Source organism: Periplaneta americana, chromosome 8 (assembly GCF_040183065.1).
Source record: "Periplaneta americana isolate PAMFEO1 chromosome 8, P.americana_PAMFEO1_priV1, whole genome shotgun sequence".
In the NCBI taxonomy this organism is placed as follows: Eukaryota; Metazoa; Arthropoda; class Insecta; order Blattodea; family Blattidae; genus Periplaneta; species Periplaneta americana.
In genome coordinates this window covers 21,776,926-22,037,500 of record NC_091124.1, presented here as the reverse complement: position 1 = coordinate 22,037,500, position 260,575 = coordinate 21,776,926, and the positions used below count along the sequence as shown (strand labels likewise).

Sequence of the window (260,575 nt, the reverse complement as noted above, 5' to 3'; positions counted from 1 at the left end):
TTTTTATATTTCCATTTCGTACAATATTCTGGTCACGAGACATAATCATTCGTCTTTTCGGGATTTACTTCCAAACCGATCGCTTTACTTGCTTCAAGTAAAATTTCCGTTTTTTCACCTTTACTACAGAATATGCAATGTTTCATACATTTTCGCAGTGATTTGCTTTAAAATTATTGATTTTGAATACTAATATCGTTACATTTTGATTATTATAAGGTTAGTTTACTATATAAAATATTGACTTTATTTTTAATCTTAGGATGGGGGTACCAGACTGAACATTATTTTATACTTTATTAGTTTCTCTTACTTTTTTGTTCGTATATTTTATATTTAAGATTCTTTAGGTGAATTATATATTCTTATATTTGTAAATGAGTTTTATATTAATAATTTATTTTCTTTGTGTATGAATATATGGCAAAATGGCAAAAACCTTCTACGGGAAAAAATAGTAGTTGATAACAAAATAATAGAACAAGTGACAGATTTAGTATATTTAGGAAGTCATGTTTCTTTGTATAATTATCAAAAAGACATAAATAAAAATATATTGAAATATAATCAATTAAATGGTATCTTGAGAAGAAACTTTGGAAAACAAATGCGAAAAGAGGTCCAAATCTGATTTTACAACATAATATCAAAACCAGCTCTGTTATGGCAGTGAATGTTGGAAACTGTGGCAAAAGGAAATAAATAGAATCAACGCATCACAAATGAGATTTCTATGATCACTGACAGGAGTTATCTTGCGGGACCACATTAGGAGCGAAGTGGGAAGTTGAGAAGATGATCACAGACGTCCAACATTATCAACGTAAATGGAGAAATCACCTTCTTAGGATGCCCGAATATCGTTTACCAAAGAGATTATTGTATTACCATCCACGAGGACAAAGAGATTTAGGCAGACCTCACTGACGTTGGATGGACCAATTTCATTTGTAGTTCACAGATGGAAAACAATCCAAAACTGTGATATTAGCAGAAGAAGAAGAAGTATGAATATATTTAGTGAAGCATGGATCGTTGAATATGAAAGAACATTTCATAAGAAATATCCGAATTTCAAAATAACTTAAGATTGGCTGTTCAAGCAGGAGGCCACTGTTGAAGAATGGGACCATCTTGATTAACAGGTCCTTGATGACTTGATTATCAGCATGCCAAGATGTATTACAGCATTGATTACTGATTGTTTTATTAAGGGGGACAAAACCAGTCGACAACAAAATTTTCTAATTTTTTTCTAATTTCATGCAACAAGGTACGCACTAAACATAATACAACATTTTATCAATTTTTCTTTTTAACTGCTATCTAGAGGTACTTTTTAGTTCCCCATCCCCACCCAAAAGAGCGAGAGAGAGAGAGAGAGAGAGAGAGAGAGAAATCCTAATTAAATGATGGTAACATTATTTTCATTATGTTTTAAAAATACTGAAAAATGGAACATAAATTAATATATCTGTTAAAGAAACATGTTTTAGATACTCAAATCGAGTAACAATTAGTTTTGCTAGCTTGCCTGTGACAGTGTCATCAGCTGTTTCAATTCTAATAAAAGCAAGGCAATAATGTTCATATCCGATCATTAGGGAGCGGATTTTTATGTGCTAAAAAATTTAAATATATTTATTTTTTATGTGCTAAAAAGTACGAAAATATTTGCTAAAAATAAAATATATATATTTTTTTAAATATGACAAAAATACCTTACTTAGCTTGGAAAAAAAAAGTTACTAGGTACTGACCAACCACACTTGAGTGCTAGTAGTTGGCCGAGAATTTCAGTGAACAAACACATTCTGGAATTTGTCCCTTAGTAATTGTGCTTCTGAACCTGGTAGCGAGTCTAGTTTAATTTTCACGGCACGCACCTCCCTGTTTCAGACAACAGGCTTTTGGATGTTTCGAGTTTTTTTTATGGTGTCACACAAAACGCTTAGATTTGCTAATAGGAAAGCCAAATCGTTTTTTAAACAACCATCTTTCAGTATATCTTGAAGGATATCGATTGACGAAGCCGATAACAGGGAATCACAACAAGACGTATTGCCTTACTTGATGGACATGAGCAAGAGGTGAGAGATTTGTTTAAATTAAATAATGTTCATATTCGAGCTCTTATCTGTTGTGTTTCACAAACAAAGCGTTGAATGAAATCATCTTCAGCAACAATAAACATTTCTAATTATGTGTTGCACGATCTCTCCTCCTTGTCCATGTTAATTTATTCTCTAATAATAACACTGATATGCTGCCTAGCAGTTCTCAGAACTTGAGGCGATACTATTACAAAAATGGATCACGGATACACCACACAGCCCTTAGAAACACGAAGCAACCAAGAATTCTTAAAAAGATAACGTACTTCTGAGTTACATAATTGATTTAGCTTTAAAATGTTAAAACGTTCTTGTAAAAAAATTATTTAAGTAAAAAACTCCAAGATTTATGTGTTTATAATAGATTTCCTGAAAATATGTATTTACATAATTTTTTTGTGAAAATATGTGTTTTTATGTGAAATAAAATTCGGGTTTTAAACTTGAATCTTCATGTTCGGAATTTTTAACTTTGTTAATTGTGTTTTATGACACGCAAAAATAATATTTAATTACATAATAATCCGCTCCTTAGTGATCATGTCACTTTCTACTCCTATTCGCTATGCAAACAGCATACCTGAGCATCATAGTGATGTGGTTTATCTCCAGCTTCAGGCCCTTAATGCTGGAAGCCACAGGATCTCCTTTAGCTTGTGCTTCCTTTATGAGGTTCTGGATGTCAGGCCACGGCAGCTGATTGGCTAGAGCACTGCGCACTGCAAGGATGGCGTTGTCCACAAGCTGCTGGTTCCGAGAGATCAGCTCAGCACGCTGCTTGTCAGTTTCCTGAGTGCGCTCCAGGGCTTCCAGTCTCTGGTCATGATCCTTACGCACATTCGCAAGTTTCTTCATAGCTTCCCTTTCCTTGAACAATGTAAAGGCACACAAGATTTCAATACTAATTCAGACTTTTGGTACACTTTTAGTCAAGTGGCCAGAGAATCAACTTGTCATACCGACGACCAAGGGTGTAGTCGTAAATAAAAAAAATACCAGGATGTTTCGAGAAAAGTTTTATAGTATTATGTATATAATAAATATAAATAAGGAAAAGCCCCGACAAGAGCTCTTCAAGGAACCATGTATTTACAGGAACTGTGTATTAGGAGGATATTTTGACTTATATACAGTACCTATTATCATTTTCCCATTGAATTACATCATTGATGAACAGTAGTACAGTATTATTCCATTATGTAATAATATGTCAAAGATATTTACAGTACAGGTATGATTTCTTTCTACAAAAAGTCGTTCATAGTTGTTTTCCTGGCATGTGAACCCTTACAATTACATTTTCCAGAAGATTTAAATATGAGTTTAGGCTGACATATCATTAGAATAAGAGATTTTTATTTAACACTTACTGTAATGACCATGAGAATCAGAGTCAAAGAGAATGCAATAAACCAAACAAACTGACCAGCAAAAATTTCCAGAATTATGGCCGACTGTGGTAGGGTGTTTGTGAAAGAATATGTAGGAAAAGGGCAGGGTATTGTAACCATATGTAGGTTTGAGTGTGCAGGTAAATACTGTATTATTATTATTATTATTATTATTATTATTATTATTATTATTACTACTACTACTTACTTACTTACAAATGGCTTTTAAGAAACCCGAAGCTTCATTGCCGCCCTCACATAAGCCCGCCATCGGTCCCTATCCTGTGCAAGATTAATCCAGTCTCTATCATCATATCCCATCTCCCTCAAATCCATTTTAATATTATCCTCCCATCTACGTCTCGGCCTCCCCAAAGGTCTTTTTCGCTCCGGTCTCCCAACTAATACTCTATATGCATTTCTGGATTCGCCCATACGTGCTACACGCCCTGCCCATCTCAAACGTCTGGATTTAATGTTCCTAATTATGTCAGGTGAAGAATACAATGCGTGCAGTTCTGCGTTGTGTAACTTTCTCCATTCTCCTGTAACTTCATCCCGCTTAGCCCCAAATATTTTCCTAAGCACCTTATTCTCAAACACCCTTAACCTATGTTCCTCTCTCAGAGTGAGAGTCCAAGTTTCACAACCATACAGAACAACCGGTAATATAACTGTTTTATAAATTCTAACTTTCAGATTTTTTGACAGCAGACTAGATGATAAAAGTGTCTCAACCGAATAATAACATGCATTTCCCATATTTATTCTGTGTTTAATTTCCTCCCGAGTGTCATTTATATTTGTTACTGTTGCTCCAAGATATTTGAATTTTTCCACCCCTTCGAAGGATAAATCTCCAATTTTTATATTTCCATTTCGTACAATATTCTGGTCACGAGACATAATCATATACTTTGTCTTTTCGGGATTTACTTCCAAACCGATCGCTTTACTTGCTTCAAGTAAAATTTCCGTGCTTTCCCTAATCATTTGTGGATTTTCTCCTAACATATTCACGTCATCCGCATAGACAAGAAGCTGATGTAACCCGTTCAATTCCAAACCCTGCCTGTTATCCTGAACTTTCCTAATGGCACATTCTAAAGCGAAGTTAAAAAGTAAAGGTGATAGTGCATCTCCCTGCTTTAGCCCGCAGTGAATTGGAAAAGCATCAGATAGAAACTGACCTATACGGACTCTGCTGTATGTTTCACTGAGACACATTTTAATTAATCGAACTAGTTTCTTGGGAATACCAAATTCAATAAGAATATCATATAATACTTCCCTCTTAACTGAGTCATATGCCTATTATTATTATTATTATTATTATTATTATTATTATTACTACTACTACTACTACTATCAGCGCTTTTTTTCAGCAGGAACGGTCCGGAATGCATTCTGGTAAACTTTTTGTCATTACAAATTCCATATTTTATAAGCGAAATTTAAAATTAAAATTGCCGCCACTGCCGAGTCCAAGAGTTTTACATTTTTTCATTATTATCGTTGGTGAAAAGTAACTCATGCAATCTAGTGCTGCCATCTTCCGTTATTGATCCTGAAACTATAGCTCGAAATCGCAAAATTTCCGTTATGCTTAAAATCGATGAGCTCCATTTGGAACTTATTGTAGTATAAGGTATGTAGGCCTAATATTTTTAAACCTACGTTTTTGTTGTATAATGTGATCGAGTGATAGAGTTCCGGTAAACTTTGTTTCCAGAAAAAAAGCACTCAATAATAACAATAATAATAATAATAATAATAATAATAATAATAATAATAATACTTACTTACTTACAAATGGCTTTTAAGGAACCCGAAGGTTCATTGCCGTCCTCACATAAGCCCGCCATCGGTCCCTATCCTGTGCAAGATTAATCCAGTCTCTATCATCATACCCCACCTCCCTCAAATCCATTTTAATATTATCCTCCCATCTACGTCTCGGCCTCCCTAAAGGTCTTTTTCCCTCCGGTCTCCCAACTAATACTCTATATGCATTTCTGGATTCGCCCATACGTGCTACATGCCCTGCCCATATCAAACGTCTGGATTTTAAGTTCCTAATTATGTTAGGTGAAGAATACAATGTGTGCAGTTCTGTGTTGTGTAACTTTCTCCATTCTCCTGTAACTTCATCCCTCTTAGCCCCAAATATTTTCCTAAGCACCTTATTCTCAAACACCCTTAACCTATGTTCCTCTCTGAAAGTGAGAGTCCAAGTTTCACAACCATACAGAACAACCGGTAATATAACTGTTTTATAAATTCTAACTTTCAGATTTTTGGTCAGCAGACTGGATGATAAGAGCTTCTCAACCGAATAATAACAAACAAATAATAATAATAATAATAATAATAATAATAATAATATTATTATTATTATTATTATTATTATTATTATTATTATTATTATTAGCGCCACTCTAATTATACATATTACTAAACCATATTCATAAAATACAAAGTTGAGTAAGACGCAAGTAAGAAAATTATTAATTTAAAAATAAAAAATAAAGAAGCAGGATATTCCCAAGTTACAGAAAAAAATACTGTAGCGGTACCCTAGCATGCCCTGGTATGACTACACCTCTGCCCATGACCTAAGTTCAAAACGTCAGTTAATTTCAATTGAAATACATAGTGAAAAGGACAGTGTTTGGGTGTTCTAAGGCAAACTTCATGTAAAAAAAAATGCAAAATGTAAAACGTGAATTAAACAAGTAATTGGAAATACCAACATACATGAAACTATATTTCATGTCATACACAAATTCAGGAAACAAATATCAAATAATGTGACAGTTCTAAATGGTATTGTAGTACAGTTTGTATGGGATAGTATTTGGTGCTGAAAACTGTTGGCAAGAAAGAAAGAAAATACAGAAAGCAATGCCACTGGGTGCATCCATATAATGAAATAAACTTTAGGTAAAGTTGTTACATAATGCAAAGGAATTAAGTCAACATGAATTATACATCCTTGAATGAATAGAAATTTAAGGTATTTTCTCTCTAATCTGTTACAGTGTCAGTCCTCCTTAGGGCCAAGCACTGCTTAGTGAGACTTTACAAGGAAACTGTTAATGAACTCATGGCGAAACCTGCCCCTTCAAACTGCACACATACTCCTAGTTTGATCTCCACAGTAGACAGAAAAATACTGGAAGTGCATATAACTGTAAGAGTATAAGAATCAACTTGTAATGTTACGTTACATGAAAAACAACAGTGACTAATTATAGAGAAACTCTGTCACGTGACACACAAGATGAGGTTGTGCACTCAACATACCGAGTTATATGAATGACCACTATATTTATTCAAGGCAGGGGCTACTCAGCTATTCGATAATCTTTTATTAAGCTTTAATTTCGCAATTTTAAGGTGAGTATGGGCAGCCAATTTCTTGCATTTGTTTACCTACAAAGAAGATGTAATAATATGTTCAGTTTGAGGGGAAGTTTCGACATGGACCAGAGTGCTGCATTGGAGTTAAATCACTCGCTTGAACTTGGTCGAGTGTCGCACCCTCAAGTGAGATAATCTGTCGTGATACGCTCGTAATAAATAGAAGCACAGTACAAGGTCATCTCACCGACATGTCTTATCTTGTATGGAAGGCGACAGATAAGATACACATATGTTTTGCTCACACGGTAAAAATAAGGCTTTATTTTCTGCGTTTATGACAAACGTTTAATAGAACAGTCAATGGAACGTACCAAAACAGGAACATGAAGTTATAAATAAAATAGTATGAAAAACTTCGATATACAGTTATTATTGCTAATTAATAATTATTCAATATTTGATTTACCACATATATAATATGATAAGTCCATACATAGTGTTCTGCCTATACGAGGCCTGTCTAAAAAGTATCCGACCTTAAATTTTCCCGCGCAAAGTAGTGATTCTAAGGCGGCGCCACTGTGCACGGTGGAAGGAGGAACCATAATGCGCATGCTTGAATTTTTTCACCGCATTCGCTTGTGCCAGTCACTGGCTGGTGGTCGCCAAGTAAAGTGCTGTTCTAAGTGTTTGTCGGATTTAGTTTTCTCGCAAGATGACTGAACGAATTGAGCAAAAATACTGCATCAAATTTTGTCAAAAGCTTGGTGATTCTCAAAGTCAAACAATTCGTAAGATTCAGCAGGTGTTTGGGGAAGATGCGATGGGTGTAACACAAATTAAGGAGTGGTTCAACCAATTCAAAGATGGCCGCACATCAGCGTTGTGGCAGGCCCCAAACTGCTCGGAGTGCAGCTGTTGTTGAGAGGGTGCGAAATTTTGTGATGGCAGATCGTCGTTTGACCGTGCGGGAGATTGCCGAAGAGGTTGGACTGAGTAAAGATTCTGCACATGCAATTTTTCGTGATGATTTGAACATGAACCGAGTGGCTGCGAAATTCGTGCCCAAGTTGTTGTCCCCGGAACAAAAAGACCTCCGTCGTGACGTTGCACAGGACTTTCTGGACACCGCCAACACTGATCCTGGGTTTCTGAACACCGTGATAACTGGAGATGAGTCATGGGTGTACGGGTACGACCCAGAAACAAAAAGATAGTCGTCGCAATGGAAGCATCCCGAGTCTCCAAGGCCAAAGAAAGCGCGGCAGGTGCGAAGCAAAATCAAGGTGATGCTGACTGTTTTCTTTGATGTCCGTGGAATTGTGCATCACGAATACGCACCGGAAGGACAAACTGTGACAAATGAGTACTATCACGATGTTCTCTGGCGACTCCGTGATGCAGTTCGGCGCAAAAGACCAGACATGTGGACGGCGAACAACTGGCACTTGCATCACGACAATGCCCCCGCACATTCATCCCAATTGATTCACACTTTCATGGCCAAACATGGAATTACAACCGTTCGCCAACCTCCCTACTCTCCAGACCTGGCTCCTTGCGACTTCTGGTTGTTTCCAAAATTGAAGACACCACTGAAAGGATCCCGTTTTGAGAGTAGAGAAGAGATAATGCGGAACGCGACGACGGAGCTGAACACCATTCCAAAAGAAGACTTCCAGAGATGTTTCCGGCAGTGGAAGGATCGGTGGGCTAAGTGTGTGCAAGCACAAGAGGCCTACTTTGAAGGGGATTAGGGTCCCAACCCCATCAGGTATTTGAAATACTTTTTCTGGCTAAAGGTCGGATACTTTTTAGACAGGCCTCGTATACTGCGACAATGTAGAAACGTTTTACAAAATATTATTGATATAGCGGTAGATTAATAACAATATTAGTACAGAGATAACGTCACAGAAAATATAATAAAACGAATAATCATGCTGCACAACTGTTACAGACGCAAAGATTGATACACTAATTATTAGAGATTATTATTATTATTATTATTATTATTATTATTATTATTACTAGAAAACTTGCATTATCATGATTGTGTTCTCCATTTATAATAATTACATTTACATCCAATAACATCTATCAGATGTGGCAAAAACAAAATCACTCCTGTGTGGAAAAAAAAAAAAAAATTACCTACAACATTTATATTACATTTTAGAGAAAGTTTTATAGTTGTACTATGGAGAGGTTAGTTAAACACTGCAAAGTTTTGAAATGATAAACATCTATGATGTTACTACACAGTTCATCACTGTAACAAGAACGAATGTCTAACGCTCGGCTTATACCATTCGAGGATTTATCGCTCGTAACAATTTTACCTATCATGCATGTGCGCTACCTGTCGGATTATGCTATGAACTACTGCGAAAACGTCCGATGCAGACCTCTGACATGGACATATTAAAAGTTCTCTTATCAAAGCATGTTTGAATCATTCCTTTCATTTAATAGCAGATGTAACGTACCAAATAGAAGTTCATGAATTAGTTCTTACTTAATTACAAATAACAGCACAGAGATCTGTAAGCCTCAATTGACTCCTACAAAGAAAAACAGACTAAGAGTAATTCACACCTGATGCAGAGCTTTCATATCAATCTTCTGACTCTCAAATGTAGAGAAGAACTCATCTACAGCCATGTCAAAGCTGTCAAATTCACGGAAAGGTAGCCCAGCATGTTGTGCAAATATCATTGGATGAAACTCTTGGTTTGTGAAAAAATCTTCCTCTCCCCCATCTGGAAGTGGTCGTTTCTCTCTTTTCTGTATGATGTAGCCCTGGGCAGGCAAAAAAATGGCGAATTTATTGTAGTGATATTTTCTTATAGGCAAATGTAAACAAACTAAAAATACATTTCTGAAAGTCATTAAAATGGATACAAGCCCAAATACACATCAAACTTTATGTATTACATGTATGCATAATACTGGGTGAATAGATTATACAGAAACAGCAACATATTAACTTGGGTCTCGACCAAATCACTCAAAGACACTGGTTATGCAGAGGGCAGAGTTACCACATTGAGTTTTCTCTTTAATCTATTCACCTAGAATTTTTCTTGCATTAAGAAGACATACCATGATGAACGCAATTAATGTAATAACATTCTATTTATGATTTTATATATAACAAAATTAAATAAAAGCAAGGATAAATCAAGAATTAGAGAATCCGAAATGAAATTTACGAGAAAAACTGCGCGCACAATATACTTGGTCAGATTATAAGAGAATTGAAGAAATTCTAAACGAATTAAAAGTCACCCCAGTTTTAAATAAAATTGAGGAATACAAAAATAATTGTAAATAATTGATTTTATGGCGATCTTACTCGTGTTAATTGTGTAAGCATGTGCGGCTTACAGCTGTTTTGGTGCTTCTTCACACCATCCTCAGAGCCTACTAGATCTCGGCGTCATCTCGAACTTCACTGCCTGTTGTGTGGGTGCGTTCGATTGTTGAAAAGTGTACATAAAACCAAAAACTTAACACACTAGAACAATATGAAATATACATACACACTAAAACACACCCTGATCAAATTCTCAACACACAGATCAATTTCAGAACACACACACTATCTGACACCACATTTCAACACTTTTCAACAATCGAACGCACTCACACAACAGGCAGCAAAGTTCGAGATGATGCCGAGATCTAGTAGGCTCTGAGGATGGTGTGAAGAAGCACCGAAACAGCTGTAAGCCGCACATGCTTACACAATTAACACGAGTAAAATCGCCATAAAATCAATTATTTATATTCAAGTGTTAAAAGTAGTGTATGAAAGATTCAACATGGAAAAATAATTGGTTTGCACGTGTCCAATGGATCTCACAAGAATGTCTCCCTAGAATAATGAAATATTATCAACTGAAGGAATAAGACAAGGAAGACCATTATTGAGACTGGAATGGATTAACCAAAGGTCTTATATCCATGTACAAAAGCATTCATTGGTATTCAAAGAAAAATTTATATCGTTTTCAGGGTACTTTAGGAAATGTGGTACAGTACAGAAGAAGTCTTCTCCAGAGATTAATTCTAAAAAGAAAAAAAAAATCTACGATTGGTATGGTATTTTCATTTCATTATTTCGTTTTAGTTGTTTTTAAATTATTCATATACTTTTATTTTATTACATTAATAAGAATAACACACTGAACTAGTAAACTTACTGCACTTTATATGCTGTACCACGGTCTTAATTATTATCCATGAATGTTTTCATTGTCACCATCTACATATAGGGCCTACATCTATATACTGTATTAAAAAAACATCAAATGTAGATATAAAATTTTAAATTGAATCTCATTAAAACATTTAACTACACATTTTTAATTCAAATTAAATTAAATGAGTTAGGCTTATTGCATGTGGGCAATATCTTAGAGAAATTCATTCATTCATACTGTTCTGCACAAGGACAGGTCTTTCACTCCAAACCCAGAATTCTTCAGTCTTTCCTATTTTCTGCCTTCGTCTTAGAAAATGAGTAAAAATTTGGTGACAGTCACCCATACTTATAGAGTCATCTCTGACATGTAAGACATATTCTAAAATTTATTCTAAATAGAGTTTATCCAAAACCTAGACAAACAAGCTGAATGCTATTACAATTACACAATAGTAAAATTTACAATGCCTTCTGTATATCAATAAATCTTTCATTTCCCAATTGAAGTCCTCGTAAGACAACAATAATTCAAGTTGATACAGCCTTCTACCAGAAATACTAATGAATGCTTCTGTACTATCACAAGATCAGGGGAGAGAAGGGGAATCGTGTCATTAAATTGTTATTCATCTATCTAGCAGATGATGTTTCTGCCATAAGTTGTCTTCTTTCAATACTTCATTGGACTCATAGCTTATTCAAAGAACATACGAATATATTTGCCTGTAACTCACTTTTGACTGCTGTTCCAAGGCCTGATTCATTATCTTGTCAGCTTCAGAGAGAGCTTCCAGAAGTTTTGGTATGTCTTCAGAAATATTAAAATCTTTGCCAATCTTGCATCCTGCTGGAAATCCTGCTCTTAGTAATGCATGTTCTACTAAGGCAGGACCATATTCTGAAAAATAAATCAAAGTTTATATACATCAATGTCATTTCACTGTGTTAAATGGATTGTTTTATGTTACACAAATGCAGATGCGATTAATAAATATCACGAATTAAACCCTACGAGACAATTATTTTTCATTATTTTAGGCCAAAACATCATTCACAATTCTTCACTAATTTTAGAGTTTTAAAACTAGGTATAATTTTCGAATAATGCACTAACTCAATGACGCAATACAAAATCTTAACGAGGACCTTCAATCTATATCTGCATGGGCCAGAAAATTTGGTTTGACTCTCAATGCAAGAAAATCCTAGCAGGACATCAACGACTACTATGCAATATTACTCCTGCTCTTCCAGTCAAGTTAAACGACACAATAATCCCTTTTGCTTCCTGTGTTAAAAACCTTGGAGTTTACTTTGATACGCATTTAAACTGGAATAACCAAGTAACCCATATTACCAAAAAAGTGCTTTCCATGCTACATTCCTTAAACAGCATTCGAAAATTCCTTCCGCTATCACTTAAGAAAATACTAGTGGAAACACTAGTAATGCCCCACTTCGATTATTGTGATTTTCTACTGACCGACCTCAATGTCAACCAGTCGCAAAAATTACGTGTTCATAATTCTTGTGTTCACTTCGTCTGCGATGTCCGTCGCGCTGACCACATTACCCCATCCTTCCAAACTCTAAACTCGCTACGGCTTAACGAATGTAGAAATTTTCATTCTCTTGTTCTCCTTTTCCAAGTCCTTCACACCTCTACACCTACCTACCTTGCCTCCCATTTCAGTTACCTGTCATCATATCATAATCTCTTCACACGCACACAAAATAGCTGCATACTAGCCATACCAACACATAAGACATCATCGTATTCATCATCATACACAATCTCGCTCTCGCGCTTGTGGAATACCCTACCCAGTGACATCAGAGACTGTCGGAATTTAGTAGCGTTCAAAAGCAAGCTTATTAAGCATTTTCTTACTGCGTAGAGTAGGTTTAATTTTTACTTAATCAATAAAAGAAATGCTTCTCTCTTCTTAACTTTTACAATAAACTGTCTAGCTTTTATTAATCAGTTAATCTTTTAATACTTTGATTTTTATTGTATTTATAAATTTAATATTAATTATAATTGTAATTGTATTCTTAATATTGTAGTTATAATCCCCTGGGGAAGAGAAGGCCTGGTGGCCTTATCTCTACCAGGTTAAATAAATAAATAAATAAATAAATAAATCAATCAATCAATACTGGTACTTCATATATCATTTTGCAAATACTGTATAGCCTACTCTCACGATTTAATCAAACTAAACTCATCTATGTGACATAACCACATTATTTTTCGTATTACACAAATACAGCATTGTTGAGTTACTAATGGGGGGTTGAGGGGGGCGGGGAGAACGAAAGCAAAGTTGCAGAAAATGGATTGTATTTTAACAGCTAATAAACAAATATTAATTGACAAACTAAATGCATGAAATACTTTCGGTAACTGTCTAAATAAATATTCTTACTAAACAAATAAAACTGAAACTTGTTCATTCATTCGTTCATTCATTGTTAACACATATTTTTACTCTTACAAGATGATTACCACATATGTTGATTTAGTTTTTGTCTTCTGAGATCTTCACGTTTTAATTTCATAATATAGGCCTAGTTTGTAATCTAAAAACCGACTTTTGTAGATTATCTTCAACTTCTACCATCACAACTTGATTGTCCGCAAATATTGTGGTATTTAGTATGTTGTTCCTACCTATTTTTATTCCTGGAAGTTAAGATAACTCTCATTCTTCAATAATTAAATTCAGGTAATTATTATGAAGGGTAATGGAGAGAGCCCCTAACATTATCTTAGTTCTTGATTTATTTCAGACGTTGTTATCCAATGCTCAGCTATCTTAGAAATGAAGTCATCAGCTGATGTACGTATGTGTAAATTTATTGTGGTCTACTTTAACTTTTATCATTGCTGTTTTACAAATACTTATTGCATTTATCAGATTTGTAGGAATTTGTCTATTTTCAAAGATTATACAAAACATATTATGTAATGCTCATAACAAATTGTAATTTTTTTTAAATTCCTCTACATACTTTTAGAGTAAAAGCTCATGAAGTGTGTTGCATCATCATAATAACCATCCAACCCAATTCAATTATATTTTGAGTTTATTTATTTTATTATTTTATTTATTGGTTATTTTACGATGCTTTCAACTTCTATGGTTATCTAACATCTGACTGAGATTAAGGTGACTATTACACTCTTACTACGTCATATTACTTTTGACCAATAAAACGGTACGAAAGGACGTATTTCAACCAATCATGGCTGCTTATCGTACAATTTTATCGCGTCCCTAGCATTTGTTTAATTTTATCGCGTCCCTAGCATTTGTTTCTTTGTTTGCCAACATTTGAAACTGCGCTGGTCTGGACGTCAAAAATATATATAATTACAAATCACTCCAGTCGATGCACAGCAGTTTCAAATATGACTCGCATTGGCATTCAAGAACAAGAATTAATAAAAATCACTGATCATACCTATGCATCTTCTGAAATCCGATTTACAAACAAATGAAGAGCACCATTCGGAAATCCTGAACAAGTTGAATACACCATGTAGGCCTAAATCAACGAGTTCCACTTCTATTACGCACACGTCCAATATAACATCAATTGAACCACCAACCACATTCAAATTTTAAAATTGTACATTCAATAATTATTCCTTTTAAAATTATTCATTCGGAAATCCTGAATAAGTTGAATACACCATGTAGGCCTAAATCAACGAGTTCCACTTCTATTATGCACAAGTCCAATATAACATCAATTGAACCACCAACCACATTCAAATTTGAAAATTGTACATTCAATAATTAGTCCTTTTAAAATTATTCATGTTTATTTTTTGTCCTTATACTGCTTGTTTGAGGCTTGAAAGTAATGTAATTTTCCCTAAGATAGGTTACTAGCCTTATCGTTAGGTAGTCCAGTAGTGGGGCTGCCACTTTTAGCCTCTGGACAGGATATACTCTTTTAGACCGAAAAAGGAATGAAGAAATTTTAGAACAATTAGAAGTAGAGTCAGTAGAAGAAAAAATCAGCAGATACAAATTCAATTGGCTAGATCATGTAAGAAGAATGGAAAATTCAAGAATCCCAAAAATTATGATGCAGTATAAACCTAGAGGACATCATCGACCAGGAAGACCTTTAAGAAGACTGCTAGATGGGGCCGAAACAGGTCTACAGAGGCCTAATTCGTGAAGGATGATGATGATGTTTATTTTTTATGTCATCGTCGTTAAATAAAACTTTTCTAGCACTTGTGTATATTAGTTAGGTTATGTTATAGCTTCTGCTATATGATATTATGGACAGTCACGTATCAGAGATTGTTTAATATTAAGATTTATTGAAAATCATCTATCAAGTGACGTTGATTACTGGGATTCGGATAATTGAAGTGGAATGCAACTGTCTTAATAAAAATGAAACTGAATCAACAAAGCCTTCTTGACTAGTAACAGGCCACAGAGTTCAATGATGATTCCATAGTTGGCACAACTGATACCGGTAACAAGAAAACATCATCATAAAACACTACTGCCATCTAGCGTAATGTTGAGATGGTACAATAATACATTTGAAGACAGTTGTATTTTCGTAAGCCAATTAATATTTTATTGTACACTTTGTTACTTCTAATCTTTATATAGTCTACTTTCTTCTAATCGTGTAATAGTCAATTAAATCCCACTCGAGTTTTGATTTTCTCTAGATAAATCAAAACCTCTAGTGAGATTATTGTTGATAATGCTAGCAAAGTGAATCCAGGGTCAACGCCGAACGTTACCCAGCATTTGCTCGTAATGGGTTGAGGGAAACCCCTGGAAAAAAACATCAACCAGGATTTGAACCCAGGCCCGCTCATTTCATGGTCAGGGCTGCTAACCATTACTTCACAGCGGTAGACATTTTGAGTTCATGTTTCCTGCTTGTTTCCTCTGGTATTAGTGGACAAATTCTGTACGTCTGATCAATTACATTTCGTGGTGTAAAACAAGAAGTAACTTCTTGACTTGCAACTTAATTCTCATAATGAAGTTTATGTTGATTCATCCACTACATAAAGTAATAATTGTACAAGAGAAAATTTGTAAATCTTCTTACAAACCTGACTGAGGTATAAGAACCTTCTTGAGAGCATCCCCATCTTTGGCCGCAGATAGTATGCTGTGCAGTTTTTCTGCTGATAGTAGACCTTCACGTTGGTGGGCCCTATCTGAAGGATACTTCTCACGAACTGCAAATCTAAAAAAAAATAATACCAGTAGTAGTAGTAATAATAATAATAATAATAATAATAATAATAATAATAATAATAATAATAATAATAATAATGAAGATAACCTAAATTCAGAATTGTATAAATATGCAGGAGATCTATTTCAAGAAAGATTACTAAGATTTCTAAACAGAATATACCTGACTGCCACTTTACCGGAAGAATGGAAAAATAGTGTAATTATTCCCATATATAAAACAGGAGATAAACAGAATGTTGAAAACTATAGAGGGATTAGTATCCTCAACACATGTTATAAGATATTTAGTAGGATTTTAAATGAAAAATTAAAAAAACATGCTGAAACTTTCCTTCTGGAGTGTCAAAATGGCTTTAGAAAAGGAAGATCATGTGTAGATCCATTATTTAGTATGAAACTATTGTTAGAAAAAAGAAGAGAATTTAATTTAGAAACCCATATGGCTTTTATTGATTTTGTGAAAGCTTTTGATAAAGTCCGAAGAGACCTTTTATTCGACATATTACAAGAAAAAAATATTCCAAATTTGCTATTGCAAAATATAATAGAAATCTACACAGACAGCAAAATAAGTGTCAAAATAAATAACTGTATATCCGAAAGAAAATTAGTTAATAATGGAGTTCGACAAGGTTGTCCACTATCACCAACTTTATTTAATATTTATATAAATGAAATTATTTTAAAATGGAACCAAATCTACACATCAGGAATCAAAATAACCAGTGCTCTAACATTAAATACCTTACTCTATGCCGATGATCAAGTCATAATTTCCAATTCAGAGGATAATTTACAAAGAGGATTGTATACATTAAATAAAATATTAAAAGATTTTGGGATGGAAATTTCAGCACAAAAATCAAAAGTAATGGCATTTTTAGGACAAGACCCAGTCAGAAGTAAGATAATACACAATAACCAATGCCTCGAACAAGTGCAAAATTTCAATTATCTGGGTTGTGAAATATCTTATCAAAATGAAAAAGATGTGAACAAGAAAATTACCAAATTTACACAAATTCTAGGAATAATAAACAATGCATTAAAAGCTAAATTAGTACAAAAATCTACAAGAATAAAAATATATAATACATTAGCATTACCCACCCTTTTATACGGAAGCGAGATTTGGTCATTAAAGAGAAAAGACATGAACAGAATCAAAGCAACGGAAATGAAATTTTTCAGGAGGACAGCAGGATATACTCTTTTAGACCGAAAAAGGAATGAAGAAATTTTAGAACAATTAGAAGTAGAGTCAGTAGAAGAAAAAATCAGCAGATACAAATTCAATTGGCTAGACCATGTAAGAAGAATGGAAAATTCAAGAATCCCAAAAATTATGATGCAATATAAACCTAGAGGACATTGTCGACCAGGAAGACCTTTAAGAAGACTGCTAGATGGGGCCGAAACAGGTCTACAGAAGCCTAATTCGTGAAGGATGATGATGATGATGATGATAATAGTAATAATAATAATACAGTGAAACTTCCCAATAGCAGACACCGCGGGGGGAAAAATTAAATGTCCGTTATTGAGAAGTGTCCGCTATTTAGAAAATTGTTAGTATGTATACTGTATATTAAAATTTCTCATACATATTCAAGACTATATTTTACAGCATATTGCAGTAGACAGTGAGATTGTTTACAATATTCATCCAGAGAAGAAATCGTACCAGTAAATGTTTTGTAAATGAAATAAACATCAGTCACTGTACCACTTCACCTTACACAAAGAAATCTAGAATTGCATTCTCAGTGTATGATTTTAAAACAACATCCTTGTTTTTCAAAATTTCACTAACCTGAGTTTTTCCCACATTAAACTTTGTGGCCAGCTCACGAACACTTAATTTCCCCTTCTCACTATGCTTTACAATATCCACTTTCTCTTCTAGTGACAAACGTTCACGTTTTTGTGACATTTTTAATGTGACTGTACTTCCGAACACTCAACTTGACAAACTAATAAAGTACAGACTACTCACGTAATGTATCACAACTAACAACAGCTGTGCAGCTTACCTTCAATAAAGTACAAAAACGTTCAAATGCACGATAATGATTGTTGCAAAGAATTCTGTTGGAATTCCGTTTAATTTACAACCGTCTTTTTCTTTTTTTCTTTCACGCTGTCCGTTATTTGGAAGTTTTAATTGTTTTTGGGAGATACATTTCAGTGTCCGCATCCGTTATTGAGAATGTCCGCTATTTGGAAGAATTTTATCATAAGAGCCAATGTTATTTTGCAGGGGAATTTTAAAATGTCCGCTATTGAGAGGAGTCCGCTATTCTGAAGTGTCTGTTAAGGGAAGTTTCACTGTACTAAAAAATCTAATTATTAAATATAGTTTAATGAGTGCTTTTCAGTACCTCTAGATATGTTGTTGTTTAGTCAACTGTCTAAAGACAGATCTAATCCTCACAAGCGATACCAATAAGGCATCGCTCACGAGGTAACTAAACCAGGCGATAATGGGGTAGGGTGACCAGTTCCTTTCCCTGCATTGCATACATCGCTAACTAGTAATATGATTACATTAATCAGACTTCATATGCATACAAACAGTTGTTCGTCCTCTGACACATATCATCAAGAGAGATGTATTGACTGATAATAGAAATGTTGTTGTTTTCTAATGCCAGGCGTTTGACAATAAAGTCATTTGACCTCTTGCACTACAATATTTTTCAAAGATATTATCATGGCCAGCCAATGAAGCACAGATTTTGAGGTGTTCCGAATCCATTTCTTGGTTTGAGTTGCACAATGGGCAGTTAGGGGACTGATATATTCCAATTCTATGCGGGTGTTTGGCCAAACAATCATGGTCTGTTGCCAATCTAAATGTAGCTACAGACGATTTTCGTGGTAAATCGGGAATTAACTGTGGATTATGATGCAGAGAGTTCCATTTTTTCCCTTGGGATTGTGTTATCAAATTTTGTTTGTTGAAGTCTAAGTATGTAGATTTAATAAATCTTTTCACAGAGTAATACGTAGATTTAGTAACAGGTCTGTAAGTAGCAGTGCTGCCCTTCTTTGCTAAAGCATCCGCATTCTCGTTTCCCAGGATTCCACAATGGGATGGTATCCATTGGAATACAATTCTTTTATTGAGTGATATTAATTGAGAGAGCATTTTAGTTATTTCTGCTATTTGAGATGAAGGTGTGTGTTTAGAGATTATTGATAGAATAGCTGCTTTGGAGTCTGACAATATAACTGCATTCTTAAATTTATTGATATGGCATGGAAGATTCCACTTATTGCAATGATTTCTCCATCAAAACTTGTTGTTCCACATCCAAGAGATCTATAATTATTAAATATAGTTTAATGAGTGCTTTCCAGTACCTCTAGATATGTTCTTGTTTACTCAACTGTCTAAATACAGGTCTAATCCTCACAAGCGACACATCGCTCATGAGGCAACTAAACCAGGAGATAATGGGGTAGGGTGGCCAGTTCCTTTCCCCTTGCATTGCATACATCGCTGACTAGTAATATGATTACATTAATCAGACGTCAGATGCATACAAACAATTGTTCTTCCTCTGACACATATTGTCAAGAGAGATGTATTGACTGATAATAGATATAGGCCTACATATCAGCCAGAACCTTAATCAGAGGTCCAGTACTCATTATGAAATAAAAATAGGCTACAATTGTGTGCTTGCTATTATTAACTATTTATAAGAGTAAAAATATCAGGGAAGCTGTGATAATGATGCAGTCCACACTGACCATGCAAGCATGTCTGATGTGCATGTTCCTGGCTGGAAGCCAAAAAGTTAACAAGCTTGCTATTAAGTTCATAATATGCTTATAAGTTATAACAACCTAGCTAGGGATAATACATTTTTAACCAACAATAAAAATCATTACTTTGACTTTCTTTGAAAGAAAAGTAAATCAAGAGTCTGGCGTTGTAGACTTCTTGACCAAGGCAAAATTACGAGATAACCACTGTTCATTTCAACAGATGTCTGTGGACTAACATTCAGGTTGACATGGCAAGACCAAAGGCTTTCTAGCAGACAAAACATGCATTTCAGCAACCTATCCTGTGTTATTTAAATTTATACAATAAAAAAACTTAATTTTGAAGTGAAAAGAAACGACCAGTGTACCTTGTATCAAGTCCTCTCATTTAGAGATGGATCATTTTATGTGCTGCAAACCTAAAATGTGGGAACTCCAGTTTCATCTCACTGCTGAAGAAGCTATAGTAAGATTTATAATCCCTTGAAGACCTGCCCTTGGGTAGAACACTATCAATGAATGAATGTCTATTGATTACAGGTAAATTTCGAACTTCTCAATCTCGGATCTAAATATAAGCATGGTAATTACTAATGACAATGACTCAATACTTTAAACTTAATAAAATCGTATCTTAACGACAGAATTCAAATAACGAAAATTGACAATTAATCAAGTGAACCTTCAATTATTAATACAGGTGTTCCCCAAGGCACAGTTCTAGGACCTATTTTATTTTTAATATATATTAATGACTTATTAAAAATTGACTTACAACAATACAATGGTGTTCACTATTCTAATGCAGATGACACAGTTTTAATTTTTGGTGGAAAAACCTGGTATGATGCATATAATAATTCAAATAATGGACTTAAATTAATAAAAAAAATGGTTTGACATAAACTATCTTTCTATCAACGCAAATAAAACTATAATTATTCCATTCTCATTATCTGAAAAATGTAACAAACCTCCTACATCTATATTAAGTATTAAATTACATAATTCTGATTGTTGTCTTATACAGTGTAAATGTCCGATTATTAAAAAGTCCTCTGAAGTTAAGTATTTAGGCATGATTTTCGATAATCATTTAAAATGGAACCAACACATTAATTACCTTTGTAATAAATTACGTAAAATAGTATATTATTTTGTTTTATTGAGGAATTACTTGTCAATAAGTTTATTACGCACAATATATTTAACTTTATTTCAATCGGTAATTATGTATGGAATTATAGGATGGGGTAGCTCATTTAAATCCAATTTTAATCCACTTTATTTATTACACAAGAAAACAATTGCAATATATCTTCATAAACCTATTGATTTTCCATCTCAAAAATTGTTTTTAGACTTTAATGTACTTAACATAAGACAAATTTAGTATATTGTATTAATAAAATTCATACATAAAAATCGAAATAATTTTGAATTGTATTCTCTTAGTTATGAAACAAAAGGTATGAATTCTTTAAAATTGTTTGAACCAAAATGCAACACTGTTACAGTATTTAATCACAGTAGTAATTTAGGCCCAAGAATATATAACAAATTTATATTTAAATATCCTAATCTTGTCAATTCTAATAGTTCTAGTATTAAATTTAAAAAGTTGTGTATGGATTTTATAAAAATTGAAAAATTGTAGATTTAAATTTATATATTATAATTGCATAGTAGACATAAGACAAATTGTATTGTGTATTTATTAATTTCAATTCAGGAATCCGCTCCTGAGCACGAGTTGTACTCTTTCAGGGGCGAGCTAAAGTTTTTCTGTATATATTATATTTTATGTTATAATTATTAGCAAAATAAAAATAAATAAATAAATTACCAAAGACAGCCAACAAAAAAAGTACTGAATTAAAATTTAAAAAAATACAAATCTTACCTGACTTCCTCACCCTCAGTGTGGGGTCGAAGAATATTCAAGATTGTCATATTGCAGTCTGTAAGTACAATATTTCCACGGTCGTATAATTCCAGTATTACATGGTAGGCAGCTTCACCAGAACCAAACTGCAAGTCAACTATCCGATCCATTCCCAGCTGCTTCAAGCTCTCCAGACGCTTGTTCCGCAGATGTTTTCGCATCTATAAAATAAAGATTAGGTAATTAATTAAAACGTACAAGAGGGTTTAAACTTACTTACTATTTACTCACTGGCTTAAGGAACCCGGAGGTTCATTGCCCCCTCACATAAGCCCACCATAGGTCCCTATCCTGAGCAAAATTAATCCAGTCTCTATCATCATATCCCACCTCCCTCAAATCCATTTTAATATTATCCTCCCATCTACGTCTCGGCCTCCCTAAAGGTCTTTTTCCCTCAGGCCTCCCAACTAATACTCTCTATGCATTTCTGGATTCGCCCATACGTGCTACATGCCTAGCCCATCTCAAACGTCTGGATTTAATGTTCCTAATTATGTCAGGTGAAGAATACAATGCATGCAGTTCTGTGTTGTGTAACTTTCTCCATTATCCTGTAACTTCATCCCTCTTAGCCCCAAATATTTTCCTAAGAACCTTATTCTCAAACACCCTTAACCTATGTTCCTCTCTCAAAGTGAGAATCCAAGTTTCACAACCATAAAGAACAACCGGTAATATAACTGTTTTATAAATTCTAACTTTAGATTTTTTGACAGCAGAGTGGATGATAAAAGCTTCTCAATCGAATAATAACAGGTATTTCCCATATTTATTCTGTGTTTAATTTCCTCCCGAGTATCATTTATATTTGTTACTGTTGCTTCCAAGTATTTGAATTTTTCCATCTCTTCAAAGGATACATTCCCAATTTTTATATTTCCATTTCGTACAATATTCTGGTCACGAGACATAATCATATACTTTGTCTTTTCGGGATTTACTTCCAAACCTATCTCTTTACTTGCTTCAAGTAAAATTCCCGTGTTTTCCCTAATTGTTTGTGGACTTTCTCCTAACATAATCACGTCATCTGCATAGACAAGAAGCTGATGTAACCCGTTCAATTCCAAATCCTCTCTGTTATTCTGGACTTTCCTAATGGCATACTCTAGAGCAAAGTTAAAAAATAAAGGTGATAATGCATCTCCTTGCTTTAGCCCACAGTGAATTGGAAATGCATCTGACAGAAACTGACCTATACGGACTCTGCTGTATGTTTCACTGAGACACATTTTAATTAATTGAAAGGGTTTAAACTAGCACTCAAAATATGAAACAGAAAAAAACACTACCAATACGTCCAATTTTTAGTGAGTATAAATTAATTGATCACATATAACAGATTGATCGGTCTAATGCATTTCCAAAACAACTTTTACACTTTCAAGACAACAACTTTTATCAATTTCACTATGCTGTCATCTAGCGACTGCAAAAGAAGTCACGTTATAACTCTGATCGAATTGCATACAGTAATAGCTTGCTGTTTTACTTCTATCTAGCGGTCATTACCAAAAACTTCATTTTCGATGGTGGAGTTACTAGTGGTTATTCTCTTTTATATGTTGCCATTTTATAACATGGGAATCGCCAATCTGGTATATATGTGATCAGGGGTTTCGCACAGAAATAAGGGTGGAAAGTTGCTACAAAAGTGGGGGCAGTAGAGAGGTGGGATCGCTTCATTGAGGTGAAAGAGGTAGACAGCAGCAAAGGGAGGTACATGCATCTCATATCCGACATCCGTGCATTTCGTTACTGATAACAGAGAAAAGGAACGTTTTCGTAACATACCAATGACAGGTTTGGTTACATTAGTTTAGGCTTTTGGTATGCCTCGTATAATAAACTCACAATTGTCTAAGAATGTCACTATCCCACTCAAACCCCTCTCCCACACTATCCCATAGTGTCTTTGGTGATGGAGCCTCACTATCTGCTACTGTGAAGCTTCACAGTTTCATTATTGGTAGTAGCGAGAATGGAATTTCCAACTGAAGTGACTAACGTCATATGCTAGGTACCAGTACCTGTAAGTTACTGCTATTTTCACATATTTTTCCCAATCCCAACATTCAAAACTCACATTTACAACTTTGAAACTGGTTATAAAACTTACCTTCATACTAAATCCCGACGGTGCAACATTTTTGGGCCACTCAAAAGCAGTGGAATGCAGTCTGTTACCGGATTCCAGAAGCAAGATACATTTCTCTTCTGTTCTCTGAAGTTTTATTAAGTAGGTTTTGTGATCAATATCATAAACTTGGGCAACACGCATGCCAATATACCTGTAGAAATTAACAGAGCAGATATATGAATTATGGTACCGGAATACAATTTCATGTTAAAAGTATAATCACTCACATATAATCATCATATAATAGGAAAACGTTAAAAAATATGCTTAAAATAAATTTATATAGGGCCTAGACCTATTTGGTAATTATGTGCCCTGGACCTCTACTGCGGGATGATGGCCTGGCTGATGCTTACTAGGTACATTCCTTCCTTTCCTTCTTACTTCAAAATTCCAACTTTGTGAACAGAAAATAAATTACTGGTACTGAAAAGTGCCTTTTCGTAAGCATGATGATGCGGATTCGACAAAAGCAGACAAATCTACTCTTTTTAGTATTTCAAGATATGTCAGTGAGAAATCCGTATACTGAAATTTTCCCCATAATTTCCCTTAAATACGCAATATTCACTTGATAATTCAATGTAGGCCTACGTCTACGTTTAAGGGGAAAACATAGCATTTTATTTCTTTAAAAATCTTACACAGGTCCTATGTTTTTTTTTCAATATTTATCGTTATATCAAACCCTCGTATTATAGTGAACGCAATGACCATAAATCTTTTGACATTTAGCAACACCGGTATAAATTAGAAATAGCCTAGCGCTCTTAGAGATCGCTGGTATAGGTTAGATGAATTCTAATTAGCACGTCAAATTGTAGGTTATAATTTTATACAGGACTTTATGCAAGTTTCTTCACAATCGAAATTATGTTTATTACTTTATTTAAATTTACGAAATACGACATCAAAGACACATGTGTACAACAAAAGTAACTATTATTAAAAACACATACTCACTTTTGAAGTTCTGTGACAGTGCATACTAAATCATATGTACTAAATCTTGTCTTCATTGTCGTTGCTCTATTACAAATATCTTGTAAAAATCGCGTAAATTCACGACGTAAAAATTTTTCAGAACCACATCTATGCTGAAACAACACACATTTGCTGCTCCATGTAATTCGTCAGTCATTTGTTCGCTCGTGTCGCCCTGTCAGCAGTCGTATCCCCTTCCCTTGGCTTTGCCCACTCCCCTCCTACACAAACAAGGCAGATGAACTTTCTGATCCTATTCGGTGATTTCAAGTGCTACCATCTTTGCGGGAACTTTAAATTACTATGCTGTATTTATTTTGTACTTTTTGTTTTTCCCTATACGTGGAGTTACAGATTTCACATCTTAATCATAAAATTCTTTTGAAATGAAAAGAAAATATGGCCTTCCTTCAATTATCCACATGAAATTATTTTAATTAATATATTCCACACGGTTTAATGAAAAAATATGTATGTATTTATCCAGTGCCTACCCACTTCACTTTACGTGATTCGGGTTCCGCATATTGCGGATAGATGGCGTTCTTAAATATAAATCACTGAAGCAAGGTCTTAAATGTATAGAATTAAAAGCAAGAAATCTGAATATATCATTAAATTTTAAATGTCCATTTTCATAACAGAAAAATATTAGAAATTACAATATTTATATATAGATAATAATAATAATAATAATAATAATAATAATAATAATAATAATAATAATAATCCGTAGTGTTACAGTCCATGAATAATCGGTTAGGTTTCTAAATTGAATAATCTGAATGCTATGTACTGTAGCTACATTTTTTGTTGAGCCACCAACGTAGCTCAGTCGGCAGACTCGCTAGTCTGTTGATTCAGAACTGCGCTTGGGCTTGTGTTAGATTTTCGTTTGGGCTGACTACCTGGTTAGGTTTTCTTTCGAGGTTTTCCCCGACCATAAGGTAAATGCCAAGTAATTATGGTGAATCCTCGGCCTCACTTCATCTCGCCAAAAAATTGTAATCTTGTAAAATCTTGACTTGTTTCATGAAGGACCATGACTGACCAACCAGCTGCTGACCTCACGTTCATATGCCTCAGCAGAGATGAACGATCATCCAACCAGTATTGTATTGTGTGATTAGCACTATAATCCCTCACTATTATCACTAACTTTCGTAACCAGTTTTCGCTATCTATTGTAGCTTTCCAATTCATCACGATGTTCGGTGGGCACCAGTCCCATATACTGGCCGAAATTTCATGAGGAAATTTCTCTCCCATCAGGACTCGAACCAGTGTGCATTCCGTAACGTAAGTCTTAGGCATGATGCCTCAGACCAAGACACTACAGCAAGGGACATAGACATACAGTTATTTCATGTACTTTTGTGTATAATTAATCACACATATTTACTTAAATCACACAATTTATAAATTAAGTCAAGTCAAATGCTTTAATTTTTGGATAATATAAATTTAATGATGCTTTTGTGTGAAATCTGGAAAACTAAAATTCATCTTCTTTATGTGTGTGTAATTTGTATGTGTTTTGAATAATAATGCAAGAAATTAAAATAGTATTATCATACACAATATAAAAAATGAACGAAATTGTTGTACAATGCGTAAAATATATTATGATAAATTATGTCACCTGTGTGGCATTAAATTTTTAATTGGTAGCAGGACTGAACTGCAGATTTTTAAAGCTAGGTATATATAACAAATGAAACATGAAGATTAGAAACTGTAAAGAATGGTTAGAAATTATAATTTATAAATAAATATACGCAGAAAATATAAACATAAAACAAGAAATGTTTTAATACGTTTAATATAAATTACATATAAATAATACATTAAATTTCTCTAATTTTAAAGAATATATAATACATAATTACAATTTCTGTCTGCTAGTAAAACAATAAATTTATCTATATGTTGTATTTATTATTTTACACAAATAATATTTTTGAGTAAAAACATAAAGATCTTAATAAACACCCTGTATTAGACTAGCAATTTTCTTATCTGACAAAAATTAAGATAACTTAAAATATGTGTATATAGGTATTGTCCTGAAAAATTATTCTTCAAGTTTCATTATGGTGATTTCTGAGTCTAATGGAATGAATCCCGAGTTTTATACAAATGTAGTCTTTAAACACATTTACAAAAAATACATTACAATAAATTAGGTACTGGTACAAGCCATTTTGATTGTGATAGAACATCAAATGTCATCAGTTTCTTGCTGACAACTTCGTGTTATAAGAACGTATGCATTACGACTGAATAATTTGTCACCTTAAATACATTTTGTACTCTGTGTTATGGACAATGGCTTGATACCAATGCAGTAGTCGAGAATAAATCAACCATAATGAAAATGTTTTGTCAGACAAACATCTTAACAAATGGAAATTCTGGAGATGAACTGTTACTTCTTTTTTTCTCATTTGGTAATATTGATAGGATCAAAAACATTCAAATGTAGAATTATTCCATATCAAACGCCAGGAAAGCCTCATGTCCTACGAAAAATAATCTGTTAAAAAATAAGATGGAGATTCAAATGCAGCAAAATAAAATTGCAATTCAGGTCACAGAAAATAGCCTATCCTTTATCTAAAGCAATAATTATTTCCTTAAATTAATTAATGACAGAAATGTCTCGAGTTCTTATATTATTCTTCTTTCGTAAAAAAAATTCTCAATGGATTTGCAATATTATGAATGCTTGATCTTTATCTTCCTGATTCCTGAGAGTATAGTATACTATACTACATACATGATTAAGATATAAGTTGTACAATATAGCATAGCATAATATCTGCATTTGTGCCCTAACTGTAACCTGCAGAATTCTTCCAGCATTTTTCCTCATGTCAGTGACTTTTTTTTTAGTGTAGAATTATATTGAACTTTAAAAACAAAACAACAAATGTCTCAGGATTCAGGAGGTTAATAGTGAATTTAAATCTGAAATAGACTTTTGTATAAAAAAGTTGAAAATACGATTTTTTGTTTACAAGAAAAATGTTCAGTAGGAGTACATAATTCTGTACAAATTCTTTAAAAATAGGTAGTACCGGTAATTCACAAAGGAAATATGTCTTGCACATATACCCAGGGCAGCCAGACAATATGAAGTGAACATAACCTTAATTCGTTTATTAACTGCTGTAAATATTAGTGACCTGTGCCTCTTTTCATTGACTGTGTGTTATTCACTCAAATGTGAATCGTCAAAATAGCAAAACTTAACAAAAACAAAACTATGTCCCCCCCCCCCTCTCTTTTTTTTTATTTCAGATCTGCCATGAGCCCCTTAAGAGCTGCGAAGACACTTTCTTTGGTGAACGGACATCTTGCATATGTTGCACCACAGTTTCCTCCACTTCGTCCCATCTCCACTGCCTGCTTGATGCTTGTTCCATCTAGCATGAAATTCACCATAGAATTTCTAAAAAATAAGAAATAATTTAATTAACATCTGAATGTCCCTTTAATGTTTTTAATACATGCCTACGTAATTATACTTTTTAAAATTAACATAAGAAATTGATATGAGTAGATATTGAACTTCTTACTTATTTACAAATGGCTTTTAAGGAACCCGTAACTAACACTAACTAGATTGAATTTCTAGTCATAAAAAATATATATTTTATATAACATGTGATATAAAACATCTAATGAGGAAGAAAGATGCTGAAATTTCCAAAAAGATATCAATAATATAACCTGATGGAAGAAGGACGAAAGGAAGACCAATACTGCGCTGGATGGAGAGGTGGATGGTTATGCTAGAACTTTTGGACAAAGAAGGTGAAGGTCAAGGAGGGTGGCAATGAAACACGACAGGGGACGAAATTCCTTGAGGAGGTCAGGACTCAGCAATGGCGCCACTGATAAAGACGATGATGATGATGATGATGATGATGATGATGATAATGATGATGATGTATGTATGTATTGTTTTAATATTATTTTATTTTATCTCTTAACCTTAAATGGAATATAGACATGGTGGCTGGTCCACAATAAACTGGGAACGGAAACGATAACGAGAACAAAAACGGAAAGATTGTTAAAATAAATGTATTTAAATGTGAGCATTCACAAATGACTATTGTGAATGCTCACATTTAAATACATTTATTTTAACATTATTTCCGTTATCGTTATCGTTTCCGTTCCCGGTTTATTGTGAACCAGCCTTAAGTAACAAAGAACCAAAGATTACTCTTACCCTGCTGCGGAGTCCACAACTGCATCTATGTTGTTGGCTGTACCATCATTTACTTTCTCTGAAGCCTGTTTCACATAAGAGCAAACAGCCCTCTGCATGCAGGATGAAGAATCAATATTGTACTGAGCCAATGTCTCATCCACCCGAGATAAAATGTCCATAAGACTCGCTTTCTTCTCATCGTCACCTAATATATAGGTAAAAAGAAAATAAACAAACAAAAATAACACTAGGCTACATATTCTAAGCACTGTTAATCTTTCATTTAACATTTTACCCCAAAAAGTTTACAAAGAAAATACAAAGAGTATGACATTACTTTTAGGGTGACCTTATGCAATGGAGTTTCGATTATTGTCGTTAATCTTTCCACAATTTCAACAGTATCGAAACGATAATTGAACCATCTATAAATTATGCTACAGTGACAATTTATTCATTCAGAAAATTATTTTGGTAGAATATGAAAATATGAAGTAAATATTTCAATGCTAAAATATCTTCGTTCCTAAACCATTTGAAGCAGATTTACATAATTATTTACAAAATAAGTTTTTAGAGATTGACAGTTTGGTTTATATTTAATATGGTTATTAATGGTTACCTTTGCGTATATTTAATATGCTACCAAATAAAATACCGGTAAAATAAGTCGACATAATAATAAATAACTCAATTTTTTACAATGAACTCAAGAGAAAAAAAAAGGTGTTATATTGACTGGACTAAACACTGATTACAATACAATACAAATAACTTTTCTATATTTTCTGGCAAAAGATTACACATTCACCTTACAGCTGAGGAAAAGTGTTAACTTACAGAGTTTTTATTCCCAAACTCAGTAATCAAAAAGCTGAAGAAAGTGCGAAAGTTAGGCCTACTTACTTCCTAAGTTTCATTTAATAATTGTGCACTACGAATTATATGTTATAAAACATAGTAGGCTATGACTGTGTGTATCCAAGTACACTGTTGAACTTACTTCGATATCCATAGCCACCACCACTTCCCCCATAACCCATGGACTCATGACCGGAACTGAATACATGAAGAATCTTTGGGAGAATAAATACAGCACCGAACCCTATTATGGCTCCAAGTACAACTCCACCAAGATCTAATTTCAGCTGGCCATTCAACCCATTCAAACCAGTAGAACCTGTATTCTGTTAACAAACAACAGTTCCAATTTTTTTATCTAGTATCAAAATATTAAAAGAATTTTAATATACCTTCAGTTTTATGCTGCCATCTCATAGATCTAATTTTAATTACACCATAGACTATAATAATTCAATATAAAGAACTTTTTAAATTATATATATTACGGTATTTTTTAAATTAATTTTAGGCGCAAGTTACTTCAAAATCCGGGCACATTCTATTTACACAAGAAATTAAATGTAATATGTAAGCATAGGTATTCAGATATACTAGTAAGGAGACTAATAAATTTTATTAAAAATAGTTTTTAGGTGAGTTTTAATGTCAGTTTAATCTTAGTAGAACCCTATTAAACAGACTGGCGGATTATCTGACTGTCTTTTTCTCGCTCTCTCTCTCTTTTCTTTCTACAGAAACACAGTACCGGTATATTAAATATTGTGACATATTATAATATTAGTAGCCTACGTATTTTTTCTAGAGAAAATCCATCAAGTTTGCATTAAAGTATTTAAACTATACAAACAAATATTATTATCGATTAACTTACACAAACAAAGGTTTAAAGTATATTGCTTTATATTTTACTGTAATGTATAGTGTATTTAGGCCTATGCCCTTTAAATACAACATAATAAACATATTTTGTTGCTATGAACGGGGTTTTAATGCACTTTCTGTTGTTCTTTTGCCTCATTTCAGTTAATCCGCACATTAGTTAAACTGATCAACCTATCCCCTCAATTAGTCCGGATTAACGAGATTTTACTGTATTTTTTATAACACTGATCTAAATACCATTTCCTTAAGATTTCTCGCAGAATTTGAAAAAAATTAATTACCTGAACTGCTGTAGTCCCGTAAGTCAGGAATCCAAACCTCGGTTCTTGCTGCCTGTCATCAATGGAGTTGCTTGCTTCTGCTGTAATGTCAGCTTTGTCATTACTTCTTTCTTGAATGTCTGTCTGATTGATTGACTTGGACTCCATAGCAACCTGGTCACCCGAGTGGGGGAAGAAGCTGCTGGGACTAGGCAGAAATCCTCTACAATCACAATCGCAATACACAGCAAAACCACAATGACTTCAACAACTAGTCCTAACCTTATACATTACTTTTGGACAATGGAAATGTTGTACATGACCAGAAGACTTGAAGAATGCACAAAAGGACACCATGGAATTATGCAGGTTAAAGAAATTAGTTTTTTTTTTTTTTTTTTTTTTTTTGCAGATGATTTTGTACCGGTACTTTTGTATTTTGTCAAAATTATGCACAATATTCGTATATAATAGGGTGGCCCTTAGCTATAGGTAATTTTCCGAAAGTTAAAATTGTGCTGCTCCCACCCCCTTATCTTGTTCCAATCAACAAAAAGATAATATGTGCAAATTTACAGCTCAATTGGACAACTGCTTGGCGACCCTTAAACGCTTTAAAGTTGGAACATTGTCTACGCAACGATTAATTCCATACAAAAGCGATATACTCCTTCCTATCTAGACCATTTTCCTTTTTTCTTCTTAGAGAAATTTATATGAACATCCTGGCAACCCCAGTAATTGTTCAAAAATATTCTGAATGAAATTCCCCAAAAGTTAATTCGAAAAATTCCTGAAAGAAGATAAAAATTTAAGTAATGCACACAACATCTATAAAAGAAACACATTTTTATTTACAACAATAATTTCTATAGAATCAAAACATTATGTAAATGAACGAACATAGAACATTATTTTTTCTAAGAGAGCATTTGGTAGCAGTTGAGTATTTTTTACGGTCTCTGGTAATGATCTGCAAAACAAATTGTTTCTCAGTTTCATCTTTTGTGAGAATGTTATTGCAATCCTGAATGAGTTGGACTTCTCTTTCTGCAACGTCATTCACAACAACTATCTTAAACAGGATCATTCTTTCAAGTTGAAAGGTCTTTGTCGAGGAAATCGGTGCTGATAGAAAATCTCGTGAAGAAAATTTTAGTACCACGAGTTACAAAAGACAACAACCGAATATTTGTAAAGGAAGATAAATCAATTTGATGCAGAATGTTCCTCTTCATTTGATTTTCTTTTTCTTTCTCTTCTTCACCTTCGTCTGCTTTCAGTATAACTTGAGCCATATTTGCTTTAAGTGCTGTTGGATAGAGCCACAGTTTCGGGAACTAAGTACCAGAGATGGTTAGAAAATTTATTTGCAGCAGCCTTACTGATTTCTGGATCAATATCCTGATAATTTATCAGTTCACGCATGAATAGGAAATCATGATAAAATGCTTTAATTGTTCTGATGACAAAAACCAGGCTCAAACATACACTCGAGCAAGAAAAATAATTTCTGTGTGTCTTGCTTCTCTAAATTTTTTGTAAGGCATTGAAAAGAAGTGCAATTTATTACCATATTTTCAGTATCATGCCCGAAAGCTTCTGCAGCAGCTATTAATGTGTAAACCCCACTGCTATAATTGATTTTGCACCTATCAAAATCTTCAGAGACACGCGGAGTAAAAAAACTGTGATGTAGCAAGCTGATGAGTAGTAAAATGTTGTTAGATTTCTTCGTAAGTCCTTTCTTTCCTGGCAGTGTCCATTGCATTACACTTCAATGCTCTTTCTTCCTTGTGTTTTAGTTTTTTATCTACACCAACCATGCAGCCTGGTCGCCCTTTTTGCCGCTGAAGCTTTAAGAAATTTTTATCCTCTTCATTTTTCATCTGTCCTAAAGCATCTGAATGAGCTACATCAAAGAGATCGTCCATAATTTCCACAAAAAGATCTCTTTTTTCTTACCTACAGTTCTACTCAAAATTTCTGTAAACCTTTCCATTCATCATAGAGATTCAATAACTTATCAATGCAGTGGTTAGTTCTTCTAGTAGGGATTCGTTCTTTTTGCCAAAAAATGGAAACTTCTTGAAACACTAATGCTACACTTTCCTTTGTTGAAATATTTACAATTCTTACATTGTAGGAGAGTACTCATAAAACTTTCCAATTCTCTCTCCGATGATTTGATTGCAGATGTAGCCAACAAGAGAGACATAGAAGTCTTTTTTTTTTTAACTTGTGTGACGAACTACCTGAAGAGGTTGATGCCATTTTACAATTCTAGGGAAAAGACGTCTTGAAAGTCACTTTACACCGGCAGTCGGCAGATCAGCACAGACAGTTTTGAAATAATAATTGAAAAATCATTCATCAAAGACAAAATCATGTTTAATTACAAAATAAGTGAATAAAGCACATAAAATAATAATAATAATAATAATAATAATAATAATAATAATAATAATAATAATAATGGTTTATCTAACAATATTAGAAAAAAATATTTTCAGGGTTAAAATTTAAAAAATTTCATGGTCGATGAGATTCTCCTCGCAGTTGTCCGATTGAGCTGAAAATTTGCACAGATCGTTTTTTTGTTGATTGAAACAAGATAGAGGGGTGGGAGCAAAACTTTCAGAAAGTTGAAAAATAAGGGCCACCCTAGTATATAATTTATTATTTTTTAAGATAAATTAAAATTACAAATTACAATTAAGAAATTTTAAGTACCAGTAATGGTTTTCTATGGAAAATTTCTTGTATAGAGCAACATTTATTAGAATGATGACGCATTGGAAAGAATAAACAAGCCTATATTTTTACAAAATTTCATCTCTATGAGAAATTAAATCAAACATAAAGTAGCCTGCACAACAAGTGCATATAAACACAACTCAAAAACAAATATTCTCATGGGGGCAGATAAAAAAGTTTTTTTTCTTCCACCATCTTTTTTTAATTGAATTGAATTGAACTGAATTGAATTTAAAAGGGGGAGGGCTATAACAGCCCTAGCACTGCAACCTAAAAGATCTATTGTGCATCCCCGTCATGATATCCTATCAGTCAAATAGTTTGATGTTCTTAATGAACTGAATCAAACTACGGACTGGGACAGTTGATAGCTCATCAAGCTTTGGAAAATGTTTTCCAAAGATGAGAGCTCTTTGATGAGCGAGTGCATTGCATTCACACAGTAGATGAGTTACAAACTCATCTCCCTGTGAACAACGAGTACAGGTTGGATTGATATTATGACCCATCCTGTACAAGTTCTTCTTGAAGGGACAGTGTCCTGTAAGGAATCCAACTGCCCAGCAGAGCTGATCCTGCTCAATTTTAACAGGTCAGTTGACCTGTTTTTATTAAGGGAACCAGGTAGTGATTAGGGTTAAAAAATCCGATTTTTTATTTGTGTTTTAAAAAAGTACAAAACTTGCTCTTCAAAACAATATAAATATTGTAGGGGGGGGGGGCTAGTTCTGCAGATAAGCCCTTTAAATAGCCTCTTGAAATTTGACGGTGCATGTAATTCATACATCCTTTTTTTTTAAATGCAGTTTTCCATAAGTGGACATTTTTCAAACTTAAGTGCATTTTTCTCTGAAACTACCTAATCAATTTACATAACATTTTTATAATGTTTTTTGCAGCCTGTGTTCTACTTAGTAGACCTTCGAGTTTAAGAATACCACACACATAACACGAGGAAAAAAATATATGCATTGAAAAAAAATTGCAAAAAAAAGGTTAAACAAAGTTCAATATTTTTCTATTTCACTAGGAGTGAAATATTGAATCAAATTTTGCTTTAGAATTTACAGTATACATTACTAGATAATTAAAAAAATTACAAGGTATATAAGTGAAAATTGTAGCAAGTAGTGTGCACCTGAAGAATGAGGTACACTTAGCAACGTGGGAAAACAGGTTATCAGTTAGGGCCTTTCTTTTGCACTTGGATACGAAACTAATTAGTTGTCTCTTATATCACTGAATTCAGAATGATTGATTGTATAAGCATGAAAATTGTTATTTTAATCTGAGCACTAAAAGCCTAGAAATATTGAACTAAACTTTTGTACTGAAATTTTATAATCGCACAAGCATCACTACCCAGTTCCCTTAAGATCTCTTATGAGGGCCTTTTAGTGTTTACAGCCCTCACTAGAGTTCCAGTATTCCACCATGTTAATAATAGGTTTGTTCTAGCATGGATCGGAATCGATTCTGAACTGCCTGATCATGCACAGTAGTCCATTATGTGTTCCAACAAGACTAGAACTGATTCTGAACCGATACTAAACTCCCAATTCTCTCTTCCAACGTGCTTCAGAACTCGTTCGGAATGAGTGAATTTGGTTCTTGATTAAGAGCAGAACTGGGAATTCTGAACAGTTGAAGCATGCACAGATGGTTTAATCTGAAGTTATGGATAAAATGCTTCAAGACTAGGCAGGTTTCAATAAAAAAAATAGTCGATCATGAGTGATTTGGAAGTGATAGTATCGAAAGAAATTCGGTATTATTTCGGAAAGCGTTCTGAATTGCTTGCTGCAACGAACCTAATGTCAAAACATTCACTTATACAAATTTTGGCCACTTGAGTGTAATTACGAGGGCCATAAAAATAAGTTTTCCTCAATACATAGCAAATATGCATCTATAGATAGTTGCTACCACTAGGATCGCTACTATCGTCTCAACAGAGACAATGCGAAATAGTACCTGCACAGTCTATTGTTCCTAGTACCATCATCAACTCAAGCTTCGTGACTGTATATACCAGACTGTGGTTTCAGTTTCGTCAATGCTTACGAAAGGGCTCGGATTTCTGTACGTCATAATTTTATTCTGGTTTGTTTTTACAAATTTCAGTTAAATGAAACACATTTATAACTTTTCTGAATACGATGACATGGTTTTCATTAGCCATATTAATGAATATTTCATCGTATTTTAGCAGTACGTTATAATTCACCAAAAATTTATATAAAAACCGGAACATATTTTTTGTGATATTATTTTTGAGTTTGGTTATTTATTTTGGATTACTTTTCCTTAGAAATATTTTGTGGTTAAATGCATTTTGAAGGTAACTGGATTCGCCAGCAGTGAGTTGTCAAAACACAATGGACAAAATAATTTATTAGAAATATGGCCAGATTGTTGCTGGTCGGTGTTATCTTCACCACACCCAAACATGTGACACTTAAAGGCTGGTTCACACTAAACCGGGAACGAAAACGGCAACGAGAACAGAAATATTGTTAAAATAAATGTATTTGAATGTGAGCATTCACAATTAACTATTTTGAATGTTCTCATTTAAATACATTTATTTTAACATTATTTCCGTTCTCGTCATTTCCGTTCCCGGTTTATTGCGAACCAGCCTTAAGAGGTTTCAACCCCGGTGTTGCCAGGTAGTATTTCTTATTTGAATCTATGTCGTGTTTTTATCTTGTAAATAATAAACAAAATTATGAATTCTTACCCTGTAGGTTCATATTTCTTAGGAGCAGAGAAACATACATCGGTGGTGAACAAGAATATCGCTAGAATTAAAATTCTTGCAGTGCCCATATTCTGAAAAATAAATAAGAATAACAATTAATTAATGTTAAACGATATTGATGATAATTAATATTTCAAAATAATGAACATTCATGTCAGCAACTTTCCTGTTGTCGAAACTGTATTCTTTAAGGGAACCGAGTAGTGATTAGGAGTCAAAAATCCGATTTTTTATTTTGTGTTTTTTAAAAAAAGTACAAAACTTGCTCTTTAAACAATATAAATATTATGTTAGGGTATTTCTGCAGATAAGCCCTTTAAATGGCCTCTTTAAATTTGGCGGTGCATGTATTTATACATCCTTCTTTTTTTTTTTTTAATGCAGTTTTCCGAAGTTGACATTTTTCAAACTTAAGTGCATTTTTCTCTGAAGCTACTGAATCAATTTACATGAAATTTTTACAGTGTTTTCTGCAGCCTCTGTCCTACATAGTAGATGTACGGGTTTAAGAATATAACACACATAACACGAGAAAAAAAATATATGCATTGAAAAAATGTTAAACAAAGTTCAATATTTTTTTTGTAACTAAATTTTGCTTTAGAATTTACAATATACATTACTAGATAACTTTAAAAAATGCACGGTATATGGGTGAAGATTGTAGCACGTAATGTGCACCTGAAGAATGAAGTACAGTAGACCTACACTTAGTAAAGTGGTGACTACTCTGATACATCTAAACCTAAAAATAAACAGTTTCTAAAGTACGTTAAAGACACTTTTTACTTGGATGTAATTTAAAAATCCAACAATTAACATTAACAGAAATGATTCTTATTTTGATATGGTGTTTTCGAGAGTTGTTGATTCTCTTGATTTCACTTATCAGCATCATATAATCTATTTTAACGGGTGTTAAACAAGTAATTCACACAGATTGTTGTTTTGTTGTTTAGTCAACTGTCCGAAGACAGGTCTGAACCTCACAGGTGATAACAACAAGGCATCACTTATGAGGAACCTAAGCCATGAGATAATGGGATAGGATGGCCAGTTCCTTTTCCCCTCTATTGCACACATCGTCGACTAGCTATATATACATTTCAATTCCAAAAGCTAATTCAATAGTTAAAAAAATGCTTCGAGTATGGTAAGTGTATTGTTAAATAAAGACACACTTAAATCTTACAGAAAAATGCATTTATTTATCCTAATTACATTACCCGAATTCCTGTATAGACGTTATAGACCATTCTTTATCTCGTGAAACCTACCTGCACGTCGGGGGAAGAAAAAAGTAGACTGGGAAGCTTCCCTTCCTTGCTAAGCTTCTACTTGCAGCTAGCTAGATCACTTACCCCCACTTTAAGGTTTTTACTATGTGCTACGGCGCACACAAGCATTTGGTTTCACGAGATAATGAATTACCTATACACAAGAATTTCCTCATATCTCCTTTCACTTTTTGTTCCGGACTTTTATTCTTTTGTACAATTATGTGGGAAATTAAACGGGGTAGGCAGTACGTCTCAAAAAGTTTAAGTAATTATTATTTACATAATTGTATCTCCAATCGAAAACTACTTCGGATAAAATGTTGAAACTTAAAGATAACAATATAACTAGCCTATATGTATGATTTCTCAAGATTAAAGTAAGCCTACTATCAACCGTTATGAAATTAGAATAAAACATTAGGCTATATACATAATACAGAAATTATGTCTTTAAATGAAAAATTCAGACGCAAAGTTAAGGAATTAAAGATATCTACTCAATTAGGCCTACTCTGTAAAAATTATATAATTCTAGCCGTTAAGGGAATAGAGCAAAATAAAACAATTACAGTAGGCCTATATCTTTTTGTTGAAACTTTACTTTTGTGTGCACATAATCAAGAATGCACTCTCAGAAATCGTTCCTAGCCACAAGTAGACCCTAATTTAATAACCAGGAAGAACCATTCAGTCAAAATGGCCGAAACATTTTCCCTGGAATTCTCGTTTTTTATATGCCGTAAATCTACGACACGAACCTCCAAGTTTTACTTCTCTCCCGGAGAAAGCCATGCTAAGGATTTCATCGCGCTTTAAAATTAATTGCCCTTGGTTAGATTTGAACCGTCGAAACTCGAGACTAACGGCTAGCAGTAAGTAATCGCAATATCATAAGGATGACACGCATGTTCGACAGTATCACCATCAAATTCTTATTCGACAAGTCTTCACAGAGACTCAGAAGATAAACGCAAGACTATAACAAAATAAGCGGAATAAATTAGAAATTATATTGGAAAGAGTATTATGTCGAAGAGAGCTAAAATTATCTTTAAAAGTTTCATATAAAAACATATGTTTCATTACGGAAGCGAAACTCGAATTTTACGAAGAGAGAATAAGATAGAAATGATACTGCACTAATGAGATTTCTAAGACCACCATTAAGTAAGAAGTCAAGATAAAACAAAACATAAAGAAATAAGAAACAGATTAAGAACTGATATCACAGCGGAATGAATAAAATAATATCACAGTAAAATTGAAGACTTGAAGTAAATAAGGATCTAAGCGCCATTTTAGTGAAAATGTTGTTTTTACTAGAATAACAATTAACGTACCTAACACTATAACATAATTAAGAATCGAAGTCTAGACCCGTTACTTTATCGTTTTATTAGGTGTACATAGCCTAAGTTATGTCTTGTCAGAGATTCGTGAAATACGGTTTTCAGTTGATAAAAGCAAACATTTTATGTTTCAAACCCTTCCAGGCCAAAATACCGTAAGTTTAAACTCGGGAAATAACACGAAATTTTTGTTTTTAGCTCTAATTTATCCGAAATTAGTGTTTTTCAAGATACATTTTGATTTTTTTTAACGAAATTTTTAAATGCGCAAAGCTTGATATTGATGTACAAAATTTTGAGTTTAATATTCAAACACTATTTCAATACAGAATTTTGAATCTAGTACTGAAACGAGATTTCGAGTGAATTTATTTTTAAATATTAAATAGAAATATCTTGAATGTTATGTGGTGCCTATTAGTTTATATTATTCACACATAGGATGGCAGACTGTTACAAATTACTCTACACAACAGGTAAGTACCGATATATATAAAACTGAAAGTATTGCAAAAATGCACAAAGAACTTTAAGATACCATTGATGTTACAGACTTTTAGTCTTTGTAGTAAAAATACATTAATGTATTTTGTACGATGAGAGTAAAAAATTAATATTTTTAAATGTGAAATAACATCAAATTTGTGTCTTTTCTGCAAATAAAACCGAAATTAAGCAAATGTTTATATTTAAATTTAAGATTTTTTACCATAAAATAGGATCCCTAATCATGACTCAATTCCCTCGAAAGTTTGATCCTTATTTACTCAAGAAGAAGAAGAAGAATAAGAAAAGAAGAAGAATGACGTATTAGAAAAATCACCATGTTGTAACAAAATATATCGTCGTTGTTCCTGCAATAACTCCTATGTGACATATTTATCGATTTTCAGATTTTTGCTATACTAAGGCCGTGTCTCAAAGCTCAAGTCCATACTACACACTAATGACTAACAACTAGGTGACTTGTAAACCATACACTAGGAAGCTTTGGAAATGTATGCTTGAATCATGGCCTTCTTCACAGACTATTTTTCTAAAAAACCATATCACTGATGATAGCACTGAATTAAGAGGGCAGTGTCCTAATGCTGCTTCATTACGAGTCCTGTGGAAAGGATAAGGATCTAATATATTACAACGATATTTAAAACATCGTAAAGAAAGTATTAACAATTCCAATATTTAAAGTTAACGTTTTATCTACATTATATTTTTCATTATTTCACTTCCAAAGCATTTTTAGATATCATAACCCCAATTGATGATGAGGTATCCATGTTTGTTTAGTGAACAAGTCAACAGTCAAGCAAGCATTTTCGTTTACTAGCTACTACGGACTTGATTGCTATTCACTACGTAACTTTGGATCGTAACTTCTGATGTCACATCCAGCTATTTAGTCAACAATCTAGTTCACTTCAGCTGAAAATGTAGCTTTGAGACACGGCCTTAATAACTTAAACAGTGATACAGCAAATAATAAAATCTCCGATATGTAATTATATTTTTTTGTTTCGAAAATGTAAGAATTCACAGTCTCCTATATACGGCTGCCATAGGATGAATTAATGTGTTTTTTCTTCCTACTGAAAAATTTTATATTTTGCACATAGGAGTTATTGCAGGAACAACGACGATATTAATAACTTTAATGGTAATGAAGAGCCTCACAAGTGTACAAATTATTGATTTTGTGACGTAAGAATATTTAGGAAGGAACATAAAATTAATAATATGTAAGCTTACTTTGAAGAAGTTTCTCGAAATCCTTTCGCCTAAGCAACTACAAAGTATAGTGTTGTACTGGAACAGACAAATATCAGACTGGTGATCATTATGTGGCGGGACATCTTTATATAAGAGAGGATGTCACACTCACCTACAATGATGTTCTTTTGTTGTCACTTTCGTTCGCAGTGTAGTCGTCTCTTGTTTAAAGTCAACCACGCGGACAGTTGACAAAAGAATGCGACTTATTGTCATCACACCAGCGTGACGTCTCAACGCACGCCCTCACGCATAATCACACCTCCGGCCTAACTGAGTGATCAAGGGTTTGAATCTTGCGAGTTTCGAATATAATATAAATCTTACAGTCTGCTTCTATGGTTCTCCCGAATTCTTGTATGTAACAATGTTACTAAACAATTGTTATTCAGAATTCAAAATTTTAGAGTCCCTTCAGATGAGGCTACGTTTAGAAGCGCTGCTAACGCGCTGCCGCTCGTGAATAATATATTTAAATGGAGGCTTTCAGACAGCCACAACTACAAAATCAGTCGCGCTGCAGACCCTGTGAGTGATTGACTTCGCCGTTGCGCTGGTGGCGGCCACTAAAAGTAGCGCTTCTCGTCGCGATACATAGAATTAAATGATAGGTTTCTGACGAGGCCACAACCAGGCCAATATTTTAGTGGCGCGTGAGTAGCGCGTTCGTGGCGCTGCTAACGGACGTCTGTTGGACCACCAATTCCCTACACTTACACCGTCACCTCAGTATATGGGCTATATTACGACAGAATAATATAGAATGACGATAATAATGATGATGATGATGATGATGATAATAATAATAATAATAATAATAATAATAATAATAGGCCTATAACCATAGACTAGACAACTAAATAGCTGGGCTATTGCGAATTGCGGATATATTATTTATATAATAAAATCTCCTTTATTTTATGTTAAAATAAAATAACGGATCTAAAATAATGTAAATAAATTAACAAAGAGATAAAAAATTAGTTTATCTCAGGTCGAACCTAGGTTCAATTACACCACGGCCTTTGACTTTACCATTACACTACAGACACCTATTGTAGTATAGCCTATTGTTTGAATTACGTGCTATGAATGGTTTCATGTTTGCTGCCTATTATATTTAATTTTGAATTCTTAAATATTAAGCAAAAGTATGTTTTATGCTACACTTACTTACTTACTTATTTACTTACTTTACTTACTGGCTTTTAAGGAACCCGGAGGTTCATTGCCGCCCTCACATAAACCCGCCACTGGTCCCTATCCTGAGCAAGATTAATCCATTCTCTATCATCATATCCCACTTCCCTCAAATCCATTTTAATATTATCTTCCCATCTACGTCTCGGCCTCCCTGAAGGTCTTTTTCCCTCAGGCCTCCCAACTAACACTCTATATGCATTTCTGGATTCGCCCATACGTGCTACTTGCCCTGCCCATCTCAAACGTCTGGATTTAATGTTCCTAATTATGTCAAGTGAAGAATACAATGTGTGCAGTTCTGTGTTGTGTAGCTTTCTCCATTCTCCTGTAACTTCATCCCTCTTAGCCCCAAATATTTTCCTAAGCACCTTATTCTCAAACACCCTTAACCTATGTTCCTCTCTCAAAGTAAGAGTCCAAGTTTCACAACCATATAGAACAACCGGTAATATAACTGTTTTATAAATTCTAACTTTCAGATTTTTTGACAGCAGACTGGATGATAAAAGCTTACAGCTTATGCTATATTTTTCCTTATTTGCGTAATTTTAAATTAATATTTTTTATCGTTCTGATGTAAATCATCAAAGAAGGTATGGAATAGTCCTCGATTCAATCTTCCCAAAACTAATGGATGAACCCAGACTCTTCTTTTATGTTTACGTTTATTCTTTCTCCGTTTGAGCGAAATTGCCAAAAAATATGTCTCCTTCTACGTCCATGCTCACTGGAAGACTAAAAAATTCTCTAAAAATAATTGAGGACACAGCTGCAATAAGGGCCCATAGCCCCATAGGCCCTTTTTCCGGAGAATGCATAAATCGATTCTCCGTAGTTTCTTTGTTATACCCACAAAGTTTCGTTGAGAAAATGTTGAACAGTAATGCTGATAAACCTGTTTATTTTAATATATTTTATATGCCCTGCACTGTTTTTAAAAATTTCAACTCTATATATCTCAGAACAGCATTTTGGAGTATGGGCCCTTATTGCAGCTACGTCCTCAATTTATTTATAAAGCAGCGCCACTAACGCGCCACTAAAGTGGCCTCGTCTGAAGGGACACTTACTGCTTGTCACTAGGCTATTCTGTTATTCAACAGCTCAATAGGCAACGATTGAATATACACCGTGTCCCTTTCAAACCTCCCACATTTTAATTAATCATTGCTAACAAAGTATGCGGAATTATGAAATGAGACTGGTATTAAAAGAAAGAGAACCTCAAAGAACTGTTATTTCATTTGTTTGAAGTTAATTCATCTGTCACATGTTGGGCAACAATGGCATAAAACAAAGCAATAAAATTTAATCTCAACTTCAGATTAGGCCATCTACGCATGCGTCAACAGTTCAGAATTCCCAGTACTTACTTACTGGCTTTTAAGGAACTCGGAAGTTCATTGCCGCCCTCACATAAGCCCGCCATTGGTCCCTATCCTGACCAAGATTAATCCAGTCTCTATCATCATATCCCACCTCCCTCAAATCCATTTTAATATTATCTTCCCATCTACGTCTCGGCCTCCCCAAAGGTCTTTTTCCCTCCGGCCTCCCAACTAACACTCTATATGCATTTTTGGATTCACCCATGCGTGCTACATGGCCTGCCCATCTCAAACGTCTGGATTTAATGTTCCAGTTCCTGCATTTAATCGAGAACCAATTTCACTCGTTCCGAACGAGTTCCAAGGCACGTTGGAACAGAAAACTGGAAGTTCAGAATCAGTTCAAGTCTTGTTGGAACGCACATTGAGCTACTGCGCATGAGCAGGCAGTTCAGAATCGATTCTGAATCATGCTGGTACAAACCTGTTATTAAATTAATGCCCAGAAGTATTTAAAATAAGTATAAAATAATAAAAGTTAGTTCTTCCATTGGCCTTATTTTTCAACGTTCCTTTGTATATAATTTGCCTCTTGTGAGATAAGATCTGAATTATTGTTTGCTGTCGCCTTTTTTTTTTTTTTTTACTATCTCAAAATTTACCCTAAAGGACTTGGGAATCCACGAAAAATCGAAATGAGGATAATCGGTCCTTGGAATCGAATGTTAAATGTTATGTTTTATTTAACGACGCTCGCAACTGCAGAGGTTATATCAGCGTCGCCGGATGTGCCGGAATTTTGTCCCGCAGGAGTTCTTTTACATGCCAGTAAATCTACTGACATGAGCCTGTCGCATTTAAGCACACTTAAATGCCGTCGACCTTGCCCGGGATCGAACCCGCAACCTTGGGCATAGAAGGCCAGCGCTATACCAACTAGCCAACCAGGTCGACTCCTTGGAATCGAACCTCAGACCTCCTGAATAGAAGGCAAGCGTGGTAATCACCACAACACAGTGCTCGGTAGCTGTAATTCATGGAACAAAATTTAATCTGAAGAGATTGTAATAGTGGCCTGGAGAAACAAGAAGACAACTGCAAAACTCATGCACGTGTGAAACGCAGTGAAATGCAGTTACCACCACATTCAGTTGAGCATGGAGAGAAAGGAGGATGAAGTTCTTGCTTACGTAACAAGGATTTGTTTGTCCTCTCACTGTCTGTCTCTTAAGAGCTTCCCGTATTCCTGCTGAAGCTCAACATAAGCCTTCGGATATTTTTCAGACTATAAATGACCACTCGACAGGGTTCCCATTACATGATATCGGCTTCGGCACTACAGTTAACATAACTCAGGATACGACATTTGAAAACAGACGAATATCTATTACCTTGAAGGATTCCAAACAATGATCATCGCTTCCCAAAAATCTAAGATAGTGATTAAGGAAAGTTGTTAATTTTTTCCTTCACATAGGTTTATCTTGAGTCTTTCTTTCGCGAAAGCACTTATGCGCACTAGAAGGCTATTGCAAAATAAAATAACATATGTGAGAGTTCATAAAATAATATTCTAGATTATCGAAGTCTGTTTATTTTTGAAATCGCTGGAAATTTGTTAAACACAAGATTTACAAACAAATTAAATATTATTTTACGCGATTTACCTATAGCTACAACTGTAGTGGTTAATTGATATTCCAGAGGAAGTCAAATATGAAGAGACTTATAACTAGACTTCGTTGAATTGCCACACGCAGCATGCAATCAGGTTGCCGATGTACGGTAGTATAGAGGAGGTGGGCGACCTCCCGGTCTCGTAGTATAAGCAGTTTATGTTAAGAGTTGTGACCGGTCCAAATAGATAGAGCAGCTACAGCTAATGTATACCTATGTAAGCACTTGTTTTTGCATTACTGTGGTTGGAATAGTCAAAGCTTAACATTTGTTCAGTGCAGACAAGAATTCAATCAAACATACTACAATGAGAGTGTTACTGTTCCAAATAATTGCCCCTGGAATACCCTTACCCCCACAGCCAGTCTTGACCCGTTGGGGAACGTGGTTGGATGCTGTTAATTATTATGCAGAACATTACGGCAAAATAATGGAGGTAACTGATGCATTGGATAGCACAGACAGTTCCGCTGTTGCAGCTGTAAAATCATTGCCTTCTGAACAATTGAAAGATATTCTGTTCATTGATTCTAAATTTAAAATCGTGTCCAAAAGCATCATCCTGTTAGAATCGTCTAAACTACAACTCTCAGAAGCCCTTAATACAGTGGATAAAGTATCACAAACCGTTATCCAAAATAACAATAAAATTCACTAATTTCAGAAAAAGTGAAATGTAAGTTGAGAAACATTATTGCTAAAAATTCTGCCTATTCACAACTTCGTATTATAAATGATGTACCATCAGGTCATGACAAGAAGTCTGAAGTTGGTGTACCGTACTAAAATTTAGTAACTTCCCGTTCTTCAAATATGTACGTATTACATCGTGTGATGTTGAACGTACATTTTCCCAAAATAAAAACTGTTTAAGTGACCATCTGAGGAGGTTACTTTGCAGTCGCTCAAAATGTACGTAACTCTTCACTGCAATGTACATATTCAAGGATGATGTGAGTATCTTACATTAAATTTTAAGAGTTAATATATCTCACTACAAAATAATTGTTTATTTACATGTTTAGACATGATCATTCATTATATTTATTGAATGCAGGATACAGGTTTTATTGTAACCGAGGTATACTGCTCAGTGTTTGCATCAGAGGCATACTCCATCCGTTTGCACGCTCCCTTCTCATACAGTCTATACCGCGTACGTAGAAAACCTTACGATTCTCGTGGCAATTCCACGAAGTCTACTTATAACATAAAGAAAAAGAAATGTTATTCACGATCATAAGTCGTATGAGGGATTAAGTATGTAACAAAAAATCACAGACTTCCCTTTGGTGGCACGATGGATGTCTAGTTTGTATTCGATTTCCGTCCAGGTCCGCTCCAACATGCTCTGAGAGATGGTACCAATGGCTTCCATAATCCGTACACGGAGGTTTCGAAGATGACGTACTTTAATGGTGTACACCCTGTCCTTCATATAGCACCAAAAAAAAAAATGCAGCGGCCTGATGTCAGGAGAACGTAAAGTTTAATTCAACGGTCCATATCGTCCTAGCCAACGCCCTGGAAATTCGCTCCGCATATCCAACGAATTCCCCTTAATACAAAAAGGAGTATCTTCTGCGGATCCTTGGAAAAAGAACTAAGGAAGAGACTAGTGAAATGCTTTGTGTGGCATTGTATGGAACAGAAACATGGACATTACGACGAAATGAAGAGAAACAACTAGAAGCATTTGAAATGTGGATATGGAGAAGAATGTAGCATTTGAGATGGGAAGATAAAACAAGAAATGAAGCTGTGCTAGAAAGAGTTGGTGAAGATAGAATAATGCTGAAATTGATCAGGAAGTTAAAAAGAAATTGGCTGGATCACCGGCTAAGAAGAAACTGCCTAAGGATACACTGGAAGAAATGTTGAATGGGAGAAAAGTTCGGGGCAGGAGAAGGTATCAGATAACATACAACATTAATATACAGGGCGAAAATGAAGTAACCTTGCAAATTGAAACGGACGATAGGGTATTCTGAAATGAATAGAAAACCTATATTACGTTTTGTGATTAAATGCACGGTTAATTAGAAAATTAAGTTTGAAGTTTCAGCAGTCCGGAAACATCGTCGCTAACACTCTCTTCTCGTGGTAGCCTACAGATGTAAGAGATTACCGAACACGGTGAGCCTCGCTAGATGAGCTGTTATCTGGCTCTGTGTTGCTACTAAATCGCATCGTGCAGTGGCTTCAAATTAGAAGTTTTTTTAAAATTAAATTGACACGAAAATCGTCCACATTATTGAAATATGCCAGAGGGATAAATTATTCTTCATTAGGTTTCCTATCGATATGGACAAAAATCACGATCCTACTCGCAATAGTTACCGAATAAGAGGATGTTAAACATTTGAGAAGAAAAAAACTTTTTTTTTCTGAAAAAAAAAAATTAATTTCCACCAGTATGATATTATAGTTTTTTGTTACATACAACTTGAGCTATTCGCTCCAAAAATCTGCAAGGCTACCGGTATTTCACTTCACTCTGTATATGAATCGTATGCAGAGACGAAGATAGGATTGCCAACTGTAGAGAACGAAAATTCATACTACATTAAAAAAATAAAAAAGCACAAAAACTTATAATGAATTTCAATGTAAATTAATACACTTGTATTTTGACGCTCAATTAATCAATTAGAATTGCCTTCGTGTTACGAAGCACATTGAAAAGCACAAGGTTTGATAAGTATACATGTCTCTACACTCATTACATTAACATTGTTTAGAAAAATAATTATTGTTGCTTTTATTTTTGTTTATTAACTCTTTGCTTGTTGAAATATAATAAAAAAATTCTTTACATGACATATTAAAGTTCGTCTTTAATAAGAGTTCTGATTTTATAAGTTCTGGCCTCATCCGGTTCCTCTCGTCAGTTCAGAGATTCTTCATTTTTTAAAAACTCGCTCCACATGAGCATTGCTAATTGGAAGAGCATGTATGTGTTCAGCATCACCATTTTTAAAGTCTAATTCCATATTAACATGCAATGTATTCACAATTTCAGTAAGGACACTGAATGTGGAAGTATCATTAAGGCTTAGAAAAGTGATTATCTTAAGAAATGAAGAATAGTAATCAAACCATTTTTGCAAATAGTCAATGGCCCTCTGATACACATTCAGTGCTTCCTTCTTAAAGAGAAGGACATCAGAATCACTCAAGTCATTCAAATGCCGATTTACTACGAAGCAATAACACCAATGAGCGCCACGAACTCGCTTCTGTGTTCTAAGGAGCTTATAATACTTACAAACTCCTTGCTTCTTTTCATCAGAAAGTATATTGTAATTATAAAATGTCTTGGTAGCCATTGCAAACTAAGTCGTATCTCTAATAATGAATTAATATAAATACGAAATTTGAGAATATAATATTGCGATGAACAAAATTCCGAACATTAACCGTCCTGCATAGAGGACTGATTTCCTGACAATCTGGAAAAATTCCGGACGGTTGGCAACCCGGGGAAATAGGGAAGATTGGAGAATGTTAAGTTTGCAATGAAGGACCTGCCTGCCCTTGGGCAGAAGACTGTAAATGAATGAATGAATTAATTAATTTTGACGTAACTGTCTTAAAATGTTGGAAGGCTTGTGAAGAAAAAGATAATATTATTTTGGACTGTGGTTGCGCACAGTTCATTTGACACAAGATTATTTAAAATACCTGTATCAGTTTTATTAGTTACTGTTCAAAATATGTATTGAAGAAATACATATGTGTCATTTACATTAGCCTATAGTGTTTTTTCTCTGACAAGAAACTTTGTATTTGTATGAATGTGAGTGTGATTGTGAGTGTGCCGGGTTAATATTAATTAACCAATCATCAAAATATAAAATACATCAGGACTGTCGCTGGGCAGTAACCTGAACACACGTTTCAGCGTCACATTGTTGACAAGTAACTCCATCTGTTAGCACAACCATAAAGCATCTAATAGATGCTATAGAGTTATTAACAACGGAAAAAAAGAAAGAAACTTTGTTCAGTCGAAATATTTTCCATTTGCCATGACGATTCGATAATTATATCGAAGTTTGTTTGTTTAAGAGTTCACTGCCTTCTTGACATAAGATATCGTTACTTCCTCAAACGTTGACTTTCTCCATTGAAATTTGTATATATTATACTGGCTAAATCTTGCAGTGACTACTTTTATTTTAAGAAGTTAATAAGTGACATTGCATTGTGCAAGCTCACAAAATAATCAAAGAAGCGGTCTTAAAAATAAAATACACATGAGGAGAAAGAGAGTGAAAGTTAAGTAGTTAAATATCTCATTATTTATTGAAATAAAAGTCGATCTAGAAGGCAAGTTAGAAAATAAAGTCGCTTTTGTACAAGTACTATATAAAACTAATGGAAAAACTCGACGAGCCTTTGTCTCTGCAACGCCTATGTGAACTAGTAAAACACAATGGCGACATGAAGGTAAAGGACAAAGAAAATGCTAGCACCGCTTCCTCAAGCATAACAGAGCTGCAATTGTCACAGAATGGAGGGGAATGCCTTCTTTGCACTTTCCATGTCGGAGCTATCGCCATACATCACTGTGACGTTATTTTTATGACATAAAATAAACGTCACATACATAAATATACCACCCGTGGTACATCTTGATAACGTCCGTTACATTGAAAATGCATGATATCTATTGCGCTATATCCAAGACTTCTATACACTCAATAGGTTATCTCACTTTTCATTAGCCAATCAAATGGCTAATTGATTGATGACGCGCGAAGAGTCCATGCTCATTGGTCCTTTATTGTCAAATTGATAGCGACATCAGCGTACATTATAAACATAACCGCCTAAAATAAAAACATTACAATGGATATAAACCAATTGTGTACGTATCATGGCATAATACAAATACGTTGAAAGTGTTTATACTGTGTATATAAAAGCTGTACTTACACTTGTCACTGCATTATTTTTCTGTATTTCTTAACAATTCGTCTGCTCTCAGTGTCTGCCGTCCGTTTTCGTCTGCTAGTTTCCAGTCTTGTGTTTATAAAAATTATAACATTGAATGTTTTTAATATCTCATTCTAAAGTTTGGAAAAAGGAGCATGTATCGGTAATGAAATGTCAGCCACACGTTCATTTACAATAATCATTATAACTCATCAATGAATTGTCACTGGAGGCTTTTATGATTAACCCACTGAATATGCCATAAGGACAAAATGTCATAAATCGTTAATATAAAATCAATATAATGAGAATTATAGTGACTATTACACTCTTACTACGTCATACTACTTTTGACCAATAAAACGGTGCGAAAGGACGTATTTCAATCAATCATGGCTGCTTATCGCACAATTTTATCGCGTCCCTAGCATTTGTTTAATTTTATCGCGTCCCTAGCATTTGTTTCTTTGTTTGCCAACATTTGAAACTGCGCTGGTCTGGACGTCAAAAAAAAAAATATATATATATATATATATATATATATATATAATTACAAACCACTCCAGTTGATGCACCGCAGTTTCAAATATGACTCGCATTGGCATTCAAGAACAAGAATTAATAAAAATCACTGATCATACCTATGCATCTTCTGAAATCCGATTTACAAATAAATGAAGAGCACCATTCGGAAATCCTGAATAAGTTGAATACACCATGTAGGCCTAAATCAACGAGTTCCACTTCTATTACGCACACGTCCAATATAACATCAATTGAACCACCAACCACATTCAAATTTGAAAATTGTACATTCAATAATTATTCCTTTTAAAATTATTCATTCGGAAATTCTGAATAAATTGAATACACCATGTAGGCCTAAATCAACGAGTTCCACTTCTATTACGCACACATCCAATATAACATCAATTGAAACCACCAACCACATTCAAATTTGAAAATTGTACATTCAATAATTATTCCTTTTAAAATTATTCATGTTTATTTTTTATGTCATCGTCGTTAATTAAAACTTTTCTAACACTTGTGTATATTAGTTAGGTTATGTTATAGCTTCTGCTATATGATATTATGGATAGTCACGTATCAGAGATTGTTTAATATTCAGATTTATTGAAAATCATCTGTCAAGTGACGTTGATTACTGGGATTCGGATAATTGAAGTGGAAATGGTGCATTTTAATAAAAATGAAACTGAATCAACAAAGCCTTCTTGACTAGTAACATTGCCATCGTGTATAATAGATCGAGAACTTCTCGAAGAGAAGGCGTTGCTCACTACTGCCATCTAGCATGCATCTAGCGTAATATTTGTAATGTTGAGATGGTACAATAATACATTTGAAGACAGTTGTATTTTCGTAAGTCAATTAATATTTTATTGTATTGAAATACTTCGTTACTTCTAATCCTTATATACTTTCTTCTAATCGTGTAATAGTCAATTAAATCCCACTCGAGTTTTGATTTTCTTTAGATAAATCTGCTCGTGTTCCACTCGCAGATTTATCGATAAAATCAAAACGTCTAGTGAGATTACTGTTGAAAAAACATTACTGGTATCAGTCACTAACTCTCCACCCCTTTGGTATGCGACTGTTAGTATAAGTAGCTAAGTTATGTACGACCCAGCAAAGATTACAAAAGAAAGAAAACATAATTTGAAGGTTAACATAGATGAACCTAATCTAATTATTATGCAACGTTGATATTAATGTAGGCTACTTATATAGGCCTATGTGATTTATTTAAACTTACCTGTAGGCTTTAACATTCTCGGTCGTTTCGGCTTTATTTTCATTAAAGCTGCTCGAAAATCAGGAACAAAATCGTCATCTTTAAAATGATCAGAGCATAATCTGCTTGTATCAGGATTAAATTTATCCTGTCTTTTGCACGCAATTACCCATTTTTTCTAATTCCTAAATCTTTAGGAATGGTAAAGAGAGACAACTCTTTATTTTTATCGTTAGAATTGTTGCATACCGCAACATCACACCGTTGACCTGGCATAATGCATTCAAAACAACATAAACAAGAAAAAACACGAGATACTGCTTTGAAGCATTTGAGCTTTGGCGCGCTCAGCTGTCTTGTGACGTCAGAATCGTTCTCCGTTCCCCGCCGATCCCTCGCCAGCAAGTTCGATAATAATGCAACCTATTAAATTTTTGGGCGTTACCTTATCTTATAAAGGAGACTATGATCAAAAGGAAAAAATAGAAAAATTTAATTACATAAATGGAACAATAAGAAGAACTTGAAATCAAAAGCTAGAAAAGATACATTGTTAAAATTTTATAGGGTGATGTCTGTGCCCAGTTTACTATATGGAAATCAAACATGGGTTAAGAAAAAGAAAGATTCCTCTAGGTTACGGTACAAACAAATGAGATGAAATTTTTGAGAAGCGTAGCAGGTTGCAGGAAAATAGAACATAAAAGAAACGAAGAAATAAGAGAAGAACTTGAGATATATGAATTAAACAACAAAATAGAAGAATATAGAAATGCATGGATGTCTCACATTTCAAGGATGCAGGACGACAGGATACCATATAAGTTTTGGAAATATAAACCTCGGGGAAGAAGAAATATTGGAAGACCAGCCAAAAGATGGATGGACCAATTTCAGTAGCTGCTACAGGAATCAATTTCCTAATGCATGAAGGATGATGATGATGATGATGATGATGATGATGATGATGATGATGAGAAGTTTAGAAGCCTTGATCAGCTATGTCTACATTCTAGCTATAACTAGGGTTCCCAGATGTCTCGTAAAATACGGGATCATCCCGTTTTTCGCTAATGCGTCCCGTTGTCTCGAGAAAAGTCTTCGGCACAGGTTTCCGTCCCGTATTTTAGAGTTCTAAACTCATCAGAAACGGAAAAGTTACAATGTCTATTCTATATTACAAATTACAAACATCGCACTTCATCACTGCAGGTGACTGTAGATGGGCTATTATGAAACAATTATTGTGAGTTATTAATTTCTCAAGGCGAGTGATGCAACACCAAATGTTTAGATGAAGTCTGGGTGGATCTTTTTAAAAGTACTGAAGGAGAACTGAAGGTAGTAGAGTTCATTATGTGTATCCCTGGAACAAATGCGTGTGTCGAAAGATTATTTTCTTACACGAACGCTCTATGGACTGATGAGAAAAATAAATCATCTGTAAAAACAGTAAAATCAATGGTTGTTGTAAAATCATTCTTCAGTGAGGATTGTGTTGCTTTTCATGACATGATTCTTCAAAATAAACTATTGTTAAGTGAAAATCATTCTTCAGTGAGGATTGTGTTGCTTTTCATGACATGATTCTTCAAAATAAACTATTGTTAAGTGAAATTCATTCTTCAGTGAGGATTGTGTTGCTTTTCATGACATGATTCTTCAAAATAAACTATTGTTAAGTGAAATTCATTCTTCAGTGAGGATTGTGTTGCTTTTCATGACATGATTCTTCAAAATAAACAATTGTTAAGTGAAATTCATTCTTCAGTGAGGATTGTGTTGCTTTTCATGGCATGATTCTTCATAATAAACTATTGTTAAATGAAAATCATTCTTCAGTGAGGATTGTGTTGCTTTTCATGGCATGATTCTTCATAATAAACTATTGTTAAGTGAAAATCATTCTTCAGTGAGGATTGTGTTGCTTTTCATGACATGATTCTTCATAATAAACTATTGTTAAGTGAAAATCATTCTTCAGTGAGGATTGTGTTGCTTTTCATGACATGATTCTTCATAATAAACTATTGTTAAGTGAAATTCATTCTTCAGTGAGGATTGTGTTGCTTTTCATGACATGATTCTTCAAAATATACAATTGTTAAGTGAAATTCATTCTTCAGAGAAATATTGCAAGGCCAAGGCGGATTGATTTATAATAATATTGTCACGTGAGTAGTGTATTTTGCAGCTATTTCTGTAATAACTTTGTAAAAGCAATTTGAAGGCAACTTACACAAAGAAGTTTAAACTTAATGCAAATATGCTCCCTAACAATTCTGTTTACTATTTGTTTACTTACCCTTAGTTAGTAAATTGTTTGTGCAGTAAACTTTACTACACACACACTTTGAAAGATTGGCATATTTGTTGAGTGCGCATACTAAACTTACTCAGTGGTAACTGATAAGTGTCCCGTATTTTTTTCAAATAAGTCTGGGAACCCTAGCTATAAAATGTCAGTTGCATCATGTGAGGTAGCTATGTGGTTAATGTTTGTAGTTTACAGTATACGAGCGCTATTCTTACTTTAAGGTATGTACCCTTAATTTTTAATTTTCCTTGATTTTCATTTATATTTTTATGTCAGCTTGAACTATCTATGATGAAGGATGGGTGGAACGGAGAAAAATTCTCTCCGGCACCGGGATATGTCCCAAATTTTGACAAGACAAAATTTTATATACATCAACTACAGTAGAAACAATCTTAAAAGTATGAGCTCTTAAAGAAATTCCTAAATAACAATCAGAATTACTTCTTTTGATTTTTTAATTAGATGTGTTGGTAGACATTTCATTGATTACAGAGGATAGAGCAGCCACAAGCGTGGCACAGAGATATACCTAAGGATTTGGATTCGCCATTCTAGATTTGCTTAGGAGTGAGTTGTTTTAATCCCGCTTGGAGAGCCTTGGACTGATTATCTGCTTTGGTTATTGCTGAGGTTTTCCTCAACTACAAGGCGGATATCAGGTGATATCATGGCGAATCCTCGATCTCATCTTGCTATCACCAATTTCATCGACGCTAGATAAGATAATATAGTAGTCTATTTGAAACAGCGTCGTTAAATAAAACATTTTAAACGGACGAATACTGTGAAATGACTGGTAATAAATTTAATTAAATGTAATATTTTTAATTATTCTTGCCACAATACATTTGCCACTAGTAAATAGTCAGAAAGTATTAGAAGATCACAAAATTCTAAAACTAAATTTTTCACCATTCATTGTACACGTATCATTTAATCATAACAGGTTCTAAATTTATACACAGATCAGATATGTGTAAACATTGTTATGTATAGCTAATTAACTTCGTAGATGATCACAAAAACAATGAGACAATTTATTACGATGACTGTACCACATTGAAGAGAAATTTTCACACTGCGCTTATTACGCTGAGCAGAGAACAAGTGTACGGAAACTAGTGCCACGATGCGGCAGATTTAGATACTACACATAGGAAACAGACTATGGATCGAGAAGTAAACCTACAAGCTGGAACTGTCGAATCATTGACTTAATATTAAACATTTTAATGGAACACTAATACAATTTAATGGTAATGTATTCGGACCACAGACGCCAACACATATTCCCTTTGTCAAAAATCGTCAGCTAGATGTGTTAAGTAGACCTATATTCTATATTCTTTTTTCATGTACCGCTAGATTGGAAATCACGTAAGAGTAGTTCCTAGAGGCCGTATTCATAGACATTCTTAGCGCGGACTTCCGATGGATGATCAGCGAACTAACGTTTTTCGTATTCATAAACCAGTGTTAGCGATATGATATGATATGATGATATGATATGATATGATATATGATATGATATGATATGATATGATATGATATGATATGATATGATATGATATGATATGATATGAATCCTGTACAAGTGACCAGTCGATAGCTGGAGCTAGATCAGCACGCTCGTAGCGCGGGCTAGCGAAATGTCTATGAATAGCACCAAGACTAATTTGGCTGTCTCTTCACTGTTACCAACAAATACCAGATATAACCAAAGAGAGTAAAGTCACAATGCCATGTACTGAAATAATAATAATAATAATAATAATAATAATAATAATAATAATAATAATAATAATAATAATAATAATAACATATTAACATTAACAATGTCATCTTTATTTACTCATTTACCACATCTCATCTTTATGTTGGAAGGTATTTTCTAAATGGTTCAATAATTTGTGAAAGAGTAGCCTATATTTTCCTACTGGACCTCTCGCACATTATGTTGGTAATGTCCCGTCGCTCTAATTTCCGGCAGCCAATCGCATTGCAAATCGGCTACATTTAAACGTGTGCGTCTTGTGATTCGCTGAGGAAGACGTTATTCATTTCTTAAGGCTCGATAAATACTTAATATAATCGCCCGCCATTTTGGCTCTTTCGTTGGCGTTCGCAGAAAGCACACGAATACGTTATTTGCCGCTCAATTATTTGCTGAATTACAGTGCGTTTGATTTATTATCATAGGAGCTACGACATGATAATGTTTAACGGTGTGGCAAATAGATTCCTCGTCTGGTAGCTCGGCAACGAAATAACAAAAATGGCGAACGACACTACCTACCTAGACTTTATAGAGCCTTCACTTCCTAAGACGTAAGCAAAGAGGAGGAGTCACGCCGGGAATAACAGCGTCGTGACTATTGCAAATTAGTATGGTCTAATATTAAAATGTATTTTGTCTGACAACATGAAATTAATTGCTTTGGCTAAACAGTTTACGATTCATGAGATCTAACCTAAAAATATTTGGTCACGTGAAATGATTAGTACGAATTCCGAAAACAGAATACCACTTTGAAACGTAATACCTACTTAAAAATTGTAAGTATGTATTTTAATATAAATGACATACTCCCTAAGTCGCTACTATGCTATTTCCTCTCTTGGACATTTTAATAAAAAAAAAAATCTGTCCATTATTCACATGCATGTTTCATACCAAGTAGATCTATATCTTATTTAGTTACACGTATCTGAATACAGCGTTGAATGGAAATCACAATGCAACACTACTGAATGTATTGATATTAATAAGAAACTAGTTCGATTAATTAAAATGTGTCTCAGTGAAACATACAGCAGAGTCCGTATAGGTCAGTTTCTATCTGATGCTTTTCCAATTTACTGCGGGCTAAAGCAGGGAGATGCACTATCACCTTTACTTTTTAACTTCGCTCTAGAATATGCCATTAGGAAAGTTCAGGATAACAGGCAGGGTTTGGAATTGAATGGGTTACATCAGCTTCTTGTCTATGCGGATGACGTGAATATGTTAGGAGAAAATACACAAACGATTAGGGAAAACACGGAAATTTTACTTGAAGCAAGTAGAGCAATCGGTTTGGAAGTAAATCCCGAAAAGACAAAGTATATGATTATGTCTCGTGTCCAGAATATTGTACGAAATGGAAATATAAAAATTGGAGATTTATTCTTCGAAGAGGTGGAAAAATTCAAATATCTTGGAGCAACAGTAACAAATATAAATGATACTCGGAAGGAAATTAAACGCAGAATAAATATGGGAAATGCGTATTATTATTCGGTTGAGAAGCTCTTATCATCCAGTCTGCTGTCCAAAAATCTGAAAGTTAGAATTTATAAAACAGTTATATTACCGGTTCTTCTGTATGGTTGTGAAACTTGGACTCTCACTTTGAGAGAGGAACATAGGTTCAGGGTGTTTGAGAATAAGGTGCTTAGGAAAATATTTGGGGCTAAGCGGGATGAAGTTACAGGAGAATGGAGAAAGTTACACAACACAGAACTGCACGCATTGTATTCTTCACCTGACATAATTAGGAACATTAAATCCAGACGTTTGAGATGGGCAGGGCATGTAGCACGTATGGGCGAATCCAGAAATGCATATAGAGTGTTAGTTGGGAGACCGGAGGGAAAAAGACCTTTAGGGAGGCCGAGACGTAGATGGGAGGATAATATTAAAATGGATTTGAGGGAGGTGGGGTATGATGATAGAGACTGGATTAATCTTGCACAGGATAGGGACCGCTGGCGGGCTTATGTGAGGGCGGCAATGAACCTTCGGGTTCCTTAAAAGCCATTTGTAAGTAAGTAAGTAAATATCTGTATTACTAGCTAATTATTAATTACATTCAAATTTCACAAGCTTAGTTATACTTCCATTTCATCAATTTTCTTTACTGCAAACCAAAATTATTGCTGCCAACATAACAGTTAGAAAATAGCTGCTAGTTGTCATATTTGTCAGTAGTCGAAATTCGAAACGAAGTTGGTAAAAGAAAATTTTAACTGACATTTAGAAAATCACTATAATCCTTAGTATTAGGGGAAAATTTTTAGGTTTCACCCTTAGCGTATTAAGTATACATAGAAAGATTCTATTGAATTTCTATAAAAGGATAGCTTTCCTGACCACTGAATCTCTACAAAAAGCGTGCTATTAGATCAGGCCTGCACAAACAGCGCTCAACGAGCTCGCGCGCTCCTTCGGAGCGGGAGAGCGGTGCTTACCGCTCGCCGAATCGGAGAGGAAGATACGTCAGAATGACATAGACTTGCTATAGGTAGAGGAGAGGGAAACGACCACTCCGTTATCTAGTGCAGTGCAGTGTGTAGGCCTATTCTCAGTAACTGTTTCACGTTGCTTACCTACTGCTACAGTACAGTATGGAGGAATCTAAAAGACGGAACATAACATTTATCATTTAACGATTTACAGTTCGAACTTATTGATCTTCAATGTGACCTAAGGGCTAAAGATCGTTTGAATAATACTACTAGCCTGGTTGAGTTTTACAAGACTGAACATTAGCAATAATATCCACGACTACACAGGCTGGCTGTGAAAATGATTGCTATGTTTGGCTCAACATTTATATTTGTGAGCAACTGTTTTCTATAATCGACTTTAATAAAGGCAGACATCGAACTTCTGTAACTGATGTTTCATTATGATCAGTAGGCTACTGTTCCTTTCAGCTGCCAACAGCATAAAACCTCGTTTTGATGTACTGATAAATAAAAATATAACAAAATGATATTTTACATTTAAGTAGCTATAGAATTTCTATTAATTCTGTAAAATAAATATTTCTTTATTAATTAATAATAGTCCAAGATAGCTTTGCAAACACTGAACGGGAATGCATTTCATAAACACTCGTAATAGTGCTTCCTTTTGTGTTTATTTTGTACGAGATCACCCCTTCTTCTAGTCCACCCTGTGCTGAGCGCAACTAATATCTGCATTCCGCTCATGAGCTGTGATCCGGCTCGGAGAGCGGAAACCTTGTGCAGGCCTATATTAGATTGAAGCAAAGTAGAAAGTAACTTGAAAAGAAAATCTTATCGAATAAGGAAATTCTGATTTAACAACATTAAATACAAAACATTTACTTCTAAATTAATGGCAGGATAGGAAGGGAGGGTGCGTTGCCCTGCGCTCTTTCTATTATAAACTATAAAAGAAACTGAGCTCATCGCAACAGAATCCTGTTACTGGAATACTCGACAATAAACCAGCTGAACTATATAAGTGGTTACACCTATATCTTCGGAATACCAACTGGAAACTATATCGTACTCTCTGAGAAAAAAAAGTGTACCAAACACGCAGACTATTAATTCGATACAAGACATTCAAACCTTGTATCACATTATTGCAAATACAATAAACAAGATTACGTTTCTTCACAAATGAGACAGAAACAAATAAAAACTCCAGAAGATTTCCCAGAACTACAAGATCTCCCGAAAAGAGAAAAATAAAAAGGTTGAAGAATAAGTTTCACAGACAGGTCGATATTCAACTGTTAGTTGACTGACATATAGCACAGTCTAGTATATACAGTCACGAAGCGTGAGTTATTGAGGGTATTAGGAACAATACATGCCGGTACTATTTCGCATTGTCTGTAATGAGGCGATAGTAGCGATCCTAGTGGTTAGCAACTATCTATGGATGCATATTCCCTACGTATTGAGCTTCGTGACTGTCTATACTAGATGTGGATATAGGCCTACTTTTAGGTGAATTGTAAAATATGACAATCCCTTCGGGTCTGTGTTCTTGCGTATCGCGATGGAACTGCTCTAAAGTTTAGTTTGTTCGCTGTCTGGAAGATTCGATGCTTGGTTGAGTCCCCGACAATCGATTTTCAGACCTTTCAGACCGAAACGAAATTAATTCAAGAGTTGTTAGCATAAGCAATAGTTTGTGCTGCTACTTCAAATGCAACGTATGCAGTTTACATGCACAGGATTCTGCAAACATATTAAAGCAGTTCGAACGAGACTTATTCACAAAAAGTATAATAATAATAATAATAATAATAATAATAATAATAATAATAATAATAATAATAATAATAATAACTATTACTATTCTTTATACTACTGCTATTTCCATACCGTAAAATGTAGACTATAGAGGAACTATGATGCTACATAATATAGGTTCGACATTTTCATAAATACAGGGTGTTTCCGAGGTGGTGTTATAAACTTTTAGGGATGATGGGGACGGGCACATGTATCAATCTGAGATAAGGAACTCTAGTCCGGAAATGACCTGGTCGAAAGTTACAAGCAAAACTAGTTATGTGGGAATGAAATAATTTTATTCCTCTGCACACTTTATTTATGTGTATTTATCTGTACATCTTACACATACTGTATTCATCTGACGTTGTTTACGTTGTCTACTTACAGTACTTCATTCAGTGCGCTGTCTGAGGGATGGGGACAGGAAACTACACTAAAGCAACGCAGATAATGTAATGTGTAACGGGCATGGTCGGTCCTGATATGCACGTCTGTAGACAGCAGTGTATGTGTACAAGTTGCAGTGTCCAGTCGATCAGTCCTAGTGAAATGGAGTACACGAGAGCGGAATAAGCTGACCTGATTTTCGAATACGGATGAGCCAATGGGGACAGTAGACAAGCTCACAGATTGTATCGGGCCATATACCCAAGTAGGAGACATCCGACCCATACCATCTTTCCACGACTGTTCCAAAGGTTAAGGGAAGGAGGGCACGTGGTGCCAAATTACAATTCCATTTCCACACAACTGTTTTTGCTTATAACTTTCGACTCAGTCATTTCCGGACCAGGGTTCCTTACCTCAAATTGATACATGTGCCCTTCGCCATCATCCCTGAAAGTTTGTAACATCACCTCGGAAATACTCTGTATATAGACCTACGCTTTCAACATTTCTGAAACCGAAGAAATGTTTATCTCTTACGTCTGGTCAAATGTCACGGCCATATTTCCTGAAGGCGGTTTCCTATTTAAATTTAAAAAAAATAAGTAATGATATTTTACAAATATAAGAAGAAGGCTTACTTAAATATATGTAACAAGATGAAAACTGTGATAATTTTTGGAGGACAGTCAGAACCGCCTCCTCGTGGTGTCCTCTGGGTAAAGCTAAATGGTTCTGGGCAGTTAGGGGAGTTTACACATGCCCAACTTAGACCTTTTCTGACATTAGAGTAATTTACCATTTAGAGGAATTCTTCATTTTCTGATTAGGGGAATTTACAATCGCCCCTTACAGTACACCCCAAGTATTTGAAGCTGTCCACTTGTTCTATTGGGCGATGAGCTCCTGCCAGAAAGTCAAATTGAGGATAGCAACAGCAAAGGAAGCATTTAGTATAAGAAGGAACATTTTCTGCGGACCTTTGAAAAGGAACTAAGAAAGAGACTAGTGAATTGTTTCGTGTGGAGTGTGGCATCGTATGTATATTACGACGAAGTGAACAGAAACGACTAGAAACATTTGAAATGTGGATATGGGGAAGACTGGCATGTGTGAAATAGACAAATAGAATAAGAAATGAAACTGTACTAGAAATTGTGGACGGACAAAGATTATGCTGCAACTGATCAGGAAGAGAAAAAGGAATTGGCTGGGTCACTGGCTGAGGAGAAACTGCCTACTGAAAGATGCACTGGAAGGAATGGATAACGGAAGAAAAGTTCGTGACAGATATCAGATGATAGACAGCATTAAGATATAGGCCTATGGATCGTATGCGGAAACTAAGAGGAAGGCTTAAAATATTGAACAATGCTGGGTTTGCAGTGAAAGACTTGCCCTTAAAGGCTGAAAACTATGAATTAATGAATGAATGGATGATTGAATGAATGAATGGATGAAGGAACGAACGAACTAATGAATGAATGAATGGAGGTTGAATGAATGAACTAATTTTTATTTTAGTAAGTTATTTTACGACGCTTTATCAACATCTCAGGTTATTTAGCATCTGAATGATATGAAGGTGACAATGCCGGTGAAATGAGTCCGGGGTCCAGTACCGAAAGTTACAAAGCATTTGCTCATATTGGGTTGAGGGAAAACTCGGGAAAAAACCTCAACCAGGTAACTTGCCCCTAACGGGAATCGAACCCGGGCCACCTGGTTTCGCGGCCAGATGCGCTAAACGTTACTCCATAGGTGTGGACTAATGAATGAATAAATTCATGCATGAATGAATGGATGAATGCATGAATAAATGATTGAACGAACTAATGAATGAATGAATGAACGAAGTATTGAATGAATGAACTAATGAATGAATGAATGAATGAACGAACTAATGAATGAATTGATGAATGAATGAATGCATGAATGACGAACTAATGAAAAAATGAATGGATTAATGAACGAACTAATGAATGAATGAATGAATGGATGGATGGATGGATGGATGAACGAACTAATGAATGAATGAATGAACGAATTATTGAATGAATGAACTAATGAATGAATGAATGAACGAATTAATGAATGAATTAATGCATGAATGAATGAATGACGAACTAATGAAAAAATGAATGGATTAATGAACGAACTAATGAATGAATGAATGAATGGATGGATGGATGAACGAACTATTGAATGAATGAACTAATGAATGAATGAACGAATTAATGAATGAATTAATGCATGAATGAATGAATGACGAACTAATGAATAAATGAATGGATTAATGAACGAACTAATGAATGAATGAATGGATGGATGGATGGATGAACGAACTAATGAATGAATGAATGAACGAACTATTGAATAAATGAACTAATGAATGAATGAATGAACGAATTAATGAGTGAATTAATGCATGAATGAATGAATGACGAACTAATGAAAAATGAATGGATTAATGAACGAACTAATGAATGAATGAATGGATGGATGGATGGATGGACGAACTAATGAATGAATGAATGAACGAACTATTGAATAAATGAACTAATGAATGAATGAACGAATTAATGAGTGAATTAATGCATGAATGAATGAATGACGAACTAATGAAAAAATGAATGGATTAATGAACGAACTAATGAATGAATGAATGAATGAATGGATGGATGGATGGATGAACGAACTAATGAATGAATGAATGAACGAACTATTGAATGAATGAACTAATGAATGAATGAATGAACGAATTAATGAATGAATTAATGCATGAATGAATGACGAACTAATGAATAAATGAATGGATTAATGAACGAACTAATGAATGAATGGATTAATGAACGAACTAATGAATGAATTAATCCATGAATGAATGAACGAACTAATGAATTAAGGAATGGATTAATGAACGAACTAATGAATGAACGAATGGATGGATGAATGAATTAATTAATTAATGAACGAACTAATGAATGAATGAACGAAGATGGAGATTTGAATCCGTAGATCATGGATTCCATATCCCAAATTACTTTTCTAGGACTCTTTCATACTCAGTGAAAATATTGTGGCGTTCATTAACACCCTGTATAGAAACAAACACACAAGTCAGTCATTTCGTGAGAGCCCTTTATTTAGACCTGCTTATTGTTATTGTTAGAGTTGACTGAGGAGGGTGGAGACGTTCAGCATCTCTTACACAGCGACCAATTAGATCTATTGTAATGAGCCCTGTACCAACATGCTGATAAGTTTAAATGTTATGTGCAGCTACGCCTTCTATACATAATTCAATTGTATAAGACATTGTGTAGAAATTTAGGAAGCAGCCAGAACGTCTATCAAACTGAGGATGAAATGCACAGGAATTTGTTTGTGTCAACGGAGAAAGTGCTTTCTACTATTGTAAAGCACGAGAAAATGCATTTACGTAACTCTTAAACAAGGAGAACGATGAACGTTTAGTCGCGCTTCCTGTAATTAACTATAAAAGTGCGTTTATTTAATTGACATGCGGAGGCATCCGTCAGAATTATGTGAAACAAAAGAAATACTGAGAGAAGTATCTTCCCAATTGTTGATTACGAATACATTCTAATGAATATTCTTCACTTCTTTATCATCATTAAGTCGTTGCTTAATCCCAACTCTGTGGAGAAATTACATAATACATACTGTCTATATTAGATAATGAAATTATATATAGAATATATAATTGTATATTTATTAATTTAATTTAATTTAATTTAATTTAATTTTACTTAATTTTATTTAAATTTATTTATTTAAATTTATTTATTTATTTATTTATTTATTTATTTATTTAGGGTGTTGCCAGAAAGCTTAGGGACAACTGATAATTTTTGTCAAATGCTGCCCTGGTTTTAAATTATTAGAGAAACTAACAATGTTTTTAACTGTTGATTAACAATAGGAAAAACTAATTTTTAGTACAATTTCGGTATTTATATGATGATAGATGACTGTTAGTCCTTATAGAGAATTTATAAGTTTTTCAAACAGAATAAAAAATCGTACATTTTCAGTATTAGCCTAAAGTTGAAAATGAATGAGTAACCAATCGGTGCACGAATGATGTAGGATATATTACTCTTTAAATTAATAAAGATCAAACATTTATAAAAAATTTTCTTTATGAATGTCTTAGCAATTTTTAAGGTTTGAAGTTTAAAAAAAAATGGGGAAAATTTGTTACTGGTCGGTTCATCTGTAATCGTTGAATGGAACTGCATGTCTTGGGATTGCAGTGATAGGGAGCACTTTTTGGCAACATTGTATGTATATACTGTATATGTAAATGTATCATTTGATGTCATGGAAATGTACTCATATTTATTTATTTATTTACTAGCCATACCCGTGCGCTTCGCTGCACTTGTTAGAAATAAAATATAAAGTAATTACATAAGTAAAATAGGACATTTGGTCCAGGGAACATCCGTGTTTGATGGAAGGATAAATCGTTTAATATTATGTTACTTAATTGAAATTGAGGGGGTAAGCGCAACAGTGGTCTAACCCTCCTCAATGCGAAATATTAAATATTGACCCTTCTGTTGATTTTGACGTGAACTATCTTCCTACGAAGTGGAAGAGACCAATCCACCATTATATAGCGTGTTAGGAAGCATGTAAGTTTTCCCTAGAAAATATCGCTTATAAATAAATAAATAAATAAATAAATATATATATATATATATGTAACTTGCTTTTTCTACATTAATAAAAAGTGGCTTAGACCACTGTTGCGCTGACCCCCTCAATTGTATTTAAATAATTAAAATACGATCATTTTGGTCCAGAGAGCACTCATTTCCTGCAAGGATAATTCCTTTAACATGTTTCTTAATTGTTATTACATGCAAATAATTAAAATACGATCATTTGTTTCAAGAACATCCGTTTTTGGTGCAAGGATAAATTAGTTAATTTTTCTAAATTAGTCTTGATTGCATACTTTAACAAATCACTCCAAATTAATGTCAATATAGAGTGGATTGTATACGAAGATAATTTTTTATGTTAACCTCACTGTGCATCTTTTTTTGTTAAGTTTATTTATACATGCTTTAACATCTGTGGTCATATCGCGTGTTTAGAATGTGTGCGTATACCTGTAGGCCGTTATTACTCTTATTGAGTTCCTATTTCTATAATGTATTGTAGATGGTTTGTGTTCACGAAATTGTCAATGTCTATGTCTATGTATTATTACACAAATCATCTGAAATTTATTCAATTTCAATTTCATATATTTTATACTTTCATACTAGTCACATCTTGAATGTAATACATGTATGATTATATTCAAACTTCATTCATTTTCCAGTAATAATATGTTGCGGATTGCAGCTGCCAAGGAGCAATGGTATGCTGCCAGTTGTATAGGCACACTCCCTCTAAGGAGTAAGATCCACGTAGAGTATTACATAAATGGTAAGGGATATTTTTTTCCGAACAGGTGTCCACTTAACATTTCACGTTAAAAGAATAGGTACCTTCCTTGCTGTAATTACACTCATCATTATTATTACCGGTGCAATAGCAAAAGAAAATATAAATCGTTCCAATTGTGGTGTTTTCTTTCAGGTTGCTTAAATGCTGCGCCTTCTGAAGGCTAGTTGCTTTCCATTTTCGTTGTCTTCTCCTAATTTTTACGCCAGATGCCTCTCACGACATGTTACCGTTCCGAGTCAACTGCAATCTCCGATCAGATTACTTTTTCCATTGTAGAGATGGTGAGAACTTGCATTTACTCCAAGATCTTGAAATCTTCCGAAAGTATTCAGAGCTATTATCACGCGTAAATACTAGGTTTTCGCGAAAATCTCTTTTTATTTTATTAGAGAATATTTTATAACATAGGATACAAAAAATAAATACACAAAACTTAGTTAACTGAATAATATAGGGACATCACTTTATTTTTACCAACATTTTTAACATTAACCTGGCTATACTCGGAAACACTGTTGCCCCCTTCCATTACAGGAGTTTGATGTTGCTAGTGCAATATGTAAACAAATCATTTTTTAGGTATAGGAGGAGAGAAAAGTAGTGTGTCCATTTATGTAGTAGGGTAATACGATATTACGATTTTCAGTTTGATCATCACTTTTATGGAATTTATCAAAATACAGTAGAGTAGTAACATTTTTTTTTTCAAAAACTCAACTTTTCAGGCGGCTATGTTCATTATGTAATATCTACTTTATTTAGCATATTAATTATTGATTTTAACATCAGTGCATTTAAATTGAGGGGGTCATAAGTAAAGGGCTGTAAGTGCACTTACAGTAAGTTACTTTTGAGAAAATGGGGTTTAAATATTTAAACTTTCGTAAAATTGGTGAAATGTTTATTTAAATTTTAATGTGTGATGAGATTAAAATATCCCTTTGCCACTAAAATTTTAGATACTTTAGCTTACACTGGCTGCGCTTAACTCATGTTATTACAAATGTCACTAGCATTCCTTTGCTTGTAGCCACCTCAATTCAAAATAAGCTAATCTGAATTTTTAAACAAGTTGCTGAAAATGGTTGCCGTTCATTACAATGCAGGCTTCAATTCTTTACGCATATTATTAAAAACATTTTGAAGCATATTCTCTGAAATTGAATTTATCGTTTCTCGAATATAATTTTTTAGTATGATATTATTAATATAGGTTCTTTCTTCTATAGAAAACGCAACCATATTTCTGAAACACGCTATACACTGCAGTGTTTACTTCACTGCTTGAAGACTTTGAATGCAACAGCGGCCGTAAGTTTGTGTGTCTGACGGGAGCAAGGACATTAGTGAAGGGGTGGCAGTGAAGTACATTTAGAAATGCAGGTACAATAAAAATGCAAGTAAAAAAAAAATGATGTCCTTGTATTACTTGGGTTGGATAAGAAGTAATGGCAACAGTTCGATATTTCTGACATGGCATTATTCACCAGTGGCGTAGCGTCAATGTAAGCTAAAAAGCTCAGCTTCCCCAGTTAATAATAATTTCATAATAAACCTGCAGTTTATGAACAAAATTACTTGTTAATTTTAATAGAGTTTATATTTATGCGTTAAATATTGTGATGCGGCAGCTCAGGATGATTTGTGATGCAGCAGTAAACAAGAAGCCTGCACACACCAGCTTCCAAGCAGACTGGTTTCTTTCACTCATTCTTCTGTGTAACCCACCCCGCAGATTTTCATCTCTTTCTAACTAAACTACCCTGGTCGCAAGGCACGGAAGAAGCTAGCTTTTACATTGAAAGTTTCCGAGTTATCCCTTTCGTGAGGGTTTGTTCAGTTGAAGTGTTAGTGTGCATTGTGGCCGATATAATAAATGAGTGAAATAACAGTTCCTGACACCAATTTACTTGAATTTTTAGGACAATTCTATTATCAAGACTGACTTACGAACAAAAGTGCGATTTAAAAAACAAATGACCGTGTCTATTTGTTAGAGATACGTGTAAACCATGAAATCATATTTTACTACGTACCATTTGAGGTCATGCTTTATTGGTGTTACTTACGAGGTTCCAACCATTCTTCGGACTGCTGACTTGACACTGACTACTATTTATTTTAAGACTATATTTTTGTAATACGTTTTCTCATATGTACATGAAAGACAACTTGAGTTAGCTTCCCCTGCTCAAAATTTCATGCTACGCCACTGTTATTCACAGGGGTACAACATTTACGTACCTTCTATATAGTCGCCCCCCTTATTTATTACCTTTTGCCAAATGTTTGGAAGGCGTCGTACACCATCAGCGCGTCCATCTTTGTTGATGTTCCGTTTTGACCGCCCTAAAGCACGGATAAGTTCATCTCTGGAATCGTACCGGGTCCCTCGCAGTGGTTCTTTCACTTTGGTGAAAAGATCGTAATCGCATGGATCATATCGGGTGAGTACGGAGGGTGTTCCAGAATCTACCATTGCCAGCGACGCAAGAGGTCCTTGACAGCAGCAGCGGTATGACTCCTTGCATTATCATGAAGAATGATGGGGTTCTGTACCACCAAGTGTCGTCGTTTTCTCCTGAGGGCTGGACGAAGGTGGTGCTGCAGGAACCTGCAGTAGTAGTCCGCTTTTACCGTCTGCCTTGGAGGTACAGCGTGGTGCAGTATTACCCCATCAATGTCATACGCCACAATGAACATCACCTTCACAGCACTTCCAACAATGCCTTCCCGAAACGCTTTAACCCATCGTGCCACTGTGCGATATGGCAACGCTGCATCGCCACATGCTTCACGCAGTCCCTGAAAACATTCTTGTGCACTACGACCTCGTGCCACTTCAATTTTGATCCAGGAACGTTTCTCTAGTTTTGTAAACATGATCTTAGGGCGCTCGCACTATCCCTATGAAAGTCAACGTTCTACACACTGCAGTAGATTGACAGAGTACTGTCGCCGCTGGCTACACTAACTCATCTAACAGTCCTTGTTCATGTCCATACAGCTGGCAACTCTCGAACGCACCATCGTCACGTGACAGCAGTGTTGCCATTACTTTTTATCCAACCTATGTAGTTTCATTGACATAATGTTCCGAAAAGCAAGTACAATAATAACAAAATAACATTTGTATTTGGTTCCGTCTAATTACTTTTCTTTAATATTGATAACACTGCGTAACAAATTTTAACTTTTTTTGCTCTGGACATGTGATGCATGTTTTCTATATAATTTGAACCTCCAGAATATGAATTTGACAATAAAAACAGTTGTTGGATATGGTTTTTGAGAAATTTTCGAATTTATATCTATTCAAAATACTGCTTTATATAATTACAATAAGGCCAATTATTCACAGTTCAGAAGATTACAGCTTCTTTTCTGAATTTTTTTTCTACTGGGCATCCGGTAAATCACAAGATGAAGTCCAACAACAGTGTGCTAGCATATTGGTACTCCACTGTCCTTGGTATCTCTTTTTTCCATAGTTGAAATTTCTTGATGAAAATGCTCACCATGCTCATCACTGAAATCGTCACAATTCCTTCTGGTTTGGCCTATGTATTTACGTCGTCTCATGAGTAAAGTTAGTTTTTACTTCTGGTGTATTGTAAGATTTCAACGATTTTCTTTAATTGTGCAATGAAATTTACGGGACGATGCAAGATGGCTCAGACGGTAACGTTCCGAAAAGTCCCTGGTTCGAACTCCGTAGTCGACCAATCTAAGTTTTTTCTTACGGTTTCCCTCAGTCACTAAGCCAAATATCTGATTGAAAATTTACATACCATGAATTACCACTGCCTTCAACACCAATATCATACATATTACAACAAAATCCATATGAAATATGAATTAGGGTCGGCCTGGGTGGCGTAGTCGGTAGAGTAATGGCCTTCTGTGCCCGAGGTTGCGGGTTCGATCCCGGCCCAGATCGATGGCATTTAAGTATTCTTAAATGCGACAGGCTCATGCCAGAAGCATAGGCCTACATTTATTGGCATTTCCTGCGCGACAAAATTCCCGCACACCGGCGACGCTGATATAACCCCGACAGTTGCGAGCGTGGTTAGATAAAACATATTTCATTTAATTAACATCAATTAGGTACAGTACATGAACGCAAGCGATCCTGAACACACGACAATAGAAACAGAATCTCAACAATTCTCAATGGGCTACATGTTATATACCGAAAGATCCTACACACACGCGATGAAATTGACATATGAAGAGTCCACTGCAAGAATGATGGATGTCATTTGGAAAACATTTTGCAGGAGAAGCAATTGAAAGTTTGAAAAGCTTAGCGCTCAAAGCTTAACTGTGATTTTCCGATAATTACCGGACAATGACTATCAGTGTTAATGCCATATAAATCTATATGTATATTCTACAGGGACATCGCTTTATTTTTACCAACATTTTTAACATTAACCTGGCTATACTCGGAAACACTGTTGCCCCCTTCCATTACAGGACTTCGGTGTTACTAGTGCAATATGTAAACGAATCATTTTACTAGGTATAGGAGGAGAGAAAAGTAGTATATCCATCTATGTTGTAGGGAATTACGATATTACGATTTTCAGTTTGATCATCACTTTACGGAATTTATCAAAATACAGTAGAGTAGTAACATTTTTTTTTTTTCAAAAACTCAACTTTTCAGGCGGCTATGTTCGTTATGTAATGTCTACTTTATTTAGCATATTAATTATTGATGTTATCATACAATATAGAGAGTGCATTTAAATTGAGGGGGTCATAAGTAAAGGGCTGTAAATGCACTTAAGTTACTTTTGAGAAAATGGGGTTTAAATATTTAAGCTTTCGTAAAATCGGTGAAATTTTTTATTTAAATTTTAATGTGTGATGCGATTAAAATATCCCTTTGCCACTAAAATTTTAGATACTTTTGCTTACACTGGATGCACTTAACTCATGTTATTACAAATGTCACTAGCATTCCTTTGCTTCTAGCCACCTCAATTCAAAAAAGCTAATCTGAATTTTTAAACAAGTCGCTGAAAATGGTTGCCGTTCATTACAATGCAGGCTTCAATTCAGTACGCATATTATTAAGAACATTTTGAAGCATATTCTCTGAAATTGAATTTATCGTTCTTTGAATATAATTTTTAGTACGATATTATTAATATAGGTTCTTTCTTCTATAGAAAACGCAATCATATTTATGAAACACACTATACACTGCAGTGTTTACTTCATTGCTTGAAGACTTCGAATGCAACAGCGGCCGTAAGTTTGTGTGTCTGACGGGAGCAAGGACATTAGTGAAGGGGTGAGAGTGAAGTACATTTAGAAATGCAGGTACAATAAAAATGCAAGTAAAAATAAAATGATGTCCCTGTATATGTCTTAAGCTATGCATTGACAGTCTTGGTTCATTTTCGACAAGAAAGTGACATCCATCATTCTTGCAGTGGACTCTTCATATGTATATATTTATTTACACTGCAAGTGGACAAACACTCGGTGGCAGTGGTAACTTAATTAATTGATGTTAAAGCTTGTATAAATCAATTCTTATAAACAACAACAAAACTGCTGTACCGACGGTATTCTTGGACGTCTGTATATTGTTTTTTTTTCTGCTTAACATCGGAAACAAGGTATTTCCTATCACTACACTCTATACAATTAGATTTTAGATTTAGATTTATTTATTTAACCTGATAAAGATAAGGCCGTCAGGCCTTCTCTGCCCCTCTACCAGGGGATTACAACTATAACATGAACAATAAGATTACAATTAATATTAAATTTGCAATTACAATTACAATAAAAATTAAAGTGCGACAAGAATACCTGATTAATGAAAGCTAGACATTTTATCATAGAAGTTAAGAACAAAGAATATTTTTGTATTTACTAAATTACAAATTAAACCTAGAATAACAAAATTCTATAGTGATGAAATTACCGGATATTGAGATATTTTGTGGTAGATTAAAAGAACTATTTACAAGAAACCATGTCTGAACGAGTCTCAATTACTGACCAAGTGCCTAGTAAGTTTGCGTTTGAATTGAATTTTATTTCGATAGTCCCTGATGCTAGCAGGTAACGAATTCCAGAGTCTTGGCAGGGCTATTGTGAAAGAGGGTGAGTATGAGAAGGTGCGATGGGATGATATTGTTAGTATTGTTTCATGGCGAGAGCGTGTGTTCAGATTGTGGTGGGAAGAAAGGTAAGTGAAGCGAGATGACAGATACGAAGATTTACAGTTCCCAATTGGAGAGTTGGATAAGAGGCTTTTATGAGTTCTTAAAAATCCTAAACTTTTGCTTTAAAGTTCCAAAGCTCTCAGTTGTCGTTAAAAACCAAGAATAACAGTTTTCGCCAATTATCGGTAATATTACGGTATGGGTATTTACCTATTTTTTGCTAATTATTGAATTAAATTTATTGTATAATAATGATATTTCTATTCAATTGATGTATAATTTTAATGAAATAGTGATATTAACCTAAAAAATGAATCATTTTGAAGTCATTAAACTTGCAATGATAGGGTTACAGTACATTTAAATTACAGGTTAAGTGGCATTTGAAATTAATGCCGGTTCTCAAGCAAAATTCTGTGCTTTTCATATTGTTTCTTTGTTTAAATTTATTTAAATTTAATATGTCAGACATGCAATAATGTGCATCTATTTATTTAATATTACATATTTTTTATGTGTTTATTTATTTTTCCAAATTCATAAATACGGTGAGCATGTAGTTACAGTTATTCGCCACCAGTCGCGCTAGTGATGCTCAGTTAATATGTTGTCATAGTCCTATTAACACATAATTTCCTTACTGCATGAATACCTGTTTTGTTGTTTAGTCAACTTTCCGAAAACAGATCTGGACCCTACAAGTGACACCAACAAGGCATCATTTATGAGACAACTAGGCCAGGAGATAATGGGGTAGGGTGGCCAGTTCCTTTCCCCCTCCATTGCATACATAGCTGATTAGCTACATATTACACTAATCAGACTCCTGATGCATACAAACAATTGTTCTTCCTCTGACACATATCGTCAAGTGAGATGTACTGTCTGATAATAGAGGTACTATCCGTGTCTCACGTCCTGAACCGAGAGTTCCCTAGTGCTTATAACCACGCCTCTTAGGTCTGCTCGGAACGTCACGGGAGGTGCAACGTGGCGGCACGGAGCATATTACATGTTCTGAAAACATTATCCTACGCCATCGCAGGGATCTTTACTGGTTATAATACTGGATACTCTAATCGTGGTTACCACTATCGCTATTATCTCTGATGGCGATTTCCTAAAATGTAAGTACACACTAGGCCACTCTTCGTTCAGTTTGGACAACTGCTGAATTACCATAGAGCAACATTTCTCAAAGTATGTTCTGGGGTTCCGTGAGCCTTATATGATTTTACTTGGTTATTTAACGACATTGTATCAACTACTAGGTTATTTTGCATCGATGGGATTGATGATAGCGTAATGGTATTTGGCGAGATGAAGTCGGGGATTCGCCAAAGATTACCTGACATTCGCCTTACGGTTGGGGAAAACCTCGGGGAAAAAACCCAACCAGGTAATCAGCCCAAGCGGGAATCGGACCCGCGCCCGAGTGCAACTCTGGATCGATAGGCAAACGCCTTAGCCGACTGGACTGCTCCGGTGGCTATTTTATACTTAGTGGATATTATAAAAATATATCAATGTTACGGAAATATGAATCAATAATAACATGAAACCACCGATGATGATGATAATAATAATAATAATAATAATAATAATAATCCAAGAATATGCGTAATAATAATATGTTTAATGAACATCTAAAACGGAAAATGCCCGTAATATTTATCACTTTCATCACTGGATTCTCTGCGCATCTGTTCACTAAAACAAAATATCGAAAAGACAAAATGCAGAAGTACAATAGAAATGAGACTACAACTTTCCGCCATAAAACCAGATTGCAGGCTTAAAAAGCAAATACATTCGTCCCACTAAACAGAATTATTGAGATACTAGTTTTCACTTGTCTGTTAATTTAAACACTAATAAAATATTACAAGGATTCCGCAGTTACACTTTAGATTAAAAGGGGTTTCGCGGTGGAAAAAGTTTGAGAAACACTGCCATTGAGGAAAGAGTTTACGGATGTGTACACGTGATAACCGTAATCGCGATTAAGTCTATAATGTCTTGTAGAGACTGTAGTCTACAACTGGTATTAGTGTTTAGTTACAGGAATTGATGGGGACATAATCTGTTTCGTGAGGGGACAGCCTATACATTCGCTTGTCAATGGCTGATCTTGCTCCATAGCTGACGAAAGGAATCCTGAAAAGGTCGATGTGTTGAACGTAGGGTAGTAGGCACATGCGGTACGCAGCTCCTCCTACCCTGTCCCTCTGCGTCTCGCCCCGCAAAGAAACAGCTCAGGAAGTGAGGCACGGGCACTACATATCAGCCAGAACCTCAATCAGAGGCAATATCATAATATAGAGGTGCCTTTTGAAATTTCAGAGAGGTGAGGAGGTGAAAGTTGTGAAATATAAAATGCAATTAGCACTGGTTTTAAACTTCAGCCTGAATATCTTGACATGTTTTTTTTTTTTTTTTTTTTAGTTACATTGAATGGAAGTAAGTAGTTATTTACACTCGGAAGTTTTAAAATAAAAGCCCGTAATAACATATTTAAAATATACTATTATTCCTGCACGATTAACTGGTTTAACCAACTGTGACGAGTGGTTAATTAGAATGAATGACCAATTAAAAATCGTGACGAATGAAAGCATGTGACCAGTTCTCTTTTGTTACTAATTATAGTGACGAAAAAAAATTGTGATGATTTGTAGCTGTGACGAATAAATTGTGACGAGTTTCCTAAATCCATCGGCTGGAACATAAGCTAAGCTATCAGAGGAATCTATGCTGTGAACAAGATTTTACTGTTGAAGGGGTTTTGGAACGGAATTGAGATACGACAGGCTAAAAATGAAGGGAAGTACACACAGATATCATCTTTCTTTTTTTTTTCCTTGACAGAACTTTTATTTTTATCCACAATAACATTCACAAAAAGTGACAAAAGACAAAAGAAAAGTAATCTTGCTCCTGAGAAGAATGTGGAAGTCCTTAACCGGCACTCTCGATGGCTGAGTCCAAACTTTCTCCCATCTATCTCGGAAAGCAAGATGAATTGTTTTACTTCCTAGTCCGTTATTAGGAGTCCTACACCCTTCAGTTCCAGTTACTCACTTTATCTGATAAGCCCGTGTGTTCGAGAAGTTAAATTATTTACAGAAATACTGGAGTGAATAAAGTAGATGAAAAGTTACAACCAGAGAAAATTTAATATGAAAGTCGTATCGTTTTAAATTATCGCCGAAGATATTTTACATCTAATTTTCGAAGATCTCACCAAGGGAGTACAAAAGCTCAATAGATCTCCACAACAGGTACGTATCATACCTAAATAATACAGTCTGATCCGTTTGGATATGGATAATATTAATTTATTATTATAAAGCTACTAGAATAGTAGGAAAAATTTCTTGCTAGTTATATCTCAGACTAGTATATACAGACACGAAGCTCCATACGTAGGGAATATGCATCCACTGCCATCGTGATGTAATACAGGCCGTAAGGCAGACCACGTGACTCGCTTAACAGCTGATCGCGAAGGGCGGTCTTTCAACCATATGAATTAGTTGCAGTGCATGAAGAATAACATATATTTCTCTGAAATGCAGTGTAATTGCGTCAGTAAAATTTTAAACAGTGATTGTGAGACACTTGAGACACAATTCACTTGCAATTTAAGGTATAGTATTATTTTTGGTGTGAAAATTACGTTGTTGCAGGCAAAGTTCGTATGTGTAATACCTGCCTTTATTTCGATTAAATATTGCGCCCTTATGTGGTTAAGTGAATTTTTGGTCTTATAAACAGTAGGCTAAATATGTGTAATAATATATACGTGAAAGTCAAACATTGACTGGCATGTGATTAGGCCTAAGTGCAGCGTTACCGATGTTACTCTTGTCTAATCCATTATTGTTAGTTTACCGTATTTGTCTTATTAAATTTAAATTATTGCGCCCTTTTTATTTGTGAATAACCTACATTATACGAGTAAATAATACGACGTTTGATAATATACACAATTTGAACTAAAAACGAGATACATATAGTATATTACGAAAAATTATACCCTATAGTTTTCATTACTGTTACAGTATCTAGAATTGTAATTAGTTGAAATAAAGCACTCATGCTTCATTACGAAATTCTTGCACATTCATTTATGCACGTTTCAACAATTTTCAGTTGCATCGCACGCATATTTTAATGTGTTGAAGTTATAGGTTATGTTTATTCTATCAGTAGGCCTACTTGCCTTATTTCCATATTCGCAATTATGCATTATAATTAAGCATAACGCTACGTATAACTTATAAATGCAATTTGTCTACACTTCAATTGTATTTATTCGTTTCAGACGGTACTCCAGTCTGAAGTCTGATTAGTTTAATATGTTATTAGGGCTAAACTAGCGCTGAGGTAGTTCCCTTCGTATTCATACATCTTGCATATACAAATTAGTTCGGTTCGTTCAGGATTTTATTATGCCTTGCATCTCCACAAAAAATAAATCCAACTGTTTTCAGTTCAGAAATTACCGGAACTATACCTCAGCGCTACTAAGTAATATAATGTATGTACATTTCATAGGAGGGACTGTGGTGAATTTTCTACCTACAAGTAAGGACGGTAACCGTGTTCTGAAGTTTATCCTAAAATATATTCTTCTTTATTAAATCTCAAAACAGTTTTCGTTCTCAACTTAAGCCTAAAATGTTGACGCAGATAGGTTATGTTAACATGGTAAATTCTCTTCACATAAGAATAGGCCTAACACAGTTTTATTTATTATTCCTGCCACATTATGCAACACATAAATGGAACTTACGCACATATTACATTGAATAAAAATTTAATTGTATTATTTATTTGTTCCCTACTATACTGGGTTGTAATGAATTGTATTTATCTAACCTACCAGATTAACACACAACTGTACATACACTAATTTCATAGGAGGAACTGTGGTAAATTTTGTACCTACAAGTAAGGAAGGTAGATGTGCTAAATTAAAATCACAATATAAATAATTCTTTATTAAATCTCAAAATAGCTTCCACTCCAAACTTAAAATGTTGATGCAACTAGGTTATGTTAACATGTAAAACTCCGTTCACATTAAAATAACACAGTTTTGTAATTATTTCTGCAACATATTATGCAATAAGAAGTGAACGTATCTTATACACACATTACACTAAATAAAATTGAGCACCGACACGCTATAAAGTAATATATTTCACTCAGCCCGACTCATCGAGTGACGTCACACAACCTGCATTACGGCCTGGTCTAGATCACGATGGCAGTGATGCATCCATAGACAGTTGCTAACCACTAGGATTGCTACTATCGCCTCATCACAGACAATGCGAAATAGTATCGGCACCAGTGTTGGCAACTCAGAATTCCATTTACCGCTGCACAAACTTAAAAAAAAAAGCTGAACTGTAGTTGAAAAACTCCAGATTTTTCTTAACACATCACTTCCGAATTTGAAATACAAACTATACAGTTTTAAGAACTGGAGAATTTTATACAAATGTGGACTAAATTATGGAAAGTGTGTAATCACTTCGTAGGCTCTATGTTCTATGCAAAATCGTATGGACAATTAAATCTGAATATTTTGCTTTCAATATCACCTTACACCATTTAAACAGAGCTTTCCAACTATCGTCGGCAACTTCTTCCACCCAATCTTTCAACACATGTTTTTTCACACATCTCTAAACTTTTGTACGTATGGAGTTTTACACGGCATATTTCTTCAAAATTGAATGAAGTAGATCAAGAATATACTGGACACTTCGGAAACAATCACATTCACAATCACACCAGTCGGTTCGAAATCTGATTTCACACCGAGCTGGAGACGTGCCTGTCAACAATTAGTCTGGTTTTAAGTATGTCTGTGTTACATAAACTATAATGCGGAATGATAAATTAAATAATATATCATAATATAAATTATCATAAATAAAAAAAAATAATAATTTCAGTTCATTATCTACTCTTTATGATCATTTCAATTCATTTACAAAAACAATGCGTACAGTAGAGTAACTGTCAGCGGTCTGGCCGCGAAACCAGGTGGCCCGGGTTCGATTCCCGGTCGAGGCAAGTTACCTGGTTGGGGTTTTTTCCGGGGGTTTCCCTCAACCCAATGTGAGCAAATGCTGGGTAACTTTCGGTGTTGGACCCCGGGCTCATTTCACCGGTAATATCACCTTAATCTCATTCAGACGCTGAATAACCTAAGATGTTGATAAAGCGTCGTAAAATAACCTACTAAAAAAACAATGCATACATGATTAGACTAAGGGTTTAATGAATGTGGCATACCTTATTTGAACAACAATTGATGAGGCAGAAAATGGACGTGGTAATACCAAATCGAGTTAACATAAAAACGTTGATATTTTATACTTGCACAATGAAAAATTGTGATAATACCATATTATACTCTGGTTTATGATTAACTAATATTGTTGTCCGCAAGTACATAAAACAATTATAATATCTTTACAGAAAAAAAAATATCGTCGCCCTCTGCCGAAATTATATAAAAAAAAATCGCCAAATAAATAGCTAGCCGCTGACGGTAAAATTCTGCAGCTGACCATAGTACTGAAAACACCAGATTTAGTTACAAAACCGCTGACTTGCCAACACTGACCGGCACAGTCTAAGTGTTCTTAGTTATTAATTTATTATTAAAAATTGCTTACAGGCATATTTTAATTTATTTCTATAACCGCTACAATGAAAGTGGATTCACCGAATGTACATTATTGTCTTTCAGTCAGTTAATATTCTCTTTGCAACAATGAGTGCTGCTGTGCAAAAATGTACAACAGTAAGCGTTTTAATTATCGCTTGTGTTTATTTGTCAAGGCAACAATGAGTGCGGGTCTAACGTTATTTTTAACGGTTATTATCAGGGAACGGATTTATATGGACTAAAAATATATGAAATATGTAAATATATATGTAGTTATTTTTACCAAAATATGGAATTAAATATGGATTTTTACCAAAATATGGAATTAAATATGGACTTAAAATTATAAAAAAATGACTATGTACGTTAAATATTGGTACATTTTAATCAAACTAAACAAAAAATATAATGGACGTACCTTATCTTCCAATGTAGTTTCAACAAAACACAATTTTTATTGTCTGTTACCATAACAATAGGTTACAAACATTTCTTTCAAGTGCTGAAAAGTGAATCTTCTTCTATTGTCTCTGAGGATAGATTTATACTGACTAAAAGAGCGTTCGACGTCACAAGAAGTAACTGGTACATAATTCAATTTCACAATGTCTGCTGGGGATAAGTCCAAGTTAATCTTCACTGTTGATTCACCACTCATCACAGCAACAACCTTTTGTAGTTCTTCATATCCAGGGTTTTTTGAAAGTACAGTGTCCACCTTAGCTCTTACTGCATCTGCAACTTTACCTCTACCACGATTCAGTTGTTCCACAGTACTATTTATAATTTCAAAACTTTCAGATAGTGAAAGGTGCCTATTTTGGAGACTTTTGAGCGTTTTTATGATGCATGAAAATGTATGCTGAATGTGAGCTAAGTCATTCTTCACACTTATGTCACAGGTAACTGTTTTCGCAGTATCAATTGAGACTGCATCTTCAGAGTCCAATGCAAGGAGAACATTGTTAATAGAGTCTATATGTTCGGCATAATATTCAACTGCTTCTAGCCATGTACCCCATCTAGTTAAAATTGGCTTTGGTGGCAATGGAATTTCAGGGTACATTTCTTTCAACACGTTAACTCTACTGGGAGCTTTGAGAAATACTTTTTTCACTGATGAAATCAACAAATCTACTTTAGGGAAATTGTCTCTGACCACTTCTGCCACACGATGAAATGCATGCGCCACACAAGTAAAATGAGTCAATTTAGGATATACAACAGATAATGCTTGTCCAGCTTTGACCATATAAGGGGCAGCATCGCTAATAAAGAATAACACATTATCGTACATAATACCCTTTGGCCACAGGATACCCATAGCTTCGTTGAACAGTTTAACTATAGTTTTGTTATTGCACTTTTCTAGAACATCACAATGTAAAAGAATTCGTTCAGAATATTGTTCACTTAACAAACCGATAACTACATTACCAACAAGTCTACCTTCTTTGTCGGGAGTCTCATCAATGGAAACCCAAATTGAACTATCTTTAATTTCATCTCTTATCTTCTGTATTGTCTCATCGTAGATGGATGGAGCATACGTCTTCCTAAGTGTTGACTCATCCGGGATTGTATGTTGAGTATATTTTTCAAGGAATTCCCTGAAGACCTTATTCTTTAGTTTGTAGAGAGGAATATCAGCAGAGATGAGAGAACGGCACAGGTCGATGTTAAACTCAGATCTTACATTCGATGTTGTTGGTTGTGTTAAAAACAATTGTCTCTGCTTGGAATTTAGTTGTTTGTTGGCCTGATGTTTACTAGTTGTAATGTGTTGTTGCACCAGGAACTTTTGTGTAGATGATACTGCACACTGACACAAATTACAAAATAATATTTTATTGTCAGTTGATAAACCATCTTCTTTAAATTCTGAAATGTAACTTGTTAGTTTTGATTTTAAATTGACTGAATGACGTACTTTTGGCATATTTACCGTCTTTATAGTATGATTTACAAAACTGAACCTATGTGTACTCTGACTGGCATTTAACTGTTGAGCTGCACAACTGAAGTCTGTTAAAAATTTTAAATTAAATTAATACAGTTTTGTAACTTACTTTCCCATTGTTGATAGGACTGCTAATTTTCAAATAACTCTGATGTTAAAGGGATTACTGAACATGTGTTTAAATCTCTATTGTTGAAATGTATTTTTAAAAGTTAATGGAATTTTGTTTTGTTTTATTGTTAAACCTAATATAATATGGACTGTTTTATATGAAATATGGAAAATATATGGAAATTAACGAAAATATGTACTAAACTCTAAAATATGGAAAAATATGGAAAATAAAAGTAGGATTTTTCAACCCTACACATTGTGAAACATAAAGATAATGCAAAATATAAATGATATTAGCTTTATAAGTAAATATGTATTTACATATAAATCCTTTCCCTGGTTATTATTCTTTGGTTTCATTCATTGCGACGTTGTTGTAGCTAGCAGCAAGATGCCGAAATTCAGTGTTTCTTTACGCAGTAAATTGCAGAGTTACGTTAATACTTTTGGATCCGACGTATTTTGTACTGACGGTAAAGTACTTACATGCAAAATACGTGAGCAGTCGGTGAACTACGTAAGAAATATTTCATATCGCAACATATCAGTACAACCAAACACAAAAATGCACTTTCCAAGGCTACTGGGAAGAAGATTTCTTTGTTTCCAACAGTAATTGCAACATCGAGTCGAAAATCTCAATTTGCATTTGACTTATGTAAAGCTTTTCTTATCTGCCGAAATCCCTTTGTGGAAAGTGCAAGGTTGTGGGTCTAGTGCAGGGCTAGGCACATTAGGTGGTTCTGAGAAATGAGCGCTGTATGCTTTAAAGAGCGGTTCTTTCGAGCGCTGTGACGTATGCATACTGTATGTCATTCAGTGTCGGTACAGTGGTGACTCTGTAGTATGATGGCGAATTTTGAAGACGGAGCTTCCGCTCATACACTAAAGCGACCCGCTACTCCCAATACGTTTAATGTATCTTGGGAGGAGGAATTCTTTTGGTAGAGAGCAGTGGATTAGCAAAGTGTTTAATTTGGCATAAAACACTCCAACTGATTAAGAAGTTCAATATCCTACAACATTATTCTTTACAACATGCTACTGAATATGACAAATATGTTGGTAATGAACGCCATAAATTAATACAACTTAAAAACAATTTTCTCAGATACATTATATTAGAGTATCTATTTGATATTTACATTGCATTATAAGTTATTATACATTTAATAATATATGATTTTAAATTATACAAGTATTATGTTATATCATAATATAGTATATTATAGTTTGATATATCATATCATATCACATCATATCATATCATATCATATCATATCATATCATATCATATCATATCATATCATATATCATATCATATATCATATATCATATCATATCATATCATATCATATCATATCATATCATATCATATCATATCATATCATATCATATATCATATATCAAACTATAATATACTATATTATATTATTAACACCCTACCATTATGTCATGGCAGCTCATAGTATTTTGTTGTTTAATTCGTAAATAACTCTTGTAGACATGTAACTCTCATCTAAATCAAATTGTTGAATTCTTTGTAAGTTCATGCATATGTATATACTCTTTTTGCTGGTTGAGTGGAAGAGAAGGCCTTACGGCCTTAACTCTGCCAGCTAAAATAAATTATTATTATTATTATTATTATTATTATTATTATTATCATTATGTCTGACTGTAATCCTTTGTTTATATTATTAATAGCCTACCATTATGTAATTATTAAAGCAGTGTGCGTATAGGTTATGTAAATAAGCCTAATGATTTGTGTGTGTGCATAGAGCGAAGTTTATTTCATTAAATTAATAAGAGTGTTATAAAGTCTGTACTGTACAATGGATTGATGTAATATCCTTATAAACTATTATGTACCCACAGACTGAATGACTAGAACAACCGTGGCTCTTGTTACATTAATGCAGGGAAGGTAGCTGTAATGCGAGTCCGCCACTGCGTGAGCGTTCTGCTCTGGCTTGCCTTACGGAGCGACAGCAGCTCTGGCCGGCTACATGGAGCCGCTCTCATGCCCGGCCCTGGTCTAGTGCAAGGTTTTTGTAATTGCCTTTTATTGCGTATTTTAGCTATTTATAATGCCTTTTTTTCCTGCCTATTTTAGCTATTTATGATGCCTTTTTGCCTGCCTATCTTAATGATTCATAATGCCTAAACTTCCGGTCTCAGCTCATGACTTTCAGTATGACCCTCGTAGATTTTTCAGTTCTAGTACTCTGTATATCATTCTGATTTTAAAGACGTCATTCAGGCCAAACAGACAGATGTCATTGTATGTCCATGGATGAATATACTGTATAATAGGATGCGAAACTTACTGAGTTTCCCGTAACACATACTATCAGGTTTTAGGACTCGACACAGTACAGCGACTGCACTGTTGGAAGTAACGGAAGACATCCGAAAAGCTATGGATGAACGTAAAATTACAATACTGACACTACTTGACTTCAGCAAAGCGTTTGACACTGTAAATATCGACTTACTGACGGGAAAATTACGATCACTCCAACTATCAGAAAGCACAGTCTCTTGGCTCTCCTCTTATCTCAGCGAACGTCAGCAGTGTGTTTCCATTGGAAGTCGAACTTCCTCATGGCGTATCGTTGATTCTGGAATCCCACAGGGATCTGTTCTATCACCACTACTATTCACTATTTACGTAAATGACATCCCTTCGACTCTACTGCACTGTAAGCATCACCTTTACGTAGACGATTTACAAATCTATATCCATACAACCCCTGACTCACTCAATGATGCAATACACAATCTTAACGAGGACCTTCAATCCATATCTGCATGGGCCAGAAAGTTTGGTTTGACTCTCAATGCAAGAAAATCACAAGCAATCCTAGTGGGACACCAACGTCTATTATGCAACATTACTCCTGCTCTTCCAGTCAAGTTAAACGACACAATAATCCCTTTTGCTTCCTGTGTTAAAAACCTTGGAGTTTACTTTGACACGCATTTAAACTGGAATTATCAAGTAACCCATATTATCAAAAAAGTTCTTTCCATATTACATTCCTTAAACAGCATTCGAAAATTCCTTCCGCTATCACTCAAGAAAATACTAGTGGAAACACTAGTAATGCCCCACTTCGATTATTGTGATTCTCTACTGACCGACCTCAATGTCAACCAGTCGCAAAAATTACAACGTGTTCATAATTCTTGTGTTCGCTTCGTCTGCGATGTCCGTCGCGCTGACCACATTACCCCATCCTTCCAAACTCTAAACTGGCTACGGCTTAACGAACGTAGAAATTTTCATTCTCTTGTTCTCCTTTTCCAAGTCCTTCACACCTCTACACCTACCTACCTTGCCTCCCGTTTCAGTTACCTGTCATCATATCATAATCTCTTCACACGCACGCAAAATAGCCGCATACTAGCCATACCAACACATAAGACTTCATCGTATTCATCATCATACACTATCTCGCTTTCGCGCTTGTGGAATACCCTACCCAGTGACATCAGAGACTGTCGGAATTTAGTAGCGTTCAAAAGCAAACTTATTAAGCATTTTCTTACTGAGTAGAGTAGGTTTAATTTTTACTTAGTTAATAAAAAAAAATCTCTCTTCTTAATTTTTACAATGAACTGTCTAGCTTTTATTAGTCTGTTAATACTTTTAGTACTTTGATTTTTAATGTATTTGTAAATTCAATATTAATTGTATTTATAATTATAATTGTATTCTTTATATTGTAGTTATAATCCCCTGGTAGAGAGGAAGAGAAGGCCTGATGGCCTTATCTCTACCAGGTTAAATATATAAATATATATATTAGAGGTGCTTTTGTAGAAATTGATCTTGCTGCCACCTGTTGGGGGGAGGGGCGTTATTACATCTAGCAGCGCACCAATTAACGAAAAGAGTAACTAATTACTCCATGCATTTAACAGCGCACCTGGTGATGAAAATGTTAAACTGTGCAGAGAGTATTCCCTCCAACCATCATCGATATTCAAAACTAACCAAATTTGAAATAAAACATTTAAATTTTTATTCCTCACAGCATCTTCTACTGAAAATTTTTACCGGAGCCAACAGGAAGATAAAAGAGACGATCTATTTTACACTACCCAATTAAAATATAACCAGACAGAGATAAAAAATAAAGCAAAAGGTTAGATAATTGAGATTGTATTCTTTGAGTATTTATTGTACAGCGCAATGGAAAAGTCTGCAAGAACTACTTAGATTTTTTTTTATTTTATTGGGATATTTTACGACGCTGCATCAACATCTAGGTTATTTAGCGTCTGAATGATATGAAGTTGATAATACCGGTGAAATGAGTCCGGGGTCCAGCACCGAAAGTTACCCAGCATTTGCTCGTATTGGGTTGAGGGAAAATCCCGAAAAAAAAAACCTCAACCAGGTAATTTGCCCCGACAGGGATTCGAACCCGGGCCACCTGGTTTCGCGGCCAGACGCGCTGACCGTTCCTCCACAGGTGTGGACAAGAACTACTTAGATAGTTCAATTTATTATATTACTATTACTTTACAATACATTCAACAACACTATTTTACAACGTCCATAAACATCACTGTTTAACATACACTGCTTATACAAACACGTAGTATCACTTTATGTTCACTTATTGGCAAGTTTCTGTCTGCTATCTTGTCTCCTCGAGCAATATCTCGAACGGATAAATAGAGAACTCTGGGTAATGTACCCAATATGTAGTTCTAATGTTCACCACCTATGACGTTGGGCGCTGATCATCTTATTTGAGCCCCCTGCCGCCAGATGGTGCTGACCGCAGTTTCCCATCCTATTATATATTTATCCATGGTATGTCACGGACTCCAAACTCACAACAGTGGTTTCCAAGGATAGGAAGTGCACAGCTTTTCATTTTCGGTTGGGTACGTAGCCCTACCATAACGACATATTAAGTAGTGTACCTACTAATGAAGTCACATTTTTCCCCACATTTTTATAGCTATTACGTGAGTAGAGGGCGGGTCATAAGATTCTTACAACAAAGGAGAGAAGGCAGACGAAACAAAGGTTGTTCGTGTAAATTAACTGCACTTTTGTATAGGAAGACCACCAAAAATCCATTATGAGGCTAAGTATTGTCTCGGACAGGCGTGAAATAGGTAGGCTACTCCAAGCGCAGAATTACTGCACACACGAGAGACAGTCTTTGCACCGCGTGAGTCCCCTTTCGCCTCCCTAATTACTTTAGAGAGAAATTAAAATGAAGGAAACAAGTTATTTTCGCGTGCGAAAATCTTCACAGCATGAACCTGCCGCACTGTCATAGATAGAACGCGCTGAAAGAAAGATTAATGAATTCAAGTAAGCGGAGATAAGGAATCCAGAAGGCTAATGTCCTCTCGAGCAAATTTCAATGCAGCTGATATTTAATTACTGGATTCAGTTTCTTTATCTGTATTTTAGAAGTAAATCTGTCACTCTCTGCGTGTGGAATTCACATAGCATAAAATAAAAATGGGCAGTATTAAATTATATGTACTTGTTCGTGTAGGGTTGACAACTTTTTTTGAAGAAAATACGGGAGATTAAGAAATCTACCAAATTTCACACAGAAAATTGGCAAATTATTCAGTTCAGTTACTGAAAAAAACTTTATCTTACACTTCGATAGCTAGGATTAAATTGAGAGTATTTTGAGACAGATCTTGTCTCGCGTAGTAGTTGAAGACAATTGAGTTTGCAGCTCTGATTTGATTACAGTGAAACCTCTCCTTACGGACACCTCCAAGATACGGACACTCTTCATATACGGACAGATTTTTATGTTCGAACTTAAATAATATAGAAATAATGATAAATTTAACTCTCGTTTACGGACACTCTCACACACGGACAGGGACAGCTGTTTCACAGTCCTAAAGCTTGCTTTACCTCCTGACTGCGGACAGAACTTGGATTTCAAGACCTAGGCGCGATTGTATAAACCATTTAATCTTAGATCAGAGGTTAAATTGATCCTTGTTTCAGCTAAACTTGGAATTTTGTGTTGTATAAAGTCTAATCTGAGATTAATTTGTCTCAAACTAAAGTCAACTTTGACTGAAGAAATTTCTCCGATTAAGTTAGATGATCCAAGTTCAGTTATTTCTTTTCTGTTTGAAATATACGAGTGGCAGATTGTGCAAATAAAATATCCATTATTATTAACATTAATAGATGTGTTAGGTACATTTATATATATTTCTTTCAATTTCTTGCCTTAATACAGAAACATTCTTATATCTTATAAAGCTCTATCGTGTTCAGCAGTATCAAATAACATAACCTATAATTATATTATGTTTATAACAACCATTAATTATTAATGGATATGGTAGGTACATTCATAAATGTTCAATTAACTGTATTACTAAACGAAAATTGTCGTTTTATAAAGCTTTATTATGTTTATCAGTATCAAACACCATAACATGATAACAACTTGGAGAACAGTCAACCTTCTTCTTATTGTCCGCCATTATTTACATTGCAAAAAAAAACAGTGTCTCCAACAAAGTGTAATACGGAAAGTCGCCAAAAAGTAGTTGTAAAGTCGCTAGATTTCTCATTATCAACAAAGAAAGATTATATTTTGTCACTATGGGGTGCTAAAAAGGTCACTAAATTCCTATTTAAGCAATATGAAAGTTAAAAGAAATTTTTGTTGAAAAAGAGTTAAAATCGCTAGATTGGCAACACTGAACAAACCTGTATAACATGGTCCGCGCATCACGTATTTCACCTGTTTATGCGATGTTGCCAAATCCTTTTCACGTGAACTTAGATTGCATTTGAACCAAGGTAATTTGATCTCAGAAAAGTTTTATACAATAGAAGAAGTGTCTGAACTCGGTTTACTTTTCGATTTTCGATCAAAGTTGATCTTTAGTCAGGGAGTTTTATACAATTGGGCCCTAATGTGTAACAAAAATGAAAAATTTAGTTTTGGGAACTGCACAGAAATTCCTTAACATGAAAGAAGACAATAAGGGTTTCGTAGGCTACCACTAGCCCAGTCGGCTAACCGTTGTTAGCTGGAAGTGGGTGGATAAACAAAGTCATAAAATTTAACCTGTCTGATGGGTCCAAGGTTTCTGCGATCGTGAAATTGTATTCGACACATGATAGGGTTGTAAGATTATTCCTTTCACTTCAATCAGTTGTACTGTTTCGGGAGACATGGCACCTAAACGTAAAGGTTAAAGGTTAAATTATATAATAATAATAATAATAATAATAATAATAATAATAATAATGATTTATTTTAGCTGGCAGAGTTAAGGCCGTAAGGCCTTCTCTTCCACTCAACCAGCAAAAAGTGTATATACATATGCATGAACTTACAAAGAATCCAACAATTTGATTGAGATGAGAGTTACATGTATACAAAAGTTATTTACAAATTAAACAACAAAATACTATGAACTATTAATTAAACACTGAAATAAACTGTGTAGCAGAATTAAACTAAAATACATAGAATGTTAATATATTTCAAATAATATTAGATAATAGAAAGAGATTATTACGAGACAATTAAAATACAGCACAATCAGGATGATGTCTAAAGAAAAAAGTAACAATGTAGTCAGTGATAGTTTAAATCAGTATGATTGGAGTGAAATGCTAATAAGGTTATCTTTTAAGCTGTTCTTAAAGGTGTTTATTGTCTTGCAGCCCCTAATACTTTGTGACAAGGAATTCCATTGACGCGAGGTGGATATTGTAAAAGATGATGAATAACAAGATGTTCTATGAAGAGGTATACTTAGCGTGCCACAGATAAGTGATCTGGTATTTACATCGTGGTTAGAGTATAGATAAGAGAAACGAGACGAAAGGTAATTTGGAATTAAATTGCATAGTACAGTACTGTATTTTCCTTTTTCGGCCTTATCTACTGTAGTTCAAAGTTGCAAAGAATTTACTGTAGTACAGTACACTGTATTTAGAATTAAACTACAGTAATACGTTTCATTTAAAGCGTGAAGGGATACATAATGCATATTATAAATTTACTGTTAGAATGGGGAGCCTCCCTCCCAATAAAGGACACCTCCCAGATGCGGACAGATTGTTACATCCCTTCGATGTCCGTAAATGAGAGGTTTCACTGTATATGTGTCGTACTTCTGTCTCGAACATGTGTCCAATTATTTACTATTCATGAGATAAAACATCCTCTCTACATGAGCAGTATTACTTTTTTTTTAAGTTGGTTATTTAATGATGCTGTATCAACTACTAGGTTATTTAGCGTCGATGAGATTGGTGATAGCGAGAGGTATTTGGCGAGATGAGGCCGAGGATTGCCATAGATTACCTGGCATTCACCTTACGGTTGGAGAAAACTTCGGAAAAAACCCAACCAGGTAATCAGCTCAAGCGGGGATCGAACCCGCGCCCGAGCGCAGCTTCAGACCGGCAGGCAAGCGCCTTAACCGACTGAGCCACACCGGTGGCTCATTATTACTTGGTATGCAAAAAAACAAAATTAGTCCGTTTTCCCAAAATTATAATAGGCCTATTAATATTGTTTGATTGTAAACAGGTGACCACTAAAACCCATTTCCAGCAAGCATTACCTTCCGAAAAGACTGCACATTTCAATACATGTCTTGAAATTTATCATATAAACAGTCATCATTCACGGCAAAATCAAATGTTTAGAATAATGATTTTTATATAGCAAAAATAAGGCAGAAAAATGCTCGAAGAAAAGGAAAATATGGGAGCCGCGAGACTGTTAAAAAGTAGGGACAATTACGGGAGATTCCGGGAAATACGGGAGGGTTGGCAACCCTAGTTATAGAACATATTAGGCTATGTAGCAGCTAAAGTAACCAAACTGTTATTATCTATAGTCCCGTCGCTCTTATTTTCGGCAGCCAATCACGTTGCAAGGTCGGCTACATTTAAACGTGTGCGTCTTGTGATTCGCTGATGATGACGTTATACATTTCTAAGGCTCACTAAATACTTAATATAATCGCCCGCCATTTTGGCTCATTCGTTGGCGTTCGCAGAAAGCACACGAGGACGTTATTTGCCGCTCAATTATTTGCTGAATTACAGTGCGTTTGATTTATTATCATAGAAGCTACGACATGATAATGTTTAACGGTGTGGCAAATAGATTCCTCGTCTGGTAGCTCGGCAACGAAAGAACAAAAATGGCGAACGACACTACCTACCTAGACTTTATAGAGCCTTCACTTCCTAAGACGTAAGCAAAGAGGAGGAGTCACGCCCGGAATAACAGCGTCGCGACTATAATTCAAGATATCATTTTTAAGTCGATTATTTAACGACGCTATATGAACTACCAGGTTAATTAGCGTATATGAAATTGGTGATTGTGAGATGGTATTTGGGGGATGAGACCGAGGATTAGCCATGTGTTTACCTCACATTCTTCTTACAGTTGGAGAAAATCTCAGACAAAATCAATCAGGTACTCACAAGCAAACATTCTCATGGGGACAGAAAAAAGTTAATGTTTTCTTCCACCACATTAACAATGCCAAAACAAGTGCTTGTAGAAATTTTTGCCACTTGAGCGCAATTACAAGGGCAACCAGAAAGTAAGCTTCCTGGACCGTTTACATAAAGAAAACAAAATTCCATGGAAAGTTTTAATCGAACAGATGACATAGCAATTTTTTAGCTATTTTTCAACACATTTCCCACCGGATTTGAACATTTGTCATACCGTAGGATAAATATAGAGGTGCAGACGGCTGTTACCCACTGACTGCGATCCCAAACAGCAGATTTTTACGACACAGGGCTGCAAAAGTTGATCCTGCGGTGGAGAGTATGTTGAAAAATAACTCAAGAATTGTTGTATCTGTTTCAATAAATATTTCCATGAAATTGTGTTTTTCTTTCTGTAAACGGCCCCAGGGAAACTTACCTTCTGGATGCCCATCGTAATTGCGCTCGAGTGGCCAACACTTGTATAAATACTTGTTCTGAGATTATTAATATGGTGAAAGAAAAAAATTCCCCCATGATAATGCTTGCTTGTCAGCTCAAGAGGGAATCGAACCCACGGAGTAGCTCTGAATCAGCAGCCAAACACGCCTATGACCTGAGCTACGCCAGTAGCAATAATTGTTAATCATATGCTGCGCACTCATTATTTTGGAAGGTTAAATACTCGTTCGTATTAATAATATGTACGTTAGGGTGGAGTGAATTTATACATGAAATTGTTTTTCTTATCTTTTTTTCTAAATGTAATAGTTGCAAAAATCTATATTTTCACATAACTTAGGAATGTTAAAAATACTGCATTTCTATATTTAATTTTTGAGGTGCCCCAAGGGCTTTGAAATTTCTTAAAATAATAATTTTTTGCCTTTTTCTATATTTGTTCTATTATTTTGTTTTTCACTATATAGCTCAATGGTGGGCATTCCTGCGGCATTGCCGCAGTGACGTCAGACCTCAGCGAAGCATCAAACGTACCCCCTACCTTCCCCTTCCCCCACTCCATGAAAATACTGCGCGTGTACGTGGCGGATTATACTGGATTGCTGTACTTCGGAGCTTCATTAGTGACACAATGTCTTTCGCAGAATTATATGAATCCAGAGGATATCACACTTACAAGAAAGGCGGTTCTTTCATTTCTCATGTTTAGGATCAGTTACAATTATTCAGGACGCGAACTTAAATATGTACATTCTTAAAACAGATCTCTTGTTATACGAGTTCAAAGAACACAGATTCAGTGATTTTCTAAGTATGGAGAAAGATGCCACTCCTTTTCATGTTTAAATTGAAAATGTTATCCCAGAATTGCAGTTAGAGGTACTGGATTTGCAGAATGATGGCTTCTTGAAAGCAGAATGTGAAGGTCTACGGGGGGGGAGGGGTAAATTAAAAAAAAAAAATATCTCCAGTATTACATATCCACTGCTTAGACAGTTTGTTTAAAAAATAATGAGTACCACCATTTCCCATAACTATGGCCCTGGAACATAACTATTGTCCATGATACAACTATTCAAATTTTGTACTCCATAACGTAGTACCTCGTTTATCTATATTATTGCTGTACTGTAGTTTGAATTCAAGTCACTGCAGCTATCTATGAACGGTCTATGTTACTTCTACAATGATCTTTGAATGGTTGTATCGTGGACCATAGTTGTGTTCCAGGACCATAGTTATGGAAAATGACGGTATGTATTCATCAACCTACCAGTGCGAACAGCTGTTTTCTAAAATGAAATTTATAAAGTCCAGCCACAGATCCCGCATCTCCTTGCGCAACTGAAAATAGCATGCACAGATATCAATCCCAATTTCGAAGAAATTGCTTTGAAAAATGATTAATTAAATATCACGTGAATGGACTATTCTAATTACATATGGTAGGCAGGAGTGTAGTGGCGCAACTGTTTGTAAATCCGTCACTGCACTGTAGAGTGCAAACCCTCCCACAGTATGTAGTTGCCATTTAAATCCTGTCTTGTGGGTTGCGTTCATTTTGCCCACCATTGATACAGCTAGTGAATTGCTGTAAGATCACATATTTAAACTTTATTTGGAAGACTCTAAATTGGGGTTGCAGTATACAGTATTTTTCTGCCTTCATTATGGTAAGCACGAACCAGTTGTACTATTCTTGTATGACTGACTGTAGGAATAGATGCCTTTACCCAGATTTCCTTACTTTTGACAGCTACTCTTTCTGAAATCTCTCCAACAGCAGATTCTTTTGATTTGAAGTCAGGTTTTAAGCCATTTTTGGCCCATAGATAATATTTCATTACGTCATGACAGGTAGGTAATTGTGATGGGTTCAGCCCCTCCGGCATTTCGAATACAGGGCAGAAGATAAGATTTCTTGTATTAATTAAAGCCAGTGTTCTGATTTAAATACCCTGCAATATAATATGAGTCTTTCAGAGCAGAAGTGGTGTAAATCAAAAATGGGTAATAAGGGTTAAAGTAAACATTCCATAAAATACAGCACAAAGTAGCAATCAATATTCAATTTATTTAAACTATTAGTAGTCAGTGGATAGCAAGGAGGACATATTAATTCCTACTTTGCGCTGTATTTTACAGAATTTTTACTTTAAACCTCATTACCCAATTTTGACTTACACCACTTTTGCTCTGAACGACTCATAAGAGGAATGAATTTTCATTAATTATATTAATTATATCATAACTAAGAGTTTTGTGATTATGCCTAATTTTCTTATAAATTTAGGTTTCTATGACACTTCAAGATGAAATAACAGGGGACCAAAATAGGCAGAGTCTTTAAACATGTATTTTTAAGTTTTTTCCAGGTATCCTGTTCAGATTAAACCTCCGGTGAATGTTCTCTTACTAAAAAATCTGAACTTCCAAATTTTATTAAAATTTCAAAATATGGTGCTCTTGGGGCGCCTCTAAATGAGCCGTTCAGAGCAAAAGTGGTGTAAGTCAAAATTCGATAATGATGTTTAAAGTAAAAATTCTGTAAAATATAGCGCAAAGTACCAATTAACATGACCTTCTTGCTATCCACTGACTACTAATAGTTTAAATAAATTGCATATTAATTGCTACTTTGTGCTGTATTTTACAGAATGTTTACTTTAACCCTCATTTCCCATTTTTGACTTACACCGCTTCTGCTCTGAACGTCCCAAATATTAAGCTACAGAAAAATTATTTTGCACTGTTCTTCATGATATCGAACCACAACTTTACCCTGGTATTACATTTTGATTCCATAAACTTCGTATTTTCACTCCGCCCTAATGTACGTACTGTATTAAATCGTAGTTCGAGTAATGTCTCTTTACACGTACCTATTTGTCATCCTGGTCATTAAAATACTTCACTAATAATTTCGTGATCCCAGTTATTTAAAAATATAATATTTACTAGTAAGGAATGTGACCCTCTCGACTATGGCTGCTGATGTTTGCTTTCATATTTTCAAATCTTACTGTTACAATTTTGTGCTACACGTGTTTATTATTGTAGGAGAAAGAAATTTGAGTGAGGAACAGTCAGTTATTGTCGGGTGACAGAAGGTATAAGATCAGTTAGCTAGCATGCCTAAATTCAGTAAACCACTGAAAAGTAAACTTCATGCTTACGTTAGTGAATTTGGTGCCCATGTGTTTTCAACCGATGGAACAGTGTTGTCACGAAAAAAGTCTTTTATAAGTGAACATTGTGTCACCTACGAAGTAAATATGTGAGTTATGTTGATATAATTTAAATTTATTGCTAAAATATATTATGCCTTTTTAAAATGTATAATGCCTTTTTCAAAGATTATTGTGTTTTTTTTACGGTTTATTGCCATTTTGCCTGCCTATTTATAAATGTCTAAACATCCGGGCTCTAACAATAACACACAGAATTTAAAATACCGATAATGTAAATTGTAAACATTTTAATAATGACACCCCCTTTGAAAAAATTGTGCGTACGCCACTGGAAAAGCCCAACGTGTCTAGCCCTTGAAGATGATGATTGATGAACAATAATTTACAACCGCGTTGACAACGACCATCCATTCTGATGTCCCATAATGCTCAGCAAAGACATGAAAGGAGAGTGACATGGCGAACATCTCCTAGACAACAAAAAAACTGCCATTGCGATATTGTTTTCACCTCCATCGTGATTGGTGCAGTAATTTTATGGACCACGGACGGTACAAGAGCACAATGAACGATCTGACATGAAGGCGGGGAAGCGGTATTGTATGCGAATTATAAAAACATACCATCATAACAATTCGGTGTGAAAGGGTAAGCCATCCTTCATTGTCGCCGAACGTACACAAAGTTATTCACGGGACAGGAACGGAAAAAAATTCGCTCTTGGTCACGTGACACTGGTTACCATAAAGTGCCCGGTCTTCGTAGGACCACCGTCATTTGTGTGGATACTGGAGCGTTGTTAACAGGTTCGAGTGCTTGAGTGTCTGTGAAGTGTAAACGAAGCGGTGGAGGTAAGTAAGCCCATATGCCACCACACAGTGCGTGAGTATACAATACTGTGCATATCGGTCATGCATTACGGCTTGGAAACTGTTCTGAAATATAACATGCAAAGTGGTATTTCTTCTCAATTATGCCTTGATCGAAGATTTTAATACGTGTTTGATTGTGAATATAGTGTAGGATTTTCAGGTGTTCCCCGGCGTCCAAAATCTCGTATTTCCGGACTTTGTGTTGCATACGATCAACACTATTGTTTTTTTATCTCTAAACGTTTATGCACTTGATATTCCACCAGTAAACTTTGCAACTTCGCAATATTCCACTTCTCAACTTCTGAAAACAGCCATTCCAGTTGTCATGGATGTTACATTTTTACAATTTTCAAACTCAGTATATTGAAAATGAAATTACTTTTGTCAACTTTTATTATTAGAATCAACTTAGAAGATTAGTAACATTTTACAGAAAAAAAATTGTAGGATAAAATTTATTATAATCTTTCATGAAATTTTGTTCACTAGTTTCAGAATTATCATGAATATGGATTTTCAAATTGTAGTTCGCGGGAAAAGAGCGGTAAAGTTACTTACAATACTGCAGTGCTCGGGAAAAGTGACATAAGTCAGTTTTCACAAACCTTTTTTTAATAATCTATTGACAACTTACACTGATTTATGTCGATCTGATTTTTTTCTGTATGAATTATTGTAATGGGAGAAATACCTATGTATTTTTTTCCAAGCGAACAGATGTTCCGTAAGTTGTCAATAAATTATCAAAAAAGGTTTGTGGAAACTGACTTGTGTCACTTTTCCCGAGCATTACAGAATATTAAATGTGGTACCACGTGCAGCGTCTTGCACTTACTTACAAATGGCTTTTAAGGAACCCGAATTTCATTGCCGCCCTCACATAAGCCCGCCATCGGTCCCTATCCTGTGCAAGATTAATCCAGTCTCTATCATCACACCCCACCTCCCTCAAATCCATTTTAATATTATCCTCTCATCTCCGTCTCGGCCTCCCCAAAGATATTTTTCCCTCCGGTCTCCCAACTGACACTCAACATGCATTTCTGAATTCGCCCATACGTGCTACATGCCCTGCCCATCTCAAACGTCTGGATTTAATGTTCCTAATTATGTCAGATGAAGAATACAATGCGTGCAGTTCTGCGTTGTGTAACTTTCCCCATTATCCTGTAACTTCATCCCTCTTAGCCCCAAATATTTTTCTAAGAACCAACTTTTATTATTAGAATCAATTTAGAAGATCAGTATCATTTTACAGAAAAAAATTTGTTGGATAAAATTTATTACAATCTTTCATGAAATTCTGTTCAGTAGTTTCAGAATTATCATGAATATGGATTTTCAAATTGTAGTTCGAGGGGAAACAGCAGTAAAGTTACTGACAATATTAAAAGTGGTACCATGTACAACGTCTTGCATCAAAATTCTTCTTCTTCTTCTTCTTCTACGTCACGGTTTAGGCCTTCCATTAGCCTGTTCCGGCTCCAAATTGTTGCTGCCTCCATCTTTTCTTAGGTCTTCCTAAGTTTCTTTTTCCTCGTGGTGAGTAGTTGTATGCTGCTTTTGGTATTCTATTGTCCGTCATCCTTGTTAGGTGGTTTTCTCAATTTGTTCTATATTTCACTATTGTTGTATTTAGTTCCTCTACTTTTAGTTGTTGTCTTATTTCTGTATTGTGTTTTTTGTCTGTTCTTTGGTATCCTGCTATTGGCCTGAGGAATTTCATTTCAGCACCTTGTATTCTAGCTATATGTTGCGCCGTCATTGTCCATGTTTCGGATCCATAAAATTCATAATTTTAAAACTAAGGCAATGGAAAAATTGTTTTACCAAAATGAACTTGAAAAGTTGGTGCATATTTCAAAAAACTACTTTGGAAAATATATTTTTGAAGGCGTTGAACTGTAGGGGAGAGTTGGCTAAAACAAGATACTTGGCGCGAAATAGCTAATTAGCTAAGGTATTAATACCTTCCAGATCACTGAGAGGAATAAGAAACAATTATGGTTTGAGTCCCTCAAGGAATGTATTTTAATAAGTGATTTGGAAATGTGCTCTGTATCACAATGCTTAAGAGGAAAATAATGTTTATTGAAAGTTGTGCAAGTGTCCCGTTTTGCCAAACTGGTTGGATAAAACGGGATAGTTATATAAATCAATTGAAATTGTTGTAATATTAATGAATAAATTACAAAAATTGCACACAAAACATGAGTATGAACAAAGAATATTATTTCTATGTCAATTTATATATTATATTGCTATTAATTACTATAAATATTATAATTATTCAAATTAAGAAATGTCCATTTACAAAATCCTCTGGATCTATGCCACTGCACTCCTCGTGAGTCCACTCTTGGCAATGGGTACACAGGATTCACCCCTCTTCCGATTTTGAATTGGACTAGAGATCGTTGAAATAAATACATGCCTCATCTTTGTCCTCGTTTTCCTCCTCCTCAGAGCTGTTTAAGGGAGTTGGTCATTATCGCATGCAAAATAATGGTAAAAATAGCCTATCTTCAAACAGTCATAAATATAATATTATTTATCAGAGGTCTTTCATTTTTGTTAGCTATGTGTGTATACATATTAAGCTTTAAAGTGAAAAAGAATGCTTACTCTAGAGTAAATCTTTATCCTTAAATTAATTTTTTAAATTAAGCACAATTTTTTTTTATATAAATTCACTACATGTCTGTGATTAGGTACACTCTATTCACTTATTATAGCACATATTGAATTGAAAATTTGACCACTTATTGCTAATAGATACTAAAACATATCCTACTAAAATTATTCATGTATCTGTAATATTATGAGTATAGGGCTTATAGCAATCATCACCGTCAATAAATTAAAAAAAAAATTGACGAAGATTAGTATAAGCCCTATGCCTATAGGCCTAATATTACAGATATTTTAATAATTTTAGTAGGGTATGTTTTAGTATCTGTTAGTAGTAAGTGGCCAAAATTTTAATTCAATGTGTGCTAGGATAAGTGAATAGAGTGTACCTAATCACAGGTATGTAGTGAATTTATATAAAAAATATGTTTAAATTCAAAAATTAATTTAAGGGTAAGATTTACACTAGATTAACCATTCTTCTTTCATTTTAAAGCTTAATGTATATACATATATCACTAAAAAAAATGAAAGAGCTGTGATATATTGTATTACATTTATGAATGCTTGAAGATAGGCAATTCTTACCATTACTTTGCATGCGATAACGTCCAATTCCCCTTAAGGGATCAGTGGACCTAACTTTTCTTGAATTGTTTTCCGACTTTTTGTTTTCCCCAGAAAACTTATTGCCACAATTAGGCCTACTGCCGATTTCTTAGGACCGTATTCATAGACATTCTTAGAGCGGGCTAAATAGCTACTTCCGGTGGATGATCAGCGAACTAACTTTTTTCGTATTCAGTGTTAGCGATAGCACGCGTGCTAAGTAGGGTTAGGCCGGCTAAATTTTAGCCTCCGCCAGTAGGGTAGTTTAAAGGTGGGCTAACACTAAAACATGGCTCGCTATGAAGTTTATAACGTGGCTTTTCTTCGTCGAATTCGTGAAATGAGACGAAGGAGGAAAATATACCTTACAAAATTAATGTATTTAGAACGTCTCGTGATGTTAATTTTAGAAACTTACCTGATTCACTACGGAATATGTGAGATTGATAGTGTTGCTGCGTCCTAACCTATATGAAAACGAAGATGATCACAGTTACAAATTTCAATTGAAACACAATTTCTAACTACAATCCGTTATTACGCTAGATGTAGTGATACAAATTTAATATTGAAAGGTTCTTCTCAGTATTTCCCCTCTTACTAAGCATTTTTAGCGTATTGTTTTCTCTCAGTTTTGTTATTGTTCTGATATAATTAGGCCTATGTATTATGTCGTGATGAAAATTTTAATATCGAAAGAATCTCCTCAATATTTTCCTTTCATTAAGCCTTTTTTTTAGCCTACTGTTTTCTCTGAGTTTTGCAATTGTTCTGATATAATTAGGCCTAGACATTATGTTGTTGCCTGCGTCATCAATTTCGGGGGCAGGGCATCCTCCACCAGCTGTTTTTAGTTATTTCTTAAACTAAAAGTAAATGAATATATACTGAATTAGAATAATTCATTCTTTGAAATCGAATATTCCTTAATAGTTACGTCTAGGCCAGTAGCGGCCCGCGGTTACAAAGGTTGGCAGTTCTGCATGAAAAATAGTGTATTTAGCAAACGCATGCTGTTTATTGCATCTAAATCGGATAACGCGTGTAATTACAGCCCCTTCTCGAAGATGACTGTGCACCCGAAATTGTACTCCATCCGTGCGCTACACCTCTCCTACCTGGTACAACTAGTCACGTAGTGGAGATGTGCCCCACATGCTTTTCTAGTTTTCAAGTCAAATTAACTAAATCCTTCACTCCGGTGTCTGTCCATGTATTTTCTCCTCTAAACAGAATACACGAGTGGTGGAGAAAGCGTTTTATGAGCGCAGCAAAAAACCAATCGTTTCCATTACACATTTCGGTATTAAAATGACTAGCAGGCTACATGATTTCCTCGACTATTTTCAGAAATTTCAATATTTAAATTTTGTGTAGGACGTCCTAATTTCTTAAGTTAACATGCAATTTCTCTTTTAATTTCGAAAATGGTTGGTTGATTAGGTTTTCATTTCATTCATTTTTAATATAAAATATTTCCTTAGACACACTGACACCCACAGTACTATAACACACTGGAATTGTAATGATATACAGTAGTCCAGAAGCCTATGTGTTCTAACGCAGGCCATAAAGAGATGAGGGTGTTGACGGTTCTTTTGTATATTCGGAGAGAGCTGCTTCGGTTGCAGCTCTAATGCAGTCTTATGGGACGGTGAAGAAAACCAGTTTTCTGCTGCCGACTACCCTACGTTGAGCTTCAGAAACTGCCGATCACAGATCCGAAAAGTACACTACAGCTAAAATTCTCGAGCAGTTCAAGGCTCCTACAGACAGTAAAATCTCGAATCGAAGGAGAATGAATTGAAAAAATAAATAAAACGATGAACTAGATTATATAAAAGCACGTTTTACATTTTAAATTTTTTTCAGGTCCATTTAAACGGCGGTTCTGCAGCTCTGCAGTTCTTATTGTAGAGCCGCCCCTGGTCTAGGCCTAACCTAAAAATATTACGTATAATATTATAATATTTCTACTTACATTTTGGACATTTTTTCTTGTGTAGTCGACTTATCTGCACGCTTCCATGTATATTTCTTACTTTTATTACCACAGAAGAAAAACAAATAGTTTATTGTAGTTTAATATTGCTAATAACCTCACAAATAAACAGAAACGATCCTGAATTTCTTGCGTCTGAGCATGACAACTGCCAGTCTGCACATGCGCAGTAACATTTTCCGAACGTAATACGCAGACTAACGTAGCCACTAAATAATCGGCGTCTATGAATTCGTAAAAGTAACCTGGCTATAACCGGAGCTAGTTTAGCAAGCTCGTAGCGTGGGCTAGCGTGATGTCTATGAATATGGCCCTTACGAACTACACTTACGTGATCCTCACTATACCATGGTACACAGCACTACCACCAACAACTAATGACCAATTTCGATGGCGGCCCGTAGCCGACTTTACGTCAGAACAAGCCAGAAATGTGGGAATTAGGGAAAGTGTAATAATTATGATGACGAAATGAGTTACCCAGCAATTCTGCTTCAATTGGCTGGGATAAAACCTCAGAAAAATCTCAACCAGGTAACTTGCTCTAACCATAAATTGAACCCGCGCCTGCTCGTTGCACGGTTAGACATGCTAACCGTTTACTGCACAGCGGTGGACACTTTTTGCTTATCGGAAACTGTGACTACGAGCAGTATTCCTCACGAGTTCATTCTTTCGCCTGTCGATCAGTATAAAACAAGACTGCGTTTTAAAAAAAAGTACAGAAATAAATAGCAGTTTAACAGGAACGAATAAAGGAGATCACAATTCAATACATTTTCTTATTATTCACATATTAGGTTTAATTAAACCTGTCACGACTCCAGTTAGCCTATATATGTTCCTCATTTTGTCTTATAGTTGAACTTTTGATATTCATTCACTCATTTATTCATTCATTCATTCATTCATGCATGCATTCATTCATGCATTCATTCATTTATTCTTCATTCATTTATTCAATCATTAATTCATTCTTTCATTCATTCATAGTGTTCTGCTCAAGGGCAGGTCTTTCACTGCAAACCCAGCATTCTCCAGTCTTTTCTATTTTCTGCCTTCTTTGTCTCCTCATATGATCCATATGTCTTAATGTTGTCTAATGGTTAATCTCACTGGGGTTTTCATAGTTTTCCTCAGTCACAATGTCAAATCCCGGATTTGAAATTTACATACCATGATTCATCATCGCGTTAATCAACCAATATCATACACCTTAAAACAAAATTTAAATCAGTTAGGCCTACATGAACACCAGCCATCCATAACACTTGCATCCCAGGAACTCAACAATAATCAACGTCCTATTGATTAAACCAAAGATCCTACACACACGATATGACCGTAGATGTCTTAGCGTGTAGGGGAGAGTCGGGTAGTATCGGACATCGGGTAATATCGGACAGTGAGTTTCTTTCATCTACCACACGATGATAGTACCTGATTGACATGGTTACGTTTCTGTGATGTCGCATAGAGAAACGTAACCATGTCATTCAGGTACTATCATCGTGTGGTAGATGAAAGAAACTCACTGTCCGATATTACCCGATGTCCGATGCTACCCGACTCTCCCCTATAAAAAACTTAACAAAATACTTCATATATATTTTTCTCCTTCTTTTGTCGCTGTTATTTATACTCGCTTTAACATCTCTGGTCATATCGCGAGTCAATCTTTTGAGTGAAATCCGAAGGCCTGTGTACTATTGTTGAGATTGGCTCTATTGTTGTGAACTAGATTGCGACTGTATGATTTGTTATGAATATGATTTCGGTGATGAATGAGGCCGTGATATTCAGGGATTTTGTGGCCCGCGTTTCCTGGCATTTGCCTTATGGTTGATGGAAAACCCTGAGGAACCTCAACCAGGAAATTCAACCCGACCGGGAATCGAACCCGGACCCTCTGCGTAAGAGACCAGCATGCTGACTCCTACACCACAGAAGTGGTCTTGATATTTTTGTTACTTATATCTTTATTATTTAGGCTTGTAACTTAGCAACCAAGAAAATTAAAACCGGTTACTTTATCTATTATCTTGTTTTCGATAAAGATTTTGTTTATCAGTAGGTTTATTATCTTTTCTGGTAAATGTTATAACTTTTGGTGTTGGTGAATATCTTAATTCAGCGTTCCCACCCACGAGTGAGGTTGCCTGCTCGAAACCTGGGTATGCAGCGAACCTTAGTGTAGTCATCCGGTGTGAGTTTGGAAATGTGCTAGCTTGAGGGTTAGCGCAATAGATCGTTAAAGGTCTCAGTGCTCGATCGTAGTGTCTCCCTCCAGAAATTCCATTCCATTCCAACCCCACATGCTTCTGCAGTAGTCAGGAGTAAAATTACGTCAACAGGGTTCATGTGGTGAGAACGGAATAGTATTGGCTCAGGAAGTTCAAAAGTTGAACAAATTAATTAATTATTTATAGTCACTTCCAACTTCGAAATGTCACCTCTGAGGAGCTATCGCGTAGACTTCATTATACAGGGACATCATTTTATTTTTACTTCAATTTTTTATTGTATCTGAGTTTTTTAATGTACTTCGCTCCCATCCCCTCTACTAGTAAACTTCCAACTGTTCTCCTCACAGAACCAAGCGTATATTGCCTTAAGGTCGTAGTAAACACAAGCAGTATTGAGTTAGTGAGTATAGTACGTTCCAGAAATATGTTCGCGTTTTCCAGCGACGAAAGAGTTTTCAATATTGAATCATATTTTCGCACAGGTACTGTCCTCCGTTTGCCTACGTCGCATCCCGATTTCCCTCACCCGCAACTGTTTAAGGGGAATTGGACGTTATCGCAAGAAAAGTAATGGTAAAAATAGCCTATCTTCAAGCAGTCATAAATGTAATAGTACTTATCACAGCTATTTAATTTTTTTAGTGATATATGTATATACATTAAGCTTTAAAATGAAAGAAGAATGGCTAATCTAGTGTAAATCTTACCCTTAAATTAATTTTTAAATTTAAATATATTTTTATATAAATTCACTACATACCTGAGATTAGGTACACTCTATTCACTTCTCACAGCACACATTGAATTAAAATTTTGGCCACTTACTGCTAATAGATACTAAAACATAACCTACTGAAATTATTAAAATATCTGTAATATTATGGGCATATGGCTAATACTAATCTTCGTCAATTTTTTTAATTTATTGACGGTGATGATTTCCATAGGCCCATGATATTAAAGATACATGAATAATTTTAGTAGGGTATGTTTTAGTATTTATTAGCAGTAAGTGGTCAAATTTTCAATTCAATATGTGCTATAATAAGTGAATAGAGTGTACCTAATCACAGGCATGTAGTGAATTTATAAAAAAAATTGTGCTTAATTAAAAAAATTAATTTAAGGGTAAAGATTTACTCTAGAGTAACCATTCTTAATATGTATAGACACATAGCTAACAAAAATGAAAGACCTCTGATAAATAGTATTATATTTATGACTGCTTGAAGATAGGCTATTTTGACTATTATTTTGCATGCGATAATGACCAACTCCCCTTAAAATAACTTAAATAAAAGTAATTAACTGTCACGTGATTTCCCCCCCCTTTCTACGATCCTGCGACATAACAACTTGGACGGACAGTAGATAGCATGTCTGAGTAATGTTATCTGTGCGGGTCGGACAGAGGTGAAGATTGAATTTACAGTACGTAAGGTACTCTTTTATATAATTATTTCAGCATGAGTTACTAGTACGAAGGACGAAACTGGTAATTGGAATTAGATGTAGTATTCTATAGTGCGATGATATGCACAAAAGAACTGAAGCCTGTATCTAAATGAAAGGCCACCATTTTCAAAACTGTGTTTAAATTTCCATATTATGATTATTTTTCAGTTCAACTTCATTCTTTATATTGTACGCTAATGTGCTGTAGACAGTATAATATACACTGCATAATGAATACGTTCGCATGGATAACTCAGTTCGTGAGTAAAAACACTCATTGTTAATACTGTACTGTATTTTGATTAAACAAAAACCTACTGAAAATCATCAAACTCAGAATTACGATATCTCCTAGTTTACGTAAATGGATGAACTACTTTTCTTCCCTCCTATACTTAGTAAAGTTATTTTGTTTGGATTTTACGCCAGTATCATCGAACTTTAATCGTGGAAGGGAGTAGCAAACGGTGAACCATTAATCCAAAGGTATAGCCAGGTTAATATTAAAAATGTTAGTAAAAATAAAATGATGTCCCTGAAGAACAAACGACTAACATTTTACTCCAAAGCCAACAGTCTCAATTGTCAGTACAATGCAATAATGTTCATCCTGGAAGTTACATTTCTATGGAAACGGTGGACTAATAGGCCTATAGTGTATCAACTATAGTGTTATCTAAGGGCTATACTACACAAACGTTAAAAATGTTGCGTTGACAGGCGTTGGTAACGTGTGAAAAATGTATGAACTGCACGTTGCGTTAGGGACGCTGTGTTTGGTTTCAGAACTGCAAAGGATGTTATACAAGTTGCATATGTAGCTCTGCTATGTGTCCCATTTATAAGTCTGTCTCAAAAAAAGAGGAAAAGGAGATGGTGAATTCATCCCGCAAACATTAAGAGATTTTCGACAGGAAAATTCTATAATTTTAAAATCACCGACAGTATCCCGATAAGTTTTTTCTCTATTACAGAATGTCAATAAAAAGTTTTGATGATCTTTTGAATTTTAATTTCTCGTTAAATTAGGAAAACTGATATTGTAATGAGGAAATGAATTCACCATGTCGAAAAGCTGGTTGTAACATTAAGGTAAGTAATAAAATTTGCCTTAATTTGTAATGACTATATTTTTATTTTATGCATTATATGTTGAAAATTAAGAACATTACAAGCTGCAGAAAATTATTATATTTTTATTTTATATATAATATGTTAAAAATTAAAAACATTATAAGCTGCAGAAATCAGTACTGACTGAAATTAACAATGAATTCAGAATTATTTGAACCATCGACAATAACACTCAACGGCGACATATCCGACAACTGGGACATTCTTGATGTTGCCCGTTGCTCGACAAGCAGGTTTCTGAACACTACAAAAACTTTTAAACGGGCTTCAATTGCAAGCTCTGGAGGTAAATTGTCCATGATTTTGACAAATGATAATAGGAAAGCTTTGTTTCCATCCTTGTCATTCTCTCTGTCTTGTCTTTGTATGGCCACGCTCTCTGATAATATATTTGTAATATCCCTTGATGCAGTTACTAGAATATTTTCCGATTTTTCTTTTCTTCCTGTCCCTGTCGAGCGAAGAGATGGTCCCGATTTTGTTTGGGTATCGTTTACATTACTCTCAAGACCCGAAGTAGCCTGAGAAATAATACCATCCGGTATGTCGTCTTGTTTAGGTGAAGGTATAATCGAAATGGATTCATTCTCACCAAGAGTAGGTATACCTTATTTTATTTCAAGGAGTGCAGTTCGGTGGCTTCTTTGAACAACCATTTACAGATTTATGACTTTCTACACAAACAGCTCTGACAATGCCATCCTGTCCCCTCGTCCCAACATTGCACTGTTGTCACAATCCTGATGACCTTCGAAATTATGCAGTGAAACTGACGGGATTCTTGGAATTCGGAAAAGATGCGGCAACTCTGCCTCCACGTGGATTTGACGGGAGCCTGTCAATTCTTCTGAACAAAGGTTGTGATTGGTTACTGACAAGAGAAGACAAGATTTCCGTCACAGTAAGGAAGACGTTTATTTATGACAACCAATTAGTAGGAGGCAGTAGAAGGTTTGTCGGCAAAGTCCTTTCTACGAAACTGCACTCCATGAAAAAAAATAGAGTATAGTAAAAACTGCATTTTCTTGACAATATCCATTCTGTTGTTGACGTTGCGTTGGTGACGCACATGTAGTATGAATACGTTTGCAAAAGATGGCGTTGCCAACGCAGACCTCTGCGTTGAAACTTTCCAACGTCGAAGCAACGCAACCAAACGCAACATTTTTAACGCGTGTGTAGTATAGTCATGCAATTATACAAGCGATCATATTACTAAAAACCAAGTTTTTATAAAAGAACGTTGTCAACGCAACGTTTTTAACGTTCGTGTAGTATAGCCCTAACATTCACGGAATTGATGAGAGCAAGATGATATTTTGAAGAGATGAGTTGTAGGATTCTTGTTACGGTTGGGGAAAACTCAGAAAAAAATTTAACCAGGTAATCAGCCCAAGCGGGAATCGAACACATGCCCAAATTCAGATCTGGAGCATGGGTCCCGCTCATTAATGATAGAGCACGCCGGTAATCAGTTGAAAATTGTAATATAGTTACTCGTACAATTTAGAAGATTATAAAGGTTAAAAACTAAATAATTGTTGTCTAAAATTGTGTCCTTAAATTTTGTATTATAAAAAAAATTAAAAATAGAGATCGCTTAAAGTTTAAATATTCATTCATTCGTAGTTTTCTGCCCAAGGCAGGTCTTTCACTGCAAACATAGCATTCTCCAATCATTCCTATTTTCTTGAATAACTTTTAAAGGGAAAAATTGTTCCGGGACCGGATATCAAATCCGGAACCTTTGGCTAAGCGCGCCAACGTTCTACCACTGAGTATCCAGGAACTGTACCAGACCGCGGGCCAATTCTTTCCTTAGTCAAAGGTCCCAGGTTCGATGCCCGGTCCCGAAACGCTTTTTTTCTTTAAAATTATTCAAGTCAGCTTTACAGAAAGCTAAACCTAGAAGCCAGATTTGCATTCCTATTTTCTGCCTTCCTCTTAGTCTCCGCATATGGTCCATATATCTTAATGTCATCTATCATCTGATTTATTCTGCACAAATTCTTCTCCCGTTCACAATCCCTTCCAGTGCATCTTCAGTAGGCAGTTTCTTATCAGCCAGTGACCCAACCAATTAATTTTTCTTTTCTTGATCAGGTTTAGCATCATTATTTTTACATCCACTCTTTCCAACACAGTTTCATTTCTTAGTCTGTCTGTCCATTTCACACACTCCATTCTTCTCCATATCCACATTTCAAATGTTTCTATTCGCTTCTCTTCACTTCGTCGTAATGTCCATGTTTCTGTTCCGTACAATGGCACACTCCACACAAAGCACTTCACTGGTGTCTTCTTTAGTTCTGTTTCCTGAGGTCCGCAGAAGATGCTCCTTCTTCTTTTAAAGCTTCCTTTGTTTAAATATGTGTTTTTTCATACACTCAGTATTACGGGGAATCCACGGGCGCTGCTTCAAATCCCGTTTAGCGCAAGGATTATTTGTCTGTTTGTTGCATCAAATTCCGAGTAGGTCTAGTCTTAAAAAAGGATGAGAAGTCAGCACGGGTCAATAGAATGGCACGGAATGTTCGTCCAATGTAATGTTGTGACAGTGAAAGAAAACTTTCCTTCACTCAGCCTCCAATAAATACAGTACATATTAGTGTCTGTATGTGTTTATTCTAGTCAAAAGATAAATTATGAAATTCTAGAACAATTTAGTGAAAGCACTCGTTGGTGAAATCAAAAATACAAAAATAATCGCATACTACACGTTTTGAAAATGAAAGAAACCAACATAACAATAATAATAATAATAATAATACTTACTTACTTACTTACTTACTTACAAATGGCTTTTAAGGAACCCGAAGGTTCATTGCCGCCCTCACATAAGCCCGCCATCGGTCCCTATCCTGTGCAAGATTAAGCCAGTCTCTATCATCATATCCCACCTCCCTCAAATCCATTTTAATATTATCCTCCCATCTACGTCTCGGCCTCCCTAAAGGTCTTTTTCCCTCCGGTCTCCCAACTAACACTCTATATGCATTTCTGGATTCGCCCATACGTGCTACATGCCCTGCCCATCTCAAACGTCTGGATTTCAAGTTCCTAATTATGTCAGGTGAAGAATACAATGTGTGCAGTTCTGTGTTGTGTAACTTTCTCCATTCTCCTGTAACTTCATCCCGCTTAGCCCCAAATATTTTCCTAAGCACCTTATTCTCAACCACCCTTAACCTATGTTCCTCTCTCAGAGTGAGAGTCCAAGTTTCACAGCCATATAGAAGAACCGGTAATATAACTGTTTTATAAATTCTAACTTTCAGATTTTTGGACAGCAGACTGGATGATAAGAGCTTCTCAACCGAATAATAACACGCATTTCCCATATTTATTCTGCGTTTAATTTCCTCCCGAGTGTCATTTATATTTGTTACTGTTGCTCCAAGATATTTGAATTTTTCCACCTCTTCGAAGGATAAATCTCCAATATTTATATTTCCATTTCGTACAATATTCCCGTCACGAGACATAATCATATACTTTGTCTTTTCGGGATTTACTTCCAAACCGATCGCTTTACTTGCTTCAAGTAAAATTTCCGTGTTTTCTCTAACCGTTTGTGTATTTTCTCCTAACATATTCACGTCATCCGCATAGACAAGAAGCTGATGTAGCCCGTTCAATTCCAAACCCTGCCTGTTATCCTGAACTTTCCTAATGGCATATTCTATAGCGAAGTTAAAAAGTAAAGGTGATAGTGCATCTCCCTGCTTTAGCCCGCAGTGAATTGGAAAAGGATCAGATAGAAACTGACCTATACGGACTCTGCTGTATGTTTCACTGAGACACATTTTAATTAATCGAACTAGTTTCTTGGGAATACCAAATTCAATAAGAATATCATATAATACTTCCCTCTTAACCGAGTCATATGCCTTTTTGAAATCTATGAATAACTGATGTACTGTACCCTTATACTCCCATTTTTTCTCCATTATCTGCCGAATACAAAAAATCTGATCAATAGTCGATCTATTACGCCGAAAACCGCACTGATGATCCCCAATAATTTCATCTACGTACGGAGTTAATCATAATAATAATAATAATAATAATAATAATAATAATAATAATAATAATAATAATGTATACTAATAATAAATCTGTAGCCGAAATTTTTCTGGTAATTTTCGATTTTCCAAAAATAATTGGTACTAACATATATAATTAACCATCCTGAAACCGAAAATCGCTTTTTTGACATTTTCGTTTGTATGTCTGTCTGTCTGTCTGTATGTTTGTTTGTTACCTTTTCACACGATAATGGCTGAACCGATTTATATGAAAATTAGAATATAAATTAAGTTCGTTGTAACTTAGATTTTAGGCTATATGGCATTCAAAATACTTTATTTGAAAGGGGAGTTATAAGGGGGCCTGAATTAAATAAATCGAAATATCTCGCTTATTACTGACTTTTGTAAAAAATGTTACATAACAAAAGTTTCTTTAAAAATGATTTCCGATAAGTTTTACTCTTTACAAAATTTTGATAGGACTGATATTTAATGAGATAAATGAGTTTTAAATTTAAAATAACGCCATCTAAGGCGGTGCAATGAAATAAGAAAAACTGACTTCGTCTACAAGGGGCCTTGGACAACAACAATCGAGAGATATTAAACATAGCCTACAGAGAATGTTTCTGTGTTTGTATGAAATAATATCTGATGCTAAATTATCCGATTTGTATAATTAATTATTATTTCACCATTGGAAAGTGTAGTTTCTCTAGATGGACATAATGATATAATGTTATTACAGTAACTTCTGAGTGAATCGAGGACAGGTAAGATTAAAATAACTTCTTATGCACAGAAAACTTATTATTATTATTATTATTAAATATCCGCGGAAAAGAACCCTAATTCACCGAGCGGTATGCTAGGGTTTTAGTTTTTGTTATGGGTAAACTACTTATCTATACTACTTATTTTTACACAGATAATGGTGAAATATGTATCTAAAATCTTTTAAAGATGAAGTTTAGCAAGTCTATAAATTGTCTGTAGCAACAAGGTTTTATGATCACTTCACATAGTGGAGTCCTGTATTCGGTGTCGCAGTCCAGAAGATGTCTTTATTTGAAATCTCTTTGCTTCAATAATAGGACAGTCAAATAGAAGGCGTTTCACACTGTGAAGGTCTTCGCGGCAGGAGCATGTAGAGTCGATGTCTGCTGGAATGTTGAATCTGTCGAAGTAAGTACCAAATTTCCCATGTCCAGAAATAAACAGCGTTGTTACGAAAGTAGGTTTGAAGTGATGGCTTTTGAGTCGGTCGTGGATTGTTGGGAAGTAGGTGTCTCTTGTTAGTGATCCGATTGTGCATGTCGTCCATCTAGTATTCCAGTTTTTATGAGTCTGTTGTCGTATTTGTTTCTTGATATAAGATATCGGTTGTAAAGTGTATGTCGGAGTTTCACTGCTGGATGCTGCAGCTTTCGCTAGCTCATCAGCTCTTTCGTTTCCTCTTACACCATTGTGTCCACGGACCTAGAAAACTTAATAGGCTATTTTGTACATTCATTAAACTATGGTTGCATGTAATAACAAATAAACATGTTAAAGGAATTGTCATTGCACCAAATGAGTGTCTCTGGACCAAAATGATCGCATTTTAATTACTTAAATACAATTTAAATTAAGTAACATATTAAACGATTTATCCTTCTATCAAACATGAATGTTCCCTGGATCAAACGTCCTATTTCAATTATGTAATTACTTTATATTTATTTCTAACAGGTGCAGCGGAGCGCACGGGTACGGCTAGTAATAATAATAATAATCATAATAATCATAATAATAATAATAATAATAATAATAACAGATTTGAAAGAAAATGTTATCATATGGAAAGGAAGACATTAAAAAAAACTATTGAAGCTGAAAAATGTTTAGCATTAACAGTAATAATAATAATAATAATAATAATAATAATAATAATTATAATTATAATTATAATAATAGAATGTAGGAAAGTTCTGGACTGGTCCGCAGGGAATCTGCAGCGCGGAAAACCTTAGGGACAAGCATACCATTTCATTCCGGGTAGTGCAATGAGCCCACCCAAGTAGCCTACGTTGTGTCTGAGCCGTCGTTGCAACGACTCTTCCATCTATTGAGCCCCTTGAAGAATGGAGCACTAACTGGGGACTGTCCTCACACGTAGGCGCTACAGATTCCCCTGCTGGAGGGCCCCAAACTCCACTACAGCCTACAGAATCCTTTCACCTTTCCACCGCGGTGTCTCAACCCCTAACATAGTGTGTAAAAAAAAAATATGGCTGTATTCGATATTTTAGTATGTCTGATTGCATGTTGGCTGTATTTCATATTTTTGTATGTTTGATTGTGTTGTTAACTGCATTTGATATTCCTATATGTCTGATTGCATGTTGGCTGTATTTCATATTTTTTGTATGTTTGATTGTGTTGTTGACTGCATTTGATATTTCTATATGTCTGATTGAATTTTTGCTGTATTTGATAATTTTGTATGTTTGATTGTGTTGTTGACTGCATTTGATATTCCTATATGTCTGATTGAATTTTTGCTGTATTTGATAATTGTGTATGTTTGATTGTGTTGTTGACTGCATTTGATATTCCTATATGTCTGATTGAATTTTTGCTGTATTTGATAATTTTGTATGTTTGATTGTGTTGTTGACTGCATTTGATATTCCTATATGTCTGATTGAATTTTTGCTGTATTTGATAATTGTGTATGTTTGATTGTGTTGTTGACTGCATTTGATATTCCTATATGTCTGATTGAATTTTTGCTGTATTTGATAATTGTGTATGTTTGATTGTGTTGTTGACTGCATTTGATATTCCTATATGTCTGATTGAATTTTTGCTGTATTTGATAATTTTGTATGTTTGATTGTGTTGTTAACTGCATTAGATATTCTTGTATATCTTTTTGCAGTCGATATCGTTGTTCTTTTGAGTGATTGCATTATTGGCAGCATTCGATATTCTTGTGTCTGATTGATTATATTGTAATAATACAAAAAAAAAAAGATTGAGTGTATAAAAAAATAGCGAAAAAAATATGAAATGTTTAATACGTAGGTGATGTCACTTTGTGTGTGTGAACAAACTGTCACAGTTATACGATGGTACTGAACTTATTTCCAAATTAAAAGTAGAGTTTGCTGATTTTGCTATTACTCGATGGAGATTGTGGACCATGTTGTGAATGATAATGAACATGCTGTATTTGTGACAAGTACTTTTATTCTGTGAATACTATCGTAATGAGGTTGAAAGTATGTATTATAACTGATAGAAAATGTTAAAAAATAATAATAAATAATTGATGTAAAAAAATGACATGACGATGGTGACGACTATGATGGCGTCAAAGACGATAATAATAATAATAATAATAATAATAATAATAATAATGATGATGATGATGATGATTATGGTAACTTCGGAAGCTAGATTATGTTACATGTCATTCTTTTGGGGGTAGGTATCTACATGACATACATTTTCTTGTTAAAACTGATTATTTTACAGTATCGTGCGAAAAGTACTTCTAGCACACGTGTAAAAAGTATTTTTAACACTGACTTTCAACTGTTTGCATCGATTGTCAATTATTGTTTTCCATTAGATGTCACGCAATAGCAACCGATCAATAAAGCGATTGAAAAAAAAACAGGTCCCACGAGATACATGGGAGCAAGCCCGAAATATGGGAAAGAAACGTGGGTATTGCATAGTACGGGATGTTACTTAAATTGGATGCTGGGAGATTTGTCTTCTTCGTAGTCAATATTTGTGACTTGCATAGTATGGAATGTACTTTAGTTGGATGCTGGGAGAGTTAACTTCTTCACGGTCAATATTTGTGAATTGCATAGTATAGGATGTTGCTTTGGTTGGACACTGGGAGTGATCAATATTCGTGACATGCGTAGTACGAGATGTTGCTTTGGTTTGACACTGGGAGAGTCGTCTTCTTCATGGTCAATATTTGTGAATTGCATAGTATAGGATGTTGCTTTGGTTGGACACTGGGAGAGTCGTCTTCTTCATGGCCAATATTTGTGAATTGCATAGTATGGAATGTACTTTAGTTGGACACTGGGAGAGTCGTCTTCTTCATGGCCAATATTTGTGAATTGCATAGTATAGGATGTTGCTTTGGTTGGACACTGGGAGAGTCGTCTTCTTCATGGCCAATATTTGTGAATTGCATAGTATGGAATGTACTTTAGTTGGACACTGGGAGAGTCGTCTTCTTCATGGCCAATATTTGTGAATTGCATAGTATAGGATGTTGCTTTGGTTGGACACTAGGAGAGTCGTCTTCTTCATGGCCAATATTTGTGAATTGCATAGTATGGAATGTACTTTAGTTGGACACTGGGAGAGTCGTCTTCTTCATGGCCAATATTTGTGAATTGCATAGTATAGGATGTTGCTTTGGTTGGACACTGGGAGAGTCGTCTTCTTCGTGGTCAATATTTTTAACTTGCATAGTACGAGATGTTATTTTGGTCGAATACTGAGGAATGAAAGTGGGGAAGTGTAATTATGATGGCGAAATGAGTCCGAGATCCAACGCCGAAAGTTACCCAGCAGTGTTTCAGTATGTTGAGGGAATAAACTTCATCTCGCCAAAAAATTGCAACGTTGTAAAATTTTGACTTGTTTCACATCTTAAAGCTTTAATGCTAATGTAAGATTCAACCAGGATTTGAATCCGAACCCTCTCGTATTACAGTCAGGCATGCTAACCTTCAATCCACAGCAGAGGAACGCCACGCAAATTAAAAATGACGTCACCACTATTGCCAGACCGTTTCAAATCTTAATTAGCTAGCTTGTAGCCTACATGTTCAGCAACATAGTAGCATATAGTAGGCTAATGTAAACAGGAAAACTGTAACAATCTCGATTATTACCTGAACTGACAAAAATATTACGGATTAGTATAGCACCAACAAATACAGTATCTAGCCCTCATTAAACTCAGCCTTATTTAGCCAAATTGGCGTTTGTAGACCGTGCAATGTCAGGTACATGAGCGATAAATGCAATAACCATAGTTAACTTACTCAAGTTACGTTGAGAACACAGTCATACGCAACTTTCGAAATATTTGATCCAGTATGTAATGTATAACATAATACTGTTACTAAACAGAAAGTAGATAATCACGATAAAGGTTCCAAATTAACCATGAAAGACGGCAATTGCTCTAAATTACCTGCGACTCCAATATGAAAAGGATTTCTGGAGTGGAAAGGAATTTTCCGCTTCTGTGCGCCAAAGAGTTTCATAAAGAATTCAACTCCGATGATATCATCGTACATTTCTTTCAGAATGGTACTCGGAAATACAACTTTTCTACAAAAAAAAAGTGGAAAAGATAGTTAATTTAATGGGATAAAATACATTTTCATGTCTTGTTAAACAAGTGACGACTCACCAGAACATCGCGCTAATTTACACAAGTAACCTGATGATTATTTTAATTCTCACGAACTTTTATTCCCGTGTTTGTCAGACTTTCAGCTAAATTGTAATTAAGAATGAAACATAATTTTAAATTGTTTTATAATGCTGTATTGTATATAACGCTTTACTTACGATATTGTTTCCGGAAAATGTTGCTACATTTTTTATAGTTTAACTAATTTAAATAATTGGCATTTCAAATAAGAAAACATCTACATTATTAAAACAAACAAGTGTATAAGTAATAATAATAATAATAATAATAATAATAATAATAATAATAATAATAATAATAGTCCGAGGCACGACAGCCCATGAAGGACCATGACCGACCAGCCGGCTGCTGGCCTCACGTCCACATGCTGAAGCAGAGGTGGACGATCATCCAACCAGAATGGAGGTATCGTGTGGTTAGCACGATGATTCTCCCAGCCGTTGTAGCTGGCTTTCGTAACCTGATTTCGCTACCTATCGTAGCTCCCCAAGTTCAATGATATTTTTCCAACTAACAGTAAATTATACCACATCAGATTAGCCCGGACATCACTCTGCCCCTATTGTCAAGAAGAGGACAATCTTCAACATCACTTTCTTGAGTGTCCGAGGACTAAACAATATTGGGAAACTATAATTCAGGATATTAGTGACATCGAGCATATCCCTGTGACATACATAGATTTAAACTTTATACTCAAGCCAAGTTTTTATTATAAACCCAAGACAACACAGGCAACTATTGTGAAGCGATTAGCAATTTGTATGGAAACAATATTGGAATAAATGTTAAGGCAATGTCCACACACTTGTATGGAAATAATGTAATAAAAATATGAATTCATAAAATTGTAATGTGTAGGGGCGGGGGGAACCCACGATGCTGGGTGGGCACCGGTCCCATACACTGACCGAAATTTCATGAAAAAATTTCTTTGGTCGGCGAGAAAAGGCAGATAAGGAAAAAAAGTAGATTTTTCTGTTCTACCTAATCACATAAGTCTAGTATTTTTTTCTAATTTTTGAAATAATAAAATTTCTTGTGTTTTAAATTGACTATTACACTCTTATTACGTCATACTACTTTTGACCAATAAAACGGTACGAAAGGACGTATTTCAACCAATCATGGCTGCTTATCGCACAATTTTATCGCGTCCCTAGCATTTGTTTAATTTTATCGCGTCCCTAGCATTTGTTTAATTTTATCGCGTCCCTAGCATTTGTTTCTTTGTTTGCCAACATTTGAAACTGCGCTGGTCTGGACGTCAAAAATATATATAAAATTACAAACCACTCCAGTTGATGCACAGCAGTTTCAAACATGACTCGCATTGGCATTCAAGAACAAGAATTAATAAAAATCACTGATCATACCTATGCATCTTCTGAAATCCGATTTACAAATAAATGAAGAGCACCATTCGGAAATCATGAATAAGTTGAATACACCATGTAGGCCTAAATCAACGAGTTCCACTTCTATTACGCACACGTCCAATATAACATCAATTGAACCACCAACCACATTCAAATTTGAAAATTGTACATTCAATAATTATTCCTTTTAAAATTATTCATTCGGAAATTCTGAATAAGTTGAATACACCATGTAGGCCTAAATCAACGAGTTCCACTTCTATTACGCATACGTCCAATATAACATCAATTGAACCACCAACCACATTCAAATTTGAAAATTGTACATTCAATAATTATTCCTTTTAAAATTATTCATGTTTATTTTTTATGCCATCGTCGTTAATTAAAACTTTTCTAACACTTGTGTATATTAGTTAGGTTATGTTATAGCTTCTGCTCTGAGAGGATAAAAAGAACTTCTGCTATATGATATTATGGATAGTCACGTATCAGAGATTGTTTAATATTAAGATTTATTGAATAGTGATCATTACAGTGTCTGTATAAAGACACTACTGCCATCTAACATGCATCTAGCGTAATATATGTAATGTTGAGATGGTACAATAATACATTTGTAGACAGTTGTATTTTCGTAAGTCAATTAATATTTTATTGTATTGGAGTACTTCGTTACTTCTAATCTTTATATACTTTCTTCTAATCGTGTAATAGTCAATTAAATCCCACTCGAGTTTTGATTTTCTCTAGATAAATCAAAACGTCTAGTGAGATTACTGTTGAAAAGGGTCTTACTTTAACCAACATACATGAATTTCATTATTATACTTATATTCAGTTAAGAGTAAATTAAAAAGAAAATCTCTCCTGAAATAGTAATTTTTTTTTACTTACGTGCCTTTCCCCGCCGACCAAAGATTTCTTCCCCCATGAGGACTCGAACCAGCGCGCATTCCGAGTCCTAACAGGATGTCTTAGACCGCGACGCCACGGCGCGGGACGTGAATAAGTAATAAGTAAAAATAATTGTGGCTTCTAACTTTGACTTAATTATTTATGGTTTTACTAATAAAAACTCTCATACAGTCGTTTAATTGCCTTATACAGTAAATAGCTCGTTTACAAGTCGTGTGGAAATTCCTGATTAATAAGCACTATATACATCGTGTATAACAATACAAATGTTATAGATAGGTCTAGGATTTTAATGACCTATAAATCATGAATAAATGTCCTAAAAACAATGCATTTATGACCTAAAATCTTTCAAAAATTCCCTTAAAAATGCCCTAAAACTGATCTTACATAATTGGCTTAGGAGGAAAAGAGGTTTTGTATTACTTAATATTTAGACTAGTAATTAAATTAAATTCTAGTACCATCATTTAAGTTTATTCAATTTTACATACGTCAAGTTTTTTCTAAGTAGTACACTTTAATTAATTATTTTACCTGATGTACAGTAGTTTCCATGTAGTCCACCACAAGGCCACTCTTATCCGGAACTAGCAAGTATAGAGGAGTCTATATTGAAGGGGTGGTTGGACTGATCCATTACTTGGGGTGTACTACGTTAAAATGTCAATATTTGTGTAGAAAAACGATTAAAATATTGTACAAAATAATGGCTATTAATGGACAAAATATGTAGAGAAAATATCAAAGGATATAAACATTATTTTACTTTAATAATGGGGTTTATGGCCAAAATTAAGGAAAATGCCTAAAAAATGACCGAATGAAACGAAAGATGCTCTTATGAGCCGAAACAGACAAAAATGCAAAAAAAAAAATGCCATAACAAATATGTCTTAAAACACTCAGTTTATCACATAACATATAAATACTAAAGCAGCTATGTTTCTGGCTTACTAGAAAAAATATGCAATTTCATCAAAATCCTAGCCCTAGTTATAGAACTACGTCATAGTTTCGTCTTATTTTATTACGAAAGATAACAGAATAACTGAGATTCTTTATTGAATCCGATAGTGTGTGCTAGTGTACCGCACTAATTTATCGATAGTACAATTGGGCCTGTTCGATTACCACGCTAGGCCTATATTTTGATCAAAGAGTACAGCTAAGGTAATATTATTTTAATTATACTGTGCTCTTTGATTTGTTCTTCTGTGGTTACATGGAAACCATTAACATAAAATGACAATAATTGATACGAACAGCTAATAAGAGGCGGCCATTTTTTCTCTGTATACAACGCTTAAACAGGGGGTTTCATATGTACAGTGGAAGCTCTTAATTTCGTCAGAAATCAAGTTCGACATCTTATAGTTCCATTGCTTACGTAGGAGAATTAGACAAGCCCCTATAAGGGCACTAAGAAATGGGTTTGGCATTTGAATGGGAATTGGTTCTGTGTCTTGTAGTGATACTTTTGTTAAAGGAAAACAGAATATTTTATTGATTAGGACATCCATATTGATCACTGATTTTAAATTAATGAACTCTTCTTTTTCTATTTGAGAATTGTGCTGTTTGTGAGACGGAACTGTCGAAACCCATTGTGGTACTATACTAAAAGCCAGGTTATGAGCCGACGAAACAGGAAGTAGTTGGATGGGCGAGAGGAAAGTGCGGGTTAGAGGGGTAGCCTGTGCAGTGATGACACGTTGAGTGTGGGGGGTGGAGGGGAGAACGAGAACGGAGCTTTTCATTGGACCTCGCGTGAAAATGTCGTCTGCTAACGAAAATCTGGCAACGGAATCACGGAGACAGTGTAGCCAGTTCATTTGCAGTACCACGTGCATTACGAGTCGCATTTCGTACCAGCGTCATTAGTTCGTGCTTTCTTAAAAACAGTAATTTTAATTACTAATATTGTTGATAGTGTTATCGAGAACTATAGACAGTAGTTATTTTAAACATATCGGTGACAAACGCTGCACACGTTTTGAATCTCGCGCCACTATGTGATAACAGAGCTCAGAAAGAGAGCAACAGAACGTTGCTTCCGGTTTAGTAGGTTCATAACCTGGCTTTTAGTTATAGAAGCGCATACACAAGTCCCAGGGAGGGCAGGAAATGCAAGTAAAGTACTGTATTTGTTGATGGATAACCAATAAGAATATGTATTTATTTCACCTGCCACACCCGCTAACCTTATTGGACAGAACTTTCAATTCTGTTCTGTCGAACTTAGGAGAGTCCACTGTATAACTACTGCAAAGCAATTCCCATGTTCCTTATGCGTCTATCGGTTATGCATGACTTCTTAGTAATGTTTTCTGTCCCAGCTCTGCATAAGTCTCATATAAAAACTATACACAGTTTATTAGTAAGACCGATACACTGGTGTGTCATAATATGAAAAATGAGTTTCACGATTGTGACACAAGCTTTCTCATTTTAATTCGTTTCTCAACAATAATTCACTTCCTTTGCCATAAATTAATGAGAATAGTATTACTATTTAAAGTTTATTTTCTTGAACTACTACTAAAAATAGCTAAATAAAATAATTTAATAAACATCAAAATAACAGATTATGAAAAAGACGTACTGGTAGCTAAATGAAATCATTTTTACGATTAATATGCCTAAAAAGATGAACTTTCAATTATCCCAAAAATTAAGACAATTGATTTCATTTATAAATTATTGTATGCCTTAAGGAAATATTTATTATTTTACAGCCGTTACGCTGACAATGCTGCCAACACTGCAACTATTTGGAATACTGGCTCTGTCCCAGTCCATCACGACGACCTACAGCTCTAGCTCTAATAAGAGGTCAGTATAGTTTACAATGCTCTTGATATCTTATTCATTTCATATTATACTAAGCATTCGTACACCATTTAGACTTTTTTTTTTCCTTTTCTCCTTTATTTTCCTTTCTTCTTTCTTTAATTGGCTCTATTTTTCTTTTTAATTTTAACATACCGGTATCTTATCTTTTTTATTATCTTTTCTTTCCGCTCCTCTCTTCTCTCTCCATTTCTCGTTTGCCCGATTCTTTTCTCTCACCACTTATCCCTTCCCCTCGACCCTCCATTCCATTTCTCTTCACACAATCGTTCTCTTCATCCACTGCTTTCATCTCTGCCTGACTTCCCCCCACCAATTATTTTCTCCTTTCATGTCTCCTCCTATCTTATCCTAACCTTTTTCTAACCTAACTTTCCTCTCCTCTTCTCCTCCTCATCCCTCGATTCTTCTTTTCTCTCCCTTCCTTTTTCTCCCCTCTCCCTTCTCTCCTCATATTCTCTTTCTTCTTCTCTCTTCCGCTTTCCATTTCTCCCCCTCTCTTCTATTCCCTACTTCTAGTCCCGTTTCTTCCCTTCCATTCTTTCTTTCATTTTGTTTCGTTCTCTCATTCTGTTTTTTAACTTGTTTTCCCCTTTCTCTTTTTCTACCCTCGTTTCTCGACTTCCTTTTATTTATTTATTTATTTATTTATTTATTTATTTATCATGTTAGAGATAAGGCCATGAGGCCATCTCTGCCTCTCTACCTTTTCATTGTTATTACTTTTGTCCCTTTTTCTTTTAGTACCGGTATTCTCAGTTTAAGGCTGGTTCACAATAAACCGGGAACAAAAACGACAACGAGAACGAGAACGGAAATATTGTTAAAATAAATGTATTGTGAATTTATTTCCACTCAGCAATAGGATTTGTATTCTTCCAACAATAATTCCTTTCTACAATTCGCCTTAAACGCTCTCGTCAACAATTGGATTTTCACTTAACACAGTATTCGTTATAGCACTCCACCGACGACAATGACAATTTACTTGGACTAGTACGAACAACAATGAACTGTTAATCTTAACTAATATTTACAAAGCACTATTTACAAATCAGAACTATCAGTTCTCAGTTCACAGTTCTTCTAGCTCAGTCACTCGAGTTCACAGTATCTCGAACCACAGACCTCCAGAGACAGTTCACTGTACTCGAACTCAGGTCCCTCCAACTGCGGTCCACTGCACTCGAACTCAGGCCTTCGGATGCTGATACAGTTGCGGACGCACACTCGAGCCGAACTGGCTTGCTTGCTCTGGCTTTCTCACTGACTGGCTGACTAATCAACTGAAAACTGCTGTCGTTCCTTCGCGTCCTTAATTTATAACCACAGCGACGTAGCCTCGAAAGTTCCACGCGTCTCTAGAGATGGCACTCCAGAAAAATCCAGAGCCCTCTCCTCTCTACCAGCACCAGATGCGCGCGCACTCTCTCTCCACTCTCTCGCCGCGTTGGCCCTTTCCCCTCTCCGCCGCGCGCCATCCCAAAGTGCTCCGCGCGATCTTCTCTCTTGCGGGACGCTGGTCGTGAGTTCGAATCTCACGTCGCTGTCACAGTATTTAAATGTGAGCATTCACAATTAACTATTATGAATGCTCACATTCAAATACATTCATTTTAAAATTATTTCCGTTCTCGTTTTTGTTGTTTTTGTTCCCGGTTTATTGTGAACTAGCCTTTATTTTATTTTTATTTCTTACTACAGTATTTAATTTAATTTCAGATTCTTCAATCTGTTTGTGGTACCTAGCGATATTATTTCTCCTTCCCTTCACCTCCATTTCTATCATTTCTAATTTATCTATACATTTTATTTTCATTTCGTTTTAATTTTATTTTCTTCCTAGTTTTTCTAATAATAGCGACAACAACAACAACAACATCAATAATAATACTTACTTACTGGCTTTTAAGGAACCCGCAGGTTCATTGCCGCCCTCACATAAGTCTGCCATCGGTCCCTATCCTGTGCAAGAATAATCCACTCTCTATTATCATATCCCATATCCCTCAAATTCGTTTTAATATTATCTTCCCATCAACGTCTCGGCCTCCCCAAAGGTCTTTTTCCCTCCGGTCTCCCAACTAACTCTCTACATACATTTCTGGATTCGCCCATACGTGCTACATGCCCTGCCCACCTCAAACGTCTGGCTTTAATGTTCCTAATTATGTGAGATGAAGAATACAATGCGTGCAGTACTCCATTCTCCTGTAACTTCATCCCTTTTAGCAGCAAATATTTTCGTAAGAATCTTATTCTCAAACACCCTTAATATCTGTTCCTCTCTCAAAGTGAGAGTCCAAGTTTCACAACCATACAGAACAACCGGTAAAATAGCTGTTTTATAAATTCCAACTTTCAGATTTTTTGACAGCAGACTGGATGATAAAAGCTTCTCAACCGAATAATAACAGGCATTTCCCATATTTATTCTGCGTTTAAATTTCTTCCCGAGTGTAATTTATATTTGTTACTGTTGCTCCAAGATATTTGAATTTTTCCACCTCTGCGAAGGATAAATCTCCAATTTTTATGTTTCCCAATAATAATAATAATAATAATAATAATAATAATAATAATAATAATAATAATAATAATAATAATAATAAAGCTGCCTATACATTATAGTTTGCCCAACAGGCCACAGCATAATGTTATTCATAAAATATAAATTCTAAGAAATATTACATAGACAGTTTTACTTAAATTTAATTTACTTTAACGTATAGACAAAGTTTTATTACTTACTTACTTAGGCTATAGGTTTTAGAGAACCGGAGGTTCATTGCCATCCTCACATAAGCCCGTCATCGGACAAGATTAAACCAGTCCCTAGAATCATATCCCACATCCCTCAAATCCATTTTAAATTATCCTCCAATCTATGTCTCACCCTCCCCAACTTCTTTTTCCCTCAGATCTCCCAACTAACACTCTATATGCATTTCTGTATTCACCCATATGTGCTACATGCTCTGCCTCTGCATTTAATGTTCCTAATTATGCCAGGTGAAGAATACAATGCGTGCAGTTCTGCGTTGTGTAACTTTCTCCATTCTCCTGTAACTTCATCCCTTTTTCTTAATAAATTAATTTGATAGCCTTTGATTCCTGAGTTACTGTTGTTTTAACAGGTATCCACCATTTGAGCAGCATTTCACGCCAGTGATGACGTTCAGTGCAAACGACAGCAGAAGTCAGAATGGCTACACCAAACACTCCTTAACAGAAATGCAAGTTCCATCAACAGTGACTTCCACAATGAATCAGTCAATTTCTAAAGGAAATCAGTGGAACAGTAACTACAACAGGCAACCTGCAAAGGCGCTGCAATATTCAAATTCAACGACAATCCAGACAAACCCAAAAGAAAATCCAGCAAAGAACAATTCAAACAAAGTTCCATCACAGAAACAACAGACGCCAAGCTCAATGACCAATCAGACGCAAATAAAGAACAACCGAGGAAATAACATGTATGCAATGTTCCATGACATGATGCCGAAATTTCCACCAATTATGTCTTCTATGATGAATCACACAAATTCTAAAGATAAACGAAAAAAGAGCGGCCGAATTTTCAGTTTTTCTGACAAGGACAATGAAATCAGCGTAAGTATTAATATGTGTAATAAAATAAAATTTATGCACCAAACATTACATTAGGCGTGCCATTTAGTTTTTGCTTGGAGGGAGAAGGGACAAGATTTTTAGGGAAGACCTTATAGGGTATATCACATGGCGTACTCCTTCCCTACTTCCTCTGAAACATTCCGTAAATTAAGGTAAACTTGAATAATTTCGAGGGAAAAATTGTTCTGGGGCCGGGTATCGAACCCGGGACCTTTGGTTAAACGTAACAACTGAGCTACCCAGGAACTCTACCAGATCCCGATCCAATTTTTCCCTCTATATCCACAGACCTCAAAGAGGACTGACAACCGTCAAGTAACCAACATTGAGTGCACACTATCTCTGTGTGACTTTAATTGTGGTTTTCTGTTAACGAACAGTGACGTGTATTATGCAAATCGAGCTTTCCTGTGAGGTAAACTTGACCATAAAAGAGGGATAAAAAACAAAAATAGATTTAAACCAAATGACACTGATGCTTTGAAACATGAAATTTGTTTTTTGTGCAGCTAAATTATTAAAATTAGTGTATTTAAAATTTTTGATTCCATTGCTAAAATTCTATCGCAGGCAGTGACACACAGGTGACACCATGTAGCAAAATTTTAAATTTATACATTTATAGACTAATGCAGAAATACAACCTGTAAAATCCACTCCTAAGTCTAATTCAGCATATTTTATTGCACCTATGCATGTCTTTTCAAGGGTTTACTGCAGTATCATATGCTGCAGTAGTAGCTCAGACATATTAGAGTGTTTTCACACTCTCGTCATCCGCTAAACGACTAACGCTATGTTGACGTCAGTAGTGACGTATTTGGTGACGTATGTTCAAGTCCGTAAAACTTAGGAAAGAATCGTGAGGGATCAGTGCACGTATTCCTTTAACGTAAGGCTCTATTAGGGCCCTTACACACGAGCGACTTTTAGCCGCCAAGGTCGACTGCAAAAAGTAGTCGACCTTAGCGACTTGTCGCGGGGATGCAGTCGATAATGTATTTAAATGGAAAACTAATTTCGACCTGAATTTTTTTCAATTGAATTCACTTCTGACCTAAATGTGTCAACTTATTAACTTTTTTTTTATTTATACGTGACAGAGTAATATTTCAATCTTCATTTTGTACTCTAGGCATTTTCATAACTGTTTTCTCGGAGTTTACCATATTGGTACTCTTCTACAATCTTCCATTTTTCAAGTCTTCTTTGTATTTAGTATTTAGTATTATTTATTTATTTATTTAACCTGGTAGAGATAAGGCCGTCAGGCCTTCTCTGCCCCTCTACCAGGAGATTCCAACTACAATATCAACAATAAAATTACAATTAGTATTAAATTTACAATTACAATTACAAACAATATTACAATTAGTATTAAATTTACAATTACAATAAAATCAAAGTACGAAAAGATTACCTGAATAATTAAAGCTAGATAATTTATCATAGAGAAACAAAGAATATTTTATATTTACTGAATTACAAATTAAATCTAGAATAACAAAATTGTATAGTGATGAAATGACTGAATATTGAAATATTTTGTGATAGATTAAAGAAACTATTTACAAGTAATCAATTACTGACCAAGTGCCTAGTAAGTTTTCGTTTGAATTCAATTTTATTTCGACAGTCCCTGATGCTAGCAGGTAGCGAATTCCAGAGTCTTGGCAGGGCTATTGTGAAAGAAGATGAGTATGAGGAGGTGCGATGGGATGGTATTGTTAGTATTGTTTCATGACGAGAGCGTGTGTTGAGATTATGGTGGGAAGAAAGGTAAGTGAAGCGAGACGACAGGTACGAAGGAATAGAAGAGTTCAAGATTTCGAAGAGAAGGAGAAGTGAATGTAAATTTCTTTTCTCATCTAGTTTAAGCCAACCTATTGCTTCCAGGGATGGGGTAATATGATCATATTTACGAACATTGCTTACAAAACGTACACACAAATTATAAGCACGTTGAAGTTTCATTTTGTTGTCGCTGGAGAGGTCAGTCAGTAAAATGTCCGCATAGTCGAAATAGGGAAATGCAAGTGTCTGCACATGTTTTTTCCTGAATGAATAAATGAATGCGATCAGTCAGGACCTTTTTCTTTCCCTACCTCAAACAATGTAATATAACACATTAAAATTTGAAGTGATTTTGTCAATGACATATTACAAGTCGACTAAATAATTTAATAATACTATGAAAATGTTCAATATTAAATTTTGCCAGCAGTCTTTGTCACTTTTCATTTTTCTATGAACGATATTTTGGCAGACATACAAAGATTACCGTACTTGAAATTTTAAAACGTACAAACACATTCTTCAATAATTTTATACATTCTTAAAAATGTTCCTTACCTCTATAATTTATATTTATTTTTCTTTTTTTACGAGTAATAAAGAAAAATCTTAAAAAAACTTCTCAATAAATCATTGCCTTCATCCATTCATTCATTCATAGTTATCTTCCCAAGGGCAGGTCTTTCACTGCAAACCCAGCATTCTCCAATCTTCCCTATTTCTCACCATCCTCTTAGTCCCTACATATGATCCATACATATTTAATGTTAATTATTAACTGATATCTTCTTCTACCCCGAGCATTTCTTCCATTCACTATTCCTTCCAGTGCATCCTTCAGTTTTTCTTCTGAGCCAGTGACCCAGCCAATTTCTTTTTCTCTTCCTGATAATTTTGAGAATTAATCACTACCTTACTACGAGCCTTTTCACAGTTCAAATTCATCTTGAAATGTTTGTATATTGGACAGGTCGAATTAGGGTTCACAATCCCTTTCATCACAATTCCGATCAAAGGAATGAATGATGACGATAAGAAGCCTCTTGTCAACATCAACGTTGGGGCGATAGCAGCTGGAACTATCCTGACAACCGCAGCACTCATCTTCATCCCCAAAGCATTCTCAGGACTGGAACCTGAGATATCAATTGGCAAGAGTAAGTTACTCAGCGTAAAAAGTAGAATTCATGCCACCCATTGTTATGTAGTAATCACGAAAAATATAGCGTCACAAACATAAAAGGTGTCCACATGAAACCTTTACAACTTCAGATGTAAATAACAAGTTATTGATACAAGATAACAGGATGCGGTTTTCAGCATATTAATCAGAAACTGTCAAAGTTTTTATGGGAATTTTGTTGAATTATTTATTTATTTATTTAAGTAGCTAGCTAGTGAGTACAAATTAAAATTATAAAACAAAAATGTTTCTAGCCACTACCGTAAGAGCCAGGCTCGTGTACGGTGTGGTCTTAGCCAATAATATAACATAAAATTTACAGTTTATTAAATAGCCTACAGTAAGTAACTTAATTCAAGCCAATAAATATCACACAAGAGCAAGAAAAAAAAAGAAGAAAGAGAAAGGAGAGAAAAAACACATTTAATATAAATTGATAATCAGACTGAAGCCAGTGATATTTAATAAAAACATGACTATAGTCGAGAGAAATAAGAGGTAAAAAATACACACATTTGTTAATAGGCTTATTATAATATATCATGAATAATTTTATAAATTTCTTTTTTAAAAACTTCAATTTTAAAATATTTCAAATTTGGAAAATGGTTTGTAATTTTATTATAAAGTCTTGGACCGAAACTAGCACCATGTTTAAGATATTTAGGCTCAATTAATGGGAAAGTAGACTTTTGTCTTCAAGTACGATATTCATGTCGATTAGATTTATGTTTCATTTGATTTCTGTGGTAGTAAGTTAGTAAACTATATTTATAAATTTCTTCAATAGTTAATACTTTAAAATCTGTATAAAATTAAATTTGTTGGGTAATTCATATTTTTGGTTAGATAAATGTTCATTAATCTTCTGTGTAATAAAATTAATGGATTAAGTACAGATGATGCTACTCCACCCCAATTTATTATACCATATTGTATTAATGATTGTACTAAAGCTAAAAATATTATTCTCAATGCCTCCTTGGTGATAAAATTTCTAAGTATTATGAATTTATAAATTGTGTTTCTTATACTTATACACATGGCTAAAATCAATTTGTTTATCCCAACATAAATGCTGACCTATACTAATTCCCAAATATTTGACTTGTGTGGAAGGTGTTAGATGTGGGCAATTGGTTGCAAGTGTGAATTTTGGTGAAATCTGACAGTGAAGGAGACGTGGACATCTCAAGAGATGGCGCAATTTGTATCCTGGTTTATCGAGATACGATCAGATATACAGGTGTAACATCGTGTCCATACTCAATATGGAAGAGAACCATCATCACGGTCAACAATCCAGGAATGGCACCGAATATTTATGGAGATTGGAAGTGTGCTGTGGCAAAAGGGCAGTGGGGGCGAATCACAAGTGTGGAGGACATTCAACATGTGTAAAGTGCATTTATCTGAAGCCCTAGTAAATCCTTTCGCAGTGCCACCAGGGAACTGAACTTGCAGTATTCGACTATCCACAAAGTTCTTCACAAGAATCTGAGGCTGTTTGTGTACTAAGTTCAGCTAGTGCAAACTCTTCAGCCAGATGATCGTCCACCGCATAGCATTTGCTGTTGACATGCTGGCTAGAACTGACGCCGAGGAAGGATTTTTTTGGACAAATGCGCCTTGCACACATTCAATGTCCTCCACACTTGTACTTTACTGCCCACTGCCCTTTTTTCGCAGCACACTCCCAATCTCCATAAATTTTCGGTGCCACTCTCGGATTGTTGGCCGTGATGGCGGCTCTCTTCCATATTGGGTCCGGATGTGATGTTACACCTGTGTATCTGATTATGTCTCGATAAACCAGGATACACATTGTGCCATCTCCTGAGGTGTTCACATCTCCTTCACTATCAGATTTTAGATTTCACCAAAATTCACATCTGCAACCAAAATACGCATTTCAACAATCCAACAAAATTCCCATGAAAACTTTGACAGTTTCTTATGAACATGCAGAAAACTGTATCCAGATACTGTGTCTCAATAATTTATTTACATCTGAAGTTGTAAAGATTTCATTTGGATACCCTGTATATTTGAGTCATTTTTTAACAATCTAGTTCCTTTAACATGTTGCAAATGATACCGTTTACAGGTTATTTTCTTGAACTCTTATTTGAAAAACATACTTAAATGAAATCATTTAACTTGAACCCAAATAAAGGTATGGTCACACGTCGCTACTTTTGCACCGCTGCAGTACAAAAAACTGCGCAACTCTCGTACTGCGACGTGTGAACAACGGTGCAACCCGATAAGTAGCGGCTGCCGAACCTGCTGCCCGCTACTTTTCCATGCTGCGCGCAGCTTAAAAGTAGCGACGTGTGAACAGGGTTCTCAGGGTTGCAGCCGCAGCATTTTTGATATCGGTTTTGTTGAAACTTTTTCTGCGGTTGCAACCAGTGTTACCACCCAAATGTGCCAATGATACTTTTATTGTTTGGATATATTTTAATGTTAAATGTGATGAAAATAAATTATTTGTAACAGTTATTAAATACACAACACAGTCTGAGCATAATTGCTAACGATATAATTCATTTTTTAAATTTTCCGTAGCATAGTTCCAAACAGGAGGGTTGCCAACATTGATTACGTGAATATGCTGTTGGTTATCATTTAAGTATATAGGCGTTTTTAAAAGCTTTATAGTAAAAATAATGTCAATTTCTGAATACTAGATACGACAGAAAAGCAAATAATAGATAAGGAAGCTTTCGCATGAATTTCTTAATAATGCGAACATAACCACAAATGTATATTGAGAAGCCAACACGGAGATGGAAACCTGCAGCATGACTGCGGCTGTAAGAGTAGCGCCTTGTGTGTGAACAGACTCGCAACCTCCAGTTGCAACTTTTGCAGCACTCGGGTTGCGCAGCACGAAAAGTAGCGTGCAGCGCTCTACTTTTGGCTTACGTGTGAACACGACACGCAACTTTTGCAGTTGCAGTACAAAAGTTGCGCAGCAAAAGTAGCGATGTGTGACCGTACCTTAAGAATATGAACTTTCGTTCACAAAAGACATTCTCAATAAGCCAAAAATTAAAACTTTTGGCTTCGTTTATACAGTTTATAAATTTCAATTAACTGTTAACTATTAACTTTCTTGGTTGTTAGAAATCACTTTTGAAAATAATCTGCTAAAATATATTTACAAAGGTAGTTCTGGAGAGAAGAGATCTTTCCTGTCACGGATGGACAGGGCATTGATGGACCACAACATTGATACTTCCGTGTGCACTCAAAGAGCCGTGTGCTGGATTGTCAAGTCTGCAGCTTCGAAAGTAACAGTGGGGGAAGGTGGCAGCATGGACAAAATAATAGACGGGATAGCAAGGTAAGCTGCTAGCAGACTTTGGTTACAGTTTGGATTAATTTTATTGTAATCTTATGATTAATCATTTCTCCTGTTCTTCAATGTGGTCTGTTCAGCCTCATCTTGGTCTTTGTATTTTTGATCCGTTTGGTGGTATTTAATTTAGAGGACATTCTCTAGAAATAGACAATAGACTGCACATGTGCTTACTACTCGTATTGTCTGTAGTGCTTTATTACAATTTAGCGCATATGTTTCTAATAATTTGCGCGCATATTATTTGAGAGGTGGCATATTTCGGAGGAAAAATCAACTAGTAAAGACACAGTACACCGAGAAAGGAAATAACACGAATAAACGAAAAACACGAATAACCGGGAATGTTTATTGATTTGCCACAATAATGGTTTAGCATAAGGAAATCATAACAGTATGTTTATTATGATACAAAGTTGGGAAATGCTTTTTACAAAATCGAGATTTTGTAATGCATTTCACAAACGTTTAGGCCTATATTGTTCAGTAGTGGCAAAAAAAAAAAACCGGACCGACACTTGTAGTTTATTTCAGAGCCTTATTCACTCTAGAGCACGATAGACTGGTAACTAAGACTTGCGGTTCGAATCCTGCCTGGAAAGGAAACTTTTTTTTTTGTTCCTTATTCAAATTTATTCCCAATACTTTTCGATTGAATCATTGAACTTACCGTACTGGTAATGCCTGTCTTTCTCTAGCTCCTTTTTGTTGCAGAGAACAAATGAAGTGTTGTACATTATGTTAGTGCATATTTGTTCTGCAGATGGTTATTAATTACAGGCATTTACCCCTACAGAGTACGTAGTAGGAATACTTTCGTTACTGGCAATAGGAACAGTTATACTTGTGGGAGGGGGTGTTTTTTCTCCAACTTGTGAAATAGTCACTACATGCTTTCAAAGAAATTATCCCAAGGACTTTCAACCCATGTACAATTCAGATCTTATCCTTACTATTGGAGAGGCCGTACTGTGTACTTATATGCAAAATGTCTTCCACGGGTGTCAAAAGAAAATGTGTTGTGCTAGTTATCGAAATATATATATATATATATATATATATATAATTGAGAGGTTTCAGGAAGAAATTGTGGCTCATTTTGCATCAGAATACGAGGTTGGCGTTACAACTGTGCGCTATTTATTAAAAAAATACGAGAATAAAATTATACAAAGTACGAGTACGTAAATACAACACGAGACTTTTACATTTCCTATCTTTCTGCAGACAACCATCACCCTTGGTCCTTAAAGCCCGTCGTTGACAACGATACTTAAATCACTGAAGTTCTGATTCATGGCCTAGCATGTTAAACACAACACCACGGAGGAAATTAAGAAATGATTGTAGTTTAATTTATGAAAATCTTTTATTTACGGATTATCCGATTTTTTCGATTAACTGCCCAGTCCATCCCCTTCATTACCACGGAAAATAGAAGTTCTACTGTACTGTACTACCGCGACGTCAGTTTAATTTTAAAATAACTGTCGCCAACTTTCGACAAAAAAATAATAAAAGTTAACTAAATTGTAATTAGACAGACAAAACGTCCTTTGTTGCTCTAACGCTAACAAATTAGACACTCAAAATACGATATCATTTACATTCTATTGTCTCTGATTACAATACTAAATACAGTACACTACTGCATTGAAATTACTATACAGTACGTTTTTAGATTTAGCTTTCATAAGTTTTTCCAGTTTAGTTCGCTTATCTAATACGTACTAGCTGTGTGTCGATTGTTGCTGTTTATGACGCGCGCTGCTAGTTGTACGAGCTCAGTTCACACGTATTCGAAATTCAATCTTTCGAACACCTCCACCACAGTAAAAAAAAAGGAAACCCTGCACGAATAACTCGCAAACCGAATAATCCGCGCACGAATAATCGAAAGTTTGCTGATAATATTGCCTTCCATTTCGCCTGTATGTGTTGATAGTTACATTCAATTCTTGTAATACTAGTTCTCTTCGTAATTCAACATTTTTTTTCACATTCAATGTTTTTTACTGAGCTATAGATGTAAAAAATCTTATTTTGGCCGTTGTAATCTGGAGGTGAGACTTGTAGTCATTGTTCACGTCTCGAACCTCAAAGACAGTTTCCTAAATTTCTTGGAAAATACTAAATTTCTCATTCATCACAGAATACTCAGAATACAAAAATATCAGTTTTCAAGATTTTACATTTTAAAACGTTCATGTTGCCTTACAGTAATGCCTTGCTGGAAAGACTGGTGGAAGGAACTGCAATTCAAGACGCCATCCATAATGGCAGGAAAAACAAGGATTGCAGCATTCTTTACTCCAAATGTCCCATCACACAAGATGCTCTGCAGAGGATAGCTCACAATTTCATGACAGGAATTGTCTGATTGCTGTTTTATTCTACAAGGAACCCGCTTCTATTCATTAGTTAGGTTATGTCAGCAGTATTGCGGTAAGTTCCGCTTCATAGACCTACTAATGCTTATTGATAGGTTTTGCGTTAATTTTCTACTATTCCATATCATTTAGGGTAAAGTTGCCTAATGCTGTGATACCCCTAATTTCGTGATACTTTTTTTCACTGAATATCACGAGATTGGGTATCTTGCTTGGAAGTTCACCGATGTCCCAAAAGTAGGTGAAAGATGCAATCTTTCGAGAAAGATATCTGGCGTTATGATCAGCTTTGACTAACATTCAGTTTAAAAAAAGCATCACGGGATTAGGGATATCACGGCATTAGGCAGCTTTACCCACATGTACTGTATATATTAGGTTGTAATAAAGGAAAGATGTAAAAACTCTGTAGCACAGGTCCACAAGTTATAAAAGAAATATACGTACCCAATATGAAACTACTCAAGATTTTGATAAGTCAACCATAAAAAAATTATAAACAGCCTGATAATTACGAGACGCGATCAATATATCCCGAGACTGAGCTCGTAAAATGAAAATAAATAATTAGCTGATATATATTTCACTGCCATCCCCTTCGAAGTACTCCTCTTGGGCAGTGATACATCAGTTCCAGTGTTTCTGCCATGCTTGGAAAGCTCCCTATAAATTGTGTTCTTGAAGCTTGTGAAGCACCATCAGCAATTTCCGCTGGATCTCCTCAAGGGGGTCTAAATGGCGACCCTTTAGCTTCGACTTCGTCTTGGAGACTGAGGAAAAGTAGCAGAGGGCAAAGTCTGGCGAGTATGGAGGATGAGGAGTAACAATTGCCTTAGTATGGGTGCAAAACTGATACAAATGCTGTTTAAATGGGAGAATTACCATGGTGGAGTGCCCAATTTGCTCTCAGCCCACAGTTCAGGTCATTTGCGCCTAAAGTTTTCCCTCAGATACTTCAGAACATTGCAGTAGACACGTTGTCAATGTCAGAAATTCCCCTTATAGTGATGTCATGATTCTCATGCACAAGTTATCGAATTTAGTCCACATTTTGAGGAGTTGTGAACGTGGTCGGTCTTCCTTATCTCTCGTTATTCTCCAGTAAAGTTCTAGGTACTATTCTTGAAGCACAAATGACACTTAAAACACCCCGTCTGGCTCATTGCTTCATTGCCACAGGTTTGCTACAGCATTTTCAAACGACTTTGTAGCTGATTTCTTAAGTTTCATGCAATATTTGATACTAGCTCTCTGCTCAAGTTTAAAGTTCATCGTGAAATTGCAATGCTTGTGTGCACCTCTTCACAAAACCTCATGTAACACAGATCTCAATTCAGATAGAGTTTGAAACTTGGCACAACAGCTCAGAAGGTCAATTACCTATCTTCTCTACTGAGCGAGCATATCCATACCTCAATCCGTCCATTTACAGCAAGAACAGTCTCGAAATATATTGATTGCATCATGTGTAACACAACTCTAAATAAAAGAAGTTTTTGATTTGACTTTTTCTATTATTGATGAAATGTAAACTAACCGAATTCTTCTTTTTATTCTTCTTTTCATGTGAATAAGGTAGGAAGGAAAAGAGTTACTACGAATTGGTCCCAATTAAGTGAATTTAGCCATTTGCAATGGCCGCAATTTCTTTTTCTTCCAATTCTTTTCACCTGAAGCTGAAGGTATGTCCAACTTTAAAAAATTCATGCATTATGTTTCATCAGCAATGGATTAAGTTCAAACTAAATATCTTCTGAAAATTGTCATTTAACTACCACTACCTCTACATACCTCTATAAATAAATGACAATATGCGTTTATTTCAAAATTGAGGTTATCCTTTCTCAATTCATACGAAATTTTAAACTTCTAAATTTCTTATATTTATATACAATATGAGGCAAAACAAACGACACTGAAACGTCATTTTAATTGCGTTGGTACAGTATGTGTTCAAAATGTGTACCATCACGTGCCACACATTGTTCATGACGTTCTGAAGATTATTTAACATATTGATGAACAATGGTTGCTGTAAGGACTCGAAAATGACGCTATCTTCTTGCGTAATTCGGGAATATTTGTATGTGGGTCATCTGTTTTGAAAATTGATTCTTTCAACATGCCTACGGCATCTGGGGAGCAGGAAGAGTATGGGAATGGAGTTTTACGAGACATTAGGTGATCTCCAAATGTGTCTTTGTAGAAGATCAAGTGACTCCCGTCAGTGTGAGCTGTAGCTCCAACTTGCTGCATCCATTGTCGTTGCAGGAGTAAGTTTCTGGCGCGACAAAATCGGTTTACTGTTTTTGGATTCTATGCAGCATTTGCAACGAAATAAGGGACCAATATTTCGTGACCAGACACGACGCATCAAATCGTAACCCATGCAAGTGCAGTAGTTTCTGTATAACATCAGGCTGTTCAAACTCTAAAAAACGAGTTGTTTGTCGGTTGATGTAGCCATGGATGTGAATATGATTTTCATCTGAAAACGATATGTTACAGGAGAAATTTGAATCCTGATATGTCATGGACAATACTTGGCTGCAATATTGTAATCGGACTTGCACATCCCTTTCTGTTAGATGCTGAGCAACTTGAATGCGGTATGCAAATCCACCCAGCTCTTTAAACACCCGTCAAACATTGCTAGGGAAACGTGGAAAGCAGATGAGCAATAATTTCAGTGTCGTTTGTTTTGCCGTATACTGTATACATAATGAAGAACTTGAAGCAAGTATTACTAACATTATATAACAGAATATTTTTACGAGTACAAACAAAGATGAAGTAAAGAGTGTGTAACTAAACGATGAAGTGATCTCTTTTATGTGTGTGTATATATAGTGAGTGCCAAACTGTGAGACCTGTGGTTATAATTAATACTTGAAATTATGTGACTGTATGTTGTAGCAGCGAAACAAACATTAATACCTGTTAATTACAGAGTTCTCTTTTAAAACTAAGAGAACTGTTTTTTTCTTCCAAGTCTGAGTGTAGTATTCAGTGCAACTCGATGAATGCACAAGTGAAGGTATGGAATCATATATATCAAATCATATTAATTACACTCAGGGCATATTCTTATGTAAATATAAATGCTAATGTAGAACCAGTAATTGATAAGTTGAACATATATAACCCTTCACTATCGCAATCTCAATATCAACCACTCCTATTCTACGACAGAATAGCTTTGAAATGTCTGGGTAGTATTGTACTTGGGTGTGTGTGGTCATCTCCAGGGTTGCCAAATGTCCTGAATTTCGCAGGATTGTTCTGGATTTTAATGGATTGAGTTGTATTTGTCCCAAAAAGTCAGAAAAAATTAGGCAAATACAATTTTTTCTCATTTCTGTAAAGTTATTTTTAAATTCCTTATTCCTTTTTTCAAGACCCTGTCCAATCTATGTTCAGCGTTCAATGTCATCAATGCCGCCTGGCATCTTCTATCCGATCGTATTGAAATAAAAATGATAATACTATAGTACAGACGTGGACAAATTATTAGAAAAATTTAAGATTTTTATGACATATTTTTATAAATTTGACTCTTCAATTTGGACTCCAGTTGACATTTCTGTCTACTATAATGATAGAAATATGCAAAAATATTAACTGTAGTATAAATTGAAAAGTCAAATTTTGTAAAATTGTATAATAAAAATCGTCAATTTGCTAATAATTTGTCCACATCTGTATGTATTAGGTATTATACAGTATCTATATTCTTTATTCTCTTTGGAAGTTGATTTATTATTGATAGAATTTAAACACTGTATCATGCAGTTTTCTGTATAGATCGGGCTGTAATATGACATTATTTTTCCAGTAATTCAAAGAAAATTTCATAATCTAGGAAAAATGTAACAAACTTAAAAGTTTAGGCCCTATATGTTGTTGTAGTTTTCTAATGCCAGGCGTTTGACAATAAAGTCATTTGACCTCTTGTACTCCAATATTTTTCAAAGAATTGGTTAAATGGCAAGTTGTAGCCGATTTAAGTGAACACCATATTTTAACGTTTTGGTGGCTACTTCATTCACACACAACCCCCAGAATGTCTGGAGGACCACACCTGCTGTTGGTCGGACGGGTCCATTGGACCTAGCTGGGAGATCATATTGATCACCAGCTTTCCCTCCTTAAGCCACTGGAGGACGATTTTAGTGCCATAGCAGGTCAGCACTAGGAACAGAAAAGTAGAAAGAGGAGGAAGAAAAGGGAAATGAACCCCTAGGCCTCGAATGCTCTAATGCCGTCGGGGTCGAAGAAAGTAAGAGTTCAGTCAGAGGACTGGATAGGAAAGGGTAAAGAGGGAATTAGGTATTGAATAGAGGAAAATTATATCAAATTCAGTCATCAACTCATCAAGCTGACCAGTGCTAATTGATGAGTAGCCCCTCCCTTTAGTTCAGCTCGTAAAATTATGCTTACTAACAGCTGCACCACGGGAAGGTAGGGATGGGACATTGGGTATTTGTCCAGGTTGGTTCCTTAAAGCCTTCAGTGGGAAGGATTAATGGCTCTCCCCCTGTATCCGACAGATACCCTTTTGCAGCCAGGCCCTATATAATTAGTTCTAATACATAAAGCGAATAAAATCAGTTGTATTGCAAACTGAATTAATTCAAATGTTTAGTCACGTTAAGGTATGCAGTATCATCAGCTGTCCTCGATTCCTGACGAGAAAATCTGGCAACCCTGGTCATCTCTGTCGAAAGACAAGAAAGGTTAGACATTATTGAACATGAGTGGTAACTACCGTTGTATTTTATGCTTTTATTAAATAAAACTACTAAATTAAATTTATGACTTAAAAGAATAGTGTTAAAGTGACAATAAATACCTCCTAGCAAGGCCTACATTTAAAAATAACCATACTTGTCAGTTGCCTAAGAGTTAATCAATTTATTTGCTTCTGCGTATTGTTATATATTAATTCTGAACAAACGTCTAAAATAATTTCATAAGAGTGAAATATTTAGACATTAAGATAAATAAACAGTTTTCAATATTTAAAATTTTACATGACAGAATTAACTAAAAAAAGTGTAAGTATATTAAGTTTCATTAATCATGTATGTTTCAAAGCTGAATGGAAGAATGAATGAATGCATAACACAAATACTTGTACGAAAACAAATGTATATAATCAGAGAAAAAAAATAAAATTGATGAAAAGCTTTAATTTGACTTATTTTATATTAGCATAGTCTGAGTTTACATGGAAACACACTGTAGCATTGTGGTTAAGGCAAGAAGATCATGGGTTTCAATGGATTTTCTCCAATGATCTAATCCTTCCAGCTGCATTATGGCCCTGCAGTTTACCAATACTACCAGCCTCTAATAGGGACATTTCCCTGGGGGTAAATATAGCAGGCACATAGAACTGACATTCCTACTGCCATTAACCTCTCACTTATGGCTAGTATGACTGACGACAGAGTTCGAGGTCGATAGATGACAGCTCTATCTCATATTTTTCTACTACAGACAAATCACCTATATTGAAAACCATTTTAAATGAAAATATAAAGATAAGTATTCAAGTACCTTGGAGCAACAGTTGTTGTTGTTGTTATCTAATGCTGGGCTTTGGCAACGAAGCCATTAGCGTTCTTGCTCTGTGGTGGATCCATCAGGTAGAACTTCACAGGTTATGAGATGATCTTCAGTCATTTCTTCTTCTTTGTTGCATAGAGGGCAATTTGGATTTGTGTAAATTCCTATTTTATTCAAGTGTTTGGCCAAGTGTTCTGTAAGCAGTCTGAATTTTGCTACTGCAGATTTACGTGGGATTTCTGGAATAATTTCTGTTTTTTTTATTAAAATGCTCCATTTTTTATCTTTGGCTTTGGTACATAGTGCTTGGTTTTGCTTGATTTTATATTTATTTTTAATTAGTCTTTTGATGGATGTAAAAGGTAGGCTTTTATTTGTATTCTGAATTAAATTGGATCCTTTTTTGACAAGAAAGTCAGCAGTTTCATTTCCAGCAATTCCGCAATGTGCAGGTATCCATTGCAATTGAATTCTTTTCTGCAGTTTTTGAAGTTGTTGGATCATTTTGTGACATTCTTTAATTTGGATTGACATCATTTTATATGAATTTATTGCATATAATGCTGCTTTAGAATCAGAGAGAATGACAGCATTTTGAAATTTATCTATTCTGTATAGTAGGCGTTGGAGTGAGATATGAATAGCCATTATTTCCGCATCAAAATTTGTTGTATGATGTCCTGCTGGTTGATAAAATGAGAATAACGCACACGTAATTCCTGGAGCAACAGTAACAAGTATAAATGACACTAGAGAGGAAATTGAATGCAGGATAAGTATGGGAAATGCCTGCTATTATTCTTGAGAAGCTTTTATCATCCAGTCTGCTCTCAAAAAGCTGAAAATTGGAATTTGTAAAACAGTTATACTACCAGTTGTTCTGTTGTGAAACTTGGACTCTCACTTTGAGAGAGGAACAGAGGTTAAGGGTTTTCGAGAATCAGGTGCTTAGGAAAATATTTGGGGCTAAGAGGGATGAAATTACAGGAGAACGGAGAAAGTTACACAACTCAGAACTACATGCATTGTATTCTTCATCTAACATAATTAGGAACATTAAATCCAGACATTTGAGATGGGCAGGCATTTAGCACGTATGGGTAAATCCAAAAATGCATATAGAGTGCTAGTGGAAGACCTGAGGGGAAAAGACCTTTCGGGAGGCCGAGGGTGGATGGAAGGATAATATTAAAATGGATTTGAGAGAGTTGAGATACGATGCTAGGGACTGGATTAATCTTGCTCAGGGTAGGGACCAATGGCGGGCTTATATGAGGGTGGCAATGAACCTCCGGGTTCCTTAAAAGCCATTTGTAAGTTGTAAGTAAGTAAATATAAAGATAAGTGTATTGTCACAACATAACGTAAATGTCGTAGTTATTTCTTGCTTAGATATTACAAACCTCCCTTTTATACATTCCTTTGCGATCTGTTATTTTCCAAAAATAAAGGATCTTTACTCCTTCTGTGAATGAATTACATGGAGTACGGTACATTACATAAGATCATAATAAATGTTCTCAATTTTTCTCCAAATTACAATGAACTCCAACATAAAAATCGACTGAAGATTTATTAATTTGTTTCAGAATGATACAGCCAACTGTTTAACACAAACAGTCTAATGTACAATTAAAAGTAACTATTTTACTCACACTTATTTGCAAACAGTTTGAAATATATACAACGCTATCACAAATACTTCCATCAGCAACTCTCTAACATTGCTTGGTGCTACGTCAGTAGTGACAATACATCTGGATGGTTCATTCTCCTAGCCAGATCTGCAGGCGTCTCACCTAGGATGTTCTTGGCAGTCTTGTTAGCTTGCATGTCAAGCAAATAAGACACAATTCTCTTATTACCATGGAGGGCAGCCTGGGACAGAATAAACATTAAATTATTTACATTAATAATCAAGAGATTCAAACAGCCATGACGATTTATTAATGACCATGACTACAGCACTATTACTACTAATACAAGGCGTGTTCGGAAATAAGTACCATTTCACTGTTTAAAAGTTGGAAAATTTAATTTATTAATTCCCCCCCCCCCCCCAGATTTGCAATACCGGTTACCTTAAGCTATTTTTCTATATATAGTATTTTCCGCCAATATCAAGGTATTTATAACGGACACCAGATTCTGCATCCTCTCCTTGTACAACAAGATCGCTTGTAAAGACATCCACTTCTACATGAATACGTGAAGGTCACTTAGTGCTAAGTTTACGCTCGAGAGTGGTTGATGTATTTGTTCGTGGCCAAACGTCCTAATAAATGCTTGAGTTTGGAAAGCAATGTATGACCGAACATTATCATGAAGCATCACAATCCATCTTTCGTTCTTCATCACGTGATACTTTCTTCATGTTCTCACAATAGGCTGCTTTGAGTAAAAAATTCAACAAGCAAAACTAGTATCCTGTTCCAAAAAAACCGTGTATAAGATCTTGTCGGTTAAAATTGTTTGCTTTGATGTTTGCTTTCTGGACAGCTTCATGGTCTAGTGGCCAGAGCTTCTGGTTACAGTTCATAGGGTCCTGGGTTCGATTCCCGGTTAGAGCACAGGAATTTTTCCTTAAAAGGAATTATTCCTACGTTTTTTTACTTGGTTATTTAACGACGGGGTTATTTTGCGTCGATGGGGATTGGTGATAGCGAGATGGTATTTGGCAAGATGAGGCCGAGAATTCGCCATAGATTACCTGACATTTGCCTTACGGTTGGGGAAAACTTCGGAAAACATCCAACCAGCTAATCTGCCCAAGCAGGAATTGAACCCGCGCCCAAGCGCAACTCCAGATCGGCAGACAAGCACCTTAACCGACTGAGCTACCCCGGCGACCTATTCCTATGTTCTTCCAGTGTCTGGAATTTAGGCTAAGTTTAGATTAAAACATATCCTGGCGCCACATAATCATGATCATCCTATCATATCACTGGGATAGTGTGACTCCACCTTGCAAGCACTCCAAACTCAGAAGTGGGTTACACTTAAGCCACTGCCAGGAGAGAATACTAGAAAATGTCGAAAGACAACGTGGTGGCATTATAAAAAAAATTCTCCTTTTTAACAATGAGATGTGCCCCACTCCATGGACAGCTGCTTCTATTCTAGAGTCACATGGGACAATAATGCTCAAAACCCAACCTTTGCGCACTGTATCACGCAAGGAAGATCAATATACAGACAACCCACTTGTTAATGTACTACTCAGAGGGCATATTTGACAGCGAGAGTGAGAACAGCTTCCAAAATGATGTCATAATTTCGAGAGAACAGTCTTTTAAATGTGAAAGAAATTCAAGGAAAGCGCTGAAATTGTGAATTATCTGTCCTCACAAACTTTTGTGTTGACCACACATCAGATCAATCATTGACCACATCATACACGTTCTCACGATCTTTGCTGAAATGTTTCAGCCATTTCCTCGCAACTCCATCATTCATAGCACTTTAACCACAGGCCTTACAAATCTGACGATGAATATCAGCCAGTTCCACATTTCTTGCATTCAAAAACAGATAAATGAATGCATTTCAGAGTCAGTGAGGTGCTCGACCCTCTTGAACATGTTAAATGCACAGAACGATGCCTAAAAATGATCGGATGTTCTCCTAATGGAATTTCTCTCTTGCTAAACAGAAATCATGCGCGAAATCATGATTGTAGTTCTGTACCGGTAGCAGAACTCGTATTCATAAATGGTACTGACTTTCTGAACACGTCCTGTATATGTTAATGGCTGGATTTGTCTCGTCATAACAATGAAGTACATTTTCTTTAAAACTTCTTACCGTAAAAGTAAAATTCTACTTACTATATGAAGAGCAGTATTATCATTAAAATCAGTCTGGCTTAAATCAGCTCCAGCAACTTGGTAGGATTGTAGTCGTTCTAATTTGTCCTTTGCAGCCGCTCTAAAATGAAATAAAAAAACATGGTCCACATCCAAGAATGCATGTCCATGTTAATTACAAGCTAAGGGGGCTACAGTCCAGGGACGTTTGGGGCAAAGACGCAAATATTAAAAAAATAATAATAAAAATATAAAAAAGAATTAACAGAAATATAACATGTCAATTTTTATTAGTAACCTGTCAATTTCTATCAATAACCTATCAATTTTTATTATCTAAGTCACTATCATTAACAAATCACTACGCATGCCTGACATAATACATACATAGGTTGGATAAAAAGTAATGGCAACACTGCTGTCACGTGACGATGGTGCGTTCAAGAGCTGCCAGCTGTGTGGACATGAACAAGGACTGTTAGATGAGTTAGTGCAGCCAGCGGTGACAGTACTCTATCAATCTACTGCAGTATGTAGAACGTTCACTTTCATTGGGATAGTGTGAGCGCCCTAAGACCATCCTTACAAAACTAGAGCAACGTTCCTGAATCAAAATTGAAATGGCACGAGGTCATAGTGCACAAGAATGTTTTCAGGGACTGCGTGAAGCATGTGGCGATGCAACGTTGCCATATCGCACAGTTGCACGATGGGTTAAAGCGTTCCGGGAAGGCCTTGTTGCACCGGTACCAAAGGGAAGGTGACGACTTTCTTGGACGAATCGTCGCTATGGACGAAACCTTGACTCGCTCGTATGAACCAAACTTGAAACGCCAATCAAATGAATGGAAGCATCCCGGTTCTCCTCGTCCAAAGAAAGTGCGCCCTACACAAAGTGCTGTGAAGGAGATGTTCATTGTGGCGTATGACATTGATGGGGTAATACTGCACCACACTGTACCTCCAAGGCAGATGGAAAACGCGGACTACTGGAACATCCACCGTACTCACTCGATATGATCCATGCGATTACGATATTTTCACCAAAGTGAAAGAACCACTGCGAGGGACCCGGTACAATACCAGAGATGAACTTATCTGTGCTTTAGGGCGGTCAATACGGAACATCAACAAAGATGGATGCGCTGATGGAATATGACGCCTTCCAAACATTTGGCAAAAGGTAATAAATAAGGGGGGCGACTATATAGAAGGTACGTGAATGTTGTACCCCTGTGAATAAAGCCATGTCAGAAATATCGAACTGTTGCCATTACTTTTTATCCAACCCAAGTAGTATAATTTTGAATTGTGGTATTGTTTACATTTTAAATTCGTTTGCTGAAAAAAATTTATTACAACGATTTCAACTTTATTGCTATGTATTCAATAGATTACGACAAATAGCTAAGATTGTCCAGTCACTAGCCTTTACAGAGAGACTAGCACAAACGGGTGGGGGAAACTCGGATGCACTTAACCACTCAGACGAAGGTACATATTGAGCAATACAACATTAATTTATTGCAGCTAATTATGCACTTAATTTTCTCGATAATCTTTATTTATTTATTTTCCTTTACAACAAAGTGAATGTGTTCAATACCTGCAAAGCTCTTCACCGATATTTTTAGGCTGAGTTAAACTCAGATGTGCTCCACATTTCACCAGGACTTCAATCACATCATGGTGATCAGAACGAATGGCATCCATCAGTGGAGTAAAATCATACCTGAAATAAACTAGTGCATGTCTATTAAGTTTGTATATCTACATGTGTGTGTATGCGTGCATGCAAACTTTAGTCTAAAGATTGGTTCGAGCTTGAAAAACTCTACAGACATTTCAAGCTCTTACTTACATAAATAGAGTGAAGAGGTTAGTTTCACAGAGGCACTTCGATGTTACCGCATATTCATTATTACAGTATCCAATTCTAGTACTGTCAAAATCTTGTTGTCTCTGACCTCATTTCCTTGAAACTTTCACTACTCATAACGCCTACTATAACTAGCTTCTTATCTTCTACCATCCCATCCAATTATGATTCATTTGTCACTCAAGAGGTTTGTTTTAGAATAATAATAATAATAATAATAATAATAATAATAATAATAATAATAATAATAATAATAATAATAATAATGATTTATTTAACCTGGCAGAGTTAAGGCCATACGGCCTTCTCTAACACTCAACCAGGAGTAAAGACTGCGTTACAAAAACACTACAAATTTACAAATTACACTACAATTTTACACACAAAACTGAATAAGATAATAATAATAATAAAAAATAAACAACAAATAAGAAGAAATCAGACATAATATATAACATACAGAAAGAAAGAAAAAAGCATAATAATATGTGAACAGCAGGTCAAAATAAATGAGGCATACAAAAAAAAAGAAAATTATTCATAATAATAATAATAATAATAATAATAATAATAATAATAATAATAATAATAATAATAATAATAATAATAAGAATAGTAATAATGATGATAATAATAATAATAATAATAATGATAATAATACTAATAGTAGTAATAAAATAGTGCAGTACAAAGTATACAGTGAATACAATATTTCTAAGTACACACAATAAGGAAAATTAAGATTATATATAGCTCAACTTATCACATTAGAGATATAACATTATCGGAAAATATGAAAACAAAAATATAAAATAAGTTGAATATCATTAGAACATTAAAAAAATGTGAATACGTGGAAACATGCAATACAACACTTGTCATAATAGTAAGTTAGTTTGGCAACTCGTCATAAGATAATTTTCTAACTTGGATTTGAAAGAATTCAATGTTCGGCAGCCCTTGACTTCAGGCGGCAGAGAGTTCCAGTGACGAGAGGTAGCAACAGTGAAGGATGAGGAATACAGAGACGATGCGTGAAGTGGAATTTCTAGCGTGTTATCGCGTTGTGATCGAGTATTAATATTATGATAGCAAGAGAGAGTATGAAATCGAGCGAATAAATAATAGGGGGATGAAGAGTGCATAATTCGATATAAGAGAGAAAGTGAGTGCAGATTTCTCCTCTCATGTAACCTAAGCCACGATAACTTCTTGAAAGAAGGTGAGATATGATCATAGTATCGAACATTACAAATGAAGCGGACGCACGCGTTATGAACACGCTGTAGTTTCTGAGCGGAATCAATCCTGAGATCACTGAACAAAACGTCGCAATAATCGAAGTGAGGTAGAATGAGTGTCTGTACCAGCGTCTGTTTTAATTTAGATGGATAATGATACAATCTTTTTAGTGAATGGAGAATAGAGAATGCCTTCTTACATGTATATTTAATATGCGTATCCCAATTGAGATTAGATTCGAAATGTACTCCGAGATTTTTGACGGTAGAGCTAAACGGGATGATTGTTTTATTCAGTTTCACAGGTGGAATATTCAGGTCGTTGACTTCAGGAATTAATCTACGGTTCGCGAACAGAATAGCCTGTGATTTACATGCGTTTAGAATAGAAAGAATGAGTAATTTGCATTAGTGGTTTTCAGAGCTCAGCTAAAATTTGTTGCCCGTCTTTACTTGATTATTAACTTTTTTTGCTGGGGATAATTATTTTAATTAAGATTACTAAGATTCGAAATAATGACGAGGACAATGGATAACACAATAATGAAGTAGAAGATCACATTATTGATGATTAAGAATAAAATAAAAGGATGATCATGAAGATGAATAAAAAGGTGATGAAGACGAAAAGAACAATTGATGGAGTAGTAAACTGGGAAAAATCTTCACAAACAATTTTCTCTTTGTTTCAACATGGACTTCCTGTGGCTACAACTGAGATTTTCATCATTGCAAGGTGATATTCTAAATATAGCATAGCATACCAGTAGCACAGCAAAATGTGTATGTAAATGCGACTTAGTTATGAAAAAGTGATCCGACTCCCAGAAAGTAGGAACCGGAACTGAAATCTTTAAGTTCAATGTTTCCCTTTTAAATAATTGATTAACTGGCGATCTTACTCGTGTTAATTGTGTAAGCATGTGCGGCTTACAGCTGTTTCGGTGCTTCTTCACACCATCCTCAGAGCCTACTAGATCTCGGCGTCATCTCGAACTTCGCTGCCTGTTGTGTGGGTGCGTTTGATTGTTGAAATGTGGTGTCAAATAGTGTGTGTGTTCTGAAATTGATCTGTGTGTTGAGAATTTGATCAGGGTGTGTTTTAGTGTGTCTGTATATTTCCCTTTTGTTTCAAAATTAGTTTACCAAAATTTTGTATAATAATCCTCCCCCTACTTCCTGATAATATTATCTAAAAAATGACAATTTTATGGGTTGGTTTCCTTTTGCTTAATTGTATCCATATTAAAATTTCAGCATAGGCCTACCTGTCTTTCTTGTGAACGCTAGCACCATTCAAAAGCAAAAATTCTACCACTTGCAAATTCCCTTCAGAGCAAGCCACATGTAGCGGTGTTCTGAAATCACTATTCTCAGATGAGAAGTCTGCACCCTGTTACAGAAAAACAAAGTTTAGAAATGCAGACATTTGTATTATGGTAGTGATAACTGAATAGTTATAGGCATGCAAAAGTCTTATTCCCAAATTTTATTTAACTTTTTTAATAAGGAGAAAAAATATTTCAATCACCATACTGCAATATCAATATTTAAAACAGGTTAACCAACACTTGTACACTAACCATTTCTTTCAGAGCTTCTAATTCTTCAATGTTTCCATTGGCAACATAGTAATTAATAAGAGCTGGTAGCATTATACTTTCCAATTTTGCCTTTTCTTCATTTGTGATCGAGTCAATGTTCGTCAACATACTTCTTTTACGAGAATGACTCTGTTCTGCACTTAACTCTCCACGTAAATTCTTCTGCATCATCTGCAAAATTGTACAAGTTGACACAATAACAATCTGCAAAAATTCATTTCAGAGTTACAAAAATATATTGCAAAAAGAATGTATTTCTGATTGGAAAGATATTTACAGAGGGATCACAATTCTTCAGAAATGAAATAGGTAATATGTAATAACAGTAGCAGATTTTCTTCGATCAGTTGGGTTCATGGGAGATCACAGAAAAAGTAATTTTTATATTTATTTTATTTGATAAATAATCTTAATAATATCACAATACGTTCACTACAATACAATATCTTATGCAGAAGGTCATGTGATAGGAATTTGGAATTAACACAAGAAATTCAACAGGTTATCTTACACATCAGCTATATACCTTCTTGAAGTGTAAAGAACAAGAAGTAGTCTACAGAAATGCAACTGTCAATTCAAACTATAAGATATAAAAACTGGGTTTGACCTGTAGCATAAAATGTTCAGTTCTAATAGTCTTTCATTTGACTTTCTACTTGTTAACAAGGGCAAGCCAGAAACGTCAGACTTCACACTATAGCAGAAGCAAATTTGTGTAAGTTTGAGTACAAATTGAATTAAATCAGAATAATTTCGAGGGAAAAATTGTTCTGGAGCCGGGTATCGAACCCGGGACCTTTGGTTTAACGTACCAACGCTCTACCACTGAGCTACTCGGGAACTCTAACCGACACCGATCCAATTTTTCCCTCTATATCCACAGACCTCAAAGTGGGCTAACAACCGTCAAGCAACCAACTTCGAGTGTGCACTAACTCCGTGTGACTTAAATTGTGGTTTTCTGTTAACGAACAGTGACGTGTATTATGTAAATCAAGATTTTCAGGTATAACTCCCTGTAAAGTTGATTTGAATAATTTCGAGGGAAAAATTGTTCCGGAGCCGGGTATCGAACCCGGGACCTTTGGTTTAACGTACCAACGCTCTACCACTGAACTACTCAGGAACTCTTGATTTGAATTAAATCACTTTCTATGAACTATGTGTCGTACCATCATTTGAATATTTATGAAAAACAAGAAATGGATTCGGAACACCTCAAAATCTGTGCTTCAGTGGCTGGCCATGATAATATCTTTGAAAAATATTGGAGTGCAAGAGGTCAAATGACTTTATTGTCAAATGCCTGGCATTAGAAAACAACAACAACACCATATTTATGAAAAATTCTGCAATCTCTGTGAATAAAAATTAGGTGTGAGTACTGTAGTCACATTCTTGAAACTTTTATCCTCTAATTCAGCAGTCATCAGCACACTGCACTCTAGGGCTAGCGTCTCTTACCCACGGAGAAAACACTGCACTATGGTGCATTCGTAACTGCTAGCGGGTATGCTCTCTGCCTCTTCCTGCTGCACGACAGGGCACAACACGTTGCTCTGCTTATCCTTTACCCATTTCAGCAAGTGCTGACGACCACTGCTCTAATTTCAAAGAACTAGCATAGCATGCTCTATCAGTGGAACAGAACAGGATGTGTACTCTTCTTTAAAAAAAAAAACATCGTTCATTTTAGTGACTGAGTTTTCACTTCAGGGGAACTTGCTTCAGTTACTGCTGGTATGAAATTGGTTCTTTCTCACGGCACAGCCACTGTTCGAGAAAAAACACGATTTTGCAATACATTTAATAGGTGAACAATTACATGTATTCGTGTGCTCCCCTCTGGTAGAGCTGAGACGAGATGTTATGGCACCAACATGCGCGAAGTTTTAAATTGCCGCCCAGCAGGGTAGAGGAGTGGGGGTTGTTTGGGTTACGGTTCTCAAGCTCAGAGCGGCAGGCATATCCGTTTCATCTCTTTCCAAAAACATTCGTCTTACCTTAGTATCACCACTTTCCTACTCAAGAGTCCGAAGATACCTAATGGAATTACGCCCGCTATTCCATCTTTATATTCTTATTCTCCGTCCGAATCAGACGACTGATCTGTGCTGGAATCAGATGTCCCTAAGTTTATGGAAATGTTCTCCAAAATACTGTCCATCACGTGCTCACTTTCAATGTAATTGTTCTCTACTTTCTTCACATAATCATACACTGATATCCATTCTTGGAAGAAGCGATTGCAGAGTCGGCCTCTGCTTATGCATAGCGGAGAAATTATAGATGAGTCTTCTTATGACTTCCTCATCAAAACTGTCTACAGCTGCAACAATCTTCTTCTTCGGCTGTGATTTTTCCGGACTGGAGAAAGAATCTGCTGTTCCTGCCTCAATATTTTCCCCTTCTTTCCTGATTCTTGCCAAGGTTCGCTTTGAAATACCAATGGCAGCCAGTACCCTTGCACACACGCTTTTCAATGGAATTGGTATTCAGTTTACAGCCTCTTCTGACATGAATTTCCATACATTGTATGCTATTTCATGTCCTTGACTATGAACTACTCTATGATTTCACACCTTAGACAATGCCATAATGAGGGTGCTCAGAAGGACAATGTTTTCAGTATTAGCAATAGCGGTAGTAGCAGAACGATCTGAACACTCGGAATGCTAGTAACCAACTAACCCAACACCCCTCCAGTTGACTGTGAGGGCGAGTCCAAGCAAACGAACTAAAATGCGTCCCTCGCGCCAATGCCATAACTTCTCGTCCGGGCTCTAACAGGGTGTGGTGGAGTTACTCTAACGTGCAACTTTTTACAGCTGATACCATTTCTTTTAACAAGATGGAATTTTATTTCTTTAAGATATCCCAATGGCACATTGATCAAACTTATCAACTTCGACTTTGCCACATGTTCAGAATCAGTTTGGCAGATGGATACCAAAACAATAATTAACAGCAATAAATTCGTAATGATGTTCATATCTCCAGGCAGTATGACATAAAGCAGTTACATTTTGTGACTGTGTAAGCATTTGTGTACGATATTGTGAACTGCTGTTTTCGGCATATTCAGCTGTCTTGCTGTCATAGAAATGGACTTCCTTGGGCTTCTTATAAAAGAAGAGAGCCACAAAACTGACAACAAACGCAGTACAGGAGAAGAATTTTATATTTTCTCCTCATACTCTTGCATGTAGCATAATGCCAGTGTAAACAACAAAACTTATCGAGTTTCTCTTTATAACTATGTAAACATGGAGACAATAAATGCAATTGTTTCAGAGATATTTCTTCTTTTACGTCAATTCTTTCTCCGACACAGTATGCCTAGACCTATTTATTTCTGTATTATATATTTTCTTTCCAGCAAAGTGTGAGGTTCATTTGGTTATGATTTAACCAGGGGCGTATTTTGCAGGCTACCGGTGGTAGCCCAAGGAAATTACAAAAGAAAAAGTTTATAATATAACATAATGTAATAATTTTGTATTATTAGTTTTACCATAGTAATTAAAATTAAAGTAATTGTTAGATATACTGGGTGTTCCTGTCAAAGTGTGTCATGACGTCACTGTTGTTGGGTCACCGATTTGAAGCGAGTTTCAGCTTATATGTTAGAGAAGTTGCCTATTATTTAAGGCGTTCTTCAATCTGAACTTGAGAACTTGTACGGTATAACTTGAACGTCGTAGCAACAGATGGCGGTCTGTACGGTCTGTGTGCTACCATAACCTCTTTCGAACTGTGTTTTGCGCCGGCAAGTCATACGCAGGGTATTTGTTATCATCGGTTGCGTACAGTAACATTCCACAACACAAATCAAATGCTCCGTGTCCATGTTGACCGTCGAAGTTAATGTCAACAAATACGTAAGTAATCGTCTTAACCCTCTCCCTCATATCCCGACAGTAAGAAAAAAAAACTCACTTCAGTACGTGCTTCCAAACAGTTCACATTCTTGCCACTACTGGCGTTACGGTACGTATCGCTAAGTAGCTAATCTTCAGAATGAACGCCGTACTTCCTAGGCAACTTCTCTCGCATTTAGGTAATATGCCTTTGCGGAAGTGTAGGAAAATCGATTCTCTAGGCTCATCGGATAGCCACATGACAACATACAGCGAGCCATGACACATTTTGAGCTGAACACCCAGTATTTTGTGTAATAATAGGGTCAGCGGTAGCCCAAACCCTTTAACCAGCATACGCCACTGGATTTAACCTTCTTTATTCTCTTCAAACTTGTACATTTGACACAGTTTTTGTGTTTTAGCTTTTTTTTCATTTATTATTGGTAATAAATTATTGTCTATTAAATTTTATTTATATTCAAGATTTATAGGTTCTATATGATTTATACCATACATTTCTACTTATGGTATATCTAACATGCCACTCTTCAATTAATCATATAGGGTGAATGTTAGTACCAGTATATAGCCATTCTTTCATACGCATTAACTAGAGACTTTAGTAAACATTCTCTCGACTTTTCTTCTTCATAACACTTGATTATGTTTACAACAATTTCTCTTCATTCACTAGGATAACAGGAGTTTTTTTTTTTTTTTTTGGTAGAAGCGTGATTTCACCTTATCTTCTAAACTGTGGTTTATGCTTATTCTTTTTAGTTAAAGATACAGCGAAAAAATAGAGAACTCAAGACATTACAATGCAAAGCATGTGCATAATACTTCGTTTACAATGAGAATGTCGAACACAGAATGTTTATGCTGGTCTTCAGGCCTAACTGATGAGGAATTATCGCAGAGAGCTATGTCAACCACAGGTGCTCCAACAGCCGGACAAAAGGGTTCTTATTTCTTACGGGAAATAACACAGAATCATCGACACAGAGTAGTGAAATATGCAAGCCTATTAAAATAACATTACCAAAATAAATGATTACCTCGCACTTCACAGCAGCATCCCATTCTGTCTTAGATAACACATACGAAAGCTTGGTTAATGCTGCCTCAGGGGTCATATCCATGCCAGGGATGACTCCTGCTTGCTCAAGAACCTGTACAAATCGAAGAAAAATAAAATAATCTTCAATGCCATTACCATGAAGTTCTCATTTCAAGACAGATATACCTATTACAGTTCAGATTAGCAACAGACTAATAGAAAGAATTCAGAAACTCTGTTACACATCTGTGGGAAGAGACAAAGAAAGAAAATGGATGTAAACAAAGCACATTTTAATAAAAACCTTTAGTATAAACGGATGAATTATAATGCCCACGGAATACTTTGAGGCACTTAGTTATGGAAGAATTCAATAAAGCCGGCTATACCTGAAAGACAGTTAAATTAATTGTCCAGAATAAAATGCGCCGGACGCAATTAATTCAGGCCCTCATAAAGGGATAAAGGACATTATTATTATTATTATCATCATCATTATTATTATCATTATCACTGTTACGATTATTATTATTATTACTATTATTATCATTATCTCTATTGTTATAATTATCATTATTATTAATATTATTATCATTATTATTATTATTATTATTATTACTGCTATTATTATCATCACCATTATCATCATTATTATTAACATTATTACTATTATTATTATATTATCATTATCACTGTTATTATTATTATTATTATTATTACTACTACTGCTATTATTATCATCATTATTATTAACATTATTACTATTATTATTATATTATCATTATCACTGTTATTATTATTATTATTATTATTATCATCATCATCATCATCATAAACATAAGGCATATCTTCAGAGGCTAAAATAAAAAGAAATTCATATTAAAATGAAAACTTTTAATGTTTCATTTCAATGTAACTACTGATAAGTAGGTCTAAAGAAAGTAGGTAATTCTTAGGCCGTGTCTCAAAGCTACATTTTCAGCTGTAGTGAACTAGATTGTTGACTAAATAGCCGGATGTGACGTCCGAAGTTATGATCCAAAGCTACGTAGTGCATAGCAATCAAGTCCGTAGTAGCTAGTAAACGAAAATGCTTGCTTGATTGATGACTTGTTCACTAAACAAACATGGATACCTCATCAGCAATTGGGGTTATGAAATCTGAAAATGCTTTGGAAGTGAAATAATGTAAATATAATGTAGAATAACACGTTAACTTTGAACACTGATATTGTTAGTAACTTCTATACAATGTTTTAAACATTATTGTAATATATTAGGCCCTTATCATTTCCACACAACTCGTAATGAAACTGCATTAGGACACTGCCTTCTTAATTTAGTGCTGCACCGTGACGTCATGGTTTTTAGAAAAATAATCTATGAAGAAGGCCATGTTTCCAGCATACATGTCCAAAGCTCCCTAGTGTGTAGTTTACAAGTCACCTAGTTGCTAGTCACTAGTGTGTAGTATGGACTTTAGCTTTGAGACACAGCCTCATTACCTTTAAATTTGAGAAATTAATGTGGTAGTTAGTAATCTATAGCAATTAGAAAGAGCATTTCCGAATAAAAGATTAAAAAGAAGGGTAACACATATAACATAACTTACAACACACTAAGGTACTCGTATAATACAATCATGTGAAAATGTGTAACAGAACATTCCCTTAAATAACAAAGACTTCACAGCAATAATAAAAGAATAAGATAATAATAAAGCAATATTGAAATGAAAAAGACTGGTTAAATCAAAACCTTCTGAAAAAACCAGCCCCATAGTTGCTTTTTCATCAGAGACTTCACAGGATATAGGCCTACTAGAGATCAAATCACGCTTCCTTCGATGAGAAGTCGTGAGTGCCTGAACTCTGAACTACAATCGAATTTGAATAATGTGAATGATTATGTGGTGAACAATTACTGGACATGTACTAACCATTCCTGTCTCGTAATTGGCACTCACGCTACCCTCAATACACTGAGTACAGTTGACAATGAGAACGCCTCTGCGAGTTGCCGCCTTCAGTTCTTCCATCAGGTCTTCTCTGTTGCTTGGAACGTTGCCAGCGCCGTATGTTTGCAAAACGACTCCTTCAATGGGTGGTTGCAAGAATGCCCTTACCTGAATATTCACAATAAATACATATAAATACTAATAACTATTATCTGTGCACTTCGAACTGACGGCTCAAGGTCACGTACAAACGTACAAAAGTATAAATCCGGCACGAGTCACTGAATTGAAAACTGTGAACTGAAGCACTGGTAATTCCGGCTGTCCCAGCTGACTTTAATTGAGGAGAATGGTCCAGGATTGGGTAAGCACACGTGGCAAATGCAGTCCATTGCTTGACTTTGAGCTGTCAGTTCGAAATGTACAGATAATAATGTATTAAAGTAGGCAAAAGGAATATTCGCAGTTGAACCTATTGTCCTTTATACTATTTCCATTCATACTCTATCTCTAATTGTGCTCTTACAGTTTCTTTTATAGGTTGCTTCCAAAATAACTTTCGCCCTCTACAAATAAGTCGCATAAATGAAAGTATGTATATATTAAAATAAATAGTGCTTGTATATCAAAATGTTTGTGTACTTTTTTTTTGCAACATTACAGTTTTATCATTACACAGCATTACAAGTAAACATTATTTTTAACACAAAGATTAAAACGCCGAGAAAGCTATATTAATATAAAAGGAATTATTTTTCAGATATATTTCATGTAAAAATAATATATAATACTATAGTCGCGACGCTGTTATTCCCGGCGTGACTCCTCCTCTTTGCTTACGTCTTAAGAAATGAAGGCTCTATAAAGTCTAGGTAGGTAGTATCGTTCGCCATTTTTGTTCTTTCGTTGCCAAGCTACTAGACGAGGAATCTATTTGCGACACCGTTAAACATTATCATGTCGTAGCTCCTATGATGATAATTCAGCAAATAATTGAGCGGCAAATAACGTCCTCATGTGCTTTCTGCAACCGCCAACGAAAGAGCCAAAATGGCGGGCGATTATTTTAATTATTTATCGAGCCTTAGGAAATGCATAACGTCTTCATCAGCGAATCATAAGACGCACACATTTAAATGTAGCCGACCTGCAATGTGATTGGCTGCCGGATATTAGAGCGACGGGACTATAGGGCATTCAATAAGTAATGACAACAATACTGTAAATCAGCGCTTCTAGGGGAGAGCATCGGAATCTTTTAGTACTTAATAAAGGTGCGATTGTTGCATAAATGTGGAATACCAGAAGTCTTTAAGTAACCATATTTTGTGAATACAGGGACTGTTTCTGATTTCTATTAAGTAAAACCGCACTAAAAATGTTCAGGAGGTATGAACAAAGATGCTTCATACAAATACAAGTTGCAAGAGGAAAAAATGCAACTCAGTGCTTTGCGGCATTACAAGAAGCTTGTGGGAGAGAAGTCCTACCATAACGAACTATTGCAAGATGGGTGGAAGAGAGGCATTCGCATTCAATCAACAGTTGACATCCAAAGAGCTTTAAATCGATCAGTGAGCTCCAGATATGATGCTGCAGATGGAGTCTAACCTGTTTCTAGTGTAGCTACTCGGGCACTTACATGCTGTAACGTTCATTGTTTCAGTCACTCTGAAGACGTGACATTTCTTACCATCAAGACTTTTCTAATTTCGAATAACGACTTTCGAAAAAAAAAATTGTAATAATTCAGTTTAATTACAAATAAACCTTTCGCACATGCAGCATCTCAATTCTTATCACTTTCACTCCAGTGTTTCAATGCTTGTACCCTTCAGTGCTCGCGCCAAAATTTGTAACACCAGTACTCGCGTGGATTACATTTGTAATCCATTCTAAAAACATGTATACAGAAAAAAAATCACAATTACATCCAAACATTTCAGACATCAGAGTTAAACTGTAGCAGGAAGGTACTGAAGATTTCACGCTATCAGCGTTGAAAGCTGAGATGTGATGACGTAATAAACTGCAGTGGATTACAAAAGTATGCCACGCGAGTATTGAAGGGTTAATCAGTGAACGGACACGTTATGTGATCGCAAGTGTTGTGCACAGGCGCTTTTGACACTGGACATGTGCGATATATAATTCTATGACTTAGAAATATTCTAGCGAGGGACAATCTTTTTATCTACCATAGTACAGCATATTCACAATAATCAGAAAAATCTCCTAGGCTGACAGATACTTACAGCTTGACTTGTGATGTTGGGGAACAGCCTCAGGAGTCCAACATTAGGATTCAGAGTCGACTGAACTCTGAATTTGTCAATAGTGTGCGGCCGAAAAATCAACTGAGGGTCCACTGAAAATAGAATTGATAAATAAATATTAAATATCAATAATTAATGCTTTCTTGAGAAATGCAGAATTGAATGACATTACTACAAATAATATCAGTTTTAATTAAATTGCTGATTAATGTAAGGCTGACAACACTAATTAACTATAATGTGTAGGTACCTAGTATGTGAATTTCTTATAGAACATTATGAGAATTCTGTACTCAAGTCGTAAACACTGATATCTTACCTTCGATATTTATACCAATTTTAGCAATTGGAGACATGTTTGGGGAATCAAATGCGAGGAAAGCATCTGTGCTTTTCTTCATAGTTCTGTTACCCCGGAATAAATTATTCCGAAAGAAAACTGTCACCTCAGGAATGACATAGTTCCCTGCAAGAACTAGTGCTCCCAGAATGTTGTCTCTTCCATCACTTCTTGATTCGAAAACTGGAATCTAGAAAAAAAAAAAAAGACATTAATCACATTGAGAAAGAAATCTGACAACATGTAACAAAAAAGTTAAACTGCTTATCCCAGACAAATGTCTTTTCATTTTCGTGCATTCGTTTGTCAAAATCAAAATTTGTATTGCAGAATGAAATCCCTAACAGCAGTGGCGGATGTTGGAATGAAGTTCCAAAATGCCATTTCACTCTCAAAATAATAAAATTTTGAACGTGTCTTTTGTTTTCACTTCACTGACGAGTTGTTATTACATTACTTCAGTTGCAATGCCTATCCTTCTGCTTAGGTGTATTGGCAACATGCAATACTAGAAAGGACTTTATGGAGCTTCTCATTTGCAGTAAGTATTCAGTATGACAGGCCATGATAAACTCTACTACTACTTCACATCCTTGACACTAAGTTCATCTGTGGACAGAATCACAGAGTTAACTCACAATCGATATTGAATGACAAATGTTTAAGATTTCTTTGCGATCAAAAATGAAGGACCAATTAAGTAAAGCATATAATACTTACTTATTTTAACTTACTTAACTTACCTAACTTAACTTACTTACCTTACTTACTTCACTTACTTACCTACTTACCTTACCTACTTTTACTTACCTACCTACCTTTATTTACCTACCTACCTTACCTACTTTTACTTACCTACCTACCTTTATTTACCTACCTACCTTACCTACTTTTACTTACCTACCTACCTTTATTTACCTACCTACCTTACCTACTTTTACTTACCTACCTACCTTACCTACTTTTACTTACCTACCTACCTTACCTACTTTTACTTACCTACCTACCTTTATTTACCTACTTACCTTATCTACTTTTACTTACCTACCTACCTTTATTTACCTACCTACCTTACCTACTTTTACTTACCTACCTTACCTACTTTTACTTACCTACCTACCTTTATTTACCTACCTACCTTACCTAATTTTACTTACCTACCTACCTTTATTTACCTACCTACCTTACCTACTTTTACTTACCTACCTACCTTTATTTACCTACCTACCTTACCTACTTTTACTTACTTACCTACCTACCTTTATTTACGTACCTACCTTACCTACTTTTACTTACCTACCTTTATTTATCTACCTACCTTACCTACTTTTACTTACCTACCTACCTTTATTTACCTACCTACCTTACTTACTTTTACTTACCTACCTTTATTTACCTACCTTACCTACTTTTACTTACCTACCTACCTTTATTTACCTACCTACCTTACCTAATTTTACTTACCTACCTACCTTTATTTACCTACCTACCTTACCTACTTTTACTTACCTACCTACCTTTATTTACCTACCTACCTTACCTACTTTTACTTACCTACCTACCTTACCTACTTTTACTTACGTACCTACCTTACCTACTTTTACTTACCTACCTACCTTTATTTACCTACCTACCTTACCTACTTTTACTTACCTACCTACCTTTATTTACCTACCTACCTTACCTACTTTTACTTACCTACCTACCTTTATTTACCTACCTACCTTACCTACTTTTACTTACCTACCTACCTACCTTACCTACTTTTACTTACCTACCTACCTTACCTACCTACCTTACCTACTTTTACTTACCTACCTACCTTACCTACTTTTACTTACCTACCTACCTTTATTTACCTACCTACCTTACCTACTTTTACTTACCTACCTACCTTTATTTACCTACCTACCTTACCTACTTTTACCTACCTACCTTTACTTACCTACCCTACCTACCTACCTACCTACTTACTTACTTACTAGGAACCTGGAGGTTCATTGCCGCCCTCACATAAGCACGCCATCGGTCCCTATCCAGTGCAAGATTAATCCAGTCCCTATCATCATATCCCTCCTCCCTCAAATTTATGGCTAGTTAACTTAGTAAAGGCAGTATTGTTATTTAACATACACAATTACATAGTACTCAATACCACTTTACCTGTGATCCAGTTACGATGACGGTCTTTCCAAGATTTTCGAACATGAACGAAAGAGCTGAAGCAGTGTAAGCCAATGTGTCAGTTCCATGGAGAATGACGAAACCATCGTAGGATTCGTACGATTTCTGAAAACGAGAAGAAATTATTCATAGTTATATTAAGGATTCTGCATGTCTGAAGTTCAGAGCACAGAATATCCCTGACGTAATACATTCTGACTCTTAAAAGAAATTTAAATGCGTAAAAAAGTAAATTAATGTTGTACACTAACAATGTAGGGGAGACTGTTGTACCTTTAGCACAGTGTACCTTTGAACATTTTTTGTTTTTTAATGTTTGCTGCTACCTAGAGGACTCAAACTGAAGTAGATTGTAGAGAAAGCCGCTAAGTAGCTCTGGTCGTAGTTTCAGTTTGATTTATTGCAAAGTGTGAGTTCCGTGGACAAAAGAATTTTTTTAGTACCAAAAATAAACATTTCGTTCATTGATATATGTTTTCTAACACAAAACCAGATTGCATTTGTTAATATCTTTCAAGTACGGTGTGTTCCCTATCATCTGGTGAGTAATAACACATTTTAATTTCCATGATTTATTTGACTCTCTAGTTTTCGGAGCCATATTTGTTTAAACGTGCACCCTCTTGTACCTTTGAACACAAAATATCTTGTACCATGGAACATGTTCCAAATTACACGATACTATCGGTTTTTGTTTTTCTTTTATTTTAAGGTCATGTCACGAAGTAAGTCTGGAATTAAAGAGGCCTTCAATTGATCCGGATGCCTTGAAGAAAGCTGTTGAAGCAGTTATTGCTCCTCCAGGAAATAAAATCTCAATCAGAGAAGTCTGCTCTGGTTTATGATGGCAAATACATTTTAAATATGATTGCCAGTTTTTACAGCTATATTCCCTCCTATATTCCATGTGTTCCAACTTACAAGAGGGTATGTTCCAAGGTACATGATCCTGTTGTACCTTTGAACACATTGCATATCTCTTCATTTTATTTTTTCCATCCTTAATAGATCTGTGAAACAGGAAATACATACAGGAAGTTGTAAAGGAATCTTCAATAATTATTTCAAGCATTTTTTCATTTAAAAAATTTCATTTCCCAAAATTAAAAAAAATAAAATGTGAAAAGTGTTTAAAGGTACAACAGTCTCCCCTATCGCATAGGCTATTGTTTATTATTACTAGGGGGCGGATTTTAGCATATTTGCATATTTTATTCCTGAGTTGCAAATCATATGCTACCATTGTATAAATGCATTTCAAGCTATTGTAAATAAAGGTCAAGATTTTATACTGTGCATATTTAAGCGGTTATGCATGTCTAAGCTTTTAGCGCATATAAAAGCATATTTTTGTTATTATCTTAATCTATCTGGTGCTTAAACCAAGATTAAGAATACAAAAAATCGCAAAAATGGAATACAGAAAAAACGCAGACATTGAAACACAATACAATAGCTACATTTATTGCATTTTTTTTTATTTTAGTAGGTTATTTTACGACGCTTTATCAACATCTTAGGTTATTTAGCGTCTGAATGATATAACGGTGAAATGAGTCCGGGGTCCAACACCGAAAGTTACCCAGCATTTGCTCATATTGGGTTGACGGAAAACCACGGAAAAAACCTCAACCAGGTAACTTGCCCCGACCGGGAATCGAACCCGGGGCACCTGGTTTCGCGGCTAGACGCGTGTACAGGTGTAGACTTTATTCATTGCAATATGACAACATGCATACAGTGCACTGTTGTCGGCGAATAATTTCGGACAATTCCGTAGCAAAAAACAAAACACTCCATAATGAAAAAATGCACTCCTGACTTTGTATAAATGTATGATATAGAGACGCTATGATAGATGAAAGTTGAGAGTGAAATAATGGATAATCAAAAAAATCAAGAAGCCTCCTTATCGTCTACGTCGCACGTTCATAAAATTCTGACAGTTGTCACGAGAACGCTCCAATATGATAAACGCGGAAATTGCAGGAAGTGTTGATAGACTTCTTTGCGCTCGCTAAACTCCAATTTCCCCACCTGTCAACAATAACAAGAGCTATAGTCCCGTCGCTCTAATTTCCGGCAGCCAATCGCGTTGCAGGTCGGCTACATTTGGACGTGTGCGTCTTGTGATTTGCTGATTCATTTCTTAAGGCTCGATAAATACTGAATATAATCGCCCGCCATTTTAGCTCTTTCGTTGGCGTTCGCAGAAAGCACACGAAGACATTATTTGCCGCTCAATTATTTGCTGAATTACATTGCGTTTGATTTATTATCATAGGAGCTACGACATGATAATGTTTAACGGTGTGGCAAATAGATTTCTCGTATGGTAGCTCGGCAACGTAAGACCAAAAATGGCGCACGATACTACCTACCTTGACTTTATAGAGCCTTCACTTTCTAAGACGTAAGCAAAGAGGCGGAGTCACGCCGGAAATAACAGCGTCGGGACTATAGATAATGCAATTTTCTGTCTTCTACTTGCCGACGTGGCAAATCAGCCTAATTTTATAATTAATCATACACTTAATTATAAAACGCATAATAGGTTTTTTTATTTGTGTTAATGTATTATATTGCCCCCTTCAATCTTACTTATTTACTTATTTATTATTTATTTATTTATTCATTTACTTATTTATTTTTGTATTTTATAGGTACATATATTCTAGAAAATAAAATTAATTTGCATTAACACTGTAACAGATTCACTTTGTATAATGAATTAACAACTCTTAGATACCCATCCTGTAATATTGATGTTTTCTATCCATAATATTCTAGACTTTCATGCTCTACCGCTTGCCGATTTCAGGGGACTTGCTCCGCGTGTTATATCTAATAAGTGAGTGAACACTGATTCTCTCCTGTATCGACGGAGCATTATCACTCCTCAACGTATGATCCTTTCCTCCTGAATCATCCCTCTTGCGCTTGTTCGATTCCTGGACGACGCATGGCATTCTTTTATCAGTAAACTGACCTCTATCAGGTAGTGCCTGGGATTCTTTCCCAGGAGGTAAAGCAACTCTAAAAGACAGTAGATTTATAAAACTAAACCCTACGCATTACACTGTAGTGTCTAATGTACAGATCAAATAAATGCAGGGGGAGGCAGTAGGGAGAACGGCCCGTACTGGGAAGTCAGATTTTTTACTTTTTAAAATATAATCATATAGATTTTTTAAACATATTGATCACGACTATCTATATTTTCCGTATAGGCTACGTTGATTTCATTACAACATATCGAGGGACAAATAGTCAGCACTGAATGTTTTTCTTCTTACACTGAGTTGCTTGCTTGTTTTTCCTTTGTACGAAGAAGAGGTTCCGAAGGTTCACACACTGCGGCCTCGAATGGGCTTATTGTGTCTTACCAATCCTTTAATTAGTAATGATTGTTGAAATCTGAAAGGCTGCTTTCTTTATTTTTATTTATTTATTTATTTGATGGTGTCAATAAAGACACATGTCATTACAAGTTCCAGATCACGTGGACCATTGCCTTAACCAGAATATTGCTTATAACATGAGTACGTAAATGAAGTGTGACCATCTTCTCCATCAGAAACGGAGACTGGTAAGCTGGATGTGTAGGTAAACTTTCAGAGTCAATGACTTTTGCAGAAACGTTTACTTGATTGTTCACTGAATGCTATGTGTAATTATGGTTTAATAAGTGGATTAGGATGTGTTTGTAGTTTCTGAAGATAATTTTTACGTAAATGCTGCACGTAGTCACTGAATAAAATGATTTCAAGGTCACTGTAGAGTTGTGCGTTAGTAATGTAAAGATCAGCTCCTGTGATGGTTCTGCACACAGCTCTTTGGATGGCATCGAGTTTGTTGATGTGGCGGGGATGGGTTTGAGCCCAAATTTCTGACGCGTAGGACATGTATGATCGTACAAGTGATGTGTACAGCAATAGTTTGGTTTTGAGGGGAATTAAGCTTTTAAGTATTGGTTATAATGCTAAGAATCTTTGCAGATCTCTGTCTCGTACTAACTGTATATGTTGTCTGTATGTCTATAGATATCGCGGCTCAGCTACGTGGTGCCATCTGTCGATTCAGCATTAAAAACTTAGGATTCCGATGAAGTCCCACTAGAGTGCCCGTTCCACACTCTTAAGAATTATAGTCCATGAGTAGGGAAGAAAATGCTTTACCCCAGCGTTTCTCAAACTATGGTCCGCGGACCACCTGTGGTCCTCGAGATCTGCCCTTGTGGTCCTTCAAAAAAGACAGAAGAAAAAATAAAATTCAAACGAATTGCGTATCTCACTATAGCTTAAAATCTCAGAGTTTGGAAATGACACATAGCAATCGAATTTCACTTCTTCTCCCAGTACTGACATTTTATGAAATTATTACCCTACTCGTCTATCTACTTCCCACTCTACTCTTAGCAGCAAAAGAGAGATTTAAAGCACTATACACATGGTGTTTCTCGACATATTTTCCCTGCACATCTGGCGCCGCGCCTGTAACCCAGCCAGAGACCACCCGAATTCATAACAGAGGACAAAAGTACCGAATTTTAAAATATAAGTATACTGGTATTAAAATATGCTACGAAAATGATAAATTTGCTTTCGAAGGGAACAAGAGTAAGGTGGTCCGCGGAACTGTTCTGGCTTTAAAAAGTGGTTCCCATTTCAAAAACGTTTGAGAAACGCTGCTTTACCCCAAGTGAGATGGAAACCTACAGACGCTCTGGTTAGACGTTGTATGATCCACAGAGGAATAAATTTAAATATTAAAAAAGCAGAAAGAACGTGTAACAAGTCAATAAATTACTTTTGAACTAACCTCAATGACGCCCGCAATATGTTGCCAGTGTTCCTGAGACATATCACAGCTACGAAGTGGACGCCCATATTCTTGTATAAGATAGAGAATGCGATTTTCGCCTTTCTTACAACTGGCACAGAAGAAAGGGAATGAGCTATTAATGACAATTAATTTATTTGTTGTGCACGTCATGTCACAAATAATACTTGCTAGGATTCTGAATCCTAGAAAGAATACAACAACAATGATTCTTGCAAATGACTACAGTCAGTGGCGGCCAATACTGATGTGCTAAGGTTCTGTACGTATGTATTTATTCACACAGCAAATGGGTATGTACCCTGTGGCAGTGGTAACTAATTACACTCAATAATGAAAATTATAAACACAATTAATAATAATAATAATAATAATAATAATAATAATAATAATAATAATAATAATAATAGGGAGCATCCTAAGTTAAATGAAGCACGATCACTTAAAGTAACATTTAAAGTAAATCTAATTTGTATCTTAACCCTAAGTTCGAACTAAAACTCACGAGTATGATATGTTCATACCTGTACAAGTACCTTTCAGCACTACACTCATTTCACTGACAACTCACTCACTGCACTGGAACTACGACACATTTCACAGATTCTATCCTGATTTCACTAACACTTCAAAAACATTTCACTGTTCAAATACTTTGCACCGCCACTATAAACTTTAAAGCTTCACTGACAGAAACATAGGCCTACTTCACTTACATAACACACTTCATACTTCACTGACACAATATACTTCTTCACTGATACAACACTTCAATAACAAATATCAATCACACCCTTTAAATAGTGTGTATAATATAGGCTACTACCGTCTATTAGTAAAGTCGTTAAGCTTATTTTTAAATACATTTTTGGTTATTGGTAAAGCCTTTAGTAAGTCTGCAGATAAAGCATTCCAGTCCCTGATAGTACGATCTACAGCACATTGCAAATTTTGTTCAATATTTATTTTCTGTTACTAATATACGATACATTTTATCGATTCAGATATGAGAAAAATTATTTACCAGTTTGTTCTCTGGTCAGTTTCAGGAATCTTCATGCTACTTTTCCCTACAATACTTTAAAGAGGGGCGCTCGATAGTGTCGTAGGTCGTAGTTAAGACGTAACACTACGAGGCCGGAAGGTCGCGGGTTCGATTCTCGATGGGGTCATGGATTTTCTCCATCGAACCAATCCTTCCGGCCGCACTATAGTTCTGAGGTTTATTATGGCTCTGAGGTTTATTCAGCCTCTAACAGAAGTTAATACTAGGAGTACTTCCTTGGGCGTAAAGGCAGCTAGCACGTATGACTGAAATCCCCACTGCCATTAATACCAAAAATAAATTGTCCGTACAGGTGGAAGCCGTAACCTCCCCACACCCTCTGGTCATTTGGCCTGTATTGGAGTAGGCTCTATCCTTTTCTCGTAACATCTGAAAGAGCAAAATACGGTCTCTATCCATTTGTTTAAGCCATTTATTTCTAGCTCTTCGCGCACATTATAGGTCTACTGCTAATGTGCTACAAAATTTGCATTCACGAGTCAACGACAGGTATTACGTTACGCTTATAATATGTATTGTATGACGTTCTTCACATACTTTTTAACTTTATCACTAGAATCGTCGCAATAAAGTGATAACTGTGAATTTGTATATTCATTCATAGTGTTCTGCTCAAGGGCAGGTCTTTCACTGCAAACCCAACATTCTTCAGTTTTTTCTATTTTCTGCCTTCCTCTTTGTCTCCTCATATGATCCATATATCTTAATGTCATCTATCATCTGATACCTTCTTCTGCCCTGAACTCTTCTCCCATTCACCATTCCTTCCAGTGCATCCTTCAGAAGACAGTTTCTTCCGAATCAGTGACCCAGCCAATTCCTTTTCCTCTTTCTGATCAGTTTCAGCATCATTCTTTCTTCACCCACTCTTTCCAACACAGGTTTGTTTCTTACTCTGTCTGTCCATTTCACACGCTCCATCCTTCTCTATATCCACATTTCAAATGTTCCTGTTCGCTTCTCTTCACTTCGTCGTGATGTCCATGTTTCTGCCCCATACAATGCTACGCTCCATACAAAGCACTTCACTAGTCTCTTCCTTAGTTCTTTCTCTAGAAGTCCGCAGAAGATGCTTGTTTTTAATTTGTATATAAACAATGTTTTATCAAGGCAATTTATAAAAAAGTGGATAAACTAATTCTAAAAACAAAAGTAAGTATGAGAAATTTTAATACGTAATAGGCATATTGTGCCGATCCGGAGTTGCGTTCGGGGGCAGGTTCGATTCCCACTTGGGCTTGGGTTAACTGGTTGGGTTTTTTTCCGAGGTTTTTCCAACCGTACGACAAATGGCGAATCCTCGGCCTCATCTCGCGATCAGAAATCAGAAATCCCATGACGCTAAATAACCTCATAGTTGATACAGCGTCGTTAAATTAACAAGTAAAAAAATAGGCATATTGTGTTTCATTTTCCCAGTTCCGTAAAAACGAATGGGGAGATCATAGTGCTAACCACAAGATACTCCGTACTAGTAGGATGATCGTTCACCTCTACCGATGCATATGAACGTGAGGTCAGCACTCGGCTGGTAGGTCATTGGACCTCTATGAGCTTTCGCGCCCAGATGTGTGTTTCATTTTAATATCTTAGGTTACAGTACATGAGCCGCCACTGCATAAAATATAATTCTGAGATAATTTAATTAAGATTACAATATAATACTCACGGCAAAGGAATGAATTTAGATTTGTCAGTTTCCTTAAGAACATTCACGTGATCTTCGTCACACATATATGGAAGACACCTGAGATATGCCTCCAAAGAGCCCGGAATGTACATCGGAGCTATGGGAAATACAAATATATGGACCGATATACATTTTAATGCAGCTAAGATTTTTCGAAGTGGTTTTTAATCATGTTTGTAAAGCTAAAGAATCCGGAAAAATAATTTTCAGATTAAGTGCAAGAAGGATTAAATTTCAGGTCGTCGAACCTACTGAGGGCATACAAATTAAAACAATGGACAGCCACAATCATTTGAGGAAGTTCATGAAACGCAACATACCTTTTCTGTTCCGACAAATTTTTCCACCGACAAAGAAAACAAGAACTCTCTTTTCATTTTCCGTATGTGAAATATTTACAGAAGGGGTGTCTGAAGGTATCTTGCTTTCAGCTGTTGATATACTTATTTGTAACAATATTCTTCCAGTTTCTGCTGTCATTTTAACCTTAAAAACGTAAGTGATGCAACATAGCCACGACACAATGTAACAAATTCTACGTTACGAGTAGCAAACCTACTAATAAATAAATTCACTAATTCTATGTCATATCATGTATTGTGTGTCTCCATTTCATATACTGTTTATTCATGTAATTTACATTTCTGATTAGTCTACGTAAAGAACTTATAATATGTAAAATATGACGATGTATGAATTTATTGTATTCACATTAAAAAGAGAACAACAATTACCATGACAGTTGAAAATGAAGGGAAAGAAGATGAGAAATAAATGAGATGGAGAAGAAGAGGGGGAAAAGAAAAGAGGAAGTCATTAGTTTTTATTTCGAACTCGCTATCGCTATGCTTCAAGTTCAGACAAACTAAGTTAATTTTTTATTATTGTTTTGCATGACAACGTGTCATTTGTTTACAACGAACAAATGACCACCGCCTGCTGCAATGCCGATGGCTGCTTGCTTATACCACAGTCTACTATATACAGTCACGAAGCTTGAGTTTTGAGGGTGCTAGAAACAATAGACTGTGCCGGTACTATTTTGTATTGCCTGCAATGAGGCGATATTAGCGATCCTAGTGGTGAGCAGCTATCTAATGTTTGCATATTTACTACGTATTGAGCTTAGTGACTGTATATACTAGACTGTGTTTATACTGCCTACGCATTCAATGGTCAAACATATAACATGCCTATATGCCATCTAGCGACAATTTTTTTTCTGTTGCTCAATTACAAAAGCTTCTATGTGACAGAATTAAAAATAGTTTTCAAGTCAAAATTGCAAATTAACTACTAGTAGGACATTTTATGGAACTTGTAAGGTTAAGTAATTATTTTTGTTCTTAAAAAACTGACGAAGACCATAGTATATTTGGTGCTGCCACCTATCAATTTAAGGAAAGCTTTGTATTCTAACCATTCTAGGTCTTATGAGCAGGCCAGCGAATAGGGATTATAAAGAATGGACACTGAGCGAATTTTCCTGTGTTTTGTTTCTCTGTGCGCCAGCGTTTAGTTCCACTTTCAAGCGCTAGAGGTTAGTGTAATCGAGCATACGCTAAGATAATAACTGAGTATAGAGTTGAGACACAGGATCCAAACATCGCCTACCTTATTGCATAATCCAGTAACGCTTTGCTTCAAATAAATTCAAGTTAACAGCTTTTCCTTATTTCTCAATGACAAACTAGTAGTAATAATAATTTTTTATATTTCAGATATAATAAATTATGTTATAAAATAATATAATATATTATAAAATTATGTATCAAATTCGTTTAATATTTGCATTTAATATAATATAGATTTATGGTTTTACTTCTCATAAGAGTTTTGTTTTTCCAATTTCAGTGCTATCAAATCATTACATATTTTAATTGTTGTTGGGGTCAACGTCTCAACTCTCATTATAAAGGAGCTCTAGAGTCTAGACATTACAGTTAATGACGGATGTATTATTTTATGGATCCAATTTATTTTATTTGAGTACATAATGTACCTAGATGTATTAATTATATGTGTTATATTTCCGCTGTGTCGACTGCTAGCTGGTGTGATGTCAGCGCCAACTCTAGGGAGAAAGCAGAAACTCACGCTCTAGCTGGCTTGAAGGTCATTGAAATTAGTCCGGCTACATCAAAGGTACCGACGCGAAGTGTCCATTCTTTATAATCCCTATTCGCTGAGCAGGCAGTATAAGCAGCCATCAGGTGCGTTGAAGCAGGTGGTTCAAAGACAATAATGTCTATAAGGACCGCAGATTCCAATCACGTACAGTGTATTTCAGTTGTGATATTTACATCACAATTCTCGCTAACCTTAATATCTTGGGCTATACGCATCCACTCGTTCATTGTCATGTTGGAGGAATCCAGGAGAGGGCAGTACTCTTCTATGTGATACAGGATATTGCAGGAATCGGGTCCGGCCCTATAGAAAGAATCACAGACAGCAGGTGGATTTGTGTTGAGATAATAATGCAATTAAATAAATACTGCACAACTACAATTCCCATCATACGAGAGAGAAAACAAAATTCTAGACTCCTCGAGTTTCGGCAGTATATAGAGAGTGGATGGTAACCTCTGCACCAAAATGAAACTGGTGATAGATCATGAGGCAGATTTGAAAAATCTAAACAAGTCTTTTCTCTAACATAGAGGAAATTGTTCTGTTTCTATGAAGCATTTGGCAACATCACGGCTACTGCAATAACTCTAAGCAAACGCGACTTACACTCCTTACCTTCCCCTCCCCCTCTGCTGTATTTAGTCGGTAACACGCGACAGTGACCTGCATTGCATAATTTATTTTAACGATTTTTCACAATTATTCAATTTAAATTCATGGCTAAACAGTTTAATTTGCAAAAAAAAAAAATAATAATAATAAATAAAAAAAATTAAAGACATTAACTCTTCAGATTATTTGTATCTATCTGCTTGTATAGCAATCTGCTATTTCTCTCGGACCATTGCCTCAATAGAGCGCTGCAAACATTGGGCAAAGACTATTTTTTTCCTGCTATCATACGATGCGTTAGTAATATTTAACTGCACTGAAATTAATCATGTTTATTTCTACATCACATATTCATTTTTTATGAGGTCTCGCCCACCTCATTGAATACTACACGCTACTATGAAGTAGCCAATATGTATTATTACTATTTAATACGAGAAAAATTCCTACTGGCACAGGGAATCGAACCCAGGACCTCTCAGCTCTGCGCGCTGAGCGCTCTTTCCAACTGAGCTATGCCGGGACACGATCCACGGCGCCGGCCGAACCCCTCTCGTAATGCTTTTACGGCCTTACTACCTGCATTTGAGACGATACAAGTCATATATGCAGGAGCGCATATTTTAAATGACTTTATGGCCATATTCAACATCAGTTTGTGACAACTGCTAACAGTTAATACATCACATTTTCATTTTGTATGAGGTCTCGCTCACCTCATTGAATACTACACGGCTACTATGAAGTAGCCAATATGTATTATTACTATTTAATACGAGAAAATTTCGTACCGGCATGCACCGGGAATCGAACCTAGGACCTCTCAGCTTTGCGCGCATTACGAGAGGGGTTCGGCCGGCGCCGTGGATCGTGTCCCGGCATAGCTCAGTTGGAAAGAGCGCTCAGCGCGCAGAACTGAGAGGTCCTGGGTTCGATTCCCGGTGCCGGTACGAATTTTTCTCGTATTAAATAGTAATAAGTTTATTTTTGTCAAGTGATGTAGATCAGATATCAAGTTTCCTTATAAATCCTTTCATTTTATCCCTGATTGTTGTTATGTTAACATCTTGGCCTTTGCGAACTATTATTCAAAGTGTTTAAGTGTTCGAAAAATAAATGAGCAAAATAGGCCAGTCTAAGAAGCCAAAAAGAATTGCAAAGTAGGTTTATATATATTCCGATTCCTGGTCTTGCAGCTACCGGTATATTAGAAGTTGGGTGATATCCACTGGTTTTGAGTAAAATTATCGCTGTTTTCGATTTTACTGATATTTATCTCTTTCGAATGTGATTAAGTACGGATAGTGAGGGGTCGCAAGCAAATGTTTCGCCCTAAAGTGGATTACTCCTTCGAAAAGTTTGGGGACCACTGTTGTAAACAAACTGTAGCCGAACTAACTAGATATCTTGAGAAGCGAAGTTGACAAGGATTTCCTCTTCACTTATTCTACTTATCTACAGAAAACTTATATTGGTAAATGTAATCTTACTCACGGATATACTAGAAAATGATTTATCTCGGAGTTCTGAAGGTTTTTTCTGGCGTATTCAGCATCATGCAAATATGGGAGCTTCCGCAGAAACGCCTCCAAGGCGTTGGGTACTGGCACCAGAACTAAATATAAATTGATATCGACGCATAAGGGTGAGAATTTAACTTTTCTTTATAGTATCGACGGTATACTAAAGAAATAAACAACACTAACAGCATCTTTATTTTATTATTCCTTGCAACTATATGCCTACACCGTGGTTACAAATTATTGGACCATTTCAGAAGGCTATATTTCACCAATATTGAAAATACATGATCTTACCACCATTTGAAAGAGGGAAATTGACAGGGCTGGGCAAAATACTGACATCCAAGTATTTCAAATACAAATATAAAATACTTTAAAGAATAGTACGTATTTGAATTACAAATGCAAAATGCTTTTAAAAATTTAACCAAAATACATTTGTATTTCAAATACTCGATATACCGGTAATATATAAAGAAGTAAAAATATTACTGAAAATCTAAAATATTATATTAACATTAAAAGTATTTTTATCTCGAAGTTTTATATAAACACTGTAACTGAACATTCTTCCTTTTCCCAGTCAGCAATGAAATTATGTTACATCTGAATAATTACTGTTACCTTTCAGAAAAAGAGTTTCTCAAAAAGTTCATCAGATAAGAATCCCCTTGCTGATGAATGAATAAATAAATCCTGCAAAACAGAACAGTCTTTCTACAGGCGCAGAGGAACACAAACTTGTATTATACTTTATAAAAAACTTGTTTCACTGTTGGGTAATTCTCCAGAGTGCACAGGGTTGTCCTTTTGCCATTGAAGAATTGTATGACTTATACTCCGCTGTAGACAAGTTCTTTTCTTTTTGCTTTTCAAAGTCTGTTGTGATTGAGTTGAAAACATAAAAATTGTTTTCATCATCTTCATCGTCTGAACTGACCAAAGGTGTAGCAGAGAACTACTCGGCTCATTTCACACACGTATTCTGTATCCTCTTCTTATGATTTAGTGAGTCAGTGTCAGGTAGCCATCTCATCTTAAATGATGGATGGAAGCAAGCTGCCAAAATAGCTCAATTTGCTTCTGGGATCAGATCAAACATCGCTTTAAATCTTGATGAAAGCGAACTCATTAGGATTGGAGTTACTTGGAATAGATGGTGTAGATTACTAGATAACGTAATATGTAATCTGTTTTTGAGGGAAATTAATGTGGACAAAAGTTGGCGTAATAAGACATCTTCTCATTTTGCATTAAATCAAGGGCTACGGCAATGGGTTTCAGAACTGCACAATATTCTTCAAGGTACTGAAACTCAACATCTTTGAAGGTTGGAAATCCCAGTTTTTCACATATACTGTTCATATCATGTTTGAATTGCAGTATTTGAGAGATTGAGTCATAAAGAGAATTCCATCGAGTTGGGCAAGGAAACTTTAATGAATATTTCAAGATGTCTGAGATAATTTCTGAGGATTTGAGTCTCTTAGACGCAGTCCATAATGCTGAACATTTACCAAGTGTTGGGTGATGGATCCTTAATGCTATTGGAGATTTCTTTATGGCATTAAGGAAATCAGTGGTGGCAAGAAAACTAAGTGTATGGATAGCACATCTGAAATGGGTAGGCAAATAAGGCAAAAGTTCATTCTTCAAATCCAAAACTTGAAGGACAAGAAGAAGAAGAAGAAGTATTTCGAGTATTTGAAATACAAAATACATCAATTTTATGTATTTAAATACAAAATAAAAAATATTTTCGAAAATCCTTACAAATTACAAAATACAAAATACAAATGTATTTCAACTACATGTATTTCCTGATTGTTGTGTTAATACGCCTTCTCAATTCGGCCGACATCACTGGAAGTGGAGGTATGTAAATATTGTCCTTGATGAAACCCCACAGAAGAAATAACACACTGTGAAATTCGGTGAACGGGGTGGCCATGTGCAGAAGGTGCTGTCTGCGTCCGTTGTACGACCAATCCATCGACCTGGTAGATGTTGATTTAGGAAAATTGGCTAATATCACAACTCACGGACGAGGGGGAACAGGGGTTCATTTTCCAACAAGTCGGAGCACCTCCACACTGGCATAGGGAGGTCCGGAGGTACCTAAATCATACTCCATACTTCACTCTTTGAAATGGTGGTAAGATAATGTATTTATGTTCAATACTGGTGAAAATATAACCTTCTAAATTCGTCCAATAATTTGTAACCATGGTGTATATGTAACAGAATTGTCAGAATTGGACTTTACACTTCGCGGTGTTGTCAAGAGCAATCGGAGCTAAGTGCGACTTTCCAAAACTCTGGACTATATTCATAATGTCTAGTCCAGCAATGTGGAGTAGTAGCATGCGAATGGCCAGGCACTGTGGTTTAATTACTGTACTGTAGTGCCTGAATTTGGCCTGATGAGAAGGTACAGACCCAGGACTCCTAGACAGTTAACAGAGTTGCGCCCCCTTTATGGTAATTTAGCAAAAAAAAAAAAAAACAACAAAAACAAACATTACTTTTATTTTTACTCATCTATTAAACGTCATTTGACTTTAGAAAATAGACAAACAGACTTAGAAATGAAATAGACAAGTACCAACTATACTTTTTTACATATTACAATTTTTACATTTATAATTAGGAATGGATGACTTAACTATAGTCCAAAGACTACATTATTTCTCTTATTATTATTATTATTATTATTATTATTATTATTATTATTATTATTATTATTATTTTCCTTGATCAGTGCCTTCCCTGAGGTTGGGGTCCTACTTAGACAGCTGCCTAGTTTGCCTAGACAGAAGTTCGCCGCTGAATATGAACTGAGATTCATTAGCATTTTGGCATTGTCTGGATGGTATCTCCTCTTTCTTTGCCCTTTCTTCAATTGCTATCTCCTCAATGAATTTCGAATTCAGAATCTCAACTGGGCTCTTTTTATATCACCATGTTTGGTCTCCATTGTCCAAATAGAATTCTTTGGCGTCTATGTTAATGTAGTCTGTTTTTCTCAAAATACATATTTTGTAGTCCTCACTATTAATAATAATAATAATAATAATAATAATAATAATAATAATAATAATAATAATAATATTATCATTACTATTATTATTATTATTATTATTATTATTATTATTATTATTACTTACTGGCTTTTAAGGAACCCGGAGGTTCATTGCCACCCTCGCATAAGCCCGCCATTGCTCCCTATCCTAAGCAAGATTAATCCAGTCCAGTCTCTATCATCATATCCCACCTCCCTCAAATCCATTTTAATATTATCTTCCCATCTTCGTCTCGGCCTCCCCAAAGGTCTTTTTCCCTCAGGCCTCCCAACTAACACTCTATATGCATTTCTGGATTCGCCCATACGTGCTACATGCCCTGCCCATCTCAAACGTCTGGATTTAATGTTCCTACTTATGTCAGGTGAAGAATACAATGCGTGCAGTTCTGCGTTGTGTAACTTTCTCCATTCTCCTGTAACTTCATCTCTCTTAGCCCCAAATATTTTTCTAAGCACCTTATTCTCAAACACCCTTAACCTATGTTCCTCTCTCAAAGTGAGAGTCCAAGTTTCACAACCATAAAGCACAACTGGTAATATAAGTGTTTTGTAAATTATTATTATTATTATTTATATTATTGATTTGAGGGAGGTGGGATATTATGATAGGGACTGGATTAATCTTGCTCAGGACAGGAACCAGTGGCGGGCTTATATGAGGGCGGCAATGAACCTCCGGGTTCTCTAAAAGCCATTTGTAAATAAGAAAAAAATATTATTATTATTATTATTATTATTATTATTATTATTATTATTATTATTATTATTATTATTATGGATTTGAGGGAGGTGGGATATTATGCTAGGGATTGGATTAATCTTTCTCAGGGCAGGAACCAGTGGCGGGCTTATATGAGGGCGGCAATGAACCTCCGGGTTCTCTAAAAGTCATTTGTAAATAAGAAAAAAATATTATTATTATTATTATTATTATTATTATTATTATTATTATTATTATTATTATTAAAGTTGTTTAGGTTTCTTACTAAATGACACAGCTTGGATAAATACAAGACAATGACAACAAAGGACATAGCCTATACATATTTCTTATAAAACGGAAATGAATTCTCCCTTTCCAGACAGGACTGCTATATTTGTAGCCCGATAGATATTCACTTAACGATACCTTCAGATTTCTTATCATTTAAAAGATGACCTGAAGAAAGTTTCATATCCTTTCATTACATCCCGATAAAAAAATCTTATTATAAGATATATGCAAACACATACCACCATTTTCATTAGGCTTCATTCCAACAGTGCCGCCTGTGTAAATTGCTAGCACTCGTCTCACTGACGTGGATTTGGAACGGGGAATGCACAGCCGGTCGGTGATGGCGAAACATTCAGGAACAGGCTTCCAATAAAGATAAAATAAATACATTCAATTCTGACTGGGTGAGAGGACAGTCCCAGTCCGTGCCCTCCCCTGAAGGACTAATAGATACCACAGCGCACCACCTCACTGAAGAAAAGAAATTCATGGGTTCTCTGAATAACATTTGGCATCAACTGGTGCGATTGTGGTGGACCAATTACGTGGTCTCCACGTTCTCCAGACTTGACAGTACCCGATAACCTAGAGATATTGATGATCTCAAAGCAAAAATTCTCTCAGCTTTTGAAAAAATTAGAATGAGATGCAACATCACACATACTTAGGAGGGATAGTCCTCGCGATGTGAATTTTATTGCGTGCACAATGGTGGATCATACTTATAATCGCTATGATAATCAAAATCAGAAGCAATGTGAGTGAATCCATGAATATATCCGATCGGAATGGAATTACGGTACTTCTCTATTTCTTTATCGGATTTTGAACTTGGATCCGCTACATTTATTGCTAGATACGCCACCTTCGGCACCATATGAAAAGCAAATTTGCTTCATCTTAAATACCGATATAATGTAACGAAAGTTTGGTATACAAATTTAGCAATACACAATACTACCTATTATCATCTTCATCTCAACATAAAATACTGTGTAAGGTTACTAGGTATTTTTGTTTATTATGTTACGTCACTCGAAACTTATCAGCATTTTGCTGATATGTGTATAATGTTAAATAATCAGAACAATTTGTCAATAAAATTATATGGTATACATTTCAGTCGTCATCAGGTCTTTAAGATCATATTCCTTACCGCCCCTAAATGAAATATGTCAATATATTCAATTCCCTACTCTCCGAGGTGATGTATGTAGGTTATGTGGTAAAATTATATTTTTGGATCTAAATTACATAATTTTACATTAGTTACTCACCATAATTTACTTCAAACAGGAATTTACAATATCCTTTTATCACTGTTAGGTTCTTGAAATAAGGCTGATGAGACTAAAGGACATGAAGTCGTAGAAGTGCCATTTAGCTTTACCCACTAGATATCCAAGGCCTTATGAGATGCACTAGTTTTGATTATAAAACATGGCGGGAGATTCATCGAATCCTCACAACATTTATGCTGCTCATGATTGTTATTGTCATCATGGTTGGGAATATACGAATGTTTGGGATTTGAAGTGAAATTTTGATATTTCTTTCCATTTCCGTCTTTATATTCCTCTCTAAATTTAACAAGACGAAGCTTCTTCATTAATTATTTCATAATCGCTTCCTCATTCCATAAGGTCTAACCAGCGAATAGGGATTATAAAGAATGGACACTGAGCGAAATTTCCTGTGTTTTGTTTCTCTGTGCGCCAGCGTTTAGTTCCACTTTCAAGCGCTAGAGGTTAGTGTAATCGAGCATACGCTAAGATAATAATTGAGAATAGAGTTGAGACAGAGAATCCAAACATCGCCTACCTTATTGCATAATCCAGTAACGCTTTGCTTCAAATAAATTCAAGTTGACGGCTTTTCCTTATTTCTCAGTGACAAACTGGTTGTAATAATAATATTTTATATTTCAGATATAATGAATTATATTATAAAATAATATAATACATTATAAAATTAAGTATCGAATTCGTTTAATATTTGTATATAATATAATATAGGTGTATGGTTTTACTTCTCGCAAGAGTTTTGTTTTTCCATTTTCAGCGCTATCAAATCATTACATATTTTAATTGTTGTTGGGGTCAACGTCTCAACTCTCATTATAAAGGAACTCTAGAGTCTATACATTTCAGTTAATGACGGATTTATTATTTTATGGATCCAATTTATTTTATTTGAGTACATAATGTATCTAGATGTATTAATTATGTGTTATATTTCCGCTGTGTCGACTGCTAGCTGGAGTGATGTCAGCGCCACTTCTAGGGAGAAAGCAGAATCTGACGCTTTAGCTGGCTTGAAGGTCATTGAAATCAGTCCGGCTACATCAAAGGTACCGACGCGAAGTGTCCATTCTTTATAATCCCTATTCGCTGGTCTAACCTCGCGACAACAATGCAATTGATAGTCGAAACGATTCACACATTAATATGACGCCAATGAGTTGTTTGAAACTGTAATAATGATGAAGATGATGAAAATAATAATAATAATAATAATAATAATAATAATAATAATAATAATAATAATAATAATATTAATAATAATACCCCGTGTTCAATTTTGAATGAGAGCTCTTGGTACTTGTTTTTATGTTCACGATGTCACAGACTTGTTTGACGAACGTAATCAAAAAGACCACTTGACTAATTTAGAAATCCGTGGTATTTTCAAATGTATGAGCATTTCATTGTATTTTTAAAACTATGTCCGTTTTTAAAAACGTATTATTTTTGTCACATGAACAAGACAATATTGAATTTACTCGTTAACAATAAAATTCTGATAATATTTCGTTAAGGAAGTTGCTGGAATTGTAGCCAATGTCTCGTAATATCCAATATCATAATGATACTGCTCTCCAACTAAAATTCCTGTGCGGAAGTAAGGTTCAAGAATGAATTTGTAATGCTTGTAATGCTATGTTGTAACATTTATTTTGCCTTTAAGAAATATTTTCAAAAGTTAAATGAAGTTTGATTACAATAATAACATAGATGATATATTTTGTTTTTAATAAACGGCTGTATTAATTTCTTGACAAAACAAAAGAGTACCCAATGTCAGCAACAGACATGACCTACATCATTTATATATGCCTTGAGGATTCAAGATTAAACTCACTCCGTGATAATGACCTCATGGATATAGAATCTCTCCTGTTACAACATTGGACACATTTAATCGGGAAGCGTTAAGACGGATAGTATTTGTTTTATATAAAGAAGGTTTTATACCTAGTTTAGACGATATATGCCTAAAGCTCGGGAAATACGAAACAATACAATTTAAAATTTCACGCTCCTCATTGTAGAAGTTATTTGATTCCAGCAAAGCTGAAACGAGAACAATAGGAAATATTTAATGAAACCTGGTGACATTTTTGCCCGTTGCAATGAATTTTTAAGAACAATGAAAAAATGAGGGAATTAGGAAGATCTATAATATTTTTAGATGAAATTACTTTTAGTGTAGTTCTGTATTTTGCATTCATACATTCCTTCAGTTGAATTGTTTTTCTCAACTCAGTTCTGAAACGTCCTGTAGAATAGCCCCACCTCGAAATGGAGGTGGTCAGACCGATTGAAATTTCAGCGGAAAGCTTTCCTCTGTCTGAAAAACAGAGTATGGCTAGCTGCAAGTGGAAGCGTAGCAAGGAAGGGAAGTTTCCCAATCCACAATCTTGTTCCTCTCACACGCAAATTGGTTTCACGAGATAACAAATGGTCTGTATTGAATTTAAAGCTAATCGTTTTATATGTTTTAAATAATAGGTGAACTGCACAAAGAAATTCCAAGTGGATTAGCATTTGCAGATTGCATCTCACGTACAAAAACACCGAAAAACAGTTGTCAGACCTTGGTGAATGTGAAATCCAAAGGAAGTCTCCCTATATCGAAGTCAACTTACTTATGTAGAATAAAGTACTTATTTTAGCCTGTGCATATTTTTCTATTTTAATACATTTTTTCTAACTTCTGAGCATATTATGCATGCTTATTTCCATGATTTTTAGCGTACTGTATCAATTTGCAGCCTAGTTATAAACCCCACTAGAGCATATAGTCTGCGTTAGACTGTTAATGTGATGTTTTGCTTTGCCAGCTTCTTTTCTTGACGTCACAATACATAATAGCAAAATAAAATATATTTTATGGCTTGGTAACAGTCCACTGAAATAAATTAAACAATAGGCATTACAAGCTGATATCAGAATTGTTTATGACTTTACGCCACGAGGTTTAAGGTCTGTAAATATCCCCAAATATAAATTTGTCAACACATTAGGAACTACGTCAGAACCGCTAATCAGCGCCAATAATTTGTCCATATACTCGGCGAGGAGAAGGTCGCTATTTTTACACTGTGTTGACTGATGTTTCTGTAATGAGCAAGCAACGCTAATGAAAACAACAATCGTTAAAAAGAAACAGATTAGAATTTCTAACTTACCCAATATAAGTCAATAAAATCATTGCTGGTTTTACGTCATGTGTGATGAAAGAGGAAAGTCGTTTTAATGGTCTCATCGTTTAACCTCTAAAAATAAGTTATCAGTGAACAATGCCGGCACAGAAAGGTTATGGTCTGCTTTAATTTCCTCATATGGCTTAAGGTCAACAAGTTATGGAATATCCTTATTTTACAATTATTACTGAATTGTAATAGTAATATGCGTTACAAGAGCGGTATGTTGAAGTTTTCATGTTCGAGGAAAAGTTTGAAAAAGCGAAACGTAGTTGAGCTTTTTTAATTTCCGAGAATTGAAAGAAAACATACCGCTCATGTATCGTACATTATTTTGTGCGAAGATCGTTTATTACATACCTGAAAGAGGAATTTCTAATTAGTTGCAATGAAATCTCCATCTTGGTTTCTATTCAATGACGGCAAATTTGCAAAACTAAAATATCTATCTTCAACATTGTTGCTTTAAAAAGTTTTCTGTGTTTACTATACTCCAGCAGGCCGTGATATACGCCTGTCTTTTTTTTCCCCAGTCTATGGAATCTTGTTGATTTTTTCACGGCTTCCTTAATGTTACTTGCATCACGAATGCAGTAACTTTAGTGGAGTTGTAGAGTTTACTTAATTTTTGCAACTATTTAAAAACAATAATTAACAGTGCAATTTAGGTGAAATTGCAGTGGTAAGTTTCCAATTTATAATTATTACTATATTGAACGTCTCTAAAACTAATATGTTAAAAGCCTAAAGCAGTAAAATCAATATGTCACTTAAGCGGTAAGAAGAGGGAAATTGTTGTGTGTGTTAGGTTGGGAATACTGAATGTGGAATTTTAGACTTTCCGCGGATTGGTTTTGTGCGGAAACCAAGCAAATATGCACGATCTCGCACAAATTATATTTACATTGCGAACAGAAGTGAAACAAATACAGTAGGACTTCGGTAACCCTAACAAACTGGGGTCTGAACCTGTTCAGATTAGCAAATGTGGATTTAGGGAAATTGGTCACAATTTTTTCGTCATAGCTATAATTGGTCACAATTCGTAACAAATTCTAATTCGCCACAGGTCTATATTTATTGGTAACAATTTTAATTTGTCACAGGTGATTTGTTACTCATAATTTCAATTGGTTAAATTGAATTCCTATTGAATTAACAAAAATTTAGTTAGTCACACAGTAAATTTCCTGTTGTTTTACTCTAGTTTTCCTGGTAGATTAATATTACGGCCTATTTCCCGGAGAGAGTCCAGAATGTTTCCTTCTTTCTTATATTGTTCGTAATTTAAGACGATGCGAAAATTCCTGCTCTTTCTTTCCATCAGTACAAGTAGCCTATAACAGTAGCTGTAGTAGGATTGTTGGTACAGATTATATGTTTCATCCATGTCCAATAATGATTCTTAATAACTCATTTAGATTCTGTCGATGCAAATTTATCTTCACTATCTGGTTCAAAATGCAGAAACCATCTATCACCTTCTATGGTTTTGGTATACCTTTTGGGCTATGACGTTTAGTTGATCGTTTTCGATTCTTGCGGCAGATGTTCTCATCTGGTGAGGCACAATGCCCTTTTAAGTACTGATTTTTTGGTAGTTCGACATTTTCTTCACTTAACACTCTCTGAAATTTATTTACAAAAATGTAGGAAATTAGTTCTGTGGAAGTACTTGCTGTTTCCTTCATAGACATCCTATTTATATTGAAGGTTTTCATTTTATGTCGAATGCCTTCATTTCTTCTCCGGCCCAAAAGATTTGTAGTGCGTAAAATCACAGAAATTTCATTTCTTCTACTTTAATTTTTCATTGTACGACTTAGAAGTTCTTTTGAGTTCAAAATATAGAAATGTAAACAAAGTAGGGACAGCCATGGCTTTATAAAATTTAAATTTTGTTTCATAACGAGAATGATTAGGCGTTTCTTTTTTTATTTCATCATAAATATCTTATTACAAGATAGGCTACTCTAAAACCAAGATAATTTAATTTTTTTAGTGGGTTATTTTACGACGCTTTATCAACAGCTTAGGTTATTTAGCGTCTGAATGAGATGAAGGTGATAATACCGGTGAAATGAGTCCGGGGTCCAACACCAAAAGTTACCCAGCATTTGCTCATATTGGGTTGAGGGAAAAACCCCGGAAAAAACCTCAACCAGGTAACTTGCCCCGACCGGGAATCGAACCCGGGCCACCTGGTTTCGCGGCTAGACGTGCTAACCGTTACTCCACAGGTGTGGACAAGATAATTTAAGATTTTGACGTTTCCAATTGACTAATTAACTAAAAACTCGGAGTAGGTTGTATCGGAGACACAGTCGCAAGTTTTATGGATGAATTATTCTCTCGGCATAGAACTGAATGTAAGGTAACCGTTGCATATAAGTCCACTCTCATATGCCATGACTCAACTTCACTCGCGAATTTTTTTCAATTTACGAGTAACTTGTCGACTGCTGGTTGTTGCTCAATTGAGACTGTAGCCTGGCTCGTTACGAATCGCTTGGCACCACTGCGAACGTTCTATCGCTTCGCATTTTCGAGTTACATTGACTCGGCTGCCGCGCGACCCGACAATTCGTGCCTCAATTTCCTCCCTACAGCGTATCACTAGATGACGTCACCCGCTCCAACTCAAGGTCACGTTGGATACATTGATCCTTCGTCTGTCGATCGTCATTTACTTGATTGGAATATGTTGTGTAGTTCAGAAATAATAGGCACGACAAAATTCGTCTGCAAATGTGTTTGTCGACTTTTTGGGGTGGTACCCAAGTACTTGACCCAACTTAAAAACGTATTCACGTCAGAAGTGACAGGAGATTCAAAGGATCTTTGTAAATTTTACATTTTTGGCTATGATATCTATATTTAACTGTTCTTCATGTATTTTATTTTGTATCTATATCTGTATCTCTTATTTAGGTAGTATCTATTTGTCTGTTCTTTTTTTTCTTTCCTTTTCTCATTTTCCATTTTAATTTTTATTTACACTTGTATCTGTTTCATCTCTTTTTTTCCATGTTATGTATGTTTTTTATTTTTTTGTAAACGAATATCTGTACTGTCTATTATAATTGGGGCTTGCCCTGTTATAGGCATAAATAAATAAATAAATAAATAAATAAATAAATAAATAAATAAATAAATAAATAAATAAATAAATAAATAAATAAATAAATAAATAAATAAATAAATAAATGCATGAAAAGTTTATGCTAGTCCTGGGCATTAATGCCTCATTCGAGTCACTACAGGCTATACCTTAACACCTCACTCCACCTTCACCGGCTGAAACAGTAATGTTTTGGTGCGGCACGAGTAGACAGGAAGGTAAGCATTGCTCAGTGACGGATTGTATAAGGCAGTCATTATAGTTTTTAAGAACTTTCTGATCTCGCTGGTCTCCTAAAATCTACCACTGATGGACAGACTTACCAGCGAATAGGAATGATAAAGAATGGACACTGACCGAATTTCCCTGGTCTGTTTTTCTGCGAGCATGCGCTTCGTTAGCGTATAATTCCACCTTCAAACGCTAGAGGTCAGTGTAATCGAGCACCCGTGAACGATGGAACAGCAATCCTGATTCGTTGGAAAGTCTCCTAGAAAGTATTTCTGCTCTCGGATGCTGGTGCGATATCAGCGCCAACTCTAGGGAAAAAGGTAGAATCTCCCGCTGATACAGATAGAGTTGGTTTGAAGGTCCTGGAATCTCTCCATACACGCCTTGCGGCTAGTCTTCTTCTCTGCCTTTCAAGTGATGCATTTAGTATAGATTCCAGGCGTCTCCCTTGTAGATAACTTCTCCGTTTCCTGTATCCTGTGTGTTGCCTATATTCAGGGCAGTCCGGAAGCTTACTGATTGTCTCTTGTATACAAAAATTGATGTAGGAAAGTAAAATAACGGGAACTAAAATGAAGCATAATTAAATTTTATAGTGTGTCAGCAGCGGTATATGAAATGACATCTAATCTTCTAGCAAATACCATATCAATGCAAGAGTCTGATCCGTTGTAAGCGTTACTAACGAGGATAGGCTTCGGCACGAATCTGAGTCACGTGGTTTTCATGGTCTAGTCATGGCCATCTTGACAATCGCCTAATATAAATACATGTTCAAAGTTCTAAAAAAAACAAAGGAATCGCTATATTAAACTCATGTTAAATGTGCATTTATATATAAACTTGTTCAATGTTGACCATGTTATGACTAAGAATGTGACGTCGCGCCGTAGCCTGTCTTTCTCGTTAACAACGGTTCTAAACAAGTGACGTCAGATATTGAAAATTCCGTAACATTTTATGCATTTGACCTTCGAACGTAAACGTTTCACGTTAAAAATTACTGGATATTGAATATGAACAAAATCGGTCTCAATAGGTCAGGAGCAATCGTTGAGAAATGGCAGAAAACATAAATGAAACCTTCATTCCCGGCGTCATGGCTGTTGAAAACGTGTATCCTTATAAAAACCTGAAATCTATTTTTCGCACCATTACAATTTTTTCCCTTGTGTGATTATAATGAGCAATTAGGTTTACAAATATAAAAAAATGAAATCCGTCTAAGCATGGATTTCAGTACTTACCTGGATATCCAAAGCTATGCGGATCCAGCTTTCCATTGCCATATTGCAAGAATCGAGGAGAGTTGAGTATTCCTTTATGTGGTATAGGACTCTCGCTTTGTCCGCCACTTCCCTTAAAAGAGAAAGATTAATTAATGTCTATATTAGGGACACATGAAACAGATTTTGTGTCTGTCTTAGCCGCTTTGGTAGGAAGCTGGCTTACGGCGACAGCGGACCTAAGTTCAAATCTCGGGTTAATATTATTATTATTACTATTACTTACTTACTTACTGACTTTTAAGGAACCCGGAGGTTCATTGCCGCCCTCACATAAGCCCGCCATTGGTCCCTATCCTGAGCAAGATTAATCCAGTCTCTATCATCATATCCCACCTCCCTCAAATCCATTTTAATAATTATTATTATTACTATTATTATTATTATTATTATTAATTTATTATTATATTCATAATAAACTTTTAGCGAAGCGCCCTAGTAGGCCTACTATTTTATTTAGCTACGACTAGGTCCTACCCCCTGAATAGATATTATTTTAAGAAGACACTTCTTTATATCTCTGTCCTCTCACTGTTAACAACAGGCATTCCACTGATACCATAAATACTGGACTGCATGAGCTTTGCAGCAGTAAAGCTACTATCACAGTCTAGTATATACAGTCACGAAGCTTGAGTTGTGACGGTGCTAGGAACAATAGATTGTGCTGGTACTATTTCGCATTGTCTGTAATGAGGCGATATTAGCGATCCTAGTGGTTAGCAACTATGTATGGATACATATTTACTACGTATTGAGCTTCGCGACTGTATATACTAGACTGTGCTACTATTTCATTCCGAGGCCGATTTCTTCGGTGTCTGCGAAAGAAGATCACCTTGACATACCGCATCATGTAATTCAGTGATTTCTTCCTAGGTTGAATGTTTAAGTATAGTTTAGTGACAGCCAGTAGAATACATAACGGTAATAGTAAGGCCACGTACTTCCTTAACTCGGCACAACAAAGCAACTGACTGAAAAACGACCACCACGAGCCGTGTCAGAATGAATAAGACTTCTCACACACTTGCGTTTTTCTAAGCATATTGTAACACCACTCCAGCGCTTTCATTTTCCAAGTGGTAAGAGGAAATGAGGAGCACTGAAGTGATGCTACATTCTATGAAATGCTTAGCAGCGCACTAGACAAGCACTGCTGAAAAAAAGTGTGTAAAAAGCCTAAGAGATACGAGATCGTAGTCTTAGAAAAAAGTTTTGTCGCACAGATATATTGTAAGTTCCAGAAAGGAAGCAGTGCGCATGATCAGAGGACGAGCGACCTGGTTCACAAGAGAACGACTACTTTGAGGTAATATTAGTTTTGTTTCGTTGTATGTCTGATCATGCGTAGTGCGCAATGCCTCCTTTCTGGAACTTATGAAGTATCTGTGTAACAAAAGTTTTTTCTAAGACTGTACAGTCCACACTTGTGGAGTAACGATTAGCGCGTCTGCCTGCGAAACCATGTGGCCCGGGTTCGATTCCCGGTCGGGGCAAGTTACCTGGTTGAGGTTTTTTCCGAGGTTTTCCCTTAACCCAATATGAGCAAATGCTGGGTAACTTTCGGTGCTGGACCTCGGACTCATTTCACCAGCATTATCACCTACATTTCATTCAGACGCTAAATAACCTAAGCTGTTGATACAGCGTCGTAAAATAACCTACTAAGGCCCGATTGTATAAACCATTTAATCTTAGATCAGAGGTTAAATTGATCCTTCTTTCAGCTGAACTTGGAATTTTGTGTTGTATAAAGTCTAATCTGAGATTAATTTGTCTCAAACTAAAGCCAACTTTGACTGGAGAAATTTCTCCGATTAAGTTAGATGATCCAAGTTCAGTTATTTCTTTTCTGTTTGAAATATACGAGTGACAGATTGTGCAAATAAAATATCCATTATTATTAATATTAATAGATATGTTAGGTACATTTATATATATATATATATATATTTTTTTTTTTTCAATTTTTTGCCTTAATACACAAACATTCTTATATTTTATAAGGCTCTATCGTGTTCAGCAGTATCAAATAACATAACCTATAATTATATTATGTTTATAATAACCATTAATTATTAATGGATATGATAGGTACATTCATAAATGTTCAATTAACTGTATTACTAAACGAAAATTGTCGTTTTATAAAGCTTTATTATGTTTAGCATTATCAAACACCATAACATGATAACAACTTGGAGAACAATCAGCCTTCTTCTTATTGTCCGCCATTATTTACATTGCACAAAAAAAAAACCAATGTCTGCAACAGAGTGTACGGAAAGTCGCCAAAAAGTAGTTATAAAGTCGCTAGATTTCTCATTATCAACAAAGAAAGCTTACATTTTGTCACTATGGGGTGCTAAAAAGGTCATTAAATCCCTATTTAAGCAATATAAAAGTTAAAAAGAAATTGTTGTTGAAAAAGAGTTAAAGTCGCTAGATTGGCAACACTGAACAAACCTGTATAACATGGTCCGCGCATCACGTATTTCACCTGTTTATGCGATGTTGCCAAATCCTTTTCACGTGAACTTAGATTGCATTTGAACCAAGGTAATTTGATCGCAGAAAAGTTTTATACAATAGAAGAAGTGTCTGAACTCGGTTCACTTTTCGATCTTCGATCAAAGTTGATCTTTAGTCAGGGAGTTTTATACAATTGGGCCTAAGATAATTAAAAAAAAAGACTGTACTGCAGTTTTAAATTGATATTTCCTCTAGTGGACTGGAAAAATCCCTTAGTTACTATGACATGGTACCTTAGAACTGTCAACTTAGGTTACAACGCTGTACGCCCCGGGCTATGAATTTTTCCGCCACTCTTAAAATAATTATTTAAACATATCTCTCCTGATGCAGTATAGTCTACAACAGCGACTACGTATGTATTAGAATATAATGTATGTATCCTGCTCTCCTGCAATATTCGAACATGAAAGAGACATTACAAACTTCGCCTTATTTCATATTGAAAACTAATCGCAAGATCTGTGCTAAAATCCTTGGGCGGCTAAAACAAGAAGGAGTGGGAGTGGAAAACAGCGAATATTTTTATAACAAGGCAGAACAAACACGACAGACCTCCTCCTCCAGAGAGAACATCGGCGAATATCGAATTTCACCATACTCGACAAACTTGAACCGAACAAAGCGCCTTTAATACATGATGCAAGTATGTTTGCATGTTGGTAGTGATGAAAATTCTCCGAAAACTTTTAAATCGTAAAATTGTCCTTGTAGCTATTGTTTAACTTATTGATTTTGTCAAGTTTTATAATAGATTGAACTCATATAATAAAAATTTTCCAGGAAAGCTTCAGTAGTTATTTTAAATTCCCAAAAAATTGTCTTTTTATTAAGCTTTTTTTAGCTTACTGATTTTATTAAGTTTTATAACTGTAGTGATAGCTTACTTATAAGGTTTCCTAACAGTTTTTCTCTTTTTTATATTACTGATTTTGCTAAGTTTCATAATTTTGCCGATTAATTATCACTGATCTCCGATTCTGATCGATAGATGAAGTAGGTCAATCATGATTTAGAAGTCGAAATCTATTAAATGTACAACTGTTAGATCCTGTGAAGTTGCTTAGGAAACGTACAACAATCAGATCCTGTGAAGTTACTTAGGACACGTACGACAATCAGATCCTGTGAAGTTACTTAGGAAACGTACAACAATCAGATCCTGTGAAGTTACTTAGGACACGTACAACAATCAGATCCTGTGAGGTTACTTAGGAAACGAACAACAATCAAATCCTGTGAAGTTACTTAGGACACGTACAACAATCAGATCCTGTGAAGTTACTTAGGACACGTACAACAATCAGATCCTGTGAAGTTACTTAGGAAACGTACAACAATCAGATACTGTGAAGTTACTTAGGACACGTACAACAATCAGATTCTGTGAAGTTACTTAGGAAACGTACAACAATCAGATCCTGTGAAGTTACTTAGGAAACGTACAACAATCAGATCCTGTGAAGTTACTTAGGAAACGTACAACAATCAGATCCTGTGAAGTTACTTAGGAAACGTACAACAATCAGATCCTGTGAAGTTACTTAGGAAACGTACAACAATCAGATCCTGTGAAGTTACTTACGACACGTACAACAATCAGATCCTGTGAAGTTACTAAGGAAACGTACAACAATCAGATCCTGTGAAGTTACTTAGGACACGTACAACAATCAGATCCTGTGAAGTTACTTACAAAACGTACAACAATCAGATTCTGTGAAGTTACTTAGGACACGTACAACAATCAGATCCTGTAAAGTTACTCAGGAAATGTACAACAATCAGGTTCTGTGAAGTTACTTGGGAAATGTACAACAATGAGATCCTGTGAAGTTACTTAGGAACGTACAATAATCAGATCCTGTGAAGTTACTTAGGAAACGTATAATAATCAGATCCAGTGAAGTTACTTAGGAAACGTACAACAATCACATCCTGTGAAGTTACTTAGAAAACGTACAACAATCAGATTCTGTGAAGTTACTTCGGAAACTCACAGAAATCAGATCCTGTGAAGTTACTTAGGAAACCCACAGAAATCAAACCCTGTGAAGTTAATTAGGAAACCTACAACAATCAGATTTTGTGAAGTTACTTAGAAAACGTACAACAATCAGATCATGTTAAGTTACTTAGGAAACCCACAACAATCAGTTCCTGTGAAGTTACTTAGAAAACTTACAACAATCAGATCCTGTGAAGTTACTTAGGAAACGTACAATAATCAGATCCTGTGAAGTTACTTAGAAAACTTACAACAATCAGATCCTGTGAAGTTACTTAGAAACGTACAATAATCAGATCCTGTGAAGTTACTTAGGAAACCTACAACAATCAGATTTCGTGAAGTTACTTAGGAAACCCGCAACAATCAGATCCTTTGAAGTTACTTAGGAAACCTACAACAATCAGATCCTGTGAAGTTACTTAGGAACGTACAATAATCAGATCCAGTAAAGTTACTTAGGAAACGTACAACAATCAGGTCCTGTGAAGTTACTTAGGAAATGTACCACAATCAGATCCTGTGAAGTTACTTAGGAACGTACAATAATCAGATCCTGTGATGTTACTTAGGAAACGTATAATAATCAGATCCTGTAAAGTTACTTAGGAAATGTACAACAATCAGATCCTGTGAAATTACTTAGGAACGTACAATAATCAGATCCTGTGAAGTTACTTAGGAACGTACAATAATCAGATCCTGTGAAGTTACGTAGGAATGTACAATAATCAGATCCTGTGAAGTTACTTAGGAAACGTATAATAATCAGATCCTGTGAAGTTACTTAGGAAATGTAAAACAATCAGATCCTGTGAAGTTACTTAGGAACGTACAATAATCAGATCCTGTGAAGTTACTTAGGAATGTACAATAATCAGATCCTGTGAAGTTACTTAGGAACGTACAATAATCAGATCCTGTGAAGTTACTTAGGAACGTACAATAATCAGATCCTGTGAAGTTACTTAGGAACGTACAATAATCAGATCCTGTGAAGTTACTTAGGAACGTACAATAACCAGATCCTGTGAAGTTACTTAGGAACGTACAATAATCAGATCCTGTGAAGTTACTTAGGAACGTACAATAATCAGATCCTGTGAAGTTACTTAGGAACGTACAATAATCAGATCCTGTGGAGTTACTTAGGAAACGTATAATAATCAGATCCTGTGAAGTTACTTAGGAGATGTACAACAATCAGATCCTGTGAAGTTACTTAGGAACGTACAATAATCAGATCCTGTAAAGTTACTTAGGAAACGTATAATAATCAGATCCTGTGAAGTTACTTAGGACACGTATAATAATCAGATCCTGTAAAGTTACTTAGGAAACGTATAATAATCAGATCCTGTGAAGTTACTTAGGAAATGTACAATAATCATATCCTGTGAAGTTACTTAGGAAACGTATAATAATCAGATCCTGTGAAGTTACTTAGGAAATGCACAACAATCAGATCCTCTGAAGTTACTTAGGAAACGTACAATAATCATATCCTGTGAAGTTACTTAGGAAACGTATAATAATCAGATCCTGTAAAGTTACTTAGGAAACGTATAATAATCTGATCCTGTGAAGTTACTTAGGAAACGTATAATAATCTGATCCTGTGAAGTTACTTAGGAAATGTACAACAATCAGATCCTGTGAAGTTACTTAGGAAACATACAATAACCAGATCCTGTGAAGTTAATTAGGAACGTACAATAATCAGATCCTGTGAAGTTACTTAGGAACGTACAATAATCAGATCCTGTGAAGTTACTAAGGAACGTACAATAATCAGATCCTGTGAAGTTACTTAGGAACGTACAATAATCAGATCCTGTGAAGTTACTTAGGAACGTGCAATAATCAGATCCTGTGAAGTTACTTAGGATACGTATAATAATCAGGTCCTGTGAAGTTACTTAGGAAATGTACAATAATCAGATCCTGTGAAGTTACTTAGGAACGTACAATAATCAGATCCTGTAAAGTTACTTAGGAAACGTACAATAATCAGATCCTGTGAAGTTACTTAGGAAACGTATAATAATCAGATCCTGTAAAGTTACTTAGGAAACGTATAATAATCAGATCCTGTGAAGTTACTTAGGAAATGTACAACAATCAGATCCTGTGAAGTTACTTAGGAAACGTACAATAATCAGATCCTGTGAAGTTACTTAGCAAACGTATAATAATCAGATCCTGTGAAGTTACTTAGGAAATGTACAACACTCAGATCCTGTGAAGCTACTTAGGAAACGTACAATAATCAGATCCTGTGAAGTTACTTAGGAACGTACAATAATCAGATCCTGTGAAGTTACTTAGGTACGTACAATAATCAGATCCTGTGAAGTTACTTAGGAACGTACAATAATCAGATCCTGTGAAGTTACTTAGGAACGTACAATAATCAGATCCTGTGAAGTTACTTAGGAATGTACAATAATCAGATCCTGTGAAGTTACTTAGGAACGTACAATAATCAGATCCTGTGAAGTTACTTAGGAACGTACAATAATCAGATCCTGTGAAGTTACTTAGGAACGTACAATAATCAGATCCTGTGAAGTTACTTAGGAAACGTATAACAACCAGATCCTGTGAAGTTACTTAGGAAATGTACAACAATCAGATCCTGTGAAGTTACTTAGGAACGTACAATAATCAGATCCTGTAAAGTTACTTAGGAAACGTACAATAATCAGATCCTGTGAAGTTACTTAGGACACGTACAACAATCAGATCCTGTGAAGTTACTTAGGAAACGTACAATAATCATATCCTGTGAAGTTACTTAGGAAACGTATAATAATCAGATCCTGTGAAGTTACTTAGGAAATGCACAACAATCAGATCCTCTGAAGTTACTTAGGAAACGTACAATAATCATATCCTGTGAAGTTACTTAGGAAACGTATAATAATCAGATCCTGTAAAGTTACTTAGGAAACGTATAATAATCTGATCCTGTGAAGTTACTTAGGAAACGTATAATAATCTGATCCTGTGAAGTTACTTAGGAAATGTACAACAATCAGATCCTGTGAAGTTACTTAGGAAACGTACAATAATCAGATCCTGTGAAGTTACTTAGAAAACGTATAATAATCAGATCCTGTGAAGTTACTTAGGAAACGTACAATAATCAGATCCTGTGAAGTTACTTAGGAAACGTATAATAATCAGAACCTGTGAAGTTACTTAGGAAACGTACAATAATCAGATCCTCTGAAGTTACTTAGGAAACGTATAATAATCAGATCCTGTGAAGTTACTTAGGAAACGTACAATAATCAGATCCTGTGAAGTTACTTAGGAAACGTATAATAATCAGATCCTGTGAAGTTACTTAGGAAACGTACAATAATCAGATCCTGTGAAGTTACTTAGGAAACGTATAATAATCTGATCCTGTGAAGTTACTTAGGAAATGTACAATAATCAGATCCTGTGAAGTTACTTAGGAAACGTATAATAATCAGATCCTGTGAAGTTACTTAGGAAATGTACAACATTCAGATCCTGTGAAGTTACTTAGGAAACGTACAATAATCAGATCCTGTGAAGTTACTTAGCAAACGTATAATAATCAGATCCTGTGAAGTTACTTAGGAAATGTACAACACTCAGATCCTGTGAAGCTACTTAGGAAATGTACAACAATAAGGTCCTGTGAAGTTACTTAGGAAACGTACAATAATCAGATCCTGTGAAGTTACTTAGGAAAGTATAATAATCAGATCCTGTGAAGTTACTTAGGAAATGTACAACAATAAGGTCCTGTGAAGTTACTTAGGAAACGTACAATAATCAGATCCTGTGAAGTTACTTAGGAAACGTACAATAATCAGATCCTGTGAAGTTACTTAGGAAACGTACAATAATCAGATCCTGTGAAGTTACTTAGGAAAGTATAATAATCAGATCCTGTGAAGTTACTTAGGAAATGTACAACAATAAGGTCCTGTGAAGTTACTTAGGAAACGTACAATAATCAGATCCTGTGAAGTTACTTAGGAAACGTATAATAATCAGATCCTGTGAAGTTACTTAGGAACGTACAATAATCAGATCCTGTGAAGTTACTTAGGAAACGTATAATAATCAGATCCTGTGAAGTTACTTAGGAAACGTACAATAATCAGATCCTGTAAAGTTACTTAGGAAACGTATAATAATCAGATCCTGTGAAGTTACTTAGGAACGTACAATAATCAGATCCTGTGAAGTTACTTAGGAAATGTACAACAATCAGATCCTGTGAAGTTACTTAGAAAACGTATAATAATCAGATCCTGTGAAGTTACTTAGGAAACGTACAAAGTATGTCCCAGTGACGACTTTTTCTTTTGTGTGACGAAATGTCCCAGTGATATTTTTTGTGTGACGAAATGTCTCAGTGACATTTTTCTTTTGTATGACGAAATGTCCCAGTGACATTTATTTTTTGTGTGACGAAATGTCCCAGTGACTCTTTTCTTTTGTGTGACGAAATATTCCAGGTGCGAGGTTTCCGGGACGAAAAGTCCGACTATTAAACACGAGCGTGGAAAATTTCAACCATATATTATTTCTTCTGGAGGTCTGACTCGAACTTCATAGATTGAGGGTGGTTGTGAAGTACTTTTGGAATGATAATAATGGTGAGTGGAAACAAAAGAAACCCGAGAGAAAACCCCCTACCGCTCCCTTGTCCACCACAAGACGAAGTTACCATTGAGTTTAACAAAATTTCAAGTTGGATTATTTTTTTATCCTACTGAGAGTCTAGGATAATAATAATAATAATAATAATAATAATAATAATAGTAATAATAATAATAATCTCCTCAATCTTGCTAAATAAGAAATTAAAAAAAAATATGACTGCATAATTAGAAAAAACAAGTGATATACACGAATATTCAGATATCCATTGAAGAAGGACAATCTTTTATGATATCGCCATGTGAGAAAGAAGTTCAGAAAGCAATCATACTTACGGAAGAACTAGGAATTTGGACTTGTCCTTGGAGGAGAGTTTGGACGCTACGTATTCCTCATCGTGCATGTAAGGAATCCTCCGTATGTATTTCTCAAACGCGTCGGGGATGGGCACATAAGCTGAAAAAAGAACAAGTCACGTGTTATATCACGTTTCAGTATCACACTGTTATCTGCGAGTCATTAAAACTGTATCTGACGTCTTCCCAGCAACCGTAGGTTAAGGTCGCACTGCACACAATGAAAGCTAAAAATATTAATTAGGCCGTTGCTAGGCCCGTGGCACACTCCGCTTCTTCCCAGCGCGTAGACACGAACTTCCCATTTATTTCCGCCGTAACTTGCCTATAACTTGCCTAGTCTGAACTGATGGGGGCCCGAATCTATTTGCACTTAGTTAAATATTACTTGCCGATGTTTGGACGTTTGGATGTTTGAATGTTTGAATTTCTTAAATTCTCTTGAAATGCTGTTCAAGAGAATTTCAGAAATTCATATCACATATTCACAATTCACTAGTTTATGTGTTTCTGCCATAGTAAGAGAAGTTGTAGTTAATGCAATTAGTAAGGGTGTATGAATGTGTTAGGCTAATTTTGTTTGTATATATATTTTCAGTTTTTTTTATCATTAATCTAACATGCCACAGGGCAAAACAGGTTGCAATAAAAGGAGATACTTACTTACTTACTTACAAATGGCTTTTAAGGAACCCGAATTCATTGCCGCCCTCACATAAGCCCGCCATCGGTCCCTATCCTGTGCAAGATTAATCCAGTCTCTATCATCATATCCCACCTCCCTCAAATCCATTTTAATATATCCTCCCATCTACGTCTCGGCCTCCCCAAAGGTCTTTTTCCCTCCGGTCTCCCAACTAACACTCTACATGCATTTCTGGAGATACTACTACTACTATTAACAATAATACGAATAATCACAATAATAATAGCTATAATATCACTGTTTTATATCATATATAGGCCTATGTTTTATGTATTTTCATTTTTTTTCTGTCTGGTCTGTGTATTTTATATAATATGTCTATGTGTTGTGCATGCATTTGTATGTCATGTAGCTATTTCATATTATTTTTATGTCATATATGTCCTTAAAAGTAATATGTATGTTACTACGAAATGCTCACCTATTTTTTATGTAACAAGTCTGTGCGTGATGTATCCTGGTAAAGTATGGTATGTTGTAATATGTCTGTGTTTCATATATTGTGCATCTATTTCTATGTATTATATCTATTTTATCTCACATCCACATATTTGTATATAATATAACTATGATTGTTATTATGTCATACACATTTAATGTAATATGTGTATTTTATGTCATAAATATGTATATATTTTATGTAAATATTTGTACAGGGCTAAGATATGTATGATTTAACTACAGCCCTAATATACCTTCGGGTAAAATAGGGTTCTATAAACTTGGAAATTCAATAATAATATTTGCCGATGTATTACCTCTCTTAACAAAGCCATTGATGACTGGCTGAATATTTTAAACTATGATTTTATCTTAGATGAAACACTTGTAAAAAGTGCAGCTTATAAACTGAGTCAAATAACCAAAAACTGTAATTTAAAACTATTATACACTAAAACAAGAAAATAGTTATTGACTCCAAAATTATTGAACAAGTTAATAATTTTAAATATTTAGGACGCAACATTTCTTATATGGAGAAAAGAAATATGGAAGAAAATATGCATAGATTTCAAGGTATATGTGGAACAATTAGACGGAGCTTAGGAAAAAGAACAACGAAAGAAACACAGTTAAAACTACAACAGTAGCCCTTCCAGTACTACTTTACGGAGCAGAGACATGGACCTTAACAGAAAGAGACAAAAGACGATTAGAAGCCTCAGAAATGAAATTCCTGGGTTCAGTGGCGGGATATTCTTTATTACAACATAAGAGGAATGAAGAGATCAGAAAAGAATTAGGGTTAGAGGGAATAACACAAAGGTTAACAAATCAACGTAATAGGTGGATGGACATCTAGAAAGAATGGAGGATCACCGAATTCCGAAGAAAGCTTTCCAGTATGCTTCAAGAGGAAGGAGAAATGTTGGACGTCCTAGGTTTCGCTGGAGAGAACAGTTCTAACGGAGACGGAACGGGCTTACCGGCTCAACTCGTGATGGCGATGGTGATGATTACTAGGAACTGGATTTTTATATAATATCAAGGTGTGAAATATGTGCATATTTATGTAAGAAAAATAGGCTGAATATGTACCAAAATATGTAAAATCATGAAAATATTTAATATCAATATCTGGCAGGTATAGGAAAGGTAAGACTCTCCAGTTGTGATTTTATAGAGCACCCGACTTTTTTATCGCACACACTTGACACCTTACTATTTTTCCATCTGTAGTGAAAGCTTCGTCCATCGCAATTCATGATTTTATTTTTGTCGTTAGGGTTGAAGATACAGGAGCCATTTTAGTTAGTTAAAAGCAGTAGATAAACTCAGTTTCACTTTATACTGTAAGTACAAAAATTAGAGGACCGAGCGAAATGAATGATACAACAGAACTGCAAGCACTGTTTCGCTTTACTGGATTAGGAGAAAATAAGAGTTGTGGGACACATGCATTTTAGCTGCTCCCTGTAAGAAACAAAGTACCTACTAAAACCTCAAACTATAGGCATTTAATAACTGTTGTTTGCCTGGAACTAAGGACGTTGTGTTTCGTGCCGAAATATATATTTTCTTAGGTAGGTAAAAAGGCTTTTTAAATCTGTGTATTTCAAATTGTAAACTTCCCCAGCAGAAGTTTTTTTTTTTTCCTTTCAGAGAAGTAAAAATGAATAAACCCCCTAAATATGTAGATTTATGTAATACCAAGCCATAATATTATGTAATGTGGGGTAGGCTAAATATGTAAAAATATATAGTATCAAATTTGATTATATTAATGGTAATTACAAGATTCGCAAATATTTGTTATTTATATACGGTTAAGTTGAAAGGAATATAATATGAAATTACATAAAAATCCGGTCCCTATATTATTACCTCTAATTGAGGTTTTCGCTGATATGTACAGACAGTATGTTATAATTGGAACTTAGAAAATTCAGGTGGCCCGAATTTTGTTTCTGGATCTGTACATCTATTATTATCAGGCAGTACGTCTCACTTGACGATATGTAGCTAGTCAGCGATGTATATAATGGAGGGAGAAAGCAACTGACCACCCAAACCCATTATTTCCTGGCTTACTTGCCTCGTTAGTGATGCCTTATTGGTGTAACTTGTGAGGTTCAAACCTGTCTTCGAACAGTTGACTAAACGACAATAGTGCTTATTAATCAGTGCTGTGGCTAATTATTTTTCAAAACCATTTATAAAAAGTTCGATCCGAATCTTATGGTAAGTTTTAACTCACAGACTTTTTTTTAAATTTTATTTAACTTTTCAAAGAATGATCACAATGTGGTGTGACTGGCTGAAATTTCCGTTAAGGGATTAGGTACATCTTTATGGGTTAAAAAACAAGACTTTTTCAATTTAGGTCTATTTTTCTTTTTAGATATTTCTAACAGTGCCCGAAATATGTCCTTTAACATGTACGCATGTCCTTTAAATTTATTATTACCACCGCTGTGGAGTAATGGTTAGCATGTATGACCGTGAAACGAGTAGGCTTAGTTACAATCCTGGTTGAGGTAATTTTTTCTGGATTTTCCCTCAACATATTAAGAGCAAATGCTGGAAACTTTCGACGCAGCATTCATTTCGCTGGCATCATCTTCATGTCACAATATAAATCAATTAAAAAAAATACATATTCTTTGTCGCTAGCTCATCTGAACCTTGAATTTTATATATTTTGTTTTCCCCGATGAATAAAACTTTTTTTTTTTTTTTTAGATATTTTAATGAATACTTGCAGACTAGAAATGAGGCAATCATCTACTCTATTTACATTGCACGTGTCAGAAATCTAAGCAGAGACAATGATTCAGCGCAGCGTACCATATCCAAGCTGTTGAACTATGCACCTGACAGATTTACGTAATGTTGGTAGCGAAATGTTGTAAAAAATATGACAACAGATGACGAGTACTTCGCATCAATTCTGAAACCTAATTAATGCTACGTCATCACACAAAGGATTTTCGTCTCCCCTAACACCCAAATTACGTACAGTCTTAGAAATAATTCATGGCGCGGCTCTTGGTGGTGGAAAAGTTTTTATCATACCACTTATTTACGCCAAATTCTTTTCCCTGGCACTTGTTCTGGTACTTAGGACGACATACAACGAAACAGAACGAATGCTACTACCACAGTCTAGTACCGTAGAAATGGGTAAAGTCGACCAGTGGGTGTATAATCGATCATTTGCGATTTTTATTGAAAATTATATACTTGTTAAAATTTTGTTATGCTGACTTCATTGCCTGACATTGCAAATGTAAGCGAGAGGGACAACAAAAAGCCTGCGAATGCCAACAATGGGAACACTGTGTAATTACCGTTGAAGTGAAAATTGTTATTCTCAACTTCTTCTCTTAAATGAAAACAGAGTCTTACAAACTCTAAATTATCGTCAGCAGTGAAAGGAGACAAGAAGTATACGTAAGTACTTTTGGTTGAGATTGTATCCTGAAATAATAGTTTTGCAGTTCGTAAATGTGAGTATTGAAACTTATTATTTTCAAAAAACTTGTACCTTTGTAGGGTTAAGTCGATCATGCCATCGACCTACTCGAAGCAGATAGGACCAGCAGGAAGAATACATTTTTTCATCGAAATACCTCCAACTAACACTTATAAACAGAAAAGTGTCATAGTATAGCTCATATTGATGGGATAGTGGGGGAAAGAGGAAGACGAATTTATGGTTAATTTCTTGCGTAAGAGAAGCACTGCCAAAGGAACGTATTTTGTATACCCCTCTGTACCTGAAGATGGGAACAACGCAGTTTCTAAAGTGACATGAGGAGGGGAAGATTTCAAAAACATCTGACATAAACCTAAACAATGTTGAATAGCATTTTAGATTATAATTGAAGTGTGGTATTTCAATGTAAATTATGAATTCTTAAATCTTTGTTTGTTGATATTTATTTATTTAATCTGGTTGGTATGTTTTATATATTGACAATCATAGTCACGTTTGTACAGTGGAGACCTATAGGCCTAATTGTATCGAATTGTATGATCACAGTAACAAAATATACACTATATAATCCTACAGAATTATATAATAGGTTATTATTGTTTCTACACCCCTTATAACAAATAAAATATACCTAATACACTCATTTGTTTTTAAAAACATAAACAGTGATCGACTTTACTTCGCAATATTTTAAAATCGATCTTAAACTAAAAATTCAATGGTCATCGACTTTACCCTATTTAAACAGGTAGCTTAGATCACAAGTAAAATTAAAAAAAAAACAGATTTTGGTAAATTGTAATTCACTTCTTGTAATGTGATTTCATAAGTGAAGGATATGACGACAAAATACTATTTTCTGAGAAGCTTCGCTCTATTGCATAACCTCAATATCATTAAAAATTACAAAATTTTGATCGACCATCTTCAAAAACAATTGTTTCATCTTAATCCTTCTATAATACTTGGGAATCATCAGTGAAATGGGGCAGCTCCACTTTTTAGCAATAAAGGTACGATATATACAGTCACGAAGCTTGAGTTTATGAGGGTACTAGGAACAATACACTGTGCCGGTACTATTTCGCATTGTCTGTGATGGGGCGATATTAGCGCTCCTAGTGGCTAGCAACTATCTATGGATGCATATTTACTATGTATTGAGCTTCGCGACTGTATATACTAGACTGTGCTATTACTTCAGTTAGTGGTTCGCTTGTAAATCTGGTCGCTCTTCCTCTGATCATGCGCAGTGCCTCCTTTCTGGGACTTTGAAAATATCTGTGTGTCATCAATTATTTCTAAGACTGTACGTCAGTGGTCGGCATTTCGTGTCTCGAGACTCAACCCTTTAATACACAAGCAGGGCAGAGAAGTAAGGCATGATTACTAGTTCATTGCTTTACGACTGATTTATCTCGCATTAGTACAAGCTATACAACAATACGGCATTATAGGATGAGGTAGTGCTTATAGTACCTCCCTGCTACAGAAAAGAGTAAAATAATATCTTAATAAGCCTCTTGATTATCCCTCACAACTGTTGTATTCATAATTTAAAGTATTTTATTGGGTTATTTTACGACGCTGTATCAACATCTCAGGTTATTTAGCTTCTGAATGAAATGAAGGTGATAATGCCGGTGAAATGAGTCCAGGGTCCAGCACCGAAAGTTACCCAGCATTTGCTCGTATTGAGTTGAGGGAAAACCCCGAAAAAAACCTCAACCAGGTAACTTGTCCCGACCGGGATTCGAACCCGGGCCACCTGGTTTCGCGGCCAGACGCGCTGACCGTTATTCCACAGGTGTGACAGGTGTGGACTAAAGTAGTTGATATCCATCAAATTTATAAGAATGTCTTATTGAATTTCGTTCATAAAAACTAAAACGCATTTAATTTGTATTCACATAAATATAAAACTAAAATATCAGACAACATATGCTTGACAGAAACTAAATGTAGGCTACCACAACTGTAGAATATAATTACAGTAGAAACTTCGGTCCAAGGTTTTATAACAAGATAACAGCTAAATTACCAAACATCAATTTGCTGATGCTCCTTATTTAAAAAAAAATCAATTAAAAATCATTGCTTATGGAGAAAACATAAAATAGTTTTTCAATTACTGTAATATCTGTGTTTATCTTTTTCTCTTTTTACTTTTTATGTGTTCATTAACAGAAAGTCTTAAAATTTTGTGGAATGCCCCTGAGCATGAGTATGTACTCTTTCTGGGGGCGCTATAGTGATTTTTATATGTAAAAAAATACGTAACTTAACTTTGTTCTAGCAATAAATTATTATTATTATTATTATTATTATTATTATTATTATTATTATTATTATTATTATTATTATTATTATTATTATTATTAAACGGTAAGCTGTCTAGGTATCCTCACTCTCCTACTTTCCCTTTGCTGTGTATTGCAGACTGCATTTTAGGCTTATATGACGTAATCTTTGCCGACCAACGTAACACGCAGCAGAGGCTGGAAGTTCATATTACATTTACACTTGTTTCCATGGTACCCCATTGACGTCAGAATAAACCAGAATCCTTTCATGTCAAAAGTTACCATTTTTTACTCTTGTACCTCGAAAATATGACTTTCACATCGAAGTAACGGAATACAAACTAAAATCTTACTCTACAATATCGGTCGTGCTGGCCAATTCGTAACTACACCTTATTGGACATTATCTTGTACAATCGAGGAAATTTACTATTGGTCTTACGGAGAAGTTACGAGCCACACACTTCAGTGGAATTGTGATAGAGGTTGAAGCTGGTTCTTACTGTTGTTACATGCCCTATTTAAATGTTATTTTTTCGGTATTGCCGCAGAAAACTAATGATAAGCGTTGTCACAATGAAATGCATATTGAAACGTCTAGAGTGTCAACAGAAAATTGATAAGAGCAATGCGAGAAAAGGGTACCTCATGATAAGCATTTCCCCCTTGTGAAAAAAAAAAGCTACCACGACCATACTCTAGAATCTACAGCGTAGATTACAATAAGTGCCAAGGATGCCAATAATAGCTACTCAAGAAATTCTTCCCGGCAGTTAACATTCATTATAGCCTATTGTACCCAAACAAAAAAAAGTATAGTATTACAGTAGTGAAAAGCCTTATGAACGGACACAGACTATTGTGGAAGGTTGGCAGTTATGTAATATTAGCCCTGTGGTTTTTATTGCCAGCATGACCTCAAGTCGGCGTTGATTCCAGTGGCGAATCTCTTGAAGGGGAACACAACACAATAAAAGTGTGTGTGTGTGTGTGTGTGTGTCTGAGTGTCTGTGTGTGTGTGTGTGTGTGTCTGAGTGTCTGTGTGTGTGTGTGTGTGTGTGTGTGTGTGTGTGTGTGTGTGTGTGTCTGAGTATCTGTGTGTGTGTGTGTGTGTGTGTGTCTGAGTATCTGTGTGTGTGTGTGTGTGTGTGTGTGTGTGTGTGTCTGAGTGTCTGTGTGTGTGTGTGTGTGTCTGAGTGTCTGTGTGTGTGTGTGTGTGTGTGTGTCTGAGTGTCTGTGTGTGTTGTGTCTGTATGTCTGTGTCTCTGTGTGTGGTTGTGTGTGTGTCTATGTGTGTGTGTCTGTGTCTTTTTATGAATTGTTGTATAACTGCATGCCCCATTACGAATGTAATACTACATGCATGAAGTCTATTCCAAATTTATAAATTGTTTTAAGTTTTCCTCCCTAGATCACTCTTATTTGGTGTCACGTTTGTTGTTTATAGCTTGCGTGTGTCTCTGTTTGTCGTCTGTGTGTGTGTTTGTATTCAACAGTTATTTGTATATGATAGGTAAAACGTTTCACTTTACATAACAGGAAAATACATGGAAACAATCAAATATTTTGAAATATAGTAATATACATTACAAGAGCGGTATGTTGACGTTTTCATGTTCGAGGAAAACATTGAAAAAGCGAAACATAGTTGAGCTTTTTTATTTTCCGAGAACATGAAAACAAACATACCGCTCGTGTATCGTACATTCTTTTGTGCGAAGATCGTTTATTACATACCTGAAAGACCAATTTCTAATCAGTTGCAATGAAATCTCCATCTTGGTTTCTGTTTAATGACGGCAACTTCGGAAAACCAAAATATCTTTCTTCAACATTGTTGCTATAAAATGTTTTCTGTGTTTACTATACTCCAGCAGGCCGTGATATACGTCTGTCTTTTTTTCCCCCCAGTCTATAAATGCGAACTTAAAACAAACGGTAAGGTTATGTAATGATTTATTTTTCATTTTAATATTTCAACAATATTGTTTATATAACATATTGCAGTAATAACATCCGCATCTGGAATCTTGTTCATTTTTTCACGGCTTCCTTAATGTTACTTGTATCAGGAATGCAATAAGTTTCGTGGAGTAGTAGACTTTACTTAATTTTTGCAAATATTTAAAAACAATAATTAACATTGCAATTTAGGTGAAATTGCAGTGGTAAGTTTCCAATTTATAATTATTACTATATTAAACGTCTCTAAAAATAATATGTTAAAAGCCTAAAGCAGTAAAATGAATGTCGCACTTAAGCGGTAAGAAGAGGGAAATTGTTATGTGTGTTAAGTTGGGAATACTGAATGTGGTATTTCACACTTACCGCGTATTTGTTCTGTGCGGAAAACAAGCAAATACGCACGATCTCGCACAAAAGTATTTTTTAAGTTCAAACTCGGTAAGCCCCCGCTTGGTAATTATTTGTAGAATTAAAAGAGAAACCGTTTTCAAGATGGACGTATGAAACAAAATGTTCTTACAAAGATAGGAGATCGACACAACACTTGCATTTGAAGAGTCCATTGCAAGAATGATGGATGTCATTTGGAATACATTTTGCAGGAGAAGCAATTGAAAGTTTGAAATACTTAGCACTCAAAGCTTAACTGTGATTTTCCGATCATTACTGGACAATGACTATCAGTGTTAATGCCATATAACTCTCTATGTACATTCTATATGTCTTAAGCTATGCATTGACAGTCTTGGTTCATTTTCGACAAGAAAGTGACATCCATCATTCTTGCAGTGGACTCTTCATTTATTAAAATAGCGCATGGAGGAAATAAAATAGAAATTTTCAATTTTCATAGTATAAAAAAATCCTTGGCTAACAGGGTGCTCTGAGACAAATAAGTTGTATTGTTTTACCTGTATTCTGTTTGGGAGTGAAAAAGAGTGGTCATCATCTTCTTGTAGGGTCTGTATCACTAACAATTTTGATAGAAAAGTCGATAAACATCTGCTCTATAATAGTACATTATGCAACGAGCCTATAATGATAGTAATTAACAAGCGAGTATGGGTGTTTATGAAACGAGCGCAAGCGAGTTTCATAATTTTCATACGATCTTCTTAATTACCATTATAGGCGAGTTTCATACGACTTTTTATGCTCGACCATATTTCTAACTTGAAATTATTCAGATGTATACACTTTATTTGTATCTGACAAGATCGGAAGTGACCTTGTTCTAGGTCGTGAATTGTGAGATGTGCGCAGACGCGAAAGTATTGATTTTTTCCGAGGAACAATAATGTCACTGACCTTGATGTAATCCCGTTAAACTTGATATATCCTTGATTATTCAATTCGACATTGAAAAACAAGATGACAAATTGAATTTATTTGAATATTATTTACAATTAAAGCTAATTATTATAGTAACAGAACATAACCTTCTGCGACAGCATCGGATTTCTGTGACTTTTCGCTAATTCTCTTTCGATTGCATATCCGAGAATAATCGATACTTGCGGTTTTATAACGGTACAAAGCTGACTTGTCATTGGCTGAACACCTGTAAGCTGAGTTGTCACTGGCTGAACACCTGTACTTTAATGAATAGGTGTACTTTAATGGCATGCATTAAAGGATTGCTACCAGGTGTATAATTACTACATTTCGGCATGGTCGAGCATAAAAATATACAAGGTAAGCAGATTTTTTCAGCCTACCCAGTATTTACACCTTAGCTTTGCTACTGACTGACTCCTTTCACGGGGTTGAATATTGACTTACTCTCAACTGTCTTGTAAGTTATACATTATTTTCATTTATTTATAGCCTAGCGTTAGTTTAAATAGCAGCTACAGTTTGACAAGCCTTTAATACAGTACAACATCAGAAATTCATACTAATTTCAGAGCGGGTAGGAACGCTCTGCTAATTTGAAGAAATCCAGTCCGAATTAGTGAAAGCTCGAATTATACAGAATTTACAACAACAGGATTATTTCGACAACTAAAAAAGAGATGAGGACATTGTATATTGTACAGTCGAGCCGTTCTTATTTCCGCGTGGCCACGCCTTCTCGACTTTTGGCGCGACGAAGGTAGGCAATAGCGGTGTTGCTAAATCTCTGTCAAGCCAATAGTGAACGAACGCAGTTCTAATAGCTGGTTGTCGAACAATCAGTCGGTAGTGCAGTTTTATTGTTGTTAGTGCTGTGTTATCACTGAGTTTTCAGCATCATAATGCCGCGGAGGATTCGAAAGACCATCAATTCGCAAAGCAGAGAAATGATTCTTAGCGTTAGAGATTATTTCGAAAATGAACGTGAAAATAAGGGTAGTTTATTGCCTTTAATGCAAGTGGTGCAAAGAACAGCTGATGCGTGTGATGTGAACAAGTTCACGGTTTCTCAAATAATGACAGAGAAGTACGGACAATCCGGCAAAGAAGAAAATAAACTGAGAACTATGGCGGCGGCAGGTACTAACAATGATTGTAGCGATCTAAGCGTAGCACCTCTAAATTGAACAATACCGTTAGGCAAGGTTCTTCGTGTAATTTTTTTATGTAGCAATGACTTATCATGACAAAATTTTTAATACTAACATATTTTACTTAATTTACAGGTTGTGTGGTTTTAGTTATTCATTCACATAAAAAATGTTTATTTATTATATTTTACAGCTTTCTCCCATTTTAGTAATTTCTAATATTGTTTCTGTATTTACGAAAATCGTTACTTCAAATGGTCGGAAAAACCAATTATAGGACAACATGGTAAGTCTTCTGTGTCCTGGGATGCTAGGATCAACAATAACAATAATATATAATATTATGTATTTATATATTACTAATTATTTATCGTAGGAAATAATTTTTCGTTTGATGTTTAAGACTAGACAGGTGTTAAAACTTCGTTAAGAGTACAAGGGTAGATTTGACAACACAGTAACATCCACCGTGAACGGGAAGCGGTATGTCGTCTGCATAACCTTGACAACCACTGCCAGTGAAGCAGCGAGTCAGCTGACCAGAAGCTGTCGTGTGATTTGCTGCCGGAAATAAGAACGGCTCGACTGTAGTTGTTCAATTTCTAACTTAGTATTAAGTCATTTTATTTTGCAAACATATGGAACACAAAACATTAATTTAAAGAAAAAGGATTAAGTTCTTAGTTGAAGTCACAGAACAGAAATTACAATCCGAGAAAAAAATGGCCCGAATCTTGAAGACCCTTACACAGCACCATTCACACCACAACGATTTAACAACGGTTATCAAACCAGTAGGGGAGACTCGGCTAATTCAGCAATATTAAGAAGTAAATCTATCATATTTTTATCAAAATGTTTATTGAAAAATATTATCAAGGTATGTAGACATACCCAGCATTTGCTCGCATTGGGTTGAGGGAAAACCCCAGAAAAAACCTCAACCAGGTAACTTGCCCCGACCGGGATTCGAACCCGGGCCACCTGGTTTCGCGGCCAGACGCGCTGACCGTTACTCCACAGGTGTGGACTTGTACATACAGTTGAAAAAGAACTCGGGTAATTCCGCGACAGTGCGGATAAATCCGCAATAGGACTTGGCTCTTTCCGCAGTCGTAAATAATTATGAAATACATTATGAAAGTAACGTAAAAGGAACAATTTATATGTAACAATGCTCGCTTTCTTCATAGCTGTGCAGCAAAACACGAAAAACAGCCAACTTTCGATGTTTCACTGTATTGCCGACAGAGGTGCCGATCTTGATTTTTTTCTATAGTACTGCAGAGGACATGCCTCCTGTTGACAGCCTCTCAAAACTTACGTTCACGCTATTGTAAAGCCGCAGTAAAATCATATATGCACTACTGCGGAATTACCCTACTGCGGAATTAGCCGAGTTTTCCCTATTATTTGAATGGTATTACAGAAAGATATTTCACTACTAAGGTCCCGCGCCATGGCGTCGCGGTCTAAGGCATCCCGCCTAGGACTCGCGTTACGGAATGCGCGCTGGTTCGAGTCCTCATGGGGGAAGACATTTTCTCATGAAATTTCGGCCAGTGTATGGGACCGGTGCCCACCCAGCATCGTGATGCACTTGGAGAGATACGATAGGTAGCGAAATCCGGTTGCGAATACCAGCTATAACGGCTGGGGAGATCATCGTGCTAACCACACGATACATCCATTCTGGTTGGATGATCGTCCACCTCTGCTTCGGCATGTGGGCCTGAGGCCAGCAGCCGGCTGGTCGGTCTAGGCCCTTCACGGGCTGTAGCGCCACGGATTATAATTATTTCACTACTAATGTAAAAAGCACGAAATTAATCCGAAAATAAGATCAAATTAATGTCTGAGAGTAATTATTAAACAAAGATGATACAGTACAACCACCCCCGATACGACAATTCATTGCAAGCATTTCGATAGCTCTGTGCTAGCTCGCAGAGTTCAGGGTTCGGGTACTGTTGAGGAAAGTTTTTTTTTTATGAATTATGCAGGTTATTTCGTTTACCATCATTCTATTTTACTGCACGATTTATAAATATTCATTTACTATTAAAAATAGATCAATTTTCATCGCAACTTCCGTTTTCAAATGCCTTTCGGATTACGGCAACAATCGGAATAAAATGAATTTCAGTAACTGCCGTAGCGATCTCGTGTGCATCACTACTTTGGAGCACCGAGCATGCGCAATGCGTTGAATCTGGAACTTAGAATTTTTGTCTGGAACTGTATAGTGAGAGACATAGGCTAATATTGCTGAGCGGGCGAAAATGTTTCATGATTTGTAGCGCGGTTCATAAGAGACTATGGTTTTAATTTCTTCCTTCTCAGCATAGATATGTAATATTTAAACAGAAAATCGAAGCGAATATCTCGTCAACATATTACCACAGTCTAGTACAGCCGTGGCGAAAATGCCATCGTGCGCCGAGCCACTGTGTAAGCTGCAACGTGCATAGCACCTATGGAGGGAGGCGGACACCCGAAGGGGAAGAGAAGCAACTGTCTGACATTAACGGTTTTTCACTTTCCTTACGTCAAGCACTTAAATAAAATTATATACAATACAAGGCTACAAACTAATGTTTAGTACGTGTAACGAAGAAAGAAATGAACAAGAAAACATATGACACATTATCACAAGCTAAAATTAATTGTCTTCAGAATGTCTCTGCGACAGAGTTTCAAAATCAGGAATTATGTCACTTACTGCCAGTCGTAGTTGATCACGAAGGTATTTGTCTGTCAGTCGTGATCTAAATTTGGTTTTTACTATTTTCATTGTTGAAAATAATTTTTCACAAACGTAGGTTGTAGCGAACATGGCTTCAACAGAGCAAGCGAAAGAACGAAGCTTCAGATATTTATTTTTTGCCAAAGATTTGAAAAGTTCAACATTTGTCAAGTCCTTACAGCTAGCTTTCATTTAACATCACATTGTAAATCTGTGAATTTAATTTGAAGATCTAACCGCATTATTCGCACATCTGCTGAAAAAGGATCGACGTACAGAGATAATAATAATAATAATAATAATAATAATAATAATAATAATAATAATAATAATAATAATAATAACAACAACAACAATAACATCACTTAACCTTTTAATGTTTCATCAGTAGGCCTAACATGTACTAACTTATAATGCCGTTCTATGTTATACAACCGTTTTCCTAGTAATACTTGTGAACAAATCATACATTTAATATTCTCATCATATTGTCAGCAAAAAAAATGCATCCTCCCATCCTACTTGAAATTTTCGTTTTTATAGAGGTACATGGTTTCGAGAGAGACATTGCGACGATACGCCACTCGCAGGTCAGAGACAAATACACATGGAACGGAGTTTGACTCCAGTGAGTGAGAGGGTGGGGGTTGTAGGTAGGAAGCAAGGGAAATGCACTGCGAGCCACAATGTGCTCGTGAGTCGCATTTTCGCCGCGGCTGGTCTAGTGTATACGAGTAGCCAATTTGCAAAACCAGCTATTTGCAAGTTAGATGAATTTTGGCAAATGAGAAAAATTGTGTAAAAACTTATCCACAGATGCTAGAGGCATGATTTCTAGTTTAAATAATGGGGAAAAAATATTTAGTGTGTCTTCCTACAGCTCAGAAATATATGATTAATAGGTAATTAGTTATATTGTATATTAATTTGCAAATAGCAGGTTTTGCAGCCGAACAGAGCAGTTAGCAGGATTTGCAACTCTATAGGTAGCCATATTAACGATACATTAGTTTGCAAAACCTGGTATTTGATCGATGTTAACAGTTTATCTGACAGGACTAACTTGGAAACAAACTAACGGTAGAAGAGAACATTCTTATTTTCGTTATATACCTAAATATTATTAAACACACAAATATTGTACCATAAAAAAGTAAAAAAGGAGAATAGAATACTAATGTTATAGTTTGAAGGTTTCCTTATGTACTACTGTTTGTGAAAAGTGCAACACCCAGAAAGAATGGCCCAAACGACCCCAAACTCGGGAGATGTGCAAAACAGAGTACCACTTCACACATCATCTCTGTATTCCTCATCTTTCGCTGTTGCTACCTCTCGTCACTGGAACTCTCTGCCGCCTGAAGTCAAGGGCTGCCGAACATTGAAATCTTTCAAATCCAAGTTAGAAAATTATCTTATGACGAGTTGCCAAACTAACTTACTATTATGACAAGTGTTGTATTGCATGTTTCCACGTATTCACAATTTTTTTTTTTATGTTCTAGTGATATTTAACTTATTTTATATTTTTGTTCTCATATTTTCCGATAATGGTATATCTCTAATGTGATAAGTTGAGCTATATATAAACATAATTTTCCTTACTGTGTATACTTAAAAATATTGAATTCATTGTATGCTTTGTACTGCACTATTGTATTACTACTATTAGTATTATTATTGCTATTAGGCCTGTTATTATTATTATTTTATTTATTATTATTAATATTATTATTATCATTATTGTTATCATTACTATTCTATTTATTATTATTATTATTATTATTATTATTATTATTATTATTATCAATAATTCTTATTTTTTTATACTTTGTAGGCCTCATTTATTTTTGACCTGCTGTTGACATTTTATTATGCTTTTTTTTTCTTTCTTTCTGTATGTTATATATTATGTCTGATTTCTTCTTACTTGTTGTTTACATTTTATTATTATTATTATCTTATTCAGTTTTGTGTGTACTTTGTAAATTTGTAGTGTTTCTATAACGCAGTTTTTACTCCTGGTTGAGTGTTAGAGAAGGCCGTATGGCCTTAACTCTGCCAGGTTAAATAAATCATTATTATTATTATTATTATTATTATTATTAAATGCAGTGTGTTCGTACGAGTCTCGCTTCAACTTGTCCTACAGTGATGGTCACATACGTGTTAAGCTCTACCGTGGTGAAAGCTGTCTGAGAGCCTACATTGTTGAGCGGCATTGCGGACAAGTTCCTAGTGTGATACAATATGCGATCTCGCTTCCTACGTATTCAGGACAATCTGAACTTCAACTGTTACAATAAAGAGGTCTTAGAGTCCGAGGTACTGCCCCTCCCTCAGGCAACTCCACATGCCATATTTCAGCAGGACAATGTCCGGTCACATGTGGCGAGGATTGTGCAAGCCTTCTTCGAAGAACGACGGATATCACTGCTTTCCTGGCCTGCACGTTCGCCAGACATATCGCCCATCAAACATGTCTGGGATATGGTTGGTCGGCAACTTGTTCGTCATGGTCCTCCAGCACACACTCTTGACGCTTTGTGGACTCGCATACAAACTGCGTGGAGGGAGATTCCCCAGGAACATATCCAGGAACTCTTTCATTCCATGCCACGATGCTTAGAGGCTCTGATTGCAGCGCATGGAGGCTTCACTCCATACTGAAATCTCACGGTCACAGATCAGGTACAGTTCTGTAATTCTAATCCTTTGTGTATTGTCATGTATCTAAACTGTGATATCAATTTCATTTCAGTCACATGTATCCTTCTTGGTGTTGCAATTTCTACAAACATCAATGTAATATAACACTTTACAAAATGTTCGGTTCTTCCTCATCCATGAGTTCGAAGTCCACTACATCCGTATGTTCAACCTTCATCTTCACTCAGGTCTGCAACAGCAAGGTCTTGCTGCTGGTTGAACATTTCGGTGTAGGTCAGGTTTGCATTCCGAAACCAGTCCTACACGAAATGCAATTCTAGAAGTCTTTCAATGTCCCTAATGTTTGCTTCTTTAAGGATGACATCCATTGGAATGTAATCCTTTTGGAAATGTTTACCTTTATTGTTTAAACTTTTGGATTCGCCTTTTCACTGGTACCATTCTCTTCATCATCTATATCTTCTCCCTCAACACTAACAGAGTTATTGAAACAGGATACACCATATCCATCCTCACTCATTTCGGCAAAAGTCGAAAAAACTGCAAGATAATCACAGTAACCACTTCAAGACTTCAACACACTTAACATAAAAGGTTAGAAGTCCCCGATAAAGCGCGGGCAGAAACTCTCAGCAGTTGTCTTAAATGCATCAGTAAAATCAATTTAACTATACGAGCAAAAAGTAGCTTTATTATCAACGTCTAATAATATCTTATTCGTTATTTTAGTATGCTCAATGTAATCCTTATGGAGATCGAAATAGCAGCTTTTGCATCCGTAACTCTCAATATGGCCATGTTGTCCCAGTGACATTTAGCAGGTTTTGCAAAAGTAAACATGGCATTGTGCAGTTAGCAGGTATTGCATCCGTAAGCTCTCCACACTTAGCAGCTTTTGCAACCGTATGCAATTTTATTTACTAGATTTAAAGGGTTTAGAGTTGGATTTGTAACCGAATGTATGGCTTATTACGTAGCTAATGACGAACTGAAACCATGGTTACCACTATCTCATTTTTCATTTTTTTGACAGCTGGTTTTGCATCTGGGCTACTCACAGTCACGAAGCTTCATACTTACTAAATATGCAAACATAGACAGTTGAAATACGCATCCATAGATAGTTGCTCACCACCAGGATCGCTACTATCGCCTCATCACAGACTCTTTCCCTAGCAGACCATAAAATGTATTGTACTTTCGATATCGTGTTCTTTTGAAAAAATTAACATCTTCCTTCCCCTATTGAAATATGAAATACATAAGGTTTATATATTATTTTCATAAAATATATATTATATTCTATAAACTCAACTTCCTGGATCTTTCGGAAGAAGGATAACATTAACCTATTTTTCTTACAATTTATAGTACTACAAACGTCTCCTTGTCCCATATTATTATTCAAATTATTGTATTTTAGCCATTTACATTTATTACAACCGATAACGAACATTTCACAGTTTACATAGCTTTTCACAAAAATGCGAAATACGGCACAGTCAATGCTTTTTCGAGCTAGACCAGGCCGTAATGTTTGTTCGGGTTTTCTATTTCAGTGTATAGAGCTCAGTGAAATATATTATAACTTTATTGCTTACCATTGCTAAGCTTTATCTAGTGTAATGTGTCCGTAAGTTCCGTTTACTTCTTCTTCTTGCATAATATGTTGCAGAAATAATTACAAAACTGTGTTATTTTAATGTGAAGAGAATTTTACATGTTAACTTACTGTAATCTGTTCGCGTCAACATTTCAAGTTTAGAATGGAAGCAATTTTGAGGTTTAATAAAAAAAAGAATTTACATTGTGATTTCAATTTAGCACATCTACCTTCCTTAATTTTAGACAAAACATTTACCATACCACTCCTATGAAATTAGTGTAGGCCTACGTACCATTGTGTTACTTCGTCTCTTAAGTAGTAGATAAATACAATAATTCAGTACTCAATTGTAGTATTAAAATACAGACAAATTGAATGTCCGGGGTATCATACATAACATTATGCTTAATTATAATGTATGATTGCGAATTTAGGAATATAAGTTAAATATAGTAAACATAACCTATAATTTTCATATGAATGGCAAGGCATTGGAGATCACTAAATTTAGACAGAAAGGGGCAACAGGTACAGTAAACATAACCTATAATTTCAACATATCTAAATATCCGTGCGGTGCAATTGAAAATTATTGAGTCGTGCATAAATGAATGTACAAGAATTTCGCAATATTTAATCGAAATAAAGGCAGGTATTACACATACGAACAACGTAATTTTCACACCATAAATAATATTACATCTTAACTCGCAAGTGAATTATGTCTGAAGTGTCTCATAATCATTGTTTTAAATTTTATTAATGGAATTACACTACATTTTAGAGAAACATTTGTTACTGCTTATGCATTCCAACTAATTTATATGTTTGAAATGCCGCCCTTCGTGATCGGATTAAGCGAGTTACATGGTCTGCCTTATGGCCTGTATTAGATCATGATGGCTGTGGCACAGTCTATTGTTCCTAGTACTCACAGCGCTCCAAGCGGCTAGCAACTATGGCGAGATTTGCAAAAAATCATCCCAAGCTTCGTGACTGTATATAGTAGACTGTGATATTACCGAAAACTTTCGGCTCGGAGTATGTGCAGTGTGGCATTCTTTGACTTAGAAAAAAAAAAGCTCGAATCGCTCAACTATTATGTCCCTCATATATACTGTAATTAGCTTTTACAAAATGTTAAACACAAAACATTAATTTAAAAAAGAATGATTTTGAAGTTCAGTCCAAATCAATTACTGCACAGTAAGTACGTGCTAGCTTTGGAATTTTTTTGATTGTGATTTAAAGAAAGAGGTAAGTGTTGTTTGCATCAATTTACGCTACAATTCTTTATATAGGCCAGCGGCAACCAAAACTCGAGCTGCAGTGATTACATGCGACAGACAGCCTATGAATTAAGGAGACGGAGGAACGGTATTCGACATGAAAACTATAACCAGTGATGGTTCCTGTACTAATATCTTGATCAATCCCGCGGATAAAAATCTCAAGGTTTGCTGTATCAGTAATGTCACTGCTGTCATCAAGAGCCAGTGAATAATATACGATTTTTCTTGCTTCTTTTTTAAGCTTCCTCTTGAATATAATCAGGAATGTTCTAAATTCTTCTCTCGATACTTGGTCGAGAAATTCGTAGTTTTTCATAATTAAAAACTTCTTATGTACAAGTTATTTAAGCTATTTTAATCATTACTCTTTTGAGAAATTCTGTTCTATTAAAAGGCTTTAGAGCACGATATATTTCAAACCCCATTAGGTAGCTGACTTCTTTACATTTATTTATCTCATCTTTCTCTTCCTGGCTAGTCCACACGGTTAGCGCGTCTAGCCGCGAAACCAGGTGGCCCGGGTTCGATTCCCGGTCGGGGCAAGTTATCTGGTTGAGGTTTTTTCCGGGGTTTTCCCTCAACCCAATATGAGCAAATGCTAGGTAACTTTCGGTGTTGGACCCCGGACTCATTTCACCGGCATTATCACCTTCATCTCATTCAGACGCTAAATAACCTAAGATGTTGATAAAGCGTCATAAAATAACCTAATAAAATAAAAAAAAAAATCTTCCTGGCTATGATTTAAGACATATAAATTCCTGGCGTTTAACAGTTCGTTAGCACATAATATTGAACCAGTTTTTCTACAATATTGTTATTAAATGAATAGCTAATAAATAGTTATCCTCATCTAAAGATTAAGAAGATTGAAATTCAGATAAATCCTAATAATTTTATCCTTCTAGGGAGAAGATCTAAAAATATCAATATTCATACACGTATAGAAGAATTATAGAAACACATACTTAGTGGTCAATAATAATAATAATAATAATAATAATAATAATAATAATAATAATAATACATTATTCAGCGTGACAATGTTTCCATATAAGTACTTCTAAATTGAACCGTTGAGCAAAGTAAACACACACATTTTGTCCGACAGAACAACAAAAATGTTCTCCTTCTCATTCTTTACGAAACCACCTCTTACTGCTTGTAGAAGCAGAGTTTGTAGAGCGACATGATACCGCTACTGCTTGCCTTCAGTACGGGAATGAAACACACAGCAATGTACAGGAAACTCCTCGTACCCGTTTGAATGTATCTGATTACACGATGTAATCACGACACCCGCTTTGGTCACCGCTATATCTTGACGCATTTCTTTTAAGCATTTAAAGTAAGGTACAATTTCAGATAGTTCAGATTATTATAGTGCACAAATTCAATTAATGTAGTATGTAACAAATCTTCTGTTGGCTAATTTGAATTTATCACCACATTTTTCACTCTTTTCATTCACTTCTCACTTCAGTGTTTGGAATATTAACTCCAAGTGTATTATTATTATTATTATATTATTATCATCATCATCATCATCATTATTATATTATTATCATCATTATTATTATTATTATTATTATTATTATTATTATTATATCCCTGTTTGTTTGCGTATAATTGTATTATTCCTTTGATGCTCCGAAGTGTTTTAAAAAATATCGCTACTTGTAAATTTCCACTTCAAGCACAATGACAGTGATGAAGTACTTTTCGATATAAATGCAATTAATGTAAAGCCTGTATCTGAAATCACTTAATGATTTACGAGATTTTGTTACAATACTTAATGCTTATCTCTGTCTTTGAAGATTGGGCAATTTGACCGTTCCGTCTCATTTCCCGTGGTAATATTGCGAACCAACTATTATACATTGACACTTGGGGTTACGCAGCATCTGTTGGCAATGAAGCAACAATTCTTATTGAAGTCATGAAAACGTTCGTACTGTACGTACATTGAAACTTTAAATAGACAACTACTGAAACACGCACATTTTGCGGTATTATTGTACTTTCTCCTCATACTTTATAATAATGACGAGGTAAAAGAGAAAATAATAACACACAATAAGGTGCAGCGAAGCATAAAATATGTACAGTACAGTTAAATCTACGAGGTAAAAAATAACATTTGTATAGTACAAAATTCTGAGAATTGTTTAAACAAAAATAAAGGCAAGGCAATCTAAAACAACATATTACTATATCAACAGAAGCATTATCGAGCTTGTTAGAAGGAAATTTTTATAAAATTAAACAATAACCAGACTGCAATACAAATGCAAAAAATAGTAACTGTTATTAATATTCAAAAACGAAGATAAATGGAACCGAATAATATGTACACAAAAATTCTTGGCGGGATCCAGGCCATAAAAATTCATTGTTGTCATATTTTCATCCAGTTACATTGAACATTAGATTTCGCAAGATGTTCAGTCAGTCCATTATATACTGTAGAAATAAATTTATTCGTTACCGATATGAAAACAACAAATTTGAACACTATGTAGAGATGTCAAAGTCAAAAGTAATATTAATTTTCAAAATTAATGATCTTACGCATATAAATGTATCCTTTGTAGTGTTTAGGATTTAATTACTTAATTGTTCCGTAAGCATATATTTCACTATCTCGTTACTTAAGACTCGTTTTTGCGATCAATTTTTTTTTCAGATTTTTTTACTTCAATTTATTTATTTTATAACTAAATCTAGGTAATCTTACTAATTAGGCCCTAATCATTGAGGAGATAGCTGGAAGAAGAACTCATATATACTCCAAAACACTGTTTTGAGAAAATTATCGGAAACTGCTTTAATAGTTTACACATCAAATAGGCTACATGGAGAGTAAATTCTTTTTAAAAACAAATGACACTCATTTCATTGGATCTCCGATCTCGTTACGGATCATACACGCTGTTGACGCCTAATTTGCGTTGTGTTATTTTATTGGTAAGTTATAACTTTACAAATAGGCTAGGCCTATACATACTATATCTGGAAAAATAAACGAGTTTCCGTGACGTCAAGAATCAGCGACAGGTTAGGTTAGGTATGCCTTGCATATATGCTGTTTGGTAGATAGGTTAAACAGATTTACCATGGGCCGAAGAAGGGAGTGCTTTCTCGCGTAGTGCAACATAACGGGTACCACTGGGTTACGTGAAGATTTCGTGTGAAAATGTCTTGACAAAATCATCAGTCGAGTATAATATAAGAAGCGAAGGAACTGGGGGCAAGTTGGGTGAATTTATAGCTTTCGCATTGATCAGATCTTGTCTTTAGAATGTGTGCAACAATTTTGAGGTTATTTTCAATTATTGAAGTACGAGTAGGCCTACCTATTTTTTCTCTCGTGTGTTATGCGTAGCAGGATCGAAAATGTATCCTTATTTCTTTAATTTCAAATTATTGAGAATATAATTTAATATTTTTAACCAACTTATATATTTTATATCTAAATCCATATCATGTCAGCCAGATGTTACCAATTAACCCTTAAACTGGCAAAACTTCATTTGGGAAAATTTTAGAACACGGATTGCACCTACCAAATTATGTCTTAAAATACTAAAAAGAGCAGATTTGTCTGCGTTTGTCAAATGCGCATCATTATATTTACGAAAAGACAATTTTCCAGTGCCAATTATTTATTTTGTGTGCACAAGGTTGGAATTTTGAAGTAAGAGGCAAAACTTCATTTGGGAAAATTTTAGAACACGGATTGCACCTACCAAATTATGTCTTAAAATACTAAAAAGAGCAGATTTGTCTGCGTTTGTCAAATGCGCATCATTATATTTACGAAAAGACAATTTTCCAGTGCCAATTATTTATTTTGTGTGCACAAGGTTGGAATTTTGAAGTAAGAGGGAAAGGGTGCAATCCATATTCTGGAGTTTATCCGTGTTTTCTTTACAGTCCGACACGGTTTAATAAACTAGTGTGAGAAATGAAGGGGAAAATTTTAGAACACGGATTGCACCTACCAAATTATGTCTTAAAATACTAAAAAGAGCAGATTTGTCTGCGTTTGTCAAATGCGCATCATTATATTTACGAAAAGACAATTTTCCAGTGCCAATTATTTATTTTGTGTGCATAAGGTTGGAATTTTAAAGTAAGAGGGAAAGGGTGCAATCCATATTCTGGAGTTTATCCTTTTACGTTCCATTGTCACTGCACCATGGTATGTCCGTAATGATGTCATTCATCGTGACCTCAACATTTCAACTGTGAAAGAAGAAATCTCTAAATTCAGTAAAAAATACCTGCACCGATTAAATCAACATCCCAATCATCATGCATTAAATTTGCTGGATAATAGTCAAACAATAAGAAGACTTAAAAGGACCAATGCTCTTGACCTTCCATTCATTTTTAATACAGCTGTTTGAAACATTGTTATATTTCTTTTGGAGTGTTGTCATGGGATAATATCTCCACTCGTCATATTCTTTTATATTATTTACTTATTGTCCCTTGTAGACAGATTGTAAATGTGGCATGTATTGAATTTAAAAAATAATAATTTTCCTACCATTTTTTTCTATTGTTCTAGGTCCGGGGTTCGATCCCAAGTGGTGACGGGATTTTTCTCGTTGCCAAACTTCCAGAACGGCCCCGAGGTTCATTCAGCCTCCTATAAAATTGAGTACCGGGTCTTTCCCGGGGGTAAAAGGCGGTCAGAGCGTGGTGCCGACCACACCACCTCATTCTAGTGCCGAGGTCATGGAAAGCATGGGGCTCTACCTCCATGCCCCTCAAGTGCCTTCATGGCGTGTGACGGGGATACCTTTTATCTATTAAGATTATAGCATATAGCTATAGGATACTTTGTGAATTTAAGGGTTAATAAGAAATTAATTAATTATACATTTTTAACTTAAAAACTTTTCATCATGCTTCGGAACAAAGCATGTCTAACGTAATTGTAATTCTGGCTGCAGACAGTGCCCATAGTCGGTAACGTGTTTAACTATTTAACTTAGACATATTTATACTGTATTTACACAGGGACATCATTTTATTTTTACTTCAATTTTTATTGTACCCGAGTTTTTGAATGTACTTCACTCGCACCCCTTCTACTAATGAAGTTCCAACTCCACACAGAACCAAGACCGCAGATAGTAAGCAGTACTGAGTTACTGAGTATAGTACGTTCCAGAAATATGTTCGCATTTTCCAGTGACGAAAGAGCTTTCAATATTGAATCATATTTTCGCACAGGTACTGTCCGTTTGCCTACGTCGCATCCCGATTTCCCCCACCTGCTTCTGCTCGCCCCTCTGTAAAAGCTGGGCTGTCTTAGCTCTTTTCTGAAAACATTAATTTCTCTTAGGAATTGGACGTTTACGTAATATTATACAGCTGTTTAATTTAACTTAAATAAAAGGGCCTCGTTAAGTAATTAACTGTCACGTGATTTCCTCCCTTTCTACAATCCTGCGGCATAACCACTTGGACGGACAGTAGATAGCATGTCTAAGTAATTTTATATTTTCGGGTCGGGCAGAAGTGAAGATTGAATTTACAGTACGTAGAGTAGGTACAAAATTATTTCAACATGAGTTATTAGTACGAAGGACGAAACTGGAAATTGGAATTAGATGCATTAGTCTATATTGCGATAATATGCACAAAAGAACTGAAGCCTGTATCGAAATGAACGGCCACCATTTTCAAAATTGTGTTTAAATATTCATATTATGATTATTATGATTATTTTCCAATTTAACTTCTTTCTCTATATTGTACGCTAATGTGCTGTAGGCAGTATAATATACACCGCATAATGAATACGTTCGCATGGATAACTCACTTCGTGAGTAAAAACACTTATTCTTAATACAGTACTGTACTTTGATTAAAGAAAAACCTAATGAAAATTATCAAACTCAAAATCGCGATATTTCCTAGTTTACGTAAATGGATTAATTACTTTTCTTCCTTCCTATACCTAGTAGAGTGATTTGTGTTTTACGCCAGTATCATCGAACTCCAGTCTTGGAGGGGGGAGCAAGCGGTGTTTCCGGTTCTCTGAAGATAAAGACAGGTTAATATTAAAAATGTTAGTAAAAATAAAATGATGTCCCTGTAGAAGCTTGTATAGTAGGCCCTATACTATTTTACAGCAGAGTCACAACTGAAGGGGAGATAAATCTGTAGGGGAAATTCCTAAATACAGAGAAACAATGCAAAGAAAAATGAAAACATTGAATGAGTGTGGGTAGAGGAATGCCTGAAGACTGGAGACTGATGTGTATTCTCTCATAGTAGGGGCAGTTTCTTGTGTAAAATATACTGGCGTACTGTAGCTACGTACCGTTCATGTCATTCTTCATCATGCCGATTGTTCCCCCGGTGTACAGCACCAGAACCCGGCTTTCCCGCTCTTTGTTTCTATTGATCGGCGCACTGAACTCATTTCTGAATGTGTTCAACAATATCTGTGATCTTCTCCGTTGTTTCAGATCGTCGTCTACCACATGATTTGTGTGAAACAGATTCGAACACGCTGCCTGTACTGACGCCATTTTACAGCACTCTCGCTTCGACCCACTTCCGCGGGTGACTGGGTCTGTCAAGCTGAGAGCCAGCGCCTTTACGCTCCCCCTCCAACACGGCTCATTCAGCATGTGGAACCAAAGTAGGGGAAAACTACGGGGAGAAAAGGATTTGTATAACTATGGTCATGGCCACGCACAGATCATTGGCCAGGGGACAACAGGGAATTCAAGGAATACAATAGACGTACCGTTTTCTCAAGGTTAAATCGCCCAGTTTCTACATTGGAGACCTGGGTTTTAATCCCGAAACGTTCAACTGGAATTTGTGGTAGACAGAATAGTGGCCTCCTTAGATATTATATCGGCAATGCTTGGGAAAAGTGGCATAAGTCAGTTTCCACAAACATTTTTTTATTAATTTATTGACAACTTACGGAACATTTGCTCGCTTGGGAAAGAGAGAAGTATTTCTCCCATTACAATAATTCATACAGAAGAAAATCAAATCGACATACATCAGTGTGAAGACAGTTTTTTTTCCTTCTCCTGTAAAATTAACATTTTTGACTTGTGCCTCTTTTCCCGAGCACTAGATAGGACGACCATATTATGATTATCGCTTGAAGTAAATAATAATACTTTATTGCCAGAACAAAGAAAGAGTAAGTTACAACTCGTGCTCAGGAGGCATTCTACATAATGTTAAGGCATTTTATTAAATAACGGAGTAAAAAGAAAAAAATACAATAATTAAACTTTAAACTTTGTGTTAACAGGAATTTTTAAATTGATTTTTAAAATAAGGAGCATTAGCAAATTGTATGTTTGGGAATTTAGCTATTATCATGTTATAAAGAGTTGGACCGAAGTTGCTACTGTGATTATATGCTACAGTTGTAGTACATGTAGTAGCAGTAGCAGTAGTAGTAGTAGGTTTATTTTGCCTGGCAGAGTTAAGGCCATGAGGCCTTCTCTTCCACTCAACCAGGTTTCAATAATATACATGAGATACAAAATTTGATTACAAAAGAACACAAGAGAAAATACCTTAGAAATTACATAAAATATAGTAGGAAATTACAATAGACAAGATCAGTTACATAATATAAAATCACAAATAGTCAAGATCAGTTACATAATATATAAAATAAAGTAGAAAATTACACATAATCAAAATCAGTTACATTACATGAGGGGAATACACACACACACACACACACACACACACACACACACACACACACACACACACACACACACACACACAATTTATAAGACCTAAAATGCCCGAGACAAATTGGACGATTAATTTACTTGAGATATATTATTCAGTTAATATACTAATTAGAGAATACATATGGGTGACAAGACATGTTGATTAGCAAAGTCCTACTAAATGGCATACAAACACAAATTATTAATATATGAAGATAAAAAAAAGAAAAGAGAAAAAAAAAAAGAAGAAGAGAGAGGAGAAAAAAAATAACTTGGTCATTTAAGACTATTTAGAAACTTCCGCAAGAGTCTAGTTCTGTTCATTAAAGACATTTCTAAGTAGAGTGTACTTAAAAGATTTTAGACTCCGACTGCTCCTGATTTCCTGTGACAAGGAATTCCAGGAACGGGCTGTGTGTATTGTGAAGGGAGCAGAGTAGAGAGATGTTTGATGGAATGGAATTGATAGAACATGGTTATGTTGTGAACGTGTATCACATTTAGGAACTGTCAAGCATATGTTGTCTGATCTTTTGGTTTTATATTTATGTGAATATAAATTCTACATATTTCGGGTTTTATATACTAAATTCAATAATACATTGTTATAAATTTGATGGAAGTCAAATACTTTAAATTCAGAATACAGCAGCTCTGAAGGATAATTATTAAGAGTTTTATGAAGGCATATTTTTATTATTATTTTCTGTAGCAGAATTATTGGCATGAGGGAGGTACTATAAGCACTACCCCATCCTATAATGCCGTATTGCAATACGGCTTGTACTAATGCGAAGTAAATTAATCGTGAAGTATGGACAGTCAATTTCGTAGGATGACAAAATATGAATTTTTCTTTTTCTTTTAGATGCTTTTATTACTAAAATTATTCGTAAGCAAGCCAGCGAAACATTAACGAGTGAAGATCTCAAGTTATTGGGGTTTAAAAAGGGTGCGTTAGCTACTCTGGCCATTTGCGGCCTTCGAAATTATTATTCATTCGGGAGGTCCGGGGTTCGATCCCAGGGGCCGGCAATTCTAACTGAGGTTTTCCATGGTTTCCTCAGTTATTTCCAGGCAAATTCCGGGATTGTACGAGGCGCATCCAGAAAGTAAGTTTCCCGATTTTTTCCCCTTGAAAGTAAACGTAATTAGCCGTGTCAATTGCGCATGCGTAACAGATCTATGACGTATCAATCATATGCCAGCCGGACAGGTCCCGCCTGGTGCCAGTAGCGTGGCAGCAGTGGTCCGAAATGGAAGCTCTTATTCTTTCTCCCGCCGTCTGTGAGGTTCGGTCGGTGATAAAGTTCTTTAATGCACAAAGCATTGCGCCAATTGAAATTCATCGGCAGCTCAGTCAGGTCTATGGACCGAACATCATGAGTAAGCAGATGGTGCGTCGCTGGTGTAGGCAGTATTCCGAAGGTCGTCAAAGTGTCCATGATGAAGAGCGCAGTGGGCGACCGTCCCTCATCAATTATGATCGTGTTGAGCTGGTGCGGCAGTGCATCATGGAGAAACGTCGCTTCATGATTACGGAGCTGAGCAGCCATTTTCCGCAGATATCGCGATCCTTGTTGCATGAGATTGTCACTAAGCACCTGCTGTTGAAAAAAGTGTGTGCCAGGTGGGTGCCGGAAAAACTGACACCCGAACACAAAATGCAACGTTTAGGAGCAGCACTGACATTTCTGCAATGGTATCACGATGACGGCGACGAGTTCCTCGACAGGATCGTCACGGGCGATGAGACTTGGATTTCGCACTTCACCCCGGAAACCAAGCAGGAGTCAATGCATTGGCGGCATAGTGGATCTCCGTCAGGACGAAATTCAAACAGACGCTGTCGGTACGGAAAGTGATGTGCACGGTGTTCTGGGACAGGAAGGGCATTCTGCTCATTTACTTCCTTCCAAGAGGTGAAACAGTGAACGCTGACCGTTTCTGTGAAACACTGCGAAAATTGCGACGTGCCATTCAAAGCAAGAGGTGTGGAATGCTTACTGCAGGTGTTGTGCTCCTCCATGACAATGCTCTTCCACATACGGCTCGGCGCACAGCAGCTGTTTTGACGAAATTTGGCTGGGAGTTGTTTGATCAACCACCCTACAGTCCTGATCTTGCTCCCAGCGATTTTCAAGTTTTCTTGCACCTCAAGAAATTCCTGTCCTCCGGTGAGCGTTTTGGCAACGACGAAGAGCTGAAGACGTCTGTCACACGCTGGTTCCATTCACAGGCGGCAGAGTTCTACGACAGAGGGATACCTACAAAAGTTGATCCCACGACACAAGTGTCTCAATTCTGATGGTGGCTATTTTGAAAAATAGCTGAAACATTGCTGTACCTGTTGCCAATAAATGTTTTCCTGGAAGTGTGTGTTCTTTAAAAAAAAAAAACAGGGAAACTTACTTTCTGGATGCGCCTCGTACCTCTTGAAAGTCCGGCCATGGACGGCGATCCTTCCCTTAATCCTTTCATATGTGTGAGTGAATGCTATGTAATGTCTTAAATGTTTGTTTTGTATCGGAGGTGGCCCTGGCATTGAGCTGATCCCTCATCCGGGGAGGCCCTCCATGTCCTTGTGTGGTCAAAAAAGTATGTAGGCCTATGTGATCCATAGATTAATTCCCCTCCCGACAGGTCGCGGCCCTGTAAGGCCCGGGTGGCGTGGGTCGTGTAAATGTACCTAGAAGGGAGAGGTTAAACTGAGAGAAAGAAAGGAAGAAAGAAATAAAGGAAGAAAGAAAGAAATTATTTTCACTAATGGCGTACTTCACTGTTCGTCATCCACCCATATGAATCAGTACTGTCTTCCTCCGACGAGTTTAGTGCTGAGACCTGAGGTATTCTTGCCATCGGTGCGGGGGGATTACAGGTCGGAGTAGGAAGTATTAATCGTCCAAAAATATGTAGTCTTCAGTCTTCTCCCTGATGTTAGCTACGTTAATATTATATGAAATACTCCAAGTCATTTTTAAGGAAACATGCTGTGGAAAATTTTTGGTTTTATTCTATTGGAATTTTAGAATATGTGTGATTGGTATCGTGAAAAACAGATTCCTATAATGTCATGCGAGAATCATTTGTTGGTGATATCATAAATACAAAATCAAGTAGTTATACTTCTCAAGTGAGTTCAGCAGTACAGTATATTTAAATTGATTACTTTACAAATTTAATTCAATTCTACTAATCACTAAATTTTATAGTATGATTCTTCTTTTCATTTATATTATTGTAGTTGTATTATGATTTTTCTTTTTATTTATTTTATTGTATTTGTATTTCTGGCCTTAACTTTACCAAAATAAATAATAAATTAGTAAATAAATAAATAATAAAAAAAGGTAAAGGTATCCCCGTAACATGCCATGAAGGCACTTGGGGGGGCATGGAGGTAGAGCCCCCTGCTTTCCATGACCTCGGCACTAGAATGAGGTGGTGTGGTCGGCACCACGCTCTGGCCGCCTTTTACCCCCGGGAAAGACCCGGTACTCAATTTTATAGGAGGCTGAGTGAACCTCGGGGCCGTTCTGAAAGTTTGGCAACGAGAAAAAATCCTGTCACCACCTGGGATCGAACCCCGGACCTTCCAGTCCGTAGCCAGCTGCTCTACCAACTGAGCTTAAATAAGTAGTAAATAAATAAATGAATACTAAATAAATAAATAAAACTTTCTACAATACTTTTCTTCTCTGAACACGTAAGTACGAATGGTTGTATCTCTATCTCGCCAAAAATACGTTAGGAAACTAATAGGCATACTGCTCTCGTAAATTGGGCGAATGTTTTCAGTATGATTGTACTTCCTTCCAGACTACCGTTGTCACTGTTCCCTCCCACTCCAGTACCGCGCTAGACTAGTCGGAACCGCATTTCTCTCAGCACTAAATTCCTCAGAGGATGACAGTAGTTTTGTAGATTTACCAATAGAGTCTTACCAAGAGTGCGCCATAGGAGGCTGGTATATAGCTTCACACTCGCGATGGGATGAGATGATAGATTTGTTGAGATGCCAAAGGGAAACAAGCTCCTGGAAAAAACCGCCTGTGTTACCTAGACGACGGGCCCATCTTAACTTTGAAGGTTTGAAGACCTTATTAATGACACCGGCTACCGGTACTTTAAGAAATTTCATGATGTTAGCAGTGATATCCTTTTCATTACGATGAAATATTAAACATTCCAGATATAATTAAAGGTAGGCCTACCCATTTATCTGCTCTGTTACATTGTTATATTACCATTTTCCTCCTGATTGGATCTTTACTATTACTATATTACACTACTAGCAGTACCCGTGCGCTCCGCTGCACCCGTTAGAAATAAATATAAAGTAATTACATAATTAAAATAGGACATTTGATCCAGGGAACATCCGTCTTTGATAGAAGGATAAATCGTTTAATATGTTACTTAATTTAAATTGTATTTAAAATATTAAAATGCGATCATTTTTATCCAGAGACCACTCATTTGGTGCAATGACAATTCCTTTAACATGTTTCTTAATTGTTATTACCAATTATTTTTGGAAAAGCGAAAATTAACAGAAAAATTTTGCTACAGATTTATTATTGTTTATATTATATTATATGTAAAAAGTGTGTTGATAACGGATGTACTCGAATTAGAAAGTTTTTAATTTGTTGTGGGAGCACTTGAATCTCAGGAAGTACAGCTTTTACGACAGCGCAACATAATCTGCTTGGCTCATTACCCAATTTTTTTGCATTGCATTTATTGCATATATTTTATGTATTTTAACACGATTCAATTGTGCATAGTTAAAATTTGAATTATAAAATAATGGATTGCTAAGCTAACGTACTATTACTGCATACTAAATCAATACACACTCGTTGTTCGTTAATTCTCCGAGATAAAAATGAATATGTTCATAAACATTATTATAAGAAATACAGGAAATGAATATACAGAATAGCCTATCAAGTTTTCTGTGCATAAGAAGCTATTTTAATCTTACCTGTCCTCAATTCACTCACAAGTTACTGTAATAACATTATAGCATTATGTCCATCTAGAGAAGCTACACTTTCCAATGACGAAATAATTAATTATACAAATCTGTTAATTTAGCTTCCGATATTACTTCATACAAACACAAACATTGTCTGTAGGCTATGTTTCATAGCTTTCGATTGTTGTGTCCAAGGCCCCTTATAGACGAAGTCATTTGTTTTTTATTTCAATACACCGCCTTAGATGGCAGTTGTTTTAATTTTAAATTCATTTACCTCATTAAATATCAGTCCTATCAAAATTTTTCAAAGAATACAACTTATCAGAAATCATTTTTAAAGATACTTTTGTTATGTAACATTTTTCACAAAAATCAATAATAAGCGAGATATTTCGATTTAATTCAGACCCCCTTATAATCCCCCTTTTAAATAATGTATTTTGAATATCATATAGCCTAAAATCTAAGTTACAACGAACTTAATTTATATTCCAATTTTCATCGAAATCGGTTCAGCCATTATCGCGTGAAAAGGTGACAGACAGACAGACAGACAGACAAAATTTTCAAAAAAGGGATTTTCGGCTTCAGGGTGGTTAATTATATATGTTAGGACTAATTATTTTCGGAAAATCTAAAATTACCAGAAACATTTCGGCTACAGATTTATTATTAGTATAGATTACTATCTCACTATCTCTCTCTATCTCACTATTACTATTATCCCCCCCTCCAAAGAGGGAGGGCGAAATCTAGCGTTACTTCCAACTGAGAGTTATTACGATGAATTCAAATCAAAGACACAATCATTTCTATATGTCTTAATGAAGAAGACCCAGATCTCAGCAGAAAAGTAAACTTTATTGGCAACTTTTTCCAACCACAAACACATACAAAACAAATTTTTTGGTTCCTATATTTTGTCTTGCCTTGCAGATACGGCCGAAAATATTCGCTGTCCAAGAGTGCGGCCAATTTTTCTTTTGACAGCTGTACATCAAAACCGTTTAAAAAATATGCAAAATACAGAACTTGTTAGTGTGATTCGCCGACGTTTGTTTTCCTTTTAGCTATCTATACATAGGAATAGAATAATGTAATTATACGAAATCAGAGTTTAGTTTGTGGAAGTAAATCCCGAAAAGACAAAGTACATGGTTATATCTTGTGACCAGAATATTGTACGAAATGGAAATATAAAAATTGGAGATTTATCCTTCGAAGGGGTGGAAAAATTCAAATATCTTGGAGCAACAGTAACAAATACAAAGGACACTCGGAAGGAAATTAAACGCAGAATAAATATGGGAAATGCCTATTATTATTCGGTTGAGAAGCTTTTATCATCTAGTCTGCTGTAAAAAAATCTGAAAGTTAGAATTTATAAAACAGTTATATTGCAGGTAGTTCTGTTTGGTTGTGTAACTTGGACTCTCACTTTGAGAGGAACAGAGATGAAGAGTATTTGAGAATAAGGTTGAGGAAAATATTTGGGGCTAAGAGGGATGAAGTTACAGGAGAATGGAGAAAGTTGCACAATGCAGAACTGCATGCATTGTATTCTTCACCTGACATAATTAGGAACATTAAATCCAGACGTTTGAGATGGGCAGGGCATGTAGCACGTATGGATGAATCCAGAAATGCATGTAGAGTGTTAGTTGAGAGGCCGGAAGGAAAAAGACCTTTGGGGAGGCCGAGACGTAGATGGGAGGATATTAAAATGGATATGAAGAAGGTGGGATATGATGATAGAGATTGCATTAATCTTGCACAGGATAGGGACCGATAGCGATCTTATGTGAGGGCAGCAATGAGCCTAAGGGTTCCTTAAAAGCCATCTGTAAGTAAGGGAGTGAATCTTTATTCAATTAACTGTTTAACATGCTAGAATATTAATACCGTTAATACAGGCCCTAATCTTGACATTTCCAGTAGATTCTTTCAGTGAATTTTAGTTAATGGAATATGAAGTTAATTGGGGCTCTGAATATATTACGCTTTGAATACAGATTTTAATGGACCGGTACAATTAACAGGAGCTACATTTGATTAGGTCTATTGATCAATGTGAACTAAAGTAACAATAGTTGGCTTAGTAATTCAAACTTTTGACCGGTGCACCGCGGTAGAAGAAGCTGTATCTGTGTGTGTGTACCAGCATATTCTGGGAGTGGGTCTACATGTACTGCAACCACCAGAAAAATCTGGAACAAAAGATAAGACAAATTTAATACTGAAGTGACTGGTTACTTTTATGTTCAAGACAAAGTAAAAAAAAATGTAGTTTTAAGAAACAAGAGCTTTAACCTGGTGTGATTTTCAAGGACCCTTAAACTCAACCAGGTACATTTTAAAAATGTCTGAACATAAATAACCCATATACAGAAGTCCTAAAATTAGTAAGTTATTTCCAGAGACAAAGAGTACTTGTTCATCGATATAGCAGATAATTCACTATTTTTATTAGACATTTTCCTCGTTTTGATTTCTAGTACCTCTCAAAATATTGAATGCCATTTTTAACACCCTGTATAGAGAAGTTCTGAATTAAATGGAGAATTTTTTCTTACTTTAATGATGCTGTATCAATTACTGGGTTATTAAGCATCAATGCAATTCGTGATAGCCCTGTTCACATACGTAAGAGATCAAACTAATGGATTTTTCAATGCAACCACTTGTCAATTTCACTATGCTGCCATCTAGAGACTGCAAGTCACGGAATTACATGGAGCAACTATGCTTCCATATAGCGGACGTTACCAAAAATTCCTTTTGGCCTGGAAAATGTTATGTTTTATTTAACGATGCTCGCAACTGCAGAGGTTATATCAGCGTCGCCGGATGTGCCGGAATTTTGTCACACTTAAATGCCATCAACCTGGCCCGGGATCGAACCCGCAACCTTGGGTATAGAAGGCCAGGTTTTGGACTGGAGGCTCTGGTTTGTGGCTCTCATTTTATGTTTCCATTTCGTAACACGGGAATGACCAACCTAATATGTGATTAGGGTTGATAGCCAATTGGTATTTGGCGAGATGAGGCCGAGGATTCGCCATAGATTGCCTGACATTCACCTTACGTTTGGGGAGAACCTCTGGAAAATCCCAACCAGGTAATCAGCCTAAGCAGGAATCGAACCCATGTTCAAGCACAGCTCCGGATCAGCAGGATAACGCGCTACCGCCCGAGCTAAGTCGGTAGCCCGAAAAACCTGAAAATGTTTTGGTTAATTTAAACATACGAGTAACCCTTTATCTCACCATCTTTTTCCACTTCCTACCATTTTCCGATCAAACATAGAAATTTCAACATTGCATTGGTTTCTCTACAGTCCTGTGCAGAATTTACAAGATACGAAGCACTGAAATAATTTGTGTTGTTCGGGTAAAGGGAGATAAGCCTTTTTGTGCAGATGGAATTTTGTTCCCCAAATGATCACACAAGTTAAATTATACAAGCGAGTGTGCAAAAATCTAAAGAATACTAGCAGTTTGTGTCTTTTATTCGTGTAAAAATTATTTGCAATAAAGTTCGGAAGCGTAATTTTCATTTATCCCCAAATTTATTTTTATGACCTCTACTTTTATCCAAACACATTTGAATCGCTATTTGTTAAGACTGCAGAAGTCCAAAAAAACAAATTTTACAGGAGATAAAAACTGTCCTGAACATCCACCCTTTTAACACACATTATAAAATGTTATATTGAATTTTAACCATTTGTACTAGTTTTTTATAGTAATTTTAACAAATTGACGTGTCTATGGCAACAGAACACATTTCGATAAAAAAGTGAATTGTGAAAGAATGTAACTTCCGCCCTTTAACAACTAGCGATTCATTTGTCCCGTTTAGCCAAGGAAGGATGCAACTGCTATCATTTTCAATTCCGTTAGGACAGGAGCTTAGCATCCTTCCCTGTTACACCCGCCCGCCACGATGAGGCACGGGACAATGGGCGGGACCTGAAAGAAAAAGAGAAATACGTCATCAAGCATTCAAATATATACTTAAGCCTAATGCGATATAGTTCGAATTTGCCAAAACAAATCTAACTTTTTCTCAGGCTCTTAACAGCTTCCACTACACGAAGAAATATTTAAAGATTGGAGTAACAGACCGAAAAAGACAGCACCTATCAAAGTTACGTTTGCTTTTAGATATTTAGTATTTCCTCAAGACTAAATTTTTTGTGACGGAAGCTTAAAGCAAGCAATTATGAACTCATTTGCCACTTTTATTTAGAAGTTAATTACAGCTTAATAAAAAATATCACGTAGCATATACTATGAGCAAGTATATAGAGCTTGAAATTATACAAATTGTACTCAATACAAGTTTATAACACATTACGATTCAAGTCCTATCAAATTTTGAGAAACGCCAAATCCAGCTTTTACAAATTTTCAAAAGTTAGGGTTAATGAATCTGAAAAATGTTTCCTCGCAGAAGTTAAAAGTATTTTTCTAGCAAGGGCTAAATTGCTTCGTTATGACTCATTACTGCCCTTTGAAATATTTAATTTTAGTTATCAATTATGTACCTCTGTCATTACTTGATTTACAATTATAACGTGCCATGTTTAAATAAATGCACATTCAGTAGTGAATACTTGCCAAGTTCAAATATTCTTCAAATTCGTCCTCTTGATATGTATCAAAATCGGTGAGATCGATGAAGTCGACGACAGTTTCCTCATAGACGTTACATGTATTGTCTACCAAGGGCTCAATTATTCTGCATTACGAAAAACTTCTGCCATTTTAAATAAATGTTCAGTTTGAATTATCAGTTACTTCTGTCATTACTTCATTTACAATAAGTCACATATATTATGCCATGTTAAAATACATGCATATTAAGTCTATTTACTTCATTACATTTACTGCGTAAGGTATATGAGGAAACCAATAGAAAACGGTCTTCAAATTCGTTCTCTTGATCTGTATCAAATCGGCGAGATCGATGAAATCGATGACAGTTTCCTCACAGACGTTACATGTATTGTCTACTAAGGGCTCAATTACTTTGTGCATTATGAAAAATATTACTGCCCTTTCATATAGACATTTAGTTTGAGTTATATATTACTTTGCCATTACTTCGTTTGCAATATGTATATTCAGTCTGTAATTCAATAAATATTCGGTTTGTAATTATTTACTTCATTACATTTACATTCACTGAGTAAGGTATATGAGGAAACCAATAGAAAATATTCTTCAAATTAGTCCTCTTGATCTGCAACAAATCGGGGAGATCGATTAAATCCGTGAGATCGATTAATTCTGTGAGATCGATGAAATCGGTGAGATCGATGAAATCGGTGAGATCGGTGAGATCGATGAGATCGATGAGATCGATGAAATCGATGACAGTTTCCTCACAGACTTTACATGTATTGTCTACTAAGGGCTCAATTACTTTGTGCATTATGAAAAATATTACTGCCCTTTCAAATAGACATTCAGTTTGAGTTGTCAATTACTTTGTTATTACATCATTCCCAACATGTATATTCAGTTTGTAATTATTTACTTCGTTACATTTACCGAGTAAGGTATGCGAGGAAACCAATAGAAAATTTCTTCAAATTCGTCCTCTTGATCTGCATCAAATCGGTGAGATCGATGAAATCGACGAGTTTCCTCATAGACGTTACATTTTTATTGTATCCAAGGGCTCAATTACTCTGCATTATGAAAAAATATCACTGCTCTTTCAAATAGATATTAAATTTGAGTTATACATTACTTTGCCATTACTTCATTTGAAATATGTATATTCAGTTTGTAATTATTTACTCCATTACATTTAATGGATATTCAGTTTAATTATGGACTTCATTACATTTACTGAGTAAGGTATATGAGGAAACCAAAAGAAAAGTGTCTTCACATTCGTCCTCTTGATCAGCAACAAATCGGTGAGATCGATGAAATCGACGAGTTTCCTCATAGACGTTACAGTTTTATTGTATAGAAAGGGCTCAATTACTCTGCATTATGAAAAATATTACTGCCCTTTCAAATAGATATTCAGTTTGACTTTTCAATTAGTACATTACTTCATTTTCAATATGTATATTCAGTTCGCAATCATTTACTTCGTTACATTTACATTATGTATATTTGTAATTATTCACTTCATTACATTTGTCTTTATTGAGTAAGGTATATGAGGAAACCAAATTGAATATGTTCAAATGCGTCTTTTGCATTTCACGAGTATCATAATCGATGAAATCTAAGCAATTTGCTTCCGCAACGTTACAATAAAACAAGATCTCTATGTTCCTGAAACCTTAATAACAAGTTCTCTCTATACAGGGTGTGTGTGTGTGTGTGTGTTAGTGTTTCAAAGCAATCCAATGTTTGAACAGAATTTCTAAGTATTGATTCTCATTCTATCTGCTAGCTATTTTTTTACGCTGGTACCCCCCGTCCCTAGAACCCTGAGTGGCAGAGCTCGTCCTACGCCATCACTGGAGTCCTACGGCAACCCGCCGAAATAGAATTTTGCATGTGTGAGGGCTGTCGCCTAACCAGACTAACGAAAAAAAAGTTACTAGGCGTGCAAGCGTCCGATCGCCACGGTTTTCCCTGTGATGAAAAAAAAAGCATCTTACAGACTAAACACTCCTGATTGAACGTCCATATTGTGCCAGCAATGGGCTAAGGACAATCCATATTCTGCCAGCAAAGGGCTAATGGATACAAAGCTAACCCCATCAATCACGACGACGTAGAATCATCAATTGCAAGACGACGTTGAGGGAGCCTAACGTGGAGGGCGGAGGATCTTAGAACTAAAAGACTTATGAAGTACAAAAAAAATAAACATCACAGGGCTCCACCGTGACTCTTAATCCTAGGCCCTGCTGTCAACCGGCGCCGCACAGAAGTCGTACTACCGGTGGTTACAGTAATCGCTCATCGTATCTAGGGTCGGATACGATGCTCACACTTGAAACCGTACTATGGCGTGTATACTCCGATACGGCGCCGTGGTAAATCCCTCAAACACTGACTCGCGACGCTGCACTTGGCGGTAACTCACTGTTTGTAGAGGACATCACGGGACTCCAGGGGACTCCAGTCTGAAATAGATACAAAATCATTTTCAGACCTCTGCCAATGTTATACGCTTTGCTAGAAATTCTCATATCAAATTAAGGGGTATATAGGATGAACCGTATTGTTATTAATTTCAGGCAATTATTCGAGATACAGTGAAATAAATCATTGTTTGATTGGCAAACTTACTCGTGTTAAATTACATAAGCAACTGTGGCTTACAGTTGTTTCGGTGCTTCTTCACACCATCCTCAAAGCCTACTAGATCTCTATGTCATCTATAATTTCGCTGCCTGTTGTGGGGGTGCGTTTGCGTGTTGAAAAATGTTGAAAAGTGGAGTCAAACAGTGTGTGCGTTCTGAAATTGATCTGTGTGTTGAGATTTTGATCAGGGTGTGTTTTAGAGTGTGTGTATATTTCATATTGTTCTAGTGTGTTGAGTTTTTGGTTCTTGGGTTGTATGTGTAGGATTTCCATGTCTGTATTTATGTTATTGTATGTGTGGTTAGCATTAGTTATGTGTTCGGCGTATGTAGATATATTTTGTCCTCTGGTTATTGCTTTAATGTGTTCTTTGTAGCTTGTTTGGAATGATCTGCCTGTCTGTCCAATGTAGAACTTGTCGCAACTGTTACATGTGAGTTTGTATACGCCTGTGTGGTTGTATTTGTTTGTGTGTTGCGATGTCTTTGTAGTGTGTTTTCTATTCTGTACGCTATGTTGTATTTCTGCTTTCTGAATGAAGATGCGGTCTTATGTGTGCTTTTGTTCTCATATGTTAGTGTGATGTATTTCTTGTGTTCTTGTGACTGTTGTGTTTTGCGTGTTTTTGTGTTAGGTTTTTGTTTTGTCTTTCTTATGATATTGTCTATTCACATAACTAATGCTAACCATATATACAATAACATAAATACAGACATGGAAATCCTACACATAAACCCAAAAACCAAAAACTCAACACACTGGAACAATATGAAATACACACACACACACACACACACACACACACACACACACACACACACACACACACACTAAAATACACCCCGATCAAATTCACAACACAGATCAATTTCAGAACACGCTATTTGACTCCACTTTTCAACACGCAAACGCACCCCCACAACAGACAGTGAAGTTCGAGAGGACACCGCGATTTAGTAGGCTTTGAGGATGGTGTGAGTAAGCCACAGTTGCTTATGTAATTTAACACGATTAAGTTTGCCAATCAACCAATCATTTATATTTAAGTGTTAAAAGTAGTGTACGCAAGATTCAAGATGGATACAGTAAAATCTCTCATTTACGAACATCGAAGGGACGTAACAACCTGTCCACATCTGGGAGGTGTCCTTTATTGGGAGGGAGGCTCCCCAATCTAACAGCAAATTTATAATATGCATTATATCCCTTCACGCTTCAAATGAAATGTACTACTGTAGTTTAATTCTGCGTGGGAATTTTAGCTTTCAAGGCCTAACAGCAATAGCTGTAAATACATCAAAAAACATGATCGTGCTAAAATTTTTTTTTTCAAGCTTCCCCCAGGCACTCCACGCATGTATGTCTCCCATAAGAATACGATAAAATTAAATTAAGCTACTCACCACTTACAGATGACTCCATCGCTTAGCGGGGGGAACTTCTTTCAGACCCTGGTTGGACTTCAGAACTTGGTTAACGGTCTTGCAATGTTTTATGGAACAAAGTTTTGCAAATATTACGTTATTACGGCTTAATACAATAATTTCACAACATCGTAAAATGTAACAATACTAGTACTAATAATCTGGCGGACGTAAGTCCATGAGGATTCTTGTTTCACTCAGCCAGAAACTAAATCTTAATATTGCAAGTTAATACTAATATTATTACTAATCTGGCGCACGTAAGTCCATGAGGATTCTTGTTTGACTCAGCCAGAAACAAAATCTTAATATTGCAAGTTAATAATAATACTAATACCAATCTGGCGGACATTAGTCCATGAGGATTCTTGTTCTACTCAGCCAGAAACTAAATCTTAATATTGCAACTTAATACTAATACTAATCTGGCGGACATTAGTCCATGAGGATTCTTGTTCCACTCAGCCAGAAACTAAATCTTATTATTGCAACTTTATACTAATACTAATCTGGCGGACATTAGTCCATGAGGATTCTTGTTCTACTCAGCCAGAAACTAAATCTTAATATTGCAACTTAATACTAATACTAATCTGGCGGACATTAGTCCATGAGGATTCTTGTTTCACTCAGCCAGAAACTAAATCTTAATATTGCAACTTAATACTAATACTAATCTGGCGGACATTAGTCCATGAGGATTCTTGTTCTACTCAGCCAGAAACTAAATCTTAATATTGCAACTTAATACTAATACTAATCTGGCGGACATTAGTCCATGAGGATTCTTGTTCTACTCAGCCAGAAACTAAATCTTAATATTGCAACTTAATACTAATACTAATCTGGCGGACATTAGTCCATGAGGATTCTTGTTCCACTCAGCCAGAAACTAAATCTTATTATTGCAACTTTATACTAATACTAATCTGGCGGACATTAGTCCATGAGGATTCTTGTTCTACTCAGCCAGAAACTAAATCTTAATATTGCAACTTAATACTAATACTAATCTGGCGGACATTAGTCCATGAGGATTCTTGTTTCACTCAGCCAGAAACTAAATCTTAATATTGCAACTTAATACTAATACTAATCTGGCGGACATTAGTCCATGAGGATTCTTGTTCTATTCAGCCAGAAACTAAATCTTAATATTGCAACTTAATACTAATACTAATCTGGCGGACATTAGTCCATGAGGATTCTTGTTTCACTCAGCCAGAAACTAAATCTTAATATTGCAACTTAATACTAATACTAATCTGGCGGACATTAGTCCATGAGGATTCTTGTTTCACTCAGCCAGAAACTAAATCTTAATATTGCAACTTAATACTAATACTAATCTGGCGGACATTAGTCCATGAGGATTCTTGGTTCACTCAGCCAGAAACTAAATCTTAATACTGCAACTTAATACTAATACTAATCTGGCGGACATTAGTCCATGAGGATTCTTGTTCCACTCAGCCAGAAACTAAATCTTAATATTGCAACTTAATACTAATACTAATCTGGCGGACATTAGTGCATGAGGATTCTTGTTCCACTCAGCCAGAAACTAAATCTTATTATTGCAACTTAATACTAATACTAATCTGGCGGACATTAGTCCATGAGGATTCTTGTTCCACTCAGCCAGAAACTAAATCTTAATATTGCAACTTAATACTAATACTAATCTGGCGGACATTAGTCCATGAGGATTCTTGTTTCACTCAGCCAGAAACTAAATCTTAATATTGCAACTTAATACTAATACTAATCTGGCGGACATTAGTCCATGAGGATTCTTGTTTCACTCAGCCAGAAACTAAATCTTAATATTGCAACTTAATACTAATACTAATCTGGCGGACATTAGTCCATGAGGATTCTTGGTTCACTCAGCCAGAAACTAAATCTTAATACTGCAACTTAATACTAATACTAATCTGGCGGACATTAGTCCATGAGGATTCTTGTTCCACTCAGCCAGAAACTAAATATTATTGCAACTTAATACTAATACTAATCTGGCGGACATTAGTCCATGAGGATTCTTGTTCCACTCAGCCAGAAACTAAATCTTATTATTGCAACTTTATACTAATACTAATCTGGCGGACATTAGTCCATGAGGATTCTTGTTCCACTCAACCAGAAATAAAATCTTATTATTGCAAGTTAATACTAATACTAATTTGGCGGACATTAGTCCTTGAGGATTTTTCGTTCCACTCAGCCAGAAACTAACTTAGTATTTCAAGTTAATACTAATATTAATACTAAGCTGGCGGACATAAGTCCATGAGGATCCTTGTTCCACTCAGCCAGAAACAAAATCTTGAAAATATTGTAAGTTAATACTAATACTAATCTGGCGGACATTAGTCCTTGAGGATTTTTCTTCCACTCAGCCAGAAATAAAATCTTAAAAATATTGCAAGTTAATACTAATACTAATCTGGCGGACATTAGTCCTTGAGGATTTTTCTTCCACTCAGCCAGAAATAAAATCTTAAAAATATTGCAAGTTAATACTAATACTAATCTGGCGGACATTAGTCCTCGAGGATTTTTCTTCCACTCAGCCAGAAATAAAATCTTAAAAATATTGCAAGTTAATACTAATACTAATCTGGCGGACATTAGTCCTTTAGGATTCTTGTTCCACTCAGCCAGAAATAAAATCTGAAATATATTGCAAGTTAATATTAATACTAATCTGGCGGACATTAGTCCTTGAGGATTCTTGTTCCACTCAGGCAGAAATAAAATCTTACATATATTGCAAGTTAACACTAATACTAATCTGGCGGACATTAGTCCTTGAGGATTTTTCTTCCACTCAGCCAGAAATAAAATCTTAAAAATATTGCAAGTTAATACTAATACTAATCTGGCGGACATTAGTCCTTGAGGATTTTTCTTCCACTCAGCCAGAAATAAAATCTTAAAAATATTGCAAGTTAATACTAATACTAATCTGGCGGACATTAGTCCTTGAGGATTTTTCTTCCACTCAGCCAGAAATAAAATCTTAAAAATATTGCAAGTTAATACTAATACTAATCTGGCGGACATTAGTCCTTTAGGATTCTTGTTCCACTCAGCCAGAAATAAAATCTGAAATATATTGCAAGTTAATATTAATACTAATCTGGCGGACATTAGTCCATGAGGATTTTTCTTCCACACAGTCAGAAATAAAATCTTATATATATTACACGTTATTATAACATTAATAGTAATAGTAATAGTAGTAATAATAATAATAATAATAATAATAATAATAATAATAATAGCAATAACAATAATAATGAAAATAGTAACAATTATAAAAGTAATAAAATAATATAATGTAATATAATAATAAATATTTCAGGCACTACACAGAAATTAGTGCCACGTCCTTTCCTTGCTATGGGTTTTTAATATCAAATTAATGTAAATACCCTTCACGCCGGATGTGTAAATTCCATGCTCATGTTAGGTCTTCAGGGACATCTATCATCTTTCTCAATTCAATAGGTAATTACTATTAAATACGAGAAAAATTCGCACTGGCACCGGGAATCGAACCCAGGATCTCTCAGCTCTGCGCGCTGAGCGCTCTTACCAACTGAGCCATGCCGGGACACAATCCACGGCGCCGGCCGAACCCTCTCGTAATGCTTTTTAGGTAAGTTTTTCAATAATTGAAAAGAATTGCTGACATTTTAATCCTGGATTACTTTTAACTGCTGCTTGGTGCAGCATTTCTTTTGCAATAGGAGAAATGAATTGCTATGGCAACAGACTTCCTGGTCCAAGTAATATACTCGCCTTAATAGATACAACTCTATAGAGAAGAAGATTTATTTAGTTCTCTATACCGAAAGCAAATTGCATTGCTTTGAGTGAAGATTTCTACTGGGAAGTTTTCAATTTAATTATGAAAGACAGATACTTGTATCAACTGGTTCTAGGAGATGCATATTAACTTCCAAATGCGAAACCGAAAGTCGTGATTTTCTTTCTGTCTTGTTCTTTTTGAAGTACTTTGAAATTCACGCAATATTTCGAAAATGTATCCCATGTTGGCTCGAATTTAATCCTTAATATCGAAAATTATCCCGTAATGGACATAAGATCTCAAAATTAATAAATATCGGCACTTTACAGTAAAGCCGAGCGTTTCTCCAGCCTTGCTAGTCATTACGTACAGACGACGTCCAACAGAAATAAGCCTACTGGAATTACTACCGAATTCAGGATGTTCCATTTTTTACACCATCAATTTTATTTTCGATTTCTTGTTCTGCTGCAAGTTCTTTATGGAGTCGCGTCATTTACCCCCAAATTAAATTCAGCTTGTTTTGCTATTAGATCTATGCGAAAGATAATATCAATATCTTAAAAACAATATACTTTGCACACTTCCACTCGGTAATGAGTTTTGGAATAATATTCTGGATAAATTCCATAGATCGTAACAGTATATTCCTATTACAAAAAGAAGTAATTAGAATAATAGTAGGTGCCAAATCTAGGGAATCGTGTAGGACTATTTTCAAAAAATTACAAATAATGCCCATGGCTTGTCAGCATATTTTTTCATTAATAATCTTCCTCGTATGTAATCGTGAAAACTTTGTAACTAATTCAACAGTTCATAGCATAAATACATGTCAAAAAATGACTCATACTCCATCGGCAAGTCTATCGTGCTATCAAAAATGAGAGCGTTATATGGCAGTAAAAATTTTTAATAGCCTGCCCATCGATATAAAAAATGAAACTCAAAACATTATTATTTAGGGCCAAATTAAAGAAGTAGCCTACCTAATTTCTCACGCCGTCTATTCTGTAGGTGAATTCATGACATTCAATAACTGTTCATGAAAACTTTGTGTTGTACTAGTAGACTATATTGTAAACCTCGTCTGTGACTATAAATTAAGACTTTATAGTAGTATAAAGTTGTTTTACTTGTTCCATATTCTAGCTGTGAAGCAATGTATGAATACCATGGAATGTTAATAAATACAATTTCCAAAATGTCAAGTCATCGTTTGAGACTGGAAACATTTAGTCAGAAGCTTCATTCTGTACCCTCGATTGTAAGGTCATAAAATATGAACAATTTTTTAACCGTAGTGTGTGTAGTATGTAGATTAATTTTCTGCGTAAACAAACCATTTTTATGTAACCTGCAACATAAAATTCGAAATCCGACATTTTCATTATAGATTACTCGAGACAAACCTATAAATATTTTAGTATGAAATTTGAATTTATTCTGAAATAACTTCCGTTTTCTAACGACTGCTCTCGGAAAATATAGGGCATTGAAGACAATCTCAACAAACACAGCATGGCCATCAATTCATAGATTGTAAGCTGTAATACGTACAATTTGGGAATCGCTATGAATTCAGAATGAAAGTCTATTTCAACTTTAAAGAGTGATTAAAAGCTATGTATTAATATTGATATATCGTTTAATCCTGGACAAATCTCTAAAAATTCTACCTAATTATACAAGTTTCTGCAATAACAATAGTTAATTGGCTTTTAAACAATTGATTTGTAGACGAATATGGCGTGAAAGACCACGACATACAGGACGAGTCCTGAATTGCTACACCATATAATTCAGAATTTTTCTCAGATACAAATTTGCACTAAAACAGATGTAGTGGCACTAAACATGAAGCTGTGAAAGTGTAGAATCTTACTTAAATGGCTTTCACAGAACCTGGAGGTTCATTGTCGCCCTCACATAAGCCGCCATCCGTCCCTATCCTGAGCAAGATTAATCCAGTCTCTACCACCATATCCCCATCTCCCTCAAATATATTTTAATTTTATCCTCTTATCTACGTCTCGGCCTCCCTAAAGGTATTTTTCCCCTCCAGCCTCCCAGCTAACACTATGCATTTCTGGATTCGCCCATACGTGCTACATCCCCTGCCCATCTCGAACGTCTAGATTTAATGTTCCTAATTATATGTTAGGTGAAGAATAAAATGCGCGCAGATCTACGTTGTGTAACTTTCCCCATTGTCCTGTAACTTCATCCCTCTTAGCCCCAAATATTTTCCTAAGAACCTTATTCTCGAATACACTTAACCTCTGTTACTCTCTCAGAGAGTAAGTTTCACAACCATACAGAACAACAGGTAATATAACTTTTATAAATTCTAACTTTCAGATTTTTGAGAGCAGACTGGATGACAAAAGCTTCTCAACCGAATAACAGACATTTTCCGTATTTGCGTTTAATTTCCACTGTCGAATATTTAAAGAACTTCATTTTCTATCAAGGCACGACATATTGTCCTATAAATTTGTGCGCAAATTGTTGAATTTTGGAGTAAGCGATTTTTTCTATGGTCCAGAATCAGCACCAGATTAGGTTTGTACAGGTTTTTGGAGAGATTTGCATGTACATTTTTTTCGCAGATAGGTAAATTCAATACATAGCAAGTTTCTGTAAGCTCTGAGGATCAGCAATAGGTGAGGTTAGGTTTGTTTTGTCCAGGTTTTAAAGAGCCTATGTCTTTACAGCATGCTTTTTGGTAGACAGGTACACAGATATAGATCTAAATGCTCTACGTTTGTGAAAATTAAGTTATTTTGTATTTTTATTAGGAATTGTCATTTTTAGACTTATTTAAATTGAATGTTGTAATATTTCATAATATTTTATAAATTTAAACAGTCTTTCGCCATATTTAAGCAATTTTAGTTTCTGAAAGAAATATTAAATATGATCTTATTAAAAAAAAAGCCAGAAGAGACTTAAACTAAATGCTTTTTGTTATTTAAACAAAATTAAATGCTTTCATGAAAGTATTGAGAAACTAAATGTTTAACTATTGCAATAAAAAGTTAATTACTACGATTACTTTATTTTATAATTACCGATTAAGGTCGTTTCAAACTAGTCTTTAAAGAAGTTAGCTTAGCAAGGGAAAGATTATGTATGGAACAATGCATTGATATTTACAGAGAAATGAGACTTTGAAGTAACACTTATGGCAGGAAACCTTAAAAATATTAAACAAATGACGTAAATGTGGCTCATTAGCCCTTGCGAACGAAGAATGAATTTTCTGTATTTCGAGTAAAGACCATTTTAATACTGAATAGCCAAAATGCTTGGTGTTGAATAATACGTTTCAAGTAAGATTTCATATACATCATCTTTGAATAATTTCCCCTTTTTAAAATTGTCTACTGCTGGCGTAACAAGGATTCTTGGGCAACTTCACGCCTCAATATGTCTAATTCCACAAAGAATTTGCATTCTCTCAAATGAATTGTATAGCATATGTTAGTAATGTTACAAAGAAATTGCCGGCCATGCAAGAAATACAGAAGACGCGCATGTGCAAAGAAGTTAGTATGAAACAAATTCACTTGAGAGCAAGATGTCAAATAGAAAGATATTCCAATCTCTTGGAATAGTCCAATTTTTTGTACTTGAAACATGTTTATTCAACTTGTTGCCTTGAATTTCGTTCTAATAAATGGAGGACAAAACAATTGACTACGCAATATTCCCTAACACGAGACATTCATTTCCCATCAACTCAGTTTAAACCAATACTAGTCTATTTTGAACCTTTGTTTCAAAACCTTATTTCAATCGGTAATTATGTATGAAGTTGTAGGATTGGGTAGTTTATTTAAAACCAATTTTAATCTACTTTATTTATTGCAGAAAAAAATAAATAAAATGTCTCCATAAGCCTATTGATTTTCGATCTCAAAAATTGTTTTTTTAGACCTTAAGGTTCTTAAAATAAGAAATTTATTATATTGTGTTGAAATTCATACATAAAAATCGAAATAACTTTGAATTGTGTTAACAGTTATGAAACAAAATTTATGAATTCTTTAAAATTGTTTGAACCAAAATGCTACACTGTTACAGTATTTAGGTAATCATAGTAATTTAGGCCCAAGAATATATAACAAATTTATATTTAAATATCCCAATCTTTTCAATTTTAATAGTTCTAGTATTAAACTTAAAAAGTTATGCATGATTTTATAAATTAAAAATTTTAAATTGAATGTTTATGAATTTAAATACTATTATAGTCACAATCATGCCATGGTATGAAAGAAAAATTTCACAACCTCATTATGTCGCATCAACGGACGTGTATAAGTCACCAAACATCATAAGATGAATTTTTATATATTCTTATGATGTAGTAGACAAAAATTTTATATAATAATAAAATTTAGCTCCCTTTATGAAAAGGTTGCCACATTAAATGTCAAATTTTGACAAAGTGTATTACATATAATTTGGAAACACACCTAAAAGGTAAAATTATATACATTTGAAACGGTTAGGGAATCGAATATACAAAATGTCAGAAAAATTTACACCTAAGTAGCGTTTGTGCTCATTTACAGTTAAGAAAGGGGGGGGGGGATCAGATAGGTTAGAATGATTTGAATGCCATATACCGCGAGAAAAATAATAGTACGGATTGATTGGCATTGATATCTAAACCAATCAATTCCTATATGAATTTTGTTTAATCGACAAAATGTGTGCTTATGTTAGGCCTATATATATTTCTGCAATTTACCAAGAACTGGACATTATGATTTCTTTCATGTTATAACAGGCCCATTTTAGAGTATAACAATTATAAACAGACACTCGACATGTCAAATTTCAAGACAAATAGCCAAAAGCCTAATTCTATAATCAGTCACCGCGAAATCCTAAACATTCGAAGGCACTATCTAGATATCCCAATTTGCGAGACCTTACGCGAAATCGCAGATTACAGAAAACCACAGCTTCAGATTTCTATCCAGAGTTTACAAAAATTAAAAATTCGATGTAAAACTAATGGTTTCAGTAAATATTTGTGCTCAACCCTTTCAGGTTTGACGAAGTGATTAATTCATCAATTTTTTACGCACTATTTGTTCCCTCGTATATACTGTAGATATTCATTAGCGATAACTTAACACTAACTTTATAATTTGAACCACATTTCATGAACTGATTTAGGCAAGCAATAAATTGTATTACACAATGGTTCATTGTAGGCAACATATAGCAATATCTGCCTAAACTATGTTATCTTTTAATTTGCTACTTCTAATACGAAAGCTATTTGAAAAGTTCCAGTCTGTTTTGCCCTCAATCATGTTTCGTTTCACCTCTACTGGATCCTACAATGCGGACAGTCGCTAGTAAGAATCAAATAGGGTAACGGAGTTAATATTGGGGAAAATGCTGTACACAGAACCACTAAATTTAAAGCTTGTTCAGTACGCGAAATGGACAACTCTTTAAAACTATTCAATAAAACACGGAACTATCTGCAGTTTTTTTAATCTAATGGACATTGCTTCACATTTTTCTAATCAAAATACTTTAAAGTGGAAGTGTCGTTTATATTTGAGGACGCTAATTTTGACATTCGAACGTAATTCCATTTGAAAACCTGGAGTTTATAGTAAATACGTTTAATTACAGTTAAACTAGACAAATAGACCTACGCAATGTCAGGCATTGTAAACTATATTTCATCTTCTAATATTTCCTACTTGAAATACAAGTAGGACCTCGTCTCACTAAATCTCGCCAAAAAATTGCAAAAAAAAAAATTGTAAATTTGTAAAAATGCAAAAAAAATTAAAACAAATTGTAAAAAATTGTAAAAAATTTAAAAAATTTTAAAACAATGTAAAAATTAAAAAAATTGTAAAAGAATTTAAAAATTAAAAAAATTGTAAAAGAATGTAAAAAATTAAAAAAAATTGTAAAAGAATGTAAAAATTAAAAAAAAATTGTAAAAAATACTGTAAAAAATTGTGGTTTATTTAACGGTCTCAACTGCAGAGGTTATATCAGCCTCGTCGATGTGCCGAAATTTTGTCCCGCAGGAGGTTACATGCCAGTAAATCCACTGACATGAACCTGTCGCATTTAAACACACTTAAATGCCATCGAACTGGGCCGGGATCGAACCCGCAACCTCGAGCATAGAAGGCCAGCGCTATACCATCTACGCTACCGAGGGCGACTAAAAGATTGTAAAAAAAAAATGCAAAATTGTAAAAAAATTTGCAAAATTGTAATTTTGTAAAATTTTGACTCGTTCCAAATCTTAAAGCTTCATTACTAACGTAAGATCTATGGAATATAATAAATGACCTGAAATTCGAAAAATTACAATCAACTTCCGCCCAATCAAGTTTAGTTTCATTTTGATATTCGATTCTGCACTATGGAATCGATGGTTGAGGGTCGAATGCGGTAACTTGCGTTGGGAGAAATGTTGTGCACAGGTCAACTAATTTAATGTGAACACGAAGTGCGTATAACAAAGTGGACAGACGCACTAATCGCATTGCAAGTATTTATTAAAGCAGAGAATTTATCTGTAACTTTGTATCGAATGGAGTATTACTCATTTTTCTAACTAAAATTTTTGAAACTAAGTCTGTTGCGTACATTTTAATTTCAGTACGATTTATATTCCAACGTAATTCCATTGCAAAAGGAATTATAGTAAATGAATCTGAATATTCGAGAAGTAAAAGTTTAATCACATTTCCCTCAGTCATATTCGATATTACAGTACCTCGATACTGGATTCTCACACTGCGGAGTCGGGAAGTCAAGTCTCGAAGTTGGCCTAAACTTCGAGAGTTTCGTAAAGCGAAGTAAAGTTTTGTTTTGGAGAAACGCTCTAAACAGATCTATTAATTTAATTGGGCCACAAAGTATACGAAACTAAAATAAACTAATCGCATTCGAACTATTAAAAAAAAGCACAAAATTTATCTTATCTTTGTATCTAATGAAAGTTTACAGTTTCCCCCCCCCCCATTTTTGTAACAAATATTTGATCGAAACGCAATGTATACGAAAATAATGCACACGAATTTCATTATATTTGAAAAAGCACAAAATTTAGCTGTGTCTAATGAAAGTTTTATATATGTAACTAGAATATTTGAAACTAGATGTTCCTCTCGCTTGTATCAGAGAAATTTAATTTTAGTATGTCTAAAAAGCTTGAAAAATCAATATGCATTTCGAACGAAATCTCAGTCTTACGAACTATGTAAATACGTACAGACAAGGAGGCTTCCTCTTCTCTCGACGCTGGAACAACTAGCAATGAGGAGCTGCCGTGAGAGACAGTTGTTCCTACCCCTGCTGTTCTATAGATGACGTTCCAATTAGAAGTACTACCCCCCCATATGCACGATGCAATAATCACTAATACAATAATTATAAAGTTAATAATAATATATTCTGTTGTAAATACAATTTTATTGCTCAATTATAAATTAAATCTAATATTGGTGAAATTGGTTTAATGATTGTTTATCAAATTAAGTAAATTTTCAATGCTGTTCTTTGTACAATTCCACGAATCCTAGAACTAAAAGTCGAGAAACGAGTTTTACTTTTTACTAACTAAACAAGTCACCTGATGTGTAAATGCAAAATAACTTTAATTTTTATATTAAATAAAGTGATAATAGAAACCATAAGTGCTTGAATAATTTACTACGTTCGCCTCCTGTATAGTTTTATACATTCTCTTCCGTGCTGCTCTGAAAGAACGATGACGCAATTGCAAAATTTGGGGTGAATACCACAGTCTAATAGATACAGTCACGCAACTCATACGTATAAAATATGCCAACATTTGACAGCTGGCGCGACAGTAGCCCTCTAGCGGCAGGCAAGTTAACAGTGTGCACACGACATATGATAACACATCAGAAAACGGGTTTTGCGTAATTTATTTTATATTTTTATGCTATAAATTAAGTGTATATGTTCTTATTAATTTTACTTTAGAATCCTAGAAGAATTTCACACGCAGTTAATCTACAAGTTTCAGTAGCTGGGAATAAACGTAATTCTTTCTGCTCCTTACAACTGAATCTTGGCCCTGATCACGTATCATGCTTTGAAAGAATATAACTGTTCGTACGTGGACGGTTAATTCAATTCATTCCTAAATATGTTTATGAATCATTGGAACTCTATATTTACTGTGAGAAGAGTAAAAATTAGTAGCTTCAAAATTGTAGGCCATATCTCGTAGGGAACATCGCGTGGTGAACTCCTCTCCCTATTTCCTGAGAAATTAACTATTTTCCATACCGCAAATTGGGGTAACCTCGGCCGCTGAGGTAAACTTGAAAATAAAAAAGGAGAGGATTTAAATCTTAATATGACAGACATTGATTTATGAAGTTCATTATTTTTCCATTTCTTAAGAACCGGTATTTCCTTTATTATTTTGAGTCACATATAGTGCTGATATTATGGTGTAAATTTGTATGGCAAGTTTACCGCATTTTACATTACATTTCCAGTTTTCACACATAAGCTTAATTTTAACTTATCCTACCTATATAATACGTAATTTACATGCACTTACTGTTGATATGACGTAGGTGAGAACAAATAAATGAACACACAATTTTGTTGAAAAAATGGTAACTTCAATATTAACTCAGAAAATGTAGGCCTAATTTTATTTTCAGAGCAGAAGTGGTGTAAGTCAAAAATGGGTAATGAGGGTTAAAGTAAACATTCTGTAAAATACAGCGCAAAGTAGCAGTTAATATTGAATTTATTTAAACTATTAGTAGTCAGTGAATAGCACGAAGGATATATTAATTGCTACTTTGCGCTGTATTTTACAGAATTTTTACTTTAAACCCCATTACCTAATTTTGACTTACACCACTTCTGCTCTGAACGGCTCAAATAATCACTGAGAATGTAAAATCAACACCAATAACAGTCATGCAAATTATTACAGAAAAGATTGCTTTTTATATTAAATTTAAAAAGGCTCTTTTATTTCTTGAGAACTTAATACGTCTGCCACAGGAATCTACACCAACACATCAGAAATTTTATCGACACAGTCCGGATTTATTCAAGAAGTGAATATTTCGCAAAAGGATTACAATACTCCATGAATTCTTGAAAAATTAACACCATGATCCCTACTTGAATGCAATATAAAATTCAACTTCTGAAAAATATAAAAAATGAACACGAATACAAAAATTATGGAATTACTTGCATTAAAATCTCTAGATACATTATCCAAAATCGGAATGGTTACATATTTACACATATGATCTCTACAAAAAAAATAAGAGGTATTTACTTTGACATGCAAATAGGTAACTGATAACCAATAAATGTTTTATAGAAAACAATACGTAGGCTACCTACAGCGTGGACTATTGGTTACGACTGATTTATGATTTTCTCTTGGTTTTTAGGGAATCTGAAGAACGACAAATTCGGAGATTTAAACTTGTTGTTACTGCAATTTTCGTCATTGCACACATTGCCTTTATTCCGACGCATGATTAAAACGTTTATAACATCTCGCATCCCTTTAAAGCACGTGCTGGCTGAACGAGATTGTATCAACCCTATTACCAGTGCCTTGCCTGCCGCTTGGGCGCTAGTGTCGCGAATGTTGGCAAAAAAAGTGTTGAAGTTGCGCGACTGTAAGTATTAGACTGTGGTGAATACTATACAGCGTATTCCGAATCTCACCTGTCCGGTGGCATCAATGACGTCACGTTGCAGCAAAATAAGGAACAAAACTGCTGGAAGGATCGATGGCTGTCATGGCGACTGTACAAGTTGTTGTCTGTGCTATGCTAGCAAAATTTTGCGAAATTTTCGTACTGCCATCTCGTTCAAAGAAAAGAAAGCATAAACAATTTATTTCTTGAACCGGTAGTAATAACGGGTCCGTTGACATGTTCGCTCATAAGCCATTAACATATTGTTTTTACGTTGTGCTCATTACAAACAATACAGCAGAACACACCGCCATGGCACAACAGTGCACGATGTTATTCGTCTGCTAATTCCCGCCCTATACAAGAACCAATCAGATTCACTGATGGCGGCTGATGGAGACTGCCACCACCTCTGCAAGTTGATGGCACCGGTGCGACACCGGTGGAGCATCAATGACGTCATCGGTGGAATTCGGAACACCGTGATGCCATCGGATTGCTCAGCGGTGAGATTCGGAATACGCTCAAAAGCACCCCTATTTAACTAGTATTATTTGAAAGTAACAAAAAATTATAACTTTTGCTTTATTTCGATTGTCATAATACATTTTTTTTTCAAATATTTATTATTCATTTATACATGTATTTACTTGCAATTAAGATTCTATTTTCTGCTTCTCCTGAAAAACGTTCTACGTTGCACTTGCGTCATTGTTCCTCCAGAGCAGCGATATCTCTATTCATTTTCCCCTTTATAGCTCCTCAAATTCTACGTTCTTCTTTCTTCTTTCTCTTTTGCTTCCTGTTCTTCTCTTCTCTTACATTTTTCAGTTTTTTCATCAGGAGTTGTGACTTATTTGAGCAGTTGAGAGCAGAAGTGGTGTAAGTCAAAAATGAGTAGTGAGGGTTAAAGTAAACATTCTGTAAAATACAGCGGAAAGTATCTATTAATATTGAATTTATTAAAAACATTATTAATCAGTGGATAGCACGAAGGACATATTAATTGCTACTTTGCGCTGTATTTTACAGAATTTTTACTTTAAACCTCATTACACAATTTTGACTTACACCACTTCTGCTCTGAAAGGCTCATTTATTATAGACATATTACATATATATAGGCTATGTACTACATGAACCGTTTTCATTTTATTATCACTCCATAATATACTGTACTAACGTGTATTTTTCTGGGTATAGGCCATACAGGTTTAACATTGTCATAAGAAATGTATGTATAACAACAAAGAAATGACTTAATCGGTGTCTCATGTTTAGAAATTGGTAGGCTTTGGCTTAGTAACAGTAAATGATGTTCTCTTGTTTTACAAAATGTCAAAGTCTGCTAATTTCTAAACATGGGACACTGATTAAGTATATTTCCTCATTGTTTTTATGTATAGGTTTCATATGGCTATGTTATGCTCTATACTCAGAAAAACAAACAATACATAAATACAAAATGAACCGTAAGTAATGTCATTAATTTCAGGGAATTATTCCTTGAGATATTTCAAACAAAAAAGTTTAATACAATTTTGTTCGTTTTTGGTTGAGGACTGAGGTCGGGGGAACGTGCAGACCATGGAATTGTTGATATGCGTTATCAATTGTTTCATTATGTTCTTTCATTAATAATTAAAAAACTAAGGATTTTCGGACATATGTTTATGTGAACTTTTTTTCTTGTTTTTGTGTGAGGAACATGCCCCCAAGGTTTGTCAAAGTATTTCTGAAACACCCTGTATATGCATTTAAAAGGGAAAAACCCCTCAAAATGTGCATTTATGCAAAACGAATAAACTAAAAATCATGATAGGCATAGATCCATTTTTAATTTTTCAGTATGTCAAATCAATAAAAACATGCAATTGCATGACTTTTCGCGGCCTAATAATGAATAACAATGTGCCAACTTCATATTATCAAAAGGAAGTAATTGAGGCTGTCAGAAGCAAATGGGTGTAAGTGCACTTACGTTATTTTCCATAAAATGTGATTAAAAGTTACCAAGCATTCGTAAATTCCGCGGAGTTTTAATTTTAAATGTTAATGTGTGACGTGGTTAAAAGATATAGCCCTTTACCACTGAAATGTTAAACGCTTTAGTTTATACTGTACGCACTTAAATCATTTTTTTTTTAAATATCACTTACACCCCTTTGTTTCTAACCGCCTCAAGTGATTTAAGGAAATTCCAATGATTACGTGAAACGTCTATACTAGAATTGCAGCAATAAAATTAATATGTAACACTGTAATGTATTTTACTTGATATTCATATATACCCAATGTTTCCATGATTATTGTGTGAAGTCGACCTGGTTGGCGAGTTGGTATAGCGCTGGCCTTCTATGCCCAAGGTTGCGGGTTCGATCCCGGGCCAGGTCGATGGCATTTAAGTGTGCTTAAATGCGACAGGCTCATGTCAGTAGATTTACTGGCATGTAAAAGAACTCCTGCGGGACAAAATCCCGGCACATCCGGCGACGCTGATATAACCTCTGCAGTTGCGAGCGTCGTTAAATAAAACATAACATTTTAACATTTGTGTGAAAAACCTCTACCATGGGAGAACACGAGCCACAGTGAAATTTCTAATGATCGACAGAGTATTTCCTCATGCCTCCTTGTTAATTTGATTTCTTAATGTCATGATGTGACAAGTGACTTCATTGTCGAAGGTGTTTAAATATATTCAGTTTTGTTTATACGAAATTAGGATCCCAGCTCTAAGGTAATTTGTTTTGTACAGTTTACAGTTATTTTCCCCCTTTGTTGTGTTGCCAGATTAATGAAATACGTGGAGTTTCATATTAATTTAAATTATGGCTTTGAATAGCAGCAATACGTACAGCAATGCCTTATCATTCCGTACAATAGTTATGCCTGTCCGTTCACCACACCCAATATGGTTTGGGCACAGTCTAGTTAGTATATACAGTCACGAAGCTCAATACGTAGTAAATATGCATCCCTAGATAGTTGCTAACCACTAGGATCGCTAATATCGCCTCATTACAGACAATGCGAAATAGTACCGGCACAGTCTATTGTTCCTAGCACCCTCGCAACTCAAGCTTCGTGACTGTATATCAACGAGTTAGGGTACGTACACGTTGGAGCGACGATAAACGACAAAAGATGCAGTGATGCTATATCAGAGAGAATTGAAGCATGTATTGTCATTGAGGTGTGCATATTGGAGTAACGATGAAAGCGAAGATACACGATGAAAGCGACGAAAAAGAAAAGTTCCATTTTCTTCGCTCTTGTCGTTTATATGATCTCTGATTAAGATAATATTAATCTGTATAATCACCGGTGGTTATGAATATATCCGAATATTAATTGATTTATTATTATTTCGGCATATTAAATTAATTATTGTAGATATTGGCAAACTGATCAGTTGTGTATTTATTGGTCATATGTTATGTGATCACAAGAACCAATCACAATACAACGAATTTATACTATCTTTGGGATGAGAAACGGGTTTAATTTTGTAAGTATTTAAGTTATATTAACCTTGAACTTAGCAGCTGATATTTCCTATATATCTTCTTTCATTAAGTGGCTGCATAGAATATCTTCTACTGATAAATCAAAACGATCGTTGCTCCAACGTGTACGTACCCTAACTCGTTGCTGTAAATACTAGACTGTGGTTTGGGCGTGTGCCATTCCTTTTCTACTGCATGTCGCCATATTCACAGTAGACTGTGCCATCTTCACATTATGAAAGGTACTAGGTGAGATCCGCAGTGTAATTTTAGTTCTGGGGATTCTTCTCGGAACAGCTTAAGTATCGCTAATCTTTCATTATTATTCAATTTCATGCCATTCATTCTGTTTCGAAGTTCATTTCATTTACTATTACAGCACTACGTATTCTTCGCCTTTTAATTTTGATTTTACATATATATATATACCAAATTCTACATGGTATAAAATACTGATTTCATAGACAAAACGCTTATATATTCACAAATATTGAAATAAAAATACCTAGGTCCCACCGAGATTTGAACTCGGATCGCTGGATTCAGAGTCCAGAGTGCTAACCATTACACCATGGAACCCGACGCAAAATATCATGAGCTCGAAGAAGTGTCTTACTTACACAACCTTGATTGCCTGATATGATAATGGAGCAGTGATTAAATGAGAATGTTGCGAAAAATAAGATTTAAAGAGGAAAACCTGTGCTAAAGCTTTTTCATCTCTTTGAAATTACAAGCATAGACTAAACAAAACTACGTTAACTTCCTTTTCTTATCCTTTCAGGATTTGGCATCTCGAACTGTTTGAGACTCAAATCCATTTATTATTATTATTATTATTATTATTATTATTATTATTATTATTATTATTATTATTATTATTATTATTATTATTATTATTGCTGAAACTAGCGCTGAGATAATTCCGGTGATTTCGGAAGTGAAAATCGAAGGGATTTTTTTTTTTTTTTTTTTTTTTGGAGATGCAGTTGATCGTATATGCAAGGCATAACAAAAGCCTAAACCTGCCTAAACTAACCAAACCTAACCTGTCACAGATTCGTATATGTAAGATGTATAAGCAGAATACCTCAGAGCTAGTTTAGCTTCATTATTATTATTATTATTATTATTATTATTATTATTATTATTATTATTATTATTATTATTATTATTATTATTATTTTAAAATTCTTTCTGCCACAGCCAACTGCCTAAATGACAAAGAATACTATACAAATTTATATTTCTTGATACAACAGTTGTAACAGTAACAAAGGTTCAATTTGCTAATACATGATAGTATGAGAAAAATTATAATAGGACTATACAATTTGGTCCTCAGTTTATATAGTATAAATGATTGTTTAATATTTCAATACAACCTTTCACGGTAAAGTGCTATATCTAAACAAATTTGCATTTAGTGATTTATCCATTTGCTTATATTCAACTGCTTTTTTTATTTGTAGAAAATGTTCAGCTCAATTCTTATATTCTTTATTTCCCACAGAACTGGGCAGAAAAAATTATAGTTTATTTAAGGGGTTAGGTACAGCTTAGAGTAAAATTTTGGAAATATTTAACATTTTTTTCCTCCATTACTGTATATTGTACAATAATGAAAATTAGTATGTGTAAAACGCTGTCCTTCTACTATATTATGATAAACATGTTTTTACGATTAAATATATATATATATATATATATTTTTTTTTTTTTCAAAATTCAAAGTACACTGTGCAGTGATGAAGCGTTTCCCTCATAACTAAAAAAGTATCCAACATTCTGTGATGAAATTTTTTGTGTGTATTTATGCATGCCAGATCTACAATATGATGCAAAATCACTCCTGTACCTTTGATAGATTGCCTGATAAAAAATAAATTCATTTAAAAAAATTGTCAAATATCTAATACAAAATTAAAATATATATATATATATATATATATATATATATATATATATATATATTGTTTATTAAGGAATGTAGTTGAAAGAGCAGGATACTGTAAATATGAGTTCAGCAATAAAATAAAAGAGAGAGAACATGAAAAAGTTAACAAGTTTATGAGTTACGAGGGAAACGCTTCATCACTGCACAGTGAACTTTGAATTTTGAAAAAAAATATATATATATATATATATATATATATATATATATATATAATTTTTTTTAAATCGTAAAAATATTTTTTTTTTTTTCAAAATTTTACTGCTGTAAGCTATACCTAACTCCTTAACGACGCCCGCAACTGCAGAGGTTAGGCCTATATCAGCGTCGTCGGTTTGCTGGAATTTTGTCCCGCAGGAGTTCTTTCACATGCCAGTAAATCTACTGACACGAGTCTGTCGCATTTAAGCACACTTAAATGCCATCGATCTGGGCCGGGATCGAATCCGCAACCTCGAGAATAGGAGGCCAGCGCTATACCGACTACGCTACCCAAGCCGAAGAGAAACTGCGTAGACATTTGGAAACAAACCACCCCGAATGTAAGAACAAGAACATACATTTTTTCAACGTATACTTGAAGGGTTAAACAGTGTCACAATACGTTGGTAAAAAGTGCTAAAAACAGACAATGAAAATGCTACAGAGGCGTCATACCGGATGAGTTGTGAGGCGAGGAACAACACCATTCTTCATATTAGCAATTTGAAAGTATTTTTTTTAATTATGCATGTAATTCTTGAAAAAAATACAAGCAGTTTATGAATACTAATGTATGTTTATGAACTCATGGCTATGTTATAATTAATGTAGTTGTAGACATAGAGTCAATATTAAATACGTAATGGAAGCATATTAAATTTATATCCATATTAATGTAGCGATTAATTTAATTTAATTTAATTTCAGGATCCGTGAATCTTTTTTTCGACTCGAAAGGGATCCGCGATGAAAAAAGTTTGGGAACCACTGTACTAGATTATTTAGCATCGGTGGGATTGGTGATAACGAGATATTTGGCGAGATGAGGCCAAGGATTCGCTATAGATTACCTGGCATTCGCCTTACGGTTGGAAAAAAACTTCGGAAAAAACTCAACAAGATAATCAGCCCAAACGGGAATCAAACACACGCCCGAGCGCAACTCCAGATCGGCAGGCAAACGCGCTACCGCTTCAGCTACGCCGGTGGGTAATTCTTCGTTCTTAATAACTACAAAAATGTTCTGCTTTTCATCTGACAACCCTATGTATCATAAATCCATTGTTACAAATGTTATAATTAAAACTGTGATTGCACATTTCTACTGAATATTTTAGTATGAATATCACGCACATTACATAATTTGTTTACAGAAACGAATTCGGGTTTTGGGGATGATCGTGATGATGATAAATAATAACGGCAATGCCAACAAGTACGAATACTTGAAGAAACACACCTTATTTTTTGTTACAATACCGCGAAATAGCTACATAAGCATGTAGCAGATAAGTTTAAACTTCTTCAGTCTTTATCTATATTCACAGTACGTAATGAGTATCGGCAGTTTGCAAGCGTTTCATAACCCTGACACTGAAATCTTATCAAGAGTTATAAAAACTAGACATCTGCATCCAAGTTACGTCATTCACAGACTAAAAATACAAGGCGTTCTGCGTTACCGACCGATCTCGAAACAGCGTAATCGACGTGCGCTAATTTCTTGAGCCTAATTTTAAACACGACCCCATAAAACAGGAACATGTGTTCTACACAAAATTCATCTGTTCCTAAGTTACAAACTATATGTGCGATTTTAAATACATTATTTCACATATAAAACACGTTATTAACTCTTTAAAAAAATTTCAGGTCCCACCGAGATTTGAACTCGGATCGCTGGATTCAGAGTCCAGAGTGCTAACCATTACACCATGGAACCGGTTAACAAAACGCCCGAATTATTGAGTAATTAGGTAAGTTAAAACTTTCAAGTTAATATGTATATTATTATTGTGTGATTCGTGTGTTTAAATTACGAACGCAAATTTTGTAGGAATACTCTAAATCACAAATACGTGTGTTTTACTGATTTTACGAATTACAGCTCTTGTCATGTTCTGAGGCACCCATAATCGGCATATTATCAAAAATGAACGTTAATGAGTAGATTCACGTATAATATATACGCCTGGATTGTCGAATAAATTTGATCCATTCCAAATTTAATGTTTTTAATATTGATAAAATTTATAAATTTAATTAATACTCTTTAATGAAATTCTATCATAAAAATCGAATGAAATTTGTAGTTCAACCACATGTTTATAGACGAAAGTAAACCCTTACTTTAACTGAACCTAAATGCTTCACATCTGCTGGTTTACTATAGTACAAATTATGATCCACGTCTATATAATTCTATAATAAAATTCATCTAGAATTGGCTATTTTCAGTACTGGTACCGGTAATGAAATTTTCATATCCAGAATTAGACAATTCATATGACATATTTCCCTTGTTTATATGTATCATGTATTGTAGAGCAAGTTTATTTCATCCCTAAGTATATTATTTCTTTCAATCTTCATCAACATGATTTGTTACTAATTACACTTACAATAATATTAATCCATCACCATTCTCAAGTTATCTTTTTCTTTACTCTGAAATTATAACATAAGTTATCTCAGTTTGTTACTATTATTATTGTTAGTAACTTTATCATCATCTTTATGTATTTTTTTAACATCTTATTCTGGTGTTTAAATGTTAGTCTCCAAAGTATGTATGTTATTGTCTATCTACTCTTGTTACGAATTTCATCCTGGTATTAGAATTTTAAATTTTATTCTAGAAGCAACAGATATATTTTTGTGAATTATGTATAATTTGTATAATACTCTAGTATAGGTCATTCGTTATCTCGTGAAACCAAATGCATTCGTGCACCATAGCTTATAGCCTAGATCATATATGTAACAGATAGCTCATCGCTGTTAAAATCGGCAGCTCTTTGAAGAGAACCACCACCAGAATTGCCACCCGTCCACCGTAAACGAACGCGAGATGGCAGTACAGTCGCTAATGCAATTCAAATGGGAATTATGATGTGACTCCTTATGTAACAACTAGATGGCAGCACAGTAAACCTGACAAAAGTTGTTACCGTCAAAGCCTATAAGGCAGAGATATCTGGATATATATGATCTAGGCTTATAGTAAGAACCTTATGGTGGGGGTAAGAGAACTTGCTAGCTTGCAAGTTGAAACATAGTGAGGGAGGGAAGCTTCTCAGTCCACTTTTTCCTTTCCCTCACGTGCAGGTAGGTTTCACGAGATACCAAATGGCCAATATTAGAATTTTAAATTTAGTTTAGAAACAAGAGATATTTTCGTGAGTTGTGTAAAATTTTGTGTAATATTCATGTTATTTTAACAAAATAGAACTGTCCCCAAACAGGAGCTTTGTTCTTTCGGGGTACTTTCATGTAACATTTTATATTTGACATGTTATTATTAAATAAATTAAAATGGAAAAAGATGTTAAAGGAGTTCTTACCAGTACCGGTACTGAACGAAATGTTGAACCTAGAATAATAAGTATTTTTCGTGGCATGCAAGGATGCCCGCAGGGGTGGTCAAAGAGGCATTACTCGCAAAGACAGTGTTCTTGAAGAGAAGACTGGAATTTTTATTTTCTACGTGATAAAGTAGATTAGTGAATTACAATGAATAATTATTTCATATTAAAGTTACATGTTGTTTCAAGGTCTAAATTTCATCAATTAAGAACTTACACAGCTTACTTTAAAAGAGGACTGCCTGTTGTAACAAAGTGAATTTATTTTGAACGTGATTATGTGATTGAACTGTTTTTATGCCTGAATAATTAGGCCTACAATAGTTAGTTTCCTAATGAACAACATATGTTCGGCCAATTTATAGTGGATATTACTGGTATTTCCAATTTATAATCTCTAAATACAAATTAATAAAATTAATGTTTAGTATATTTAGAATTATGTTTCATTTCTTGGCATTTAGTATAGAAACTATAGTCCCGTCGCTCTAATTTCCGGTAGCCAATCACGTTGCAGGTCGGCTACATTTAAACGTGTGCGTATTGTGAATCGCTGATGAAGACATTATGCATTTCCTAAGCTTCGATAAATACTTAATATAATCGCCCGCCATTTTGGCTCTTTCGTTGGCATTCACAGAATGCACATGAGGACGTTATTTACCGCACAAATTTTTGCTGAATTACAGTGCGTTTGATTTATTATCATAGGAGCTACGACATGATAATGTTTAACGGTGTGGCAAACAGATTCCTCGTCTGGTAGCTCGGCAATGAAGGAACAAAAATGGCGAACGATACTACCTACATAGACTTTATAGAGCCTTCACTTCCTAAGACGTAAGCAAAGAGGAGGAGTCACGCCGGGAATAACAGCGTCGCGACTATATATGCACAGACTTTCCGTTTAAAAAATTCACTATAATTTTTACAATCTGAAATTTTGAACAGTTTACTCTTTGTTGCAAAGTGATGTATCCTTACAACATCAGAAAGGCAACGAATGTACAATTATTCACCTATTGCTGAAAAAAAAAAAAAAAAAAAGTGGGTTGACCCCAATTGGAGAAAATCCTGCGGGCGTCCATGGCAATACTCGTATGTATGAATGAATGCATGCTATGTTCAGGATAATATTTTGGTTTCAGTTCTTTTTGTTTGTTTGTTTTCGAGGTGGACAAAGAGAATAAAATAGCATTCTATAATGACTGTTATGAATATATTGAACAGTGTATTAACAAACTGAGCCTGTTACGGGTGTCACCAATAAAGATTTGATTAAAAATAATTGTAGATTCAATAAGGATAACTGCAGGTGATGTAGAGAAATGTAGGCTAACTTATGAGTATTGACTACTGGCAACATTCAGGCTGTGAGGAACTGTGCAAGCAGTGTATAGTGGAATACAAAGTGAGATTATGACATCATGTATATTAAAATTCAAGAAAAAAATTTCAAAAACTACTTTTTATACACGCATAAGTGCAGTCGTACACAACCTTACTGCAAAAGTGCAACTGTACACAATCTAACAGCAACTAATACAATATTATTATTGTTAATAAACATAGTAAAATAATTTTTATTATTGAAGTTGTTTGGATCAAGAGACAATATTTGCATCCAGAATAAAATTTTACGTACATTTTTTTCTTCATAGTTTGATTTGAACAGAGAACAAACATCAACAACGATTTCTAAGCAACAGCAATTAACAATAAAAGTTGAAGATTACTATATTAAATACATTTCAGAACCATAATTATCTTTTTTCTACGAAAGTGCGGAATGATAGGTTTCCAGGTAACAGAACTGACATTGGAAGTACGATTTCCTACATTCAGTGCTGAAAATTTTTTCTGCACACTACAGTCTTCTCTCCTAAATTAAATATGTAATGCTTGACATTTATATGAAGGACTGAGAATTAGAACAGATTATCCGGCCAATTTAAGTAAAATGAGAAAACACATAATAATTTCAATTCTTTAAACGATAGAAATTAAAATAAAAATTTTAATTAACATGCAAATTTTTCAGGCAACAGTTCTCTTGAAGATACATTCACTATTGCTGTCACATCTGGTGGTGTGCCCATAAACTAACTCTTCGTCTTTCTTTCATTATCAAATTCCATAATTCAGAACGACTTAAATATTGAAACATTAAGCATACAAAATGTTTTCCAAACTGAATAACTGTTTATATCAACAATGGATTCTTACTAGTATCTTGGCAACAAACCTTATGACGTAGATGAAAACGCGTTTCAACGTTTTTAAAAACATTTTCAATATTGTAATTAATTACATTTAATTATATTTTCGTAAAAAAATAGCGAGTAACACACTTACAGAAAGAGCCATTGCAAAACTCGTATCATTGGAGCACAGGCGCTGTTTTGCAATGAAGCCCTTCCCACACTAGTATTACAATATACTATTCTCAATTCATGCTTCATTGCAACCTTCTTTATATCCCTAAGAACTATATCATGCTATAGAATAAATCAACATGCGTGCAAAGCAAACAGAAAAGACTATGATGCATTAAACAATAAGAAGGTGCAACGATTTAAAATAATGTAGGGAGATTAAAAAATATATATATATTTAAGAGAACTGAAGGATTATGCAAACTATCTCGTAGCATCGCCATTTTGTATTTCTTGTCTAGGGAAAATACTCTTCTTTTACAAAATCACTTGTAAGAAATGCGATTGTTTTCGTGAAATTGATATATTGCGTTTTTGGTGCAAAGAAAATATTACCAATTGTTTATTTTAGCATTTTTTCCTCCGCTGTTATTTATACTCGCTTTAACGTCTTTGGTCATATTGCGAGTTAATCTTCGGTTGAAATCCGAAGGCCTGTGTACTATTGTTGAGACTGGTTCTAATGTTGTGAACTAGATGGCGACTGTATATGTATTACTGATTTCTTATGAATATGATTTCGGTGATGAATGAGGCTGGTGATACTCAGGGGTGTTGTGGCGCGAATTTCCTACCATTTGCCTTATGGTTGAGGAAAAACCCTGAAAAACCTCAACCAGGAAATTCAACCCAACCAGGAATCGAACCCAGGCCCTCTACGTAAGAGACCAGCATGCTGACCCCTAGACCTCAGAGGTGGTCCTTTTTTTTTTACTTTTATTATGACCACTTCAAAACAGTCAGATTACTAGCAATGAGATTGTAGCAGAAATATAGTGACTATTTTTGTCAATTTTCCAAAGTTAACAACATATAATTTGCTGCAAGGTATTTCCAAAATACTTGATTAGTTATATTAACAGACAGACTACATGGAATATTTCTTTCATACCATTAGAACATCATACGCAAATAAAAATAAAAGTTACAACGTTCAAATATGTACAGCATTTCTAAGCCCAAACCCCTTTGAGTTCTTTAAAACTCCTCAATTCCAAAAACTATAATGAATTTAACTATCCAATTTCAAACTGACTTTGTCCGAGAAGCTTATTCTAACTTCATAATAATTAAAGCATACATATGTGAATATTATATATAGAGAAATGATAAATTAATTACCAAACAAATTTTAATACCTCTGGAACTAAAACAGATTCTGTAACATTCTCTATTAAGGAGTTGTTAGATTTTTTAATCAATTTGGAATGTTTCTGTAAAAACATTTCTTGGTTACCAATGCCTCCAGATTGGTCACTTGAATCCCATTTTAGAAATGGATGTAGCTAGCAGAATTTACTGCAAGTAATGATAGAATGTTGATTTGCAGAGTTGAATTATAACGTGGGCAAAAAATTACCGGTAAATACTGCATTGAGCCCTTTCATTCAGAGACAGTGGCTATATTACAATAGCTTCCCAAATTTATTTCTAA

At 35.2% G+C, this 260,575-nt stretch overlaps 4 protein-coding genes and 3 non-coding genes across 14 annotated transcripts in view; 2 read left to right on the top strand and 5 right to left on the bottom strand.

The window, feature by feature from the left end:
• The window catches only part of Clbn (Nuclear export mediator factor NEMF homolog Clbn), a 54,994-nt gene extending 29,609 nt beyond the window's left edge, over window positions 1-25,385 (bottom strand). For all 3 annotated transcript variants that reach the window (XM_069832605.1, XM_069832606.1, XM_069832607.1), the window contains exons 1-7: window positions 25,168-25,385; window positions 24,184-24,355; window positions 22,020-22,222; window positions 16,189-16,325; window positions 11,816-11,979; window positions 9,470-9,673; window positions 2,695-2,981 (exon numbers count right to left, since the gene is read on the bottom strand). In XM_069832605.1, the coding sequence (XP_069688706.1) occupies window positions 2,695-2,981; window positions 9,470-9,673; window positions 11,816-11,979; window positions 16,189-16,325; window positions 22,020-22,222; window positions 24,184-24,355; window positions 25,168-25,223 (1,223 nt within the window). In that variant the 5' untranslated portion in view covers window positions 25,224-25,385. The remainder of the gene's footprint in view (window positions 1-2,694; window positions 2,982-9,469; window positions 9,674-11,815; window positions 11,980-16,188; window positions 16,326-22,019; window positions 22,223-24,183; window positions 24,356-25,167) is intronic.
• Window positions 25,386-27,051: 1,666 nt separating this feature from the next.
• LOC138704276 (uncharacterized) lies at window positions 27,052-41,395 on the bottom strand. The gene is made up of 6 exons (XM_069832145.1): window positions 41,319-41,395; window positions 36,920-37,011; window positions 31,441-31,642; window positions 30,417-30,600; window positions 29,432-29,618; window positions 27,052-28,642 (listed from the first exon to the last, which is right to left on the bottom strand). The coding sequence occupies exons 2-6, from the start codon at window positions 37,006-37,008 to the stop codon at window positions 28,483-28,485; spliced, it is 822 nt and encodes a 273-aa protein (XP_069688246.1). The 5' UTR covers window positions 37,009-37,011; window positions 41,319-41,395; the 3' UTR covers window positions 27,052-28,482.
• Window positions 41,396-95,072: 53,677 nt separating this feature from the next.
• LOC138704566 (uncharacterized) lies at window positions 95,073-135,746 on the top strand. Of its 3 annotated transcripts, XR_011333368.1 has the most exons (7): window positions 95,073-95,457; window positions 120,092-120,188; window positions 123,344-123,821; window positions 126,607-126,793; window positions 129,994-130,171; window positions 132,407-132,631; window positions 135,165-135,746. XR_011333368.1 is itself a non-coding variant. In XM_069832604.1 (6 exons), exons 2-6 carry the CDS (start codon window positions 120,106-120,108, stop codon window positions 132,564-132,566), a joined length of 1,086 nt encoding a protein of 361 aa, XP_069688705.1. In that variant the 5' UTR covers window positions 95,073-95,254; window positions 120,092-120,105; the 3' UTR covers window positions 132,567-135,746. The 3 variants fall into 3 exon arrangements, 2 of the variants coding, with proteins under 2 accessions (XP_069688705.1, XP_069688703.1); XM_069832604.1 differs by having other exon boundaries at window positions 95,073-95,254; window positions 132,407-135,746; XM_069832602.1 differs by having other exon boundaries at window positions 132,407-135,746.
• Window positions 135,747-139,701: 3,955 nt separating this feature from the next.
• On the bottom strand, window positions 139,702-219,349 carry LOC138704564 (L-asparaginase-like). 4 transcript variants are annotated; one of them, XM_069832598.1, is made up of 13 exons: window positions 219,042-219,349; window positions 192,961-193,081; window positions 183,394-183,505; window positions 158,340-158,465; window positions 156,156-156,366; window positions 155,816-155,928; window positions 153,543-153,728; window positions 151,602-151,715; window positions 146,657-146,848; window positions 146,342-146,466; window positions 143,560-143,685; window positions 141,975-142,074; window positions 139,702-140,025 (listed from the first exon to the last, which is right to left on the bottom strand). In XM_069832598.1, the coding sequence occupies exons 1-13, from the start codon at window positions 219,250-219,252 to the stop codon at window positions 139,882-139,884; spliced, it is 1,881 nt and encodes a 626-aa protein (XP_069688699.1). In that variant the 5' UTR covers window positions 219,253-219,349; the 3' UTR covers window positions 139,702-139,881. The 4 variants fall into 4 exon arrangements, with proteins under 4 accessions (XP_069688699.1, XP_069688701.1, XP_069688702.1 ...); XM_069832600.1 differs by lacking the exon at window positions 192,961-193,081 and having other exon boundaries at window positions 219,042-219,180; XM_069832601.1 differs by lacking the exons at window positions 183,394-183,505; window positions 192,961-193,081; window positions 219,042-219,349 and adding an exon at window positions 168,280-168,336.
• Window positions 169,578-169,653, top strand: TRNAA-CGC (transfer RNA alanine (anticodon CGC)). Its single transcript has one exon. It is a non-coding gene; the product is annotated as a tRNA-Ala (tRNA).
• A 32,343-nt stretch (window positions 219,350-251,692) lies between the features above and the next one.
• Window positions 251,693-251,764, bottom strand: TRNAQ-CUG (transfer RNA glutamine (anticodon CUG)). The gene has a single exon. It is a non-coding gene; the product is annotated as a tRNA-Gln (tRNA).
• Window positions 251,765-254,991: 3,227 nt separating this feature from the next.
• On the bottom strand, window positions 254,992-255,063 carry TRNAQ-CUG (transfer RNA glutamine (anticodon CUG)). The gene has a single exon. It is a non-coding gene; the product is annotated as a tRNA-Gln (tRNA).
• Window positions 255,064-260,575: the final 5,512 nt, after the last annotated feature.

Coding starts and splice junctions, on each gene's coding strand:
- LOC138704276 (XM_069832145.1), bottom strand. CDS start 37,008: ATGGGCACTGCAAGAATTTTAATTCTAGCGATATTCTTGTTCACCACC. Junction 31,643..36,919: donor AAGAAATATGAACCTACAGG/GTAAGAATTCAT, acceptor TTGTGATTGTAG/AGGATTTCTGCCTAGTCCCA. Junction 30,601..31,440: donor ACGGGACTACAGCAGTTCAG/GTAATTAATTTT, acceptor GTTTGTTAACAG/AATACAGGTTCTACTGGTTT.
- LOC138704566 (XM_069832604.1), top strand. CDS start 120,106: ATGCTGCCAACACTGCAACTATTTGGAATACTGGCTCTGTCCCAGTCC. Junction 120,189..123,343: donor AGCTCTAGCTCTAATAAGAG/GTCAGTATAGTT, acceptor TTGTTTTAACAG/GTATCCACCATTTGAGCAGC. Junction 123,822..126,606: donor ACAAGGACAATGAAATCAGC/GTAAGTATTAAT, acceptor TATATTGGACAG/GTCGAATTAGGGTTCACAAT.
- LOC138704564 (XM_069832598.1), bottom strand. CDS start 219,252: ATGGCGTCAGTACAGGCAGCGTGTTCGAATCTGTTTCACACAAATCAT. Junction 143,686..146,341: donor AGCGTTCACAAGAAAGACAG/GTAGGCCTATGC, acceptor AGTTTATTTCAG/GTATGATTTTACTCCACTGA. Junction 142,075..143,559: donor ATCGGTGAAGAGCTTTGCAG/GTATTGAACACA, acceptor ATTTCATTTTAG/AGCGGCTGCAAAGGACAAAT.